Source organism: Vulpes vulpes, chromosome 6, assembly GCF_048418805.1.
Source record: "Vulpes vulpes isolate BD-2025 chromosome 6, VulVul3, whole genome shotgun sequence".
Lineage (NCBI taxonomy): Eukaryota > Metazoa > Chordata > Mammalia > Carnivora > Canidae > Vulpes > Vulpes vulpes.
In genome coordinates this window covers 93,962,269-94,228,564 of record NC_132785.1, presented here as the reverse complement: position 1 = coordinate 94,228,564, position 266,296 = coordinate 93,962,269, and the positions used below count along the sequence as shown (strand labels likewise).

The 266,296-nt window shown below is 37.4% G+C and overlaps 4 protein-coding genes and 1 long non-coding RNA gene across 12 annotated transcripts; 2 read left to right on the top strand and 3 right to left on the bottom strand.

Moving 5' to 3' along the window:
* Nucleotides 1-28,106: 28,106 nt before the first annotated feature.
* CCDC198 (coiled-coil domain containing 198) lies at nucleotides 28,107-54,084 on the top strand. 5 transcript variants are annotated; one of them, XM_072761646.1, is made up of 7 exons: nucleotides 28,148-28,508; nucleotides 31,300-31,382; nucleotides 43,197-43,283; nucleotides 44,682-44,780; nucleotides 45,567-45,735; nucleotides 46,031-46,259; nucleotides 53,825-54,084. In XM_072761646.1, the coding sequence occupies exons 1-7, from the start codon at nucleotides 28,286-28,288 to the stop codon at nucleotides 53,838-53,840; spliced, it is 906 nt and encodes a 301-aa protein (XP_072617747.1). In that variant the 5' UTR covers nucleotides 28,148-28,285; the 3' UTR covers nucleotides 53,841-54,084. The 5 variants fall into 5 exon arrangements, with proteins under 5 accessions (XP_072617748.1, XP_072617747.1, XP_072617746.1 ...); XM_072761645.1 differs by having other exon boundaries at nucleotides 28,154-28,508; nucleotides 44,679-44,780; XM_072761647.1 differs by lacking the exon at nucleotides 46,031-46,259 and having other exon boundaries at nucleotides 28,107-28,508; nucleotides 31,300-31,429.
* Nucleotides 54,085-92,391: 38,307 nt separating this feature from the next.
* On the bottom strand, nucleotides 92,392-111,141 carry NAA30 (N-alpha-acetyltransferase 30, NatC catalytic subunit). Its single transcript, XM_026000621.2, has 5 exons — nucleotides 111,017-111,141; nucleotides 109,971-110,760; nucleotides 105,123-105,246; nucleotides 103,242-103,297; nucleotides 92,392-94,238 (listed from the first exon to the last, which is right to left on the bottom strand). The coding sequence occupies exons 2-5, from the start codon at nucleotides 110,757-110,759 to the stop codon at nucleotides 94,101-94,103; spliced, it is 1,107 nt and encodes a 368-aa protein (XP_025856406.2). The 5' UTR covers nucleotide 110,760; nucleotides 111,017-111,141; the 3' UTR covers nucleotides 92,392-94,100.
* A 40,020-nt stretch (nucleotides 111,142-151,161) lies between these two features.
* Nucleotides 151,162-203,079, bottom strand: AP5M1 (adaptor related protein complex 5 subunit mu 1). Of its 4 annotated transcripts, none has more exons than XR_012002191.1 (9): nucleotides 202,583-203,079; nucleotides 196,102-196,747; nucleotides 191,698-191,925; nucleotides 190,915-191,054; nucleotides 190,125-190,210; nucleotides 189,915-190,033; nucleotides 187,108-187,204; nucleotides 173,048-173,196; nucleotides 151,162-152,217 (listed from the first exon to the last, which is right to left on the bottom strand). XR_012002191.1 is itself a non-coding variant. In XM_026000623.2 (8 exons), exons 1-8 carry the CDS (start codon nucleotides 202,654-202,656, stop codon nucleotides 184,380-184,382), a joined length of 1,476 nt encoding a protein of 491 aa, XP_025856408.1. In that variant the 5' UTR covers nucleotides 202,657-203,067; the 3' UTR covers nucleotides 183,745-184,379. The 4 variants fall into 4 exon arrangements, 1 of the variants encoding a protein (XP_025856408.1); XR_012002190.1 differs by lacking the exon at nucleotides 151,162-152,217 and adding an exon at nucleotides 158,053-159,491; XR_012002192.1 differs by lacking the exon at nucleotides 151,162-152,217 and adding an exon at nucleotides 169,336-169,437.
* Nucleotides 178,925-182,471, bottom strand: LOC140599374 (uncharacterized). Its single transcript, XR_012002193.1, has 2 exons — nucleotides 182,388-182,471; nucleotides 178,925-182,251 (listed from the first exon to the last, which is right to left on the bottom strand). It is a non-coding gene; the product is annotated as an uncharacterized lncRNA (long non-coding RNA).
* EXOC5 (exocyst complex component 5) lies at nucleotides 203,056-261,821 on the top strand. The gene is made up of 18 exons (XM_026000622.2): nucleotides 203,056-203,357; nucleotides 222,135-222,229; nucleotides 222,874-223,021; nucleotides 224,822-225,016; nucleotides 229,409-229,473; nucleotides 232,115-232,143; nucleotides 233,305-233,414; nucleotides 238,080-238,124; nucleotides 238,232-238,372; nucleotides 239,579-239,661; nucleotides 240,690-240,899; nucleotides 242,473-242,620; nucleotides 250,507-250,615; nucleotides 254,281-254,401; nucleotides 255,387-255,473; nucleotides 258,465-258,573; nucleotides 258,772-258,987; nucleotides 259,626-261,821. Exons 1-18 carry the CDS (start codon nucleotides 203,331-203,333, stop codon nucleotides 259,812-259,814), a joined length of 2,127 nt encoding a protein of 708 aa, XP_025856407.1. The 5' UTR covers nucleotides 203,056-203,330; the 3' UTR covers nucleotides 259,815-261,821.
* Nucleotides 261,822-266,296: the final 4,475 nt, after the last annotated feature.

The following is a 266,296-nucleotide window of genomic DNA, read 5'->3' as shown; positions in this document are numbered from 1 at the left end:
AGGTCATGGAACTGGGCAGGGTCTAAGATCGAGGGGGAGAGGAAGGGGAAAAGGAATAGAAGCAGCTGTCTCCCAACCTCTAGTCTCAACATTCCCTCCCCAGCCATTGCCTCTACAAAGAGGGAAATAAAGAAAATTAGAGTATTATCTTCCCAAAGGCTGAAATGGAATTAAAAATGACATCCTCATTAAGAAAAAATTAATCTCAAGTTCTTCAAAAACCAGAACACTGCCTCCTCTCATTCCCAGTTTTAAGGGGAATGAGTACTAAGAAAAAGAGGAACATTATACTCACTGCAGAAAATTATCTGTGCATATCCAAGGGTAATAGGTAAATTCTGGGTGAAAAGAGAATTGTATGAGAAAAAAGACGAGGACTCTGGGGAACAAGGACAGCTTTCTCCAAGAAAGCCTTTGAAGTGGTCTTCAAGGGTAAATGAAAAATTATCTATTCGGAGTCTCTGGACATAAAGAATATGGACTAAACTAAGGATTTATTATAATTTTCCTTAAATTTTCCTTAACACTTAAGGCCATTCCTAGCCAATTTGGTGAATTAAACTGATGAGGGAAATCTCTATTCTTCAAATGCTACATTACAATAACATTGAGGGACACCTGGGTGGCTCAACAACTGAGTGTCTGCCTTTGGCTCAGGGTGTGATACCCGAGTCCTGGGATGGAGTCCCGCATTGGGCTGCCTGCAAGGAGCCTGCTTCTCCCTCTACCTATGTCTCTGCCTCTCTCTGTGTGTCTCTCATAAATAAATAAATAAAATCTTAAAAAAAAAATAAAGAAAGTACAAACTAGAAGTTAGAGGTGTGAGAGTAAGCCTGATCCAGACAGCCCCAGTCTCTTTGTATGCTTGGATCTAGAACTAAGCTACCTGAACAAAACTGAGGCTCACGGCATGGGTGGCTGTTCAGGAATGTCAAATAGGAATATTCTGCCTACTGACTGAAAGACGGTAGAAGGAATCTTCCCATCCTTGGGAGCATGTGAATGGGAAAAGAGTCATCATCAGTGTTGGAAGCCAGGTTTGTTCCCTATGCAGGTGAAAGATCTCAATTCATATTACCTGTAAGGTGCAGGCATTCAAGGGCAGTAAATTAGCATGAAACAGTCTGGAGCTGGTGACATCTCATTGGGCCCCTGGTGGAACTTCACTATGGAGACAACTCAACAAAGGATACTTCCCCAACTCAAATCATACAGATCTTCATAGAGAAAAACCACTGCTGAAGTAAAGTTCATACTCAAGAGTTACATACCACAGGAAAAAAGAGGTATCAATGCAGCAAATGGGAGAATTTGGGATAGAGAATTCCCAATAAGGAAATTTTTTGTGAAAGACCCCTAAACAAAAATTTTCAAAATGTTTAAAGAGATAAATCAAGAAATAGAACAGAACCATAAGGCAGGAAAAGAACAGTTTGAAAAGTGCACTTTGAAATCAGGGCAAAGTTAAACAGGAAGGTTTAACCAGAGAAATAGAAGTAGTAGGAGATAGTATATTTATTTTATTTATTTTAAGGAATTGGTGTTTGCAAATGTGGGGGCTGACTTAGTAAGTTCAAAGTCCGTAGGAAAGGCAATAAGCATGGGAAGATGGAGCGCAGCCTGGAACCCATGGGTTTGGGATGAAGCCATTGCCCAAGTAAAATTTTCTCTTTATGTCTCTCCCTTCCTCATTCTTCCTCTTCCTCCTCCTCCTCCTCCCTCCCTCCGTCCATCTCTCCACTTCCTCATGCAGTTCTTTATGTGTGTATAAAGAACCTCCTCTTGGGAAGAGGATGGAAATAATAATTTCACACTTAAATATGTACTAAAATGTTAAAGCATATAAGTGAGTTTCCCTAAACCTCAGCTTCATTAGCATCATAGAAAATCTACCTCTTAAATCTCAAGAAAAAATAACAATATTGTAACAGTGGCTCCCTCTTTGGAGTGAGACTGGAAATCACATGAAGGAGATGTACATTTTCTCATACCTGGGGGAAAGCAGAAGTAAAGGCAACCACTAAAAGAATATGAAAAGTGTGCATAACTTTCAAAGCAGGAGAGAGGAAAAAAGAGAAAGAATGAAGAAAACTCAATGAAGGATGAATCAGCATAGACCATTCATTGATTCATACATTTGCTCACTCAGCAGAGTTTTACTGAGTACCAGTTAGATGCCAGACACTGTCCCTGTTCACATTCACATGGGAATATTCAGGAAGTGCCTATCTTCCTAATACAGAAAAACTTAAAAATAATTACCTTCCAGTTTGTAAATTTCTCAGTCTCTCTTGTAATCTAGTAAATGTACAATATTTTCAATAGTTGACCTATTCTCTAAACCCATAGGCTATTCTGGCTCTCTCCTTCCCAAGACTCTCATTTGTTCCAGGATTTGGCTGTGTAAAATAAAAATGAGCCATAGGGACTCACGGTCAATAGCTACCATGAGGCAATGTATTTCTTCAACTCAAGCATAACTTCTCGAGCTTGTCTCTTCAGAATCACTGATTGCTTCTTCTTCTTTTAGTGGGAGGGTTTAAATTCCAAAATTCAAAGCATGAGAAACTTATATTAAAACTTAGAAAATATTTGATTCAAGTACTTTTTCCCATTTCCTGAAAGGATATAATATGAAAGAATTATGGGATTTTGAAGCTGGAACAAACACAAGCGATTGCTTTCACTAACCTCATTTAGAGATGAGAAAGTGAGGCTCAGAGAGGTTTGCATAAGATTACAGAAGAGGCCAGCGTGGCTACCAAGTCTCTAGCTACTAATCCATGAAGAAAGCAAAGAAGTCTCACTTAAGGACCCCTCCCCCCCAAATCCACTTAAGTATCTACTATTTTCTACTCATTGTTATAGATGCTGAGCAAATGAATAAATGGTCCCTATTCTCTTGGCATCTATAGTGCTGATGAAAGATGTGTGCTGCGGTGTTTGCACAAAGTAATATGCTCACTTGAGTTTTACATTTACTTTTATTATTTGCTTTAAGATTGCAAGTGAAGTGATTCATGGAGATCTCTAAACAACTTCACTTGCTCAGGGTTTTTCAAAGACACCAAATGAAGTATGCTCTAAACTTAGAGGCTGAGCTTAGAGAGGGTCCAAATGATCCTACAGATACCCAGGAAAATGCTGGCCTAACCTGAGGAACAGCAAATACTTTTCCTTCCTTATGCTCCAGACCAACACTGCATGCCCTATTGAAAAGTATTTTGGAAGGGAAACCAAAACATACCAAGATATACAGGCTATAGGCTTTTTTTTTAACACCCAAAATATTGTTTTTCCTACCTGTGTACTTTAGCACTAGATTGTCAGAAGGGTGAAAAGAGATTATAAATGAGGAAGCAGAGGTTGGGTGGTTTTTTGTTTTGTTGGGAGAAGTCAATCCACGTCACCCGGTTTCCCTTACCTGTAAATTGGCGGTGTTGGACTAGAAAACAAAAATGCCCTCAGGAGCATGGCAGATGATAGAAAAGAACATAAAGGGGGCAACCTTGTTGTAAAATAATAGAATTTGTTGGAGTCCATGGCCAAACTGGGGAATGCAAGCCGGTAAAAAGAACACAAGTCAAACAAAACAAAACAACACCCTGGGGCAGCCAAACTGGGGTCCACAGATGACACACTGTAACAATTCATGAGAGGTACAGCCTTGAGCATGTATGGGCACGTGTATTCAAGTTGCAGATGGAGAGGACTCTTCCACCAGATACCTCACCACCCCCCACCCAGGACAATCAAGTAGCTCAAGTACAAAAGTTTGGAGAGGCAGTGGGAGTGGAGTGGGGGTGAGAGGTAGGGAAACAGTGCAGGGAAGAGCCCACGGTGGAGAGGAGAAGGATCTTGCGGATTGATGGCTTAAAGCAGACAACTGGTAATAGCTAATCCATTCAACCAACACACAGCCAGAAGCCCATGCTTTCTCGGGAATAGACGTACACTCTAGGGCAGCCCCTGTGGCTCAGCGGTTTAGCGCCGCCTGCAGCCTGGGGTGTGATCCTGGAGACCCGGGATCCAGTCTCACATCAGGCTCCCTGTATGGAGCCTGCTTCTCCCTCTGCCTGTGTCTCTGCCCCTCTCTCTCTGTCTCTATGAATAAATAAAATCTTAAAAAAAAAAAAAAAGAAGAAGAAGAAGAAGAAGAAGTACACTCTAAGGAGATCCTTGAGAGATACAGCACACCCATGGATCCCCAGTCTTCTGACCTTACCCAATTTTCTTGCATCACCAGTTCTTCCACAGAGGGTTTCCTTCTCCTTTTGCAGAATGTTTCTGAAGATGGCATGCTGTCTACTCTTTTGCAAATGGGCTTTGCCACTACTCCCATCAAGAGGTTGAGTCTTCAATTTCTCCTCCTTTTGAATCTGGGGTGACTCTGACTTTCTTTGACCAATTGAGCACAGCAGAAATGATGGTAAATGACTTCTAGGCTGAGGCCTAGAGGCCTCTTTAAGGCTTTGCAACTTGCATTTGCACCTTTTTCAAAGCCCAAAGTTGCCACCAAAAGAAGCCAGGGCTATCGTACTGGAAAGACAGGGGGAGGAGAGCTGACAGCTCCAGCTAATAGTCAGAACCTAGGCCCCCATGAGTGAATGGGGCCATCTTGGACATTCCAGTAGTACCTAAACCCCCGCTGCATATAGCCACGTATTTGACCCCAGGGGGAGCAGAAGCCCAGCTGAGCCTCACCAACATAGCACTAGGGAACCAAAACAGGGACACAGAGTTATGGCTATTTGGATGCCACAAGTGCTCTTAGGTCAAATCTTTGACTTTATAGCAGTCAAGCCCTGAGGGGACATTCCAAACTGGAACTTGTTTTCCAGAGAATCTGTCTTCAGTGGCTCCCGTGTGGTTCCCCCAATTTGGATGGGGTTTGCCTCAGAATTTGAGAGCTGTAAAACAGTACAAATATCATCAAGTTTGATTTCTTTGTTTAAAAGACTCTGAGACCAGAGAGGTTAACAAGCTGGCTCAGGGTCACACAGCTGTCGAGTGGCTACGCTAGGACTTGAATTCAAGGTTCAGGGGTTATTTAATCCAATCTACTGCTCTTTACAATAAAACATACTGTCCCAACTACTTCACAAAAAGATTTTTATCACATCAAAATTATAAATAAACTACCAGGCAAAATAATAGTCTCAGAAAGAATGGTTGTAAATATCTTGCAGTCTGATAGGCAAAATGTAGTAGGTATTGAAAGCACAGGCTTTGGGGTCAGAAGATCCAGGTCAAAGTCCTGGATCTTCCACATATTTCCTGTGTGACCTTTTTGAGCCTATTTCTCATCTGTGAAGCATCCCAGGGCTGTATACACAGAAGTGCTTTACAACTGCTAAAAGCACTGTACAGATATTAATAGGAACTATTAATAGGAAAGCAGCCTGTACTTCTGACTTTACACTATTTCCTTAGACTCCCAAGAGAATTTTCTGAGAGTTGACTTTGGAGCTGAAATTTGCCTCCACTGTGAAAATCAGACTAGAAATTATTCAAAAGAAAGCATAAGCCTTTCCCCCTTGCCTGGAAACCTTCTCCTAGACTCCCACAGGAAGTGATATGACTGCTGAGGGCTGACTTGGGGGTGGGAATGGGACGTAACAATCAAGGAGGCCTGAGTCAGCTCCATACCAGCTCCACACCTCACCACTCCCCGACCTGCTCTTGAAGTAGTGTTGACCCCTAATCACCCTGAGTAATGGCATTAGACAAGAACCAAAGCATGATTCCAGGCTGTGAGGCAGTTTCCAAGCCTTCAGCACGTGTGCTGCCTTCAGACCTTACAAGCACATAAGGAACACCTATCACTCCCTCAGGGCCATGAATATAAATAAGGACCTGTGTCCCCAAATGGTGCCTAGGCCTGCCTTTGCCCCAGGCACTGGGAAACATCAAGTTTCCCCAGGAAAGAGTGCTTGATCTGCACCTTGACAATCACCCTTTCCACCGTAGAGTAACATTCCAATCTTGTTAAGGGTGGGGGATGAGACCTGCTAATTTGTCCCAGGGAAAATACATGATGTCCACTTGCAAATCCATGCCCTGCCCCACCTCAGTCTATTTTCTACAGCCACTCTTATTTTTATTTCCCAACTGTGCACATTCTCTGTGCCCTGGCAACCTGACACGTTTTGTGTGAATTGAGATATTGCTTCACTTTGCTCACCCTGCTCGAGATTCAGCCCATGGAAAATATAAATTTGCAAATCAGGATCAGAAGCAGTGATGTACCATCGATGTTCTGTGCGTGTGAGAGAGGCGAAAGGGGTCTGGCGGCAGAAGGAGATGTGCCAGGAATACATGAGGCTGAAAACTTAGCTTGAGAATGCGTCACAGCCTGGAATCAAAAAGGGAGGCCTCAGGAGGGAGTGGGAGTGCCCCCCCCCCCCCCCCCCAGAAATGCTGCAGGGGCAGGGATGCTTAATTTTAGGAAAGACAGGAGAAAGGACTCATTTGATAGAAAAGTGAGGTTAGTGTTAGAGAGCAGTGAAAGACAAGGCAGGCCAGGCAAGGTTGGAGAAGACTGAGAGTGGTCAAGATGGCCAGGTGCAGTGTGGGTGATTTGTGTACCAGGCTTGTCGGTCTCCCTATCAATAGCCCCTTTCCTTCATCTTCCAACCTACGTAATAACCAAATTGCCTAGTTTATAGTCTCATCAGAATGCAAGCTCTGCAGGGCATGGATTTTTTTGCATGTTTTTTTTAGTAATGTATCTCCAGCTCCTAGATCAGTAGGTGCCTAAGAAATATTTGTTGAATGAATGAATGGATTCAATAGCATATAACAGGTTGAAAGGGAAAAGAGAAGACTGCGTTTTTATTTCACTGATAGAGCTGTAACTTTGCTGTGGAAACAAACCGAAGGACAACAAAATACAATTTCCTCTAGTGGTAGCTGGGTTTGGAGTGCAAGAATGTCTTGGATGATGGATACAAATTGCTGTAAAAACTTGAAAGGCTTAAGGGGCACTATGATTTCCAGATCTTCACTTCTGCATCTCCCCCCAATAATTATGTAAAGTCAAATTCCTATGATAAATTTCTCATCCCATAATTCTCATAGGGAAAATTTATTGATACCAGAAGCAGTTCCAGGAGAACAGAAGGGTGAGGATGGGAATCTGGCATTGGTTCTCTGATTGGTTAGACTTAAGGCATTAATGGCCAGGTTTCCACTGGTAAAAGGTACACAGGCAATATGGCACAAAGTGACAAACATGTTGTTTAAAGTACTGTGTATAGTCGCCGGGGGTCGAGTCCCCACGGAAGGTAAAGGCTTTTGGATGACCAAGTAGTTGCTGATATAGAATATGTTAGTGGAAATATAGTATAAGGACTATGGGGTTGGTTGCTTCTAAGTGAGCTGGAGAGCTTGGAGAAAAAAAACCTGAAGGCTTAGGGCTTTGCATTTCCAACCAAAGGTCTGCATAAGTTATCAGAAAGCCTCTATGACTGCTCTGAAAGAAACCATATCTCCATAGCCACAGGGTGGCGATTTCTGAAAACCAAGCCTCAGGTCTAATTCTGCAGATAAAGTGACTTCCTACAAAATAAAGTATATGCAGTAAAGCAGAAGTGAATATACAGTGCCACCTCCTCACAGCAAGCATGCTTCTGTTTAGGAATAAAGGGGTGGAAGTGGGAGTAGCTCTTCTTACTATTAGATTTACTATATAGCCCAGGTGAGGAGTTTGGGCTCCTTATACTAATGCTGCAACCTTGAACTGGTTGTATAACATCCTGCCTGAGGGAGACATGATTCCACCAGTAAACACAGTGTTTCATTGAATTCGAAGCTGGGATTTCCCTCTAGTCAATTTGGGCTCTTTGTGATAATGAACCAACAGTCACTTCTGAGAGGCTGATTTTTGTTGACTCTGTCAGCTGGTCTTCCTTACCACCTGGCTTCCAGTTGACTCCAACCAACAGGAGGCACTGGCCGAAGATTCACAGGGTAGGAGGAACGAGAGATTGAAGTATTTATTCACGTGACTCCCTCACTGCTGGGTCATGTGTTGGCTGACCTCTGTATTCCTCTACCAAAGACCACAGTCCCATCAGACGGATCTCTTGTATAGCTATAAACCCCTCTGAGTTCTAGAATTTGACACTTCAAACCCAGGCTTCCTGCTGTTGTTAGATGCTTAGTGCTTAACCCTACCCCCACCTGTGTAAATAGTTCATTGAGTCACCCCTGGAAAATATGTGGGCCATCCTACCAGCTCCCTGACCAATGCCAGAGAGTTGTGATCTCAGTCTCATTCTGGTCACCTTTTTAAATTTTCTTATCAGCTTTTGTAATTATTAAGTTGATTGCCTTGGTCTTTTTTTTTTTTTTTAAGATTAATTTATTTATTCCAGAGAGAGAGAGAAAGTGAAAGCATTGTGGGGGATCAGAGGAAGAGAGAGAGAGAGACAAGCAGACTCCCCATTGAGTGCAGAGTCCAACACTGTGCTCTCAGGACCCATGAGATCACTACCTGAGCTGAAACCAAGAGTTGGATGTTTAAACGACTGAGCCACTCAGATGCCCCTACCTTGGTCTTTCTAAGCACATAGTTTGTATCATCTCTGAATAATTCATTTTGATCATTAAAAGAAATTTTTTTAAAAAGTGGCAGAACAGTTGAGCCAATATTTTTCAGAATACAAAAAGCAAAAAACTATAAACAAACTTGAAAGATTAGAATTCATCAAAGTTTAAAAACTGTTGCTTTTCAGAAGAAGACTCTTAAGAAAATGTACAGGCAAGCCCACACCAGGAGAAAATATTTTAAAGGTGTATATTTGATAGAACAAAACAAAACAAAATAACACTTGTATTCAGAACATATAAAGAACACTTAGAACTCAAGAATAAGGAGACCAAAAAATCTTAATGGACAACAGTGAAGATTTTAAACGTGCAAAAGATTTGAAAGATATTTCACTAAAGAAGATAGATGGATGTAAAGTAAGCAAATGGAAATCCAAATTAAAATTACAATGAGATAGCACTACACGCCCACTAGAATGTCTACAATTTAAATGGCTGAAAATACCAAATGTTGGCAAGGACGCAGAACAGCTAGAGCTCTCATTTATTGTTGGTGGGAATGTAAAATAGTAAAACCACTTTGAAAGACCAGTTGGCAGCTTCTTAAAAAGTTAAATATATACTCAATATATGACTCAGCAATTCTACTTTTATACATTTACCCAAGAGAAATGAACTTAGGCCCAAAGACCTATACGCAAATGTGCAGAGCAACTCTCGTCATAATAGCTGATGATTGGAAACAAGTCAAAACAATGCCATCAACAGGTAAATGGATAACTAAATTGTGGTATAGTCATACAATGGAATATAACTTAATATCAGAAAGGAATAAATTGCACGTACATGCAGCAACATAGATGAATCTCAAAATCATTATGCTCAGCTATAGAAGACAAAGACAAAAGAGTATGTACCGTATGATTCCATTTACACAAAATTCTAGAAATTACAGATCTAATCCACAACCATAAAAGCAGACCGGCATTTGCCTGAGACTGGAGTGTGGGGAATGGAGAAGAGAATGACTAGGACTAGGCCCAAGAGAACTCTTGGGGGAAATAGAAATTTTCCGCATATTGATGGAGGTGGTAGCTACACATTTGTCTAAATTTGTTGAAATGCACACTTAAAATTTATGCATTTCATTGTTTGTCAACTATACTTCAATAAAGTGGATCAGAAAAAAAAAAAAACCAGAATAAATTGTTGTGATTACAGGGTGCTCAGACACTCCTCTTCACAAATCATGTGTGGACTGCAATCATAGTTGTTCAGCAGCAGCCTCTGGAACTGGATGACAGCCAGTAAACATGCTCCCAGATGCTATAACATCAGTCACAATGAAAGGATTGTATTTCAGCTCTTGTTTGGGGATGTGATATACTCCCTGACCTCAGATAGGTCACTACCACCTGCAGTGGAATACTGTATTCTACAGATAAAGGACTGGAGACTGATCTATTATTATCTTACTCTCTCCTGCAGTTTAACACCCATAATTTTTCTCCTTTTGTGACACAGAATTCAAGATTGTAGGAAAGCTATGCAGAATAAAAATTACAAATGAGGAAGTGAACCCAGATTTAAAGGTGGCCAGGTACCTACAAGACAAGTAATTCCAAAGAGACAATCTTTACATTCCAGTAAAAATAACTGTTACTTGAGCTCTGTCTCTGACCAAGTTTCACCAACACATGGAAGAAAAAGCTTAGCAGTTCCCAAGACAAATCAAATGCAAGAACTCCCTACTTTTTCTTTGCTACACTCAGCAAACAAGCATCATCCTGAGCCAATAATTTGTCTTTGACTAAACAGGCTTTATTTTTTAGTTATTACCATTTTATCCTTTCAGGGGTGAAGTGATGAAGCAAAATCTCTGCTAAATAGACCATATAGTTTGTCACTAGTCCAAGAATTAGACACATCAACAACCTAGACAACATTATCTAAAGCTTTAAAAAAAAAAAAAACTTACATGGAATCTGGCCTGTGGCCAAGGAAATGATATGAAATCGGCACAGTGTGAGGCCATGGGGAGGATGGCATTTAAGAGAAGAGGGTTGGCAGACAGGCTGATTAGATACATACACTGTGTAGACTTACTTCCCCAGAATTCAAAAACCTGAAAATTCAAAGAACGGAATTTTTTGCTGTATTACTTAAGAATATCCAACATTCATACTACAAAGGCGAAGGTATTTCAAGAGTGTAAAGTGGTGCCTGAATCAAAGAAAAGCTTAGATTTGACATAATTTAACATTGAATGTATTTATGTACTCTATTTGAGAAATAAAAACCTGATGTTTTATGATAATAACTCTCAATAAGCCAAGATATTCAATTTATTCATCTAGAAGCTCCTGATAAGCAAGAACTATGTCCTGTTTATATCATCCCAATACCCAGCATAGAGCCAAGCATGAAATGTGCACCCAATAAATGTTAACTGAAATAAATGAAAACATGAATACGGTTCAATTTTTTACAAAAGGAAAAAAGCCAAATATATATATATATGAATATATAATATAATATATATATTCATATGAACATGAAAAAAGGTGGCAAGACCCACACTGAACTGTTACCAAGAAATAGTTCACGGATTTGAGTCAATGGGGAGAATTAAACCCTTTCTGTACTACATGACACAGTGGTCAGAATCACAGACCCAGGAATCAGCCTAGGTTCAGAACCCAACTCTACTTCCCAAGTGTGTTGTTGAGCAAGTTCTTAGCCTCCATGTGCCCCTTGACCTCAGCTGTGAATGGCAATCATGATAGTTCCAACCTTACAGGTTTAGGGTAAGGATTGAAATCATATATATAATGCACTTAAGGTGCTTGGCATTTAGCAAGTATCTGATTAACGTTAGCTAGTAAGTTGCACAGGCAGATTTTTTGAGAGATGGCACGCCTGCAAAGGTTTTTCTCATACTCTCACACTAAATTGTGCTTGTTTGATTTAGTTATAGAATTCAACGTGGGAAGCCTTATTCCCTCAGAATTTGAAGGCATTGCTTGGTTGTCTTTTAGAGTCTGACAATTCCGTTGAGATGTTTGGTACCTTTCTGATTCTTATTTTTTCTCAAAACAAGTTTTCTTGAGGTGCCTACGTCACTCAGTTGGCTAAGCATCTGTCTTTGACATAGGTCATAATCCCAGGGTCCTGGGATCAAGCCCCACATGGAGCTCCCTGCTCAGTGGGAATCTGCTTCTCCCTCCCTCTGCTCCTCTCCCTTGCTCATGCTCTCTCTTAAATAAATAAATAAAAACCTTTTTTAAAATAAATAAAACTTGAGTTTTCTCTCTGGAAGCTTTTAGGATCTTCTCTCAGTCCCATGTGTTCTGAAAGTCCACCATGACAATTCCATGCTTCCATTCACTGTGCAGAGCATTCAGTGGATGCTTTCGGTTCTGGGAACTCACATCCCTCAGTTCTGGGAGATTTTCATAAATTATTTCTTTGATAACTTCTCTGCTCTCTCTCTCTCTTTTAATATTTTATTTATTTATTCATGAGAGAGAGAGAGAGAGAGAGGCAGAGACATAGACAGAGGGAGAAACAGGCTTCCCATGGAAAGCCCATGTAGGACTCAATCCCAGGCCCCCAGGATTACACCCTGAGCCAAAGGCAGACGCTCAATCACTGAGCCACCCAGGCACCCTCTCCCTTCCCTCTTTTTGAAATGTCTTTTGTTGGTTGGTCTTTCCCTCCACTTTTCTTCTCCCTGTGTGGTCTCTGGTTCCTCTACTTTATTTTTTGTTTGTTTTATTTTCTTTCATATTAAAGGCTTTCCTCAAATGTCTGGCAATCCTTCTCTGTCTGTTAAATTTAAAAGTGAAACACCAAGGGATTGATTGGATGTGTTTGTTGATTGCAGGCTTCCCTGGTTGATGACATGGCCAGGCCATGTCACTGGGGCCTCTCTGGTGTCAGTATCTTTAGGTCTTTTCTCTTAAGCTAGCCAGCATCCCCAGAGAGATACCTTCCATTTCCTACCTCAGAGTAGCTTGAGCTCTGGGGTTCGCAGAAGAGAACCAAAGTCTCAGCATTCAGTATATAAACTTTTAATGAATCACTTTGTTTTGGATACAGTACCAATCTATAACAGTTACTGGTGTCCCTAGGTTAGAAACCCATTGCTCCAGATGATAAATCTCTAGTCTTTTTGTGGGGTGGAGAGTATCAGGGAAGGGCAGCTAGGGTTTGAACTGTCTTTAAAAGGCTTTCAAATTGTCCATCTCTTTAGCCCTGCCTTCATCATCCCTTCTTGATATACCTAAATGCCTCCAAATTTCTGGGCCATTCAGTTATTCAGAGATGTAAAAATTGAAATGCTCCTAGGATCTTTTTTGCTCTTGGCTTACAGTTTAGCTTTTTCAGGGATGTGCTAAACAAGTGATTCTTCCGTGGACTTTCCAACTTACAGTTTTCTCCTTTTCTTGTCTTGCATGGGGTTTTGCCTTTAAAAACATTATTTTATTTATATTTCAGAAAAGATTAGAGATAAATGCATGTACACAATCCACTTTTTAGCCAGAAGTCACCTACAAAGTTATATTCAAAGGAGAAAATTTCAGTAGGATTCAATGATGGATTGTAATATAAGAGGCGAAAAAAGAAATAAGTCAGACATAATTCCAAGATTTCTAGTCTGGGTGATCAGGAAAATACGATGTCATTTACAGAAACAGGGAAAACTGGAAAGGGAACAGATGGGGTAAGGATGGTAACAGATGGTTCTCTTGGGTTTAGACATATTGAAATTGAAGTGATGGGAAACATCCAAATGGATGTGTTATGCAGACAATTGGAAATGCAGTAATAGAATATGAGGAAGGGTAAAGGCTGGATATGTAGATTTAGGAGTAAACTCTATTTAAGTCTATTAAGGTAACTGAAAGTAGGAAAATACTGAAGAAGTACTTAGAAAAAGAAGGCAAAGACCCAGGCTTGAAGAATATCAAAGAATGGAGAAAAGGAAAAAAAGAAGTTTTTACTGGGGGAAAAAAAAGACAGAGTCATGGTTAGAAATAGAAGATAATTGGGGCACCTGGGTGACTCAGTGGTTGAGCGTCTGCATTTGGCTCGGGTCATGATCCCGGGGTCCTGGGATCAAGTCCCACATTGGGCTCCCCATGGGGAGCCTGCTTCTCCCTCTGTGTATGTCTTTGCCTCTCTCTGTCTCTCATGAATATATAAAATCTTTTTTAAAAATGGAAGATAATCAGTGTTGTGTAATTTTGTGGAATCTTTTTTTTTTAATTTTTTATTTATTTATGATAGTCACAGAGAGAGAGAGAGGCAGAGACACAGGCGGAGGGAGAAGCAGGCTCCATGCACCGGGAGCCCGACGCGGGATTCGATCCCGGGTCTCCAGGATCGCGCCCTGGGCCAAAGGCAGGCGCCAAACTGCTGCGCCACCCAGGGATCCCGATTTTGTGAAATCTAATAACAGTGTGTAGGTTTAGATAACCACCAGGCTAGGAAGTGGCTGAGCTCAGAGAGAACTTCAGGACAGAACAGGAAGCCAAAAAAGGGGGTCTTTTTAGGGTATTAATATCACAACCAGAGCTGAGGAATATAGACTCTAATGGAGACTGTGACACCCGGACCCAAGACTAAGGGAAAGGCCGGTTGAGATCAGAATCCTACAAGTCAAGGAGAAAGCAGAGGCCAAGTGCTGGTGAGTCTACCCTGGCCAGAGTGCTGGGAAGGATAGAAGGGCAGTAATTGGTGGAGATTCCAACAAGTAGGTTTTGGAAGTCTCTGGAATGCAGGCGCAGGGTTCAGAGACCCAGACATGGGGGAATTCTGGGCAAGTTGCTGAAACAGGGAATGAAATATACAAAAAAGCAAGAGCTCAGATAATGAATTACTCTGGTCAGAGTTGAGGCAGCTGCAAAATCAGCTTACGGTGAGTCACAGGCTGCTAAAGTAGGATCTCCTAAGGGCATCCCTACTAGGAACATGCCTTAATCCTAGATTTGAGCTGGGCTGAGCTAAAAGGTGGCAGTTAAAATAAAGAAAACTAATCTGTTAAAATGCAACATTGTATAACCTAGCAAGTCCGTCATGGCATTTATTCTAGAAAAATACTGGTTATGTCCAAAGAAGCATATTCAAGGATGCCCATTGAAACGTTGTTTGTAACCAAAGAATTGAAAATAAACTTCAGGTCTATCAATAAGGGAATAATTATGTTCATCCATACTGAAATAATGCATAGCAATAAAAAATAATGAAGAAATTCTTAGTGATTAACATGAGAAGATCCCCAATACATAATGTTGAGTTGGGAGGATAAAAAAGTGGCATGATGTTATGAACTATATGAAACTGTTTATGTTCTTGAGAGGAAAGAGAAAGAGATCTGCTAAATGTAGAGGGTTCTGGCACAGTAGAACCTGGCAATCCTTGTAGATCATTACATTTTGACATATCTCATGCTGCCAGGATGCTGAGTCAGGAAGAACTAAGAAAAGACAGATGGCTCTGGATGGAAAGAACCATCCCTAACCTTCAGGAGAGCCCTAGCAACTGAGCAGAAGAGTGAGAAGACTGAGGAGGTCAGTGGGCGTGGTCTCTACACCTAACCTGGGCCTTACAGGTATGAGCAGAACACCAAAGCTGTCACAGATGGAAAGGCCCAGTGCAGAATTTTTAGACCAAGGGAGATCTGGGCATATGCTTGAAATGGGAAGGGAGAAAGCCCTTAGAAAGAGAACCTGTGGAGACACAGAAGTAGAAATCAGTGGGCTTGTAGAATGTTAAGCTTCTGAAGGAAACTGGGAGCCCACCTTGTCCCATTTATTTTACAATTGAGAAAACTGAAGCCTGGGAAGGTGTTGCGAGTGAAGCCCATGATTGAGAATCCAGACTCCATCTCTTAGTAGCATGGGAACTGCGTTGAGCCACTATTTCCTCATCTTTGAACTAGAAATAAAAGCTGCCTGCTTCAGAGAGTGGTGAGCCTTTATTTCTATTTCTCTAGTAATTATTATTACTATCATTCATTAACATTTATAAATATCCACCATGCCAGGCCCTCTTGTAGTGCTTCACACAGATGAACTTATTTAATTTTCATAATAACCCTGTAAAAACTATTATTATTCCCTTTTTATAACACAGAACTGAGGCATGGAGAAATAGTAAGTTACACAGCCAGAAAGTGATAGGATCAGGGTTCAAAGCAGGCAGTTGGCTCCTGTGTCCAAACTCTTAATTACTCGGTCTACTGCCTCTAAATTAGGTTGTGTGAAGTGCCTGCTACAATGCCTTGCATGTGGCAAGGGGTTAACAAATTATTGCTAGTTAGAGAAGGAGCTGGCCCTAGAACACAGGCTTCTTGGTGGCCAGGCCCACCCCTTTACACCACACTGCATTGGTCACTGTTCTGAGCTACCCCGGAGAAGAAGGAAAAATGAAAAAAACAAACAGAAAACCAGCTACTCTTTCAGCAGAGGAAGTCAGAGCCCAAGTAAAACTCAGAATGAGAATTTCTGAAGCATGGGGGCCTTATGGCCCATCGGTCAAACCCCATTTCCAGCTCTTTTGCTCTACTGGAGGTGGGCTGAGTCAAGGATTGCTTAACACATGGGACCACGAGTCACCATTTGGTAGTCTTTCTGGTGATGTGGAGATTTTTTTACCCAGTTTTATAGTCACAACACAATTGACTTTTAACTCTTCTGTTATGACACCTCATCATGGGCGTTCAGACACATGACACAGTAGCTCCACAGTGGCTTTCCAATAGGCTGGCCTATCTTCATTTAAAAGCCATGAGTGTACTGGAGCGCTCCTTCACCTTCTGGGTGAGAAGATCTCCACGTCCCCAAAATAGATGCCCTCATTAGCAATCTTGGTAAAGGGGCCAGAGATGGAAGCACAGAGCACAGCTCTGCAGTGGGGAGAGATGTAGCCCAGGCCAACCATGGAAAGGGAAGCTGTCCTTCAGCTTTTTGGGTAGGGGGCATACCACGGTCCTCATGCCACATTTGCCCTCAACACACATTTTGGCTTTTGAAAAGCAGGCTCTAAAAAAGAAAAAAGAAAAAAAAGAAAAGAAAAGAGAAAAGCAGGCTCTGCAGGTGTCTTCAAATGGAGGGACTTGAAATGCAAAGACATGAGTCTTTACAACATACATTACAATAAAGGCAACCACAGATCAACAGCTGCGAGATCCAAAATGGTCACGGTGCTTCCTCCTCTTTGCGTCTAAAATAAAGCTCATTAGGAGTTTAATGAAAATGTAAGGACTTTTTTATGTTATTCTGAAGATCTAGCACTAATTAGAAACCCAGAGCATTTTTTTTCTATGGGCCTGGGGCAGAATGAGGGGTGGAGGGGGAGGATGGGGGAGAAGTGAAGAGTACAGGTAAGTTGTCCATTCTTTCAACACACACAAGCACCTGTTATGGGTTCCACACTGAATGTTTAGAGGGTGAGGGTGAGAGATAGCAGAGTATAATCACTACCCCAAAAAATGATAATTTTTTAAAAAGATTTTATGTATTTATTTGAGAGAGAGAGAGCGCACAAGAGAAAGCACAAGCAGGGGGAGAGGCAGAGGGAGAGGGAGAAGCAGACTCCCCACTGAGCAGGGAGCCCGATGCAGAGCTCAATCCCAGGACCCCTATGATCACGACCTGAGCCGAAGGCAGACTTAACCAACTGAGGCACCCAGGCCCGCCAGGCATGTTAATTTACTACACAATAAGAGACAGAGCTAGGATTCTAGGCTGGTCAGAGCACCTGAATTCATGTCCTAGTTAATATGCATCATATGACTGAGTGAGTGACTTGGTCTCTGTAAGCTTCCGTTTCCTCATTGGTAAAATGGAATAATGGCAGGACTGTCACCATAGTGTTGCTGTAAGAATTAAATGAGATAACGTATTTAAGAAATTTTACAGAATATCTAGTACATAGAGCTCATCGTATGTTAGTTTTTATTGTTGTAAATAACGAAAGGCAGATAAGAATCACATTAATCATGGTAATCATGAAGATAAAATTCATAAAGATAGAAGTGTTTTGAATAGGAATATACTTTGAGGGATCTGACTACCTAGAAGATTAGAAGTTTCATAAAACATTTGACAAGAATGAAAGCTAGAAGTTCTCTCAAAATAAGGATTACTCTTCTCTTCAAAGGATCTAAACTCCAGCCCCACCTCTAAACTACCACAGGTCCTGACCCCACTGTCTTTGTGCTAGCTATTCCCTGCACCTGACTTTATGGCATTGTTTCCTTGGACCCTGACCCTCCAAGATTGCAATAACAATCTTCTAAATCTTGATCTTCTCAACTCCAACTTCTCTGCTCCCCTGACCAAATGGTGGCTTATGCCAGTTTTCTGCTATTCACACTATATCCTCATGTAGCCTTAAAATTTTTCTTTAAAATTTGTTTCTGGGGCACCTGGGTGGTTCAGTCAGTTGACTGTCTGCCTTCAGCTCAGGTGTCATAATCCCAGGGTCCTGGGATTGAGCCATCACATCAGGCTCCCTCCCGGCTCAATGGGGAGTCCGCTTCTCCTTCTGCCCCTCCCTCCTCTTATGCATGCTCTCTCTTTCTCTCTCTCTCAAATAAATAAAATCTTTAAAAAACATAAAATTTGTTTCTTTCATGCAGACTTCTTTCCTGCCCTCCAGAAACAAGATAAGATCATAAATGTGACAAAAAAAATCTGGCACCTACTTTTCTCTTAGGGATATTTCCATGTGTCTTTCGCTAACCTAGCAAGACGTGTGAGAGGGGGAGGATATTAAGGGTTTCTTCCAGGTGTGTTGGCCCTGCAGCCACATACTCCAAACCCCTATGCTTGCCCTGTAGAGCAAACACAACTATTAGCTGGATGTCATTTTTTTGGAATGGAGGGGCCCATGGACTTTTTCCCTGGACTCAGGTGTTAAGAAAATGGAATCACAGTGCAGGAATAGTGACAGGGACTGCCAGAGGAGTCTGCATCTGGGTCTCCAGGAGAGCCAGAGCAATAATTCAGCCCTGGGATCGCCCTGTAGAGTCCTGGCCCCCAAGACACACCTGGATGTTGTAGAGCAGCTCACAGAGCTAAGCAGAGTGTTAACAGAAACAGAGTGAGTGGGAATGTCATCAGATCACTTGGTGCTTTGGGGCCTATTCTCAACTAGATCTGATTGCATAGTAGACCCATTTGACATAATTGGAAGTGGAAGCTAGCAGTTTCTTTGCTTGTTTGAGACCTGCAGCAGCTGGCATAAGAGACAAAGCATCATCTGGAATGAATCTGGGAAAGTGCAGGAAAGGAGGAGCCGTTCCTACCACTTGACCAGTGTCCTGGGCCCTGTGCTCACATCCCCTGTCCTGACCTCCTCAGTGAGCAACCTCTGTGGCCCCAAGGGCCTGATTGTTATCTCCACATGGAACCGGAAAAGATAAGGCCATAAGCTTCTCTGAGGGCCAGGTCTAGGGAAATGCAAAGAGGACAGAGCCTGCCCCGTCTCCATTTATTCTTATTTTTAAAGTAGGCTCCACGCTTAGTGCAGGGCTGAACTCATCACCATGAGATTGAGACCTGAGCAGAGATCAAGAGTTGGACGCTGACCCGACTGAGCCACCCAGGCACCCCTCTATATTTTTAAAAGAAGGCCTGAGACTTCTTTGTCAGAACAAGATCGGTCCTTTTGGTAGGTGTCAGATTTTCATGGTCACATGAATTTGAAACTTTGAGGTTGAAATAGTTCCATTGCATTATGGTTAGGAGCACAGGCTTTGAGAGTATCACCCCGTGAGTTACTCACTGGTTTTGGGGTTGGGGGCAGTAGAGACAAAGCAGCTTTGCAGTGGATGGCTCAGTGGTCACCTCACAAACCCATGGGTCAATCTTAGGCATCCAGACTCCCCATGGATGCAGTCTGCCACATGCAGGACCAGCTAGAATCAGTGTTGCTCACTGATGAACGTCCATCTAACAAGCCTTTCCACCCAACTCCCAAATTACCAACAGAGGCTAGAGAAACAAGTTAAATGACCTCAGGAGGAAACAATCGGAACCAGAATATGGGACTTTCCGCAGTTTCTTCAACACGTTAGTGGCATGTAAAGATGGGAGGGCAAGAAGAGAACGATGAGTTGCACTTCACAGGGCTGTCGAGGAGATTGAGAAAATGCATGGGCATCCAGGAGAGAGCACAAGGGTGGCCACGTGGGTAGCACACTGGAGATCTGGGCACGCGCCAGGGTGTCCCCACAGGCCACCTGCAGTCTGATGGTGGCCAGCCTTCCTGCTTACCACTTCTCAACTCCTTTACATAACAATGCTGAACCCAGCCTGTCAGAAATATCATCTCCCCAGACAAAGCGTCTCATACACTGGGTCTTCCCGAGTTAAGCTAGAAAAGTGGCCAGAGGCCCACCCACACGGAGAATGCGGTAAGACAGGTTTAGCAGAGACTACTGGTGCCCTTCCAGGTCCCCCAGGTCTTTGCCATTTCGGGGCACCCTGCCAGCACTCATCACTAGGAATCTGGGGCTTTCTCTGACTGCTGGAGCCTGCTCTGTCCTCAAGAGTGTGGCCGCTGGAAGTGCCAGGAAATCAACATCTTTCTACCATCCCCGGGTCCTCCTCCACCAGCATCCTCCTTCCTTCACTGGGCTACCTCTGAAGTGTGTGCTCTACATCACCTCCCAGGAACCTACGCAGGCTAAGCTCTGCTCACTCACAGTACAACTGAGGCAGAGAGCTAGGTTCTTGTCTCATGGAGTCAAAGAATGAATCTTGCAGGCAAAGGAGAATGGGTGAAGCAATAAAAGTTTATTAAGTGAGGATACAGGGAAAGCTCTCAGAAGTGAGAGGGGTCCCGGCAGGGTGCCAGCATGGGCCCCCACTGACAGTCTTTTATTTAAAACTGACCAGGGAGCCTGTGGCCTTCTCATTTTTATAATGTCCTGGTTTGAGGAAGGACTGGTGATACCATCTTTCATGGCTTCCTTTTGGATCTGGTTATTCTTTGTTGGTCACAGGTGACTGTAATAAAAAAAAAAAAGTCTTTTCCACTCATACCTAGGGCAGGGTGCTGTGGTTTGTTCCCTTATCCCTGGTTTTCCTTACATCTCAGCATCTTTGGGATTTTGTTTTGTGAGCCTGATTCCATGGCCTCCTATCTATCTTTCCCTACCTTTCCCTACCTAGAATGAGCTAGATAATATCCCCCTTTATTAGCTGTAGTTACTTCTCTGAACTACTTTCCCCACCCAGCACCTGTGATTTCTAGGAGCACATCCTAAATGAACCAGTTGCACTGGAAACTTCGTCTAACACCACATACAGGAGTTTGGCTTTTACCCTAAGGGCAGTGGGAAGCCCCTGAGACACTCACTAGACTGGAGCTATTAGTAAGTGTTCAAGAGATCCAAGTTCTGCCCCACTCTGCCTTTTCATCATCAGTGCTGGATTCTGAATCCAGGAGGAGTCTTAATTGCTGTGGTTCATTCTTCTCAGGCACTTTCCACATAGTGCCCGGCACAACGGGCTGCCTCTGGCTTCTCAACAGCAGCCTCCCCCCACACTTCCCCGGGGCAACAGGCAAGGGAGCCGTGGAGGCACCCCCAGAGCCCCTGCTCACACACGGACTATGCATTGGCTGTGAACTGTCGCTACAGGATTTCTATACCTTTAGTTCTTAGTCAAGCCACTTCAGAGAACAAAGAGGAAGACCAGCCGAAGAGTGGTGGGCAGCAAGGCAAAGTTAATTGAGCAAGAGTACACAGCTCCGGGAGAGGGAGGGGACCCGAGAGGGCTGCCATTTGGAGTTTGCTAAGTTTAGGGGTTTAATGAGCTGTTTTGCGGAACCATCTTAAGCAACCAGGGTGTGCTGAGTCATGCCAATCAGGGCTTGGACCATGTATTTCTACCTATTAGGTTGATGTTTACACAGTGATGGTCTTTTGGGGCTGACATCTGAGGGCTTATGTCTTACTGCCCCCTGCCCATGATACTGACAAATGCTTTGTGGTTCATTGTTTTATTTTAGGACCTTTTGCAGAAGTCATTTCTGCAAAGACTACAAAACAGAATGCTAGTGCCATCCTGTCTAAGCTGCAAAACAGGATGTCAGTGCTGTTTTGTGTTGGCTGCCCCGATTCCATCTTTTCTTGTTGGGAACCCAGGCTCTGACTACCTAACTCTCTAACTAACTCCTAACACTGTTACATAGAAATTAACTCCTGATTTCGGCTTGAAGATGTATGAAATATAAGTGTAAAATCCTGCAAAGGACATCATGCCAGTTGTAGCAAGAAACATCCAGAAGGGCCAAAGGTCTGAGGGAGTATCTGGCTGCCTGTGAGTCCAGTGCCAGAGACCTAACCTTCCACAGAAGAGTGGAAGCACTCTCTTCCACGGTTAGAGAGTACTGGAAGAGACCCGTGGGAAAGTGCCCTGTGCTAATAAAGAGAATCCTAAGCCCCTGCCTCGCTTCAGCATGCTCGAGCGCGCCGACAAGACCCAGAACAAGCCATGAGCTCTAATATCAGGCAGCAGGCCAAACCGTGAGCAAGGCTTTGTGTACTATTCTTGGAACAACTTCAGAAAGAGTATGGGTCCAAATGGGTATTATGATGGAAGATTCTTGGGAAAATCTCACTAGAATCCTGACAACTTCTGGATAACATTTTTTTCCTTCTCATGAGAAGCAGATGGAATAAACAGATTGAGCCTGTTGTTCTATTATTTTATTGTTCTAAGCAAGATACACCAAGATCTGTCTTTTACTAGGATACAAACTAAAAGGAAGCAAATTGAAGATTAGCAAATTCTTTGCCTATATCCATTTATTTAGCAATCATGCTGATTTGCCTTCTGTTTGTATCTTGAACGAAAGGAAAGGAAAAGAAAAGGAAAGCAGAAACTTGCCCTACACAGTCCCAAAATGGTCATTGTGTTAAGATTGGATGTCATCATGGACATATAACCTCTGCCCTGAGGAAAGTCCTACATGAAGTCAGAGTGGCCGGGAGCTTAGCCGCAAGTCACAGAAAGCCGTCTCTCCTCACTGCACTTGCAAGTGCCCTGAGTCAGACCAGGTTTCCTGGGCCACCTGGAGAAATGAAGACTGTGGGGCAGAGGACCAGAGCAGTGAGGCTGCTATCTCTGTATTTCTTGGCATCACACTGAATGACAAGGAAAAGTAATAAAAGATGGAATGAAGTGAAAGGAAAATCTTTGGGGAAGGTCTCTTTATTTGGTGTCCTCTAAATTTCATCTCAAAGCAATTAAAAATAAACAAAGTACAGACTTTCCCAGAACAGGGTGACATCCTTGATTTGTGCAGAACCCAGAACAGATGCATTTTACAACATAACACTGACAATGGAGGTTTCTGAACTCAGACACCAGCACTAGCCAGGCTAGCATTTAGTTCAGGGACACCAGCCACTAGCTGATGCTTCACTCTGGGCCACTGTGGCCCACCCTGAACATCTGACTCACCAGGCACCTCTCTACCCTGTTTTTATGACTTCTTGAAGGCTAGAAACTCACATTTTCATTTCTGGGTCACTGACTTAAATTTCTGGGTGGGGGGAAGACTCTAAAGTTTGTTTTTACTTGACATTAGTAAGAGTAAGCCTTTTGCCTTTAGGGGAAGAAAATACATGTTCTGCAATTTAGGCCTATTTCCCGAGGGACTGTTTAGACCAGAGACCACATATTAAAGGTTAAATCTCAGTGTAAGTTCTTGAGACAAACATCTATGGACAATAGTTATTATATACCTTGTTTTAGGAAAGGAAGGGAAGGAAGATAGAAGGAAGCTGTCCTAAAGATGTCTTTAAAAGGATTATTATAACCAAAGGTTGACATTCTCCCAATGAGAGACAAAATATCCAAAACCTCCTTGACCTAAGTGAAATCCAGGGGAGCAATCCATTTTAAGACACTCATGTATGCACTGGCTGTCATCAAGGTAGCAGGTATGTGATGGTCTGGTTTTAGCATTTAATTCCATGATGCACTTGCAGATTTGGGTAAAGATATAAACTTGATTCAACTGGTCTCATTTAACAGCTTATGTAAAAAAGCTTCAATTCACCTTTTTCCCATTTGTTTTGCTTCAGCACTTCCATTACCAAGTAGGTCTGATTGTACTGTCACCCTCACACTGGATGTATGGATAAATATAGTGGGAAATAATCACTGGGAGGGAAATTAAGGTTTGGGTCATACATCAACTCTGCTTAGTTGGCATCCAAACACATAATTCACATTGCTGAACAGACTCCAGTGATTGCTTATCCATTACAGATCAATTGCAGAAAAGGCTATAACATTATTAGAGGCATAATTTAGGAATCCTTTAAACATTTAGGATTTAAACCTCATGTACTAAATAGTCAATACATAGTAATTAACCCATGTGTGAAATTAAATTCAACCCTCAGGGATATTTATATACATGTTGTTTTCAATCCTACTTGAAGCCTTTCTAAACAAACTATATGCTAAAGGATCAAAAGGCAGTTTTAACCAACCCTGCTCCAAACCGCCACCATCCTATCCTAAGGAATATCACCTTACCATTCATCACCTGCTTAATATAAAACATCCAAATGTATATATCCATAGCTCATTAAGAAACTCATTCATCCAATATTAGGCTGTTAAAATTTTATAATGTACTACCCGTTAACATGTACAGTCATTGAGCATTTGAATAGTTTTCTACTTGTCTGTAGCTGCTCAGAACCTACTGCTACTGCAATCAGCATTCCTATTTGATCACATAGTATCCGGTGAGCTACCTGCAGAAAATCTGTCTTTCTCCCCCGCCCACCCCCCTACCCCCACCTCTCTCACCGCCCCCCCCTTATCTCTAAGAGTCATCTTATCAAGATAGAGGGCCAAAAGAATGGGGATGACGCTGTGAAGTCCAGCAAAGCTAAGGCAAGAGTTTTCAAATCACAATCTTATAAACAAAGGTAGGAAAGCTTTTCGCATGAGAAAAAATCGCTGGCGTCTTGCCAGCTCTAAAGTTTGTAAGGAAATGTAGAGGTCACCTCACCCACTCTCTGATAACAAACTCATACATAAAGCTTTCTGTCATTCAAATGTAAAACTTTCTCCTGTTAGAGAGCAGGAGAATCCACATATCTCCTATGAATGTGTATTGAGTTTCTGTAGAATTTAAATCCACTAGTCAAGATTCCCTAAATTTTGCAAAAGGCCGCATAGGTGTGAACCAAGAACAAAAGCAGAGATTTCTGGCTGCGAAAAAGCCGCTTTTTGGCTTTACCTCCTCTTTCCTTTGGATCTAAAGTCTGGAAGAAGAAGGTTAAGAGTAAGGCTAACAGGCGCTTGGCTCACTCCGGGTCTTGAAGAAAGGAGTGTCTTGAAGGAAGGCGTTCAAAGAAAGGTCCGAACACTCTGAGCTTGAGCAAGGATATCGCTTGGGAGCTCCATGGTCCAGTTGCGTGTGGAGCTGCTCCAGGCTGGGGCGGGGGAAGCGCTTCAAACCCTCACTTGCTTGGGGCAGCCCCGGGGGGGTGGGGGTGGGGGGCTCAGTGGTTGAGCGCCGCCTTTAGCCCAGGGCCTGATCCTGGAGATCTGGGATGAGTCCCATGTCGGGCTCCCTACATGGGGCCTGCTTCTCCCTCTGCCTGGGTCTCTCATGAATAAATACATAAAATCAAAAAAAAAAAAAAACAAACAAAAAAAAAACAAAAAAACCAAACAAACAAACAAAAAAAAAAAACTCACCTGCTAGAATACATGGTTGGCTGTTGAGTCCTGCTTCATCCCGTTGCCTCGGGGACCTCACCACTACCTCTCCCCTCTGTGTCCCCTTTCTCAATCAAGTTTTCTCTGGGCTCTAGAAGCATTAGAAAAATTTAACTAATCCTTTCTCTGCCGTAAGAGATTGATAACTTACATTCTCATTTCATATTCATAAATTCTGTCTGTTACAAATACATTATGTCTTATCACCTTTACACCCAATGATGCATGCACATAACCATGCTTGAAACTGGGGAGGGCCATATAGGCATTATCGATAGTCTGGGGAGTCCAGGTTTTGGTGGGTGAGAACTTTTTAATGTTTTCCAACTCTTATGGTTAAGAAATTACATCTTACATGTAATTCTACAAGTGAGGTTAAATTCTCCTTTTCCTCTTTTAATGAAATTGAAATTATTTTTCATCATTATCCTTAGAAAAATCCTTTCAGCACGTGAACACCTTTTAAGCACCACTGTCTTCCCAGTTGAATAGGTCCAACTAATGTATCCTTTCCTCAATTTTTTTTTTAATACTTAGGTGTAAACTCCTTAGAAATATATCTATTTTAATGGATTCTGACCAATAGGTAATAAGAACTCTCATATTACATACAGACATGTAGCAGTGCTTTTTCAAGAGGAGGAAAATACTGGCTAATGTTTACAAGAGAGCTTAGTGTATGTCCAGTATTATTCTTAGAGCTATACGTGGAATCAATTGATTCAATTCCTCAGGAAGTATTATATTATCCCTATTTTACAGATGAGGAAATCGAGGCATGGAATGGTCAAGTAATCTGTGCAAGTTATAAAGCTTGGAAGTGGTTACTGATAAAAAGAGAAACAAACACGGTGTAAATCCATGTCTGATAATTTCCTCAACAAGTAACCAACTTCTGGCCACAAAGGCTCAGATTCTCCACAGATGTAATCTCTTGAAATTCAATAATAAGAAAACTAAAATTGAGAGCAGAATCCTTCTCACTGGTCCACACCCATAAAGTCCACAGTTCCAGCATAATATCTAGTTATCCAGTTGTTTACAATACTTCTGCCCTTAGAAATACTTAAACTGATTGTATCCAGAAGTAAATCTGACTAGATTTTAAGTATTTTAATCTTTATAAGTAGACTAGTCTCTAGTTGCCAGAGGTAATTTTGTTTGCAGATACTGTTAATATGTGATTCTTTCTTATGAATCTCTCTGCCACAGAGAAAATTGTGTGCAAAACGCAAAGGGAATAAGTAGGAAAAAATTAAACCCATATCTTTTTAGATGAACTCTATTGGCTAGCGAGACTTTCTAAATCCATGTTAACAAATAGATCAGCAAATAGATTTTGCAAAAATAAAAAATATATATTTCTCTGAACTTCTCTATAGGGAAATGATAAAAAATGTAAGTAATATGTGATCATGAACAATTAACATTTGAAAGTGAGTTTTCTTTCTTAGTATGAAAAATAAAAAAAATCACCCATAATCCTATTCAAAAATTACTACTTAACATTTCAGCACCTTTTCTTCCAGTCTTATTTTTTGGCCTATTTTCAAAGCATTGTTAATAAGCTATCTTTGAAAACCTAAGGTTTATTTGAATCCTTTATTCTAGAAGTTTGTCCTCTGGGTATGTATTCAAAGAAAGAGAAAACACCAATTCAAAAAGCTATATATGCACCCCAATGTTTATTGCAGCATTATTTGCAATAGCCAAGATATGGAAACAGCCCATGTATCCATTGATAGATGAATGGGTAAAGAAGGTAAAGAAGGTATACATTATTAGAATACACACACACACACACACACACACACACTGGCCTATTAGCCATAAAAAAAGAATATGATATTGCCATTTACAACAACATACATACATCCAGAGGATATCATGCTAGGTGAAATAGGTCAAAGAGAGACAAATACCATATGATTTCACTTATTTGCAGAACCTAAAAAACAGAACAAATGAACAAAAAACAAAAACAGAATCATAAATACAGAGAACTGGTAGTTGCCGAAGAAGAGAGAGTTGCGGTAATGAGTGAAATAGTCAAAGGGGATTAAGAGGTACAAACTTCCAGATATAAATTCAGTAAGGCACAGAGATGAAAAGCACAGCATAGGGAATATAGTCAATAACATTGTAGTAACCTTGTATGATGACAGATGGTAACTACGCTTATCATGGTGAGGACAGTGTAATGGATAGAATCGTAGAATCGCAAAAAATAAAAAAATGTAAAAAAAAGAATCGTTGAATCGCTATGTTGTTCACCTGAATCTAATATCAAGTTATACCTTAACCACAGTTCAAAACAAAGAAGAAGAAAAAGTTTGGCCCCTTGTTGTTGTCTCCCTGCCCTCCTGTAATGTATTAATCCCCTTCAAAGGCAATTCAAGGTATTGAAAGAAAAATAAAATTATTTTAGCCACTCTGTTGTTACCTATCCTATTTGGAAAATAGATTCTTCAATTAAAATTAAAGATTAACGAATGATGATTAGTGTGCAACCTCTCGTTTCTGAAGATGATATAGCTATTCTTCGTTGGTAGCTCTCAAAGATGGTATTGAAGGGTACATGCAATAAAAAGTTTAAGACGTTTGTAAACCTCTGCTCTCCATCCCTGTTAATGGCCTTCCCGGTGTTAGAGATTTGTTTAATGATCTACAGTGGTTTCTGTTCCTACCTTCTCTCAGAAACTAGCGTAACAAGTCAATGTTTAACCGGATTCTTTGGGTCTGAAGTGGCAGAGTAGGAGCTAAAGGGACGTCTCCATGGAAACCAGCCTCCCAGGAAGTGGCCAGAGGGTTTACTGTGTAGTGGAATAAAGCTAGAAAGATGCCATGAAGTGCTTTATGGAGCTGGGATAAAATTCTGACCTACCTTAATTAGAATAAGCTAAATTCAAGGCCCCAAACCACTTCCCTCATGATTGTGCTTTGAATATCTTTACCTTGAAATGGGCCTCAGGCACTCTAAGGCTCACCCTCGGGTGACCAGAGTAGCACCCTTGCAAAACAAAGAGGTAGAGACTCCCTCGGCCAGCCCCGTGGATTTTGCATTGAATCAGAATCTGGAAGAAAAGAGTTCCTACTTGTTCGCAAGACTGCAGGACCGGAATAAAGCTTTGGAAGGGCAGCTGCCACCTCTACGAGAGACCTGGTGTGGAAGATACTCTGCAGGTACGTGTAACACCTATCATGAGATTTGTGTATTTGGACCAATGGAAGCTATTGACAGATGTACTTGACTGTCCATCTCCATAATCATATCAGAAAATTTCTAAATTGCTGAAATGTAAGGGAACATCTTTCAAGCTGCAAGCGCATGTCTGTCAAGTATTCTGGGTACATTAGAATGAGTGTGTAAACTCTGCACTCAAGGGCTTTTTACCATTCCACATGAGAAGGAAAAAATCGTTTGGTTTCAGCTTATAGTGCTTTCAATGTTTACACCTAGCTTTGCCAGATGATTAAAATTATATAGATAAGATGTGATAAATTATGACAATCATATGTTTCAGTTAGATTCTAAATTTAAACCATTCTCTCCAGCACCACTTAGTGCATCAGGCTTTGTTATTTTGAAAGCAACACTTGAGGAGTGAATTCACCCTAATGTGAATTTGGAAACCACCCCAAACAGAATTGATTTATTGCAGTACAGATGAGAGGATGAGTCACCCCCTCCCCAACCCCACATTCTTCATGCAGAATATGAACTAAGTTCTGTCATCTGTAGAACTAAGAGAATTTTTCCCATTATGACTGGAAGCTCTGTGCCTGGAGTGGCTATCAATTATCCTGGAATATTTTATAAGACATGTAAAATTTTTATGACAATCACAATGATAATTAAGCAGAGATTCTAACTTGGGAAGAGAAATATGAGTATATAATGTATACATATGTTTATCTATGTAGTATATCTATGTATTTTTTTCTTTATTTATATTCTGGATCAATAACACAAGTAAGTTCCCATTATTAGTCAACTTGACCAGAAAGCTTTATATTCTCTTTTGGTATATCTGGTAGATCGTACCCAGACTGATTCTCATAGCTATTCTCTGTAGAACTGACCAGCTTTGACTGGGTAAATGGCCTATTTTTATGTTCTCCAATTTCATAAACATGTGGGGGGGAATTTTCCTCTAGTTTCATTGAAGAGTTCCTTTTTTATCCAAACCCTCTATCCAGAGTTTTAAGATTCTGGTAACTGAATAGCGAAACTGATTCTAATGCATTAGAGTTCTACATGGAAAATATTCTTATTTTTGAAATGACAAAATCACATTACAAATAACAAAGGGATGCTGAGCATTCTGATCACTAATTTCAGGAGACCCATACTCCAAGCCCAGCTCCACCAAATGCCAAATTATATGAGTTTGGGCAAATTATTGCATCAGTTTCCTTCACCTATAAATCAAAGATAAAAATAACTGCCCTGACACAGCCAATGCTGTTTTGGATGAATCGAAGTAAAATAATGAGGTGTTATCACTCAAATCATAATGTTAAGATAAGGAGGAGTTAGGCTACTGAAAAAAATGTTGCCAGAAATACTTACATTTTTTTTAATACTTACGGTTTCTAATCAAAAATGTTTTTTGTTGTCATTACTGTTGTTTCTGTCTTGTTCAATGTGCCAGCATCTCTTAAAGGGTTTTTTTTTTTAATTTTTATTTATGATAGTCACAGAGAGAGAGAGAGGCAGAGACACAGGCAGAGAGAGAAGCAGGCTCCATGCACCGGGAGCCTGATGGGGGATTCGATCCCGGGTCTCCAGGATCGCGCCCTGAACCAAAGGCAGGCACTAAGCCGCTGCGCCACCCAGGGATCCCTGTGCCAGCATCTCTTGAAAGAAAATATAGACATGGTGAAGTTTTTAAGGTGGTTATTCAAATGTTGTAAGGATAGAAACACATAATTACACTGGGATTTTTCCATTTACAATGCAAAGTGAAACTGTAGGTTAGTTCCGCAACAATCTAGAAATTAGAATGCTTCCAGATTACTAAGAGAAAAAGATAAAACTTCCTTCATGCAGCGTTGGTCATGGTAGTAGTCCTAGTGCCCCAGGGTAATCAAGCTAAAAAAGAAAACCCAGGGGATCCCTGGGTGGCTCAGCGGTTCAGTGCCTGTCTTTGGCCCAGGGCGTGATCCTTGGAGTCTTGGGATGGAGTCCCGCGTCAGGCTCCCTGCATGGAGCCTGCTTCTCCCTCTGCCTGTGTCTCTGGCACTCTCTCTCTCTCTCTCTCTCTCTGTCTATCATGAATAAATAATAAATAAAATCTTAAAAAAAAAAAAAAGAAAGAAAACCCATAATGTCCCTCTAGCTCTCTTTCCTAACAGCGTTTTATTTCTGTGGTCCTGACTTGCTTCATCAGGAAAGAGTATTGATATGTTGTATGATACGGCGACTTGTGGGAATTTCTTCCCTAGCTGGGGGGGACTATTTAATTAGGTACATACAATGCTAAACATTGCTACTTCTGTCACAAACTCATGCTCCATTTTTTAATCATCTCCTATCTATCCACCATCCAACTATATCTTCTGAGAAGAGAATTTATTTTCATTTCTTAAGGATATATTATTTCTGATTTCCTAAATTTATTCTGAATAGATTTCATGAAATTTAAACAAACAGAAAAGTTTCTATTTTTCAGACCAAATTCTATGTTTTAACAATATTTGTAGTCAATACATTGTTGATTTTTCCAATTTTCCTCTAACTATCAAACTGGAGAAGAATTCAATAAATTAAATCCTAGGTCTAAACTAATGTTTTACCATTGGCATTCATGTAGGACCCCTGCCTTATGTGTTTCATCTCCATATTCAACATATAGGTTGGACGTATATAACTAAAAAGGTACCAAATCATATTAGTGAAGTCTAATGATTAACCTAATTTAATAGTCAATTTTTTAATGGTTTGTTTTTATTTCTCTCTCAATCCTTCAAGTGCCCAGGGCCATGTATTTTGACATTCCACTAGAACACGGAGAAACAAGTATTATTAAAAGGCATCCACCCCGAAGACTTCAAGTAAGATGAATTTAAAAGGCTTCATAAGGAATTTCTTGGATTTCATGGTAACATCCCTTTTTAACTATAATCATAAAGGAGGGATATCGAAAATGACTAAGCTAGTAAAAACAGGAATGTTATTGAAGAGAATGCCGTCAGTTGCAAAGACCGTGTTTCTTTAGGATTTCCTTTTGTAATGATTTCACTTTTAAGACCACCCACCACCAAAAGAAGGAAACATAATATCAAATACCCAGGCATGATGGGATTCAAAGGACCTGTATTTTGCACTGATGAGTTAGATGATTATGGAGAAATCACTTGTAACAAACAATAACAATCATAACAGCTAAGACTATTTAATTAGCACCTACTTCAAGTCAGATACACTCCGTGCTGCATGTTGATCAATGTCAATCATTTCATCTTCATATACCTCTAGGAGAAAGGAGGCATTTTCTTTGCTTAATACATGTGGTTTAGAGAATTAAGTAACTTGTCCAAGGACAGTGGAGGTCAGATATCAACCAGGTCTCCAAGCCCATGTTCTTAATCATCAGCATAGTTGATCTCTACAGACCTGCTATCCCTAAACTTCTATTGTTCTAAATGTTAACTGGTTGCTAAAATTGAGGACATTGGATTCCAAGACAGAAAAGTAAGAGCTTTAAATGCATTTACCTTAATAAATATTTAATGAATTCTCTGTAGAGAACTATAAATTCCAAGAACTCTTATCCTAGAAGGAGAAAGAGATCTGAGTGGGTCCTTGAAAATGAGCATCAGCCAAGAGAAGGGTTTGTTTGGGCTCTCCTGTGAGCAGGATCTATTATTGACATTTGAAAAAAGAATTGGGGAAAAAAAAAAAAGAGAGAAAGGAATTGGAACCAAATCCCACCTGCTACACAATTCACCTAGACATCTGGACAAATCCCAGAGGTATTTGATCTCATTTGTTGGGGATTATTTCTGTTTCAGTTGGTTTTTATTTACCTGTCTTCTCCAGAAGCTTGCATTGAAGTGATTGCATCTTGCACATCTTTTCCCAAAATATTGGAAACCTTGAAATATTTTTATTTAAATAAAAATGAAGTAAAATGATATCAAATTGATATACAATTTTAAAACTTTTGAGCAAACCTCTAGCTAAACTTTCGTTTTGTTCCTACATCAAATGTACCTCCTCAAAGTAGTGTGCTTAATATGTGTTCCTGTGGAGCCAGTAAGCTGAATGACTCAAGTAGGAGATACTACTGCACCCAGTGAAAAGTATTTGTGTAGCAGTGTGTAGTTAACTCTAAAGCAGCTAAAGTTAGGCTAGGATTCTCAAATCAGTTCAAGCTCAAAAGGAAAACTTCTATGTTTCAGAACCAAAGACTGTATCCCCACATCCTAACCAACCACCTTAAAAATCAAGACAAATGAATTATTTGAGTGCAAAGACTATTGTCTTATTCAGTCTTATATCTTCAGTCACCAACACTTACCATGTACCCCCCCCCCCAAAAAAAGCTTATGAATGAATGGTGAATGAATAGGTGAATGAATGAATGATAATGAGTCCCATGCTCTCTGGTGGGAACAAAAATCAAAATGCATTCTCTCTGTTCCTGCAGACCTGTAGCATCCCTGTATTGTAAGTCCAACTGACTAGCTGCCAATGTCATGAATTATGAAGATCCAGGAGTGCTTGTTGAACACAAGATCTGAGAGGCACTTGGGCTTCAGACAACAGCTTTGCCTTGGAACCTGAAAGGCACAAGTCTCTCTGTGTCTCCCCTAAGCTCTTCTCTGTGCATTTGCTTTATTCATCCTGCAAATCGACTTTCTTTGCTCCTCAAGACCACTTGGTGAAATATGGCCACCCTCAATTCCTCAATTTGTGTTTTATAGTTCCAGTTAAACAGACAGATTGGCCTGGCTCTCTTGGCTCCAATTCGAAATTCCTGGGAGAAAAGATCTTATTGGCTCAGCTTTGCTTATGATTCCAGTTCTGTTCCAGTAAGCTATGACCGGAGGGTATGCTCATGCAGTAGAAATGTGGGCAGAGTAGCCCCCCTCGCCCGCCCCCGACAAATTCTGGAAGCAGCTCCCAGAGAAGAGGGAAATCACTGGGAACTTGGCAGACACTCCCAAAGATATCAACTATAATTATCTTCACAAATGAGCCTCAGCACATTTTCCACCACAAATGGGTTTTTGAGAGAATAATAAATGCTGGGTTCCCATGACATGCTAATTAATAGCCTAATCTCTGCCAAAGAAAATTCTAAAAGTATTTTTAATTATTAAACCAAATCTAATTGCATCCTAAATAATTTGAGTTGCACATTTGGCACTCTCCACTTCCTAAACATCTACTCCTCAAGTAAAGAGCAGGTCATGAACTAAAGTTCTCCAACTCGGAGCTGCTGAATTCTGAGAGCCTCTGCCAGGGAACCCTGAATCCAGCGTGCTCATCTCTGGTTGAAAAGTTGATCACCACTGTCCTTCCTGGCCTGATTCACCTTCTCATCCAACCATCTCAGGTCCTGCCTAGGTGGAAATGGTTAACTACCCCCACCCCACCCCCAGGGTCCCATATAATATGGTTTCCTTGGGCGACTCCCTCCTTCATCTCCCAAGATTTGCTTAAATCTCACTGTCCTACAGGCTTATCATGATAATCGGGCGACAACTGCGGTTACCCTGGTGCTCCTGGTTCCCCTGACCCACCACTATCTTTTCTTTTCCTCAAAGCACTGACTTCTAACACACCAATCAATTTACTTCTATTAAGTTCATTGTGTATTTTCTTTTTTTTTTAATTTTAAGATTTTATTTATTTATTCATGAGAGACACAGAGAGAGAGAAGCAGAGACATAGGCAGAGGGAGAAGAAACAGGATCCCTGCAAGGATCCCAATGCAGGACTGGATTCTGATTCCCGGGATCATGCCCGGAGCTAAAGGCAGACACTCAACCACTGACCCACCCAGGTGTCCCTGTGTATTTTCTTCATCACCTCCCCACCAGTGTCAGGATATTATCTTTCACACGGGCAGAGATTTTTGTCTGTTGTCTTTGCTAATGTATCTAAGTGTCTTGAACATAAATAGGCGATCGATAAATAGGAATTGAATAAATGTTGAATGAAGGAATGCAAAGGGGAAAAGAGGAGTATAAACACTGCTGGTGAGAGGTAAGGAGGGCAGTCCCGACCTGGACGGTTTCATTGTGTTGTTTTCAGTTTTATAATTTGTCACAAATGTATTTCCTTTCCTTGTCTTTTCTAACTCTTTGCCCATTCTCTATTATCTATTTCTTTGTGATTTGTGAAAGTGCTTTATATATCTTAGATCTAGCCCTTTGTCAGGGATATGTGTTGCAAATATCTTCTCTTCATCAAAGTGAAAAGGTTTGCCTTTTCACTGTGTGTGTGTGTGTGTACATAAAGATTTCCACTTTAAATGTGGTCACATTTCTCAATCTTAGTCTTTATGTTTTGTATTTTTGTATTTTGTCTAAGAAATTTTTCTTCTCCCCAAGGTCTTCCAAATTTTTATTCCTTGTATTTGTTTTCTTGACTTTTGCATGGGCTAGAACTTCCCTCTGATGTTGAATACAAGCAGTGATGATGGGCATCCTTCTCTTATTTATGACATTGATAGGACTGGTTCAAAAACTAAGTACATTTGCAATAGGATTTTTAAAAAAGATTTTATTTATTTATTCATGAGAGACACAGCAATAGGATTTTGATAGATGCTGATCAGAGTCCCAAGAAGAAACAGATGCTACATTCAAATTAGAATAATTCAAGGAAATTTTCTTTGTAGGTAACTATTTACAGACGTTTGGATCAAGGGAACCATAGAGGATATTGCAATGACCACTAGTGGCAGCTGAGGGATAACCACCTCTGAGCAAAGGGACTTGGAGAACGAGAGAACCTGGAAGGAGAGTCAGGAGGAGGAAGGTGCATTGAGAGAAACAGTGGGACACAGTCAGCCCAATATGACCTTCAGGTAGGAAGGCAGAGGAAGAAATATCCTCACCTCATTCTCTCTTCGCTCAGATCTCTTGCCAGAGTTGCTCAGTGGCTAAACCCAGTGGGAAGCCAGAGGGCAGGAGAAACTGATTAGTTCTCACAGGCAGAGAACAGGGTAGCGAAATGTGGCAAGTGGATCTGAAGAAACAAGTAGAAGATACCCAGTCCAGTGCCATTTATTATTGACGTTCTTTTTATTCCTGGTATGCTAAGAGTTTTTCTTAGGGCCGAGTGTGAAATTTTATTGAATTTTTTCCCCTTCATCTATTAAAATAATCTTACAATCTTGTAACCAGTTGATAACAGTATGTTACACTAATGGACCTTATGTTGAGCCCTGCTTGCATTCCTGGTATAAATCCTACTTGATCATGAGATACCATATACGTATACAAATACATTGTTGGATTGCCCATGCTTAGGCTTTTCTTATCTATTTTCATAAGTGAAATTGTTCTTTAATTTCCAAAACTGTCTTTTTTTTCAGTTTTGCTTTTAGGGTTGTACTAATTTTGTAAAATTTGCTGGTTATCTTTGTCTTTCTTCTGTTCTCTAAAACATTTGATATAAAACAATTATTATCTGTCTCTTAAAAGTTTGATAAAACAGACCTGTGAAATCATCTTTAGCAACCTGGACTTTTGGGGGAATGACAAATTTTCCTACTAACTTAATTTCTTAGTTGTGTTAAGTATCTTATTTTTTCATGATTCAATTTTGCTAATTGATATTTTTTCAGAAAAGTATCCATTTATTTAAGCTTTCAAGTTTATTGTTATGAAGCCTTAGCTTCTTCATATTCAACTTTTTAAAAAATTTAATCTATAGTTGACACCAATGTTACATTAGTTTCAGGTGTACAACTAGTGATTCACTATCTCTGTACTCTATGCTATGCTCCCCACACGTGTAACTATTGTCACTACACAACACTATTATAACACCATCGTTTATATTCCCTATGCTGTGCCCTTTATCCTTGTGACATTCATTCTATAACCAGAAGCCTATGTCTCCCACTCACCTTTACCCATTTTGCCCATCCCTCACTCTCCTTCCCTCTGACAACCACCAGTCTGTTCTCTGTCTTTATAGGTCTGATGATACTTTTTGTTTATTCACTTGTTTTGTTTTTAGATTCCACATCTTGAGAAAAAACATAAGGTATTTGTCTTTCTCAGTCTGACTTACTTCCCTTAACACTATACTCTCTGGGATCATCCATGTTGTAGCAAATGGCAAGATCTCAACCTTTTTTATGGCTTCTTAATATTTTTCATATTCAGCATTTTGACAATGTAAAATCTTCCAATTTACATTTTGATGCAGCTCTCTTGTACTGTGTAGAAAGGTGGAGAACAGCTCAATCCCTAATTTCAAGCTATAATCCTGGCTCTAGTTTACCCTGTTACATGGAGCATTTTTAGGTCCCCTTTAATCTCCAGAAATGGCCATCAGGAGCCCCAAACATCTTAGGGGTCAGCTGCCTCTAAGTATGTATTTGTTTGTTTCCTGGTCCATGGAGATGTATATCTTGTATTAAAGCCCAATCACATCTTTTTGGCTTTATGTTTTATTTTTCATTGCTAGATGTTTGGGGCAAAGAAAGTTATTGAAATGTGAACTCATTGCAATGCCTTGACCAGAAATTCCTCCTTGGGCTCATGATTTCTTGCTTCGAGGCTGCCCTTTGCCTTCTGAGAACTTTAAAGGACATACATTCTTGAGTCATGATGCCAAACAAATTTTGCAATTTCTTTGAGCTTCTTCTGCCCATTTTTCTCCTCCTATTAGTACACAGAGGCAAACATCTCAGATTAGTGTGTCATGAAGCTCAGTGACTTCTGCTTGATTTAATCTCCATTTCTGAGTTTCTCAGCTGACACTTCAACTGATTAGCCTGACCATTTGTTTCATTTGAGAAGCCAAATAACCAGAAACCTTTAGACAGAGAATACATTTTTTAAAAACATGGGACTAAAAAAAATTAAAGGTGTCATTCTATCATACCAGTTCTCTAGTAATTCCATCCCTGTGCTCTCTTTGAAGATGATGAAGCGAGGCAGCTTGTTTCCCAAGCAGGGAAAAGGAACAATTATATGAATCCAGAATTCTGGGGCAATTTCATTTGACTAGTTTGTTTAGAGAAGCCAATTTTTCAATAATCTTTTCTGCAGTGGTTCTCAGGCCAAGCGCAAATAATTAAGGGAGAGATCCTATTTGCAATGTTAGTTGCTGCCATCTAGTGCTCTTTGTAGATGAATAGTGGGATTCTTAGGTTCTTTTCAAAGTCCAGGAAGAAAGTAATTGCCTGGAGACGGTTCTTAAAGCCACCTCCTCTTTAACCCTTATAAGAATTGTGGGTTTAAACACAATGAGGCTGAAAATAGAAGAATATATATTTGTATTTTCAAAGAAAAACCTGGCCCTAAGAATTTATGGATAGATTATTTTAAATAGCTGAAAATATTTAAATAACTGGAATCTCCAGATTCAATTTTTCCATAGTACCACGAACAAATCCTCTTTGGTCTAGTCTGATGTAGTTCCTTTCCTCACTTGAGGCAGTATGGAAGCCAGTGGACCCCAACCTAGAAAATCATCAGAATCCTTGGAGATATATTCAAAGAAACAACTGAGAAGCTGGACCTCATTGAAATTAAAACCTGCTCTGCAAAAGACAATGTCAAGAGAATAAGAAGGCAAGTAGAGAAGATAAAAGATGGCAAGTAAGCATGTGAAAATGTTCAACATCATATGTAATCAGGGAAATCCAAATGGCAACAACATTGAGCTATCACCATACACATATTGGAACAGCTAAAATCCAAAACACGGACAATACCAAATGTTGGCAAGGATGTGGAGCATCAAGAACTCTTATATATGCTGCTGGTGGAATGGAAAAATGGTATAGCCACTTTGGAAGTCAGTTTGGTGCTTTCTTATAAAACTAAACATACTCTTACCATACAATCCAGCAATTGTGAGCCTTAGTATTTGCCCAAAGGAATTGAAAATTGATGTTCGCATAATTTGGATGTCCATAAACATCCATGTGCAGCTTTATTAATAATTTCCAAAATTTGGATGTAACCAAGATGTCCTTCAGTAGATGATGGATGAAGAAACTGTGGTACATCCATATAATGGAATATTATTCAGCACTAAAAAGAAATTAACTCCCAAGCTATGAAGATATATGGAGAAAACTTTTTTAAAAAATTTATTTATGACAGTCACACAGAGAGAGAGAGAGAGAGAGAGAGAGGCAGAGACATAGGCAGAGGGAGAAGCAGGCTCCATGCACTGGGAGCCCGATGTGGGATTCGATCCCGGGTCTCCAGGATCGCGCCCTGGGCCAAAGGCAGGCGCTAAACAGCTGCGCCACCCAGGGATCCCTATATGGAGAAAACTTAAATGTGTATTGTTAAGTGAAAGAAGCCAATTTGCAAAGGCTATATACTGTATCATTCCAAAAATGTTAACTTTTCAGAAAAGGCAAAACAATAGAGACAGTAAAAAGATCAGTGGTTGCCAGGGAATAAGCGGAGGAAGGGTGGACTACATCAGTGGATACATGTCCCAATACATTTGTCCAAATCCATAGAAAGTACAACACTAAGCATGAACCCTAGTTTAAGCCATGGACTTTCAGTGATAATGACATGTGAATATAGGTTTATCAATTGTAACAGATATACCATTCTGGTGAGGGATGTTGATAGTGGAGGAGGTTGTACATATGTGAGGGCAGGGAGTATCAGGGAACTCTCCATACTTTTCAGTTTTGCTCTGAACCTAAATCTGCCCTAAAACTTAAAGTTTATTATTTATATACATAATACATATATTCATTCCCAGGACATAGTCTGGACCTGTTGAATCACAACCTTCAGTGAATAGCCCAGGTTTTGTATGTCTGTATGTGTGTGTGTGTGTGTGTGTGTGTGTGTGTGTGTGTGTGTGTTCAATTCCAGGATATTCTGATGATAAACCAAGTTTAGGAACAAGTAGAAGAGAAAGAAGCATGAGGTTTGGAACTGGATAGACTTGAGTTTGAATTCTAGAGCTGCCACTTTCCAGCTGTGCAACAATTGGACAAGTTATTAACTTCTCGACAATGGGGAATCATCATAATTACCCATAGGGTTCATGGGAGGATTGAACCAGATGACATATTGTGACCCTGGAAGTGATAGACAGGGACAGCTGTAAAGGCTCATGGGCCTCATCAGCAGAAAGAATTAGATCCTGAATGAAGTCCAGGGAGTGGCACAAACACTTCTTTTTTCTCCCTTCATGCCCTGAATACCCCACTTCAGTCATTGCTGATTCTTCTTCCCACTTGTGCCTGGATATCTCTTTCCCCTTGGTCTCCATTTCCCAGTGGTTCTGATCTGATCAGCTACTACCTCTTATACCAGCAGGTCCCATTTTCCCAGCAGACAAGAGAGCCAGACGAACCTCTCTTACTAGTACTCATCACCTCTCATTACATTCTTGCACAGTTCTTATGTTAAAACCCCCACTTTCTCCACTTAGGGTGAGAATGGAACAGAGAGCTACTTCCTACCACAAGTGCAAATTGCCTGGCACATGTCTAAGCTGAAGATGAGTTCTTTCCCTTTGTCCTGCCTCCTTTGGCCTTGTTTTCTTCCTTGCCAGGTGAGCTTTGGGCTGTGCCAGCAGGAAGGAATGCAGGCTCTTCACCCTAGAATAGCTTGGGCCCAGGCCCAGAGACCAGGAAATTATTCTATAGGGAAGTAGCAGCAGGCACAGGTCATGTTCCCCATGAGAGCTGGCTGTTCAGCATCCATTTCCCTGTCTCCCCCTCTGTCTTTTCACTCTGGTCACCTTGAAAGCCAAGCTAGCATCCAGTCTACCCCTTGCTAGTGCAACCAATCAGACTAAAATGAAAAACAAAATTTTTCAAAATAAATCAACATTTGCCTTTAGGAGAAGACTAAGGTGGGCATGGTGCTCAAACTGTTTGTTGCAGTGTGGCATCCTCCTCATTTTCCTCCTACTTCTCTAGCCAATCTCTTCTCTGTGTCCTTGGCCAGCTTGTCCCCTCACCAGCTTCTCAGTGTTGGAGCTCTTCAAGTCTTCAGGACTTTGCTCTGCTCTTCTTACTCTTGACCTTAGGGTCAAGATGGTCTTACCTGTGACTATGGTTTCAGTTATTCTCTACCCAGGGATGATCCCCAAATAATGCATCTCTAGCACAGACCTCTCCTGTGAGTTCCATGCCTGTACATCTCATTATCTACTCAACATCTACACTGGTATGCTTCAAAGGCACCTCAAACTCAATCTAAACCGAATTTATATCCTCCTGTTACATCCCATTCACACCTGGTCTTCCTTAGGTTTCCCATCTCAGTGAATGATAACACTATCCATCCCCTGAATTTGGATGCCACTTGGACCCTTCACTCTTCCTCACCAACTATAACAAATCTTATTTGGTCAGTTTTAAATATTTGTAGAGGGCAGCCCTGGTGGCTCAGTAGTTTAGTGCCGCCTTTGGCCCGGGGCGTGATCCTGGAGGCCCGAGATCGAGTCCCAGGTCCGGCTCCCTGCATGGAGCCTGCTTCTCTCTCTGTCTGTGTCTCTGCCTCTGTGTGTGTGTGTGTGTGTGTGTGTGTGTGTCATGAACAAGTAAAATCTAAAAAAAAAAAAAACTTATTTTAATAAATAAATAAACAAATAAATATTTGTAGAGCCCATCGATTTCCCTCCAGGAGCCCCAAGCCCTTCACCATTGTCTTCCTAACTGCCCATATTGCATCTGTGATTATTCTTTTCTAGTTCTCACACTGCGGCCAGAATGATCATTTTTTTAAGGATTTTATTTATTTCAGAGAGAGAGAGCGCTAGAGAGACTGCTATGGGGCTGGATCCCAGACCCTCATGATCTGAGCTGAAGGCAGACACTCAACCAACTGAGCTATGCAGGTGCCCCAGAGTAATCATTTTTTAAAAAGTGAATGTAATCATGTCACTAGTTTGCTTGATTCATGTCAATGGCTGCCCATTGCTCTGAAGAAAACCAATGTCTTTAGAATGCTCCATCAAGCACTGCAAGACCTGGCCCTGCCTACTATCTCTCCAGCCTCATTTGAGCTATTCTTCCCCTCGCTCTGAACTGCAGTCAACTGACTTCCTGCAGTTCCCTCAATAAATCATGCTCTCTCCTACCTCGGGGTTATTGCCTACGTTGTTCCCTCTACCCAGAATACCTTACTTGGTCCCATAGAATTTCCTAAGCGTCCAACATCTGCTGAAAATTACTTCCTCAGGAAAATTTCTTGGACCACCTCCTTACTCCTCTTCCCCTTACGTTAATTTTCTAGGGCTGCAGTAACAAAGTACAACAAAGTGTGGGGCTTAAACAACAGAAATGAATTATCTCACAGTTCTGGAAGTCCAAGGTCAAGGCATTTGCAAGGTTGACTCCTGATAGCCGAGAGGAAGAATCTGTTCCATGTGTCTAAACTTTCAGTGGTTTCCTGGCAATCTTTGTCACTCCTTGGCTCATAGAAGCATCACCCCAATCTCTGCCTTCATCTTCACATGGTGTTCTCCCTGTGTGCATGTGGGTGTTTGCACCTACATTTCTCTTTTTTAATTAAGGTGATCCTTAATCCAAGCATTGTGGGTTAAGGATCACCCTGCTCTAGTATGACTACATCTGCAAAGACCCTCTTTCCAAATAAGGTCACATTCTGAGGTGTTGGGGGTAAAGACCTCAACATATAAGTTGGAGGAGGGGCACAATTCAACTCATAACACCCCCATTTCCTAGGTGGAATCCTCTGGTTATATATTGTCATAGACCTGCCCGATAGACTTTTTCTTCAAAGCACTGATCACAGTTTGTAATTATTCATGAATAATCACACAAGCAAAATGTATTTGTTCCCCTACAGATTGTAAGCTCCATAGGGAACATGCTGGGTTTGTTGACCACTGCACCCTCATGCCAGGCATGTACTAATTGTTCAGGATGTAGTCACTGACAACAAAAAAATCTGATGGCCCTCCAGGTCCCTGCCTGCATGGCAATGTGGAGAAACCCACCTTTGTCTCTTGCTCTACCACTTCCCAATGCTCCAACATCCAGAGCATTAAGTCATCCAAGGCAAGTAGGGCTGAGGCAGATCCACTGGTTCATCATTTGCTTGCCAGTGTTAGTGACCCCTTGAAACTCCAACATGATCTCCCCCCATAAAGACAAGCCCCTACTAGGAAAAACAAAAACAAAACCAGAACAAAACAAAAAAACCAACCATGTCTAAGATTTGTAAGCCCACTGCACCTTCATTTTAAATGTGTCTCATGGGTGCCAGTGATTATTATGGAGGGAGCTTCTCTGGAGATATTATATACAGGTCACTTCACTAAGAACTGGAAGAGTTCAGCCTGGTGGTTAAGGACTGAATATAAGAAATTCCTGGTGCCCCCTTCATCTTGAATACTCTAAGACCCTTGTTGTCTGGTAACTTCAGTCTTGGTCCCTTGATGCAGACAGAAAAGGATTCTTAGCGTCTTGACTCTCTGACCAATATTTAGATCAATAAGTCACTGGCGACAGCACAATAGAACAATAAAGAGCCCAGATAAGTTGAAAAGTCTGCACAGATATGACCGTAATCCTGTGGAAATCGCCTTCCCTCTGTGCTCTCAGGAATAAGTACTGCTTTTGCTAAATGTTAAGATAGTTTAATGTCTGGCTTTTATGTTTCATCATCTCATGGCATGAGGAATGCTGAATGCTCTAAATGTTGGACTTCTAGAAGCTTGAACCCATTGACCTGCCACAAGTAATTACCTCTGAAATGCTCCTGAGCCAGCAAGAAGCCAGAACAACTCACAGAGCTAAGGTGAACTGTAGCACTAAATGGAAAGGGTGGTAATGGGGGGTGGGTTCTCCTTTCATGTACTCCTGGCACAGAAGACCTCAGAGACAAATCAGACTATTAAGTCATTCAGAGTTAGAATTTTCCAAAGCTATCCATTCTCTCCTAGGCCTGCCTTAATCTGCCAAAGACTCTCATCTCTGAGGTAAATTCTGGGCCCTTCTCCACTTCCTGGTGAAAACAAGGAGTTGCGGATAAGAAGAGAGGAATTTTACTTGGATATGGGCAATTCTAGAAGTGTTCAAATTTGTGAAAAATCTAGCATAGCTCGCTCCTTTTGTTCTTCCCCTCACGTTAAACCTTTCTCTTCATTCTCAGCTTTTAGGGGAAATCATCTCTACAAGGTGTCCCTAACTTATTTACCACAACTTCACCAAAAAGGAATCTTTGGAAAAGGTCCTCTGAAGAGCTCTGGCCTTTTATTAATTTGTCATATATTCTGCCAAGATAATACCCCTCCTATAGACGTGAAAAACTGGGAGGTAGTAGATTTTCAACACTTTCCACTCCCGGTTCATTCTGGAGCCAGCTAGGTGCTGCTGCACAGCTGGCTGATTGGGGGAAAAGATGTCCAGGAGCTTTTAGACCACCAAGCCCAGGTTTATGATGCCAACAGCACTGTCGAGTTCGTCCCCTCATGAGGCTCGCAACAGTCAACACAGTTACAGTCCACAGGGTGATCTCTGAGCACATCTGGCTGCCATATCCCTCCCCTTTGCTGGCCACAGCCAGGAATGAACAAGGCTGTATTCACCCCTGGTTGCTCTCAGTAACTGTCTGTACTGCCCCACTGGGGTTTATGATGCACCAGGGGAGACCACCAAGTCACAAATAATCAACTTCCTGATATACCAGGGCTTATATTCCTATATATAGGACATTTATAAACAAACCCCATAGGGGTTCTGTCTATAGAAATGGGTTCCATTTAGCCATACAGTGGCTCCCCTCTGATTTCATAGCCAGACACGGAAGAGGCAGAAGAGGCAGAAAGAAAGAGGCCAATCTTATCCAACCAGAACACATTTCTGGGGAGATGGTGGTAAGCATCTATTGACAGGGTAGGCGATATTTCATCAAAATGAGATGTGGAAATGTATTTCCATTTAAGATTTTCAAAACTCTACAGGAACCTTAAAAGCTACATTACGCGCACAGCAAAGCTCCATTCACTGAGAGCTACACAAAGGACTCGATGGGGGGCTAAAATGATCCACCTTCAACATCACAAGAGTTCCCTATGGATTATAACTGATAGCTGATTAAGATCTCACTCTGCTGAAAAAAAAAATTACAAGTTACGTATTGCAGAGTCAGTAACAAATTACCCCATTCTAACTAGTGTGTCATCTTTCACAGCAGGAACTGGAAAAGAAGATGCAAACTCCAGGGTACACTCCCGGGAAAAGACAATACTTACATAAGATGCGAATGCTGGAAATGAACCGTAACAGGCAAGAGGTAAGTATGAGAAGAGAGAAGAGCTGTATTTACCACGTTGACTCCACGTAATCACTACTCTCACACAGGAATGGTTTAGCATCCATCTCCAGGCTTTACTTAACATTTTAAATTTGGTCATTGGCACCGACACTTCAATTCCTGGAGCTGGGAAGGATCAGCAAGATCCCTTCTTCTAGCGACTCTTTGTTTTCAGTTTCAAGGATGGATCTGTGTCCCAAGTCTCTCTGATATTTCTTTCTTTCCTTTTTTTTTTCCTTCACAAATTGCTATGACATTCTGGCTTCAGTGGGAAAATGATGTTAGATCGTTTTTCTTGGTTTATTAAGATAGAGAGGGGTGAGTCGGTCTTTATCTTGCTACCAAGGTATCCCTCCATAATTCATGCCACAAGATTATCTCAGAAGAATCATCTCTTCTAATGAAACCTTTTATAGTAATATCTCCTGTAATTGGCATATTCCAAATTCATCACTCTAGTATTTAAACCTAGAATCACTGTCTTCTACAATTCCAAATATATCGGTGGCCTCCCAACAATTGTTTCTACAAAGATCCTTCTCTTAAACCAAGCCATACCATTTGAGTATACTTGCCTCTCTCCTAACAAGCCTGTGCATAGGGAAAGTTTCTGTGCCTTATAATAGGAAAAAGAAAACTGTATTCTGGTTAGGGGACCAGAGTACAGATAAATACACCACTTGCAAAGTGGCTGATCTGTTGATCTATTCTGATGACAGGAGTTCAGGGGGAGAACACTAATCCATTGTGGCTGATCATTTTCAGACCCAAGCAGAGTTGAAGAAAAGTCTTCATAGGGAGGCAAGAATTAATCAAAAACCAAGGGACCATAAAGCCAAGAAAATCCTTCAAAGCATCCCAAGAAACCCAAGAAATGAGGACGGGGACCTTCCAATCTTGTTGCCAGATGAGACCTTGAACAGAAGAAGTCCAGGTCAGTTCTATACATTATGTTATGTAAATTATGTAAAAAAATTTAAGTAAAAATATTTCAAGTATTTTTAAAACTTGAGCAAATAAACTTGGGGTGGAGAGTGTGGTGGTGGATGGACAGCAAGTAGCCTTGGGTTTCTGCTGATATTGTACTTCCTAGAAAGTAGGAATCACACTATCCTGTAACTTTGGGCGGCTGGGAGGAAAAGACTTGTAGACTTTGTTCAAACCTTGTAGCAAGCCTCTAAAGAGAGGCTTCCTGTGCTTCACAGGCATTCTTGCAATTCTTGCTCCAGCCCTAGGAAGAGAAAAGGCAAAAGAGCCTCATCTTGTGGTTAAAGAGAATGAAGCATGCGGACTTCTATTAAATAGCAAACCGATATCAGCCAGTTTGCTGCCATCTGCAGACACCTTCCCCCAGCCAGCATTTTCCCCTGCAGCCCTCTCAGGTTCCTTCAGGAGAGGTAAAACTGAAGCCAGCATCATGGCCCACCCCAGGCTCAGTCTGCTGCATCTGCTGTCTCTGTGAGTGAGGGCCTTCCTCCTACCCCACTCTGGGCCACCTTCCAGCCCTTCTCCTCCCCCTCCTTGCAGCTGGTTAGTCACAAAGTCCTGTTGATGTCACCTGGCACTGAACCCTTACCTTCCTCACATCCCTAATGCCCCCCCCCCCACAGGGCATAGTGTCACACTGGGCTACTGCCGGTTCCTCCCTCAAGTCTTGCCCTTCTTCCAGCAACCCTCTATCCACATGGTTCTCAGTACAGTCCACAGGCCCCCCGGAATGAGCATCACCTGAGGGATTGCTGGGCCCAGCCAGAGTGATTGAATCAGAAAATGTAGGGGCAGAGGCCACCAATCTGGGTTTAACTCCCCCTTAGGTGATTCTGACACCCATAAAGTTGAAGAACCACTGCTCTACTTGGTCATCAGTATTGGCCACAGACCGGCACCATCTGCATCACCTGGGAGTTTGTTAGAAAAGCAGAATTTCAGGCCACACTCTGGACCCACTGAATAAGGATATGCATTTTATCAAGATCCCAAGGTGATTCTCATGCATGACAGCTTTAGAAGCCCAGTGCTAATAGCCAAGTAATCTTATAAAATGCCAATCTGACCATATCATTCTCTTGCTTTAAAAAAAAAATCTTCAGTGAGCCTCCATCAGTCTGAGGACAAAATCTAAACTCTTTGCCCTGGGGGCACCTGGGTGGCTCAGTAGATTATGCATCTCACTCAAATTTCTGCTCATGTCATGATCTCAGGGTCATGAGATGGAGCCCCAAGTAGGGCTCTACACTGGACATGGAGCCTGCTTTAGATATTCCCTCTCCCTCTGCCCCCTCCTCCCTCTAAAAAGTAATAAATTTTAAAAAAATTAAATAAATAAACTCTTTACCTTGGTACTCTAAGCTGACCTTTGTGGCTATATCTGCTGCCATTTTGTGTCCAACTTCACCTCCAACCAGGCCAGACTGCTCAGTGATTTCCAACAGACATCGTGTTCATAGCCCCTGTACTGTGTGGTCTCACCAATTTTAGCCCCAGTAAGTTTGCCCTGTCCATGTTCCCTCAGGGCAAAGCACCCGTTGAATATATAATACTGTTCATGCACACAGCTTGCTGTGCTGTGAGCTCACTCCCCACATCAGCAAAACTGACCACTGAGAGATCTACAGAAATGCTGGCCATGTCTCTGGAGATCCTGAGCTTCTCAGATGCAAAGTTGCCAGCTGAAAGAGACACTGCTCCTGCTCACAGGAATAGGATGCTTAATCAATAAGTTAATTACATAAGAAAAGGCTGAATAATTGAAAATCTACTTGGGGAATCTATTTAACCTATACTCCCAGTGCCTGAATGAAATATGCTATGTAGGCACATAGATAAACAACTTTTACAATGTAAAAAATATTGCCAAAACAACCCAAAAAAAGGTGTCTCAGCTTAAGTTAGATACTAAGAGTCATTGCTTAAGAGCAAGCCAGGAAAAACCAACATTGGTAAAAACTTTGGAAGATGGCCCAGATCTGGAGGGGCCCAGGAAGGATGGTGGCATGTGGAGAAGAGGGTTTCTCTGTATTTCCTGATGCTTTTTAAAGCTGCTTCATTTTGTTCTACTTAAAGTTCAAAGATTTATTTGTTTATTTTAGAGAGGGAGAGAGAGAGCTCATGAGTGGGGAGTAGGGACAGAGGCAGAGAGAATCTGAAGCAGACTATGTTGAGCATGGAGCCAGACCTGGGGCTTGATCTCACAACCTGAGATCTAGTACCTGAGCCAAAACCAAGAGTTGGATGCTTAACTGACTGAACCACCAGGCACCCCTCAAGCTAAGGTTTATTGAGTGTGTACTATAAAGCAGGCACTGTTGTCCATGTGCAACATGCATTATTGCTCCTAATCCTCACACAGCCTATATGAAGGAGTTACTATTACCTCTTATGTGACAGAGCCAGAATTCGAAGTCAGGTCTTTCTGACTCCAAAGGTTCACTCCACCCATCACCACCCCCTCATATACCCTCATCAGGAATCCAGGGACTTGGAGATCTGTCCGGAACAACCTTGGCCAAGTCTGCAAATAGAGGGGCGTGACTCCAAACCTTCTCTGTCATGAGCAGACTGCTCCTCTGCCAAGCCTGCAGATTTTACCATCACAACAGGCATGTGCTTGAGCAGTGATGCCTTTTACTTATTTCCAGGTAGCATCCTTGCTTTCTCTCTCTGTCTACTGAAAGCAGTCCATTTTACGTTCTCCTAAAAGTGGAGCAAAGCCAAGATCATAGAATTACAGGAGCTTTCTGCTAGTCCAGTTCTGGTAATTAAGATTCTTCTGTACCCTCCTCCTGTTATTGAATGCTATAGTTGCCCATTCTTGTTCCCTTTTTGGGAAGGTGGGATGAGAGTTTTAGGTTTCTCTCTCTCTTTTTTTTTAAGATTTTATTTATTTATTCATGAGAGAGAAAAAGAGAGAGAGAGAGAAGCAAGCTCCATGCAGGGAGCCTGATGTGGGATTTGATCCTGGGACCCAGGATCACGCCCTGGGCCAAAGGCAGGCACTAAACCGCTGAGCCACTCAGGGATCCCCGGGTCTCTTATAAGATAAAGGTTGGTCTTTGTTTTCTGTTGCCTCTTTAAAATGAAATTTTACATATATTTTACATTTATATACTTTAAATACATGTTATATGTTTATGGAATGACTTACATATGACCTAAGATAAATGTATAATAATTACATTTAACTTACACAATAAATTACTTATAACTTATACGATGGCTCATAACTTACACAAAGTGAGCATTGTTCTTTGGATGTACAGTTTCTTTTTTTCAAAAAAGATTTATTTATTTATTCATGAGAGACATAGGCAGAGGAAGAAGCAGACTCCTCGCAAGGAGTCCAATGTGGACCCTGGGATCATGCCCTGAGCCAAAGGCAGACGCTCAACTGCTGAGCCACCCAGACATCCCCTTTGGGTGTACAATTTCATGAGTTTTAACATGTTTAGGCGGCTCTGGCCTTTTCCAGAAGCCATGATAGGGTAGTGGGTAGCAAGAGCAGTGAACTTGAAATCAAAGTTCTTCATCTGAGCCCCAAGAACTACATTTCTAGATGTAAACTCCATGGTAACAGGGGCCTCTTTTTGTTTCTAGAACAGTGCCTGGTACACAGTAGCCTCTCAATGAACATTAGCCATATATTTGTCAGATAGTTTTATTCTATATAGAAAGACAATAGCTAAACTCCAGTTACTTAACCTCTCTGAGCCTCAGTCTCCACATCTGTAAAATAGGAATAAAGCCTTGTCTACCACGTAGGGTTTATGAAAAAATTAATCCAATGTGTGTAAAAGCACATATAAAATGTAAAATGCTGGGGCACCTGGGGGGTTCAGTCTATTAAGCATCTGGCTTTGGCTCAGGTCATGATCCCAGCATCCCACATCATCAGGCTTCCTGCTCAGCGAGAAGCCTGCTTCTCCCTCTCCCTCTGCCCCTTCCCCTGCTTGTTCTCTCACCATATCAAATAAATAAATAAATAAATCTTTTAAAAATAATTTAAAAAAATAAAATGTAAAGTGCCAAACTCATGCAAGGGAATATAAGCAACTGAAGAAATATGGAACTGATGAATAGTAAAAATAACTATCTATCTCACAGGAGGTGTCACCTTAAAAACATTATTGTCACCTACACAATTCTGGTCTTATCAGGCTACCGCACCATTATCCACTTTATTTTTCTTTAAAGTATCCTGGGTTTTTTAGTGTGTTTTAAATTTAGCCTTTTCTGTGAAATTGGGGCTTTGATGTAATGGTGATACATTTTGCTAAAATATATATACTGTAAAACACATAACCATCAAAGATTTTTAATACTTTAGAGAATCTTTGTACTACCTAAAAATCGCTCCATATTTTCCCCCCACTGGCCTCTGTTGCTTTACCTCTCTTCTCAAATTAATTTTGAAGTTGGACACACTCTCCTCTGCTCTGCTCACCCACAACCCATTTAGGTTTTTAAACGTTGTGTTTTTCTTTTTTGTTTTTCCTTATGTCTAGCAACCCCAGAGAATCAAGCAGGGATTTATAAAAATGTAACAAGTAAAAAAGACATCTAGCTGAGAAGTCCTTAAACTTTAATGCTGTGTATACAAAACTATGTATATAATACTTCATGAATGATTTAAGAGATATTCAAGGATAAAATTGAACATGTGAATCTGGCCTCATGCACTAACTTTAGGCCTGCATTATCATAACATCAAGAGTGGTGTGGGACTTAAGCTATTATTAATATTGCATTAGATCCCACCATTAACAAACATTCTCTTCCTGTTTCAAAGCTCCTGCCTCTAGTCAGCAGAAAATTGCTGTTCCCAGTCTGAATGATGCCTCTAGTAGTTCTTGGCTCATTTGCACAGCAGAGATGATTATACCCTCTGGCCCCAGTGAATGAAGTCTTTTCCCAGTCCCAGTTACCAGTAATTCTCACCTCCCAAAATTCTCTGATGGCTCACTTGCTCACTCATGTATTCATAGATGTGGCTTTGCAATAGAACAGATGACGAACAAGGAGAAGTCTGATAACTGTGAAACTGAGAGACCTCACAATCTGAGAGAATCAGGAGATTTCCTCAAGGAAGTGGTATTTAAGCTGAGACAGGAAGTAGCTGGACAAAGGGGATAGGAATCCATGTACATGTGAAGACCAAAGTGGTGGAACATTCAGATATATCACAATATGTGCAAAAGCTCTTGAGTGGGAAGGGACCTGACAGATTCTAGACACTGGTTGGGAAAGAGATTCAGGTAATGATCAGAGATGGCTCTGGACTGGGTGGCTCAGTTGTTGAGAGTCTCCCTTTGGATCAGGGCATGATTCTGGAGTCCCAGAATCAAGTTCTTCATCAGGCTTCCTGTAGGGAGGCTGCTTCTCCCTCTGCCTATGTCTCTGCCTCTCTCTGTGTCTCTCTCGAATAAATAAAATCTTAAAAAAGAGAGAGAGAGAGAGAGAGAGAGAGAGAGATGGCTCTGGAGGAATAGGCAGGGCACAGAGCACACAGGGTCTTGCAAGTTGTATCAAATAAGGACTTTGAACTTGAGTTTAAGATCAATGGGAAGCCATTGAAAGGTCAGGGAAGCCACACAATCAGGTTTACATTTTTAAGCATTGCTCTGTCTACCCTAGAGAGGATATGGGAGGAGAATGCAAGAGGGCATGGGAAGACAAGTGATAAGGATATAGCAGAAAAGCAAGTGAAAGATGGTGCTTGGACCAAGAGAATAGGGTGACAGAAGAGAAAGAGCCAGATGTCAGATATTTAGGAGATAGAATTGGCAGAAGCTGGTGATGGATCAGATGAGGGTACATGAAGAGAGCAAGAAGGCCAGGAGGTTTCATGGAATTCTCTTGAAGAACTAGGCAGACAATGGGGCAAAGCTGGGGCCATTTGCTAAATTAGGGTAACTGGGAGAAAAAGCAGGTTTGGAAGAGAAAGAAGGTGAGTCTGACATGTTGCCAGGAGACAAAAATGGAGGCGTCCAATTGTACCCCAAAAAAGTGTGTGTAGCTCAGGAGAGAAATTGGGGCTGCAGACATGAATTAACTGTCATTTTTGGTCACTACTATGTGTATAGATAATAACAATAACTATAATCAGATTCAAGGGGGGACAAGGTAACCCATCATGGAGGCACAAAGGAAAGTAATGAATCATAAGGCACCAATGCTCACATTGAAATGCTTGATTTTCTCATGTAACATATGCAATGTCAACTATCAAGGGCTTAAATACAATATATCATAAGATTTGATAAACAGTTATCCTTGAGATGACATCCAAAAGTTATGGCTGGTTCAACCATTTGGTTGTGGGGACACTCTGGGTTTTGACCCAGGATAATTTTCCTAGCTCAGAAGTGGCCATTGCTTTTGTTTTCTTAAAAGCCAGACTTCCTTGAATAAAGTGCCTGTACTGAAGTGCATTTTATTTTAAGTTTTATTTATTTATTTGAGGGGGAGAGAGAGAGAGAGAGAGAGAGAGAGAATCTCAAGCAGACTTCCCACTGAGCACGAAGCCTGATCAGGGCTTGATCCCATGACCTTGAGATCATGACCTAAACTGAAATCAAATGTTGGATGGTTAACTGACTGAACCACCCAGGTACCCCCTGAAGTGCATTTTAAAAGGGCATTGGGTAGAGCTTAAATAAAAAACTACATATATACACATGTAAAATCCTATACTAAAAATAAATTAAATCTCTTCTAGAAGGTAGAGAAAGTAAACTAAAATGTATTGGCCATTGAGCTCCCTAGTTCTATAGATCTGGGGTACATTACAAGTATTTGTGTTTCTTTTTTTATTATTATTATTGGAGTTCAATTTGCCAACATATAGCATAACATCCGTGTTCATCCAGTATTTGTGTTTCTAAAAAGCTTCATAGGTGATTCTAATATGAGGTGAGAGTAGATGTGAAGGTCAGGAAAAGTAATGTATCATGTGCCTAGCACTTGTAGTTGTTCAATAAATAGCACTAGGTAACACAACCTGTGCAATACTCTTGCCAAAAATGCTTAACCTTATTTTAATCACAAGGAAACTGACAAACCCAAATTTAGGGCCATTCTGCAAAACAATTGATCTGGATTCTCTAAAAATTTCAGTGTCAGGGAAAAAGAAGAAGACAATGAATGGGGGAATGGAGGAAGAAGAAAGGAGGGATCATGAATGAGAATGAGGGAGAGAGAGAGAAGAAGGAAGAAGGAAGGGAGGGAAAAAAGAGAATAAAGAAATAGATAGGGAAGGTTATGCAATACACAATCCTAGATTGGATCCTGGGTCTATAAAATAAAAGACAAACATGCAAACAAAAAGAAGCTATAGAAAGCATTATTTGGGACAACCATGAATATTAGAATGTGAACCATATATTAGAAAACAGTAATATATCAATGTTAAATGTCCTTAGTGTAATAATTGCATTATGGTTATGTAGGAAAAGCTCCCTTGCTGTTGGATTTGTGGTGATGTATTTGGGAGGATGTAACTGCAATTAATTCTCAAATAGCTCAGCTGAAAAGCACGCATGTATATGTGCACGTATAAAATGAAAGCAATATTGTGACATAATGTTGTTAATGAGTTGGGATATATAGGTATGAATTGTATTATTCTTGTAACTTTCAGAAGATTAAAAAAATTTAAACAACAAAAAAGTTATTAATGTGCAGAGCTTTATATACACAAAGTTAATATATATTCTATATGCATATATATGAGTTTATATATATAATATATATATGTGTATATATATTATATATGTGTATATATAATACATACACCTATAAACTCATGAGTTTTTATGTGTGTGTACATATATATACATATGTATATATATATACACATACACACATTAAAAACTCATATATGTGTGTGTGTATATATATATATATATATACACACATTTCTAAAGAACACCAAGCAGATTATCCTGTATTCATAAACATCTAGGTACTTAATAAACAAATAAATCATTGTTAAGGGAAAAAATTAATTAAACTTTAAATTTTTGTAGGAAATTTACAGAATGAAGATTTTGGGGAATATCAAGCAATGAATGATTACTGTCCCCGGAAAATTGGCAAAATGGAAACATGGCTCCATGAACAAGAGGCTCAGGGACAGCTTCTCTGGGACAGCTCCAGCTCTGACTCAGAGGAGTTGAAGAAAAGTGAGAAGAAACCACAAGCACTGGTGAGGACCAGGACAGAGAGAATCCCACTTTTTGATGAGTTTTTTGATTGAGAATAAAAATACTATTCACTAACATAGAAACTGAGTGCATTGAAAACTTCCTTTCTCCTTTCTCCCCTCCCCCCCCCCCCCAAAAAAAGAAAGAAAACTTCCTTTCCCATAAAAATTCTTCAGGTTAGTTGTATGAATTATTTGAGGATATCAATTCATTGTCTTTTCATTTGGAGTCTTACAGTTAACAGTTTTGTCATCTATTATTAACTATGCTGCCTAATTGCCTCAGAACTTAGGGCATTTGATTGTCCCCCTTTACTGTGGTCTGTGAGGCTCAGCTGGGTGGTTCTTCTGCTGGCCTCTTGTCGGATTTTTTATGTAGTTGAAGTCAGATGGCAGCTAGACTGGAATCATCTGGAAGTTCAACCAGGATACTGAAGTAGCTGGACCTCACCTCTTCCCCATGTAGTCTCAGAGTCTCTTTACATGGTTTTTCCTAGTGGTCTCTCCATCAGAGTAGTGAATTTACTTTTATATCAGCCCAGGACTCCCCATAGCAAGTGTTCCAAGAAAAGGAAGTGGACCTACCAGTCCTCTTAAAGCCTCAAAATGGAAAGGGCGCCCCACCACCCTCACCAAATCCTATTGGTTAAAGCAAGTCACAAGCCAGGTCACTGCCCATGAAAGAGAGGTCCACACAGGGTGCAAATTCCAAAGCATGGTCTGTTGGGGTTCATCTTTGACACTTGCCACCATACTATACTTTTAAAAAGCAAATTAGATCTTATAAAACAAATAGATAGGAGAGTAGATCTGATACAAATAAAAATGAGGTTTTAAAGAAAAGTCACAGTAATGCTACATTAGACATCAAGCTCACAGATGTCACTTCTTGGGAGTTAGCAGCTTGTTATAACAGAGAAGTGCAGCAAAGTTGTGAAATAATGTCAAGGGTGGAAGGTCATTGAGAAAGAAATTTCAAAAGTAAATAAAGATATCATAGAGTATGATGTAGATCTTAGGACTCTTTGACCCTAAAAGGAATCTTAGAAATGTTCAGTCCAAAAGTTACTCTATTAACAAAACTCAGATTTTTTTAGGGAATCTTGAGGTTTTTTTTCTGTAAAACGAAGCTCCACTTTTAGTGTAATCTAAAAATACACTTAAGCCATTCAGAAGCTCCTAAGAATTTAAACTTTGAAACAAAGCAAAACAAAAACATTCTTTTAAAGCCTTCTCTAGACAAATGTTGGTAAGGACGGAGAGAAAGGGGACCCCTCTTACACTGTTGGTGGGAATGCAAGCTGGTGCAGCCACTGTGGAAAACAGTGTGGAGGTTCCTCAAGAAGTTAATAGAGCTGCCCAATGACCTACTGGATATTTACCCCAAAGATACATGTAGTCAAACGATGAGACACCTACCCCCCAATGTTCATAGCAGCAATGTCCACAATAGCCAAACTGTGGAAGGAGCCACAATGTCCTTTGCTAGATGAATGGATAAAGAAGATGCAATATATATAATTATTATATTATTATATATATTCACAAGGAAATAGTTCAGCTATCAGAAAGGATGAATACCTACATTTACATCGATGTGGATGGAATTGGAGGGTATTATGCTGAGTGAAATAAGTCTGTCAGAGAAAGAGAATTATCATATGGTTTTACTCATATGTAGAATATAAGAAATAGTGAAAGAGACCATAAGGGAAAGGGGGGAAACTGAGTGGGGAAAAATTAAAGAGGAAGGCAAACCATGAGAGACTCCTAACTCTGGGAAACAAAGGGTTGCCAAAGAAGAGATGAGTGGGGGGATGGGGTAACTGGATGGTGGGCATTAAGGAAACCACTTGATGGGATAAGCACTGGGTGTTATACTATATGTTGTCAAATTGAATTTAAATAAAAATTTAAAAATTAAATTAAAAAAATAAAGCCTTTTCTAGGAAACTTCTAGAAAAAATGTAGGGGAGCACCACCCAAATTTGACATTCGGTGCATTCAGATCAGTCACTAAGAAGCCTGTTGTATCAGGGGACAAATATTCATGTTCTTGTGAGGACAAAAGGCAATTAGGTCATCCCTGGGCATTTCTGCTCCCACTTCTACTTTTCTGTGGTCAGTGAGAAGTGTACTTCCTGCAAAGGAATATACAAAAGTTGTTTGACCAGCCAGCCCTCTTGAAAAAGTAAGATCTCTGAGAGGAGAAACAAGTCCAACCTATTGATAATATTCTCACACATTATGGTTTATCTTGAAGGCTTAAAACGAATGCTGAAGATAGCAGAGCCTAAGCATATCTTCTTCATCGCTTTGGGCTGTGACTTGGGCGACACCCCTTCTATAAGCTCCCTGGACTGCGAGCTACATTGGGCATGGACCACATCTCCTCCCTGTGGCATCCCCACTTCCTGGCACGACTTCTGCCCCAGAGTTTATTATTAAATGTTTGCTGAATTCATTAATTTCTGTGTTGAGTTAACTAGGCAATTAGAGAGGCACTTGTTTCTCTCCAGCTATGCAGTTGTTCATTATCATTTCCATCATTTCCCAAGACTCACAGATACACAGGTTGATTATACAGTTAAAAAAAAATTTCAAAAGCTTTTGGAAATTTATACATCTAAATGGAGGGCATAAATTAAGTATCGCCTTGGGATATTGGAGCTAGATGCATATGCCAGTGAGGAGGTCACAGCTCAAAATATTTTTCGAGCCTCTATCAGAGGAATGCCTTCTCTGAGTTTATTTGCCTGCTCCATGGGGAACTCCCCCTCATTTCATTATAAATTCAAGAATTTGAAATAATAATAATAAAGGTGATAGTAATAACTGCTCATGTGCATTGATTGCTTATTGTGGCAGGTGCTCCTCAAATGCTTTACATTGGTAGTCCTCACAACAACTTTGTGCATCAGTATTAACATCATCCCCACTTTACAGATGAGGAAACCAAGGCACAGAGAGGTTAAGTAACTTTCCAGAGTCACCCTGCAGAACTGCCCTTTGGAGGAGTAGACTGTTGCTGACCAGAAGGGACCTGATGGGAGCCAGGAGCTCTTCCTCCTCTCCTCAATTTTACGTCGAACTCACCAGCTGCATCATGTGGCGTTCCACATTTTTTTTCTATTATGTAGTGGATTTTTTGGTTTCTGGGGGGTTTTGTTGTTGTTTGATTTTGAGAGGGATAACACTACACTGAAAAGGATGAGGGTTCTGTGGGATTAATTTTTAACAAGGAAGAGTTTCCTAGGAGCCTGATAGCTTCACCGTGGGCACAGGGTAGGTTAAGAACACCTGAGAAATAGCTCAGGAGAGAAAGTTTCCAAGAATGAGGAGATGGGCACACAAGAACAGATGAAAGAGCCAAGACAAACTTACTTTCTTCACTGTTTGGCCAGGGAACAGGATCATGAGCAACCCCACCAGATGCCCCACCCACGGTGGCATTCAACCTGTGGCAGGGCTGGAGGCAGTACTCAATACAGCCACAGATTAGAACACCTGACAAATAACCACTAAACTAACAGCCATTAGAATTAATGGGCCCACCTTCCCGTTTACCTGGGCTGGGGTAGAACTCTGGCATTGGGTTGGTGTTTCCTTAAGTTCCCAAAGAGGTAAAAAGATCTGTACTCTGAAAACTATGAAACTTATTAAACAAATTGAAGAGGACATAAATGGACAAACAGGATGTCTGGGTGGCTCAGTCAGTTAAGCGGCTACCTTTGGCTCAGGTCATGATCTCGGGGTCCTGGGATTGAGTCCTGCATTGGGGTCCCCTCTAAGCAGGGAGTCTGTTTCTCCCTCTGCCCTGCCCCCTGCTCATGCTCTCTCTCTTTCTCTCTCAAATAAATAAATAAAATCAAAAAAAAAAGAAGAAAAAGAAAGATGAAAAAGAAAGAAAGAAAGAAAGAAAGAAAGAAAGAAAGAAAGAAAGAAAGAAAGAAAGAAAGAAAGAAAGAAAGAAAGAAAGAAAGAAAGAAAGAAAGAAAGAAAGAAAGAAAAAGAAAGAAAGAAAAAGAAAGAAAGAAAAATGGAAAAACATTCCATGCTCATGGATTGGAAGACCAAACCCTGTGAAAATGTCTATACGATCCAAAGCAATCTATACATTCAATGCAATCCTTATCAAAATACCACCTTTTTGAGTTCCCAGGTGAAGAAGCTAAGGTGCAACTAAGGTTGAAAACTAGAGCTTCAGCAGTACAAACATTTTATTTTACCAGATATATCTTCTATCTTTAAAAGTGACAACTTCTGAGGTAATTTTTCAAAGGTAAGGACATGAAGCCTGGAACTCCACAAGCAGTAAGAGAATGTTCATTTTGTTGGTGATTGTCTGAGAATACCAGTCCTTTACTTAATCTTGAATTTGTTTGAGGACTAAGTAGGGCCATCAGTAAACACAGCTGTTGCTGGTGAAAACTATAAAATTCAGCCTGGAGGCAAAGTTGTCAATTTTATTCAACTGAAAATCTCCTGCTTGTGTGTGTGTGGGGGGGGGGGGGGGGGGGAGGGGGAGCTTATCTATGTCCTAATGCATGGTTTTTCTTGTGAAAATAATGTCCTTCTTGCTCTGAATTTTTATGAGAAAGAGGAAGGTCTTTTTCTGGCATTCTTTTGGAAATGTTCTTTTTTTTCCAAATTTTTTTTCAGGTAGGAGGCCATCTTTCCTCATCTGTCTATTGGATGATAATTCTGGGTTACCATGCTGGGGTTTAACTAAAGATGGCTCTTGCTGGCATCATCTATCAAATAATCATGTAAACAAACATACAGTTTTCTGCTTGTTCAGAGCCTTTTAAAGACAAAACAAAACACCAGCTCTCCAAGCCACTTCCTATCTTTCCAGGACAGCATACCTATCATCAAATCATAATTCATATCAAATATTTTCTGCCTTGAATGAATAACAAAAGCCTATTTCCACATATTCCTGCAAAATGTCACTAATTAAGAATACTGTAGGGAAGTCTGAGAGAAGGTGACCTAAGGGATAGGTTAGAAAAGGTCAGATCACTAAAAATCTGAATTACATCTCATTTTTAAAGAAACATTATTTTTTTTAAGAAACATTATTTTATTTAAGTACAGAATAAGCAAAAACACATGTGAAAACTAAGATAATAGTTAAGGTTTATTTTTAAAGGTTTATTTTTAAGTATATATTTTATAGTAAGTCTGCAACTCACTCACCCATTCATCCATTTATTCAATTCATTTAATCATGCACTCAACAAATAGGTTTTTGAGTATCTACTACATGCCAAGCACCATTCCAGATGCTGAAAATACAAGCCATAAACAGGACAAAGTTCTGATACCCGTGGAATACATGATACAATTTCAGGTCATATTAAGCATTTTGAAGAAAAATGAAGTTGGTAGGAGTGTGGCATGGATGGAGTGGATTGTGGCAAGCAGGTACTCAGAGAAGGATGCTCCAAGTAAAGAGAGGGTGTAAGCCATGGGAAGCCCTGGGGAAGAGCATGTACAAGGGCCCCAAGGTGAGAACAAGAATGCTTAAGCACCAACAGGAAGGCCAAGATGGCAGAGGAGCAAAGGGGAGACTGGCAGGGATGATGTCAGTCATCCATTCTGACAGTCAGAAAGGTCATCAGAGCCCAGATGAAGAGAAGCCCAGAGGACCTCAATATGATGATGAGTCTAAGTGTAACAGAATTTCAAAGACAGAAGGGCCTGGTCCTCATCTAGACTGACATCTCCAATATGATCATGAGCAGAGGTACACAGACCCACTAAGGTCACATGGCCATAGCTGACTGACCCGGGGCTGACCCTTGACTCCACTGAGTCAGTCAGAGAGGACCTCTGTCTCTGTTGGTGGCAGGAAGCTCAGCAAGTAAGTTCAGGAACCATGGACAGCAGTGTTCTGCCCTATGGGCCAGAGATACAGGAACGCTAACTTGCAACAAGGGACCCATCAAGGCCCCAGAGCACATCTGCTCCTCCTTCCCAGCCCTCCTAAGGCCCTATTGTCTCCTGCTTTTCATCCTGAGACTGTATCCTTCTAGTAAATTCTACTTTCTGCTTGGGCCAGCTCCACTTGATTTTCTATTTCTTAAAACCAAAGAATCCAACCAATAGAAGCCTTATACCACCACCTCTTTGCCTTATGACGTCACACAAGAGGCTGTGGTGTGCTAGAATTGGCTACAGTGGCCAGTTCTAGCTCCCAAGAGGAATTGTGAGGATCCCTTTCCAAATCCAGGTAGAGATGCCCTGTTAGCCACAGAGGGAGTATTTATATCACAAAAAAAATGGCAAATGTTACAAATCAGTGCTTTTTTTCAGAGAGCTGGATTTAGCAGCACACCTGTCTAGAGGTGAAGACCAACAGCTCTAGAGTAAGAGTTCACATCCCAGCTCTGCCACTTCTTACCGTAGATCAGCTATTCAACCTTGTTAGCCACAGATTCCTCACTGTAAAATAGAAATAATGGTAGTGCCAGCGAAATAAGATAATATATATAAGGGGCTTGGAACAGCACCTGACACATAATAATAGCTCAATACATGTTAGTTAACCAGTGGTATTATTCCCATTGAAATTATAAACAAAATTAGAAATTTTTGTGGTTCTAAAAGTCTGGGCTATTCACCAAGACATGAAACAGAAGCTAGAAATACATAACCGTGGGACCGTGAAAACAAATGTACCACAATTCACAGATGAGGTGATTATATGCCTACACTGCACAAAGAAATCAACTGAAAAACTTTTAAAATTAACAATGGAATTAGATAAGTGTCTGGATAAAAGAGGTATATTTAAAATCAACAGCCCTTAAGGGCAGCCTGGGTGGCTCAGCAGTTTAGCGCCGCCTTCGGCCCAGGGCCTGACCCTGGAGACCAGGGATCGAGTCCCGCGTTGGGCTCCCTGCGTGGAACCTGCTTCTCTCTCTGCCTGTGTCTCTGCCTCTCTCTCTCTCTGTGTCTCTCATGAATAAATAAATAAACAAATCTTTAAAAAAAAATCAACAGCCTTTGTAAGTCATTTCTCAGAATTTATACAATGGAAATAAAAATACCAATGTGCCAAGACAAATATTCAAGGATAAATAGTGGGACTAATAAGAGAAATGTGTCAGAGACTACTCTCTTGGAATCTTCTTTCTCTGTAATTCTAGTTCTCAAGTTCTCATTTCCTTTTTTTTTTTTTTTCTAAGACTTTATTTATTTATTTGAGAGAGAGTACACAAAGGGAGAGGGAGAAACAGACTGCCCACTGAGCAGGGAGCCCCATTTGGGGTTCAATCCCAGGACCCTGCATGACATCCCTGCACTTTGGGAGGACAGGTCCAAGTGATTGAGAGTCTTACAGAACTATGTGGAGTTGGGATCCCCCAAGAAGAGATCCAAGGACACTGAATAAAAGCAGGAGATGTGGGCAGCCCGGGTGGCTCAGTGGTTTAGCACCACCTTCAGCCCAGAGCCTGATCCTGGAGACCTGGGAGTCCCACATCGGGCTCCCTGCATGGAGCCTGCTTCTCTCTCTGCCTGTGTCTCTACCAATCTCTCTCTCTCTCTCTCTCTCCTCTCTCTCGGTGTGTGTGTGTGTCTCTCTCTCTCATTAATAAATTAATAACATCTTTAAAATATTTTTTTTAAAAAAACAGCAAATGTCCCTGACAATTGGATGCTTAGGGACTGGCTCTCTCCCTAACATACCACACAGGCATAAAGCAAAGCAATGGCACCATCCCATCCAAGTACAACACATCAGTGATGGAGAGGATTGTGAAAATTCCGAAACAATCTTTTACCAGGAAATGACCCTCTAAGAGAATGGATAAAGAAATAATTTCTCTTCAGAATTCATCAGCACAAAGTCTAAGTGGAGATTCCAGAAATGAAAGATGTTAACACGGAATCCAGGTTTTTCAGGAAAGAAACACAAGGTTATTTTACAATGTCCTATTTTTTTGTATGCCAGTGAACTTACTCAGATGTTCCTGTCATCCTTCAACATTCCCCAAAAATAATTCCCTCCAAAAATATAATCCAAGGCTTATCTTATTATGTAAAGTTGGGAACTCTCTCCATCAACTTCTGGCTCAGAGGACACTGGGAGGCTTCTTGAGGGCAAGTAGGACTTAGGATCAAGCAGGGCACTTCAAATCACAGACTCTAAATGAAGGGGAATTTAGACTTTTCTCCCACAGGGGCTGAAATAATCAAACACTCAGAGTTGATCTTCCAGAGAGACTTGAGTGGCTGACTGATTTTGATACACACTGATTTAGCTTAATTGGTAAATGTCTTAATAATTATTTAAAAGGAGACGTATCTTTCACTCGGTGTGTTTTATAACATAACAGACACACACACACAAACCAACCCCCCGCCTGCCCCCTCTCCCCCACACACAGTCCGGAAAAGAACCCTCAGTATTTCTCTAGAAGGAGATCTATACTTTACAGGCCTTCAGTCTAAGGGTTGTAGAAGTTTGCCACCTACTGACCTTTTGCTGAAGTACCTTGTTCTCCTTGAAATACTGCAAACAGTCATAATTCAATGCCAGCAACATGCATGGAGGTCTGTAGTTTTTTACCACTATTTCCCAATAAAATGTGAAGAGGTGGTGGTTGGCTTTTTTTTTTCACTTTCTTAAAATAAAATCCTATAGGGAAGAGAACCTAAAGCTCAAAGATTTTGCACAGATATTGACGTGTTCAGTGCTGATGTTCATTTGAAGGCCCTCTGCTGGCCATCCTCGTTACATGTCTCCTAAGTTTAAGGAGGAAAAACAAAAAAAGGAAATTAATCACAAAAAGTTAATAACAGTGAGATCGTTTTCAGTCCTCTCACCCACTGCAGCATTTATTTCCCTGCTTGTTTTCTTCCCTAGGGTTTGAGTCCGCTGCCAAGCATTCCTTATTACCCAGAAATGGAAAACAGGTGAGTGGATCTGGCCCTGACCTTCAGTCTTGTACTGAGCTAGCTTCCGTTTTTCCCATTACTCTTTGCAAAGCCTGTGTTATCTAGCTTACGGCTTCTTCCCTGATGCAGTGTTTCAGAGGTATTCCTAAATATAGGCTCTGCAGAACATCCCAAGTGCTTAAAATAATAGCTAATTACCAATAAGCTGGGAGCTCTTGGAGGCAGACACATAAAATCATCCCCAGGTATTACATGGTGAGGCCCTACAGGCCAGGCTGTGGACATGTCAGGACAAGATGCATCACCCACCAAATTCTGAGGGCAGAGTCTGTCCTGCTGCTTTGTCTCCCTTCCCTGCTTCCATTTTTAATTTTTTCTGCCATCTTTATTCCCTCTTCAGAATCTATTGGGCTACTCTGCATCTCTTCCCTTTACCCTGCAGGCTGGGATCTTCCCTGGAAATATTGGAAAATAAAATATCATTTCATTTGTCTATAGGTGAGGGAAAGCTAAGCCAGAGAAGTTTTTGAAATCCTTTGTGGCTGTCTGATTCTGTGGTGATCAACCAATCCACTGCTGATCTAACTTAAAATATGTATATATTGGGTTGCCTTGGCAGCTCAGTTAATTGAGCTTCCAAATCTTGGTTTTGGCTCAGGTCATGATCTCAGGTCATGAGATTGAGACCCATGTTTGGCTCCTGCTTGGCTCGGAGTCTGCTTGAGATTTTTTTGCCCTCTTCCTCTCCCTCCTCCTCTGCCCCTCCCCCAGCACACACATGCTCACATGTTCTTCTCTCAAATAAATAAATAAACAAAATCTTTTTTTAAAAAAATACTAATATAGACACAAATGAGTTGCAAGTTTTTTCAATAGATGAAAACTAGTTAATGAGGATTGACCTATAAGAACTAGGACTTGAAAGGGGCATGATTATAATAATGATAATAAAACTAATCATCAGCAAATCAACATAGGGGTCCAAAGACAAGGACTAGGGAGATCACGGAGCAAATACAGACAAGAAAAAATATTGCCAGAGCTGAAATCTTTGAATTGTAGGTGACAGTCTTCATCACAGTTTCTTAGTCTATTAGACTATTAGATAATCAAGATATTAACAGAAATCCTTGATGACATACAGCTGCATCAAACTCTGAGCAGAAGCTCATGGTGTCTGGCCAGACATTTAAGGATCATCTAAGCCTTATAAATATATTTAAATATTCTAGAATAGAATTACTCCTCAATGAGTACCTACTATGTTGATTGTCTATGCTGCATAATAAACCACTTCAAAATTTAGTGGGTTCAAATAATTATTTATTGCTCAAATTTTGCAGTTAGGGTGGGCTTGGTAGAGCAGCTTATCTCTATACTGTCTGACATAGGTTGGGGCACTTCTAGTACTACAGGATTCATGTCCAAAATAGTTCACTCACATGGTTGGCAAATTATTGTTGGCTATCAGCTGGGAACTGTCAGCCCAGGACTTCAATTCTTTTCCCTCTTTTCCACCGGAGTCTCTTCACATGACTGCTTGGACTTCATTATGACATGGCAACTGCTTCCAAGAAAGAAATAGAAAGTATTAGTCCTCTTAAAGGCTGGACTTGAAACTGGCATAGAAACACTTTTGTGACATTCAGTTGGTTAAAGGAGTCAGAGGCCTAACCCAGATTCAAGAGTATGGGGAATATATGTTTCATATGTATAAATTCAGCCTCTGAAATATTAAGTAACTCACTAATATAATGTGAATTTAGAGAAAATAGAAATAGGAATTGAGGGAAATTTTCTTTTTCCTTAACCACCCAAGACGACTTGCAACTTCTGCTTCATGCAGAGTCCCTGGAAAAGAGAAACAAAGGGGGACAGGAAGAGAAGAAGATGAAAAGAACTGTAAAAATTGTCAAGAGATTTGTTTCCCCAAACATCACACTAAAACGCAAGCTCCGTGGGAATAAGGATTGCTCCCTACTATATACCTCATCATACTAGCCTAGCATAGGTGCTTCACAAATATTTGTTGAATGAATGAATGAATGAATGAATAGGTGGTAGGAAAAGATCACTTCAAGTTTTGATGCAGCTAAACATAGTAGGTGGAGGATTTGGAATTGTGTAAATATTTTATATAAGCAAAAATAAAATTAAATAAAAAGTTAAAAAGCATTGCCTAATATTCAAAACAAATAAACCTAAGTATATCAAATTGGTGGTATAACCACACAGAGAATAATAGTTTCAAGTAACTCTGAAACATGGCATTTTAACTCCATATCCTGAGTGGGATATAAAAGCCTAAAGGTAAAAGAACCATAAGGAAAATGAAGTGGATTGATTATCTTACTGATAGTAGTAATTGAAATTATCATGTGTTTGCTATAGACTAAAACTTGTAAATAATTATGAACTAAGATGTTCAACATAAAAGACAGATGAATTTAAAATCAAAGAAGTTCAGTAAAACTCTCTACTCTAAAATTTGAATTGGAAATTCCAATATGAATGCATGATTCTTTTTTCTTTTAAAAAATATATATTTCCCAGCTGCAGCCACTAAATAGACCTGAAAAACAATAACAAAACAGTAGCTTTGAGCACCCCCTCCACCCAAATCATGTCCTCTAAAGACCATGTCCTAACAAAAGAAATCAGGACTGCTTGGAGAAATGAGTGATTCCAGTAAACAGCAGGAGTGTACAAGATGATCCAGAGCACCAAGAAAGTGAAGAAATTATCAAGTACTATTGCAATCATACTTAAAGGTGACAGTAGCCATCCAAAGGGGTTCCAAATGGCAAAGATGGATTAATTTGAGCAAAGAAAATAACAGTAATGGATTAAAAATATGAAATATTTAAAAAATCCATTAGTTCATAATAAAGACAAACATAATGATTACTTTGGAGATTTCTACCACACCAAATCATTATTCTATTAGAAATTAGTAAATAACGGGAAAGAACTAGCAATTAATCCTGCCTTTCCTGTATAAATTGGATTTCAATATAACCAAATAGCATGAAAGAAAATTCTTCACTGTAGAAACATTCTTACTAAATAAATGCAAACAGAATGATAGAATTAGATGGACACCAGTTCTGCAACCCCTAATAAAATAATGAATCTAAGCAATGAAAATCAATGAATACTAAAACTTTAGATGAAAAGGTAAGTTTTGTGATGGAGAGATCAGGTTGACACAACCTGAACCCACCGACCAATCTTTTTATTTTTTATTGAAGTATGTATCAAGAGCTGTGGAGGGTGTGAGATTTTGCTCTATTTACGGGCTAACAGATTAACCCGCCAAATTTCAGGGAAGTTGATTAAAGGTATAGGCTCTGGGTTAAAGATTACAATAGTTAATTTTATGTGTTAACTTGACTGGGCCACAGGGTACCCAAATATTTGCTTAATCATTACTCTTGGGCGTGTCTGTGATGGTGCTGCGGAATATGATTAACATTTGAATTGGTAGATTGAGTAAATCAGATTGTCCTCCCCCCATGTGGTGAGGCCTGAATAGAACAAAAGGCTAGGAAAGAAAAAATTCTTGCTGTTTTTGAGCTGCAACATGGTACTCCTCTCCTGATTTCAGACTTGGATTCAGACTGAAACTTAACTGCCAGCCCACTATGGGTTCACCTGCTTCTCAGGCCTCTGGACTTGGACTGAAACTTATACCAGTAATTCTCTGGGCTCTCCCAGCTGCATGACTACCATCTTGGCCTTCTCAGTCTCCATAATCATGTGAGCTAATTTCTCACAATATATCATTCTCTGTTCCCGTCTCTCTCTCTCTGATTCTCTCCCTGCACCCCACCCCCACGTGTGTGTGTGTGTGTGTGTGTGTGTGTTCATATGTATAAATTCAGCCTCTGAAATATTAAGTAACTCACTAATATAATGTGAATTTAGAGAAAATAGAAATAGGAATTGAGGGAAATTTTCTTTTTCCTTAACCACCCAAGACGACTTGCAACTTCTGCTTCATGCAGAGTCCCTGGAAAAGAGAAACAAAGGGGGACAGGAAGAGAAGAAGATGAAAAGAACTGTAAAAATTGTCAAGAGATTTGTTAATCCAGTCTAATACAGAGATGGAGGCCCATCAATTACTTACAGCAATAGCAGCGACTAATTTTAGTATTATTTTTATACTGGTTCTATGAGCCTCAATTCTAATAGAGCAACCAGAAAACCGTCAGATGACCTTGTACATGTAGTAGGTTGTTTTGCAGGAGAGGAATCCCAGACATAGGGAATTCTGATATTTGACACTGTAGAGCAAGTGTCAGCAAGTGTTCTGTACAGCAAGCTTGTCTGTCCTTTGCTCCAGCAACAGACACTATCTCTTTCTTCATATACAAAACATCCTTGAAAAGATAATGTAGACAAAAGGCGGTTAAGGTCTTTTCTTGCAAAACCTGGAGAAATAAATAAAAATCTTAAAAACAAAACAAAAAAACTACTAAAGGGCAGCCCGGGTGGCTCAGTGGTTTAGCACCACCTTTAGTCCAGGGCGTGATTCTGGAGACCCGGGATCGAGTCCCACGTCGGGCCCCCTCCATGGGGCCTGCTTTTCCCTCTGCCTGTGTCTCTGCCTCTGTGTGTGTGTGTGTCTTTCATGAATGAATAAATAAAAATCTTAAAAAAAAAAAAAAAACCTGGAGAAATGCAAAAGCCCCATGGATGACTGTCTCCCATCCTTCTAATCTCTGGATTGATCTGAACATCACTAAAATTGGGACAGCATGTGTCCTGATGTAATGAAATAAGTGCTCAGCATCACCTCAACGTTATTCTTGCTAAAGAGGGTGTATCTGAATCTAATCAAGTCTAGAGATCTCATGGTTAGTTTGAAAGTAATAAAAGAACAAATAGAACTAGGGGATAAAAGAACAAATTGGATGAGGAGGCAATCAGCCAAATCTAGAAGATGGGAAATCGTATGTAATAAATGACCCCATTTCTTCAATACATAAGCGGAATTTTAAAAGATGGGAGGAGAAGGAATAGTTATGGATTAAAAGAGACTTAGGAAAAGATGCCATGCTTGGGTCTTGTTCTATCCTAACCTAAATCAACCAATTGTAGAATGATTTTTAGAAAGTGGAGAAGCTCTGAACATGGATGGGGAATTAAATATTAATAAAATTATGTGAAAGAATTATTATTGTTAGGGGATATGTTGTTAAAAATCCTTGTGTGTTAAGAGTTAATTACTGGACTCTCTGAGGATAAAATGATATGATGTCAGCATTTGCTTTGAATTACTTCACCACCACCAACAACAACAACAAAAATGGGAAAGAAAGATGGAACAAGCCTGGCAAAACGTGGTAAATGGTTAAAGCTGGTGACAGTACATGAAAGTTCATTACATTAGCTCTGCCTATTTAATTTTAAAATTTTCTATTGAAAAGTTTAATAAATAAAACTGTGGAAGAATGAAAAACTCAAAAACAAAAACAAATGTGGGAGAAATGAATCACAGGTGTAAAGGTGGTAGGAGACCCTGCAGAATGGCTTTAACTTAGACCTCAGTGGACCCTCTCAGATCTTTGGAAGCCTGCCCTTCCTGAGAATAACTTCCATTTTTTTCCTTTTCAATGTAGAATAGCTCATACTTTTTGCTCAGTGAGAAGACAGAGTTCTTACGGCAAAAATAAACAAACAAACAAACAAACAAACACAAAAACAAGTGAGGTGGGAGAAGGGAAGTAGAGAGAAATAGAGGAGTGAAGGGAGAGAGAGAATGATACAGATGTATCCCCTTCAAAGTCCAGTAGAGGAGACATCCATTAATGCAATAGTCATACAGATGAGTATTTAATCACCAATGGAGACAAATACCACGAAGATAAAGAGGAAATTTCAATAAGAGCAGACAGCACAGGAACTTGCAAGGCAAAGACAGGCAGCCTCTCTAAGGAAGTGACCCTGGCTGGTGCTGAGATCCGAAGAATAAGTAGATATTACACACACAAATCGGTTAGGGGAAAGCTGTTTAGGACAATCAAGAGAGAAGCTCTTGACCTTGGGTTGCAAGGAGGAGAATACACTGAAGGAGGCACCAGAGTATACAAAGGAGGGAGACCCTGAGAGACTCTTGCAGGGGCCCCACTAGAAACAATAGTGGCTTAAGCTGGAATGGTGACAATGGAGATGGAGAGAAGTGGACTCATCGGGCAGATATTTATGGAGTAAAATTAATCCAACTTGGTGATGGATGTGATATGGTGATGGACATAGATGTTTCCTATTATACTCTTGGTATTATTTCCATGATATCCACCCAAAGCGCTGAGTTTTAGGGGCCTGTACTAGTGGACCACTGGATGGGTTAAGTTGTGGGGTGCCAGGAAAAGAAACCACGATTTTGACTGATCCAAATATTTTACACAAAATCTGGGACACTATTAGGAGAGAGCTGGGGCTGCTGTTGAACCCCTCAACATCTCCACCTACCACACATATATTCATACCCACTGCCAGGCTCTGAGGAAAGAGGAATTGCTTCATGTCAGGAGAGCTAGCTTGAGTTCTGGTTATGGTTCTTACAAGTTGGAAGATGTTGGTCAGTTCAAGTTTCTGGGTCACAAACTCCAGTGCTGCCATTGAGGTCTAAGAACCATGGGACCCTTGACCCCTGTAATGTGCGCTGAGCTGAAATGTTGAGAGGAAGAAGCTGATGGAGGTGGGAGGTATCCAAAGTAGCACTTTAGATCTAGAAGTGATGAGCTCTACAGTAACTCTTGAAGGGAAGGCCAATATTTGCTGTGAAATCACTCAAATGAGCGGTGCCAGGTAGCTCAGTCAGTTGAACGTCTGCCTTCAGCTCAGGTCATGATCCCGGGGTCCTGGGATGGGCTTTGCTGGGGTGGGGGACCTGCTTCTCCCTGTCCCTCTGCCTGCTGCTCTGCCTGCTTGTGCTCTTTGTCAAAAGAATAAAATCTAAAAAAAAAGGGGGGGGGGAGAAAAAGAGAAATCACCCAAATGGTTCTTTTTATTGTACAAATGTAATGGAAAAAAAAACTTCTATGAATTATTTCCACTCAGAAGAGGATCTTTGCTTTCACGTTGCATAACCAAAGCCTGGTTCCCACCATGAAAGGGCAAGACCCAGTTTTGTAGTAGGTAAAAATCTACTGTTTTCTCTAATGACTATAGATAGGGGGAGAGGAGAGAAGTAGGCTAGTATGGACGCTTCCAGTCTGCATGAGTCCCACTGTTAGGCTTCTTTTCATCCATGACAGTGTCTGTTTTCCTGAATGGGATCCCATGGAAAGGAAAAACAAAGTCAAAATACCAGAGGTTGCCTGATACGGTACTTACTGCACAAAGCACTGGATTTAAAGTCAAAAGACTAAGAGTCAAAAGTCTTCATGTCCACTTACTAGCTGTGTAATCATGTGCTAACTTCATACTCCCTGTACCTCTCTCTCCTCATCTGTGGAACTATGATAATAAAGTCATCTCCTCACTGGGAAATTTATGATGATTGAATGCAACACTCTTTGTGAAAGCGCTCAGCATAAATGATTAAATACGTGTTGATAGATAGTTGCTTTCTTTCTGCTGAAGACAATAGTTTTTTCAGTCATCTGTCCTTGTTCCATGACAAAAGACAAAAAAAGGAAACAGACTTTAACTAGGATCATGTGGCATGTATACTCACTCAGTCTGTCTCCAGTCATTTCTGAGTCTTAATTAGTAAGAACACTAGCCAGCCAAACCCAAAGGCCCGCAAGCTTAGCCCTGTGGGTTGGCCTCCTGGGGGCCACAGCTCTGTCTGGTCAACCAAGCTTCTGGCTGGGATGCCACCCTTGTTGGACACACTAGCACAGCCTTGATGCGTGAATGTTGATGAACAAACTGATACATCTATCCTGTAATTTAGATGCTGGAAGCTAAGTTTCATCCCACTGATAAGCTTGCCGACTATGAAAGCTCTCATGGGTCTTAATGAAAGTCCTTTTGGAAAGTCCTTTTGGACTTCCACCACCTCCACTTTGATCCCAAACTTTCTAATTGATAAGTTATTCTTTCCAGCCTATCTCTTAACTCAGACAAAAAACTCTTCAGCCAAAGCATCTCCTGATGAGACCTGAAACTGCCCCCTCGGGTAATAAAGATTGAATTGAACCAGCAAGACCCTGTGTGATTGAGCCCAAAATCGATTTGACCTTCACTGCCCAGCTGCATGTACCCATTGGCCTTTGTCCCACCTTTTCCTCATATAAACCTGGAAGTATTTTTGGCACTTTGGAGACAGGCTTTGAGACGGTAGTCTGCTGTCTTGCCGGTGTTGGCCTCGTTGAAATAAATCCCTTTCTTGTTTCACTGCCACTCATTTCTCTCCCTTTGGATTTTGTCAGCAGAAAAGTGGCCTAACCTGGTCTGTTTGGGATCCCCGGAGGCAGGTGCTCTTACAATCCTGCACCTTGGTTACACTAATGACCAGTTCTACCTTGCATATGACTACGAACAATCAACTACAGCTTCAACACTAGGATTCTCCTGGACTTGAGTGAAAATGTGCTAATCCAGTGTTTCTCAAGGTGTGGTCCCCGGGCCACTTGCTCCTGAAACTTCTGGAGATCTCGTTGAAATGATGGCAATTCCCAGCACTACTGAATCAGAATCTCTGGGTGTGAGCTCAGGGATCGGCACTATTAACCATCACCACAAGAGTTTGATGCTCATTAAAGTTTGATGAAGGGTTAAACAAACTCATTCAAACTACTAAGTCCTCAGGGCTATATATAATAGATAATACTTCAAGCCAGAGCAATGTTTAAGTATATTGAAGTCCTGCATTCCAAAATATTAGTTATAATTTTAGAAATGAGTGCAATCTGAGATGTGTAAACGGGTGGCAAAAATCTGATTTTTGGTATTTTACCTATGTTAATCAAATCCATTGGTTGCTCTAAAATGGGCAGATTTATCCATAAGGAATAAAATTATTGACTAATGGCTATAATAAGGTGTTACATCAGCCTCTGATAATAAGAATAAGCACAGTAGATAACCACTTTTGATCACTAGCTGTAACAAATGAATGTGACCCTTCACTACAGGCTTTTACTCTCTGCTTTGAACTTAAAAGTATGTGTAAGTAGGAAAAATATTTTACATTGTACTGAGTAGCAGAACTTCCACTTCAGGCTTCATTAAAGAAAATAAATATGCCATCTCTCCTCTTCCATTTCCCTTGGTTAAAGTAAAAAATCTGTTCAGTGGGGCTGGAGACAAAGAGCCTGGTTGTGTGGTTAGGACATTGGTTACACATAGGAAAATTGAACAACTCAGTAAATATATTGAGGCTATTGGGAGACAGATTTTTCAGTGGTAGAGTGGGGAGGTACAAATAGATAGGAGAGGAAAGTATAAACACTGTGTTGTTGTATTGAAATTGAAGGTATCAGTGTAAATTCATGGTTTTTAGGGTATATAGATAGATGGAGAAATGAATGATGGGGTGGATGGATGGATAGATACGGGTATGTATATGTGCGAGAGTGTCATATTTCCTAATCTGCTGAAAAGACCTAAAAGCAATGATATTCCAGTACCAATGAGCACCAGGATCACAGATTCCAAATTCTATCCTCCACTAAAAGAATCCAAGCCTCTTTAAAGAAATAACTGATTCCAGGGCTGCTTCAGAGAAACAACAGGTGAGCCCAGAACATTATGTAGTACCAAAAAGTGAGGAAGTGCTCAAAGAACAAGGTGAGCTTGTCAAAAGCCAGCTTGAGTGGATTATAAATAATAATAGCAACAGGTTATAACACACTGAACAAAATAGAAACCCATGAGTCTATATGGATATACAAAAGTTAATATATAAATAAATGAAAGGAAGTGAAAAGCTCTTCCTTCTAAGAGGATTCCAAATAACAAATATAGAGGAATAATAGAATTAGAAAATCACCATTTGGCAACTTCATGGTACTAATTGATTTAATCATGAATCAGCAATGGATGTGAAAACTAATGAGTGAAAATTTGATGAGGAGCATTAAATTTAGATAAATCTAAAGCATCTCTCCACAAAATCCTTATTCATTGCTTACTAATAAGTAATAGTTACTAACTTTATAATAAAATAACCAGGGAGATACCATCATAGCCAAGTGACAAAAGGAAACAACAACAGTAATAGGAAAAATAAATACTGTGCCTCCTGATATTATAGACTGAGAAGAACACAATATCACTTTGGTAGTGTTCCTGCCAGAAATGTATAATTTGAATCCAAACACAGGGAAACACCAAAAAAAATTTTTTTTGAGAAATATTTTACAGAGTAGATTTTTAAAACTGTCAATGTCATAAAAGGTAAGGAAAGACCAGGGAACTGTTTTGAATTGAGGGAGATTAAAAGAAATAACAACTAAATATAACACATGATCCTATATTGGATACCGGACCTTTAAAGGATACCATGGGTTGTTACTGGGACAATCAGCAAAGTTTTAGTGAGATCTATGGATTAGATGATAGTATTGTTCAACATCAACTTCTTGGAGGAGGGGCAAGATGGCGCAAGAGTAGGGTCCCCAAATCACCTATCCCCAACAAATTACCTAGATAACCTTTAAATCATCCTGAAAATCTATGAATTCGGCCTGAGATTTAAAGAGAGACCAGCTGGAATGCTACAGTGAGAAGAGTTCGCGCTTCTATCAAGGTCTTCTAAGCACAACATCTCCAAAGAAACAAGAGGTTTAAATGATACACTGGACCAGATGGATTTCACGGATATCTACAGAACTTTACATCCAAACTCAACTGAATACACATTCTTCTCAAGTGCACATGGAACTTTCTCCAGAATAGACCACATACTGGGTCACAAATCAGGTCTGAACCGATACCAAAAGATCGGGATAGTCCCCTGTATATTCTCAGACCATAATGCCTTGAAATTAGAACTAAATCACAACAAGAAGTTTGGAAGGACCTCAAACCACGTGGAGGTTAAGGACCACCCTGCTAAAAGATGAAAAGGTCAACCAGGAAATTAAGGAAGAATTAAAAAGATTCATGGAAACTAATGAGAATGAAGATACAACCGTTCAAAATCTTTGGGATGCAGCAAAAGCAGTCCTGAGGGGGAAATACATCACAATACAAGCATCCATTCAAAAACTGGAAAGAACTCAAATACAAAAGCTTACCTTACACATAAAGGAGATAGAGGAAAAACAGCAAATGGACCCCATGCCCAGCAGAAGAAGAGAGTTAATTAAAATTCGAGCAGAACTAAATGAAATCGAGACCAAAAGAACTGTGGAACAGATCAACAGAACCAGGAGTTGGTTCTTTGAAAGAATTAATAAGATAGATAAACCATTAGCCAACCTTATTAAAAAGAAGAGAGAGAAGACTCAAATTAATAAAATCATGAATGAGAAAGGAGAGATCACTACCAACACCAAGGAAATACAAACGATTTTAAAAACATATTATGAACAGCTCTACGCCAATAAATTAGGCAATCTAGAAGAAATGGACGCATTCCTGGAAAGCCACAAACTACCAAAACTGGAGCAGGAAGAAATAGAAAACCTGAACAGGCCAATAACCAGGGAGGAAATTGAAGCAGTCATCAAAAACCTCCCAAGACACAAGAGTCCAGGGCCAGATGGCTTCCCAGGGGAATTCTATCAAACGTTTAAAGAAGAAATCATACCTATTCTACTAAAGCTGTTTGGAAAGATAGAAAGAGATGGAGTACTTCCAAATTCGTTCTATGAGGCCAGCATCACCTTAATTCCGAAACCAGACAAAGACCCCACCAAGAAGGAGAATTACAGACCAATATCCCTGATGAACATGGATGCAAAGATTCTCAACAAGATACTAGCCAATAGGATCCAACAACACATTAAGAAAATTATTCACCATGACCAAGTAGGATTTATCCCCAGGACACAAGGCTGGTTCAACACTTGTAAAACAATCAGTGTGATTCATCATATCAGCAAGAGAAAAACCAAGAAACATATGATCCTCTCATTAGATGCAGAGAAAGCATTTGACAAAATACAGCATCCATTCCTGATCAAAACCCTTCAGAGTGTTGGGATAGAGGGAACTTTCCTCGACATCTTAAAAGCCATCTACGAAAAGCCCACAGCAAATATCATTCCCAATGGGGAAGCACTGGGAGCCTTTCCCCTAAGATCAGGAACAAGACAAGGATGTCTACTCTCACCACTGCTATTCAACATAGTACTGGAAGTCCTCGCCTCAGCAATCAGACAACAAAAAGACATTAAAGGCATTCAAATTGGCAAAGAAGAAGTCAAACTCTCCCTCTTCGCCGATGACATGATACTCTACATAGAAAACCCAAAAGCCTCCACCCCAAGATTGCTAGAACTCATACAGCAATTTGGTAGCGTGGCAGGATACAAAATCAATGCCCAGAAATCAATGGCATTTCTATACACTAACAATGAGACTGAAGAAAGAGAAATTAAGGAGTCAATCCCATTTACAATTGCACCCAAAAGCATAAGGTACCTAGGAATAAACCTAACCAAAGAGGTAAAGGATCTATACCCTAAAAACTATAGAACACTTCTGAAAGAAATTGAGGAAGACACAAAGAGATGGAAAAATATTCCATGCTCATGGATTGACAGAATTAATATTGTGAAAATGTCAATGTTACCCAGGGCAATTTACACGTTTAATGCAATCCCTATCAAAATACCATGGACTTTCTTCAGAGAGTTAGAACAAATTATTTTAAGATTTGTGTGGAATCAGAAAAGACCCCGAATAGCCAGGGGAATTTTAAAAAAGAAAACCATAGCTGGGGGCATCACAATGCCAGATTTCAGGTTGTACTACAAAGCTGTGGTCATCAAGACAGTGTGGTACTGGCATAAAAACAGACACATACATCAATGGAACAGAATAGAGAACCCAGAAGTGGACCCTGAAATGTACGGTCATCTAATATTCGATAAAGGAGGAAAGACTATCCATTGGAAGAAAGACAGTCTCTTCAATAAATGGTGTTGGGAAAATTGGACATCCACATGCAGAAGAATGAAACTGGACCACTCTCTTTCACCATACACAAAGTTAAACTCAAAATGGATGAGAGATCTAAATGTGAGACAAGAGTCCATCAAAATCATAGAAGAGAACACAGGCAACACCCTTTTTGAACTCGGCCACAGTAACTTCTTGCAAGATACATCCACAAAGGCAAAAGAAACAAAAGCAAAAATGAACTATTGGGACTTCATCAAGATAAGAAGCTTTTGCACAGCAAAGGATACAGTCAACAAAACTAAAAGACAACCTACAGAATGGGAGAAGATATTTGCAAATGACATATCAGATAAAGGGCTAGTTTCCAAAATCTATAAAGAACTTATTAAACTCAACACTAAAGAAACAAACAATCCAATCATGAAATGGGCAAAAGAGATGAAGAGAAATCTCACAGAGGAAGACATGGACATGGCCAACATGCACATGAGAAAATGCTCTGCATCACTTGCCATCAGGGAAATACAAATCAAAACCACAATGAGATATCACCTCACACCAGTGAGAATGGGGAAAATTAACAAGGCAGGAAACAACAAATGTTGGAGAGGATGCGGAGAATAGGGAACCCTCTTACACTGTTGGTGGGAATGTGAACTGGTGCAGCCACTCTGGAAAACTGTGTGGAGGTTCCTCAAAGAGTTAAAAATAGACCTGCCCTACGACCCAGCAATTGCACTGTTGGGGATTTACCCCAAAGATTCAGATGCAATGAAACGCCGGGACACCTGCACCCCGATGTTTCTAGCAGCAATGGCCACAATAGCCAAACTGTGGAAGGAGCCTCGGTGTCCATCAAAAGATGAAAGGATAAAGAAGATGTGGTTTATGTATACAATGGAATATTACTCAGCAATTAGAAACGACAAATACCCACCATTTGCTTCAACGTGGATGGAACTGGAGGGTATTATGCTGAGTGAAGTAAGTCAATCGGAGAAGGACAAACATTATATGTTCTCATTCATTTGGGGAATATAAATAATAGTGAAAGGGAATATAAGGGAAGGGAGAAGAAATGTGTGGGAAATATCAGAAAGGGAGACAGAACATAAAGACTCCTAACTCTGGGAAACGAACTAGGGGTGGTGGAAGGGGAGGAGGGCAGGGGGTGGGAGTGAATGGGTGACGGGCACTGAGGGGGACACTTGACGGGATGAGCACTGGGTGTTATTCTGTATGTTGGTAAATTGAACACCAATAAAAATTAATTTATTTAAAAAAAACATCAACTTCTTCTGGTTATATAAAAGAGAGCCTTTATTTTTAGGAAATACATGTTGAGTTGAAGTATTAAGGGACAAAGGGGGCTGGTGTCTGTAACTCTCAAATGGCTTAGAACAAATTAAGGAATATCCATGAGAGAAGAAATGATAAGGCAAAAGTGGTAAAATCTTAATGTGGAAGAAGTAAAAACTTGTCATCTATCCTGTTAGGTTTTTTCCCTGGGGCCTGCATATTAAACTGACAAAAGACAGATTAACAAGAAGAAAAAGATTTATTCATGTACACAGGAGAGCTAGGGAAAGAAGTAGCTGGCTTCTTAAATGGTTTGAGTGAAAGGCTTATATACCTAACTTGAAAGAGGGAAAGGAGAAAGAAAGGCTTTTCTGGGGAGAATAAATAGGTTTCTTTAGGAAAAACAAATGGGATTTTTGAAGAATAAGTGAGAGATAAGAAAGTGATAGCGTTTATCTACAGAAGTATGAATGGTCTTTCTGCCTCCCTCAGAGCCATAAAACTCCTCAGTGAAGGAATTTGGGGAAGGCTTTATTTATGTTTTCCCTTCCGGGAGTAGATCTTCCCCAAAGAAGGAATTTTTGATAGCCTTATTTTCTAGAAATTGCTGCTTTTAGCCAGATAAGGAAAGCCCCTCAAGAAGGTTTCTTTTTGCATCTCTTGATTCTCAAATATCTTGAGCTTGAAATAATCTTTGTATCAACCCTGAGGTTCTGAGTGGTTCCCTACATTATCAATTGGGAAATCTTGATGAGAGATAAATAGGAGGAGTCCTTTTGTATCATCTGTTGCAAAATTTCTGTAAATTTGAAACTGCTTCAAATTTTAAAATTTTAAAGTATGCATACCCTTAACCTCAGAAGTTGGAAATGTCATTAAAAAGGAAAAAAGTCATCGCATTTGCTTTATTCAAGTGCCAGCTCTGAAGGATAGATTAAATATATAAGGATTTAATTTCCATAAATAAGTGAGTAGTACACATCTACCCTTGAGGAAGAGAGCCCTGGAAGGAACATTAGTAACTCAATCCAGGTGGAAGGAGGTATCGTCCAGGATGCTGAGAGCTCTGCAGTCAGAAATGCAGCCCCTCCTGTCAGACAACAGATCTCGGCTGAGTGTAGGATAACCACGTAGCTGAAGGCTGTACTGACAGCTTCCTGGGATGTCAAGATGGTAAGATGGCCCTTGTGTCCATAGTTTGATCCTCTTGCCCAAATTCCCATCTTCGAAACCAACATAATGTTCAGATCTTCACTGCTAAAACAACAGGTACTTGCTTTTTTATTTTGCAAAATGTCAGTCCTGATATTTTCCACTAATACCAATAATACAATCAAGCTGCTTGTATTAAATACTTTACGGTAGGCTCTCTCCCAAATATGTAACCTACATCGTTTTATTTGATCCTGCCTATTTTCCTGTGAAACAAGGATTATCATTTTTCTCTTCATGTTACAGAAAAGGAAACCAGATGCTCTGAGGGATTAAACTCTCCAGGATCACAAAGCTGATAAGTGGATGCATCTGGGTTTGAACCCAGGCTTCCTAATATCAAAGCCCATATAATTAACCACAATATAGGATGCTGTGTGCTATGCCTCAACATTCTCTGGTTTTCTCTAGACTCCAGCTTATAGAAATAACTCACGGTCAAAATTCTGCACCAAATATACCATCTCAGTGAAAAGAAATCCTGAGGTACCCAAGTGGAAACCAACTTAAGGTTATCATCTCAACCCAAACCCAGCAAGAGGGGAAGTGCTCTGCAAATGAGAGCTACCTCAGGTCAGAGCTGATTCCCATACTGCTAATGCCTCTTGAGTGCCTCAATGCCATGCAAACTGGTAAGTGTTTAGCTATGTTTGGTTAAAAGGCAGGCAGAAGAGGTTTATAAAAGAAACTGAAAATTCTTATCTCCAATTTTAATTAATTTTCCTCTATTTTCTTAGAGATTCTTGCCTCAACATTCTTTCTTCCTCAGCTGAGTATTACATATGTCAAATAGCTATTCCTGAATAGTACCTACTAAAACAAAGTTTAGTACCTACTAAATCCAAGAGCTAGGACCAACCTGGAAGAAAATCATGATCCCATCCCCAACTCTTAGTTCAGTCCTCCCAGCAATCAAACTCTTTTTCCGCTCCCGTACACAATGGGTGATATTGAAAGTAACACATCTCCTTACTATAGGGATGCCATTAACTCTGTGAAAAAGAATACGTTTGCAAACATATACGTGTTAACTATTATCAGGAATAAGCCACAAATAGCTATGGATATGAAATATATTTTTGGTATATATTCTACATTGCATTTATTGCCTACTAAGGGCTATTGTATTTTCCCCTGTTCTTTTGCGATTATTTCATCTGACCTAGATCAATCACCACCACAGCACCAGAGTAGATCTGAGTATAGTGGAAGCACGAAGTCTGTTAGAAATTGCTCCTGCCCAAGAATTTATACTCATCAAATTTATACCCAGGGAGCTGGACAGGTTGATGCCACAAGTAAGCCAAGCTCTGTTTTTGGACTGCTTGTGTGGAAAAGCCTCTGAATACTTCAGCATTAAATGATGATGATGATGATAATGATAAATTTGAATATATCATGCCATATTCAATCATCACCACAAATATATGAAAGTAACTTTTATTATTTCTATTTTCCAGATAAGAAAGTTGAGGTTTCAAGTATTTAAAAAAAAAAGGGTTGGGGGGATCCCTGGGTGGCGCAGCGGTTTGGCGCCTGCCTTTGGCCCAGGGCGCGATCCTGGAGACCCGGGATCGAATCCCACGTCAGGCTCCCGGTGCATGGAGCCTGCTTCTTCCTCTGCCTGTGTCTCTGCCCCTCTCTCTCTCTCTCTGTGACTATCATAAATAAATAAAAAAAATTTAAAAAAAAAAAGGGGTTGGGGATCCCTGGGTGGCACAGTGGTTTGGCGCTTGCCTTTGGCCCAGGGCGCGATCCTGGAGACCCGGGATCGAATCCCACATCAGGCTCCCGGTGCATGGAGCCTGCTTCTCCCTCTGCCTATGTCTCTGCCTCTGACTATCATAAATAAATAAAAATTAAAAAAAAATTAAAAAAAATAAAAAAAAAAAAAGGGTTGCCGGCGGGGGTTCCTCGGGAGGCGCGGCGTGGATGGGGAGGTGGAGACCAGCACGTAGACACGGGTCAGGTCGGGGAGGACTCAGGAGGTGGGGGAGGAGTCAGGAGGTCTGTGAGGAGTCAGGAGGTGGGGGAGGAGTCAGGAGGTCTGGGAGGACCCAGGAGAGGGGGAGGAGTCAGGAGGTCCGGGAGGACTCACGAGGTGGGGGAGGACTCAGGAGGTCGGGGAGGAGTCAGGAGGTGGGGGAGGAGTCAGGAGGTCCGGGAGGACTCAGGAGGTGGGGGAGGAGTCAGGAGGTCGGGAGGAGTCAGGAGGTGGGAGAGGACTCAGGAGGTCGGGGAGGAGTCAGGAGGTGGGGGAGGAGTCAGGAGGTCCGGGAGGACTCAGGAGGTGGGGGAGGAGTCAGGAGGTCGGGAGGACTCAGGAGGTGGGGGAGGAGTCAGGAGGTGGGGGAGGACTCAGGAGGTCGGGAGGAGTCAGGAGGTGGGGGAGGACTCAGGAGGTCCGGGAGGACTCAGGAGGTGGGGGAGGAGTCAGGAGGTCCGGGAGGACTCAGGAGTTGGGGGAGGACTCAGGAGTTGGGAGGAGTCAGGATGTGGGGGAGGAGTCAGGAGGTCGGGAGGACTCAGGAGGTGGGGGAGGACTCAGGAGGTCCGGGAGGACTCAGGAGGTGGGGGAGGACTCAGGAGTTGGGAGGAGTCAGGAGGTGGGGGAGGAGTCAGGAGGTCGGGGAGGACTCAGGAGTTGGGAGGAGTCAGGAGGTGGGGGAGGAGTCAGGAGGTGGGGGAGGACTCAGGAGGTCCGGGAGGACTCAGGAGGTGGGGGAGGACTCAGGAGTTGGGAGGAGTCAGGAGGTCGGGAGGACTCAGGAGGTCGGGAGGACTCAGGAGTCCGGGAGGATTCAGGAGGTGGGGGAGGACTCAGGAGGTCCGGGAGGACTCAGGAGGTGGGGGAGGACTCAGGAGTTGGGAGGAGTCAGGAGGTGGGGGAGGAGTCAGGAGGTCGGGGAGGACTCAGGAGTTGGGAGGAGTCAGGAGGTGGGGGAGGAGTCAGGAGGTGGGGGAGGACTCAGGAGGTCGGGAGGAGTCAGGAGGTGGGGGAGGACTCAGGAGGTCCGGGAGGACTCAGGAGGTGGGGGAGGAGTCAGGAGGTCCGGGAGGACTCAGGAGTTGGGGGAGGACTCAGGAGTTGGGAGGAGTCAGGATGTGGGGGAGGAGTCAGGAGGTCGGGAGGACTCAGGAGGTGGGGGAGGACTCAGGAGGTCCGGGAGGACTCAGGAGGTGGGGGAGGACTCAGGAGTTGGGAGGAGTCAGGAGGTGGGGGAGGAGTCAGGAGGTCGGGGAGGACTCAGGAGTTGGGAGGAGTCAGGAGGTGGGGGACGAGTCAGGAGGTGGGGGAGGACTCAGGAGGTCCGGGAGGACTCAGGAGGTGGGGGAGGACTCAGGAGTTGGGAGGAGTCAGGAGGTCGGGAGGACTCAGGAGGTCGGGAGGACTCAGGAGTCCGGGAGGATTCAGGAGGTGGGGGAGGACTCAGGAGGTCCGGGAGGACTCAGGAGGTGGGGGAGGACTCAGGAGTTGGGAGGAGTCAGGAGGTGGGGGAGGAGTCAGGAGGTCGGGGAGGACTCAGGAGTTGGGAGGAGTCAGGAGGTGGGGGAGGAGTCAGGAGGTGGGGGAGGACTCAGGAGGTCCGGGAGGACTCAGGAGGTGGGGGAGGACTCAGGAGTTGGGAGGAGTCAGGAGGTCGGGAGGACTCAGGAGGTCCTGGAGGACTCAGGAGGGCGCGGGCCGTGGCGGGGAGGGCGGCTGGGCTGCGGCGCCGGGTGCTGGCGCGGGGAGGGCCCCTCAGCCCTGGGCGGGGCAGCTGGCCCCCGGCTGCCCACTTCCTTCAGCCCCAGGACGTGCGCTGGGAAGGCGCCCACGGCTGGGCACGCAGCCTCTCGGGCTGACGTCCTTCCTGGAGGGGGGCAGCGCTGCCGGCGGTGGGCGTCGCGGTCCCCGCTGCTCCCCGACGGACGACGGACGGCAGCGTTGCAGAGGGACCTTTGCGCTGGCTCCTCCAGGGCGCGGGCGCGCACACAGGCACACACACACCCTCGGTCTGCACTCCTGGAGGCGGACCGGATCCTCTCACGCACACACACACACACACACACACACACACACATGCACACACACCCTCGGTCTGCCAGTGCTGAAGATGGGCCGGACCTTCCAGGGGATCTTTGCGCCCCCTCCTCCAGCGCGCGCTTACGCATACGGTCCATGGTACTGGCAAATGCCTTTTTGGGATTTTGCCTGGAAGAAGAGGGACACAGAGAGGCTACCAGGTGCTGGTTCTGACCCGAAAACAGAAAATTAGGCTGCTGAAAAGATGCAGCCAAATGGCACTACTTGTAGCGCCCAGTCTTAAACTGCTTACGGGGAAGAGGACTTCTCTCTCGTTTCCTAATTAATCTTTCAAAATTTGCCTTCCGGAGCTCTGGCTCACCACACACCTGAATGCCTAAGTGTTCCCAAGCTTCCCATATAGGGAATATTTGTCTGCTTGAAGAAAGCAAATAACTCCGGGACCCCAGGCCTTCAATTGGCGTTTTCTCTGCCTTTCTCTAGACTTCTGCCGTCTTGGACCTCACAGAGTATTTGATGCCAGAGGAGTGGAGATTTTCTTCTACGATGCCAGGCGCAATTTCTGGCACATAGTAGGTGCTCAGTAAAGGTCAGATGCTGTGTTCCGCTTGGGAACTAAAGCATCTCTTCTAACGTCCGCGGCGGCCCACTACTCTCCCTCCGTGTTTGTACTGGGTGATTTCCCACCCTCTGTCTACCCAACGTGGGTTCATTTTCCATGCTGACTTGGGTGGGGGGAAGGATTAAAATTACTTTCCAGGTATGCTTCTACCTAGGTATCCAAATACATTAGCTGGCAGTTAATTTAGTTAAATCCCTGACATTAAAAAAAAAAAAAAAAAGTAAGGCTCACATGATAGTTATGTGACCATTCCAAAGAGAATTCAGTACCTCCCAACCAAGTCGAAAATAGGGTTAACTCACACAGAGAGAAGGCAATCATATTTTTCCCCTGGTGAAGGCAAACTAAGCAAAAAAGCTGCCTTTCAAGGTAGATATAATGATTTTTGCTGACATTGCCTCTGGAAAAAAATATCCTTACAATATTTTTAAATGTCTTTTTGTAAAAAATAAAATCATTCTATATTAAGACTCAGAACCCTCTACTTCAAACCACAAAATCTCTGCTAATATTCTCTCCCCTTCTTCTGCCTATTTAAGTAACCACTGTTGGCCCTGGCTGGCTACACACCTTTTGCTTCCATCTATTTTTCTATATATAAAAATGACCTTGTTTTTTGGCCTTGATTCTCCTTGCTGTCAGTAGGCTGGTTTGCCTGAAAAGGTGAATTCCTGTTCTTGGCTTCATCAGCAAGTGGCGTGGATAGCTGATTTGACAAGGTTCTTTGGGTGGGGGAGACAGAAGTACCCTATCAGGTGGCCAAGGAATGGGAAAATTTAGGTAACAGGTTAGACAAACTCGAAAATGTAGAGTGTGAAGTCTTAAAAGCACTGTTACTTGTAAAAGTGCCTGGGTAGCTCAGTTGGTTGAGCATCTGCCTTTGGCTCAGGTCGTGATTTCGGCGTCCTGGGATCGCTTCTCCCTCTACGCCTAACCTCCCCCTGCTCATGCTCTCTCTCTCAAATAAATAAATCTTAAAAAATAAATACAAGCACTGAAGTTATTTCTCATAACTGAAGTTTTATATGAATAACTTTAAAACAAAATGAGTCCAACTGCACTAGGTTTATGAAAAGTTATTTCATTTGGGCTAAAACATATAAATCAGATATCTCAATTTCCATAAAACTTTCTTGTTCAAAGTCTTGGGTCTAATTTACAATTCAGGGTTAATTGTATTTGGATTTATGTGTCTGAGGATTTGGATGTTTGACATGATAAAAAAAATCTTTATATTCACAATACAGTAGACCTTTGCTTCTCTTTTCAAAGGTATAGGAAAATAATTCAGAAAGAAAAAGTTCTGGGATCTTACTAATTCTCCACAGTTTTTGCCTTGCCAACATTTCTGCAATCATAATAATTTGGTGATCACCTCTGCATTTCACAGAGCTTCAGGTTGGCCTGTGAGTCTCTCAGGAGCCATTTGATTGGCTCAGTCTTCTTAGCGCCTAGCATGATGCCTGGCCCAGGCCAAGTCCTTGGTAATTGTTTAATAGGTAACAGAATAGAGCTGTTGTCTCATGGCCTTATGATGTAAAGAGCATCAGCAGAGGATGTATTCTTCCCATGAAGAATGTAGGAAGGGGAGAGAAAGGGATGGAGGGAAATATGTAAAGATTGTCTAACCAGTTACCAGTTAACACCTTTGATACCTCTGATGACTTTAAGTCTGAAAACTTTGTTGTGCAACTTAAAAAAAGCAATCTCCATCAATTAATACAGTTATGTATTAATCATTACTTTTATGCCTAGTGTGTTCCAGGCACTGGCCAGGCAGTGAAAAAAATACAGCCATGAACAAATTCCCTAGTGTCATGGAGTTATACTCCAGTGGAACTTATATCACCAACCTGAAAGGCAAACATTGATAACCCCATTTTTGTGAGTAGGGAAATGACAAAGGTTTTCTTTCATTACTATACTTGACATCCCTGACCTGGCCGGTGTTATCAAGATCCATGCTGATGTTGATAATAGCATCCTACTGTATCTGAAGGCAGCATTATAAGCAAACTCAGTCACTTCACATTGTATAATCAGCAGTTGATACTCTAATTCAAGCAAGTTTTTACCATCAGGAAAAGGGTCTATTTAAAAATATATACATATGTACATACATATAGACACAGATACAAACATACGCACATATATATACACACAAAAATAATTTCCTAAAGTTTGCACTAATGTAGACTTAGCACTATAAAAAATATTAGTATGGCCCTGATTTTTCAAGATGTTAACTATTTTTACATACTTTAATTAGACTTCAAACTTGGTTAATAATCAAGGTAGTTTTTCTATGAACTTCATTCTTTCCCTTAAAAAAAAAAAAAGTACTTCCATGGGCCTGTTTGAAATTTGACAAGGAAAAGTTTACTGGAAATATGGCAAGAGTGTTACAGGCTAAAGCACAACATTTGGGAAATTTAAAATTAAACAAATATATGAGTATTCATTTCAACTTTCACAGAATGGGACATACACAAGCTTCCTTGTTTTAAAAAAGGAGCCAATGTCAGTCTTCTAGAAAGATACTGTAGGCCTAATTATTAGAAACCAATTAAATATTAAGAACCACTTGATCCTAAATCCTTCAATGGATTTTACAAATTAGACCTATTAAACTGTTTAAGAGAGCATTGAAAGTTTATGCTGAACTCAACAGATGAATTTAAATAATTTAGAATTCATTAAAGTTTTATTTTATCCGCCAGCATTAAACATACTGGACTCTGTCATCTTTAGGTTTCATCAAACAGTGTGGTGTGGGAAGAAAATGACATCGAGTCAGGAGGCCTGAGTTCAGGTCTCACGGCTGCTGAGACCTCAGACAGAGGTGTTACTAAGTACCTTGAGTATCGGTTTTATCTTTCCGTCTCAAAAGACCTTTTTAAAGATGGAGTAAAAGTCGGTGAAACAGCTTTGAAAACTGTAAGAAGGGCAGTTTGCCTAATGGGACTTATTACTGCTATTATTCTACTGCCCTCCCAGCTCTGGAGCGAGAACATTAACAAGCTGCGGGGGGGCAGGGGACAGGGCAGAGGTCGCACCCCAGCAGCCGCAAGTATCCTGTATCAGGCCAGACCCCACTGATCCTCTCCTCGGTAGGCTGTGCAAACACGTCCAGGTCTTCTGCGTCCCTTTTAAACAAAAAGAAAATTGGACTCACTGGTTTGAGAGGAGAGCCATAATTGTGTATGTAATTCACATTCTAATGCATTTAGTGTAAGCTACGGTTCAAAAAACCTCACAGTCTCCTGATTTGATGCATATCTGGCAACTCTAGCTAGCCATGTAGTTTATGATTTCCTTATAGATTCTGATAATGAATGTGATGAATTTATCCTGAATGATTTCCTGTACTGACCTATTTTGAGCACAGTATTGGAGTGTTTGAGATAAAGTGATCCTCATCCTTTCCCCACCTCATTTTCCTCCCAAAGGAAAAAAAAAAAAAAACAAAACTCTGCATTCATTTGCTTAACTATTTCCATTAAAATTTTGTGCCTCTTTTAGCACCCATTTTTTTCCTGCTCACTCAAGTGTCTTTTCTGCCATGGTTTACTGATTCTATTTCAAAAGCCCAACCCCTTCTCCTAATAGTAATTCCTTTGTCACTGCTGGCAGTTTCACTAGATTTGTCAATTCCTTTTTATCCCCCAATAAACATCTGTGTCTGAGCATGCCCATAGCTATGAAAACATTAGGTTCTTGGGATCCAAGACAGCCCCTGCTTTCAACCTTCCTCTGCTTTCCCACTCTTTTCTCCTTTAATCATGTCTGTACCTCCAAATCTACCTACTTAGGTGTCCACTGTCCTCATAACAGAAATCTTTCATTGTCTTTGCAAAAGTAGCCTCCTCTGTATTCATTATATTTACCCTCCACTTCTAACACATCTCAGTACTGTTCTTAAAGTTTCCTAGAAATCAGAGCATTAATATTGGTTATATGATGTCAGGATTACTCTGCGTGTGTGTGTGTGTGTGATGGCATTGTGGTTTTATTTAAAATGAGACCTTACCATTTGAGATAAATACTGAAATATTTATAGATAAGATACAATCTCTGGGGTTTGTTTCAAAAAGATATGAGAAGACGTAGTTGGGAATGGATAGGGCCAGACAGGCCACCGGTGTTGGACCTAGTTAAGTACACGAAGGGATCATTATACTCTTCTACCTATTTTAATATTCTCTACAATAAAAAGGCAGAAAGTTTTTTCTCTACACTTGCTACAGTTTGGGTTACTCTCCTAAGATCTAGTATTTAGATGACTTTCGTTGTTGAAATAGTACTGCAGAACTCAATGCCAAAATACAAAATTACTGTATACTACTATGGTGTGTGTGTGTATGCATATATATTAACAATAGATATACCAATATTAAATACCAATAACAAATTATCATTTATTCTTTACTGTGTACTAAGCTACTATGCATTGTTAAGGTAATTTACATAAATTATCTCATTTCTTCTTTAGAATATGCTTTTTAGGTAGTAATCACTAAAGGCTAAGAGAGGTTAAGAAATTTGCCCCATAACATAAGGATGGAAATAAACACTTCAAATGTTATCAGTTCCAAATATTAATAATTATTCCCACAATAACTCAAACACAATGCTCACATTCATGTTGATGTACTTCATTTCCAAATTATCAAAGCTATCAAGTAGACTTGGCCAAACACAAGGTTGAAATCAGTTTACATTTACCTAGTTAATACTAGATGGACTTAACACATTTTATTTGCATTCACAATAAAATCACGTATAACGCTAGCTGACTGTGCAGCCACTGTTTACAGCCACAGTTGGAGAGAGGGAGATAGCAAAGTTTAAAGGCAGCAGGTTTAGCTTTAAGGCAGCAGGTTTAGCCCCCTTAAAAAGATCAATAGCTGTGTGCAATCACGGGAAATCTGGCCCTAATGATAGATGATAGTGATCAATCCCCTCGATGTTAGGTCATTGAATCCTGAGCAGTTCACACACACCCACAAGTATCCTGTATCAGGCCAGACCCCACTGATCCTCTCCTCGGTAGGCTGTGCAAACACGTCCAGGTGTTCTTCTGCGTCCCTTTTAAACAAAAAGAAAATTGGACTCACTGGTTTGAGAGGAGAGTCATAATTGTGTATGTAATTCACACACACACACACACACACACAAAATTTAGCAACTTTATCTTATATGGGCTTTAAAAAGGTTCATGCAGTTGTGGATTTAATGCAGCACAGTTCCTTAAAATTGTCATTACTTCCTTAATGGAACTAATGCATTCCTAAAAACATGTATTTGCACAAATGATTACCACTAGCTTTAACTAAAAAAATTGAAGATATTTTGTCCTGGAAAATATCTAAGTCTCAGGAAATAAAACTTAAGAATGCCAGTTTAAGGGGCAAAAAAGGGGTGGTTTTTTGTTGGTTTGTGCAACCTGCTGGCTTTTTAAAAAAAAAAAAAGTGTTTCTTTGGCATGAAAGGAAAACATAGGAGACATACAAATCTTTGCAGTTGTAAATTAACAAATGAGCGTACACGCTTCCTGAACACAGATCTCACTAAATAAGATATGTTTACTAAAAAAAAGAAAAAAAACCCAAAACCAAAAAAAAAAAAAAAAAAAAAAAAAACCATCACCTGAGTCAAGGGGACCAGAAAAGGCTATAAAAATGTTTTAAGGAAGTTTCAAATCAATTCACTGTTTAACAAATCCAGTAACAAAGGTCTTTATACAATTTCTTTAAAAGCCAGGTCCTTCCCCTAGCATGTGGCAAATTCTTTTATTTACAAAAACGTACATACAGATTCTCAGGAAATTGAGGTATTAGAAAACTGAGATATATTTATACAGCAGAGGTAGTAATGAAAATCCATAACTAAAAATGAGCTTATTTCTTAGCATTATTAAAATCTTACATTATAACCCCTCCATTGTTCACATTTTTTTAAAGTAGAATAGATTTTGGCACTTGGGTGGTCTTTGTTATCCCTAGGTCTTTTCATACAACAATTAAACACTGATCACTATCAAACAAACATAGGCTCTGAGCTCTTTCCCCAGCAGTGTGAAGGAGCTGTACCAAGCCTGGTGCTCCCTTTGGCCAGGTATTTTCTACCCCGCTCTTGCCCTTTTAATGAATTACATAAACTACATGACCAGCTAGAATCAAAGGTGACACATCGCATAGCCAGAGAACCCAGCAAAATCTTGTTCACAGAAGCAAAAACACTTGCCTTCACCTCAGCATGAGTGATCTTCCAGAATTAAAGTATAAATATGATATACTTCCATGTTCCAGTTTGACCACTGGTAAAATGAGAAATGACCAATCTTATTTAGAGGTAAAATGACTCCAAATTCATTTACAATGAGAAATTATTAGGTTTAACTATGTAAAATATTTTAACACTAAAAAAGAGAGGACAGTCTCATCAGAAACTAATTTTTGGCCCTCGAATCTGCATCTCTTGCAACCCAAAAAATTCCAAATAAAAACTGAAAGGGCTGCTTTTCTCAGAAGGGTTGTATCACAATGGAGGGTGGTATCAAATACTGTATGGATGAAACAGACAGTCAATGTAAACAGTGCTATACTCTTGCTCAGAGATCATTCTTAATCATGATGCTTCCATTTTACATTTCAATAAATTAGTAGTCTTAAAAATCTTATTTAAAAAATGCTTTCCTTAGTGATTACTGCTTAAATAGGATCTAAAGCTATGCTGTCCAATACAGTAGCCACTAACCACATGTGACTACTTAAATTTCAATTAAAATTAAAAATTCAGTTCTTCAATCATACTAGCTACTATTCAAGGAATCACTAGCTACATGTGATTAGTAACTAGCATATTGGAAGGCATAAAGAACATTTTTATTATTGTAAAAAGTGCTATTGGACAGCACTGATCTGAATAAAGTGCAGTGTGCTATATATGCTCATGAGATTTTCCACTCTTAATTGTTTAAAAGTATTATATCTCTGGGCTACAGATTAATAGTGATCTCTGCTCTTAAGCGTCAAAGGATGGTATCAACTTTCTGATCATTATTTAGACAATTTACGAGGTATTCAGGAGTTCTACATAAGATTCAAGTAAAACACAAACTCATTTTCCCTAACTATAAAAGAATGAAGTGAGTGCTGTATGGATGATGAAAATTTAGCATTCATATTTAAAACTTCCCTTTCTTCCACTAATATCCACAAATCTTCAAATATAAAAGCAAACATTACTACCATTTAAAGCTTCTCACAAGAATGAAGCAAATAGCCTAGATATTGCTCTATTTTACTTTGGTGTCTTAGCAAGGGGAGAAAAAAACATTAAGTACAAACAAAAAAAGTAGTAACTTAGAAATAAATTGCTATGGGACGAGGACAAAAAAACAAGCTTTGGTTTTATCCATGCAAAAATGCTCTCATTTGTATTGATAGCTGATACTGAGTTGACTTTGATTACTTTTAGGAAAATCAAATTCATGTGGTCATTTTCAAATTTACTTTGTCAGAACACAAAGTAGATAATTATATATCACTTCTTCCCAGTAATTCTTGGATGGGAGGCAGGAAGTGGGGAAATGAATGGATTGCTTGGTCTTCTTTCTTAGTAGGTAAAAACAGAACAACTCAATCATAAAATGCACACAGCTCTATCTAAAAGAAAAATGCAAACACAACTTAACCAACTTTATTTGACTGCATCTTATTTAGACAGCTTGCACATTTCAAATCCCATTAAATCTCTCTGTCCAAAAGGATATGGGACAATAGAAGAAAATTATGCAGCAATATCCAGTCATCAAACAGCAGTCCAATATTTTGAGATACACGTGATATTTTATAGATACTCAACTCATATCTGACGTCAATATAATTTATGGTTATGTTTTTACAAACCTGAAAGCCCTGTAACATTATAGCACTCATTTTAGTGATGTCATGGTGCACTGAAAAGTAACTCTGATGCACTACCAATTTGCTTTTATCTATGCTCCTGGAAAGTGATGAACTTCATGATTTTCAAACACCATAATAAATATACACATCCAGTCTTATACATGTCAGCCAATACCATAACACAGGGCAAGTAAAATTAAAACATGTGACAAACAAACTCCTTTACATAGATTTGTCAAGCAAGTAGGGAGGGTAATTTGGGGAAGAGGCAGAAAATATTAAAACCAATTTTTTAATAGTAAGTTTTTCTTTCTTTCTTTTTTTTTTTTTTTTTTTTGTTGGCTTCAACTTCAAAAACTACTGTTTGGTTTCTGATCTGTGGACTTCTCTAGAGTAGTTTCATCCTAATGTAAGGGAAATTACAATTAGCCCACACATCAAAAATGATAGCATACCCGTTAGCTTCTTCAATACTAACATATATAGCTTCATGGTAGCATGTATAAAAATGTTCAGCAGTATCAACTGCCAAACCAGTGTCAGTGGATAGTACAGTCAGTCTTAAAGAGGCAGCACCCCATTAAAAGAAAGTTGCACCAATTTTGCTCAGTTTTAGCCAAGTGAACTCACTCTGTCATTTTTAAATGGGATGGTTTTAATATTATATAAGAAAAATGAAAGCCTGATATCAAAAAGTAAATTAATGTATGATGCTACTTCAATTGGAATGGACACTTAGTTTTGCTGCTGGGTTATCATGCTAGATATTAAAATTTTAGTCTACTTAACTAAACAATTTTTGCATAACCAATTAAAAACATAAGGGAGACATGTATATTCAACATACACCAACTGAATAATACAGCAGCCATCTGACATTTTAGTCACTGGTTAAGGTCATGTTTACAAACACCCAGTCAGTTCAGCAAAACCTAGTCAATTCTGGGGTAAAAGATCAATAGAGATGGTTTCATTGACAACCTGCTAAAAACATAATGTTGGAAGTAAAAATCTAGCATATATCTGCTTTACAACTGTCCCCATTAGTGAGTCAAGCAAATGTATGTTCATCAACAATCATTACTCATGAATCAGCAAGTCAAATATAAAATGGTGAGATAAAATTTGATAACTGTTTTGGTTCAGTTCCTTCCATATTAAAAATAACAGAAGCATCACTAGGATTGGCATTCCTCTAAATGCTGGAGCCCAAATGACATTTGAGCAAAGACATACTCAAAATCGTCAGCTGGAAAGTTGAGTATTGTGTGATCATCACATTTTTAATGTATTTAGTACTCTGCCCATTAAACTATCAAGAGCAATATAAAATGGAAAAGAAAAATTTGTCTTTAAAAATTAGGAACGATGAATGATTTCACCAGCAGGAGGATTTTATTTTCACCAAATCTGTATATCATTATTTTAAAAGTACTTAATACCATGTTCACTTTTAAGACACTACACTGAGCAAGGAGCAGCTTTCCTTTAAAAAAAAAAAAAAAAGGCAACAAACTTTCCTGAAAGGGGGCTTTTACCAACTGTTAATGGAGGTAGGGTTTTTAAAAATACAGTAATTATAGCCATAAAATAAAATTCAAACCAAATCCTAGAGCAGAAGTAGAGCATATCCAAATTAAAGAAAGAATAACATAGATTCCTAAAAAATTACACTTTTCACAGAGCATTAATTTTTTTTTTTTTTTATGGGTAGTTAGGTTTTCCAGTTAAATTACCCATCACAGGTTTCCTGACTCAATTGAAAGCAATTACCTTTAAAATCTGTTACATTGCACAGACTGGCCAAAATACAATGTAACTGAACATGGTGATAACTATTAAGAAAACCCATAGAACTCATTCCAAAAATTTTTTACAATTTTCCCTTTTGTTTTTCTGAGAAATAAGCAAAAGCTTCCTCAAGAATTTGCTCAAATAAGTGAAAAGAAAATAAAATCAGTTTAAAATGGATACAATGCACCTTGAAATTTATTTCCAAGACCAAGAACCAAAAGTGAAGCATTTTAAGAAATAGAAGCAATGTGAAATCCATATCAAGTGGGAAAAAAGTTCCAATTACTTTGTAAAAGCTGTTCTTCACAGCTTAGCAATAATTTTGATTAAATAAAATCATACCAATTTACATTAATTTTCTATTCTTTTCCAAAAACTCCCTCACTCTCAAAAAAAAAAAGTGCATCCAAAACCCCAGCAATTCCCGGCTCCATCAACTTTTCTCATCCCTTTTGAGTCATTTCTCAAAGATTTTCCAAGTAGATTCAACTTCTTACTGTAAGGAAAGAAGGGACTTTACAGTAAACCACTCTGTCACTCACCTGGAAAAAAGTATCCAAATTATAAAAATCTGAAATAATTTATTATCAAATTTAGAATTTAAATAAAAACAAAAGTTTGCTTGCAAAGGCCTTAAAAGAAAAGGAAAAGATAGCATGCATTCAAAAACTAGAGATGAAGACAAATATACTTATCTACACAGGCACTGGCAGACGCAATTTAATTGTTATCTTTACTCATTGTAAGACACACCCAACCCTACATAACATTTTTTTTTCATTCACTAATCACTGAGGTACCAATATTCAAGAATGGAAAATTTAATATTGAAAAAATAAAACCTAAAATTGAAGCTTTTCCCCCACCCCCTTCAGAAAACTATGGCAGGTTTCATGTGAAATGTTAGTATACTTAGAGATTTTTACAATCTACATTGGCTTTTTTTAAGGAACAAAAATCATGTTCCACTTACTGGTTCTGTGACAAAATGATCACTGTGTAAATGACATTGTCATCAGACTTTGCAAATGAACAAACAAATCTTGGCTATCAACTGGCACATCTTGCTGGTACCAAAAGAACTCTTTAAGTTTAAAACAATCTCTTTTAATTCAGAACAAATGCGCCATGCCAAAGTGCAACAAATATTGTGCGACACTCAATGAGACACTGACAGATAAGAGCTGCATGGAAATTACTAAATCCACCTGCAAAGCAATTCTGTACAAATTGCATTGCATGCAAAGGTCGATTCTGCATGGTTGGAAAGTTGTTCCTCGATGTCAGTTTCTCAACGCAGCCACAATTTAAGTCGCAGTGCATCAACTCCATTTAAATAGTATCTGAACAGCCTCTTATCTCGAACAAAACCAAGATTTTCATAAAGTTTCAAAGCAGACTTATTCGTTATTTCTGTTTCCAAAACAACCTTCAAAAAAATGAGAAAACTAAGTTACCATTTTATATTTTTGAAATTAACTTTATAATTCATAATTTGACAAATCACATATAAACATTTCAAATATTTAAGAAAAACATACATCTGTTTTAAAACTGATGGTAAAATAAATGTTAATGATGTACAGAAAGAACCCAGAAAAATGGTCACTGAAATTTTAACAGTAATTTTCTCTTGGGGCAAGGGGAGGTAGAAATGTGAACATTTTCTGTTCAAAGACGAAGTATTTCCTTGTGGAGAAAAATAGTGTGACAAAAATATGAAGAAGAAAAAAATCAACAATAAAAACCTTGAAGAAAACTGACCAGTACTTGAAATTATTCAAATCAACCACCAGCTCCTATATTTTCATTAATTTGTCACCATTTATCCTGGCAACAACTGTCATATTGTCTAGAATCTCCACCAGAATCTGTAAATTATATCCCTTGGGCCAAACGTGGCTAGTGACTGTTTCTGTAAATTTTTTTTTAAAGATTTTATTTATTTATTCATAGAGACACAGAGAGAGGCAGAGACACAGGCAGAGCGAGAAACAGGCTCCATGCAGGGAGCCTGACACGGGACTCGATCCCAGGTCTCCAGGATCAGACCCGGGCTGCAGGCGGCGCTAAACCGCTGCGCCACCGGGGCTGCCCTTCTGTAAAGTTTTATTGGAACACAACCAAGCTCATTTGTTTACATGCTGTCTAGGACTGCTTCCTCAATACAATGGGCAGAGTGGAACAGCTGCACCAGAGATCTACAGTCTGCAAAGTCTAAAATATTAACTTCTCTGCACTTTGCTGATTCTAGGCAAAAGGTACCCAAACATTAGTTAAACTGGAGGGTTTGCTAAAACGGAATGCTGAGACCCTCCTCCAGAGTTTCTGAGTAGATTTAGGGTGGAGCTCAAGAATCTGTATTTTTAAAAAATTGCCAGTTGATGCTAATGTTGCTAGTTGGGAGACTACAGTCTCAGAACAACTGACTATACTATATGGACATCAACACTTAACAAAAGAGCACATCAAGTATTTACTTCTGAGTCTTCTTTAATATTACCAAACCAATGGCCTTGACAATAAAGAAGTGATACTTTTTGATACAGCACTATTTTTTTTAATTGTTTTTGCCCTCCTTTACCTAAACATCCTCTATCCCATCCTCTCACCTTTTAGATACACAGCCCTATTTGCCTACCTATTGATTCTCAACCAACCTCATGGAGAATTATCAACACAGTGAGCCATAGTTACTGTTGGGATGTCATAACCCTCAGTGTGTTTGAAGTGGGACAAAAAGAGCAAAATATAATTAAACAAAGCCCTAAGTGAAGCCTATGAGTCTCTGTTCTATCTCAAGCTATCAAAACATTTGACAAGAATTCAAACAGATGTAAATAATAGGGAAAAGAATATAACTCAATTCATCATATCCAAAACTGAAATCATGATCAACTAACTCCTCTTCCACAATTTGATCTCCATCCTACCAATACCTCAAATCTGAAACCTAGGAGTCACTATTAAACTTTTCTAGCCCCCACCATCACATACATCCAAGCACTGAGTATTTCAATTCTCTTAAATCTCTCAAATCAACCCTTTTCTTACTATCCCTAATAATACCATTCGAGCCCAAGCTGCCATCAACTTTCACTGTAATTTTAACATCTTCCTAACTCAAAGGTCTCCCATTCAACATTTAATGACTGTGTCATCTCTCCCAGCTGATGAGCTTGTCAACAAGGGCAGGGATCATGTATACCTCCTTCACAGCCATTTCCTACCTAACACACTGCTTACCACAAAGAAGACTCTTAAATATTTGTAAATTATATATATCCTCACATAAACATTAAACAAGCAAAAGTATTACCAAACTTAAATGACCAAAATACTGAAAGAAAAGGCATCTTAAAGCAACTGCCTATACAATTAACTCATAAAAGCAAATCACATGCTAAATTTGCACTTTTAAAAGATCTAAAAACAAGTAATGAATAATTCAGGATCAAGAGAAAATGTTCCTAAAAAGGAATATTTAAATGTACAACAAATAAACTGGTTTAAGAATAAAAGCCAATAATTTTTCTCTGCTCTTAAAAAATGGAATTTATTTTTTTTATTTATTTATTTTTTTATTTATTTATGATAGTCACAGAGAGAGAGAGAGAGGCAGAGACACAGGCAGAGGGAGAAGCAGGCTCCATGCACCGGGAGCCCGATGTGGGATTCGATCCCGGGTCTCCAGGATCGCGCCCTGGGCCAAAGGCAGGCGCCAAACCGCTGCGCCACCCAGGGATCCCTGGAATTTATTTTTTAGTGATGTATGCCATTTTCTAGTATGGGACACTACAGTCTGATCAATATAGGTTTTCAATTTTGAACAATTCTCTTGGGTAACTCCTAGAATTGTTTTAGGCCATCACCTAATTACTGCTAAAATGTTGTATCAAAACAAAACAATAAAGGTATAACAACTCAAAACTTGGAACCTGATTTCACAGAAAAAGGAGTGAAAGTTTTATTTATTTATTTTTTTGAAAGTTTTCTTTAAAGTTAATATTCAAGTTTTAGTAAATGCTTTGTAAAGTATTTTTACATATATTATGTCATTTTACATGCAATTGTCATTATGTTATGTTCATCATAACCCTATGAAATAGATATGATTTTCTCCAATTTACAAAAGAAGCTCAAGGCCACCAGTAGTGCTAATCTGAACTAGAACTTAACAGTATCCACTCTTCAGTGCTTCCCCTGATTGTTTCCCAGAGTAAGACAAAGCAGCAAATGAGAGATCTAGCCTACTTAAGACACAATGAAGAGGATCCAAGTCCATGTTTGTTAATATTTGGCAACTGAAAATATTCAAGACACATCTGAGGCTAATCATTGTTACATAAATACACACATAAGGTGTGGTAAAGAGTTGAATTCATGTTCGCGGTCATCCTAACAAATTAGTGAAATACACCCCAATTATACAGAAATGGAATTATACAAAGGGCTAAACTTAGTTAAAATGAAAAGATGCTCTCGGTACACTCACATTCTCTAAATAAAGAGATCATTTGACAAAATAGAAAATATCAGGAAAAAAGTAACTACCTTTTATCACTCAAATTCTTATAAATACATTACAAGAGAGTCTGAGTTTATGATGAAAACTCAATATAAAACTATTCTTTTAGTCCACATCTTGGGGGTATTACATAGGAAACCAAAGGAAAATAAGGCTATTTTAGTCCCAAAGAAATTTGGCAAAGTTGAATTCTAGTTAACAGAAAAAGGATTACTGTGAAGTTCCATGGATTCTCTTAGCAACAAACCATTGTCAGGATAAGCCAAACTATTACAGTTTAGAAAGACTTTTAAAATTTTAGGCTGAAACTGCTGGAGGGAAGGGAAGCTGTTCATTGCTAGACCCTAAGAACTTATTGTCTGGCACCTCACAGACCTTCCATTGATAGCTCTTCATAACATTCCTTTAAGATCAGAATTACCATCATATCGCATAGACAAAGAGACTTGCCTATAATCACACAACTCTAAGTGACAGAAGATGGATCTAGAACCTAGGCTTCGCAGAATCAGTTCTTTAATTAGGAGAAACTACTCAACCAAAAATCCTTATAGCTTAAATATCTCCACTTTGCTCTGTTCTTTACCCGGCAGCAGCCTCTGTCTCAGCCAAAATGTTTCCAGTGACACTAAAAATGTTCAACATAACTATTAAACTTTATAAAAGTAAAAGTCATCTTTACACATTATCAAAAAATCATAAAAATACACAAGGTACATTTGTACATATCAAAATATCATCTGTATTTTAATATGTAACAGATTTATTATTGGTTATAATAAATTAGGCTGTTGGTCAGAATGTAAATCAGTACAGCCATCATGGAAAAAATTTTGGAGGTTCCTCAAAAAATTAATAGGGGCACCTGGGTGGCTCAGGGGTTAAATATCTGCCTTTGGCTCAGGTTGTGATCCTGGGGTCCTGGGATCAAGTCCCACTTCAGGCTCCCCATGGGGAGTCTGCTTCTCCCTCTGCCTATGTCTTTGCCCCTCTCTCTCTCTTATGAATAAATAAATAAAATCTTTATGATCCAGCAATCCCACTTCTTGGTGTATATCCAAAGGAACTGAAATCAGGACCTCAAATATGATACTTGCACTCCTGTGTTTATTACGGCACTATCACAATAGCCAAAATATGGAACCACCTAAACATTCAATGTCCAACAAATGAATGGATAAAGAAAAGTGGCACACATATACAATGAAATATTTTTTAGTCTGAAAAAAAAGAAATCCTATCATTGTGACAACATGGATGAACTTGGAGGACATTACTCTAAGTGAAACATATCAGACATAGACAAATACTGCATGATCCCATTTATATGTAGAAACTAAAATAATCAAACTCATAAAAGCAGACAGCAGAATGGCAGGTGCCAGGGGTTGAGGGGAAGGGGAAATGGGAAGATGCTGGTCAACTAAAAATGCTTAAAGATTATATATAGCACACTAACATTTAATTAAGAAATGTAGTGTATTCTCAACATAGAGGAGTTAATTCTGAGTGTTAACATCATGGCAATCATACCTTAATCTAAAAAGACATTTGTTTTTTGTTTTTAAATTTTTATTTATTTATTCATGAGAGACACAGCAAGAGAGAGAGGCAGAGACATAGGCTGAGGGAGAAGCAGGCTCCCTGATCCTTGGGGCGGGGGGGGGGGGGGGGTGTCACACCCTGGGCCAGAGGCAGATGCTCAACCGCTGAGCCACCCAGGCGTCCCTCTAAAAAGACATCTGAAATTTAAATTTCCAGAAATAAAGACTTCAGTGGCATCTATAGCTCAAAAAGTAAAGCACTGTTCATCATGCTGACTAATCACCTGCCCCATTCTAATTTATTTAGGTAAAAAGCTCATAAAAAGTAAATGGTCACTATATGAGTTCATTATTTTACATATACAAATCCTACTTTAAAAACAGCATTCTAGAAAACTCATTCATGATATTTGTATATATTTTTCTTACTATTTTCCCTAATGTAATACACAAACTCAAGATGCTTGTCTAGTAGCCACTACACGTTTGGCAGCCAAAGCATGTGGGAGTGTAACCAAATTCAGGCCAGGTCAGCAATATAGGTAATGCATTTCCCCTTCATGAAGAGACAAATCCAATTGTTTCTTTTTTTGAAGCTTTAACTTTATAGACAGCTCCAAATATACAGAAAAAGACAAAGATCTTTTAGTTATTCTATTTTAACATGTCTAATTCTGACAAAAAGTCAGGAAAGTCATAGTAAGGCAAAATGAAAACAACTATCAGATCGGGAGAGTATTTCATTATTATTCCAACAAAAACATGATCTACATTTCATGTGGATCTGTGATTACTAACTTTGGTTTAATACACTGTGAATTTATCTTAAAAAGAATGACAAGAATGACCAAGAACAATATTAACACAACTCAAGGTCACAAATAAATTGACTGGATGTGCATGTTAAGGCTTCACAGAGATTTCCAAATGAAACTTTTTATAGGTGCATAGAATTAAAAATTTCTATAAGAATAAAAAAATAGCAGTATAAGCTAAGTGGTGGAAAATGTAATTTAAATCCCTTCTCTAACGTCTTTCTGAGAATTTGCCAAAATTCCTTAATACTTTAAGAGAAAGGAAGGCTGGCCGAACTTAATAAAAGTAAAATCACATGTTGGTTACTTTATAATTGGTTACTATATTCTTAGAAAATTAAAGCTTCAGTTTTTCTCAGAACAGTGAGAAATTATATATGTCTTACTATGTACAAAGTAAGTAAGATGACTACTCTTCTAAGAAAGCTCACAGAAAACTCAGAGAGGAAGACAAGTTAACAATTAATTATACAAGTCAAAATTCACAAATGCATAAAAAAAAGAGGTACAGATAAGATGCTGGAAGCACAGAACTAATCAGTCAACAAATATTTAAGAACCATTGTACTCTATCACAAATGCTACACTTAGTACTAAGAATACAGCAGTAAATAAGAAAAAGAATCTGTTTTCTTTAGTGACTAAAACAGAGCCTCTGAACAGTGAAGCAGCCAAGAAAACCACAGAAACGACACAAAAACCAGAAGAATTAAGGAAAACTTTAAATAGAAAGTTACTGATATTTGTATTGGGTCTTAAAGACAGAGTAGTTTAATAGGTAAAGGAGGAAAAAGCAGCTAATAAGGTCTAGCAAATACATCAGAGAGAAAGTAGTTACACTGGGCTGAGGGGAAAGAAACCAAACCAAATGGAATGAAATGGTAAAAGGAAATGGAACCAACAAAGACAAATTATCAAAAATTAGAAGGGAAAAGGGCATAGAATTGTGGCTTACATAGTTTAAAACTCAATGAAAGGAAGAGGGAGGCCCTTATAAAGAATAAACAAAAGTTCTATCCCTTCATACAGCAAAACTTCTATCTCAACAATGTGGGACACAGACAATTTTTCTTAAACACAGAAGAGTTCTCTAATCCAGAGGGAAAGCTAGTCAAACTGTAAAAAAAATCATAGAAAAGAAGTAAATTCATGGAACTATCCCCATTTCAGACTAAGATTAGGTGAAACTCTTTGGTTGAAAAGAAAAATAAATCAGAGTTAGATTTTTAGGCCCACAATGAAAAGAGTATTTCTACCATAAAATGTAACACTAATTTAGAGATCTAACTTTGAGACTCAAGTCAATATAACTCAAACGTCCATATCATTCCTGAGAATTTTCAAAGGAAAACCAATACTATTTAAAGATTTGTTCAGTTAAGATAAAGCACATACCTTGTCTCACAGGTATGGAGGATCACTCACAAAAGGTATAACACCATAAGGAACATAATACTCCCTGTTCATAACATCCCTGCTCACTGGGAACCACTCCAATCAGCAGCAGTAGAGGATCAAAACACAGCCTCATTAACCCAAAGATTTCCTCAAACTGGTCAGCAATTTTTAGGAACCTCAACTTCTCCTGATGAACTAACCCAGTGTGGCTGTGGTCCAAACAGAGACTTAGACTCATCAGACATAGACTCAATTTCAGTCCTCTTCAGCGAATTTTAGTTACCAGCTACTTAAATGACCAGGGTCACTGCATCTTTTATTTTTTTATATTATATTAAAAGTTGTGAACAATATTAGATCCTTCACTCTATGTGAATTACCTTATTTGAAATAACACTGAATAGCCTACAATAACAGGATGACCTCCTCTGTGCTGCCCAACATATCTGCAGGCCTTCTCATACGACCACTATTTAGTGTGCTCTGTCAGAATACAAACTAATGTGAACGAGGAGCATGACAACATTCTACGGTAAATCCCTGTATTCTGACATGTAAACATGTTCACAAGATATTGTTAAGCTTAAAAAGCAATTACTGCAGAAGAATAATTATGGCCTCATTTATGTAAAGAAAAAGCATTACACAGGTTAGACGTGTGCTTAGAAATGAGAGGATACATATTTGAAGATGAACAATAGCTATGAGCAGAAAGAAGAATGAGGAGCTGCAGTGTGAGGATGGCGAACAGACTCTGTACCCCCAAATCACACATACACATCATGCTTAATGACGGTGTATAAATTTCGTGCAGAAAAAAAACCTACCTTAAAAAGTAATCAAAACAGGTTACAGCCTTTTGAAGAAAAAATTACCTAGTTTCAAGTCTCTTCAGAACTATCTAAGGCATAGTTGCCCTCCAATAATAAAGACAATTGTCACTTCTACTGTTCATAAAATTGTTAGCAGAACTTTATTCGAGTCACCACTGCTTTATTAAAACCATTTATACTTCTCTAGTTTACACTTATTTCCTTCCATATCATATGACAGTAAATCTTAACATTCCCAATCATCACCATTAGTTATGGAGCATTCATCATGCATACAGCACAGCGCTATAGGATACAAATTATAGCTGTGGTAGGCTGTACAAACCAGCTAAAGAGAAAAGATGCTCTTAGGTTAATATGCAGACAGGTCTACATTTAAAAAGTGGTTGTCGGGACACCTGGGTGGCTCAGTGGTTGAGCAACTGCCTTCAGCTCAGGGCATGATCCTGGAGTCCCGGGATCGAGTCCTGCGTCGGGCTCCCTGCATGGAGCCTGCTTCTCCCTCTGCCTGTGTCTCTGCCTCTCTCTCTCTCTCTCTCTCTCTCTCTCTCTGTGTGTCTCTCATGAATAAATAAAATCTTAAAAATAAAATAAAAATAAAAAATGGTTGTCTTTTTTTTTCCCTCAGCCTTCTCATTATTTAACACTGAGAGATTTTTTTCAAACATGCAATGTCTTTCACATGAGCTAACAGACAGTTGGTCCACAGTTTTTTTTTTTTTTTTTTTTTTTTTTTTGGTCCACAGTTTTAAAAAATGTTATTTAGAGAGAACTAAGGCCAATATGTAAGGAAGTTGCAGTAAGATTTATAATAAGAGCTACCTTAAATGACTTAACTGATAACAAATCTTTGAATACCAATTCCTCTAAATATCAATTATTTACTGAAGATGTCTAAGATTTCACCTCATTTTGATAAAAAACAAAATTTAGCTATTATCATTTTAAGATGTGTTTTTATTTTTTTTAAAGATTTTGTTTATTTATTCATGACAGACACACAGAGAGAGAGGCAGAGACAGAGGCAGAGGGAGAAGCAGGCTCCTGCAGGGAGCCTGATATGGGACTGGATCCCCAGTCTCCAGGATCACATCCTGGGCTGAAGGTGGCGCTAAACCGCCGGGCCACTGGGGCTGCCCAAAATTCATGTGTTTTTAAAAGGAATAGAATTTTCACCACAAGCTATAATTATATAATAATAGTTTGCAATGAAATTTACAGTGTAATTTATTATGGGGTATTTATTTTAAAAAACCAAAAACTTGGTAAAATACAGCACAGGGTAAAAGATTTTAAACATTTAGAAAGACTTACCTCATCACAGTCTCCTTCAACCATGGCATATATAGCTTTCTTAACCAAGTTAGTACCTAGAATATAGATCTGAGTATTAATGAAGGAACATTTAGTTTCTTAAAGATACCTAAATTATCATAATCATAATAAGCACAAAAATAACAAATGCTGGTTCTACCTTGAATGCAGATACACAGACTATCTAAGTGAGAAAAAATATAAACTGAGAGGCCAACAAAACCTACATATAGCAAATATAACTTTCCTTTTAAAAGACCTCTCTCTTATGTATCCCTTTTTCTTAGGTGTAATTACTTGCTCCAAGCAAGAGTTTGTGATATTCTGTTTGAAGATAAGAGAAAAGAGGAAAAAGAAAAAGGCAAGATATGGTATGGCCAGAGCAACCCAGGAAATCCTTGAACTAGCGAGAAGTTACTACAAGACCCTTGAGCTAATTTTGCCAAAGATCATACCAGAAACTGCTGTGACCCAGAGTGGGCCCAAGACACTGGGTTGGTTCCTACAAACCTTATAATGAGCCTGGGCATACTGAAGTCCAGCATTCCCAAATGATGCCAGTGGTGTCTATGTAAATGTCTAGCAAAATGTATCCTTAGGGTCAGATATACTTGGTACATTAAAGGGAAAACAACTGCCAAATCTAATTTTAAGAAATCCAAATTCTGTAACAAATCTCTTTATTTTTCCAACCATGCAAATGAGGAAGAACACATTACATGGGCCAAACAAAATGTCTGAGGGCCAGGATGCAGCCCTTAAGCCACCAGTTTCTGCCCTGTAACTAGCTAGACAATTGCCTACCATTTGCCATGAGCCCCATCAGCTCTTTGTAATATGTCAAAAACCCAAACTTGGCTTATATATAGCAAGGCCAATCCACTGTAAACCCTAGTAGTAAACTCTTAACACTAGTAAGAAAAGTTGGTTAAACCAAAGGTATTAAGAGAACCTATTCATGATGATTTCTCATAACACCATCTCAGATTGTGTGAAACAGTCTTAAACTGGACAATAACACTTGTATTTAAAAAAAAAAAACTACAAGTGACAAAACTCCTAGTAATTAAATACTGGTACAGGCATTAAATCTTTCACGAATACTTACTTAGCTTCCCTAGATCCCAGAATTTGACATGTTCAGATAAGTGCTTGATCCCCTAGCCTAAAAAAAGAGCAGATAGGTCCTAGACACTAGGACAATGGTTCTTAAACAGGCTTGTATCAGTCACTTGGGGAAGCTTTAGTCCTACTTCTAATAGGACTAACAAGATTCTCAGGTGGAGGGACCTAAACATTTGTTTTTAAGCCACTCTGATGATTCTAATGACCATTATAAATCATAAGTATAAGATTGACTGAAAATACCAGGAAAAGTGGACCCAAGAAAGAAATGAATTTGGGAATAGTAAGACACAATTCTCCTTTATCCTGGTCCTCTCTGAATTGTAATATGTTAGATGACTATTACTAAATAACGGTAACAATTTCTCCATAATTTGACCTTGAGGTCCACTTAACCTAAGTATAGACAGCTCCTGAAAGGCTACGATCAAGTGCCTCAATAATGCTATTAAAAACTGCAGTACCTAGAGTAACACCAAGCATTTTGACTCTGATCAAAAAAAAAAGAAAGAAAAAAAAAAAAAACGTTTGGAGGTAAAAATTGATCACCTGTTACTTGCTAGAAAGATAATTTCTCAAACAAAACATTAACAATTCAATTTTAAGAACATTTTTAAAATATTTTGAAATAAAAACAATCTTCATTTTCTTCCCTTAGCTTTTCATTTCTATGTATTTACATTTAAATATTTTGCTTCAAAAAACAAAAATGAAAATAACTTATGCATTCTTGAAGTGACATAATATTTTCCTTACCAATGCCATTTCTCCTGTATTTGGAATCCACGGCTAACATGGCTATATAACCTCTGCGGAACATCTTTTTGTGCATATCCAACTTGCAAACGATGGCACCTACACACTCCTCCCCTACCATGGCCTTAAAAATAAACAAACAGTTATGAAGAATACATTGCCATCAGGTACTGCACAATTACCCAGGGAAACAGCAACCAACCACTGGTCACATTTTTGAGGAAGGAAGAGAAGAATTCCAGTAATAGAGCAATCACAGAAGTTTCAGAAATCTAAATCCCAGAACTCCTCCAAATGTTCATTTTAAAATCATTCAACGTTGTGCAGGGCATGAACTGCTTATACTTATTATCAGAGTATAGGAGGAAAAAAGCAAGATTTTCAAAATAAATATTCAAGTACTTTATAAGAGATATTTATAATGATTTGCAATAAAGGCCTACATGTTTAAGATTTGGGAAGGAGGAAGTACATGAAAGTTAATTTTTTTAAGAAAATGTCCATTCATTAAGCTATGATAAAGAATTGTGAAACTTGCTTATCAAAGTACTGTAAATTTAAACTTAGTTCTAATAAGGTTTTAGTGAAAGAGAGATAAAGACATGGTATTTTATGCTTGAAAAATAGTTAGATTTGACCAGGAAAAAAAATGTAAATGATTTTTAGAAAAAAAGATTGTTTTTAAGGTATTCCTTGGATCCTACCCAAGGGGTTTTTGTTAGTGAAGGACTATGAGGACTACATATACAATGGTCTCATTTTTAGGACATTTCTGACAGTATCATTATCACAAAGCTAAGAGATTATCTAGAACTTAAAATCAGAGCTTCATCTTAAAGCAAAAGCTCTAATATAAATTTACAGTTATTTTAATAAAAATGTTGTCTTTCTAGACTGTTAAAGATTATATGTTGAATAAATGCAATCATCCCCTATTTTAAGATTTCCAGTGTTACCATTAAAAATCTTTTTCAAAAGTTCCATCACCAATGAAAAGTTCTTGTAATACTCGTATTCTGGTAAATATCAATAGGGCAAAAGCTCCAATTGTTTAATAATGTGTCAGCTCACTAGAAATACGTGTTTGCTGTAAAGAGCACTCATTAAAAAAATATGAAAACTTCAAATTATCTCTTAATAAAATTAAAATTTCAGAAGAAACTATTTCAACAACAAAAACCAGGAATTGGGTTAAAAAATTAAAAAGTCCAGCTTATACTTAATACTTAATTTTAACTTAATTTTGATGTGACATTTTTCAGTTCATCATTCTGTAAAATGATTAAAAAACCTTTTTTTAATTGTAGAGAAATCTTGTAGGCAAGATAATTCTAATCCATTTCTGAACTAGGTCAGAAAAATCTTTTTGAAGGGATATCAAATTCAACAATCCACACTAATTCATTTCTGTTTTATCATACAACCCAGAACTATTTTGGACCAGTAAACCTCTAAAATTGCTATTTCCATTTTCATTCACAATTAATCAATCGAGTTCTATCAAAATTCTTTTGAAAACTGAAATTTCTTTCTGAATTAAGACCTGATATATGCACAAGAGATGGCTGGTTGAACAATTCTGCTTGTGTGCTATATACATGTTTAACCAAATACATTAAAAAACTTTTTGACCTGATCTCATAAATTAGAGAAAATGGAAACCAATAGATCTAGAATACAAAACTGTAGGACAGCTACACTTCAGTTAGAAAACCATCCAAGGAAGGTTTCTTCAAAAATCAGAATACACAATACAACTGGACAATACTTCCAAATTGGATAGGAATTTCAAACAAATCTTTGTCCTTTGACCTAGGCAGTGACAGGCAAACAAAGTATTATCAGTTCACAACTGGACTAGATTGACTTCTTCCTAACTAAGTATCTGTAGGAGCAAAAATCAAGTGGTATGCATCAGTAAAGCAGAAAAGCCCAGTATATAATATATTGTTACTAATAAGGTATTGGTAGTGAGGAAGACCTGTGCTCTTATTTTTTTCTGATAAATTGCTGATGGATATACACTTTTAAGACTCAATAAACAGCTTGTCAATTTCTCCAAATAAAAGCTCTGCACATATTTGGAACTCATACTATCAAATGTGTTCTTTTTTCAAGGATGGGAACTGAAAAATTCCTGGCAAGATTTAGACTTTACAAGGTCAAGTGCTTGCCAATCTATAAAACTTGAAAAATACAAGTTGCATGAAACAGAAATTCCCAAATTTCAGAATGCTATATATGGGAAAACAGAGGAAGCCAGAAAGTTAAAATAAACAGACAATATTACATCACTGGTAATAAGTTTAAGAAGTTCAAAAGGCACCAAGAGCTGAAAATACCATGAACTCAAAAGACGTAGAGAGAAATTAGTTAAGAGAATAATAATTGACAGTGTCTCCAACTTGGCACTCTACTTTCACATCTTCTACAATTATTAGGACGAATCATAAGAAACTGTTGTTTTTGTTAGATATGGTCAAGTATTGGCAATTTTCTTTCTTCATTTCGAACTCATACATTCTATTTGATCCATTTTAGGTTATATGGAAACCAGAACCATTTTGGAGGTTTTTAATCTCTTTAGAGTATTGATATTTGTAAGAACTGTCCCTTGATGAAGCATAACTTGGTAACACAATGATCTTCGCTGAACGGGTCAAGGGTATGTCATTTTTCAGGTTCTTTCCATGAGACGTCAAGTAAAATTCTAGCTTTACCTCTCTGCCACTAAATATCTGAAGCTTTTTTTTTTTTTAAGATTTTATTTTTAAGTAATTTTTACACCCAACTTAGGACTTGAACTCACAACTCACAACCTTGAGATCAAATGTTGCATATCCACCAATTGAGCCAGCCCTAAATATCAGAAGATTAAACATTTTAAGTCACTTTGGTCCTTAATCTTATTGCATTAAAAAAAAAAAAAAAGTGAAGTTGAGCTATAGTGTATTTAAGATCCTTTATGGTTCTAAAATATGACTTCAAATTTGTTTTTAATTAGTTCTTACAGGAAATTCAAATTTTTAAATGCGAACCTAAAGGCCCCAATTCTAAATGGCCTCTGATTAACTACTGTTTTATGTTCAATACCTCCAGATACATACTTGCACTAGTAAATCTTAGATGTCAACCACCTGTACAGTATCTCACCTTCCAGAGATTCAGAATTTAATGTTAAACAACTCGCTATTAAAGAGCTAAAGTACAAATTAGCTGATAAATTGGAAAGAGCCTATGAAATATCAAAACTAAAATTTACTAAGTTTATCAGAGCCTAAAATGGCAGACAAGTTGAGAGGGGCCCAGGTAATATCAGAACCCAAAGCTGACTAAATATTATATATACAACTATTTTCTGTAATTAACAGAAATACATATAATATTTCAATTTAAGGTTTGGCTCAATTGTATGTATTTGTGGGTAAACTTACAGTTAAATCAACTGTAAATTTTTAGCAATTACACTGACTTTTACATGTATAATAATGCTATAAAATCACTTTCCCTGTGATCACATGCCTGTGTCAATGCATGTCTAAGTACGTCTATTTTGATACAATGGCTAGAGTCCTGGGAGGGCAGTTTTGTAGACTATAAGATAGTTCCCCACAATTTAAACAAACATACTAAATTGAAGTTTAGCAAAGTGACCACAGAAAATAACAGAACTACCATTCTTAAGTTGTATTTTCAGGTTACCACCAACATACAGAACCAAAAAGATTTCTAAAGCACTGTCAAAATGTCTTGCAGGGATTTGCTATGTGCAACTAAGTCAACACTAAAATAATAAAAGTAGTAGCTTCTCCCTTTACAGATCATAAAATATTTCTTAAAAGCACAGTGCCTTTCCTCAGTGAAATTCAATGGCAATAAAATGCCTGTGAGCACACAGATATAAAGCATATACCTTCAGTTAATATTTAAGTGATAGGTTTCATACAGACTAACATTGGTCAGTGTTATTGGGGAAAAATCAGTACTACCAGTACTATACAAATTAAAAGGAAAACAAAAACAAAACAAAATACCTATTTAGCTTGTTGCACAGCCAAATCTTTTTTGCTTACATATAAGTATAAAATTTTGTCAACTATGCTTTACACAAGCCAGTGTTACTACTAGTATTTAGGTATACCTAGACCAGTTTCTTAAAGAGAAAAATTAGATTAGTAACGATTTCACACTTGGTTCCCTACTTTCCACAAAAAGATATTTTGTTCAAGTTTCAGTCATCTTTCAGCCACCAGAAGGGTTAGTAGCACCATCTAGCACCAGAAAGCAGGCCAGCTACAACTGTTAATTGTCCTGTTGAAGTAAAAGGAACCAATCTCCGTAATGACAGAAAATACTTGTAAGATTTAATTCTCCAATGTGGCCACAGCAAGTTTACTGACAATCATGTTCACCAAAACATGTTTATGCATACACTCTTCCCTGATTATGGCTGTAATTGAGAGATTAATAAAGCCTGTATCCGAACAGAACCAATGTTCAAATTAAATGATTGCAAAGTGCTTGGAGGAGGAGGGAGGATAATTAAAGACGGTTAAACATGATTATAAGCTAATATAAACAAGGATCCAAGACCCCCAAACGTGCATCATACAGGCTTGCTGCATTTACAGGAGTATCAAGTTAAGCCAGATCAAGACGTCTTCCCTTCAAAACAAGTTTCATTAAATAACCAGTAGTGTGTACACGCACTTTACATCATGTACCGTACTATATGAAACGCAGAAGTATACACATCCATCCACTGCCACTCTCGGCCCTCACACTCCCTGCCCTGCACGGCCTGGATCTCTCTGCTGGGTTCACCCTCTTTGCATTCCATCCACTTACCAAGAAGCACAGCTGTGGCCAGTTGTGGATAAAATATCTATACGTATAAATGGAGTAGGGTTCAGACAGATCTTTGGTGATCAGTCTCATGATATCGGGCATTTGTAGCTCGGATTCATATCGGACATAACGTATCGTCCGATCCTCCCCAGGCTCAACCTCCCTGCCCGAGGGGCTTCTTAAACTGCAGCCGGTGGTCAGGGATGAAGACAGCAGCCGCACCTGCTGGTCTTCCTCCTCTTCCTCCTGCTCGGCGCCCTCCGCCAGTCCATTGCGGGCCGCCGCAGGATCGCTCGCCGCCACTGCCTCTGCCGGGCTGGGGAGCGCAGTTCTTCCATTATTGGGGAGGCAGTGAGGGGGGCTCTCGCCCGAGTGTACCCCAGCTCCTTTTGTTGCAGTCGCTCTGGGCCCCCCGTCGGGGGTGGCCGTGGTCGTGGCCGCCTCCGCCGCGCTCAGAACCTTGCTCTTGAGGGAGGCGGCCGCCCGGAGGTGCCGCAGTTCGGGGCTGATCAATCCGTTGAGCTGCTGCTGCTCCTGCGGCGGCTGAGGGCAGCGAAGGCACGGATGCCCCTTGGCCGCCGCCGTCGCCTCGCCGCCCGCCGGGCTCCTACCGCTGCCGCCGCCGCCGCCGCCGCCGCCGCCTTCGTGCTCCTCGTCGTCCTCCTCGTCCTCGCTGCAGCAGGCGAGGGCGGCCCCCGCCGGGAAGGGACAGCGGGGCTCGGCCGCCGCCGAGGCCGGAGGTGCTGGTGGTGGGAGGAGGCTGCTAGGCCCAGGCGGTACCTCCGCCATCCTAGAGGCGACACAGACCGAGAGGGGAGGCCATGAGACCCGGCGGACGAGCGCGCCGCAGCAGAGGGGGCGGCGGTGAAGGGGGGGGGGGAACAAAGGCAGAGACCGTCCCTTACGGAGCGGCCCCCCCGATTCCGCGGGCCCCCCCGCTCTTCAGCGCCGCCCAGCTGTTCAGCCGGCCACCGTCCCCGGCCGCCCGCACCCATCCGCTCGCCCTGTCACCCGCCGCCCCTCCCTGCCCGCGCCGCGCGGCTCACCCCGCACAGGTCCCCGCCGCCACTGCCGCCACTCCTCTTCCTCCTCAGCCGCCGCCGCCGCCGCCTCCTTCGCCGCCGCGGCCGCCTCCACCGCCGCCAAGGTTCACACTCAGCCGCCGTCGCCGTAAAGCGCCTCGGCTGTTACCCCGGGTAAAGTTTCCTAGGCCTGGCTTTACGACACTTCCCTGCCTGCCGGCTGCCGGGGCCAAGGGAAAGGGGCGTGGAGGGAGGTGACCTGTGGAGGGGCGGGGACGAAGGTGTCTCCTGCGGGCTCCGGGCGGGGGCCGCGTGCCGACGGGTGGGGCAGCGGGGCGGGGAAGCTGCAGAGGGCTTTGGAGTCTCCGGCTCCCCGGCCGCGCGTCCTCCGCTTTGGGACTCCGCCGCCGCCCGCTGAGCTCCTGACGCCCGGCCGGGGAGAGCAGGGGGCGGGACCGGAGCTCCCGGGTTGCAAGCGCGCCCGCCCCCGCGGAGCTGCCGCGAAGCCGGCCCGCTGGTGGCCTGCCGACCCGGCCGCGCAGGAGTCCCCTAAAGATGCTCTTCCTCCGCGCTACTGCGTTTCCCCCGACCCGGGGAGGAGGGTGGTTACCTGAGTCCCTTGAAAATGGAGCAAAACTAAATAGGGATAAATTGAGTATATTAATTTATAAATTAAATAAAGGAGGAAAGAGAGGACGTTAGGAGGTGTTGGAAACTGGTTTGTAAAAAAAAGAAAACTGGTTTGTTTGTAGTGTGAATTAAGTTTAACTCGTCTGCCCCTTTGAGACCACAGTCCCCCTTTCTCTCTCTTTACCCCCCTTCACCCCACCCAGGAATTCGGAGGTAAATGTGATTTGGAGGTAAAGGTGCTGGACAGATGCAAGCACGTCTAGGGAAGGGCTAAGAGATGGTGGAAGAGAGTGAAAACGGCCAGAAAAGCGCATTTCTAAACTTGTGACAAGAACTGTCACCGGGAAAGTAATGCCCTGAAGCTCGCTCCGCACTCGCTCCACCCAGCGGTCTGCCCAGGCGCGTTGCAAAAGGAAAAGCTCCGCAGCACGCACTTGAGCATGTGGCTTCGCTCTTTTCCTCCCTAGCCCGCAAACGGTGATGCCCAGCAGGTCTGTTCTTGTAACTCTCCACCACACGGAGCGAATTCAGGCTTTTCGAAGACCCGTTTGTAGAGCTAGTCATGTCAGCCGCAGATGGACGTTTTCAGGGACATAATTCTGTGACTGCTTATGTTTGCAACTTCCTGCCATGATATGAACTCTAGAAAGTGGGATACACACTGTAGCATAGCTATTAGGATATAATTTTTAGGATCCTTGTCACTAAAGATAGTAAGGACAAACTACCACCTTCCATATAGAAGTTCAGTCGATAGTGATAAAAAATAATAAAATATGTTACTATGTACCAAGTCCTGTTCTAAGTATCTCACAAGTATTTATTGACTCATAAGTTTTAATAAAAACTGATTTATAGATTTTTATAGAAATATTGACATTTATTTCAGCCTTGTCTATGATCGGAAAAAATAAGTCCAAACCACCTTTGTATCTATTAATACAGGAATGATTAAAATAAGCTTATGATACCTAATACATGGACTATAATAGAATGTATTGGTACACTTCCAGTTACTATGACTGCATTGCAAATTATCCCCACAACCCAGCGTTATAAAACAACCATTTATTATGCCAACAGATTCTGTGAGTCAAGAATTCAGACAGCACAGCAGGAATGACTTTTCTCTGCTCCCTTATGCATAGGGCCTCAACTGGAAGTCTGAGGATTAGAATCATCTGAAAACTTTTCACTTTCATGTTGGTGATTGATACTGGCTGGAGGCTGCTGGCTGGAAACCTCAGCTCAACTCCATGTAGACCTCTCCAGGTGGTCTCTTAATATGGACTGCTTTGGGCTTTTTCACAGCATGATGGCTAGGTTCCCAGGGTGAGTATCCCAAGAGAAGGAGAGCCAGGTAGGAGCATTTTATCTTTTATCTGCCTTAGAAATCATGCAGTGTCAGTTGTGCCACCTTCTATTTCTCTAGGGCCTCACAAAGCCTCATCCAGGTTCAGAGGCAGGGGAAATAAACCATACTTTTTGATGAGGAGAGGCAAGGTTTTTAAAGAGCATGTGGAACCAGAAATATTGCTGTGGCCATTTTGGTGCTTAAGACCTCCAAAGCACCCTAAAGAGATAAAATAAACAAATAAGTACAATGGGATCCCATTTATGGTTTTTTAAAAACTAAGACAAAAACCGTATTTCCAAATGCACATACATTGTTTAACAATGCATATTTTTCAAATGACGTAGGTTCAAAGTGTAACCTGAGTGGTCGGCCAAAGAAACAATGATCTGGAGGCGCCGGGGTGGCTTAGTGGTTGAGCATCTGCCTTCAGCTCAGGTCATGATCCTGGGGTCCTAGGGCCAAATCCCGCATGGGAGCCTGCTTCTGCCTCTGCCTGTGTCTCTGCCTCTCTCTCTGTGTCCCTCATGAGTAAATTGAAAACAAACAAACAAACAAACAATGATCTGTTCAAGTCATGCAGGAAAAAAAATGGCCAAAATGGTTCCATACAATTCCCCAAGACATATTGAAGGTTCTTTTTTACTTAGAAAAATGTATCTCATTATCTGTGGAGTATAACCCTGTCCTAAAAAAGATGTGACTCCATTGTAATGAATGAGTGACAGCAAGTCTTAATGTTCTTTCTATACTGTAACTTGGTACTGAGCTTTCTCACACTGAGGAGTTCACTTAATGTTGTCTCACAGTTATTTTCAGAAAGACGAGTTATAAAGACCTTCTAGAGGTCAGTGACTGAGTCTTATTCACGTATTATTCACATATCTAATACATAAAAGGAGACTTGTCTGGGTTTTTTGTTTTTTATTTTTTTACTACATATGCTATTCTCTCAGCAATTGAGGATGCTTATAATTAATTACAAAGTAAATTCTGGCCTGCTTGCTAGTTGATAAGCTAATAAGATCTCTGGTATCTAAGCTCCAGTGACTCTGCTTTATATCCTATTAAAATCCCAATGATGATCTTCTAAGTCAGAAGATTTCTCTAAGAAACCTATCCCTTATATTTGTAAAAATCTTTTCTTTTTTATTCATGTTTGTGAGTAATATGCTTATGGCAGCATTATTTTAGGTGTGAAAATAGGATTATTTCACTCTAACACTTTAGGCACATTTGCCTATAATGAGGTTCTGAAAAGACAACTATCTCTGTGTGCAATGACTTCAGAGGAAGGAATGGTCTCGGAGCAGGGAAAGTGTAACCAGTGATAGTCTTCTATCTGGATAATTGGTATTTTCATTGTTTTGTCATATCTTATGATGCAATAGTCCTGTATTAACTATTGTCTTAATTATTATTGTCTTAACTATTGTCTTTGTTCTCTTTTGAACAATGAAAGGACACATTTAAGTTTTTTAGAAGAAAAAACTCCTCATTAAATCAATTAAAAGAACCAACAGCAATTTTGAAGTACTAGCCTAAAGCAACTTCCTGAAGGAGAAAAGTTCCTTCCTAATTCTAATAGCTAGACATTTTCTCTCCTGTTGGCCAGATTTAGGGGGCAATCCTAGCTGTGTACCTACCTGAAAGGTAACTGTGGGAATGAAGATGTTAATAATGGAGAGATGCTTTAAGTCTCTTGATTCAACAGGATGTCATGTCATGTGCCATAGGCACACATACTGAATAATTTAAATATTTGTGTCATTTTATTTTACATGCCATGTGGCTCTTAATCCCACTAATCCTATCTATTATACATAAAGTCTTGAATATGAGTGTCCTTAACTTTGTTTTATCCTAGATGAAAGAATGGGGATACATCACATTTGAGATTTATAGAATTTAATCAAAGGATGAATATTAGTATATTGTTTTACCACCCATAATCCTAGAACACTGTGAGATTCCCAGGTAAAGTGCTTTAATTAACAATTTGATTCTTCCCTTTGAATTTGAGGGAGTGACAGTCTGTTAAAGAACAGACTTTGAGAACCCTGGTTGGCAGTCCCAATTGTAGGCATAGATTTTATTTGTATGGCTGAGGCCTCCGGGGTATAAGGAACCAGAGAGGCCTATGGTCAAGTGATCACTATTTCCATTACTCTCAACATCATACTTCCACAACCTGCTGAGGGCATGGACAGGCTGATTCTCATATCTCCACTTGAGTAGGTGAGAGGTGCTGGAGAAAATCATAAATTCCTATATATTAAAGTCACTGAAAATTCTCGGCCTCCAATTTAGTTATGCCCTCAGTGATCAGTACTCTAGAGTTGTTTTTTATCAGTTTTCCAGTCTAGCTTCATCTAATAGCAACTATCTTTGACCACTGCTTCACACTCTATTCAGGCAGGCCTCCACTTCACTAGGAAAAATGAACTATTCCAAAGGTGTACTCCCTCCACTCCCAACCTCCCATGTCAATAAATGCATCTATACCTGAACTTATCCATATCTCTTCCCCACCCCCAAAATTAGAGGTTGGAAGATGGCCCAATTCTTCAAGACTAATACCTCCCTCTGCTTGTTAGCTTGATGCCACCTCTTTCAGTCTCCTTTGATACATGTCCCATCATTGTTCTTTCTTCTGAATTTTCAAACTATCTTTTGCTGCCTATTGCTTCAAAATTTATAAAAGCACTCCATCTGGAGACTCCCACTACCTTTCTCTCTCTCCTTTCCATCACAGTGAAATTGCTAATCTGCGATAGGTAGCTACTGTCTCCACTCAGATGCAGGTTTGCTCTGTAGCCAATCAGTTGGCTTTTACCTCAAATCTTCCCCTAATACCTCCCTGGCAAAAGTCACCCATTATGTCCCAAAGGCTAGACCCATTAGATTCTTCAACACTCATGTCACTTTATTTTCCCATGACATTTGATCCTCCTATGCCCTTCTGAAACTCTTAGCATTTATTGTGGGCCTACCATATATTGAGTTATGTTATAAGCAATAGCCCATTTTAATTCTCATGATAACCCTATGAAATATGCAGCTAGAAGCCAGACCAGAATTGGGTCACCAGCCTATTCCTCAGTCAGTCACTAGAAACCCAGTCGCTGGGTTTATCCTCTTTTATCCATAAGACCTATTTGAGGCTAAGATGAGCTTCTCCTGATATGTATTACTGGGATTGGTGGGGCGGAGGGTGGGGGGTGGAATAGGAAGAAATGTCTGTAATAAAATTGAGGTTCAAATCCTGGCTCTGCTACTTACTAGCTATGTGATCTTGGACAACTTAATGTCTCTGAGCTTCAGATGTTCTTATTGAATGTGGATAATACTACATACCTCATGGGGTTTAGGAAAGGTTAAATGAATATATGTAAAGTGTTTAGCCTAGTACAAGCACATGGTGTGCTCTCAGTACATGTTAGCCAGTCTCCTATCCCACCTATCTATCCTCAACATTTCTGCCACTGCTTTCCTCATAAAATGCAAACCAACTATGTCCATCTTCTGCTTAAACTTCTTCAATGACTCCCAATGCTTAATAATCAAATCTAGGTTAGGGTGCTTTGGCCCACAAATAACATAAAATCCAACTCAATGTAGCTTTTTAAATAGTAAGGAACTGAACTAGATCATGTAAAAGACTATCAAAGGTAGGGTGAAGGTGGGGGCTAATTGGTTCAATGATGTTATTTGAGAACCCAGGTTTCTTTCTCCTGCCATTCATAGGGTCAGCTCCATCCTAAAGCTGCTTCCTTCATAGTTGTAATATGGTTGCTGTAAGTGTTTAGGGCTATGTATTTCTTGATTCATGCCCATTAAGAAGAAGAGAGAGGCTTTCAGCAACTCACAAAGAGTTGTACTTTCCCCAAAGCCTCTAGCAAACCTCTCTTGGTGTGTCCTTTATCAGAATTGGTCATGTGCTATTCTGGAGTCAGTCCGTGGAGAGAAATTAAGTTTGCCCCTACTTAGGCTACCTGGAACTAAGGATGAGTGAGTTTCTTTGGAGGCCTATGTGTTTGGGGGGAAGCATGTATCATAAGCAAAATTGAGTTTCTGTTACAAAGAATGGGGAATGGATGCTAGGAAGGCCATGTTCTATGTTCATTGCATAGACAAGGCCCTCTTGATGATCTTATCTTGAAGTACAAGTTATTTCTTGCCATTTGCAATTTTAATTCAAAGTATTTAATTAATAATTATTTATATATGAGTGAGCAAACTTTGAATTGAACTACTACTTGTAGTACCCAAAATGTGCAAGATGATTTTCTGATCTTTATATCTGTGCTCATCCTGCTACTGGTTCTTGAAATCATCACCTTCACCATTCTTAATCTCTCTCTCTCTCTCTCTCACACACACACGCACACAGCCTTACTTTCTCACCACTTGCAAAACTGACTTCTCCCTGCTCTGTGAGTGCTTTGGATTTCTGTGACCAAACTCATTCATGACTTCTTTGCTCTTCTGTGGCTTCTTCTAGAATAGAAGACCCTTAAGGCTGGGAGTTGTGTCTTATCCTCTTATTATTGGTAGATGCATAATACATGATTCTGAATGCATGAATAAAAGATTGATCTTCCTCTTTACCTTTTCAGATTGTAGATGTCTCTTTTGGTGTAAATGTCTTTAAACAAGCTTATTTATATAAGACTTCTCATCACTAGAAGTGATAAGAAAAGTATCTTCAAGGGTCTTAAGAATCTGGTAGTATCGGGGATTCCTGGGTAGCTCAGCAGTTAAGCGCTGAGGCCCAGGGTGTGATTCTGGAGTCCCACGTCAGGCTCTCTGCATGGAGCCTGCTTCTCCCTCTGCCTGTGTCTCTGCCTCTCTCTCTCTCTCTCTCTCTTTCTCTCTCTCTTTCTGTGTCTCTCATGAATAAATAAATAAAATCTTAAAAAAAAGAATCTAGTAGTATCTTCTAGGGTCTTTTGCTTATGGTTCTTCTGCTTGAAATAAGTACTTAAAGGAATGGCTAGGGGTGTACACTTGACTTTCTCAAATTGGTCCTAAGTTGGAAACAGGTACAAAAATTGGACAAGATATCAGTCATTAATCAAGTCCTAGCCATCAGGGTCAGTTGTTACAGAAGTTAGTTTGGATTCCCAAATTTTTACTAGAGGTAGCAGTCTGACTTCCTGAAAGTCCAACTCAAAATAGTCTGGCTTTTCTGGGTTGTTCGTTATACATAAAGGGTTGGTGGGCAGGTTGCTGCAGGTTGTGGGTCAGAGCTCAATTTTTTTTTTTAGGATTAAAATTTTTTTAAATTTATTTTTGAAAGACAGAGAACATGCAAGTGCATGCACACACAAGCAGTGGGGAGGGGCAGAGGGAGAGGGAGAGCAGATTCAGCAGAGAGCCCAAGGTTAGGTGATCCCAGGACCCCAGGATCATGACCTAAACTAAAGGCAACTACTTAACTGTGCCCCCAGAGCTCTATTTTTATATGTCTGAGATGCCTCTGTTGCCTAGTATAGTCAGTATCTCAGGGCCGAAGTCAGGAATGTGGAAGAGGGCCCAAGAGAGAGTTTCAAGGTGCTAGAAATATTCTAAATCTATTTTTGATCTGAGTGCTGATTATTACATGAGTGTATACTTTTTGTGAAAATTTATTGAGCTGCGAACTTATGGTTTATATGTGATATTTAAATACAAAATTTAATTTTTAACAAAGAATTTCATAAAAGTAGAAAAAAAACCACAGAGGCATTTTTTTATTATTAAAATGGATGCTACACACACATGGCTGACTGAATTGTTTGAGCTGTAGGTCTCCACAGCCTGCAAGAAAGGCTTTATTGAAGAGATACTTTCATCTCTAGGGACCTGAGTCTGAAAACCAGTCCAGGGAAAGTAAATTATCTTGTAGACTTTGTTTGAATATTGCATTAAAATATAACCTATGCAGAATATTACTTTCTTTCTGAGTGGGAAAATATAGAAACAAGCAAGACATTAAAAAGCTAGGTTTAGAAAGCACAAAAAGGGAGTAGTGCTAAGAATAGTGATGTAGTGCTCATTGGGAATGTGTAGGTCTCCAGTCCTAGTAATTTTGCTTTATTATTCATTTTATTATGTGTACAAAACTGTAAAAACTAAAATGCAACTACAGTGAAGAAATAAAAAGAAAATGATAGCCAAGATATTTGTTACATTTTTATACTGCAATGGAAGTCATCTATAAACTCACAGCTGCTTCTCAGAGTTCTCATAGGAGAAACCTTTGAAGTTCAGGGAGTCGTTAATGGTTCCTTTGATCTTCTTAGTCTTTTTGCACTTCAGGGAGCTTTGGAGGAGGGCAATTTTGCTTATCACTGGACCTATTGTTAAGCAAAAAAAACAAACAGAAAAAAGCAACTTCCTAGATCTATTGAGATAGGTGGTGCAGGTGAGGGACTTTCCCAGACTCTGTCTGAACTGCTGCTTGTAGCCTGTTTCAAGAAGTAATTCTGCCCAAATTAGCCTCTACCCTAATCAACTTCGAGTACTCATATGGTTAGTTAATTGCATCCTTGGAGCCCATCCTTTAGCCTTTTTTTTTTTTTAAAAAAATGTCATCTCATTTGTGCTTGGCAAAATAATATATGCATTAATTTACTTTCCAAACCATTTCATGAAACATTCTTTAAATGTTTTCCCTTGAGAAATATGAAAAACTCTGAACATGAGGATATCTGAGAAGTCAAATTCAAAATTATTATAGTTCTGTAGTGTCTTCTATTAGCATCTGCATTAAAGGTCATTGCTTTAGTAAATCTATTAAGTATAAAATATTTGCATTATTAAGTCTATTCAGTAAAATATTTTTAAGTATATATGCACTGTATGAAAAATATTCATGCCTAGCCTTTAGTTTTAAAACAAGAATAGGAGATAAGGGAATCAAGGATTGTTGCCCAACTACAGGGGAGAAGAGCAGCTCCTGTGCTACAGCAGCTGAGGGGCCCTACCCACAATTTAAATCCTACCCACCCTCATCTGCACGGTCTTATTAAAGATTTTTTGTTGTTTTTGTTGTTGTTGTTGCTTTTATTAAAGATTTTTTGATGGCTTTGGTATTTTAACCAAAGTAATACATGCTCATTCTGAAGAGAAATGGTAAAAAGTATAAGGAAGAAAAGTATTTTATATGTGATGACTCTCAGAAATCATCACAATAAATGTTTTGATGCATTTTCTTCCAATATTTTTATTATGTAAATATATGATATGTCCTTTTTGTATGTGGGGGAGGTTAGCTTGTTCTGTATATGTAGTTTGTATATTTTTACAAAAAAATTGATGTTATTTTCTTATGTCTTTAAGGATTATAATTATTTTATGAATCTTAATTGATTTACTCCCCTATTGTTGGATGAAAACATCTTTTTTTTTTTTAAGGATTAGAAGTAATTGGTTAATATATCAGAGCACCTCCTTTCCCCCCCACAAGGGGCTTGAAAAATTAATTTGAAAAATCTCTTGGGGATCCCTGGGTGGCACAGCGCTTTGGCGCCTGCCTTTGGCCCAGGGCGCGATCCTGGAGACTCGGGATCGAATCCCACGTCAGGCTCCTGGTGCATGGAGCCTGCTTCTCCCTCTGCCTATGTCTCTGCCTCTCTCTCTCTCTCTCTGTATGACTATCATAAATAAATAATAAAAAAAATTAAAAAAAAGAAAAATCTCTTGAAGTATATACACACATGCATGTATATCTGTTAATTGAGAATAGGATTCAGAACTTCAGTGCCAAATGAAGAACTCACAGTGTCTCCAGGACTGCCATCATCACATGTATCATCTTTATATTAACATGTACTTTTGGTCAATCAGAGTACATCTTTAGAGAGAAAGTTTTGGGGAAGTTGAATATAATCAAGCTATCTCACTTAATTCATCCATTTATTCATGTATTCAGTAAACACCTGTTGCTCCCCTGTTAGGCATTGTAGGTATCAAGATGAAGGGCAGACTCAGCCCTTGCCTCACAGAGCCTACAGTTCACATGTGGACCATCAAACCAGAGAATTTAATAACACACAGAAAGAGCTATGAAAGGGAAAGTAGTGATTATGGATAGGTGCATGTAGAAGGGGCAGCTGTATTTTCCTAATGAAGGCAACATTTACCCAGAGACTTGAAAAGTAAGCAGGAGTTAACTAAAGGAGAGAAAGGATAGGTAAAGCCTGGGGAAGATCAGAATGCCTGGAGGGTGGAGTGAGGAAGCAGAAGAGGAAGCTGGATATGTTTAGCCAAAGCCAGATCATAAAGGACCTTGTCTCAGCCCCCATAAATTAGAGTTTATCTCTAGAGGTACTGGGAATCCGTGGAAGGTTTGTTCTTTGAAAAGATCACTCTCTCTGCCGTCTGAAAAATGGATGGCAATAGGAGATAAGGGAATCCATACTTGTTGCCCAACTACAGGGGGGAAGAGCAGCTCCTGCGCTACAGTGCAGCTGAGGGACCCTAGGAGATGGCTGGACCTGAAATTCTGTAACCATCCTTTTCATTCAGCCATTCATTGCATGTAGCTTTTTTTTTTCTTTTTAAGATTTTATTTATTTATTTGACATAGGACTGAGAGAGAGCAAGCAAGCACGCGAGCACAGCCAGGGGGCAGGGGTGGCAGGCAGAGGGAGAAGTAGGCTCCTTGCTGATCAGGGAGCCCAATGAGGGGGTTGATTCCAGGACCCTGAGATTGTGACCTGAGCTGAAGGCAGACACTTAACTGGCTGGGCCACCCAGGCACCTCCCATTTAGCTTTCTACCCTTTTAAACCAACCTAGCATATATTAAGCTCCAAATAAATGGTTGTTGCTTTGTTTGCTCTTTAATGTGTTTGGAGAAGGAATCCACCATCTAATTCAACTTTTCTCTTCTTCCAAAGAATAAAGTATTGAGAGAGAAAGTCTCTATCCCTAAGGAACTACCCCACTTTTTTTCCTAATCTAAGGGCTTCTCCACCTTCCTACAGGGCTTCTCCACCTTTCAACTATCCTAAGCCAGTTGCGGAAGTCTTAATTTCCTTTACAAAAGCTCTGGCGCCTGCCTTTGGCCCAGGGGCGATCCTGGAGACCGGGGATCGAATCCCACATCAGGCTCCCGGTGTATGGAGCCTGCTTCTCCCTCTACCTATGTCTCTCTGCCTCTCTCTCTCTCTCTCTCTCTCTCTCTCTCTCTGTGACTATCATAAATAAATAAAAATTAAAAAAAAAAAAAAAAAAAAGCTTTCTAAGGGGCAGCCCCGGTGGCTCAGCGGTTTAGCGCCGCCTTTGGTCCAGGGCGTGACCCTGCAGTGATCCTGCAGTAATCCTGCAAACCCGGGATCAAGTCCCACGTCGGGCTCCCTGCATGGAGCCTGCTTCTCCCTCTGCCTGTGTCTCTGCCTCTCTGTGTGTCTCTCATGAATAAAAAACAAAAACTTTCTAAGTTTGCACAGAAAGCCACCGAATTCCTGATCTGTATAAAAAGGACAATACCTCAATTTTGGTGTTCTGCTGATATTGGTAACATGCAGCTTTCCCCCATTGTAACAGTAATACAAGTTCAACATAAAAACATGGAAAACACAGACAAGTAAAAAATAGAGAGGTACTTACCATAGTGCCATCCCGAAATGACAACCACTATTCATATTTTGAGTCATTTTATTTTAGTCTTTGTTTATAGTTTGGGGAGAATTGCTTTTAGATCATTGTGATACACACCCACACGTACACGCATGTATGTGTATTTATATCCTGAGTTTTTTTTAAGATTTTATTTATTCATGAGAGACACACACACAGAGAGAGAGGCAGACACTCAGGCAGAGGGAGAAGCCGGCTCCGTGCAGGGAGCCTGATATGGGACTCCAGGTCTCCAGGATCAGGCCCTGGACTGAAGGCGGCGCTAAACCACTGAGCCTCCCGGGCTGCCCATATCCTGAATTTTTTAAACTTAACATCATAACGTAGAAAAGTTATTTAAAATATTGCAATAAAATTGTAATTGTCAAAAGAATTCCACTGCATGTATTCCAATCGAATTCAACACACAGCCACCTTTATGTTGTGACCACTGTTTGCTCTATAAATAATGCTATGATGAGTCGTTTGGACATAAAGTTTTAGGGGTACTTAGGATTGTGCTTTTGAGATAAATTCCTAGAAGTGAGCCTAATATGGATTTTTTAAAGGCTTTTAGCATATACTGCCAATTTGACTTACAAAAAAGATTATACAAAATTTACATTTCAACATATGAAAATACTTGTTCTATTTAGACAACATTAAAGAGAAATCTTTGCTAATTTAATAGACAAGGAAAATTTTTTCAAAGTAATTTAAAATGTTAGTAGTGGTTTTATATAACAACAATAACTAAGTAAGCTAAAGGGAGAAACTGCTAGATTATTGAGCCAGACTCATACTATCAGACAAGTTGGCTGCATCTTCCATAACTTTGTAATGTGAGTAATAACTATCAGGGTTTTAGTATTCCTTGACATAATTCTAAATTTTTGTTTATGTATTTACTTCTGGTTGACTCTGTTTCTTTGTAACTTTAGGCCACAGTATTTTATAATTAAGTCAGAGATTTGAAGGACTAGTTGTACATAAACCATGGCACTAACATTAACTATTGATCAGTATGGTTGTGAATATAAGGCTTTGAAACCTTTAGCAATGAGTTAATTTTATTTTAGATAATTTATTTTTCAATGTTTCAAGTTTTTATTTAAATTCCAGTAATTTAACATATTGTGTAATATTGACTTCAGGAGTGGAATTTAGTAATTTATCACTTACATGTAACACCCAGTGCTCATCACAAGTGCCCTCCTTAATACCTACCACCTGTGTAGCCCATTCCCCACCCTCATCCCTCCATCAACCCTGTTTGTTCTCTATAGTTAAGAGTCTGTTTTATAGTTTGCCTCTCTCTTTTTCCCCCCATGTTCATCTGTTTTGTTTCTTAAATTCCACATATAAGTGAAATCATATGGTATTTGTCCTACTCTGAGTGACTTATTTTACTTAGCATAATACACTCTAGCTCTATGTTGTTGAGTGGGCTAATTTTAGATGGAAAAGTTAAAAGCTGAATATTAAATTAATCAAAATAATAATAACTTAACTAGAGAAAACACAAGAGGGCAATCTTGCACAACAATAAAATATGTTTGCATAAGGTAAAAAAATAATTCAATATTTTTAATCAAGTGTAATTTTTCAATAGACATTTACAGTCTTGTCAGTATGTGTTATCTTTTTATTAACAGTGACAGAAGAGTGACTTTGCATGGAAATTTAGTGCCAACATCCACACAATGAATTTTGCATGTATCTGAATTTTATTTTTTAATCCTGGAAAGAAGTGAATTTATTTTCCATATAGCTTGGTTCAGTTTATAGGAAAGCAAGGATATGGATCCACTAGAGAAAAGACACCAAAAATAAAATACTTTTTTTTCCTCCTGGATTCATGAAGAATATTTTTTAATGGAAATAATTTCATTTTTTTCTGATTAGGGATATGTGATCCATTAAATTTCAATGGAAGAGACTATTTTTTTTAAAGATCTTATTTATTTATTTGAGAGTGAGTAAGTGAGAGAGAGCACACAAGCAGGGGGAGCAGCAGAGGGAGAGAAGCAGGCTCCTCACTGAACAGGGAGCCCAATGATGCTGCGATGATGTGAGGCTCAATCCCAGGACTCTGAGATCATGACCTGAGCTGAAGGCAGACATTTAACCGATTGAGCCACCGAGGTGCTCTGAAAGAGACTATTTTTTTAAAATAAAAAAATTAATTAATTGCTAAAGGAAGAGCATGTTCTAATGATTAAATCAGAAAACATATATGGTCTTTTACATCCTTTAACTTCCTGATACTTAAATAAGACTGTAATTTTGATTAACTGACCAGGCCCTAAAAATAAAGAGCTTGAGAAAATGGGAGGTTTAAGGCAATTGCCTATACCCTTGTATGTGCAAATTCTCACACATCTTTATTTCATCTACAAAGCCAGTACAGAGATAGTATCTGTGTGGTTATACTTCCGATACCCCTACGGCCCTCTGCTACCTCAAACTAGTTTGGAGTTTAGAGTGCCAAACAGGATAAAAAGAGAACAAGAGGGGGGGGGGGAGTAGTTGTTTTTCTGATCATATTGGTGGGAGCAAGCCCTAATTCTGTGATCAAGTACTTGGTACTTAGAAAAGCAATATGACATAGTAGTTAATCATACGGAGTTTAAATCCTCTGTTTTGGCCACATACTAGCTGTGTGATTTTAGGCAAGTTCTTAACCTCTTTATGCCTTATTTTCTTTATATGTATAATGCAGTTATAATCATTCACATCTCATGAGGTTTGTTCTCTCTCTTTTATATTAAACAAATATATAAATACTTAGAGTGTCTGGTACAAAGTAAGCTTTACATTGCTATTATGTAAGGGAGCCTAATGGAAGTAAACCCAGATATCAGAACTTGAAATACAAGCAGTAACCCTATTGAACATACTGAACCAAAAAGAAAAAAATTTTAGTTTATAACCAATTTTCAAGCTAAGCTTGGCTAAGTGTTTTTCTACAGTTCCTAGGGGGAAGAATCAGAAATTAGCAACAATAACTTACTAAATGCTGTAAGTTTTATTCACATTAACCATGTAGAAAGCCATACCTGCTTCTTTCTCTAATGTGAGAAATGGCTAGTTATTCTAAAGTGTTTAATGCTCATAAAATTCTCAATTAAAGAGCCCCTAAGGTCCCGTGCCATTACTCACAGGATCTGAACTGATGAGTGTGCTTTGAATGATGGAGTTAGGATACAGGTTTTCTGAGAGGGTAAATGTGATAAGCAGCACCTTCTAGAAGAGCTGCTAATTTAACAAAGCTTATTTCTTCCATATACTACGTGGCTTGTAGTGCAAGATAGTTCAATTGGGGCATTTTCATATTCAGAAACCAGTCTCTCTTCAGGCAACCCTGAAATTGGAAACCCAAGATACACGAGTTCTGTTTCAGCCACTGCTATTGCTACATTCTGAGAACAGGTAAATGATTCTCCATGGTTCTGTTTGTTGTTTGAGTGAATTCTTGATCCCCATTATAGTGGTTTCCAAGATGTTTGAAATATCAAGTAAAAAGTTAAATGAATCATTTAAAAAAATCATTAACAATATTGTACTTTTGCTCTGCATTATTCCATCTATATTTTAGTTTCGACTTTAGGTAGAGTGGTTAAAATCTTGAGATCTCTTGCTAGGAAGAAATAATTACAGTAATCTTAAGTGCTTGTGCACATTTCTACAGAGATCATTTAAGAATATCAATGAGAATTTCTATCGTATCCCTGTGGTGTTTTAGCATTTCTGAGTGCCACTGGGGTTTAAAAGGTACCCAGTGTGCTAGGAAGATTTCACTAGGGAAAGCTGCCTGATTGACTTTATTATAAGGTAAGTTTATCTTGGTGACTTACCTGAAGTTATAGCTTTAACTATCCGAGTTCTGGCATTTAATTCCCAGATTCTGGTCTGAGTGTATTAGACCAACCAAGTTTTTTAAGAGACTGATTATAAATGCAGTGAGCACTGCCTTCAGCGCAGGGTGTGATCCTGGAGACCCGGGATTGAGTCCCACTTCGGGCTCCCTTGCACGGAGTCTGCTTCTCCCTCTGCCTTTCTTTCTCTGAGTCTGTCATGAATAAATAAATAACATCTTTAAAAAAAATAGAAATAAAAATTCCCTTCTACACTAAATATTTTCACCTTTTTTAAACTCCCTTGTAGTTGTTTTATTCTATCATCCAAAGTATTTTCTGCATGTAAGTAATACTGTATTGTCATCATCATCATTATAATAAATTCTTGGATTACTTTCACTGTTTCACTGTCCCATTTATATTGAGGGTTTATTGTACCTAGTATTAGCCTATACGAACATGGATTACAGGAGAGTATGGTAGGATAGTGCTGTTCACAGTATAATAATTTTGTGTGATTCTTTTTTAAAAATTTTATTTAAATTCAGATAATTAGTATATAGTGTATTATTAGTTTCAGCAGTAGAATGTAGTGATTCATTTAGCTTTGGAGTTGCATATAAAACCCAATGCTCATTGCTTCAAGTGCCCTCCCTAATGCCCATCACCCAGTGGCTCCATCCCCCCGCCCCCCAGCAACCCTCAGTTTGTTTTCTATAGTTAAAATTCTCTCATGGTTTGCCTCCCTTTCTGTTTTTAACTTATTTTATTTTTCCTTCCCCTCCCCTAATTTGTCTTTCTCTGACTGATTTATTTTGCTTAGCATAATAATCCATGTCATGGGAATGGCAAGATTTTATTCTTTTTGATGGCTGAGTAATATTTCATTGTGTGTGTGTGTGTGTGTGTGTGTGTGTGTGTGTGTGCATACACCACATCTTCTTTATCCATTTATCTGTCGATGGACATCTGGGCTCTTTCCATATTTTGGCTATGGTGGACATTGCTACTCTAAATATTGGTGTGTATTTCTACTGAGCTTTCATTCTTAGCATGTCAATACTGTCAGATGGAATTGCACATTTTCACCCAGTTTTGTGCCTTTAAGAGATGACACGGGCTCCTGTTGACCTCAAGGCTGCCTGAATTAGGTCAAGATCTACAAAGAAACCACAAGACCAAAGATGGTCCTTATAGTATGCGAAAACCTTTTTTACAGAATAACTGAAAACATATGCCAACCCTTTTTCTTCTAAAACCTACTTGGTCCTGTGGAAATACAGAAATATTTTAATCACCACAAAACATGCTTATATGTTGGGGGCAGGACAGGCCTGCTTTGACTTATAAGAAACCTCCCCCCCCCCCAAATTCTTAAGTTTAAAATTCTTAGCTAACCCTCTTTAAAAAATTACTTTATGATTTAAAAGGATCATGAGAAAACACACCATTATTCTTGAAATAATGGAAATTATTTAGAGATCTTTTATTATTTAAAGTCATCAAATAATACATTTTCACTTAAAAATCCAACAAGAATGGCAGAAAGAGAACAAATATCAAAGTTTTCCACTTCACTCCATTGCAGACAATGCCTCTCTTCTGAAATAACCAATGTTAACAAGTCTGCCTTTTGTCTATCTAGTACATATACATAAACTAAATAATAAATCAATTAATCTATGTTATGACTACAATAAGAACAGGAGCACATTGTTCTATGATGGTGTTTCATACATTTGCTAAAATATTAAGGAAAGAAAAATAGATTATTATTCAGATTTGATTCGTAAATATTACCTTTGTTTCTTTATCCCTGTGGTAAGTATAAACAAAAGAAGAAATTCAAAGTGGAAAAAAATCTGGTTTATGTGTGTTCCCCTTTTGCATTGCAAACCCCTTTAGGCTAGGAACGGTCTTCCTGATCTGTGTAGCCTTGGAACCTGACGCAGTGCTTGGAACAAATAAGTGCTCATGAAACACTTGGTAAGTATTGCTGGCTCAGCTGGGCAGTATTGACTATCTTGAACTGGTAAAATGTGGTCCGAAGATGGGCACTTCAGGCTACCGTACATTGCTAACACAGTGATGTTCTCTATACATAGTATGTGAACCTGGTCTGTTTACGACACCACTACCCTTCATGTGGTGAAGGCCACAGGCTACTACCTGCTTTGAGAATTCAAGAGTCCAAAGATATGAACCATGCACAGATAGTTTTCTTCTCCCAGCGTCCCCTAAATTCAGGAGTAGAGGTGACATTCCTCTATGTCAGATTTCTAAAATGCCCACCATGAGCTTCAGAGAATCTCAGAATCCTAGACGATTTTCATAAATAAGAGTTTGGAAGGGCCTTTTAGATTTATGTATAGCAGTCTTAATCTGCTAAATATTTTAATAGCCTTTTTTAAAAGTTTATTTTATTTATTCATAAGAGACACAGAGAGAGAAAGGCAGAGACACAGGCAGAGAGAGAAGCAGGCTCCATGCAGGGAGCCTGGTGTGGGACTCGATCCCAAGTCTCCAGGATCAGGCCCTGGGCTGAAGGCAGCACTAAACCGCTGAGCCACCTGGGCTCCCTTATTTTAATAGTCTTAATCTGCAAAATATCAAGCAGAGGAGCAGTTGTGTTCCAGGACAGTGTGCTACAGCAGAGGTGGAACTGCCACATTGTATAAATGTGGATTAAAACACAAGAATAAACAGAAATATAGGTGCACTTAATTATTTCATTCTTTTGCCCAAAACTTCATTATTCCTTTAATTTCAGTATTTCAAAGTTAATATTGTGAAGTTTACTCCATAAAAAATGGTTTTTAAATTTACAATGATGAATATTTTAGCAAGTTCCTCATCTTGGATCCATTGCTAATTGAGTGGCTTTGGTCAAGAAATCACTTGACCCCTTATTATTGGTTTAGATTAGTCAAAAATAACCTGTTTCCACTTGCATGACTTTAACCTTTAATCTTTTGGTTTTGGTTTTGTGCAGCACTTTGTTAGGAGGACATTAAGGCTATGTCTCAACTCAACCAGAAGGTGCCACAATGAGTCAGCACTATCCGTCATAGGCACGCAGAAGAGGAGGGGAATATATGTGTGATCATATGTGCAGGTGACGGTTTTTGTTTATTCTGGTCTCTTTTTTTAAAAAAAGATTTTATTTACTTATTTGAGAGAGAGAGAGAGTACAAAAGTGGAAGGGAGAGGCAGAGAGAGAGGGAGAAGCAGGCTCCTTTGCTGAGCAGGGAGCCTGATGCAGGACTCCATCCCAGAACCCCAGGATCATGACCTGAGCTGAAGGTAAACACTTAACCATCTGAGTCAACCAGGTGCCCCTGTTTATTCTGTGCTAAATGAATTTTAAGGGTTTTTTTTTTAACAGCTTCAGGCACAAATTTATTATCTTATGTTCTGGAGGTCAGAAGCTTGACATAAGTCTTACTGGGCTAAAACCACGATGTCAGCAAGATTGCATTCCTTTCTGAAGTCCCTAGAGGAGAATCTATTTTTCTTGCTTCTGGAGGCTGCCTGCATTCCTTAGCACATGTCCTTCCATCTTCAAGCCAGTCCTTTCCCACACCACCCTGACACAGACTACCTCCTGCTTCCACATTCAAAGACCCTTGTGATTACATTGGACCCATCCAGATAATGCAGGATACTCTTCCCTAGTTTTTTTTTTAATTAATTTTTATTGGTGTTCAATTTACCAACATACAGAAAAACACCCAGTGCTCATCCCGTCAAGTGTCCGCCTCAGTGCCCGTCACCCATTCCCCTCCAACACCCGCCCTCCTCCCCTTCCACCACCCCTAGTTTGTTTCCCAGAGTTAGGAGTCTTTATGTTCTGTCTCCCTTCCTGATATTTCCCAACATTTCTTTTCTTTAAGGGTTTTTCCATTCTAAAAGTCTAATTCTGTTTGTAAACATGGCAATATGTTAATGATATGCTATCAGTAAAAAATTATCACTATGTGTAAGTCCTTTCTTTTTATACATATTTTAGCATAGAATAAATTCAGAAAGATGCTCATCAGATTATTACTTGATAATCTCTAGGTGGTAGAAATAAGGATATTTATGTATTTTTGTCTTTATTTTCATTTTTTGAAAAAGATTTTTAAAATTTACTTGAGAATGAGAGAGATAGGGCAGGAGAGACGGTACAAATAGGGCAAAGGGCAGAGGGAGAGGGAAGGAGAGAATCCCAAGCAGACTCCCCATGAGAGCAGAGCCCTCTTATGGCTTAATCCCATGACCCTGAGATCATGACTCCAGAATTGGATACTCAAGTGACTAAGCCACCCAGGTGTCCCTGGTCTTTATTTTCTAATTATTCTTCAATGATTATATTTTGCTTTTGTAATAAACTTGGGAAACATTTTTTTAATGTCTGATTTCCAAAACAGGTACTTAAGTACTTTTATAAATTTTAACAGGTATAAAATTATAATCAAATCATGTTAGATGAATCATTTATTATAATAAGCAAAATGAGTCTAATATATATCACCAAATATTTTATGTACATATTGAATACTAGTATCTATGAAAACATTTATTAAATTTTAAATTGAAATAATTATACATGCTTCTAGTAAAATTTCCAATAGTCCAAAGAAAGTACAGAGGAGCCCCTGGGTGGGGCTTAAGTGGCAGACTAGTGGTTTTGGCCCAAGTCATGGTCTCACAGTCCTGCAATCAAGCCCCACCTCCGGCTCCTGCTCAGTAGGGAGTCTGCTTGAGGTTCTCCCTCTTCCTCAACCCCTCCCCCTCCTCCCTCCCTCCCTCTCACTCTCTCTCTCTCTCTCTCTCTCTCTCAAAATAAATAAAATCTTTTTAAAAAAGAAAGTACATGGCAGCCCTGATGGCCCAACAGTTTGGCGCCACCTTCAGCCCGGGGCATGATCCTGGAGACCTGGGATTGAGTCCTGTGTCAGGCTCCCTGCATGGAGCCTGCTTCTCCCTCTGCCTGTGTCTCTGCCTCTCTCTCTCTCTGTCATGAATAAATAAATAAAATATTTTTTAAAAAGTACAGAATAAAAAATAATCTTCCTCTCATCTGAGACTTCCAGTATTCCTCCCAATGGCAATGACAATTACTAGTTTCTTGAATATTGTTATGAAATCACCATATGATATATAAGCATATATATATATATTTATATATTCTTGTCCCAAATAGAAGCATACAAATATAGGATCGTATATTTTCATTTGCTTTCTCTTGATAATATGTTTTAGAGATCATTTCCTATCAGCATGGGTAGTTCTATTCCATTTTTCCCTATGGACTGCATAATATTATGTTTGAGGATGAATCTTAATTTGTTCACTTAGTCTTCTGTTCATCAACACTTGTTTCCAATCTTTTTTTTTTTTAAGCTATTTCAAACAATGCTTTCTTGAATAAAATGAGTAGAATACTCACTTGTATGAGTATTCCAGAGGACAAATTGCTGGAAACAGAAGTGTTAGGTCAAAGGCATGTGCATTAAAAACACTGATATTTTTCAAATTACTCTCAAAAGATGTTTCACTTATACGTCCTCACTATCTTGTATGAGAATGCTAGTCTTATTAAATCAATGCCAACAGTTATTGAAATAGTAACTTGTGGAATAATAATAATAATAATAGTGGAAATAGTAACTTGTTTTAATTGCTCTTGCTTTAATTAGGAATAATGTGATCTCTTTCTGCATTTTCATACCTTATTCTGAGAATTGCCTGTTAATTTTCCTTTCCTCAGTGTTACATTGCATTTTTTCTAAAAGCTCTTCCAGAAATGGTTAATGAGTGAACAGATGATAATAAAACATTATCTCAAAGTAGTTTCTTCTAAATTGCTTGTTATTAGTGTCTTGAAAATTATAGATTCCATTCCACTTAGTTCAATAAACATTTAAGGGAAGCTTTCCAAATGCAGCGCTGTACACTCTAGGGGAACAAAAAGATTAAATGGATAAAAGGTTAGTTCAGGAAACCCACAATTTAATACTGAAAATGAAAACAAAAAGCCATGCTCTTACAATATTATGAGGCTGGAGGGGAGTGCAAGAGATTGCTTTAGACAGATTGAAGTCTAGGTAACTTATGAACTGGATCTTGAAAGACAAATGTATTCATTTCCTTGAGCTGCTGTAACAAAGTACCATAGACTGGTGGCTTAAAACAGTAGAAATTTACCACCTCACAGTTCTGGAGGCTAGATATCCAAAATTAAGGTGTTGGTAGAGCCATGCTGCTTCTGAAACCCAGGGTAAAATCTTTCCTTGCATCTGCTGAGCTTCTGGTAGGGCCCAGCAATCCTTGGCCTTGCTTGGCTCCAGATTGCACCAGCCCAATCTCTGGTTCTGTTGTCACCTGGCTATCTTCACATCATCTTCACTAGATGCATGTCTGTGCCTGTGTCCAAATTTCCACTTCTCTTGGGGTCACTGATCACATTGGATAGGACCCACCTCAGTGACCTCATCTAAACGGAACTTGATCATCTGCAAAGACCCTATTTCCCAGTAAGGTTACAGTCATGGGATGAGGGTTGGGATTTCAACATATCTTTTTGGAGGGATGCATTTTAATCCATAACAATGGATAAGATTTCAATACAGGAAAAGGGGAGGGCAGGTGGTGAAGGTTAGGTATTCTAGGAGAAGAGAAACCAGTAAAGACTTGTCAATACAGGGCATGTCCAGAAACATCAAATACTTTGTTCAGTTTTTTTGAGAACATGTTGCAAGTAAGAAGGCTGTGGGAGAGGGTGTTATGCTCAGGTACTCTCCAGGGAATGGGCAACCACTGAAGCTGTGGATCATTGGTGTCTTAGGGAGACTATGTTCTAGCTACTTGGAGAATGAATTGGACGGGGAAGCCAGTGGAGGCAAGAAAACCAGAGAGGAAACTATTGCAGCTGCCTCAGAGGGGTCAGGCAGCAAACATCCAACCCCTAAATACAGGGAGTTAGGGTGTCTGCACTTACCCTCAGACCTTCTCCAACTGGAGTACCAAAGTCCTGCCTGCTTGTGATTTGAAAATTCTGTAATCCAGAGGACCTCCCTGCCCCATCAGAAAATTGCTTTTGCAGTATGGCACCTGACAAAGGTGAGACATGTTGCTCACATTAAAAGAGGCCCTGAGTTTGTGACTTTTTGGAAAGCCTTTCTTCTGCTTTTTTGTCCTTAGCATTTTCAGACTGATTCACCAAAAATATCTCAAACCATAAAAATGAAATTTGAAAAACATCTTGTCCGTTAAGTTCTTAAGAGCTTTTCTGCATCTTTTACTCTAAAGAGTATATAAAAATGGGTTAATGGCTGAATTATGCTGTGCCAGCAAGGCAGATATTGTCTGCATTTGCGGAGGAAGTGTCCACCCACTGTTTACCATTGTGCTTGCCTACGATATGCTTACAATTATGTAGGGGATCCAGCAACAAAAGAAAAGAAAAGTCTCCAGAAATAGATGAAAGGTATCATGGTATATTCAGGAGCAGAAGTGTTATACATTTCAAAATGCCCGTTTTCTGCTCCAAGGTGAAGAGGAGCTGGATATGTATAAAGTATCACCCATCCTCTAAGACTAGATAGTGTTCCTATCTGCGGCTGTTTCTCTTGGGTTCCTCAAATCCCTTTAGAATCTTCTTGGCTCTTCTTCACAGAGAAGGCTGTACTTGGCTTCATCTTTCTCAGCAATTGACTTTCAATGTCACGTAGCCAATTGGCTTGATCCCTGGTTACTCCTGCTGCTCCAACATAACACAATATGCCAACCTCCAGGTATGGAAGAAGAAGAGCAGAACTTTCTAAGACTGAAATGGGTTAGTCTGAGTGCCCAGTGTTTCAAAAGACCACCATCTTACAAAGAGGAAAACTTGCAAAAAGCAACTTAAATTCAGATCCAAATTCCAGGGCTAATACTTGTTTTAAGGATATTTTATGTACTGTGCCAGATACCATGCTTCTATCTGTACATATTGTAGCCAATGTGTATGCAGGAGACCAAAAGGCTATTGCCCAGATAGGCAGGATTGGATGCAGTAGGCTGAGTTCTAAGTGATAGCATAGCATCTAGAATCACAAGGTGGTTCTGGTAGTAAAGATGAATTGAATTCAAAACAAAAACTAAAAACCTGAATTTAACAAAAGCTAAAAATATTTGTTATCAAGATTAGGGATTCTTGAATATTGTACATTTTCTTAATGCAAGTTTTAAATTCTAGTCCCAAATGTATTCATTGCCCTCTGGAGGAGGTAGATACCAATTTTTCAGAAGTAATTTGACTTTAAGATAGAAATAGCTTTTTTAGACATGAATCTACAGTTTACTCATTTAATCTGTATTTTTTTTCGTACTTTTCATTGGTGGGAACTACAGTATCCCCTAACCTATGCAATTATCTTTTAGAATAAACAAATATATGAACACCATAAGAGCAAATATCAGCATAGGAAAATCTACACAAGCAATACTTTTTTTAAAGCATAAATAATAACCACACTGCATTATCCTTGCACTTAAGGACACTATGAAATAAAGATCACTTTAAAAAGCCTTTTCTCCTTAAAATATAGGAACAGGAAAGAAACGTATTCAGGATCACTCTTTATTAATATGGTATGTGCCCAGGAAATAAAGACATTTATTTAAAGAAGTATATATATTTTATTTATTTTATTTTCTTTAGAGAGAGAGCACACACGCATGTGGGGGTGGGGGTGGGAACAGAGGGAAGAGGGAGAGAGAGTCTCTAGCAGACTCCACGCCCTGTGCAGAGCCTGACATGAGGCTCTATCTCAGGGCTCTGACATCATGATCTGAGCCAAAATCAAGGATCGGATGCTTAACCTACTGAGCAATCAAGGTGCCCCAAAGAAGTATATATTTTAAAGTAATAGCAACAAGTAGAGTGAGATTTGTAGAGAATAATAGCTTCATGTTTACTCTTTTTCCTTTTTGCCTCTCCATTTTTTAACAACTCTCTTTTTCTTTCATGTTTCTCCTTGATTTCAGTTCTTTTCCCTTTTATTTCCATCTCTTCTTGTTAAGTTTTCCTTTTTCTCTCCCTTTCTTTTTCTTTCTTTCTTTTTATAATAAAGGTTTTATTTATTTATTCATGAGAGACACACAGAGAGGCAGAGACACAGGCAGAGGGAGAAGCAGGCTCCATGCAGGGAGCCCGACGTGGGACTCGATCCTGGGACTCCAGGATCACACCCTGGACTGAAGGCGGCGCTAAACCGCTGAGCCACCCGGCCTGCCCCCTCCCTTTCTTTTTCCTCTTGACTTTTCCCCTTTTTCCTCATCACATTTTATAAATATAGCAGCATATGCAATATATTTATTAATTATTTCATCAAATGTTAAACATATATTAAAGAGTTGTTAAACATTTTATCAAAAAACTTCCCCAATCCAAACCTGTGACAAATAAAAGGATAAAATTCATCAACTCATCAAGAAATTGAGTCTTTTCTGCCTCTTTCTCATTTACACACTGCTTGCAAACAAATTACTCCACTTCTCCTGTTCAAATACCGGAAAGTGAATGTAAAAATAAAACTAAAAATTACTATTTAATTAAAATCAATTATGAGAACATAAAAGAAATCATATAGCTCCTGTGATACTGTTTCTCTAATCCTTATATTACCAAAAACAATGCAACTGGAAAAATATTAACCCATATTTGTCACCCTTGGTTAATAAGAAATATGGACATTATAGAATAAAAATACATGATGGCAGAAAGTTTCTTAGGAAAAAAGAAAGTTTCCTAGGAAAAATGGTGCCTACAGATCAAAGCAGAACACTTGATATACTAGCAAGGCATGGTAACTTCAAAGGGTGTTCTCTGCACAGCTGTGAATCTGCTTTAGGTATAAAGCTTGCAAGAACTTGAGCATCCTGAGAATATTCCAGATTAACTTCCCAGTTGGACAGAAAGCAATTAAGCACCCTGCAAAGGAGGATATTTTGAAACTAAAAGCCCAGAAGTTCATTTCTAAAATAATCTTTTCTTAGGCAATCTTTTCTCAGATAAAAGTATGACTGGACATTCAATATTTTGTTCAGGAACTGAGGCTAATAAACTATGACTGTTCAAAACAAGCAAACAAACAATGACTGCTCAAATGGAGAAGGAATGGCAGATATAGATGGATTCCAATTTGAAAATCTAGGAACTACCAAAGATTACACCAACAATACCTGATGTTCTTTCCTTCAGGTTTTGCTGCTTAAGTGACTCACCACCTCTCCATCTCTTCCATTGCTTTTGATCAACTTGATTCAAGTCTGCTTCATTATCATCCTCCTCCTCACTGCTCACTTTCTGAGAGACTTCCTCACTGTGTTCAAGGGTGACACCTTTTGTAACGAATACACTGGGGTGCAGATGAAATATTGTTCAGATTTGATACTTTGATGCAAACACAATACACCTTTGTATTGAAGTAGAGCAAATGTTCATCCTCCTTGTGCATTTACATCAACTTCTCTCTTCTCTTCCTTTGTTTTCAATAATGCCATTTTTTAGTTCTACAACCCTCAGAGTTATTGCCCATGCAATGCCCCACATGTACCTGTAAAGATTGGCACGCTTCTTTTTCTGTGTGGATCTCTTCCCTGCTAAATGTAATTTTGGTTTTACCATACATTGGGACTTTCTTCTCCCTTGCTCTCACATTGTAATGTAATTTATCAGTTGTCCAACAGTAACTCATCAATGAGGTAAGTTGTCCTCATGATGGCTTATCTATGAGCACCAGTGATCTATTCTGCTGCTTGTTTAGGGCTTGCTGAGACCCTCTTCTGTGTCAAGACTTTAGAATTGCGTAGCTCCATGTAAACATAAAGGAAGAAGTGAAGCAAGCCATCCTATAAGCAGAATTCCAGCCTCCTCGTCTCACCCTAGCTAAGAGGATCTGCCACCATGTTTAAAATTCTCCCCTTACTCTTCAAGTAAATCCAGAGCAGATTACATGTTCTATTTTTGTGCTAATGTTTAATCCTTGCAATACCAAAGGTAGGAGAAGTATAGATGTAATCAATCAGTATCCTCTTCAGAGGGAGAGTGAGTCACGAGAGGAAGACGAGCTTTAAGGTGTTTCCAGCATTACAAATCCTTGTCTATAATGGTGGCTATGCTTGAAATGTTTTATCAGGGAAAAAATTACGTATTGGATCTGTAAATGGAGTTAATAACAGTGCTTATCTCATCGGGTTATAATAAGAATCAAATGAGGTAATGCCTGCAAAGTACTAGCGCCTGGGCTAGTACTCAAAAATATTAGAAGCTACTAGTATTTTCTATTAATTAGCATGTTGTCCATTAAGCTACACTTTCTCACTTTTTACTATAAAAATCACATAAAGCTAGGTAATGCTGTGTTTAAACTAAACAAGAAGTGATTTTTAAAAAGCATGTATTTTTTCCCACCCAAATCTGTTATTTAATTAGTTTACTCAACACAGGTATTTAGTGAAGAAAATACATTGTCACTTTTAGGAATCTAATTTTTTATATTACATTATTCTTAATAATGTGCTATCTTGATATTGAGATTAAGTGTTAGAACAGAAGATGAACATAATAATAATAATGTTTTGACTTTCTCCTTTTATCTCACTCCTTTAATGTGAAATCATGTAAGTACTGTCCTGTTTTTCCATTCTGATAATACAGAGGAATCTCAGAAATAAACTAAATGTCCAAGAAGGCATTTTTTAGTATCTGCCTGCCCTGACAATAGGCAGCTGTAATATTGCTCTCTTTAGAGAGAGAATGTTTTTCTTTCTGTTAAGTACTGTGGCCTAAGATTATGAGTCTAAACTTAAACAATTTTCTCTCGTCCTTTTTGTGTATTGTTCCTTAAAATACAAACCAGAAACAGGCAGTTTAATACACAGTGGGTGACAGTATAAATTGAGACAATATTATTTGGAGGTTGAATTAACAATTTTTATTAACCTTTTAAATGTTCATACTCTCTAATCCTGCAATTTCACTTTTAGGGATTTCTCCCAAAGGGATATTTGCACAAGTGCCCCAAAACTACATGTTCACTAGGATGTTCACTGTAGTGCTATTTATGATGGAATAACATTATCCCCAATTCAAAAGTTGATCAGTAAGAGGTCTGGTTAAACAAAATATGATGCATTCAGAGAGTAGAATGCTATATAATCGTTAAAAAGACCAAATTAAATTTGCATGAAAAAATATGGAGGAATGGATACAAAACCACTAAGAGTGGTTATTCCTCTACGAAAGGTATTGTGGAGGATCTTATTTTCTCCATTATATATTTTACTCACAGTTGAATTTTTTCTTTTTTTTTTTTAAAGGACTTTACTTATATGACAGAAAGAGAGAGCACAAGCAGAGGGAGCAGCAGAGGAAGAGGGAGACGCAGGCTCCCTAATGAGCAGGGAGCTCAATGCAGGACTCCATCTCCATACCCTGGGATCATGACCTGAGCAGAAGGCAGAGGCTTAACCAACTGAGCCACCCAGATGACTCTCCTATTTAAAAAAAATATTTAACTCTGAACTTTGAAATAATAAATTGTTTTGTTTACAAAAACACACACACGGAAACATATAATAAATACAAATAAAAACTCAAAAGACAGTGCCAGGCAAATCAGAGTGGTTGTTTCAGATAACGCAGGAATAGCATTCTGCCTCTAGACTTCAAGTCCTGTGTGCTTTTTAAAAGATAACACCACTTATATTCTTGTGTGAGCCACATATGGCACTGGTGTATGTATTTATGAAAGAAGGGACTTTAGATTTAGTAAACTGTTCTTTTAAAATTTAGCATTCTTTATGACCGTAGGACTCCTCCTTCCTCTGCCCCTACTGGCACCTCCCTAATGAGTCACTCACTCCCTGGCCCCCCAACCCCTGGGTGCCCTTCAAAAGACTATGGTGAATAAACTTGTTTTCTTGAGGTAGATCCAACTGAAAATTAGTGCTGCCTTTAGGATTGTGCTGTAAAGGATCCTGAGAACAAATCTAGGACATAGTGGCATGGTGCAGTAGAGATGTTGGCCATGAGTGAGGGTGATACCACACATGTATCTTGCGTTCGCTAACTCAGACCATGAGTACCATAATGAATATCATCCCGAGAGCTACCACCACTTCCACAGCTTTTCCCCAGGCTTAATAACTCGGGACATTAGGAAGTTTTTGAAACTAGGGAAAACAGAGCAAACCTCCAACACATCATGTTCTGAGTAGTCATTCGAGTGACTGCCTTTTTGGTTTCTCTGAGTGGCTTTGAAAAGTATAGGAGGATTATCAATTGCCCAGAATTGTTCTACTTTCTTTGAATGGTTCATTTTTCCTTGGGCATTAAGAATTTTTATAAGCTTATTTTCTGTATTATCACAACGTCTTGGAATAATAGAATCATAGATCCACTTCATTCTTTTGCCGCTGAGCATAACTATACTCAAACCAACTCTGTTCTTATTTTATTTCCAGGAGGGTTCTATAGCTTTAAAATTTGACATTCTTTTTAGGCTTATTTATGTCTTATATAATAAACCTACTAAATTACTCAGTATTATCTTACTTTAAAGTCTATTGCATCTTATTAAAGTTATATTCCAAATTCAATGTTTGCATATTTTATCTTCGCAGTGGAATAAATAAATGTTAAATGTTAATCAGTTGAAAAGTGTTAACAATGTTGCACTGAACCTAATAATAAATATTGTCCTTTTAAAGATTCTGAACATGTGAATCTTATTTGCTCAAGTCCTTAAAAACCAATGGAAATGGGCAGCCCGGCTAGCTCAGTGGTTTAGCGCCACCTTCAGCCCACGGTGTGATCTTGGAGACCTGGGATAGAGTCCCACGTCAGGCTTCCTGCATGGAGCCTGCTTCTCCCTGTGCCTCTCTCTCTGTTTCTGTCTCTCTCATGAATAAATAAATAAAATCTTAAAAAAAAACAATGGAAATGTCTTTGTTAATTATGAATATATGCAAAAAAGTCTTAAAAATAGTATTGGAGGGAAGGGACCAGGGGTTAGACAGCTGACTACTGAATCTGGGTTTTTTCTCTATTGAATATTTTTTTTAGTGTATAGCCACTGAGCTTCAAAGAGGACCACAAGTTTATAAAGAAGCATTCCATTTCTCTCTTTATGTTTTGGATATATGAGAAGGAAAGAATGGAGTATTTCCTTTGGTTTCAGCACGAAAAATAATTATTTTGGTAGTTTATTTCATACCACATGTATTTCCCGGGAGAGCTATACTTTCTTCAGTTTTCTTTTGTTCTTTTTTCTCTTTTTTTTAAATAATCTCTATGCCCAATACGGAGCTTGAGCTTACGACCCTGAGTCAAGAGTTGCATGCTCTACCAGCTGAGCTAGACACCCCATTACTTCAAATTTCTTAATAGGAGATTCTTACAGTTCTGTTCCTAAAAGTCTGTCTTTTTGATAATAGCTATCCTAGTGAGTGATAAATAGTATGTCTTTGTGGTTTTGATTTTTCATTTCCCTAATTACTAATGATGTTGACCATCTTTTCATGTGTTTATCGTCCATTTGTATATCTTTTTAGAGAAATATCTATCCAAATCCTTTGCCATTCTTTACTTGGGTTATTTATCTTTTTATTGTTCTGATTTCTTTTTGTGTGTTTGTTCAGAGCCAGACATACCCACCACCAGTATCTTTTTTTCATTTTTTACAATTTTATTTACTTATTTGAGAGAGAGAGAGAGAAAGAGTGCATAAGTAGTGGGGAGGAGTAAAGGCAGAGGGAGAAGCCAACTCCTCACTGGGCAGGAAGTCTGATGAGGGGCTCAATCCCAAGACCCTGAGATCATGACCTGAACCGAAGGCAGCCACTTAACCAACTGAGCCACCCAGCCCCTCCCCACCCCCCACCACCAGCAATATCTAAGAATTAAGGAAAACCACTATCAGACTTCAATAGGGGAAAAAAATCCAAATCTTCTATTCTTCCATCATAGAAAATAGATATACTTACTAGATTTCCTTTTTAAACATGTGGTAAAGGACCAAAATTTTACTATTTTTCTGTGGTTAAAAAATATTTGGATACTACAATTTTATTTATAATATGTGAATTAATAATATCTATCTTATAGTGTTGTTGTAAGAATTAAATAGATATTTAGTTCACCCCTCTATCCCTAGGGCTTAGTACAGTGCATGGTATATAATAGACACTCATATGCTGAATGAATTTGCAAAGTACCCAAAGGAATCCCACAAGCAACTTATGTATGAGTTCCCTCATCTTCTTCAGGAGACTTGAAGGAGAGAAAAATAACCATACTAACAGAGCTAGAACCCTCCGAACTATGTGGATTGTGGTACCTTATGAGTTATTTGTCACCTAAACACTGTGAGATCTCTGGAGCCCAATGGTTTAAAAGATGTGAATGCTGGAACTCCACCTGTCTTCAATGAAAAATGGGAGTTTGAGTGTGTTGGAGAGTGCTTGGGTTTGGAAAGGTAAAAAGACCCTCATAGGTTACAGTGTTCCTAACTTTGTGATACTGAGTCCTTTGTCAGTGTATTTTCTGATTTGATGTCCTGCATGTCAGTAAGTTGGATCCTTAGTGAGGAGGTGCCCATCATTCCTGTGCCTTAAATGGAGAGTAGAGAAGCTAACATGCCGGTCAACTCAAGACACTGAGGTAGCTTCAACACAGGCACATTGTTTGACTTTTGGAAGTGGTTGCAGGGCCACTGTCACAATTGACATTTCAAATGATAACTAAAATTTCAGATCACCTCTGAAAAATAACTGGTTTTATCCTCCAGATATATTAAGAGAATATTGCATAAACCAAGAAAATTCATTACTCACCTGATATTATTGTCAACACGTGCAGTCCAACACAACCAAAAAAAAAAAAAACCTGCTTACATATTTATATCAACAATATTTGCTGCCGGACCTGAGGGAAAGCAAGTTTCTTATGGCAAATTGAAAAGCTCAATCTCTGTGATTTAAAATTGTTAGGGGCAAGACAGTTTGTGATACATAATATGTGAAAAGTAGAAATGACTTACTCATACAGTTTAAATTAATGCAACATGAATAACTGAAGCCACAAATCATTTTTTATTGAATTTCAATTTGAAGTCACAAATTAAAAAGCATTAGTTATTTCATACTTCAAATTAATTAAAAAATACTCTGATAATCAACAAACTTAATTTGCATTTTTAGAAGATCTTATTTTTTAAAAAGACTTGACATTGCTAAACACTTGAATAATCTTCAAGACAAAACTAAATTTACCTCTTAAATCTTTTAGATGCAGGGGCACCTGGGTGGCTCAATTGGTTAAGCATCCAATTCTTGGTTTCAGCTGGAGTCATGATCCCCAGGGGTCATGGGATGGAGCTCCCTGGACAACTCTGTGCTCACCTTGGAATTTGCTTGAGATTCTCTCCTTCTCTCCCTGCCCCTCTGCCCCCTTCCCTCGTTCATTTGCTCTCATAAATAAATGAATAAACAAACAAACAAACAAAACACAGGGGAAACATTGTGAATCTACAAATCTCTTTTAGTGCCAAACCTAAACTGTAGTTAATTTCTTTTCTTGAAGATACACCAGGCAGAGCTGAAAGAGCAAGATATTCTGGTAGATTGGATGAGCAATCTCCAATCCTTACCAGATGTAAGGAATACATCTTCTAGCAAAGACCTGAGGCATAACATCTGCTAATTCTATGTTACTAGAAGATAGTTCTTATCTTACTGGATCTAGAGAGCGGAATTTCCTTTCAACCTCTGGGGTTTCATAGCAGTCGCTGCCTGTGGTATGATCTCCCAACGTACACTTTTAGCGAGCTGTGAGTATTCATTGGGGTTTGTCTGTCTTAAATAATGTTCAGAGAAAAGGAATGGCTACTCAGATATTGATGACCTTTTTTCTCATGACCCAGAGATCAAGAGTCACTGACTTGGCTGTACCAGCTGAGCCATCCAGGTGCCCCTCTACTGATGATCTTGTTAGCTGAGATCTAAGGCAGACATAGAGCTATTGAAAAAGAATGTGCATTGTGGAGAAATAGCAGATGAAATAATGTGAAAAACCATTAGAAATAATAACATTGAAAAAATTTTTAGGAAAACAGGTGAATCATTCTTTTGGCCAGTGGTCAAATTCTTGGAAATGGAAGCTATAAGAGATAATTATGTGCCTTTGCAAGCACTCTACTACTCCGAAATAGCAGAGATTTTGTCTAATAGGCCTAGGTGCAGAGAGATGGTAGACGATAGCCATGGAATGCTGTTCCTGAAACGACTGAACACCTGGGTTCTCCAAGGGGCAGCCTGGTGGCCTGTGCATGCAGGCAGAAGCACGCCATTGCGTTAACATGACCAGTCACATCCACGGCTCTCAGGGTAGCTCGTTCTAAATTGGTTTGGTGGGTTTTTAAAAAGATTTTATTTGTTTATTTGACAAAGATTGAGAGAGAGAGCAAGAGAGCGAGAGAGAGCAGGCATGCCAGCACAGGCCTGGGGCGGGCGGCAGACAGAGAAAGAAGGAGACGCAGGGAGCCTGCTTAGCAGGGAGCCCAACGAGGTGCTTGATCCCAGGACTCTGGGATCATGACCTTAGCTGGAGGCAGACGCTTAACCGACTGAGCCACCCAGGTGCCCCTGGAGTTTGCTTCTTGGTTATGCTTTTCACTTGGGAAATTCAAAACTAGATCAGCAAAGGAATCTCTGGAATTGGCACATTTTGAATACTATGTGGAATGAATAAAGAGTCCTTAGGATTTAGGTATTTAATAAGTCAATTCATCTGCTTTATTTCTCAAGCTCTTTATTCCTTTCTAAGAGCTTGTTCTGGGTTTGAATTCATGAAGCACAGTACTGGGTTCCTCTGAAAATTGTATGCAAATGCTACCACGTAGGAATAAAGATATGGTTTCATATACATCTGATAAAAACTTACCTCTTGACAGATATTACTTTTATAATAGTATCTTCCCTCTCTTATATATCTAAGAATCTAGAAAATTTTTCCAAAAGCATGTTCTTCAAAGTCATAGCATCCAGTAAGAATGATTATGCTTATTATACTTAAAAGTGACAGAAATGCAATTGTTGAAACAGTTTGTTCAAATGATATAACAAATTCACAATTGAGCTATAATTTATCCTTAATTGCTAGGGCCCTATCTTAATGATTCTTGCTACCATTTGTTCAAATAAAAGGATATTGATTTTAAGGCGATCACAACTGAGATGTAGCTTATATTTCTAATAATTTTCTAATAATTTTCATTTCTTACCTGGAAGCAAAAGCACATGTAATTGTGTTGAAATTGTATTTTTTGGTTGTACAGTATCTACATTTTCATAAATTAAAAAATTAAAAGATGGGAGCTTAATCAAGAGCCAAATAAAAAATTTAAGATATATTAATATCCTTCTTATACTTTTTATTTCTTGGAGAAATGGCCAGGTGAAAATAATCAAGTCTCAAAGAGGAAAAATATGTTATGATATTGAGCCTGAACTCTAAAGCAAAATAATACTGTGTCTCTGTCAAGTAAACCAAAGCAGTGGGATTTATTTAACTGGTTAACTTAATTTTTAAACTCTGAATTTTCAGATGACCATCTCTCCCAACAGATTCCTTTGCTTCAGCTAGAGCACTATTTGTGGCATAGATTATTTATAGTGAATAATAACCCTATATTCATTTTCCTAAGGTAAAGAGAGGACATAATAAGTTATTCTTGATAACTTCCCCAGAATTATATACAAATTACCAAAATTATCATTATAGACTTTCATTTTTATGAAACAAGTAAAAACTTTTAAAAATGACTAATTGAAATTAATACATCTTCTGAGGGAAAACTGAAACTAAGTGTATAATTAAGTATATACAAAGAAAGAATATCTTACTTAAGAATTCTAATAGAACAATTAAACTAATATTTTTATTTAAAAAAATTAAATTCAATTTAATAACATATAGTGTACTATTAGTTTTAGGGGTAGAATCTAGTGATTCATCAGTTGTGTAAAACACCCAATGCTCATTCCATCAAGTGCCCTCCTTAATGCCCATCACCCAGTTTCCCCATTCCCCAACCTCCTCTCCTCCAGCAACCCTCAGTTTGTTTCCTGCAATTAAAAGTCTCTTACAGTTTGTTTTTCTCTGTGTTTGCATCTTATTTTATTACCTTCCCTTCTCCTATGTTCATCTATTTTGTTTCTTAAATTCCATACATGAGTGTAATTATATGATATTTGTTTTTCTCTGATTCACTTTGCTTAGCATAATAATCTATGTCATTGCAAATGATAAGATCTCATGTTTTTTAATGGCTGAGTAATATTCTATTGTATATATACACTGCATGTCGATCCTTTCATCTGTCAATGGATATCTGGGCTCTTTCCATATTTTGGCTATTATGGACATGGCTGCTGTAAACATTGGGGTGCATGAGCCCCTTCAAATCACCGTTTGTCTCCTTTGGATAAATGCCTAGTAGTGCAATTGCTGGGTCATAGGGTAGGTAGCTCTATTTCTAATTTTTTTGAGAAACCTCCATACTGTTTTCCAGAGTGCACCAGTTTGCATTCCCACCAATAGTGTGAGGGGGCTCCCCCTTTTCCACATCCTTGTCAACATCTGTAATTTCCTAAATTGTTAATTTTAGCCATTCTAACTGGTGTGAGTGGTATCTCATTGTGGTTTTGATTTGTATTTCCCTGATGCTGACTTTATAATAACAATGGCAACCATATGTTTAAATAGGCATTGCTTATTATTGTCAATAACCTACAGCATCACAAAAATACTGACAATTATAAATAATAGCAAGACCAGCATCTTGATGAATGCAAAACACATGGAAATAGACTTTGCACTTGTATAGTTCTGTTTATAACAGTGTGTCACATTTATATTATTTTACTCTCAATTATTTTATTTTTTAAAAGATGTTATTTATTTATTTAACAGAGAGAGCACAAGCAGGGGGAGAAGTAGGTAGAGGGAGAGGGAGAAGCAGATTTTCTGTGGGGCAGGGAACCATCCAAGGGCCCTGGGGTCATGACCTGAGCCAAAGGCAGTTGCTTAACCGCCTAGGCCACCCAGGCACTCCTTATTCATAATTTTAAAAGATAATTGATTTTATACATTACATGTATTCACATAACTAAAAGTCTCTTTTCACTGAAGAAAACTAATCAAGCATCTACATACTCTTCCACCAGTTTAAGTAAGTTGTTTTTCCAATGTTACTTTTTTTTTTTTTTTACTAGGTTCTGTTTCACTGTATTTACTTTCCCTTGTTTTATTCTCTGGAATACTGCTACCTCAGGAAAATCTTTATCTTCATGATCAGAACTCTTCTATGTTTTCTTTCCTTCTCCCATTGAATAGGACCATTGAAGTCTTCCTTGGTAACTATTGTATATTCTTCTGTGTATTATAATACCATTCTTCTTGTTTTACCACAGAATGTATTATACTACTCAGGCCATTTTCTTTATTTCCCTAATTTTTACATTCATTCAGAAGATAATTATGGAGCAGAGGTAATAAAGATTTAATAAGGGATCAGGTTTAAAATTGTGTTTGCTATATAATAAATGCTGTATTTGAAGACATCAGAAATACATATTCTATGTTTTCATATTTTTTATTACAATTGCTCCTTAGTTGAAACACCTACAAATGTACGTGTTATCAGTATGTATTTAATAACTATTTGTTACATAGACATATCCTTAAGATACTATCTGCTGAACTGTCTTTAAAATGTATCACCGGGCAGCGCCGGTGGCGCAGCGGTTTGGCGCCGCCTGTAGCCTGGGGTGTGATCCTGGAGACCCAGGATCGAGTCCCACATCGGGCTCCCTGTGTGGAGCCTGCTTCTCCCTCTGCCTGTGTCTCTGCCTCTCTCTCTGTGTCTATGACTAAATAAGTAAAATCTTTAAAAAAAATAAAAATAAAAATAAAATGTATCACCTGGGGCAGCCCCGGTGGCCCAGTGGTTTAGTGCCGCCTTCTGCTGGGGGTGTGATCCTGGAGACCGAGGATCGAGTCCCATGTCAGGCTCCCTGCGTGGAGCTGCTTCTCTCCCTCTCCCTCTGCCTGTGTCTCTACTCTCTCTCTCTCTCTCTCTGTCTGTCATGAATAAATAAAATCTTTAAAAATATGTATCACCTGTCTACATGAAACTAGAGAGCTACCAAGATTATTTATTTATTTATTTACTTACTTACTTACTTATTTTTTAGATAATTTATATTTACACTTCTTCATTTAATTTTTCAAACTCTGCCTGAAGTGAAGTTTATTTGTCTTTGTGATGCTTTCATTGGGACACTGGTATCAGTTACCTCCCCCAAAATTATTGGTTTTATAAAATCTGAGAACACCTGTGTTGAGTGTATTGGTTTATCACTGTACAAGTTATAATTTATAATCTCATTAGAACTGCAATACTTGTTGCTCAAGATTTGTACATATTCTATTTGTGTGTTCAATATAAGTTGTGCTCAGAAAAATGAGTTTCTTAAAGTCATTTTGTGTGGGAATTATCCACCTGTGAGTTTCCATAAAAATTATTTATAGCAAGTGACCACCCTGTGTCTTCCAGAGCCTTCCTTTCCACTCTGCCCCTGGTGCCACTTGCATGTCTCATGATGGCTGTCATGTTAATAATTACGTATTGTGTGATTGACCAGGAAATGAAACAATCCCAGTGCCATTTTTACTTGTTTTGTCTTTTAAAATCAGACTCCGAATGAATTACTAAACCTATGTGTATTACTAGCTCTACCGTGAAAAGTTGTGTTGTTGACTCTTTCACATGGTATTTTCTTAACAATTGTGAAAATAGGCTGGAGAGGTGGATTTTAAGAGATAGTAATAGTTCCAAGGGTAGTCATCACAGTATTATAAACTTCTTTAATGTCTTCATATGCTCCAGTCACAGATGATATTTGAATGTAATCCAGAGCCATTTCCATCTTGTTCAAATGAGAAAATGGGTCTCGTGGGAATTTTTTTTTGACTGTGTCCACCTGCCATGAGGTATTTAGCAGATTAGAGCAAATGTTGGGAGGTGCCTCATGTCATCTAATAACACATTTGTTTGCCTTTCCACCTTCAAGGATACTTGAAGGTCGATTTTTGAAGAGAGTGTTTTGTGAACATTAAAATAGCCACATACTTGTATAGAAATAGACAACTTGATTGAAAGGAGGATCTTCCAACCACATAGTTACAAATAAGAAAGAAAGCACAACATGGCAGACCAGTTCTCTGTGTCTGCTCTTTCAGCGTGTGAGGGCTTCATTCACCTCTAAACATCTCACACTTGGGGAGGCCCTGTCTTAGAGGTGCCCAGGATCACACTGGAGCTGTAAACAGTGCTCAGCAATCCTGTCCTACTTTGAGCACAGGTGAAAACCCAAAGGGGGAGGTCGTGAGAGAAGTGTTTTTTCTTTCCAGAATGTTGCATTCCATAAAGGATTGAAATGTGCAGATTTCTTGATGCTGTTCCTGTACTGAAAGAGAACAACATAATAGCAGTTAAAATCGTCTTATTAGATAGCATTCCTCTAGAATTTCTCATGTCCCCACTGCATGGTAGGGGTTTGCAGGAATCATGCAATTGGACTTCACTTCCTTTTCTATAAAATGGAAAGAGTAATGCGCACCTCTTTCTTATGAGGAATAGGATGTTTTATATACATAAAAGAAATAAATCCTATGGGTAGACAGTTTTTAAGATCCAACAAATATCTTATTTTTTGATATCTATAATATTAAATGAGAGAAAATGTTTTTCTTTTTACTTCTTGAAGAAAACAGTGATATTTTAGAAAGTTGATACACCATGACAAGTGGCAGAAGACACTGAGAACAGTGGTCCGGGAGGATTAGTATTGCAGTAAAGGGTAAATGGATAATTGGAAGAGTGATTAGTTTGGGTTGTCAACGAGTAATGTGGGAAATAGAACTAATATTAGAGGCATGTGGCTAATTCCATCTGCCTTTGGAAAAAGGGAACTGCACTGGGCTTCAGTTATTAATGAAGAAATTATTTTTAACAGTGCCTCATTTTATAGTTCATTTTTAAAAAGCTCAAGCTTAAAACTGGTGAAGCCCAAGCAATAAAATCTCCATTTGAGGGACACCTGGGTGACTCAGTGGTTGAGTGCCTGCCTTCAGCCCAGGGCCTGATCCTGGAGACCTGGGATCGAGTCCCACATCAGGCTTCCTGCATGGAGCCTGCTTCTCCCTCTGCCTGTGTCTCTGCCTTTCTCTCTCTTTCTGTCTCTCATGAATAAATAAAATCTTAAAAAAAAAATCTCCATCTGAATAAGCATTCAAACATATATAGAAACAAAGGGCTTCAATGACCAGAGTCCTGCCTTCTCACTGTGGAGAATTTTCCGGAGGTCCAGAGGAGGAGATGTGGCCACACTTCAATTGGACGCAGGTGCAGTTTCCTTCTGCAGAGAAGGAAAAATGTCTGGACTTAGCCAGCATTGGTTTGCCGTACCCCGTGGCGACTGCCAGTCGTTTGCAGGCTTTTGTCTATGCTTTGTGTACTACTTGACTCAGCTTGAGCCAAAAGAATCAGCAGCTGAGGCTGGAGTCTACCTTTCTGCAGAGAGTGTAATGTTTGATGTTTCTGAACATTTTTGCAACACGTAACCCCTACCCCGAGCTCCTGCTGCCTTACAAGCTCTTCTCACATGAAAGTACAAGACTCTAAAATGGTCCCTTCCACACACTATACTCCCATTTAGGAGGCAAGCAGACAGTGTTTTCTGACAGCTGGCTGTCCATCTGGTGTTTGATGTGTGGCAGAAAAGCACGGTGGGGTAATAAGGGAGATGGATGTTTCTCTAGGTGGCAACCTGGTGTTCCAGAGAGCAGACTCCCCTGGGCTCCCTGCCCTTCTGCCCTGAGTGCTGCCTCTCCCCACAGGACCACAGGCTCTGTCTTCTTGGTGTAGTGCAGCTAAGCTCTCTCAACGTACCTACCTGGCTTTTCATTGATTCGCAATATTCTGATCACAACAAACGTTTCTGCCACTTTGTTATGCTGCTGTCAGCATGAATGCATTGGTAAAGGTTTGTGACAACTTCCAGCTTTTCCCCATTTTTATTCACGCCTGAAATTCTCCTTTATTTTTATTCATTTGTGAATGTTATCTAGTCTCTGTTCTACAAAACTAGGACCAAATATAATGTTTTTAAACTTTGATAATCTTCAGTTTGCTGTGTTTGAAGTTTATAAACAGTTTGAATATCTGCATACACATTGCTATATTATGAATATCCAGTTTAAGAATTATTTGGACAGTTAAATTCTGAAACAATTACATTTTTCAAAATTATACTTGGTATGTACAAAAAATGGTTTGGACTTTTGACAGATAAATGCTTTACGAGTGATAAAATGTGAATGAAGCATGAATTATTTAAACATCAGAATCGTCTGAATTCCCTTAGTGATAGATAGGACTATTTTGAAGACAACAAATACACACTTAGGAAAACCAATCATGTATACACTTAATTTTTTTATTTTTATTTTTTTCATGTATACACTTTAGAACATAGAAAATATTTAAATTTTATCCTCAGTCTTAGTGTTACCTTAAAATAAGCATTACTTGTAATTGATTAAAGAAAAGCACCTAAGGCTGTCACTTGAAGATTTTATTTATTTATTCATTAGAGACACAGATAGAGAGGCAGAGACACAGGCAGAGGGAGAAGCAGGCTCCATACAGGGAGTCCGATGAGGTTCTCAATCCCGAGTCTCCAGGATCGGGCCCTGGGCTGAAGGTGGCACTAAACCACTGAGCCACCCGTGCTGCCCTAAGGCTGCCACTCGAAAAGGAGCAACTCTTGTGAGCTATAATTATCAGAAAATGTACTCCACTAGGAAGAAGAGGAGCATCCCAAGGGCAGCCTTGCCTTCTCACTGGGTTTAGAGCCCCTCTTCAGGATTGATGAGCACTTTGCTCTAAAGATGATATCAACCTGCTTTTTCCCCCATCCAGCGTTGTTTTCTCTTCTTTGATTCCTCCTTGTATTCTTTGTCCATTGGCAGTGAGAGTGAAGCCATGGTGATTAGCTGGGGCCTGGCATCTAGTCTCAGGAATCCTTTAGTTCAGCAGATGGGAGTAAACAGCCCAGGGATGGCCAGTGTCGGCCAGGCCCACTCTGGGCCTTGCTCCCACCTCCTGTGTTGAAAAAATCAAGTCCTCCTTAATTTTTCAAGAAGACTTGAAGAAGTCTTCTGTCTCCTTGTCCTCCTCAAGGAGACAGAAGAAAACAATGGATTGACTTTTCTTGTTGGTTGTGAAGCCAAATTGGCCAGATGAGGAGTGTACCAAAAATGCAAATCTTTGCTGTGAAATTTATGGTTTCAAATAAGTGATTCAAGGAGTACTTCTGAGTGTTAGTACATAGCTGTTTGTCTTATTCAAAATGGAAGAGGAAATATCCTGTTTTAAGCAGCACAGTTTTGGGCACCTGGGTGGCTCAGTGGTTGAGCATCTGCCTTTGGTTCAGGTCGTGATCCCGGGGTCCTTGTATCAAGTTCCGCATCAGGCTCCCCGCCTTTGACTTGATTGTAAGTGACAGAAAACCCAGAATGATGGTGGTTTAGGTGTGGCTTCTTTTATTGTCCTTCCATACATGGTCTCCATTCCCAAGGTCATTCATGGTCTCAAGTGGTTATTTTACCTCTAGCTATCACATCCACATTTCACATAGCAGAATAAAGGAAACAAGAAAGAGTAGGTAAAGGGCACATGTCAGTTGTCTAATAAGAAAGATTCTCAGTAGTTGCCACATCACACTTCTGCTTTTATCTTATTGGTCAGAACTTATCAGGCCACAATGGGCTGCAAATGAGGGTCAGAAATGTATTCTTTAATCTGCATGTCCATGTGCCTAGCTAAACTTTTTACCACTATGGACTAAGTGAAGCATATATGGTGAGCAACAAGAACCAGTCACTGCCACATTCTTGTACCTCTCAGCCACCTCTCTTAGAAGCCACCAGCAGACTTCCCCTTATGTTTTATTGGCCAAATAAGCATTGCATGCCCATGCCTAGGCCATTTTTGGCAAAGGAATGGTAGCATCATAATTAGTTTGTACCAATCAAGACTCGCCATCTAGATTTGGGGCTGGGATTATCCTCTCCCAACGGACATGGCTTCCAGAAAGACAGAGGACATCTGTAAGAAGTCAGAGCTCATAAGAGGCCTAGAGTGGATATGGTAGGCAAGGTCACCTGCACACCTTCTGTATGGAATACAACAACTCTGATTTTAGGTGCAATTGAAATATCTATGGTGGTTCTTATTACAGTTTCATCTCTTCACAGCTCCCAAAATAAATAATGGATTTATTGTGTATTTGTATGTGGGGAAGGGTGGTGGAAGGGGAGAGGAACAAAGTCCAATCAGACCCAGCTCCCTCAGTATGTATTCTCTCTGTCTACTTAAGAGTTCATTTGAATAAAGTTCTGAATATTAAAATTGTTTGCATTCAGAAATTGGAATTAGACAAGCTTCCCAGGAAAAATATAACTGTTCCTTACTTAGGGTGAATGAGGAGGATCCCTGAAAAGCATAAGACAGAGAAAACAAATTGGCATTTAGAATTTAGGACATATTTTTAAAAAAGATTTTATATATTCATGAGAGACACACACACACACAGAGAGAGGCAGAGCCATAGGCAGAGAAAGAAGCAAGCTCCATGCAGGGAGCCTGATACGGGACTCGATCCTGGAACTCCAGGATCACACCTTGGGCTGAAGGCAGACGCTCAACAGCTGAGCCACGCAGGCATCCCAGAATTTAGGTCATATTGGTTAGTGGCATGTACTCATTTTTTTTTTTTTTTTTTTTTTTGCCACACATGAACGTTTTGGGGAGGAAGGAACAGACAGGTGAAAAAAGATGAAAAAAAAAAAAAAAAGGATGGAAGACAATAGCCATGAATGAAAGTAGATGAGAATGAAACAATAAGAGAGCACATATGTGAGGGGGAGGGATGGGGCTATGTGCTTTTGTCACTATTTTGTTGCTATGGTAACGAGGCAAAATTGGGTTGATGCTGCTCTATTGGTTTTATTTTGAATGGAGGACCAAATATGGGCAAGCAGAATGACAAATTAAGTCTTCAGTAAACCAAAGAGACAGTCTAACTGTATTTCCTCTAAAAATTCAATATAAGAACGCCTACATTCTTTTGAAACAATAAAATCTAAAGAAGATTCTGTATACTTATACAATAATATTGAAGTTTCTTCTTAGGAATTAATAGTGAATGAAAACTTCTCAATTATAAAATAGATGTTCACCATCGAAAAAAATTTAAATACATAAAAAACCAAAGAAGATTATAAAAAAAGACAGTTGATCTTATTTGTTAATGTTTCCATGCATACCTCTTCAGTGTTTTCACTTATATATTTTTGCCGATTGGGATCACATTTTATTATTGCCTGTTGAATATTTAATTCCAGTTCTTCACTGTCTTAGCTTGGGCTGCTATAACAAATTACCACAGACAGGATGGCTTAAACAAATATTTACTATTTCTTACCGTGCCAGAGGTTAGAAAGTACACAATCCAAATGTCGGCAAGATACAGTGTCTGGTGAGAGCCCTTTTCTTAAGAGCTCCATCCTCATGACCTAATCCCTCCCAAAGGCCCAACCTCCAAATACCATTAGACTGTTTGTGGATTAGGGCTTCAACATTTGAATTTTGGAAAGACAAATATTCAGTGTGATTACAAATAAGCTTGTACACACTGTTACACATAAGATTTCAAAGAAGATGTTTTACATACCTTTTTTTTTTGCCCCTCCATAAAGTACCTAGAGCAACTCTTGACACATTTTAGCCGTTCAATAGATAGGAATTCCTATTTCCATTAATAACCACACATAAATTTAGTGTGGTCTAATATTATCTGTTGACTTATTAATTGGGGTTCCTCTTCAACCATTATAGAAGGTACCCTGCAGGAGTCCTGTTCAAGTGGATGGCTGGAGGGTTAGCAAGCCCTCTGTTAGAGGGTCCCACAAGGTGGCCTTTACTTTCCTATGGTTCTCAAAGCTGAGATTTTGTACACATATGCAGTCAGACTTGGAGATGCCAACCCACATAACTAAACTCACAATAGAGATAGCCAAATTAATACAAAATCTCTAATTGGCAACAAGAAATATAACTGCTAGGAAGATGGTGTATTTTCATCTGCAAAACTAGTACATTGTCTTAGAGTCAAACAGCAACTACTAAAGTGAAACTCAGAGGTCACTAACACAGAATCAGGTAAAATACTAGTGTGTATGGAGCCTTGTCATTCAGAGAAGTCACTGTCTTTCCTAAACAGTCCATACACTCTATCTCCAGTACTAGTACCATAAAATTCACTACCCTTTTCTAAACACAATTTCCAGATCACCTTGATTGGAATTGTGGGGGTTCCTAATTGTGGAGACATAAGTCACATACTTGCAGACACTGCCCTGATTTCCTTAGATGGCTGTTCATGTTCATTTTATGTAGATGTGATTAGTTTAACTCCAGGGTGATGAAGGGTAACCTCTTCATCACCATATTCTTTCCTGGTCTTTGTTGGTTGGGCATTTTGGCAGAGAATTGAAAGGTTTCAATCCATTTATTAAAATGCTTACAGGATAAAAATCTAAAGACTATGATGTAATGTTGAAAATATCATTTGCTTGACAAATATTTATTGAATACTTACTGAGAAAAAAGAAGTGGACTGGGGAATATTTGTTGTAACATTCGTTGCTTTGCATAGCACTCTTCTATCCTTTGGGAAATAATCCTTCCAAGTAAATGGTCCTATAGAGGCTGCCAATCAAGGCAACCTACCCTGTTGGTCATAGGATTGGGCATACCATCCTGTGCTAGGCTGCTCACTTTGCTTAAAATACCTTTTTTATTTCTCTCTTTCTTTTTAATCGCTAACTCCTGTTTGTGGTTTAAGGTGGGAATTGGGTGTTGCTGCTCCTTGCATCCTTTGGTGAGTTTTCATCTGTGCCTGCCTGGTTGGGATCTTCCAGACACACTCTCACAGCACCATGGTTTATGCTAGCAGAGTACTCACAGCCCTACACTGTGAAAACACATATATTTGTCTTTTTTCCCTACTAAACTTCAAATTCTTTGAGGAAAGAGATTGGGTCTTGTTCAAGTTTGTATTCCATTCCCTGGTTTGGAGTCTGACATATAGTAGACCATTAATAAACACCTATTGAAGAATAAATAAATAAATAAATGGGTGAATCCAGGGAAGATGTCCCATTAACTTTAGTACTTTGCTTTGTGAACCCATTCTCTTCTTGAACGATGATGGTTCACTTGAAGCACTGCTAGATCAAGTCTTGTCTGAATACTATATTCTCATGAAAATGTATTTTGCTATCAAAGCTGGAAAATAGAGGTCATCTTTTTTCCAGATAAAGAAACTAAGGCACAGACAGGTTATATGACACTCAAGGGCACACAGGAGAGCCAAGCTGGGTTAGGATCCTGGCCTCCTCTGTCCTGTCTGTATTTTTTCCCCACTACTAAGCTCTTTCCCTCAGGCATCTGTAATTTCAAATACTTCTGATCTTGTTTCTTTGAAGAATGTGTTCAATGCTTTTTAGCCTTAGGAAATAAACACCCCCAACCTGCAGACAACTCCCAACAGATATTTAACTCCTTTCTGAAATGATTTTACTCCATATTTTAGGCAGGAGGGTTAAACAGAACACCTTCTAATTCAGCTGACCCTGGCCTCCTCCATTCACTTCAAAAATTCTGCAGAGGGAAAGTCACCTTCTCCTCTCATCTGGCTGGGAACACGAACATGGTCTCTGAGCTAGGATCCATTTGGTTGGATAATGCATCTCCCTGGTAGGTTTTAATAAAAATCATTCAAAATTTAGTCACGACACTAAAGCATTTGGTGCTGGAGGTGGTGAGGTAGGTGGAAAATGGAAATGCTGAGAGCTGTTTCCATGATCATTTTTCATAACAGTTTAGGCTTCTTTTCAAGCCAAACCTGGTTTTAGTGCCTACTTCTATTTCCTTTTCTCCCCTAGTCAACTATGTATCTGGCCATTTCTGTTTAAATGATCTCTCCTGATTTGTCTTCAGTTTATTTCTCTGATTACTGTACTTACTGCTTATGGCATTTAAATATGTTTAGCAAGTTAGCTTGACTGAGGTGTCTTTTAGTTATACAACATAATCCCCAGTTTAAATATTTGATTTATTAGAATTGTTAAATTCAAAAGACTATTGGGAATTATATATTAATTTTAAAAAGAGGATGTCTTATAGATGGCTAGTCTATCAAATGATTGTTTTTATTATTTCTCAGGAGTTTTCATATTTCTTGTGATCATTACAGATGTTTACTCATCCAAAGAATAACATTAGAAAAAAAGCCATAAACCCAAACTTAGGGGAAAGCTGATGGTGGAGGCTTGCCATCCTACTGAGGCTTCTCTAGGGTTCACTTTGAGCCAGATTGCCCACAGTGTGTATATATATGCTGTGTGTGTGTACATATGTACTCATATACAGATCTATTAAATATATCCACCATGCATGCTTGTTGGAATATTAGGTCAAAGCACCCTAAGAAACACTCTCTACTAAGGACTCTCTACTAAGGAATAATTTTGAGCACTGTGGGTAAATTCCAAGGCAGATTAATTAAAATCATTGCATGAACAGCTATTTCTTTTTCATATCAAGCATTTATCACAGAGTTTGACCTTTCTTTAAAAAAAAAAAAGGCACTCTAAATGTTTACTAATAAAACCTTCAGAATCAAAGTCTTGCTAACTAGTAGTTGAGAAATAAAAATTCTAGGTGCTATGCCTAAGGTTCGTGATTACACAATAGAGAAGAAACAATTCTGGACTGATGATGCCCCTGAATTCCATGGCAGCCCCACCTGCTAGGTGGAGGTCCGAGCATCCGAGCATCCTCACAGATTCCTTTCCCTGGGCCGGTCCTTCCCAGCAGCCTCCAAGAATAACTGTCCAGGCAGCCTCAAGCTTCCAGTAGGGGGTGCCGTTGTCTAATATAAGGCCTATTGTTCTCAATACAATTTGGTTATCTTTCAGATCATTTCTAACCTTTGCCCTTTCCCAGGATTAAATCTGTTTAAATTAATATGGGTTATTTGCTCTTGAGTTTAATGTGAATTTAATCTTATGTTACTGTCTAATACGTTACAGTGCTATTTTGGTGGCTGCTGCTGTACTGATTAGCATTAATTTCCCCAGAAAATGTTCTGAATATCAGTGAGCCTGTTCAGTAGAATCAATGATAATTTTGTTTTAAAAACAGTGAAATATTTGAGCACTTTATAAAAATGCATGGAAGTGAATTTTGAAGTGATCAGTTTGGGAATCAAATGAAGACTTTTGAGAGGAAATGAAATACTGGTCTTACTATACAAGTTCTGCCTTTAGAATTTTATTTTTCTGCTGGTGAGATGCATTATATTTGCATTTTTGAGCCTGAGTAATTTTAATTCCATTTTTATTGTACAAACCCAAGAGGAACATTTACTTTGTTTTCATTGATTAGTTATACAATTATTCTTTTCAGATACTACAAGAACCATGAACCATAATATTATATTCCTTGCTAATACATTTGGCAAAAGTATTTACATGAAAACACAATACATAAATGTAATGACTTTCTCAAATGAGTACATTGTTGCCAATCACCTTTATTTTAATACAAGTAAAATTCATTAAATTTTTCTCAATTAGCAAAGCGACTTTTCCAAATGAACTACTGAAGGAAAAACATTGCCTGTTTTATCCTAACCCAGCTGACTGGCCTTTTATTACTAGATGCATATTTAAGGAGGAGGGAAAAAAAAAGGAAGGTTTTAATTTTAATACATTGGATGCAATGCTGACTTCTAGGAGATTAGGTATGCTTCTGATACACTTAGTTTCTTTTTGGTTAGTTTCAAAGTAGAAGTTAGAGTCAAAGGCAAAAGCCTTTCAAGCAAAGATTCTACCTTCAAGACTCTCATGTTGAAAGACAGAACTTGAAGGCCCAAATGAACAAATCCTCTGAATTGCAAAACTTAATTTAAACAAAAGAATATTGTATTTGTCCCCTTTCACTAAATGCTTAAATCTCTCCATAAGTCTAATAACCAGATTAAGTCATTTGACACAGACAGTTGAGTTGAGCCTTGTATCTGTAAGTGCAAATGTAGCTTTTTGGAAAAAGAATACAATTAACTTTGAATTCACATTTATATAGTATAGATTTCAGATTAACTCTTTTTAAAGTAATTTTTTAATTCTAGTGTTGGTTATTCTTTTTATGCGTAGAGTGAAAACATCTTTTTTTCAAGTAAAGAAAAATGACACTAGTTATGCACACACAATGAGTCAGAGTATGGGATTTATAAAATCTGTTAGATATTCCTAATAAAAATGCAAAAAACTAAGAAGTTAACTATCCTATGTATATATGGGGTTCCTGCTCTTAAATACTTAATATCATTGAATTTAATTCTTGGAATACCTGTTTAGCATTCTTCAGATTGATTGTAAAATGTGAGTCAAATAATATTTCTAAGGATATAAGGTTAAGACTGAAAATTCCAATTTCTAATACTGTTGTTCTTCAAGGATAAGGGGCAACTAATACAGTCTCTGTCTTGTAAGAAGCTAGAGTAAGGTGTTAAAATAAAGTCTACATTAGTCCCAAGGAAACTTACCGAAATCTCTTTCCTGATATTTCCAATAGCTCTTTTTTTTATTTTTTTAAAATTAATTTTTATTGGTGTTCAATTTACCAACATACAGAAAAACACCCAGTGCTCATCCCGTCAAGTGTCCGCCTCAGTGCCCGTCACCCATTCCCCTCCATCCCCTGCCCTCCTCCCCTTCCACCATCCAATAGCTCTTAAATTGACAGAGGGGTGGAGTCCTAAAAGAAAAAGAAAAAAGAATCACAGCATTAAATTAGGGGTATATGATATTCTCTAATAAAAAGAACCAGGCTCCTTGGGGAAATGGCTGATTATAGGGCTGAGGGAGAAAAATATTCAAGATGAACTCAGGGCATCCTGTAATGCCAGAAACTAGGGAAGTACTGAAAACACAAACAGGAAATGAGGCATAACAAAGGGAAATAGGAGCCAATCGAGAAGAGCTACCAGTGGACAAACCTGGAAAATTTAAGCAACAAAATAAATAAGATTGTAATAGATTATAATCCAAAGAATAAAATAAAGAACCATGAATACACAATTGAACAAATAAATTAAAAAAGGAGAAGGGAATAATTCCAAATGCTTTATACAGATATTCCCCACCCATCTTAATTCCTCACCCCTGTGTGTGGGCTAAGCTTAGTGATCTGCTTCTGAAGAATAGAGTGTGGGTAACTTTACATGAATAAATGTGGCAAATGCTATCTGGGCCAGGGCATCGTGGTTAACATCAGTGATGTCACATTGACAATATGTACTCCAGATATGATGTGACAAAAATGACATTTCATCTCCCCGGTCTTCCTCCCAAATACCCATAATCCCCAGTTTAACCATGATAATAAACATCAGACAAACCCACACTTAGGGACATTCTACAAAATGCTTTATCATCACTCTTAAATTGGCCAAAGTCATCAAAAACAAGAAAGGTCTGAAAACTGTCACAGACCAGATGAGGCTAAAGAGACATGTATGTAATATGATATCCTAGAGCATGACCCAGGGACAGGGAAAAATTAATGAAAGAACAAACTATGGAGTTTACTTTATAGTAAAGTACTGATGTTGATAATTGAAAACAAATAAAAGGTATTTAAGATCTTACTTCTGTTACATAGGTCTTGATAGGTTTGGAGGAATTTGAGAATGGGGAAACAGGAAAATGTGACACAAGGACTAATCCTTCAACAGCATAAATGTTTTAAATTATCATATAGCAAAACTGACTTCTTTTTTTTAAAGAAAATATGTGAAAAAATGCTCCCATTCCACACCCTCGATGTTTCACCCTTCTGGATATTAGTGATCATAATGCAAATTGGATTTGAAGAAGTCTTACGTTTTGTATTAAGCTAATGGTTGACACAGTAGATGTGTCTGACTGGGTGAAATACAGGTTAGAATTGTGATTCTGACATAACCTACAGGGGCATTTGATAGCTTTTATCCCAAGAACTCTATTTGCCTCTTGAATGTTTAAGATTCCCACTCTACTGGACTCAAGTTTTTAAAATTGTCTACCCCACCTTTCTTTGGGTGGAGGATCTCCTCCAGTAGTTACATGAAAAAGGATACACAGGAAACAGATTTTGAGGAACTTGAATCTCTGAATATGTCTCTTTTAAGTGATATTTTGAGCTGAGAATGCTAGAATGGAAATTATATTCCCTTATAATTTTGTAAGAAATATTCCATTTTCTTCTAACTTCTTGTGATCTCTAGAGAAGTCTTATTTGCTTCTCAATCTTGATTGTTTATATGTAATCTGTTTTCTTTCTTTAGAAACACTGTGAATCTTCTCATTGTCCTCTAAGTTTTGAAATCTCATATTTAGGAGCCTAGTATAAAGTCTATTTTTTATTAATTTATTGGACATTTTCAATGTGGAAATTCATGTTCTTCATTTATTTTTGGAAATTTTTATGAACATTTTTGTTGGTGATTTCTACCTCTTCGTCGTCCCTGTCACCCTATTATTCAGGTATTATATCTCCTTGTATGCCTCTAATTTTCTTAAGGCTACTCTTGTATTTTCTACTTGTATTTTAATCTGATTTCTGGGAGAGTTTCTCAATTTCTCTTCTAATCAATTTATTGAATTTCTCATTTCTGTTATCATACATTTAATTTCCAAGAATTTTTTTCTTTTACATTTTCCTGAATGTTTCTTTTAATAGAATCTCCTGTTTTATGGATGCAATATCATCTTTTATTTCTCTGAAGATTTTAATAATAGCTTTTTAAAAAAGTTTTCATCTCATCTCCCTCTATAGTCTTTGTTTCCTCCAAATTGCAACTTGTTTTTTTTTCCTTTGGTTCATTTTGGACTTTATTTTTTATGATGGAAACTTCCTTTATATATCTAAGAATCCTTAGCTGCTTGATAATAATTACGAATTGATCACTTAAAAGCTCAATGAAGGTTCTCTGGTTAGCCTGAGAGGCTTGATGGCTATGGGTCTCACTAGAGAGTGATCAGGATGCTCTGTTTATGAGAACTCCCAGCCCACATCAGGTCATTTTTATTGGTGGGGTCAGATTTCCAAAGAAGAACTTTTATTACTCCTCCCTGAATTTATAAAGTGGTCTGCTTTCTGGAAGCCAAGTTGAGAGGCATGCTGGCAGTAGTTTTGACATTTAGTATGTATACATATTTCACTTCATTCTTCTATTTTCAGTATCAGGCTAACATTATTAACTGCTCCTGGCCAACCCTCCTGCAAAGTCCAAAGACCCTTTTTCTCCTCCCTCTGTAGGAATCAGGAACTGGTTCTCTGCCAGTAGAAGAAGGGATGGGATCTAGTTACATCCTTCTACCACTCTTCTCGTTCAGAGTTCATCTTCATATACATCTTCCTAAGTATCTGGGGCCATTAATTCCTGAGGCTTTAGAAACTTAATGTGCAAAGCATGCTGGTTTTTTTTGTTTGTTTTTGGTTTTTTTTTTTTTTTTTTTTTTTTTTTGCTTTTCCACCATTGTCTTAAGACTCAACTTTCTCTGGTTTCCTAGGTGAGAAGCCTGTTGTCTTGCTTTCCAGCCTCTAACATACTGTTGCTATCATCTTCTTTCCTATTGTCTATGAGTCTTTATAGCTTTTGAAAAAAAAAAAAACCCTCCTCAAAATCATCCTAATATAATACTTTCTGTGAGTTTTGGTAAGGGTGTCAGAGGAAATGTGTATGTTTAACCTGCTATCTTTAAATGCAAATCCTACATGTGTTTATTGGGCTTTATTGGGCGCCTACCTAGAACTTGCGACAGAACTTTAGTCTGTTGTTGCCTTGTGGAAATGAGCAGTTCAAGTTGTCCAGGGAAACCAGAAATCTGTATTTAATATGAAATATTGAAATGATATATTATAAATACTAAAATGTTAATATGAAATAGCCCAATATAAAGTTTTTAAATATTATCAAATAGTTAAAACTAAACACTGTGTGAAGAAAACATTTGTGAACCAAACTGAATTATAGATTTCCAACCTATGCCACAGTTCTCTTTTTCCTGGGTTAATTTTTTGAGATTATTATTATTAGGGTCACTCATTCATAATTTTCATGGCACCCTAAATTTTGGTGTTAATTTCTGGGGAACAGTAAGCTTGTAAATATGTGAATAAAGATTTGGATCTACTAAGAAGGGAGCCTAGAAATTCTATATACTCTTTGCCATGAAGCAAAGAATATATAGAACATCAAAGAATATATAGAACATTATTTTCTCATATAGAGTTGACCCAGCTCCTTAAAATCAACCTGATTTTCCAAGGTCCTTCTGATCAAAATGGATCCTGAAATATTAACTAGCTGCATAAAGTTTTCTATCTATTGTTAGGAAAAAGATTGACAAGATATATTGTTAGGTTAAAAAAAAAAAAGCAAGTTGGAGAACAAGATGTCTAATATGATACTTTCTGTGGTAAAATAGAGAAAATACAGATGTATTTTTATAGTCGCTGGTACATGCATGAAGGAAACCTGTAAGGTTACATACAAAAATTAAGAATGACCATTATTAACCTGTGGGGTGGGAATGGGCAGATGAGACAATATGGAGAGGAGGCTTTTGCTTTATGCCATTTTCTTCAGGTATGATATCTCTTTTTTGAAAAATTAAATTAAAAAATCATATTTTAATGATAAGTTCATATCCATCTAACTTAAATTTGAAAAGAGTATTTTGTCAGCTTATGTACTGGGATTTCTGTCAATTCAGCTCCTGGATGTTGGCTGCTCTCTCTTGCAGCAAATGACTGCCTCAAATGTTCAGTAAAAATGGCCACAAGATGCATGATTATCGTAGGCTTTTGTTACTCTGATAGCTTCCCAAAGAGGACGAGAAAATTTTTTCCTTCTCTGGCAGTAAAGGCCCAAGAGCTCTGAGCCATCTTTCTTGATCCCTGAACCAATCACTGTGGTCAGGAGTTAACATACTGTATTCTGATTGGCCATGCCTAGGTCACATGGGGTTGCTCTCACTTGGACCACACAGAAAGGGGAAAAATATTCCCTCAGGCTAGGGAAGATGTGTAACAAACACTTATCTTCTATAGAGCTAAATGTGCTTAAAACAAGAACAAACTTACTGGCTCAGATCTCTATATCTAGACTTGCCGCAGAACCCAGGGAATCATGATGCTAGGGACATGGAAAATGACCATTGACTACCCAAATGTATGCTCTCCATTTATGCGAGCTGTGAAGTTGAAATGGGAATATGACATCTGTTTCTAAGACTGTACCTGGCTGAAGTTACTATTACAAACTGGGAAACACATTATGCCCCTTCTCCTCACAGACTTTATTCCCTCCTGGTATAAATAGTTTTTGAGTCTAAACTTAAATGGTGAGACAAAGGAAAATGTCTGCCAAAAGAGAGAGCAATATAAGCAGTTCTGGTTTCAGAAGTGCTGAGTTAATCTTCACCAAACTGTCAACGTTTTTAGAAAATAAAAAGCTCAGCTAGGCTCATTTAAAAAGTCATATAACCTGGGGGCACCTGGGTGGTGCAGTTGGTTAGGCACCTGACTCTCGATTTCGGCTTAGGTCATGATCTCAGGGTCCTGGGACTGAGCCCTGTGTTAGGCTCTGTGCTCAACAGGGAGTTTGCTTGGGACTCTCTCTCCCTATGCCCCCACTGCTGTTCTCTCTCTCAAACAAATAAATAAATCTTTAAAAAAAAAAAAAGTCATCTGGGGATCCCTGGGTGGCTCAGCGGTTTAGTGCCTGCCTTTGGCCCAGGGTGTGATCCTGGAGTCCCGGGATCGAGTCCCACGTCGGGTTCCCTGCATGGAGCCTGCTTCTCCCTCTGCTTGTGTCTCTGCCTCTCTCTTTCTGTGTCTCTCATGAATAAATAAATAAAATCTTAAAAAAAAAAAAGTCATCTAACCTGATGACTGAAGACAAAAGGGTGGATGTGCAGTTAGTGAGTTATCTAATGCATGCTATCTTGCAGCTTTTCCAGAACCTTGGGAAAACCCGTCTGCTTCAAGAGAAAACACAGTTCTACTCAAAACTAGCTATATCCCATGCATCGTGAGAGGAAGCAGGGTGAAGCCAAACCACTTGAATCTCCGCAATACCAGTTTCCTCATCTGTAAAATGGAGATGATGAGTCTGTTTTGTGAAATTGTGGAAAGTTATATAGTGTCCTACTGCTATTATAACAAATTACCACAGGTTTGGTGGTTTAAAACAACACAGACTTCTCATTTACAGTTCTGATGGTCAGAAGTCCTAAGTGGTTGTCAGGACTGCATTCTTTCTGGATCATGACCCTTAACTTAATCACACTTGCAAGGACTCTTTTGCCCTAGAAGGTAAGAAAGAGACTTACAGGTTTCAGGGATTATGACACAGACATGTTTGGGAGCTATTATTCTGCACTACTATAGGAGTATAAAACTAAATCATTATCTGTGAAGATTTTTAGTATTGTGCTTGCCACATAACAGTTACCTGACCACATGGCGATTTGCAGATTTTAAGTTTTAACAGTGCTGATATTTGACTATGCATACAGTCCACCACACAGTGCCCTGAATCAGGGTGGTGGAGGGTAAATTTTAATGTTTTTCTCATGGCCCATTACACTCTAAGGTCTTCAGTGGCCAACTAAGATTCCTCATTACTTTGAAGATGTGCACTGGCCTTTGAGAGAGCCTCCCAAAAAGTTTCATGAAACTTTGTTAATAAATCTAAAGAAAAGTAAAGATGAAGAATTCATTAATTATAGTGAAAAAAGGAAACATTCTCATGATAACCAGAGGGGTCAATCTCTGGAGTGATGAAGTTTATATTTGGTATGATGGGCCATCTCTAGTACGTGTACCTTCTGGTTAATAATAGTCTTTGTTTGGTAGGCACTCTCCTAGGAGGGAATGCTAATGTAATACTCACTGAGTTTTCTGCTGCTGGCTGAGAATTATCAATAGGTCATAAATAAACTACCACCACATAGGAAAGACAATAAGATTATATATACTCCTACCACCTCCAATTACAGTAAGAGCAACAATTATAAGGTTGTACTCCTACAGCCACCCTAGGGAGAAAATGAAAGGAAAATGTTCCATTAGCTTAATGAAGAGAGCACAGCAGAGCTACAGTCAAATTTTCTCACTATTAGCACCTATGGTGTGCTCCAGCACACAAGGGAAGCTTGATACAGGGTAACAATTAAACTTTCTGACAATTAGCCCCTACAATGTACATTCCCTGAACCCAAAGGAGACATTTCAAAGAATTACATTTCTATTTTTCTCACCTCTTGATTATGAAATTTTAGTGAGTCGTTTGTTTGTGGAAAGGAGTCAGGACCAAAAGTGTATTTTATAGATGACTATGAAGTGTCACTGGCAGGCTTGCTGGAAAGGACACATAAACTGAATGGTAGAGTTTGTAAAAGGGAGGGTTATGAAAGATGAGAGCTGAGAAATGGTCATACCAACCTAATTTAGGGACTAGATGGACTGGATCAATGTTAGTAGTTTCAGTATTTAGAGTAACCTCACGCTGTCTATGGAAGGAGAAAAATTGGTGGGGATGGTGCTGGAAACAGATGTAAGATCTCTTATTCCAACTGCCAAAGAATCGGGTTCACTTCCTGGAAGGCACTGTATAAAGAGAGCTCCTGACACTGGCTGCCCTGTGCCCAGATTCTGGTCTACCACTTCATCCCACCAAACTCCAATTTCCCTCCCCTACAAAATGGAAATACCAAACTTCCATGGGTTGTTGGGAAAATTAAAAGAAAAAAAGGCCTAGGGATTAATCAACAGTAAGTGCTTAACAAATGTTAGTTATTATGATCTATGTTCAGAATCAGCCTAGAACATTATGCATTTGTAAGGCATTAAGTAAATATTTGTATGCAATGACTACTCTCAAAATTTCCTTCTGGAGACCAAGATTTAAACTTTACTTGGGTGATAGAATAAACAGTTCACTTTGTTTCATCTCAGTTTAAGAAGTAAAAGATGTTTTTGCAATTTGGAGATGCAACTATCTGACCTCCTCTACACATCATCCATAAATATAGGGATAAATATGGACAAATAATAGCTACGCCACCACAAGAGGCTTTTGTTTGGTTCAACTTCTTCACCCCACAAAGTGGAATACTGATACTTGATCATACCAATCCACTACTGCTATTGCCTCTTATTGCCACACGGAGTTGCTGTTGAAAAATGGGTGTTCCACTGTCCAGCAGGCCCCACCTATGGTGCAAGGAAATCTCTGTGCAGGACAGAGGAGTTCTTAGACGAAGGCCAACTCCTCTTCCCTGGAGCTAGCTTTGACCCAAGGTGCAACTCCAGTGTAAGCTTTTTCCTGTTTTATACCCCATGACCACCAGAACATCTGTTGGCCTCAGTAACTAGATCAAAACACGTTCAACCCAGAAACCTCTCTCATCACCCTTCCCTGGAGTTAACACCTCCAGGAATCAGGTAACTTCTCAGTTTAAATCTTATAATTACTGATAGAAAGCTAAAAAAGGAAAATGTAATTTCAAATAATAGATTCTATCTTACTGAGAAACAGCATTCCCTAGAATAGGATGTTTCAAGCATTATTATCCTTTGTGGATTTTGCTGGTGTTTCAGAAGGTAGTTTGCAACTGTAGTTAGAATTTAGGTATTCTGTGAAATTGCACAGTTGTTTTAATTTTTTAGGGAGGTTTTTATTTTTTATCTTATTGACTGATTGATGGAGCATGGTTGGGGGGAGGGAGGAAGGGAGAGGGAGAGAGGATCTTAAGCAGGCTCCATGCTTATTGTGGAGCCCAACGTGGGGCTTGATCTTACAACCCTGAGATAATGACCTGAGCCGAAGTTGAGTGGGATTCTTAATTGACTGAGTCACCCAGGCGCCCCACTACAGTTGTTTTAAAATCATTTAGTTTGTATGAAGATACTGATTTTAAAAAGTAAAAGTACTTCTCAATTACACCTTCACCTGTCCTTGGGACACCTGTTGTTTTGCAACAAGCAAAGTCACTTCCTGAATGGTGTAGAAGCTGTTTTTCATAGCACTTGCTGTTGTCTTCCTGATTATCAGAAGGTCCACTCTTGCCCCCGCCACACTTGCCTTCAGTTTCTGTGACAATTGTACATTTAAAAATCGTACCCCACTTCCATTCCCCCAGAACTCATTCTTTTTTTTAACTCTAATTTATCACTACTGACATACTATATATTTTTCTTAGTGATTTTGTTAACATTTGTTAAGAAGAGCCCCCAGGTGTGGGATGGTGGGCCATGGTTCAACAAAAACCACAAGGGAAAGTAAAAGGAAAGGGAGAGAGAAACCCAATCAAGAAACTTCCATAAGGGAAAGATTTTCATAACTCCACAATTTGCTTTCCTAACCATGAGTCCTGTGATCATTGTCACCACCATCACATTTTCCTATTATTAACAATTTGTCTCTTTTCTTTTCCCAAAATTATGTGCCCACAGATGATAAAATTTGGCTTATAACATTTGTTTTATATGTACAATAGAAATATAGAAGGTAATAGGGACTCTAGAGATCATCTAGTCATCTTGCCTTCTTCCCACATTTTTTGGATGAAGAAACTGACATAAGTGATATAGTCATGGGGTGCCTGGGTGGCTCAGTTGGTTAAGAGTCTGCCTTAGGCTCAGGTCATGATCTTGACCCAGTCTAACTCCCTGCTCAGCGAGGAGTCTGCTTCTCCCTCTGCCCCTCCCCTCTGCTAGAGCATGCTCTCTCTCTTAAGTATATAGGAAATCTTTAAAAAGAAAATAAGTGATATAGTCATGATTGTATAGTCACCAGCACTGCCTTTTGTTTTAGTTTTGGGATAGAAAAGTCTTGTGATTTTATAAAAAGATCTGAAAACTTGTCCTAATCAAGATACAAGCTCTCATAAGCTTTGAGTCCTAATGCTCCATTTGCAATCTTGAGGTAATGACATGGACTGTCTTTGTATCAGATAGACCATGTGAGTAAGATAAGCAGAGTGTGGTTGATGTGGTGTGATCTGAAAGGTGGTATGAAGGCCCTAAACCCAAGATACAGAACACTGTCAGAAATTGCACCTTTGGTCTTTGTGCTAAGCTCTACTCACTCTGGATTCCTATTTGAAAAGCGAATCCTCTGAATGGTGGAACACACAAGGTTCCTAATACTTTAGACATATAAACTTTGGAAGTAATCCCAGAAATCTAGGATCACAGTAGCACTGAGATTCTAGGTTTGGGGAAGGAACAGAGTGGAAACCAGGAATGTGCTTAAAGATGGAGCAAACATGCTGAGAGCCTGCTGCCAACTGAAGGCCAGTTCTGAGTTTCTTCTCCAGGTAATTGGGTTAGAAAAAAAAAAAAAAAGACTTTATATAGTGTTAATGGTGGGATATGATGCAGAACTAATCATGTTGTACAATAGCCCTGGGAAGCAGTGACACACAATTATTTAACAACTGTTAATTTTACTAATTAACCCTTGGCTCTCCTCACTAAATGAATACTGATGAACATGTAAAGATTGGTGCAGAACATCTTTGCATGTTTTCTTCAGTCGGTGTACCTGGCACAAAACAAAGCATGTTTTGCAGGTTGAGATGAAATGAAAGTATGCTGTCATGTGTTGAGGGCAGGGTCATCACTTCCTGATGTAGGTAGGCATTGTCTGTAGAGAAGCGTAAACACAATAATAAAACTGACAAAACATTGGTCTGCTTTTTATTGCCATGTGCCAACAATCCTAAACAATGTTAGTGCAAAGCAATCCTCTCCAAAACTGTCTCTTTTTGGTCTAAATTCTAAATAATTACTGATTATTGAGTTGAAAAAAAATGTAAATTTCAGATTAGTACATTTTGATAACTTATCCTTTAATAAACAACGCATCTTATATGTAAGTTAATTTGGAGGATTCCCGATTATACCATCGGCCCCCACACATGGACTTGGCTGTGTTCATTCCTTTCCACAGTAAGAGCAGTTGAGGATTGTTAAAGCCTGCTCTGAAAGCAATGTCTGCCTCCAAACTTTGTGGTACAACATAATCATGTGTTTAAAGAATATATTTGAAATTTATAATTTAGCATAGTGATTTTAAAGATTAAAAACAGAACTTGAGTCACTTTGATCCAGTCATTCTGGGAAGTTTTTATTACAACAGTGAGACAACATGCTAAATCTGAAGTGTGAACTTTTTGTTTGAGCAGTGTAAATCTTATTTCAAACATCAAATCTTTTACTAAATTTGAATAATTTTTTTTTATTATTAATCATTTGTTTTAAACTAAAGAATAACTTCAGGAAATAGAAGCTACATCAGTGGTATGACTTAGCTGTTTAAATTGTACCTTTTGCAGATGTGTTGATTCTATTAAAATCATATCATTGCCATAAGTGATTATGCATTACTGTTACCACTATGTAAGTATAAATTCTCCCTTTTACAATACATTTATTTATAAGTATTAGTATTTTATATGTGATATGTAATAAATATTTCATTTTATATATTTTTTTCACTGGCATGATTATTAAGCCAGTAAAATAACTCCCAAAATATCCATAATTTTCACTATCTGCACTTCTTTTCTGGACATTATTCTTATTCCTTTCATGATTATCACTGAAAATAATTTTGTCACATGGAGGTGATAGGTATTAAAAATAATCCACTCTGGGTGTCAAATACTCTAGCATGCCACTAATATCTACACTGATTCTACACTGAGATCTTCAACCAGGATCTCTAGTAGCTAGTTGCAGCTTTGCAAATAGGCTTTCCACCGTGGTTGATTTTTCCAGTGATTACTAAGCCAATGAGCCATATAAGTACAATTTGAGTTCCATTTTTAACTTCATCAGAAGAAAGGCATTCATATTATTACAATTACTTTGTCTTTACTGGTTAAATTAACATTCAACTATTGAGATTGCTGTGCAATAAACGATATTATTTTACCTACTGCGTGTTCAAAGTAGTCTTGTCACAGTAACAGCATGCTAGCTTGAAAAGCCTTATAACAAATAGGTAAATACATGTCTCTTGTGAATTAAAAGGGGGTAATTATGTCAGCCTTACTACATTTGTGGGTGAATAGCTAAAAATAATTGAAGTAAAAATGTCAGGTAATATTTAACATTAAATACAAATAATCACAAGATGTTATAAGAATGACCGATAAAACGTAATTTTTAGTTTCTCTTGATAGCATATTCAAATTAAAATATGAAAACACATGCATAAATACTCTTTTATTTTCCCTTCATTTTAGACAGTCTCAGTCCTATACACTACAGGTTCAATTGCTGCAATTTTCCTGTCAAAATAGATCTTTGCTATAAAGACCCTCAATTATTATTTTTATTTTAAAAATTTATCTTTATGCCTTAATCAAACAAAACTCAAATACTGACATTGAAAATATTTTGGCTTCCTAGAAACATGTAAATTATGCTGTATAGGATGTGCTTATTACTGAGATGCTTTTAAAAACAAACACCCAAACTTGCAACAGAACTTCAAAGTAGTCTCTTTTGCTAACTACTTATTGCATTAAGTCTGTCATTTTACCAATCTTCCTAGAAATTCCTTTTTGTGAATGGCCTTCAAATCATGTGACATATCCTTCCAAATATTTGATTTCTTAAAAATTAAGTCCCATGAATATATGACAGTTGATTAAGCTAGATAAAGTGGGTTTTATTTAAAGAGAAGAGGTAATCATAAAGTTCATTTTTCTTCTGTTGCTTCTAAATTAGCTTTGAAGGCTTTTGCAAAGACAAGTCCCCTCATTATTTTTCTAGCTATGATGGATACACTAGAATCATCTCTAGAGGAGACTAATTTGAAAGACAATACGTATTTGAATACATAAGCTGGTAGAGTTAGTGAAGTGAGTCTCATTTAAAAAAAATAGATTCTAATGGCTTTTGATGTAAAGCAATGATTGGTGCGTAACGAAGTTCACTGTGTTTTAGCAAGAATGAACTGCTTAAAGTTAGAAGTCAGCAGAGAACTGTCTGACATGACCAGTTTCAAGATATTAAATTCTCCCCAATCTTTTTCTCTTAAATTTTGCCTAGAACATTATCAGTGGTAGATTAATGACACTATTTTGCATATATAATTATTCCTAACCTTATTCCAAAAATGATTTTAGGAAACCAACAATAAAGGATTTAATGACAATAAAGATCAGTTAATAAAGATCAATATAGTATAACAAAATAAAAAATAGATACATGAAAACAAAGAGAAAATAGAAGATAGTAAAAGGAATACAAAGATAATAACAAAAATATATTTAAAAAGTTCTAAAAAAAAATAAAAAAAATAAAAAGTTCTAAAAAAAGGTCAAATAAATGTCAACATTTCAGCTCTTAGTTTTTAATTACCAAAGCAGAGAGAGGAAAATTACTTGTTACAAGAATGTATGCGCGTGTGTCAGTTCATTTACTGTGTGCATATAAGGAGAAACAGTGAGGTTGGTTACCTTAACTAGATGAAAATCTACATCTGACTTTGACACTAACACAAACTTTTGATTTCTCTGTGCTGCAGTAAATGTGGGAATCTTCTTTTAATTATTTTTTTTAAATGTGGGAAATTCAATATGCTGCTTTTCTCTATTTTGCTAGTATATTACCAAGAAAAGATTGGAATAGAAATAATTGTGACCTATTTCCAGTTCAGAAGTCACGAAGAGAAACAGCTGACATTATTCAAGGGTGAGTCAAAAGGAATGAATGAGCACCACTACTTTCTCTTTATATGTGCTATGTCATTTAATTCATATACCAATTTTATGAGGTTAAGACTCCTAGTTTACAAATGAGAATCTTGGGCCCAAGGTTGACTTACAGAGATGGCATTTGAACTGTGTCTGCCTAACCCAGAAGCCAGAGTATATGCTCCGCAGACTACACTGCTTATTAGCCCCTCTGAGGACTATTTAAAAACTATCTTGAGTAGCATAATGAAGAGTTATTTCTATTTTTGATTCCCTGTCAAACTTTGGTTTTCAAAATGCCCCCAAATAATTTTTGTGTACTCATCTGCATTTCTACCTGTTTGCCATACACCACCTGAACTATTCTTTATTCAATCTTTCTTTATATACGTTCATTTTCAATTTATTTTTTAAATTTAATTTTAATTCCTTATAGTTAATACTGTTATATACTCATTAATTTAAATTTAAGGAGGAAACTTTATATCACTATTAAAAATGTAAAATCAGTACGTTTGGTAGAAATAGAAATATAAAGAGAAATACCTGTTAGTAGCCATGGGTTCTTGCAGCCTCTAGGAAGCTCTCAGGCGCCACCAACTGGGCATCGCGATGGAACCCTCCTATGCAGGCCTGGGAAGTTAGCAAGGCCCTCCCTCCTTATGTGTAGGGGAGTGGTCTTCAGCAGGAGTTCCCTGAGGGCCACAAAAGCCTCGAGTTATCCTGCCATTCACTTTTCCACTTTTAGACAACAGAGAGGCTTGGTTGGCATTGTGGTTGAGACTCAGACCTGGGGAAGATGAAGGAGTATGCCCACCTGCTATTAGAACTCTGCAGCTGCATCTTAGGGTACTTTATTCAAGAGCTAATTTGGGCAAAAGGGCCAGTAAAACAAAACAAAATGTCCGTGTTCTGTGGGGGAAAGAACAAATAGTTTTCAACCCTTTTTAGCATTACTAAGATTTAAGTGCTATTGTTTTCTTTTCCAGGAAGCTAAATTTGACAACTCGGTGTTTTATCAAATCAATAAATCAAGCAATTAGACATTACAAAAATTATGTTATCAATTAACTCAATTTTTTATTATTTATAGGAAAAAGTGTTTCAGGAAAATCCCACAGATAACAGCTAGTACTTAAAGCATTTCTCTACCTTTTATATTCAAACTTCTAGGAAAGCAAGCACTTAATCTTTACATTTTTTCCTATACTCAGTGTCACATAGGTCACATAAATGTGTGTTTCAGAATATTCTGGATATATTTATTTCCTTACCAGACATCAGATTCAGGTTTAATCAGTGATTCATCTAATGAAGAAATGACTTTCACATGTAACAATTAGTTATGAAAGGCACAGACTACATCTTGGATGACATACAGAAAAGCCTTCCAGAAATAAGCTCTATTAAAGGTTTGTGGGCTATTACTGTATTTGTTCAATGTTCCTGTGTATGGATTTTATTTTCATTCAATCTAGCTTTTGGCAGATGACTCATAATATGAATTTTGAGTGAATGTCTTCCCATGAATGATGAATTATTAAACTTTAGTAAAGTTTATAAAACACTTAACATCTATGTAAGTGATGAATCACTGAATTTTATTCTAGAAATCAATATTGCACTGTATGTTAACTAAAATTTAAATAAAAATAAATAAACCCCTACTCAATTCTGCAGCCGTTTTAATTCCAAGGATTCAGTTAAGCAGTGGAATAGGCATTCCTGTATATGGTATAAGCTGAACATTCAAAACCCAGGCCAAAAAGTGACACCTAGCTGGCTCAGTCAGTAGAGCATGAGACTCTTGATTTTGAGGTTGTGAGCTCTAGCCCCATGTTGGGTATAGAGCTTACTTATAAAAACAAGAACAAAAACAAAAAACTCCACCAAGGTCAAATGGACAACTCATAATTTTGATAATCTGAAGCTATAACCATCTAATTATAGGCAGAGAGAGTCGCATGAAAAGGCCATTCTTAACTTTTGATCCACAAGAGAAAGAACATTGATTGAAATACTTATGCAGGGAATTTGGTATCATTCAATACAATAATCCTATGGAGCTAGGAGGAAAGAGAAGATCACAGAAGTAATTTTTTCCGGACCACCCAGCTTATAAGTGGCAGGTTTTGAAATCAGCTGTGTAGGACTTTAAAGATTGTGTATTTCCTCTACACCACTCTGCCTTTATGGTTAATGGATATGTTCAAAATAACCACTTGGAATTCTTGGATACTAGTGACTATTTCATCAGTATATGGGAACCACTGAAAGCTGTGGCTTTATGGGATGAGAGGTGTCATAGTCTATCAGGTCATATTATATTGAACAAAATCAGGATCAAATCTGGTGAATAGTGGGGAACTCACAAAGCTATCGTAGAATGAGTTCCAGAAAGGATTTCTAAGGGAGCGCCAAGTGCTTTAAGATTCACTGAAGCATAACTGCAAAGAATGTGTCCTATGATGGGCAGCGACTGCAGGCCTCAGCTGTTGCTGGTCTAACAGGCTGAGCCAAAGCTCCACATAGTAAGCCTGAAGAAGTGTCACAAATAGGTGGCAATTTCTCTGAATAGTGCTAAGATGGTAATCACAGGGCAGAAATCACCTGTGCTGAATGTGGACTGAACCACTGTTTGCACAATGAACATTTTATACACACATGCAAAACCATAATCACTCAAACATCATTGATTTGTTTCAGGTGGAAAGACAATCTGCTTTATTATGTATTTAACATTTTGCTACTTCACTGAATCAAGACTAAGCTTCTTTTGTTTCTGGTGGTACTGGGAATACAAAGATGGGAAGATAAATGTCATTATCCTCAAGAAGTTCAGAGTATTGACGTGGGAGGTAGGGGAAAGGTTTGTAAACTAATAGGTGAGACTAGTGCTTGAGAGCTTATATTTTGGTTTACTTACTTATACCCGTTTATGTGTACATGTATATATACTCAAATGAAATAAGGCTAATAATATGTTCCAAAGGTAGAAGTTCTAGTGTGGGTGAATTAGAGAAAACTTTAGTTCATCAACTATGTATAACATGTATTACCCCATCAAGTTACAGAAGTTCTTCACATATACTCTTTGTAATCCTACTTACACATCATTCTATTTTGTTCATTGGTCATACAGAAGCACATTTCATACTAGCACATGTGAATATGCATAAAAATTATCAAGGCAGGGAAGAAGGGGAGATAGAGTGGAGGTAGATTTAGTAGGCAGAAATGCTTTTATATTTGTATGTTAGGATGGAAGTTAAATATAGCAATAATTATTTTCCTTACAAATTTGTATTTATCTACCTATCCAAATCTCAAACATTTGGAACCAAAAAAATATTCCATGTATATACTATGTTAGATGTTCAGGTTTCTGGAATTTTGTCAGACACACCTGCACATATATGATGTTGCCCTTGGGATGCCCTTCTGTCCTGTTTGCCTGGTGAACGTCAACCATCACTTCTTTAAACAATTTCTGTAATTAACAAATGTATAGAAGTAGTCTTCCATATTATAATGCTAATAAATTGGGTACCTGTGTGGCTCAGTGTCTAACTTTGGCTCAGGTCATGATCCCAGCTGGGATCGAGCCCCACTTCAGGCTCCCTCCTCAGTGGGGAGTCTACTTCTTCCTCTCCTGCTTACCCTGCTTGTGCTCTCACTCCTTCTGTCAAATAAATAAAATCTTTTAAAAAACCCAACAGCAATGCTAACACATTGTGAGAGTTATAAGGTACCACTTAAAATCAGATACTACTTTTTTTTGGTCTTTGTGTCTTAGTTCTAGAGTGACATATAATAAGAGTACAATACAATAAAGTTCAACATTTGAGCTTTTATTGACTAAATTAAGGTCTCCATTTCAACTAGATTACTCAGCAGTTTTTAATTTCAAGTCATAACTTATGTTCAATTGTGTTTAGGCCTTTAATATAAAATAAAATGGCATGTTCTCTTGGGAATCCCTGGGTGGCTCAGTGGTTTGACACCTGCCTTCGGCCCAGGACGTGATCCTGGAGTCCCAGGATCAAGTCCCACATCAGGCTCCCTGCATGGAGCCTGCTTCTTCCTCTGCCTGTGTCTCTGCCTCTCTCTCCGTGTTTCTCATGAATAAATAAAACCTTTAAAAACAATAAAATGGCATGCGCTTTTACTAGAAGGAAATATATATTATGAATATGAAGCCACTGATATCTACATAAGTTAAAAAGTCCTCTTGCCACTATTAATTAAGCTATGCACATTACAAAACACTTTTCCTAGTTACTTCCTTAGCAAAAGCAGAGCTAGACATTTGGCATTTGCTGGCATTTGCTTTATTATCAAAAACATTTTTTTTAAGATCAAAGACAAAGATAGTACTTCAGGAAAATCTTAAAATATTCATTTTAAATATAAACCTCTGTACAGTAATTCATAAGTTTTAAGTAGTTTTTATCAATTTTTCTGGACTTTAAAGTATTAAATATATAACACTCTGTAAATATATGTGTTACAGAAATGGTAAGTAATAAAATATCTAAAAGGTTCTCAACAGCCTACAGCATGGGCTAATATCCTTTGCTAATTGTGACAGATAAATTTTTAGTCTGAGATGTAGAACACTGACAACCTACCCTTTTGGTGAAACCAAGACAATAATTCTTTAAAAATCAGTCCATCCGTAAGAGACTGAAGAATACTGAATTGCACTCATTAATACTTATTAAGAGATGAAGTAAAATATGGTACTTGAATCCCCGTTAAGTACTATACTTTCCCAACTTCTAAAACATAATAGTGATTAAATTGTTCATTTTAGGTGAAAACTAAAATTATTTCTGAACTTTTATTAATTTCCCATTTTACCAGTACATATAATGCTTCTTAAATTTTAAAATGTCAGACTGACATGTTATCATTTGCTGTCTCAGCTGTTCTCAACTTGGTTTTTATGAAGTAGTTCAAGACAACTGTAGCTCACACAAGTGCTCACACTGATGCTATTTCTCATGCACATATTATGTATTGTTACACACTAACTTCACACAGCTATTTCATTTTTTGTTTGATTGTTTTGAGCCCATTACTCCCTACGCATTGTTGTTTCTGGGAGGAAAGTTTTATCAAGCATTTGGAAGTAACTGGAAGGTATATTCAAATAAATGAGTCTTTTCTAATGGGATATGTTTCTTAGATGAAAATCTTCAAAAGAGAAAGTACTTAAGTCTGATACTTAAATATTTTGAAGACAGTTCAGTTATTTTGAATATTTTGAAGATAACTGTCAGTTATCTTTCTAAAATGTACACATGACTCATTTTTACTCTCATGCACTACACTAGTCCAGAGAATAGCAGGTTGAAGATGCAACAAATATTCTTTGAACACTTCAATAAACACAATGTAAACATTCACTTTAATAATGTTGCCTTTGTTAATACAAAACTGGGTGCATTTTTTCCTTGTCTCTGGCTGAGCCATGACTAGCTGAGTAGCAACAGCAGAGTGCTGAAAGAATTTTTCAACAGCAATTTGCTTGTTCTAATTTACTTTTCAAGGTTGATGATCAGGATCATTATGTTGCTTGCAAAAAAATCTATTTCTATTAATTTGACCCAGTCATTCCCCTTGTTCTCATCATGTTTAGTTTCCCTGGCAGCTTTAAGTGAATCAGAGGTGCTACTGGCACTCCAGTTCTATAGTTTCAATACTAAATGAACTCCTATACCCTTTAGGAATAGAACTGTTGTACCTGTTGAGAAAGTATGAGTACACTGAAATGAAGGACTCAATAAAACCTCTGCTTTTTGCTCAACTAGAAATGCTCTTTCTAGCTAGCAGACCTCCATATCAATAACATAACCATTATCTGTTCAATTCTTTCTTTAAAGAAATTCTAAGCTTTGTTTTTTAACTTGAACACAAGCATCACTTGTCAAGATCAATACACAGAACTTGTATATAAATTAAAAAATTTACATGATGCATATTGAAAAAGGCTTTATAGCAAATGTATAATATCCTAAGAATGTAATGTAACTTGAAATAATCAAGTTATCTTCTATATCTCCAACATATTTCAAAATAGCTAAATGTTTTCCTGATTTCCTTTCTGTGAGAGAACAGGAATTATTAGTTTCAATGTGTATAGTTCCAACATTTAAAGAGCCTGAACTAATAAGTGATTTGGAAATTTCAATGGTAATATTCTTCATACTAAACACAACTATAAAAAACTGACAAAAGGAACTCTTGCTTCAATCACTGACAAATTAACAAAGCTAACAATAGAAGTAAAATAGATTACACTTAATGCAGACTATGCTTCTAAAAGGGAAAAACCACATGGTTTAAATATAGTCATTAATTATCTCTTCATAGCCTGCAGAGGGCACTCAAGTCCTTTGAAAGAAAAAGTAAAAATTGTGAGAGGGATAATAATTTATTTTTCATTTTTATTATTAGTAGTATTAACTAAACAGTATTGTTTTTATAGATACTATCATTTAAAAAGAAGACATGGATTTAATGTTTAATGGATTATTAAGATGTACAAATTTCCACATCTTGCTAGAAAAAACAATTCAGCAGGTGGTTTCCAACCCAGGGTACTTGTTAATCTGTAAATGCTGTGCATCATACATTAGCACCACACTGTAAACAATTACTCAGATTAGTCAGGGTCCAGATAAATCAATCTGGACTTCAGAGTAAACTAGTAATATAGATAAGGTATTGCCTGCTCCAAGCTATATATAGACAATAATATTATCAACTCCATTTTGAGTTGTTAATTTTCATTTTAATGAACCTCTCTATTGCTATTAATAAACATGTTTGAAGAGAAGATATTGGACTTTAAATATTCTTCCTTTGACATGATATACAAACATTTCATAGGGAAACCCAGAGATAAACATATACATTACACAAATACATGCGCATATATGTATACATACATTTTACGTAGATTCTCTGATAGCATATTTCAAGATATATTGCAACAGTTATTAACTAAATATTGACTCCATAGAGTAATTATTAAAAATACTAGTTTCTTACCAACATTACCAAGGGAATCCTGCCCTTTTATCCTAAATCTTTCTGCTTCTCAGTTTTGCTTTGGTATATGTGCTGCCCAAGGGAGCTCAGCACATCAATTTTGCTTTGGTTAAGTAACTTGCTATCAGAAGATACTGACATATTAGTTACTAAATTGAAACTAGACTGGTTTGGCACCAACATGAATTAGATGTGTACAAGTCATTGTTTCAATTTAGAAATTGGATCACAGAATGTTTGAGACCAAAAAAAAGTGTGTAAATCATCCAAATATGAACTTGCATTCCAAACTGCTACTAGAAGAATGAATTATAAAGCACTTAAAAAAAACACCATCAGTAATAATAAAATTAATAATAATTTAATATTTTAAACCTTTTTTTGTTAAAAAATCATTGTTTCTTTTTTTAAGTCAGTCTTGAAATATATTTGAGAAATAAATCTCCAAATCTGCTATCTTGGAAGTGAATACTGATGCTGATGTTGATAGTAGTTTTAAAAAGTAAATTATTTGAGAAGCCTAGCATAACACAAATCTTAAAATTTTTTCCTTAAAATATTGTACAAAATTCTGTAAAATATTTTGAAGTTTAAAGTTATGGAGAAGAGGTACTCAAGAAAAAGGCAGAAAAGATAGTAATCAGTACAGTGGAAAGTCATTATTTTGATAATTTAAATTGTATTATTTTTGTAATGGCATCATTTATCTTTCTTTACGGAAATAAATGCCATTATCCTGAAAAAGAATGTGAGTATTCTTATGATGGCAATATAACAATCCCTTTTTCCTCAAGGAAGAACAAAGTTAACAAATAAAGCTTTGAAACCACAAATCTTAAGATGAATAATTATGTATTACAATATGTGTTCCCCATTGGATTTCTTTACCACATAGCATGACATTTTTTAATGGGGGGAGGGCGGGGAGAAACCATGCAGTTTAATAAAATAGAAGCATTTTCTCAACCTAAGTTGTAGCCACTGCTTTGATTTTTTAGTTTATCTCAGGGCCAGTAAGTACACACTCCAGTACATGAAACAAAACGAGAAGATAAACTTAGAATGTAGTCTTTGTTTCTTCTTTCTTCAAAGCCTATGTTTCCTAAAATCATTGTTCGTCAAAGCAAAAAGAAATGTTTGTTCTATTACGTAAGAAATAAACTTCATTTGGTATTCAATTGACTTTCTAACTTAGCAGACAGGACTTTACATCTTCAAATACTGAAAATAAATTGCATTCTTGGCCCTTGCTTTAAAAGGTTAGAGAGAATAAACGCACACCCTGGTAGTGTTCTAGTGATCTCCCTAATCTCAGTTGCACTTTGTCAGAACGAGGTAACTGGTAGTTAAGTGAAATACCCTAGATCAAAGGGGGATTAATCACCAACTGAATCCTTGCTGAATAAACCTGTCATTCAAGAAAATTATTTCCACTGAACTTAGCAGAGGATTGAAGGTATTTGCATAACAGGGACCAACGTACTTCAGCCAGGTTAAAAGGTTCAGAATTCATCCCATGTTTAGCTTTTTGCCTCCTTTTCCTTTCAGCAGCCGGGTACAATGGTTTCTAATCTGATAATACAGCTAACTATCTAAATGATGTCAGAACAGGAAAGTATTGCAAAGTTTGGATGAGGGATGGATCAATTTCACTTTCAGTAACTCCTAAATCTGATTTGCTGGAATTTAAGATGTAATCCTAAAAAAGTCCCTTAAACCTGAGGACTGTTTATTAACATCCCTTTTCTGACCTTTGTCTTAGAAACAACCGTTCTGCTATGGCAGCAGTCCCTGCAGAGGCTCTGGATGATAACTCGACCTACCTACCTCTCACGGGTGGTACAGGAGTCAATGAATGTCTATAAAGCAGTATGAAATACTATAATAAAAAAATAAAAGAAAAATATTAGTCGTTACTGTGTATAAAATTGTGCTTTGAAAGACCTTGAAAATCACACAATGTATAAAAACCATAATAATTTTAACTCAGAAATACTGAGTTCATTTGAAAAAATTGAAGTTTATGAGATAGACTATTGTTTAATGAAAGAAACTTTTTACACAAGTAATTTTCTTGAGAATTCCTGACAAGGCTATTTACTTCAAACCTGACATTCGAATCAATTATTCAAAAAGGAAAAATAAAAAGTGCCCACCACTGTAAGGGTATACTATATTACGCTATAAGAGTATTGGTTAGCTTTAAAAAGTTTTAAAAATATTGTTTAGTAAAAAAATGAAGGATTTTATGAAAATCATGAACCACTTTTTTTAGAGTACATTCTCAGAAATTTAACACATTTTGTACCTTTTGGGTTTACTGGAGAATAATTACCCTTATGATCAACATCAGATTTCATAATCATATTTTGGCACTAAAAGGGAATTTAGCAATTTTGCATCTAGAGTATGTCTGACACCATCCAAATCTTTAACTGGAAGTAGATGCTCATATTCACCACAAATGCAAAGCATCTTTCAAGTTAAAAAATGCAAAGAATAGTTATCAAAGAAAATGAATAAAATCCATAGTGAGATAATTTTTTAGAAAATGATTGAAGTTTTAACCCAAGAAAGGACTCTTAGAGTGTCTTATAGCTTAGAATAAGAACATGTCAATCACGATTAAGCTTCTGGAATCGGAATCCCTTTGAAATGCAGCTGTTTCTTCTTTAATTGTGGCAGCGGACTCTGAAGAAAAGAAAGGTCCAGCCTTAAAGATGAGTAAGGAATACAAAATAGCTCAGGATTAGTTGTGGAGTTCAAAGGTCGCTAATTACACTAAGGAGTTCCCAGACACAGGGAAAACATTAAACAGGTCACCTACCAAACGGGAAACAGACTTTGTCTTCAGAAATTATCCTGAAGTGACAGGTTTCTAGACAAAATCAAAAGCATCACAGTGTGACCAGCTGATCTCAACAGGATGAAAACATGAGTTGGTTTTAGTTCTGTAGCGTTATGTTAGAATGGAATGGCAACAGATGGCATCAGGTTCTCCTCCACCGTACACTTTTCCAGTACTCCCTAGATTTTCCTCAGGCTTCTAGAAATATCAAATCAAAGATTCACTGCTTTTTCTGATTGCTTATAAAAAAAAAAAAAGTTTTCCCTAGGGGATTATTATACTGAATATCTGTGTACTTATTAGATAAATGCCTCTTGCCTGCCTTCGTGTACTTTACTCAACATTTATATGATCAAGATGTCCAAATGGCTCCATTAATATTAACATGTTAAACGTTAAGCTTCCCTTGAATTTAAGAGAGATCAAATAACTTAAGCAAAATGGTTTTTTTCTTCTTTCAAAAGGAAAGCCTTTACTACTGATTATCTATGATTAAGCCAGAATAATAAGTTAAAGTCCTGGTCAGGCAGTTATTCTACTTTCTTTGTTACTTGGGATAATTTTGAACATAGAGCATTCTGCCATGATAATGCCTTGCAGAAAATGAGAATTTATAATGAGACTGACCTTAATTAAAAAAATCATATTTCAAATCCTAAACTCATATGCAATATCCCTTCAAACTATCATAGCTCTCTTTCAAGGAGTTAGAAGCTTTTTCTAAGCTTTTGCTTAGGAGACTCATTAAAAAATAGAAACCAAGAGATAATTTAATTGAATATTAATCTGCAATGCATATTTTTTATAACGCTTCTAATTCTCTTCTGTAAAAAGGAACCTGACATGGATGAAGTCTGGAGGATCTCAAGATTTCATCTTTTCTTGAATGGTCACTTAAAGTCCAATTGGACAAGGAACTGCTTTCAAACAGAATGACACATATAATTTGTAAAGACAGAATAAAAAGTATGATTGGGTGGTTCCTAAAGAAATCAAGAGAATGCTAATAAGAAAGTAGGGGTGACAAATTTAAAGGAAATAGGCTATACAAAACTGAAAGAAGATTAAGCAATACTCTCTACCCATAGAACAGCTCTGATATTTTTACCTGTATTCATTAAGAATTTTCATATGACAAACATGGAAATCAGTATTATACTTAAATTTATCTTTAAAAATTTGCGCTGCAGGCATTAAGTGATCAAAAAACACTATGCTCATTTTCTGAAAGTATCCCATCCTTCTTAGTATGCTGACATCCTGAGCAAAATGTCACTGTGGCAGATTAATAAGCTTACCTGAAAAATAAATCTAGAACAGAGATAAACACCTTGAATAGAATTATGCAGATTCTTTATTAGTCAATAAGATAGTTCTGATTAAGAACAGGTTACTATTTAAACAATATTCTTTTGTTTTCATTGACTGTTTTTTTTTTCCTCCAAGAGATTTACAGTGGTTTCTGGTATTCCACAATAATCCATTGTACTAGGAACTTAACTACTCAGGTTTGAAAGAGCAAAGAGTTTTTATCTTGCACATCTATCTTTCTATCTACAATCTATCAGAAGTGGCTGTTTGCAGCTCCACATTGAGAAAAGAGCCTGAGCCCATATCCAGGAAGGCTCAGTGGAGAAAGAATGTTACAACTGATTAGCTATGTCTGCCGCAGGAGCAGGAAAGTTTGTATGGTAGGGTGACCCAGGACTAGTTTAAAATAAGCCTAAAGTGAATCACTACTGTTTTATGCTCTGAATCACATTTGAGTAGAATCAAAGGGTAACAAAATAGGAAACATAGTCTTTAAAATATTCCTTCAAACTATGTCAGGCTAAAAACATTAAGCAAGAGTATTTTTATAATTAAATCAAAGACTTTTTTCATTCATAGGTTATATGCATATACATTAAAAATAAAAGACGAATGATTTAAGCACTGTTATTATATAAATTCTATTTAAATATGAATTAATTACAGTAATAATGACCCATATGTTACTACTGGTGCAGGAGCTTTAGAATTCCAGATGTAATAGTCAGAAGAAATTAGTTTCCGGTCTATAAAAAAAAGGAAATAAATGGTAAGACTGTATTAGCTTAACAAAAATTCAATCAGTGAGCAAAGTTATATTTTAAAATGCGGAACACAATTATTTCAAGAAAGGCAATACTTTGAAATATTCATTTTAATTTCACATCATCAAGGCATTATACTTTTTACAACTTTAAAAATATGGGTTTATTAAATATTTAAATCTATCCTTGAGCTTATTTATGCCAAACTTATGCAAATATCCCTCATTTATTCCACTTCTATCAATTTTTCTCATGGTTTCCTTTAAATTGTTTCTTATGGACCATTACATCAACTAAAAAAACTTAAAAATTTTTCATTGGTTTCCAATTCTGTGACCTCTCTTCACCATGGTCCTCATTCTGATCTTGCTGTTCTTTATCTATTCAAAGTTTTAGAGAGAGAAATAAACATCCCACTTTCTGGTAATATTTTTTAAAAGTTGCTTCAATGGTTTCTTAAAGTTCTGATCAAAGTTAAGCCTTTTGTTTTAACAGCTTTGTAGCTTTGGACAAATGACAACTTCTTTGAACTAAAGTTTTCTGATATGTAAATTTGAGCTAATAATGCTCATTTGGAGCTAGACCCATGTAAATTCTGATTATTACACACATCTGTAAATATCTGTAAATATCTAATTCTGCCTTTTCTGTCTTTCTTCTTCATGCTTTTCTTCATAATGAAAAAGAGGTAGGATGTATTACCTTGTTATTTATTTATTCAGTCTAAGAACCTAGTAACATTGAAAAGCAATACAGCATACTGGTTAAGTGGGTACACTCCAGAGCCAGACTGCTTGGTTTGATTCCCAGTCTTGCCATTTACTAGCTATGTGACCCTAATCCCTCTATTCCATCAGCATCCTCATCTGTAAAATGGAGATAACAATTCTCACACACAGTGCTACGAGGATTAATAAGTTAATACACATAAAATATTTAGAATTGTGCCTGGCACAAGGTAAACAATAAATGTTACTTATTATTTAAATTAACATTAATATTGGCATTAATATTTTCAGAACTAAATTGTATATTATGAAAATAGATTGTATTGTCAAGATGATGGTAAAATAAAGATCTTAAAGAGTTGCACAAAGTGGCAGTCACGTTCTGAAACTAACGGAGGAAGGAAATAAAAGACTGGCCATAATTATGCATTTAAAATGACCTCTTTTATTCAATATATTAATATTTTATATTAATTTACATTAAAATATAAACATTTTATATTTAAGAGGTAGATTACTGAAACATCCCATTCTGTATTATGCTGAGAACCGCTACAATTTGTTCAGTTAATAAGATACTCAAAATATTTTAGACATATCTAAAGAGACAATAGATCTCCCACAGACAATCTAAAATATTGGTCTGTTTGCATTCAGTATCCCATTGATAGAATCCAAAATTTTTGCATTTAGACAAAACCACTGGTTTGTCTAAATTGATATAACTATATCATGTCTTCATTAAAAAAATGCATCATGAAGACTCTTCTATGTATATGCATTTCTTTAAAATATGACACAAAAAATGATGAAAAAAAGAAATCCTAAGGAAGAATATGACTTATTCTGATTATATTACATAGAAATTACTTTTGCCCTTCACAAGTAATTACTTAGAATTCTATAGTTCCGAGTTCTATAATTCTTCTAAACTTGAAAGTACAAAGTCTTATCTTATTCTACCTATTCTGGGACTCTAATCCATTTTATTTTATTTTATTTATTTTATTTTATTTTATTTTATTTTATTTTATTTTATTTATTTTATTTATTTTATTTTATTTTATTTTATTTTATATTTTATTTTATTTTATTTTATTTTATTATTTTATTTATTTTATTTTATTTTATTTTATTTTATTTTATTTTATTTTATTTTATTTTATTTTATTTTTTTAAAGATTTTGTTTATTCATGAGAGACACAGAGAGAAAGAGGTAGAGACACAGGCAGAGGGAGAAGCAGGCTCCATGCAGGGAGCCTGATGTGGGGCTTGATCCCAGGACTGCAGGATCACGCCGTGGGCTGAAGGCAGGCGCTAAACCACTGAGCCACCCAGGGATACCCCTGGGACTCTAATCCTTAAAGAAACATTTATCTAGGGGCGACTGGGCCCCAGTCAGAAGAACATGTGACTCTTGACCTTGGGGTCATGGGTTTGAGCCCCATGTTAGGTGTAGGGATTACTTAAATCTTAAGAGTTCTGCTTATGTTTAACTAACTTAACCTCATTTTAGCTGCTTTTCTGTTTTATGCTTCCATAAATATTTGATGTGAATCAAATAATTCTGAATTCATTTATAAATTGCTTTGTATCCCTGTGTTTTCATATATAGTATATATATGTTTACTTATAACCAACAAACTCACTGAGGGCTGAAAACCTTTCTATTGCCCTATTTATAAAATGGAGAGAGTGCTAAATAATACTCATTTACTGCAGCATTTGCTAAAAATATTCAAAATTTTAAATAATAATCATATGATCAGGTCAGAATTTTTATAAACTAGAATTATTCTCTGATTTCTTTCTGTTACATTTTAATTTTATCTTAGGTAATAACTGCATAGCACCATTTTAACTACCTCAAGTTAGTTTGAATCTATACAACTTACATGTACTTATTTTTGGTTTTCCTGATGCAAAAACTTGAACTGAATGCTGATCCGCGTAACAACCAGTGAGTGTATAATCTAAGATCTTAAAATGAAGCTAGAAAAAAGAAGAGAAACATACTAAATTGAGGTGATTATTTGATAAAAGTGATGGCCACATTTTTTCCTTTGATACTTTAGGAATTTATTTCACATAGTTCACAAAATAAAAATGTCTCTATGTATACATACATACATACATAACACCTTTTCCCCTTTGCATTAGGACTATTTCTTTGTAGGGTTGTCATTATGAAATGCTTAACATCCACCAGATACTTCACTAATATGGACTCTAATCTATATTGCAAAGCATCCCTTATTTACAAAGGACACTGAGGTTCAGAAATGGAGCAATTAGCATCCTGAATGTAAGTAGCAGAGCTGGCATATGAACTCAGACTCAACTGACAAGAAAAGCTGGTGCCTCTTCCTCTAGGGTGTCTGGTATTCTGTATATTCTTGTCTATCTCTAAGGCTATATGATTGTGATCTATCTCAGATCATAATTCTTTTACAGTCAGAAATGTAGATACTTCCTAGCAAAACACAAGAATGCAATTATTAAAACTGAAACAGTTTGTTTCATGTTTGGGAGGAATGAGATGTTCTGCTTAATCTTCCAAAAACTGAAATTCAATTTTTATAGAACTAAGCTTAGAAATCATCCTTTGTCTCACCTATAAAACCTTTCTAAAATGTTATTCATATTTTGGGATTTAAGTGAAAATGTGGCATCATCAGTAATAAATGCCAATTATTATATTGTGCTATTGCAGAAAGGGCCATTAGTACCTTCTCTGAAGGCAGAGTAGTGGGGTGCCTGAGTCACAATGATATTCACATGAACAATCAAAGGTCTGTGTCTTATCGAGTGAGCTCAAGTCTCCCTTTGCTGTGGTTCTCATTTTTACTGCTAAAAGCTCCTGATTTTGCAATATCCTGCTATCTTTTCTATACTTCTTCCACTTCTCATCCCTTCAAATTTCTCCCATTTCCTAACTTTCTCCTTTTCATTGCCAAACTAACTGATCTACATACATAGGATGTAAATTTTCCAATCTTCTAAGCAATTTTTTTCCTATTGAACTCATTTTATCTCTAATAGAAGAGGGCTTTTCCTTGCTTGTTTAGTAGAATTCTGGATTCTGGAAGTTATACCAAGATTGATTTCCACAAAACTAGATGTTATAAAAAAAGTTATAATCTCTGTCTTTGTAAGACCTATGGTGTAGTAACATTTCACATTTCTTCTGAAAAAATAGCTGGAAGTAGGAATCTTTATAATAATCCTTGAAACAAAGTTTGTGGATATAGCTAAAGCCAAGATAGAAGAAATGAATATCACTAATCTACTTCTGACTTCACTACTATTTCCTCTAATTGTTTTTATATATAGATTTCAATGTCTCTGATTTCTCTACCATTCTACCTAAGTCTTCCTCCTCCTTTTCTGATCACTCCTTCAATTCCTCTCATTGGGTCTTCAAAATTATCCGCTTATTTTCACTTTTTCTGATGTTATTCATTTCTACTACCTCTACTATTTTTTCTCCACAGGTAACTTCTAAATTCTTATATACTGTTGAATTTTCTCTTGAGAATCATGCTCTAGGTTTTTAGCTACCTACTAGACACTTACATTAGGATATGTTGCTATCACCAGCAACATCTATGATATGGAGCCCACTTCCTCCTAACTTTCTCCATATTAGTACTTTCCCTAAGTATATTCATCCATCAGCAAATATTTATGTGGTAGGTAATCAACTAGGTGTTGATGATAAAAATAATGAATGAATGATACTCATATGGTCTCTGCCCTCTTGAAACTTCAAGTCTGATTTAAGCTACTTTTTTCCCTTAAATCTTGGACTTAAAACCATATATTTCTATATTTAATTAGTGACCAATGCTTTACTTTTATCACAGCTTCTCCAGCAGTCTTTCTTTCTTTCTATGATCCTAAGCATCATTAACTTACTACCTTTCATTGGGAATCAAGGTTTTTGGTTTTTTTTCTACTCACTTTCTCACATTCATTCCAAATTGATCTTCATAAAGTACTATTTTCTGAAAGACCACTCCCATACTAAAAAAAAAACCTAACATTTTCTAACAAAGGAATATAAGTCAGAATGCAAACCCTCCAAAGCTACAATCTAGATCTAAATCACTTATCCAGTCTGATGTATTACTACTATTTCTAGCACTGGTTCCTAAGTGTGCCTGTTATTCTTCATTCTTTTAAGTCATTTATTTACCTATATAAATGTTGGTCAATCTTCAAAGTTTCATTTTCATGCTTATCTGGTCTCAGAGTTTTGCTTAAACTCCTACCTCTTACTTCAAAGGTTTCCTTGACCACATTGATCAGAAGTACTCACTATTTCCTTCAAATACCAAAAGCAGCACTGATCAATTACTAGCATTCATCAGTGGAAAATCTCTAGAGGGCAAGGGCTAATCTTATATTTTCTGTATACAAATCTTGAATGTAATAACTAAGAGCTGGGTAGGTAGAACTTGGTTAATTTGATGTGCTAAGGTTATAACTGTTTTATTTTAAAATTGTTAAAGTATTAAGTGAAATAGAAAGTGACTAATACTAAACAAAAAGAAATCTCACAAAAATCTAAAAAAAAAGACTTAGCACAGACAAAAAGTCCCACCACAAAAAACAGCTAGAAAACATTAAAAGTCAATTAGATATAGGCCACTTAAAAACAAAAGATTTCTAATGTAGTGAGCCACATAAATGTATTTACCTTTAAATATGCTGTAGCTCCAATGCAAATCTCATCAAATGGCTGCTTCTCATGACTCTTAGCTCCAAAAGTTACGGTTCCAGAAAGACTAATTTCCATGGATTTGGGGAACTTCTGTCCTAAAAACACAAAGTTACCAGGTAACTATTTTAAAGTAAGTAGATTTTACAACAGATGAATGAGAAAAAAAGTCAATAAATAAAAGCTCACCAATAATCCAGATCAATAAACTTTTCTCTCGAGATACTTCAAGCTGGCCAAAACTAACTTTGGATTCCACATGTGTGATGGGACCTCTTTAAAAAAGAAAAGGATACAATGGAGAGAAAAAGTGATCATAGACAGAGGAGTTTTTAGAGACCTAAGTCAAATCTAGCTAGTGTTATTTAATAGGACAGCATAAAAGCAAATCCGAATTCAAGTTTGCAGACTAAAGCAGAGCAAATAACAAATATTATATCTCTAAAAACACCAGAAACACAAACATTTTTGGTGATGATATACATTTCATTAACTTTAAAGACAATTATAAAATCATATAGAACATATTATTTCAGTTATATGGATTGACACATTAAAATTATGATTTTACTCTATCTTTAAGCATCCTATGGAAAGAACTATGCTGCAGAACAAATTTAAAAGCACAACTGATAAGGAAGTAATCTTATGATATCATTGGCTTAATTCACCAGGTAGCTGATAGTTGAGTTTGACTTGTATGTAGAGCACAGAGAAACTGCTAGAAATAAAACCAGCAATGAAATAATCCCTCAAAGAAGCTACATTGACTTAGGTTTATATTTACTAATAAGTTTAACTAGAAAAGGTAAAGAGAGCATTTTTATGGCTGATTTTTGGTTCAGAATCAGCATTCATTTGAATAAAACAAAATTTTTAGATCTTAAAAATAAAGTAAAAAAACAAATAATTTACTGTAGGGAGGTGGGAATGTACTAAGAAAGGGAGAAATCATGGCAGCACATTGTTTTATTCCTACCTATTATAGAAAGGTATATGAGCTTCACAGAATTCAAAATTATTTTTCACACTTTCATGAAGTTTTAAGTTAACTGTTATTTTTACTTTTATTTCTTCCTCTTTCATTTGATAAAAACCCAAAATTGGTGGGACTGGGACCTGGAAACAAACATAAACAAATTTTTGTACAATTCTCAGGTGATTGGGTGCAAAATACCAATAATGCTTGAGAAAAAGGCCCTGCAGTAATGTAGTCATTGCGTACAGATTACTCCACTTTACTTTACTCTTTCGATAAAAGATGAGGGAGCCATTATCATTCTAAAGGCAAGGATTTTTCCTCTGTTTCCAGAGATCAGAAAGTTACCTGACATTTTCCCTCATTTGCTCATTCAGGTTCCCCTCCTCTAGGTTGGGTGGAATGTCTGACACAGCACTTATTCAACAAACAATACCTATTAATAATATTATATAGTTATAACCACAGTGACCTGGGATTATGGGTATCTATGTTCATAATCCAAACCTGACTAAATTATACCAAGATCTATCCTGTGACCATGGAGTCCTTATTAGGCAACATTAAAAAATCGCATAACTTTGAAAACCATTCAATGCTGTTACTAACACCAGAGAGAAGAGGTATCCTTTTTAAGACCTAAATCTTCATTTTCATTCATTAATTATTATCTGGTAAATAATGAAAAATTCTCATGTGGGCTAAAAGTGTGAATGATTTACTTACAATAGAATTCATAAGCATGAAGATTCACAAATTCTCAACTTTTCCAAGGTTGTTTACCTGAGAAGTATAGTAGCATAAGTTGAATGACTCTAAAGGAGGAGTGAATGGAAATTTGTAAGGTCCGCTAAATGCAGAATCATCCATTGCATCAATGCTACTAGAAGTCAGAATGGCAGAATCAAGAGAAGTCACACAAGGATGAACTAGAATATCCTGAAGTGGAGACCCATTGGTAGGGAGACTCAAGCTGATGGTAACATTTGGCATAATTCCTTCTAAATCACACTGCAATAGAAACAGAAACACATATTACCAAGATCTTAGATGCAGCACTTTTCAGAACTTTCCATGGATTTCTGCTTTGAGGTTGTAACAGATAGACATGGTGGTATCTCATACTTATCTGTGAATTCTGGCTTCTCCAGACTAAAAGCATTAGTGACTGTCTCTGGAAGGTTGCAGCTTAGATCAGAAACTTTGTTCTCTTAACTCCTTTTACAGTTGGTATGAGCTTCTCAGAATTCAAAATTATTTTTCACATCTTCATGAAGTTTTAAATTAACTGTTGTTTCTGGTAAGCCCTAAATCCTATATTAAATATCTTTACCTCTTAAACCTTGTAATGGCTTTTTCTGACCCAAATGGCTTTTCCTGACTCAACAAATTGACACTTGTCTGTTCATGGTAATCAGGTTCTTCCTTTCTACCTCAACTCTAACTTGACATTTACCTCTATTAAAGCACCCAATTAAAACTAGTGAATTGGGCCATATAAGGCTTATTGACATGTTTTGTTTTGTACACTTGAACAAATATTTTAAGAGTTAATAGAAACTCAGCAGGTAGGATTAGCTCCAGATGCAAGTAGCTATTTCCACTACCATATACATGGCATGCATCAGTAATAACTGCTTACCTCCTCTATAGGTGTTTGTGCCCTGTTTGTTTCTCTCTTGAAGCTTTAAGTTCTTTGAAAGCAAGAATTGTTACATTTTTCTTATTATTTCTAGTACCTGGCACATTGCTATGCACAAGAGACATTCAAAGAAATGTTTACTGAATGGGTATCTTCTTCTAATTGTGGATCCTACCTTTGTTTTCCATTCTAATGTGACGTTTTACTTTCTTATGTTTTATTTACTACTTGACATATGCGTGAATTCAAGAATATATGTTATATGATGTAAGCACTTAGAGAAAAGGCAGGCACTATGAACAATACCTGGTTTTAATACTTCATAAAGATTTTTGGGTAACAGTTACAATACTATCACATTTGAAAATATAAATGTCCTATTACCTCAAAACTTAAAAACAGCTTAGTGTTTTGAGTTTTTAAAAAAAAATTTTTTTTTATTTACTTATGATAGTCACAGAGAGAGAGAGAGAGAGAGGCAGAGACACAGGCAGAGGGAGAAGCAGGCTCCATGCACCGGGAGCCCGATGTGGGACTCGATCCCGGGTCTCCAGGATCGCGCCCTGGGCCAAAGGCAGGCGCCAAACCGCTGCGCCACCCAGGGATCCCCATGTGTTTTGAGTTCTAAACCATCACTCTCTATATGTGAACTAGCAAGAACAAAGAAACATTTTGTTTCTTGATATTTTAGGGAAACAATAAAATGAGCAAATCTTATTAGAAAATACTGTTACAATGTTTATATATTCAGTTTATATTTATTAAATTAGCCTAATATTCTTAGAGGGATTGGAAAATTGCAACCAGTAAGGAAGCCACCAATGAATTATCTGCTACCTAATCATTTAAAATAGCAGATCATCCGTCATTTACTATAGAATGCAGACTTTCTTTCTAGATGAGACCTGGGTACTACCCTTTAAGGTAATCTGACATATGTAAATCTGGACTTTTAACTAGAAATTATAAAAACAGGACCTAGGAACTTTCCTGATTTTAAAAATGAAAAAGACTAAAAATTGTGACTTTTCCAAAGACACACAAAGAATTAGTGGTAGAATAAGGATTAGAACTTCAGTCCACTGAATTTTGCTTCACTAGGTTTTCTACTAGGAACATTAAATGAAAATAATTATTTCCATTTATAATAGACTTTATAATAAAACTTTAAATAATAAGCCCCTGAATAATTTTTTTTTAAGATTTTGTATATTTATTCATGAGAGGCACAGAGAGAGAGGCAGAGACATAGGCAGCAGGACTCGATCCTGACACTGGGATCACAACCTGAGCCAAAGGCAGACAACCAATGAGGCCCCTGAAGAACTTTTTAAAAAAATGTTTGGCTAAAAGATGTACTAGGTTTGGCTAAAAGATGTACTATTTATATGCAAGTTTAAAGAACTGGGGAACCTGGATGGCTCAGTTGGTTAAGCATTTACCTTCAGTTCAGGTCATGATCCCAGGATCCTGGAATTGAGCCCCACTTTGAGCTCCCTGCTCAGTGAGGAGTCTGCTTCTTCCTCTCCCTCTTGCCCCACCCCACTTATGCTCTCTCAAAAATAAATAAAATCTTAAAAAAAAAATTTAGTGCATGGATTAAGGCACACTCCCCCTTTTTATTTTTAGAAGTTTTTTATTTTTTTTTTTTAATTTTTTAATTTTTTTTTTTTTTTATGATAGTCACAGAGAGAGAGAGAGAGGCAGAGACACAGGCGGAGGGAGAAGCAGGCTCCATGCACCGGGAGCCTGATGTGGGATTCAATCCCGGGTCTCCAGGATCGCGCCCTGGGCCAAAGGCAGGCGCCAAACCGCTGTGCCACCCAGGGATCCCTTTAGAAGTTTTTTAAAGAAGATTCTCCATCATGATAATTTGTATAGAAACCAATCCAAAATTTCCATAAGCAATAAACTAGGGTCAGCCTATCAATGAGCTGAGATATTTAAATACCATATTAATTACTAGCAAATTATATATAACATATTCCCTATATATGCCACAGAATAAGAAAACAAAAATGGTGAATTTTCCTTTTATTTTACAGAATTATGGGAAAGGATTCACCTACATTAAGATTTATAAATGACATAATCCACTTTTATGATGGATTTTAGAGCCATTTATAATAGTTCTTTTTTTTTTTTTTTAATTACAGAGAGGCAGATGAGGGAGCGAGAGAATCTTAAGCAGGCTCCATGCCCAGTGTGGAGCCTGACATGGGCTTCAATCTTACAAACCTTAGATGGTGACCTAAGCCAAAATCAAGAGTCAGACGTTTAACTGACGGAGTCACCCAGTCACCCCATCATTTACAATAGTTATCTTTAATAAGTTAGTAACTGGAATGTATTTTTGATCATGATAGAAGTTAGTTTAAAACAGACACATAAACTCATAAGTTACTTTAAAGTTAAAGAGGAAAAGAAAGACCCAATTTGTCTGCCAGGACTGTTCTAATTTTCTGTTCTTAAAATCTACTTTTATCTATAGCATTTGCACACAGCCACTCAACACGTCTGATTAAAAATTTTATATTCACAAGTGTAGAGAAAAAAGGATATCAGAAAAATAAAGACATCTAAGATTACTGATATAAACTTGTAGAAATTACACAGGGCTTTTTTGACTATTATTCAAAATGGCACTTATCACTTCTAATTATAGTTACTCCTATTGTCATTTCCTATTTTCTAACCTTAAACCAGAGAAGCCTATATTGACCTACCAACTTGTTTAAATAATGTAAGAGCCCTTCAAAATGGTTTTAGATATTAAGTCCACGATTTGTCAATTTCACCGTTAGAGAAAATGGAAAAGATGACGGTTTTAAAATATTTTTCACGAATTCTTGACATTACTCTTTTCATAAGGTGAAGCCTAATTCTAGTCCCCTTGAATGTGGACTGAACTTAGTGACCTGCTTCTAATGAACAAAAAGTGGTGAAAGTGATGCTATCTGATCTCAGCCAAAGTAATAAAAAGAATAATAGCTTCTACCTGTACCTTCTCTTTCTCTTTCAACATTTGATCTAGAAGCTAGTCATCAAGTTGTGAGGATATTCTTGAAAAGCCTACTGAGAAGCCCACATGGAAAGGAACTGAGCCCTCCCACCAACAACCAGCACCAACTTGCTATCCATGTGAGTGACCCACCTTGCCAGTAGATTTTCCAGCCCCAATAAAACCTTCAGGTGACTAGAACTCTAACTGTAATCTTGACTATAATCTCATGATAGACTCTATACTAGAAGTTCCCAGTTAAACTGCTCTTGAATTCTTAACCCACAGAATACTGTAAGGATAATAAATGTTTACTTTGGGGATAGTGTAGCAATTCATTATGCAGCTTTATATAACTAATACAAGTCATAAGGAATGCAAAATGGTAATGTTACAAAATTTCATATGAATCTAATGTTTAATGACTGCTGTTTATGATAAGAACCAAGAACGTCATATAACAATGTAAAATAAAGTTAGAAAATTCTACTTTTCTCCAAGGTGTTAAATGGTATGATAAAACAAGTACCAGAGAAAATCTCACCTTGCAAGTGACAGCTCCAACGACCTGCCATGTATCTGCTATATCCTGTTTATCATATTGCATGGATTTTACCTTTTCAGTGATAGAAATAGAAACTTGTGGTTTTCCTTTGTATGTTCCAACTTTCCAGGCTGGCTGTTTTTGTGGATGTGTCACAGAAGCAAAATTAATACTATCCAATGAATTCTGTAAGTTGGCATCTAACAAAGTTCCAAATGGACAAGCTTGTAGAAGCAAATCAGGCAGTTGGTTCAATTTTGTATTTATTTCAGTGTCATTTTTTTGACCCAAGTAAAGAAAATCCTGTATCCCAAAAAGAAGTTCAAAGCCTTGTGAAATTCCACTAATGCTAATTAATGGTGGGTGAGGGGATAAAGTTTGTTCAACTAGTGGAACACAAGCATATATCATGTTATTCTTCAGAAACGCAACAACTGGCCAGAGTTCTCCACCTCCTATGAGGAGTCCATAGACAGATGTTTTATTGATGTGTGAACAGCTATCACGGCTTTCTATGAAGTCCTTATCATCATCCAATAATCTAAGTTCAAAGAGTAGTGCTTTCATAAAGGGACCATCTTCAGGAATAGGCATATAACTTGCTCCATTGAAGACTTTGGCTCGTTTTTCAACAGTTGGATAGCGTCTGTATTATGGAAACAAAAGTATTGTAAAGGTTCTTCCAAGGAAAATAAAAATAGAAAAATTAAAAAACAAAACAAAACAAAACAAAAAAACGAAACAAATCCAAAACACAAAGCTAACAATAACAAAACAACAAATGCGAAACATACATCCACAAAAACCACAACCAAAAAAAAAAACGTATTACATGTTAATTTCTACTGTAGTAACTGTTATATACTTGGTATATTATCTCAAATTATGATGTTATTATTTATTACTGAAAATAATTAACTTTAAAAAAGTGTTTGATTTTATTTACTTGAGAAAGAGAGAAAGCACCAGAAGGGAGAATGGCAGAGGGAGAAGCAGGGAGGAAGAACCAGGCTCCCTGCTGAGCAGGGAGCCCAATGCAGGGCTTGATCTCAGGACCCTGGGATCATGACCTGAGCAGAAAGCAGATGTTTAACCAACTAAGCCACCTAGGAACCTGAAAATAACTCAATTTAGTTAATTTTTTAAATAAGTGGAGCACATCATTAAAATTCAAAATTCTAGTTTCTTCGCTGCTCAGGTTCCTGCTTGGTAAGCCAGGAATGTATATTTGGACACATTTTTGGCATCTAGAAGTACTTTTTTTCCCCTGATTCCATCTTAGTAGAGCAGAATCAAAAGAAATGGTTCAATTTAACCTGCCATAATTTTGGATTCACTAGTTGAGATGATACAAATGTAAAAGAAATAATTTATTCTACTCAACTAATACTGAATAACAAATACTCTTGAGTCTTCTTGCCAACTCCTTAAAATGTAAGAACATTTTAATAATAAAACTATTTATCTCTATGGCCCTAGACTGAACAGTAAATTACTAATTTAACTTTTGAGGAAAAAGACTAGGAGATGCTTTTACTCATGCACAAAATGTTAGTCACATTTTCTTAGTTTAAAATAACTTCTGTGTAAGTCATCTAACTTCTCAAGTCTGTTTTCTTACTGTAAAATAAAAGGGTATCTAAAGAATATATCAGAAATTGTCTTCAAGGATCAAAAAAACCACACCTGGCCAAAATAATTTTTTTTCATTACAACCCCTAATAAGATATTGATGTTTACTAATAATTTTTAAAAAGAAAAATAGGAATGTATTCAAAGTTATATTAGTGAACCTCACGCATATTCTGATATACTTGCTCAGCTGAGAAAGGAAAAGAATCAGGTAGCCCTTTATTAATGACTTAGCAGCTGAATGCTATTTCTTTCTCTGGGTCTTTGGATAAGAAGAGTTGAGAACTTTGGACTAAACTCTAGCCCACTGTCTTATCCTTTGGTTATCTAGAAGATAATTAAAGTCCTTCTAAAGTGTAAGAATCGGGGATCCCTGGATGGCTCAGCGGTTTGGCGCCTGCCTTTGGCCCAGGGCATGATCCTGGAGTCCCAGGATCGAGTCCCACGTCGGGCTCCCGGCATGGAGCCTGCTTCTCCCTCTGCCTGTCTCTCTCTCTGTCTCTCTATCATAAATGAATAAATAAAAAATCTTAAAAAAAAATAAAGTGTAAGAATCTCAATGTTGGATGTAAAGATAAGAAGTTTACATGTGACTGTATATAATATCTTGATATATGCTCAATAAATATTGTTGGATGATTCAACGTATCATTTCAGATTTATTCTAGACCTTTTCTAAAACAGGACTCAAACCTTGGCCCTACAATTATGGGGTAAAATAACTTAAGTCATACTTCAGCTGATACGATTACTATATATCTAGACAGCAAACTTCTCAATCAAAATCTAGACAAAGTTTTGTTTTGGAAAATGTAGTTACATGCAGGAAAGATCATCTGCTTTTAAAAATCTTAAATGAGGGGATCCCTGGGTGGCTCAGACGTTTAGCGCCTGCCTTTGGCCTGCCTTCTGCCTATCTCTCTGTATCATGAATAAATAAATAAAATCTTTAAAAAAATAAAAATAAAATAAAAATCTTAAATGAGGGCCATTAGTCTTTGGCATATGTGTGGATAATATGCCAGAGTATACATGTACTAAAATATACTTTTAGTACTTACACCAGGCCCAAGAGGTCAGAAAACGGAAAGTAAAAAAACATAACTAAATTTCTTTAATGATTCAGAATCAGTAAGTGACTATAAGTTATCTGAACGTAACTTGCTGCCTCCCAGAGATGCTGAAAAGCTCACCCAAACCTATCTGAATTCTTCTGAAATCTCCTGGGTACAATGAGAAAAAAAAAAACTGAAAACAACCCTAAGTTCTTCCAGGAACTTATTTATTTTATTTTATTTTATTAAATCTATTTATTCATGAGAGACACACAGAGAGAGAGGCACAGACACAGGCAGAGGGAGGAGCAGGCTCCATGCAGGGAGCCTGACAGGGGACTTGATCCCAGGGCTCCAAGATCACACCCTGGGCTGAAGGCGGCGCTAAACCGCTGAGCCACCTAGGCTGCCCCCAGGAACTTATTTTTATAAGTAGTAAAAGAAAATCTCATCTCCGAAAGATATTAAGGTAAGTTACAAAGCCACAGATACAGATACAAATACAAATTTGTACAAATACAAATATGGTACTGACCCAAGAACAGGCAAATAAAATCGAACTGAAACAGACCAGCATTTGTAAGAGAGACATAATCAACCATCAATAGTCCCCAAAGTCAATGAAAAAAAAATATACTGAAAAAATGCATTAATCATACAGGAAAACTGGCCTATACTGATAACGGGAGAGCTTGGTTCTTATCTCACAGAGTAGAAGAATGAATTTCCAGACTACAGAGAGGAAGCAAAGACAAAGAAATTTATTAAGCAGAAATAATAGAGAAAGCACTCAAAAGGCAGAGGAGTCTACACAGAGTTGCCACTTGAGGGCTTGTATGGTCTTTTTATAGAAAGCTGCCCAGGGAACTTGGTAAATTTCTTGTCAATATCAGGGTGGATTTGTAAATATGTATCTATATTTAGAACAAGTGTGGTGGACTTCTAACAAGATTTTTTTTTTGGTAAATATCATGAGTACAAATAAGGTGTTCCCTTCTTTCTAGTTAGTATTTCCTCCATATCTACGCCTGAGATTTCTCTGATTACTTAGTAGCCATTAAAGGGGATATTCCCTAACATTTTAGAGCTAGGGAGCCAGGTTTTTCTGTTTTTACTGTCTTATCTGTTTTCTTGGGATGGGTAGGAGCTACCCTGGGACCTTTTCCTTATCTTTCCTGGTCTAGCTCCAAGTGCCCCTAACTAGTTCCTACAACAATACTATAGAGAAAAATATAATGGCATGCCTTTATTAGCACCACATCTGAAGATGGATTAAAGACCTAAACATGACAAATAAAATGATAAAGTTAAAAGAAGATAAAGTAAGATAGCCTTGGGAAATAAGGGTAGAGTATGACTTCAACAAAAACCCCAAAGTACTAACTACTTTGTAGTAAAATCTGGTTTGTTTAACCAAGGTACATAAAGTTGAAAATTACAAAATAAGAGAAAATATCTGTAGTAGCTAAAAATGACAAAGGTCTAGTTTCAAGAATATACAATGAATACACAATACACAATGAATTAATTTTCAGGAGAAAATTAACATGAAAACAGACAAAAGGCAAATCTCAAAGATAAAATGGACAAGGATATGTACAAGCAATCCAAAGAGTTTACAATTATTGCTACCCAGAGAAATACAAAAGGCTAACAAGCATTGCTACAGAGAAATGCAAATGAAAATAAGATATCCTTTATAGGACTATTGACAAAAAATGGAATAAAGGTCAGGAAAGAATGGAGATATAGGAACCTTTGCTCACTGCTAATGAGAAGAGTATCGACTGGAGAAACTATTCTCAAGAGCTAATTATTTGGCAATATTTAGTTAAAATCAGCATAGATAGGGTATCTGGTGCATCACTATTCTGAAGGCTGAGTTGGAGGCAACCTGGCGTATCATCACCAGGGTAAAAGGACAGGTAAAAACATGAAGAATGTAAACCATGGAGTACAACAGAGCAATGGCCTAGATCTGCACCGTCCAAAAAAGGAGCCACACGTGACTATTTAAACAAATTAAAATTAAACAAGATTGAGTTCCTGTTATAATAGCCACATTTCAAAATCAAAATAGCTACATGTGGCTAGTGGCTACAATTGTAAACAGCAAAGATTTGTAACATTTCTCATGTCCATCATTGCAGAAAATTCTATTGAACAGTGCTGCTCTGGATGAACACAAAGTAACATGGATGTTTCTTAAAAATAGTGCTGAGAAGTCTGGCAAATATAAGAAAAGAAAAATGAAGTTTGTAGCACACACTTAATTGCGTAATTTTAAAAATGCATAGACACACAAATAAAGGGACAGCAACAAACAAAGAGTTACCTGTGAGGAGGAAGAGAAAGGCAAAAAAAAAAAAAAAAATACTCAAAGGACTCCATAAGTACCTTGGATAAACCAATGGGTCTCCTGAACCATACTAAACGATAGTATTAAATTCCTTCCTTGAGCTACGATAATAACAAAGTAAGCCAGGTAAACTGGGAGAAAGGGTAAACTTTAATTCTGATAACCTCAGTAACAAAAAATGTTTAGGTTGTGAAGAGGAAATCTTCCATATCCACACTGTCAACCAGTTTCATTCAAAATCACACTCCTCTTTATCTGCCTTTATCTCAATACAGAGCTATCCCTCCTCCCTACAGAGCTTTAGTCAGGGAAGAATAAATAAATATGTTGGCAAGAAAGAACTGTCAATAGCCACTAAGAATAAAAGGTGATACAGATTACAGAACTGCCACTTGCATTTTATAATGAGTTACCGTATAATTCTCATCCCAGGACAATTTTGAAAGAATTTGCGGCAAATTCTAACAGTGGAGCCAGATCAGCAGCTTACACCATTCTAAGAAAAAGTCAATACGATTTAATTTTTTGTACTTTTCTGATTTCCTTCAACAATTAGCAGTTTCAAAGTAACCCATCTGGGATCCCTGGGTGGCGCAGCGGTTTGGCGCCTGCCTTTGGCCCAGGGCGCGATCCTGGAGACCCGGGATCGAATCCCACGTCGGGCTCCCGGTGCATGGAGCCTGTTTCTCCCTCTGGCTGTGTCTCTGCCTCTCTCTCTCTCCGTGTGACTATCATAAGTAAATGAAAAATTTAAAAAAATAAAATAAAAAACAAAGTAACCCATCTGAAAGTTCCTAACAGTGAAAACACAATACGAAAATGACGGGTCTTTCACTGCTCAGCAAAGATTTTCTGGAAGAATGAGCTAAAAAAGTCCTTGAGTGATCTTTATTAACGAAAGCATAAAAATTTGAAACATGTTTAGTGCGCAGTAAGTTTCCTTCTCTTCCTCTGGTCATCTCTACCTCAATTACTAAGCAAGTGGAGTTAATTAAAGGCACAGTAATACTGGGGCGCCTGGGTGGCTCAGTCCATTAAGGGTTTTGCCTTCCGCTCAGGTCATGATCCCAGGGTCCTGGGATCCAGACCCGCGACTTGGGGGCCTCTGCTCAGCAGAGCGCCTGATTCTCCCTCGCCCTCTGCCTGCCGCTTCCCCTGCTTGTGCTCGCGCTCTGTCAAATAAAGAAATAAAAAACATATATTTTTTTAAAAGATAGTAATACTAACACTGAAAAGCACATGATGCTTAGGATGCGTCAAACATCAACTCATTTAATTCTCACAACACTATTAAGTAGCAGTGCTAAGATCTCCGTTTAACAGATGAAAGAGGTTAGGTAACTCGCTCAAAGTGGCGGACAAAGACACCCCCAAAACCACAGTACATCAAACACCCATCCGATCCATCACCCCTGAGAATTCAAACTGCCTTTACCTGGAGAATCTGACGGTGCCGCCAAGTGGAGCTCCCGGCTCGTGGCTTATAAGCCACACTGCCCGCTGGGCCATGATGAGCCACTAACGCATCAACTCCTCTCTCAGGTCGCCACGGATAAAAGGCGCAGGCCGGCTTTCTCAGACGGGCGCCTGCCGAAAGATCCTAGGCTCACCCAACCTGTGCCACCTTCTGGCCCGCCACAGACAGGCTGGGCTCAGCAGAGACGCAGGCTCGTTCAGCTGACGTGACTCAAACCTCCGAGGCCCTCCTGTCAACACATGCCACAAAAGTCCTGCGAATCCTCACCCAGAATCTCGAGAAGCATTCCTCCTCAGCAATCCGGTCCTTTCTTCCTCTAAGGCCCACTTCCGGGACGGTGGCCCGCAAGGGTCAGGGTTCCTCGCCCGCCCCAGCCACCAGTCTCTCTGCGGTTCGCCGGCTGCTGGGTTCCCTCCTCGGCCCCTCCCGACAGCCAACAGGGCGCGCGCAGCTCCACTTCCGGCGTACGAGGCGGTGACAATGGGAGCGGCGCGGGCGGCGCCGGGAGGCAGCTGACAGGCGTCTGCGGCTTCGCTTCATGGCCGCCCTCCCGCGCCGCCTGGGCTCTGTGGGGAGTGGGGGAGCCCGCGGCGGCCCGGAGCCAGGGCTGACGAGCCGAGCGGGGACCTGTGCGCGGCGCCGCTGAGGCGCAGCATGTGAAGAGGAGACGGCTTCCAGCGCGAGGCGAGCTTCTCAGCCGGCCGGGATGGCTACGACGGCCGAGCTCTTCGAGGTGAGACCCTGCGGCTCTTCGGGGAGTGGCAGGCCCCGGGCGCGGGCAGCGAGCTGGGCGGGCGGAGGAGCGGCCGCGGCCCGGGGAGGAAAGGTGCGGCGGGCGGCGGGGCGGCGGGCGGGGGGTGGGGTGGCGGCTCCGGTGGCGGCGCGGGCGGAGCGTGAAGTGGGGGAGGGGTGGCGGGGGGCGCTCGGGTGGGGAGGTGGGCAGGGCGCCGAGGCTGGAGTCCGCAGGGAGGAGGGGGGCCTCGGAGGTTTAGGGGTTGGAAGGTGGACTCGGAATGAGAGGAGTGGGAAGGGCTGACTCAGGGCGCGGAGCGAGGAGCCGGCAGCCCCAGGTTGGGCGAGCCCCGTCTCATCGCTTGGATCTTCGCGTAATATTCTGAGGGGGCCACCTGAGACCGGGACGACTACGAGTAATTAAAATCATTTTCTTGGTAAACGTGACAAGTGGCACTCAGGTGCCTGCCAGTTTCCCCTTACGTTCAAAGGAGCTGAAGTGTTGTTTTTTTTTTTAGGACAATAAAGGCCTACTTCAGTCTTCAGACTGAAGGGGGAGGTGAAACTGGTTAATTAACATTTTTGTTCGGGTCTCCGGGAATTTAAATGGATTTTAAGACCCACGTCACTGCAAGCTATAAAGAATCCTTAGCGCCTGAGACAATGAGCATTCTAATGTGTTTTCCTTGAGCGTTTTTCACTCTCTCCAACTTAAAATTTAACTTAGCGAAATTCCATGTAAGACGAAGCTGTGGCGATTGAGATAAATAGAACAGGAAAATTCTGCTTGGACCACCAGACAATGAAATATGAAGGGTCTCTTTTTGTGAGAGAAATGAAAACAAACGTGAAGAAAAAGAAAGCAAAGGCCCTTTTTGTGTGTGCTTGTGTTTCAAATTGAGTAACAAAAAGGCTAAGTAATAATTAAGAGTACAGTTGACAACTGAGAATTTCTCCACAAGTGAAAATTGGATTCTTTTTCTGCTTAAGAGTCAGCAGGTTTTTTTGGCTTAAAATTTGAATGTCACAGTTTTTGCAACAATTGGGAACTTTTCATTTGTTACTGTTACTTAGATTTTGGGTTCCTGTCAGTTCTTGGGTAGATAATGCTTTTTTGGGGAGGAATTTCATATACTATTGCTATAACAACTAATACATAATTTTTGAGTGAAGGATTATAATTACAAGAAAGAATTCGGAAATATTAATTGTATGTTCTCAGGTATTTTGGAGGTGTATTGTATTAATTTGCCTAATTCCAAAATTGTGCCATCTGTTTATTGATTGATGCAGGAGCAGGGAGACATTCTTTTGTTAAAAGCTGTGTTCCTGAGCAAGATACTAAGTAGTTCTATAGTTCCTTGTTTTATCTTTCACATCTTATAAAGGTAGAAAACGGTTTATGAAGTTGCAATCTTTAATTTACTAAATGAAATGTGTGGCCAGCTATTAATAGAAAACTATCATTTTCTTATATGGTTCCCAAGGCATTAACTTGTGACTTAATGAATCCTGCTTGACATTCCCACTTGTGTCTCCAAGCATATTATGTCTTTTTTTCTTTAATGTTTGTTCACGAGTCACCTATTTAATTGAAAATATATATGATTTCTGCCCTCCTTACCCCTAGGATAAAAAAGAAGAGATAGAAAAATGCAAACAAATATATTTCTTGACATATATATATATATTTGCTTTCTAGTGTTACAATATTTAGTGAAGTAGGTGAACCATATTAGGGTTTAACCTGAGTGACTCGTTATGTATAGCTGGAAATACTCACTTAACTGATCAGTGATGGCATAGGCATACTAGTCCTATGGCCAAAGGGTTCATAGGGCAGCCTTAAACATGCTTATAGATCCTAATTCATGTGACCTTTTTTGTAGCTTCATCAAAATTAAAAGCATATTACAATAAAAGTTACAATTAAATGTAAATAGTTACAATTAAGAAATGTAATTATCTTTTCAGCCTACAGGGGACTATTCTTGGATAAGTTTTCATCCCTAAGTGAGAAATTGGTCTCTTTGCTTTAGAGTGAGGAGGAAAACAAAAAACATAACCTCATTCAGTCATTGCTGCCATTTCCTGTTGCTACTACCATAGGATCCAGATTGTAGGACATGTCAGGAAGTGTCTTTTTCTCTTCCCTTTTTTTAGTCACAGCTGGAGAACTGTAGGAAACAGAGGTCAGGATGTACTCAGGATATTTTGTGTTTATACATCCTGATTTTAATGCACTGCTAAGTTGAATTCTGCTTTCATTTCCACATGGAAGAAGAGGTTAAATTAATACAAAATTATGTTTTGAGTCCATGAAGTTTCATAACCGTTAAATCTATTTCTTTAAAAATCTTATTGTTGAATCTATGAGACTTCCTTTTATAATGTAAACACCCTCATACAACAAAATCAAACTCCAAGATATTTCTTCATTTGGCAGAAATGATTTAATAACAGATGATGCAGTTATTTTAATCGTATATATCCCGGAGATTGACCAGAATACCTTCAGAGTTTCAACCCTTGTTGACAAATTTTCTGGAAGTTTCTATCTCCCGTGTTTCTAAATTATTATCTCAGGGTGGACATTGTAAACAGGCATTCCTGTGTGGTTTAGATTATGTTCCTTACATATAAAATTATGTTCTCTGCATATAAAAAGTGGCTGGGGTAATAAATTCTTCTGTTGTCACAGATATTTGTCTCTTTACTGCACGACTAAGGACATTATACTTCTCTTTCACTTGATATTTTTCTCTCCTGTCATTCTTGAAGTCTCCTTTTTGGGCAGGCTGCCTTTATGGTAGAGTTCTTTGTTAACCAGGGTCAATTACCCATTCATTCAACAAATATTTGTTGAGTACCTATTAAGTTCAAAATAAGGTGCCAAGATTAATGAGGCTGCGTGTCTCAAAGGCATGCCATAGAATAAGTAATCCTATGAGATGTGCTACAAAAAAACCAATATGGTTTAGAGGCTAAATAATTTTTGGAAGTGGGCATTGTTTGTTTTGTTAGAGAGTTAAAACATACTTTAGTATATTAAAGTTTCTGAGAAGTGTATTTCCCAAACTAGTTGACCATGAGACTTCTTTTTTCAACTGCTTAATTTAGTGAATTCCATGGAACATATTTTGGACAATGTTGAGTTACCTATAGAACCTGCCCTTATTATTAAATATGGGGAGAGTAAAGATACATAACTGTGTACACTTGAAATAAAATTATAGCACTTTATCTTTGACGCTTTATATGAGTTGAGAGGATGGAAAGATTACGTCTAGAAGTGGGAAGGATTAGGAGGTGGTATTTGAATGATATATAAAGCATCTTAAGATTTGAGTTAGTGCAAGTGGGTGGAGGGACTTTCTAATAAAGCAGACATTAAAATCTAAGACATAAAAGGAGGTAAGTATAGATCCTTGAGGCAAGGGAAGAGTTCCACTTTGGCTGGAGTACAGCATGCATGAAGAAGAGGAATGGCATGAAAGGTAAATTGGAGTTTAATTGTGGAGGTCCTAAATACCAGGATTAGGAATTTGAATATTTTCTTTCCTGTAATTATAGGCACTTTGATAATTGTATTTGAGGTCAGATAATTTGACTATGGTAACAATGGGTGTTTGGCTTCCAGATTAGAATTTAAATAGCCAAGAACACATTTTTGCACACAAATATATTTATATTTCTTAGATTTTCAAACTAAGTTACGGAAGTATTTAAACAGTTACTGAAAAAAAGAGTGCTATTCAATTAACTAGCTAAATATATATGAACAAACATGAAGTCTACAAGTAAGGACCATCCTTTTACTTTCTAGTTGCTGAAAGGCTACTTGTTTTAGCCATATTAGCTGTTAGATAATTGTGTGTGGAACCTGGCTACCAATTAATTAATTATCATGTATTTGAGAAAATATGTTCATTCACCTAACATTTATTGAGTACTAGGATAGAAGTCATCTCAAGTACTGGAGTTAAAAGATGGATTAAGTTAAAAATCTAGTTGGAAGAACGAAAGGAAAAGAACTCTGTTCTCTCAGCACTCTACCACTAGTCTCAGTACTTCATTTCTGACACCAGGTGTGTGGGGATTTTACCTACAACATTTCAGTTAAGTTTTCCAGCGGACACTGAGTGTTCTACAATTCAATTCAATTCTGACACTGTCTATCTGGAGTTAGCATCAGATCCCACAAGTTAAGGGCTCAGTACAAGAAGTATACCCACACTTCAGGTACCAGTTGCAGTCCAGGTTGTCACCTGTGCTTCTGACAAACTAGCTATAAGTTAGAGTTCTCATGACCCCTTCCTTAGGTTCAATAATTTGCTTGAACAGCTCACAAAACTCAGGCAGTTTACTAATTAGATTACTGGTTTATTATAGTGGATATGACTCAGGAGCAACCAGATGGAAGAGATGTCAAGGGCAAAGTATGAGGGGAAAGAGTGTAGCACTTACAGGCCTTTCCTCAGTGCATCACCCTCCCAGCATCTTGATCTATTCAGCAACCTGGAGGCTTTCTGAACCCCATGGGGTTCAGGGAATTTTTTTTTTTAATGGAGGCTTCGTCAAATAGAAATAATCAGTTATTAACTGAGTTAATCCAGGAGTAGAGGGACTTCTGATTATGCTTGATCTTTCTGGTGACCAGCCCCCATCCAGGAGCCTTGTTGCTTTAGTAGAACAAAGGACACTTTTGATACTCAGGAAATTACGATATAGGAGCTCCATGTAAAATGTTCTATCAAACCACATCACTTAGGAAATTACAAGGGTTTTAGGAGCTCTGTGTCAGGAACCAGTGTCAAAGACCAAATAGTAGAATAAAAGATGTTCCTAGTACATTTATCACTTAGGAAAAAACAAAGGTTTTAGGAGTTGAGTACAAAGACTAAAATATATTTTTCTTAAAATATACATTTCTTACTATGGTTTCATAAGGAGATATATGTTAACAGATGATACAGTGTAATACGAGTACAGAAGCTCTTCGTGGGATAATTAGGAAAGTTTTCATAAAGTAATGACGTATAAATTGGTTAATGATGGATGAGTAGAAACTTTTAAGCAGAAAGGTGTTCCAAGACAGAGACAGAAGTGACTAATTTTTAAGGTGAGGTGGTCAGGAAATACTGAGAAGAGATAGGGCCTATGTAAGCGTGTTGTAGGCATGTGGAGTGGTGGCTGAAAGCAAGGCATTGGGACCACAGAGGTCGTCTGGGAGAATCTTTGAGAGACTTACAGTAATGCTTATGGGGGCTGACATGACTTTGGGGGGGGGAGGGAGGAGTGGAGAGGCAAATAATTTTAATGTTGCTATGATCTTCAGTGGGGAAGAGATTGTTAGTTGGGAAAATATGGGCATACCCTACCTGGCATAGTTCTTGTCATTTGGAAGGTAGTACAGAATTGTCTATTGATTCATTAATCTAGGCAGGTAAAATTCTGACCTAATTCAGTGGGAACAGAAAAGACAGGAAATTTGGGAAGACATTTTTAAGAAGGATCTAAAGAATTTGGTTACTGAGGAGTTAATTCCAAATTTATAAAGTTGGGAAAGTAGGTGGTGATTTAGTAACTATGACAGAGAAAATAGGAAGGACCCTTTCAGGGGAAAGGAATAATGTTTTCATGTTTTAAAAACTATATTTTAAATTTTTAGTAAGACATCCTGGTGAGAAAGTTGAGAAGGCAGTTGGAAATATGAATTAGTAACTCAGGAAAAGACCACAGCTAAAGATAGAAATTATCATGGGAATTGTCATCCTTTGTGGGTGCAGTTTAAGACTGGGAATATGGATGACATCTCTTAAACTTTGTCCCTTACTATTTTGTAATCTTTGAGAAGTTACCTAACCTTTTTGTACCTACTTTTTATCTGTAAAATGGGGATAGTAACTACCTACCTTAAAGGGTTGCTTTGAAGATTAAATGAGTGGATGAAATTAAAACTGCTTAGGAGAATGCTATTAGAAGAGTAGTAGCTTTTTAAAGTTAATATTCATAAGTGGATTGAGAAGAGGACTAGATTGAGAATAGGTCAGGGAGAAAAAGCCTTCCAAGGAGACTAATAGGAAATAATCCTGGAGGGAGGAGAGATTACAATTGGAGAGAATTACAAAAAGGCGCTATGGAAGGTTGTGTTTTTCCAGGATGACCACAGATCTGGTATCCTCTAATGTGATACTGACATTCTTCCCATAAAGAGATAGGGTCCACGCTCCCTTCTTAAATTTAGGACTATAATTATTAAAAGTACAGCTTATGTGATTTCCAAGGTTAGGTCATAAAAGCGACATGCTTCACCTTTTGGTTCCCCCTCTTAGAATCCAGCACTGTGCTCCATAGCCCATTGGGAGAATCAAGGCTTTCTGCTGACTGAACTCCCAGCCTAAGTTAACATCAACTTGTTAGCTTGAAAGTAGGTCTTTTTGTTCCAAGTTGAACTGTTTCAGCAGATGTGACATGGAACAGAGAGGAGATTTCTACACATCCAAATAGCAGATTTGTAAAAAAGTAATCATCATTGTTATTTTAATCCACTAATGTATTGGAGTGGTTGTTATATAGCAGTAGATGATTGCAACAGGGGCTGATCAACTCCTTATCTACACTAATAATTAGTTGGCTTCTACCACTCTCAGAGTGGTGCAGGTAGAGCAAGATGCTTAAAGAGTAATGGGTTTACATTTAAGTATTTTGTATTCTGAATTCTCTGGTCAAACCAACTTGGTAGTGAACTTTTGAAATGAACAAATCTTTAAGTTGAAGATTATTGACTGTGCGTGTATACTTAGTGTAAAATACTCAGTCCCTGGTGTGCTCAGGAGTTGAGTGGTATGTAGTTTAAAAGTTTATGTATATTTTAAAAATGTGTGCTAACTTTTCTGATGCTACTTTCTTTCCTTACAATTGAAATATGAAAATAGTGATAACAGAATGTAGTTAATTATATCATATATATACATCTTTGGTTACTAAGGATATAATGAATCAAAAAAGTGAATGATTCTGGGGCGCCTAGGTGGCTTAGTCAATTGAGTATCCAACTCTTGATTTCAGCTTGGGGGTGGCAGGCTATGTGCTCAGCAGGGAGTCTGCTTGGGATTCTTGCCCACCGCCCCCAAACTCACGTTCACTCTAACATGAATAAATTTTTAATAAAGTTTTTTTTAAAGTAAACGATTCCTTGGATCCATTTGCTTAATTTCATCCCAGAGGTATTTATTAGATGTCTGTAAAAATTTTTAATGTGTAAATTTGTAAATATATTTAATTTGATTTGAAATGCTAATGTAAGATTTTGTTAGATACTTTAGGTGATAATTTTCATGATCTTTTGTATAATTTTAAGAAAGAAAAATTTCTGATTAGAATACTGGTTTAATTTTTTTTTTTTTTTGGTTTAATATTTTGACAAGACTTAAATGTCATTGCCTTAGTTATGTATAAAAATGAGATGAAGGGACTAGAGTAAGTTGTTATTTAATGACCATTCTAGCTGTAAAATTTTTTTTTAAGATTTTATTTATTTTAGAGCGGGAAAGAGAGTATGAGTAGGTGGAGGAGCAGAGGGAGAGGATCAAGCCGACTCTGCCAGGCTGAGCACAGAGCCTGAGGTAGAGCTTGATCCCAAGACCCTGAGATGAGTCAGACGCTTAACCTACTGAGCCACCAAGGCACCCTAGTTGCCCCTGGGCAACTTTCAAACTAATTCTGTGATTCTCTTGACTGGTATAAATATCCGGTATTTTACTGTCAAATACTACTTTACTGTCAGAAGTGAGATGTTCTAAAGAGATTTTTGCATGAGAGAATCTAAAATACTTCATAAAATTCTAAAATACCACCATTTAATCATCTTCAAAACAATCCTAATATGATTAATTGGCTAATTTTATGATAGTTTAAAGAGCTGGCATCCTCTTCAAGATTGAATGTTAAAATCGACTTTAAAAAAGTAAAACTATTCATCTCATAGTGTTGCAGGTAATTTTCAAACTTACTTTTGCAAAGTTTACCTTAGTTGTATTTAAATGTCCTAATGTGCTTTATCTTCTTACCTTTCCACTTTACCAGCCTGACACAAAATGAAAATATTTGTAGTGCTTTAAATACTCAGTAAATGTAATTCGTCTATTTAATCCCCCTTAAAACACATAGTTTCATGAAAACCAAATCAAATGAGGTTAAAAAGGAGAGGCTAAATGTAATAAAACTCACTTAATTCAGTGCCAAAATTGCATAAGTTTCGTATTTGGTTTTCATTAAAATTTTGAATTTTCCAGAATTGAGAATGCCAGGTCTTTATTTTTGGAGACGGGGTGGTGGTGGTAGTAGTACTCCCTTTTTGGTTTTGGATATATGGATCAAGGCTTGATTTTCAAGATCCTCTGCAGGGGATTTGGTCATGGCCCCAACTTGCAAGTGTTTGACTTCTTATTGTGGTACTCAACATTATTTTACTGACCACAGTTGGAAAGCAAGGGAAATGTATGACAGACACTGCCTTTGGTTTCAATTTAAGTGTGGAAAAGAGTAAAACTTAACAAAAGTTATTATAAGACAATAAATGACAATAATATATTCTGTGTTGAGATTTGAATTTTTAAGCTTTGTAGGGGCTTTGTAGGGGCTTAAGAGTGAAGAAATCAGTATAGGTCATGTAGGGAAGAAACTCATCAAGGAGGAAATAGGAATTGAGCTGGGCTTTGAGTAAATATATAAAGGTGCTCAGATTGTTAAAAGAGAAAGAGTATCCTTGTGGGATGAGTTACCTGGCTATAGGTAAAGAACCAGAAGTAGCATAGATGTGAAGAGATGAGTCGGATAGGCTGATGGTAGTGTGGCTATTCATTTTGGAAGTAAAAAAAAAAAAAGGATAGGTAGTGTAAGATAAGAACCTTAAAGGATAGATGTAAGGTTATGAACTTGATAGTTTAGGAATTGCATAAGGAAGTTTCTGACTAAAAAGCAGTGTTTTAAAAATGAGTTTGGCAGTGGTATGCACAGTAAATTTAAGCAAAATACTTTAGGTAGTATTTGAACCTATGGGTTAGTTGGTTTAATAGGACACAAATACTTCTTTCTGAAATCCTCTGAGCCTTATTTTATTTTATTTTATTTTATTTTATTTTATTTTATTTTATTTTATTTTATTTATGTAGGCTAGGGGAAAATACTAGTTTTATTGAGCTTATGGGTGGTTGTAACACATTTCATTGGATCTATTTTTGGGAAAGATGCCATAAGAAAATATAAAGGTTTAGTTTTCTCAAAGAAACAGTGTTAAATTAGGGATATATGTTTCTGGTCAAGGGCTTAATGTCTTAACTTTTAATAGAAATGACCACAAACCCCATGTTTTCCTTACAATCAGTAGCATTTGTAAAAAAAACAAAACAAAAAACCCCAAACGAAATCAGTTTAACAGACCAATACAATAATCAATTATGTAAAATTGAACTTAATATGGTATTTTAGTCTATAGTGCATATTTCTGAGGTTTTTGTTTTGTTGGAGCAATTTTTGCTTCTGATTACTATAGTAAAATAGAAGGTTAAGGATATAACTTTGTCAGGTTTGTGAAATTCTAAGATTTGGAGTAGAATTGTTCACAGGTATCTAGGTATCTTTGAGAATCCTTTGGGGTGGCTTGGTCATTTGGAAGTCTTAAAATCTGTTAATTTGGCTATTTTTCTTATTGTAAATGCCTTTGCAGCAAGGGTAAGTTTTAGCAAATTATTGGGATTTATTTAATTTTATAAGCAGAAAGAGTTTTGTTTTGTTTTGCTTTTTTGGAACTTTCATTCCACTGAGAGCAGTAGCTGATGCATCTTAAACTCTTGATAATTTGATTACCTTTGAGGATAAAACCTGCACTTTGCTTCCAGGACACTGTTCTCTCCTGATTTTTCCTCCTCCTTCTACTGGTCCCTCCTGCTTTGCCTCTTTTGTTCAGTCCTTTTCCTCCATCTATCTGAATGTTATTGACGTGCTCTTCTTCCTAGATGTCCTCTAGTTCTCAGATTTTAAATAACTCTAAAATTATATCTAGCTCTAGTTTCTTCCCTGTAATACAAACTTATTTTTCTGATTTTATACTCTACATTTTCAGTTAACTGCGCATCTAATCTAATAGGTATTCACAACACATCATATGCAAAACAGAAATTGTTTCCTCACTCCCTCTTTCCATTTCTTTCTAGTCTCGGTAAATAACACCTCCCACCATTCACACAGTTGTTCAGGCTGCAATCTTCCATGAGTAATCATGATTTCCTTTTTAAATTTCTTCCCACATCCAATCCAGCAATTTGTATGAATACATCCTTTAAAATGTGATGACCCTGATCATTCCTTAGCACCTCCATCAGTATCATTTTCGTCTGAGCCATTATCATTATCTCTTGACTATTGCAGTGTTGCAGGTTGAGTTCTCTGAAAAGCAGACTTTAAGACTGAGTTTAGTGTGGAGAATATTTACTAGGAGGGACCCTTGGAATGAGTATCTGTGAAGGGGCAGGGTAAGGATGCATGATTGAGCCTATGGAGGAATAGAGTTACAGTGCTGATCCATTGACAGTGTTGTTGGCCTCAGTAGGGAGTTCTGGAACAAAACTGAACTGTCAGAGTTGTCCTGCTTTGGACCAAAAGGGGTTAGGCCTTTATATCCCTGTCTTAAGTATTGCTAGACCACACTGGGAAAGGTATAACATTGAGTGAGTTGGTTCTCTGTAGCTGAGATGATCCCATAACTGCCCGCTGAAGGCTCTCTGATAGGACAGCACTGCTGGGGGCTAGAACAAATCCCTTCTTGAAGGGAGGTCTGGATAATATATCACTGTGTCCACTCCAGACTACCCATGTGCCACTAGACTCCACTTTTTCATATACATTTGGAGCAGTTCCTCTGGCATTCCAGTTGGGAGAAAAATTAGAAGGTTGGTAGGATAAACTATGGCTCCCACTGTTGTGGCTGGTTTCAGGTTACAGCTGATACTATTCCATGTTTCCCTTCTCTGCTCTCCATTCTAATACCCCCTTACCTTCAGCTAATGCCTCTGCTACTCTTGGTGGCTTAACTGGTTACCATACCCTTCTTAGGCCGGGGTCGCTATGCTTGTCTGTGTACTTTCAGAATTATCAAAGGAATACCAAGAGATCTCCATGAAGAGATCTATGTGTCACAAATATTATTCCTGCACCTATTATATAATAGCAGCCCTGCCTCCTGATGAGAATCAGTTGCCCTCTGCCAAAGATGGTCACTCCTGTTCTTGCCTTTATCTGCTGGATATAAGCAGCCAAAGTGCCCAGGCAGCATTTGTAGCTATAGTTTAATAGGGCTCTTATTATATTCCCAAGTAAAGTGATTTTTTGCCTTTGGAGACCAAGACCTCTAACTCTAGACCCCAGAATTGTAGGAATAGCAAGCACAAATTGAGAGTCCTTATAAGCAGGACCACTTAGGCTTTTATGCTTTGTTCTCGGACTCATGTTTTTCTTGTGGGAATACAGCATCATATAAAGGTTTTAAATTCTGAATATATACTGCATTTTGGAGAATAGTGGTCCATCTTTATAGTTACTGTCTCTGAACTGGCACTTCAGCTGTGCCTTCAGTAGGCTGTTCTGTTGCCCTATCAGACTGCTAGCTTCTGGGTGGTGTGGTTTGCGATATGACTAGTGGAACCATGGTCACCTCCTTTGCTGTAAAATGGGTCTTTTGGTTTCAGGTGGGATCCAATGCCACAGAAACACTCCTGAGAGGCATACCCAACTCAAATGTTTCTATTCCTGTCAGAATGAATTACTTGTCTAGAATGGAAAGGAACTAATGTAACCAACTTACCACCACATGGTTGATTAGTCTACTTGAAGGATGTGGCTGTTTCAGGGGCTTAGAGTTGGTCTCTATCATTATTAGGCTAGATACTCAGCTTTGACAGTAAGGATCAGCTTTGGTAAGTAGGACCTCATGCTGTTGGGGCCGTGTTGTCTCTGTACTGTATTCTTTTGTTCATGTCCCCAGTATGCTAATGCTGGGCAAAGGCTGTCTGATGTCAACTGGCTGTCATTTTGTCTGCTTGGTGGTTTGATTCTTCTTCCATGGTAGATAATCCTGTTGTGGGGTTAACATATGATACAAAGGTCTTCACACTCTGTGCCCGCTTACATGTATCTCCACATGCCTCTCCGATTCCTCCATCAGTCTTCTAATATTTCTCCTCTCATAGCCAGGCCCTTTACCATTGTCTGTAAGTCTACATATGTATCCTAACCTAAGGTCTGTTCTCTGTCCGCCTAAAATAATGACCAGGTGTATTTCCCAAAGTCTTGCCTTTTGAGGGAATTTTTTTTCTTCCTACCGAATTTCAGGGTCACATCAGTGAGGTTTTAATTGCAGCTGCTGTACATTTATATTGGTACCCACATGCCTAGCCAATTCTCCACAAGCCAGGCTCAGACTTTTTCCTTCTCCATCAGCTGATTGTAGAAGATCCCCCATAAGGTTATACATGTTAACTGAAGGAGGGATGCTAGCACAATAATGGTAGAAGACATGGGAGTTTGGGCTTCTGGCTTATGTAGTTTATTTTCTAGTTCTGTTCCTACTTAATTCAGGTTTATTGGAATCAAGCATGATTATTATTAGTTCTTCAATACACTTGACATAATAACTTGATGAGTCTATTTGAACCCACCGCATGCTGTATAGTTCTGGATACATCCTCTGTGATTAGGTATCCTGTCTACCAGGTCCAGTAGCACACTGGGAATTATTTCTCAAAAGATCTGTAATTCTCTGCTATAGATGACATGGTCTTGCTTTATTACCAGTGATTTGTGTTGTGATTATCCTGCTGGGGCTTGCCACAACTCTACTTGACATTGTTTCCCAATACTGATACCTTTAATACTTTAGTAAACATTGATTCCTTTAATACTATAGGGTCTGTGAAGTTGTATGCCCCAGATAGCAGGGTTGGTTGTTTGGCCCCTGCTTGTGCAGAGCCCTTTCCTGCTTTTGTGTCGTTTGTTGTATATGCCAGAGCATGTGTGCTCTGCATCCAGAACCTGGAAAGATCTATCAGGTGGTGTGTCTTTCTTTGTGGTGGAAGAGGCAAGGTACAATAATTGTCCTTTACTTTCGGTGAGATGTCCTGGCACGCCCCTGACTACCTTAAAATTTTACTGGTTCAGTGTGCCCTTGAATCTTTGTATAGTATATAAAAGTCTCTTAAGAAGATGTATCTTGCCAAGACCCCTCCAATAGTGTCAGTTACGTATGATGGGTCTGTAAGATGTTCTGCAGAATGTTCACATTGTACAGATCATGTTTAATAGAGATAGGGGAGTTCACAGGGTCTTGAAGCAAAACTGCAAATGTATATACCATTGTCAGTTCAATGTGACTGAACTGTCTTCTGATCCTCTTATTTAGTAGGAATAGAAAATAATGTATTTGCCAAACCATTGGCCATGTACCATAAGGCTGGGAGATACTACATCTGGCATAACAGATGTAATAGGCTACTTTTTGGTTGATTTTTGAGATATTCCCCTTCTAAGATTTGTCTGATTTCTGTAAGACCCAGACTAATGAATCAAATGAGAAAATTATGGGAATGTCACCACAGCATTCTTTAGATAAGGGGTTGGCAACCTTATAGCCCATGAGATAGATACCTGTTTTTAAAGTTTTATTGATATACTGCTGTGCCTATTTGTTTACTTATTGTCTATGGCTGCATTTGTACTATGACTACAGAGTGGAATGGTTGTAAGACAGACTATAAGGCATATAGGCCTAAAATACTTACTCTCTGGCTCTTTAAGAAAAAAAAAAAATAGCTGGTCCTTGTTTTAGAGCTTTAAGAGTTGTACTGAATTTTTTCATTCCACTTGATTTACAACATTGAGTAAGGGCAATTTCAGAACCTTCTTGAACTTCCCCACTATAAAGCTCTTACTATAAAGGACCCAATTTGGAAGTTACATCAGCCATCAGATGTGTCTATTGCTACTATATGTTTGTAGACTGGGGAAGTGGCCAGTAGTTGGGCTAATGGTCCCATTGGATCTTGGCTAGCAATCTGTTTATTACTTGGTTCCCATATGTCCTCACTGTCTTGAGTCCATGATGCTTAGAGTCAGTCAAGTATCAGTGTCAGCTAGGACCTTGTATACAACAGACCTCAAAATGTTTGCCTGTTCCCATTTCCCCAGTGTACAATTAGTTACTCAAGTATATGGTCATAGATAGCTATTTTGGGGGGAAGGAAGAGTAGAATCATTATTGCATATATTTGCTAGCATGTTGCAGAGTTCTTCCTTCCGGCCCTTTCTTCAGTTAATAGCTGGAAGTATGTAATGATATATCCCTACAGGACCTTGATGCAAGCTCTGGACTCTTGACTACTTCTTTTGTGCCTCATCTACAACTATTCTCCCCTTTGCTCACTCTGCTTTAGTCAATTTGGACTGTTGGCATTTTCACATACTAAGTTTGTTCTCTGTACTTGGAGCATTCCTTTCCTACATGGCTTACTCCTTAACTGCATTCAGGTCTTTGTTCAACATTTATTTTCTTAGAGAGGCCTTGCCTGATCACTTTTACCAAAATAACTAATCAATCATTCTATCCTCTTTAGTTTTCTTCATAGTTCTTATTTACCGTGAATCTGTTCATTTGTCTGTCACTCCCTTTCATGACATCCATAGGGGTAGAGATTTTTCTCCTGCCTTGTTTACTGCTATTTCATATAATAGTAACATGTAGTAAATTCTTCATGAATATTTCTTGAATGAAGGAATATTGTATTTTGAGAAAATGGAAATATTTCAAATGAAAAAATGCTTATTTTTTACCATGTTAATATTTGTTGATGTATAAATTTTTGGACATATCATTTAGTAAAATTGGCATATTGAAATTGATGAACACTATAAATTTCAATGAAATTTAGTTGAAAACTGCAACTACTGAATAATGAAATTAATAACATATGAGAACTACGATTATTAAGTATGCATATGTAAAAGTTAAGGGAAAGGAACATGATTACTTAGTAAAGTTATTTAATAAGAATATTGTGGACTTTTGGAAGAGCTGACTACTTCCTAAATTAATTTAGCTTCTTTTTTTTTTAAGATTTTATTTATTTATTCATGAGAGACACAAAAAAGCAGAGGGAGGGAGAAGCAAGCTCCCTGCAGGCCCAATGCAGGACTCGATCCTGATTACCCAGGATCAGGCCCTGAGCCAAAGGACGACGTTCAACCACTGAGCCACCCAGGCATCCCAATTCAGTTTCTTTTAAAGAAAAAGCTCTGGATTTTACCAGAAGTGAAAATTTGGACCTCTGAAGTTAGATAAATCTGTGTGACTTTGGATTAAAGTCAGATTTAGTTAAATTTCTGAGTAGCTCATTTTCTAAAGTTCTAAGTAGCTCTAAACATAAATTCCTTTCTCTTGAGTCAAAATTCCCAATTTATATATGCAAATCAAGAATTGGTAGACATCAACTTTTGTCTTGACAGAAAGTGAGTAGAGAGAGATATGATTATCTAAATGATGATATGTTTACAAAATGAGTTAATTACATTTCAGAGGTCTAAAACTTTCTTTTGTGGGATATCTAATTCATTCTTAGGATTTAATTCTCAAACATGTCAGCGCATAGATAAACTGATTTTTTTTTTAATAGCTAGCAATCTTGTTTATTTACTATGCCTTCATCCTATCAGATAGCTTTCCTATAACGGAAATTTTACAAGAGAAACCAGATTAATATGACTGCTATTTTTCAGTTATTTGACCACAATAAAAGAGACTTTTATAGGTAAAATGTAGTATTTAAGATTTTTTTAATACCTATGTATAGGGCAGCCCGGGTGGCTCAGCGGTTTAACGCCGCCTTGGGTCCAGGGCCTGATCCTGGAGCCCCGGGATCGAGTCCCACGTCAGGCTCCCTGCAGAGCCTGCTTCTCCCTCTGCCTGTGTCTGTGCCTTCTCTCTCTCTCTCAAATAAATAAATAAAATCTTTAAAAAAAATAATAATAATAATACCTATGTATATTATTTTGTGTTCTTCTTGAGGTTTACTTTGTTTTTTTTTTTAGCAACTAGTGATATTAATAGTCATAAAGGCTACATGGTTTTCTTATATGAACAGTTTGAAAGTTGATCTTGGATCCTATGTATATAGAAAGGCATGTGACAGTGTATCAGTTGTCTGATAAAATTATTGGTTTTCATTATTGATGGGTCTTTTGATTAGAATGTTTATAAATATAAGTAGAAGTTTTAAAAGTCATGATCAGTGATGTTCATGTACCTTCATCTGATAGTTTTCACCTTTTTAGCTTCACCTGTTATGCTTGCCATCTAACTTTAGGTACAGGGAACTACTTGTAGTTTCCTATAGGTGACATTCAGTTTTACATAGCAATAGAACAGAACGATTTAAATCTCAGCTCAGCTTGTGTTATCTTGGGTAAGTAATTCTCCTAATCTTAGTTTCCTCATCATAAATGGGGATAAAATAGGCCCTCCCTTATAGGTCTTATGAAGAGAGTAGTAAATGAGAGAATGCCTGTAAAGTGTTTATGTGAGCTGTTATATTTGTTGGTACATATTCCTATTCTTATCATGATGGTTACTCATAGTCTGACTGAAATTCATCCTCTCATTCCTTCTCTCACATGAGACTGGTGAAGCATTCTCTCAAGTATCTGTGATGATGAAGATAACGATAAAAAAGAATAAGGTTATTATCTATTGGCCTTAATTATCACCTCTCGTTCCTCCAGATGTGGTTCTTGTGAACCAGCCCATCTTACTTCTGAGTTTCTGTAATAAGTTAAGTTCTATCTTCTCTTTCCCTAATAGTCTAGAAAAATATTTGTTCCATTATTGCCTGGCTGATTTTTCTTCTTTCTTCTGGTCTCATAAGTGACCTAGCATAAGTGTTAGGTCCTCAGAAAGTTTGCCTGATGTAATGCCTGCTTCTTTGTGGTCTTTTTTTTTTTTTTTTTTAATTTTTTTATTTATTTATGATAGACACAGAGAGAGAGAGAGAGGGGGGCAGAGACACAGGCCGAGGGAGAAACAGGCTCCACGCACCAGGAGCCCGTCGTGGGATTCGATCCCGGGTCTCCAGGATCGCGCCCTGGGCCAAAGGCAGGCGCCAAACCGCTGCGCCACCCAGGGATCCCTTCTTTGTGGTCTTTTATCTTTTACTGTCTTCCCATTATCTCTGTTCCTGTTGTATAGTGTTAGATCTAAGACTTTTCCTTCCCTCACATTTATTACAATTGTAACTAATGTCTGTAATTGTTTAATGTTGGCATCCTTACATAGAAGACCGTTTCTCTGAGGCCTTGCAGGAACCCTGTCTGTTGACTTGACATCTATATTCTTAGTGCCTACCACTGTGTCCAGAACAGAGCAGTTGCTCAGCAAAATTTGCTGAAAAAATACCCATTTCTATTGCACAGCTACCTGTAGAGGTAACATCTTGGCAGTATTAATATTAAAATTTGCGTAAATTCTTAATTTTACTTATCAGATACAACTGCATTCTTTATAATTTTTCCTCTATTAAGCTGTGAGTTTCTTGAGGTTGCAGTTTTCTAGTATATCTTTTTAATCCAGAGCCTATCAGAATGTTTGGCACTGGAAATTTTATTGTTCAGTGAATGTTTATCAATGAAAATATGTTTTTAAAATATGATTAACGAATGGAAAATTTTGCAGATAATAAGAATTCAGACTGGAATCACCACCATGCTACTAGTTTAAGTAACACACTAAGTGGGAGGCAATATTTGATATCCATTTGCAGTAAAGAAGGTAGTATGAAAAATATGTAAATTAGTGTGTATTAGTCTAAAAAGTACATTGTCAGCTAATGTGAATATTTGGAAATTTAGTTTCTTGATTGGGTCTTCTAATAGTCTTTTTTTCATAATTAATGCTTTTCCCTGAGAAAATTTAGAAAACTGTCCTGCTTTTTTCATTAGTATTATATGGGAACATTTTTTTCTCATTGCATTTAATTTTTTCAGTCTGATTTTAATAGGAACATAGTTTTTCATCCTTTAAGTTTGTCATATTTTTTCAATAATGGTTTTATTGAATATATAAACTATTTTTAGGTATTATATATAATACTCAGTGAACTTTCTGCAGAAATTGTTGTATTCATATCTGCTTTTTCCTTAGAATTTTAAAAGTAGAATTACTGAGTTAAAAGGTTTGAGCATTTCTAATACTGTTGATGTTACCAAATCATTATCTGTTGCCCTCCAAAAGTATTGTATCTGTTCATTTCTAACAAAAATGAGGGTGAAAAAAATTTCAGTTTACTCTCTCATATTGCAAAGTATAATTACTAAAACCTTTGTTAGTGTGTGAGGTTAAAAAAAGTGATAATTTAACCTTATCTGATTACTAGTGAGGCCACATATATTTCATGTTTCTTGTATGTTTTCTATAAATTGTGTCCTTTGCTCAGTTTTCCATTGAGATATTCTGACTATTCACAATATTGTTCTAATATTTTAATATCCTAATTTTAATTAATTTGTTTATTGACTTTTTAAATTGAAAAAGCTTTGTACAATAATAATATCAGTGTATTTAAATGGTAATTTAATTCCATTGTAAGCTCTCACATAATAGAATATGTTTCATTTTTGCAAGTAGCACTAAGTTATCTTCTATGAAACGTTTTAAAAGAACATTTATTTTGTAAACTAGGAGCCTTTTGTAGCAGATGAGTATATTGAACGACTTGTGTGGAGAACCCCAGGAGGAGGCTCTAGAGGGGGACCTGAAGCTTTTGATCCCAAAAGGTGAAGTAAAAAAAAATAAAATTTTCCCCGTAGATCCAGTCTAGTACAAATTTGTGTTTAGAGTAGAGGTGACTATTGAAATTCCTTCCAAGGTTTGTGTAAAGGGCTTTTAGTTAATACTTGGCAAATAAAGACACAAGCACTGATTTATTTTCTCTTATATTTCTTTTATTTTAGAGAAGGACTTTAACTGGTGTAAGGGTAGGGATTATATATATAAGAATTTCATATTTTCTCCAGTTCGTAATTAGAAAAGATTCTTATATCTCTAAAATAAATTCATGTTGAATATGTTGATTTAAGTGTAGTTGTAAATCAGAGGAACAGAAAGTCACTCTTCCGTGGAATGCACAATATTATTTTTATGTATTTTATAAAAATATTTTTGTACTTCATGTATATAGATATATTTTTATCTTTTTGACTATTTTCTATAGAATTGGTTTCTATTCTGGAAGGTAGTAGAGATCCTGGGTGAGGTTTTCAATCTTGTCAAAAATAATCCCTAGGATGCTATCAAGAAAATTAACATGATCACCCCTACTTCAATGAATGCTTATTGATACTTTATTATAAGTGAACTGGCCAGTTCCTAATGATTAATCATAGATGGATTGATACATACTCTAATTTTCCTCTGTTAGGTTATTAGAAGAATTTGTAAATCATATTCAAGAACTCCAGATAATGGATGAAAGGATTCAAAGGAAAGTAGAGAAACTAGAGCAACAGTGTCAGAAAGAAGCCAAGGAATTTGCCAAGAAGGTACAAGAGCTCCAGAAAAGCAATCAGGTAAACATTTAAGCTATGAATAATATATACAGGTTATAATATCTCTTTATTTCTTTCCACTTAATTGAGTTCTTTAAAAACTCTAGTCAAATAATAGTAACTGTTGAGGTTTCTTTCAAATGTTCCTATCCTTAGGGAAAAGCATCAGTGAATTATCAAGCACTCTTAGCACTGACTTGCTGTTGATCCTTGATTTAGAATCATAGTACTCCCTTCTTAGGCTAAAGTAGTATGTAGTACAGTTACAGTGCAAACTTTGAAGAATGACCCTTTAGCAGATCTGCATTTTTAGGGGTTCATGATTAGCTTGGATATTTAGGTAGTGATTTGTATTCTCATTAAGCATAAAACAAAGTAATACCAGAACACCTATTACTTCAATCTGATTTTTCCCTAGTCTGGGAAGTTTTACAGAAGTCATGGAGTATATGCCCCCATGAGAATTGTGGTATAACTAGAGGAGAGTGGATACAGTACTCTTCTTCAATCCATTTTGGAGTAAAATCAAATTATCAGTATGGTTCTGGGGTAAGTAGGCCAAATTTCTTAGCTGTTCTTAAGTCCTAAACTGAATCTGGAACCTGTGAACCCATTTTACAGTCTGGGCCAGATCCTGGAACTTGATTGCCATTTATAAGTCTAGTTCATGGAGTGATATTTAGCATTGCTGCCTTCCAGGGGCTGTTTTTCCTTAGTGTTAGGGATTAGCAAACTGATTTCTGCTCAAATGTTATTTGATTTCCTTCACTTAAGTATATATATGGCTGTGAGAAAATATTTAATAAAGTCAGTAATTTATGTAAGATAGAGAATGTGTTTTAAAGTAGTTAAAGTGATAGATTCCAAATACTTCAGTTTTCTCTTGGTAATAATAATAGTATTAATAGTTAATCTATCAAGTTTGGAGATAGTCTGCTCTGCCACTTACTAGCTATATAATTTCAAGCAACTTAACTTCCCTGTGCTTCAGTTTTTTTCCATCTATAAAATAAGTTGTTATAAGGAATAAATAAGTAAATACTAATAATACGTAATACTAATAAATAAGTAAATACTGTAATATATGCTTAGAACACTCTGGCACAGAGAAAGTCCTTACTGTATATTTGCAGCTCCGATCTCTCACACCTCATAAAGTTAGAACAAAAGTGCCATGCTGAATTATCAGCAATTTTGGTTTTGGCAGTTCTAAGGTATTCATTGTACATAATTTTCAAATATCACAGGACAAAGGAGAAGAATATGTTAGGAAGTATTGTACCTTTGCCTTTAATTGAATAATTGTTATAGTTTTTATGTTTTCAAAACTGGGCAAGAACCATCTTACCTTATTTCTGATTCTAACATCGTTCTTCAAATATTTAAAATAAATTTTAAATGCTCTGTTTTTAAGTAGTGCCTTTTATTTCTTACATATTTTTGACTCCATGTAGTAGCAAGCAAATTGTTCAGAACACTACACTGGTTCCTTTGATACTTAGTTCATTGTTTTCAGAATCAGTGTTTAGGATTAAATGGTACTGGGAATATTGTTAAAGAGGATACTATTTTATTGCCCTAACAAATGTTCATGTTAAAATATTATTTTAATAGTTAAGGATATAAAAGTGTGCAAAGGATTCAGATCATGCAGTACTAATGGGCATAAATTGTTTTTGTAGTTTAGCTCACATATAACTTCTATTATCTTTAGTTACCTAAGTTAGAGTAGAGATGAGATTGGTAGTCTAGTTTTGATATGAATTCACTTGTAAACTGGGTTCTCTGATTGTATTTTATGCTTATGCACATTTTTCCTAGGTTGCCTTTCAACATTTCCAAGAACTAGATGAGCACATCAGCTATGTAGCAACCAAAGTTTGTCACCTTGGAGACCAATTGGAAGGGGTAAACACACCTAGACAACGGGCAGTTGAGGCTCAGAAATTGATGAAATACTTTAATGAATTTCTAGATGGAGAATTGAAGTCTGATGTTTTTACAAATTCTGAAAAGGTGAGCACTGTTAGAAGGATAAAAGTAAACTGCATCATTAATAACAATGTCCAAATTATGAGCTTCGTTTATTACTTTCCAAGTATTACTTTCAATTCACCAAGTAGCTGACTTACTAAAATTTTTATTCAGAAATGTGTATTAGTATACTTATCTGCAGATAACTGATGAAGTATGTATATTCAGATTTTTAATTTGATAATTGGAAATTTTGTTTATGAAATTAAGTGTGTTTTGAAAATGCTGAGGTAACTGTACTAGTATTTCTTTTCCGTAGTTGACTTTTAATATTAACAGAATTTAATAGTTCTATTCCATTGAGTGAGGGGGTGGCTTGACCTAAATCACTAATAGCCTGAAGTATCTTTCTGCACGAGGAATTCAGAGCTCCTAATTTCTATTATTTTAATAAAGAGCTCTTATAAAGAATTCAAGCATAGTTTGGACCAAAGAGAATTGAAAAATCTGAATTATGTTAATCCTTTTCATAGCACTTGTCACTTAATACTTGACTAAGGGTATATGGTATTGGCTGTTCTACAGTCTTGAAAGGTTATTTAGATGACTTCCTTCCTCCAGGGATGAGGGAATCAAAATGCATGAAATAAATAGACCTTCTTTTTTTTTTTAAGAATTTATTTATTTATTTGACAAGGACAGAGAGCACAAGTAAGGGGGGTGGCAGGAAGAGGCAGAGTGAGAAGGAGAAGCAGGCTTCTGCTGAGCAGAGAGTTTGCCATGGGTCTGGATCCCAGGATGCTGAAATCAGGACCTGAGCCAAAAGCAGACACAACCAACTGAGCCACCCAGGTGATCCAAAAATAGACATTCTTATAGATAGTATTATATACACATGGTAACATTGTGGACTAATATATTAATACAGTCTCCCTGGTTTATTCCAAGTTTACTCCATGGACTGGTTTTGATAGTGGAGTGTTAAAAGTTAAGTATTGTTGAAGTTTACTTTGAATTAAGCAACACATTTTTGTGAGTAAGAACTATCTGGGCTTAGCATATTTTAAATAATGAGTTTAAGCAATTGTATTTATAGTATAAAGTTGAATTGACAATATTAAAAACATTGTCATACTTAAAATCTTGTAAAATGGTAGCAATACCTAGCTTTTATTAGAGTTATGTGATTTTTAAGCATAAGAGTTAAATATATACATACAGACATACACCGCACTGCTTGAACAGTGAACTGTTTTTCAGGATAGTTAATGGAATGCTTTTATTTTGTGTTTACTAAATATACACATATATATTTATAATATAAAAGTATATTATGTATATTATAAATATGTTTTAAACATGAAAAATTATATATAATTTAAATTTTATAACTTGGATTACCTTGGATTATACCTGTTGCATTATGTAATTTATATATGCTGTTATAAACCAAATCCAGATATTTTATCCAATGTGAGTTGGCCTGTTTTTTTGAATGCAGCTCAAAGCAGCCATTTAGGATCTAGAGAAAAAAATATTTTAAAATTGATCATACATATTTTTAATCTGATTTGTATTGCTTGTAATATTTTACATCATGAAATTAAGTCCTTTACACTTTCATTTAAACATTTTAATTATCCTCAGGTAATTATATAGTTTTTGGTATTGTTACCACTTAAATTTGGGTTTTTTTTTTGTTTGTTTTTGGTTTTTATTTTTAAATGTAAATGGACCATGCACTTTATTAATTTTTTTTTCAGCTTTTATTCATCTATTTGAGAGAGAGAGCACAGGCAGGGGGAGTGGCAGGCAGAGGGAGAGGGAGAAGCCGACTTGCCACTGAGCAGGCAACCCAATGTGGGGCTCCGTACCAGGACCCCTAGATCATGACCTGAGCCAAAGGCAGATGCCTAACTACCTGAGCTACCCAGATGCCCCAAGTTTTGAGGTTTTAATTGAAAGAAAAAGTCTTAATATTGCTGGTTCATTCACTTGGCCACTTAGCTATCTATAATTTTTGAGGTATAAATATAAATTAACAGTTTAAGTGAATTCTTCATCTCTTCTATATTCCATTTTCTTTCATCTTATATTCCCTTTTTTTCTTAAGATTTATTTATTTGAGAGAGAGAAAAAAGCATGCACACATGCAGGGAGGAGGGGCAAAGGGAGGGGGAGGGAATCTCAAGTAGATTCCCCGCTGAGTGCAGAGCTAGGAGCCTGATGTGGCACTTGATGCTGGGCCCAGTCTCATGACCTGGAGATCATGATCTGAGCCAAAACCAAGTGGCTCAACTTACTGAGCCACCCAGGTGCACTGTATTCTTTTTCTTATATTCTATTCCTTATTTCTCCAGTTGTCTTGTTTTTCTCTCTTGTTTTCCATAAGTTTTGGGTTATTGTTTACTAATTATGAATCATTATTTTTGTCTTGGTACTATCACAGTTAACTGCCCTTAGGAACTCATATATGATAATTGCTAATTGTCAGATAAACTTCTGGCTATCTCAATTTCTACCTTTCCAAAGGAAAGAAAAGGCAAATTAGCCGCATAGTGAGGGAGGTGTGTAATAGTGGAAGGAATTGGAATGGGATAAGATATCAATACATCATCTTCCTGCTCCATAGTCATTTTTGTTTTTTAAATCTTTGCTTTTCAGAATCTTTTAATTTTCTTCCCTAGAAAAGACCGGTTTTATAGCCATAGTGTATATTGCCTCTTACCTCTGTTCTTACAAAGTATGTTAGTTGTTTTTCTCCTAGAATCACAGCTTATTGTGCTTCATGTAGATCATACATGATGACCCTAATTATCTTTTTTTTTTTTTTAAGATTTTATTTATTTACTCATGAGACACACACACACACACACACACACACAGAGAGAGAGAGAGAGGCAGAGACACAGGCAAAGGAAGAAGCAGGCTCCATGCAGGGAGCCCAATGTGGGACTCAATCCTGGTACTCCGCGATCACGCCCTGAGTCAGAGGCAGATGCTCAACCACTGAGCCACCCAGGCGTCCCAACTCTAATTATCTTTAACACTGTTTGCTAGCATAAGTGGTCTATCACCGCACTCTAGATTTAAGCAAATTATTAGATTGTGGACTTGACAACTTCTGTACTTACTATAGTTTAACTGATAGATGACCTTAAGAACCATTGTGCTTTAAATGATTCTTACAAAATAGTTACCTATAGAAATTCAATGAAATCAAGTGTTATTTGCTACTATATTCCTACTACATTGAAGCAGAATTAACAAACAGCACATCATGGGGACTTCCACCTCTTAAAAGATCAAGAACAAATTCCTGATGGAAACAGGACTGGCTGTGGACCAGGCAGGTCTTTTCTGAAGGGGGATATTGGTGAGAAGGAAAGGATGGACATTGCTAGTCCAACTAAATGGCATGGTGAAAAGTGATATTGCAGTGGTACATGTGCAGTAGGATTGAGTGAGTGTTTGATAACTGAAAATGACAGTAACATGCTGATTGGGAAAGAAGAGATAACTGAACCGAAATGCAACTATATTCACTATTGTTTGACAACAGTGATATCCTGTCTTTGGCCCTGCTGTTGTCTACTGTTGCTTGCTAGACTTCACATGATTAGAAAGATCTACATTAATGTTTTTAGCTCTTCCTTCATGTTCTTAAGAGTCTCTTTTTATTCTTTAGTGTAAGAGAAAGCGAGTGAGCATAAAATCAGTTACTGAAAGTGTGCCAAAATAAAACTCAGTACTTATGTGGCATTTTAAAAAAATGAATATTATATAACTCACCTACACATTAGTGTAAGTTCAGTCACACATTTGCATTTTAGGAACATTAGACCCTTGGCCTGACTTTAGACCCTTTAGTTCTACAACATAAATAAGTACACACGTTTCTGTACCATGTTTCATTCAGGAGACTTCATATTAAATTTGTTTGATCTTTGCTTTTAGAACAAGTTTTATAAATTTATGTATTTATTAAATGACAGGTATTTCTGTTTTATGCATTTAAAGTGAGATACATGCAGCAATATGATTTGAATTATTTTCATAAATCTTATTTGTCTTTTTTGGGTTCATAAACCAGAAGAGACAGATACCCTTGCTTTCAGGAAGCAATGATTTGAAATTTTTCCAAGTAACCTTGAACTGCAGGTTTCATTGGGAAGGGACTGAGACATTATAAAATCACAAAATTTCAATACCAGAAAGATAGATGTTTATGTTTTATTGACTCATTATTGGTGATATCCCAAATGTATTTCTGCTCCTCACAAGGTTTTATTTTTGTGGATTTTAAAAGAAAATTGTTGGAGGGTCTGTGTACATACATAGGGGAGTATGACTGTTTTCAAATACAGAAATAGTTTTGATATGCATAAGGGCTTTTTTTTTTTTTAATTATTGCTTTCACTTATTTTTGAATAGATAAAGGAGGCAGCAGACATCATTCAGAAGTTGCATTTAATCGCCCAGGAGTTACCTTTTGACAGGCAAGTTTATTTCTCAAGAGCTAATTTGGATATATGTTGTAATTCATAGATAAAGTTGTGTTTTTCCCTCTGTGGTTTTGCTTATTCAACAAGAATTTATTCAGTACCTCCTTTGTACAAGGTATAGTATATTAGAGTTGGTTGAAAAAGTATGGTCTTTTAATATCTACCTTTAATGATATACCTTGAAATACTTTGGATCCTTTGCCTTTCTTCTGAAAATAAATTGCTGAAGGAGAATCATGAAATTTACAAAAGTGATATTTTGAATTTTCATTTTTTGGACTTTGATAACCTGAGTAGGAGAGAACAGGAAAAATTGAAACGGGGTCATTCAGCTGTTTTTTCTTATATCTAGGTGAGAATTCTTAAACTTCGGGGTTTTAAACACTATAGCTGATGAAAGCAATAAAGTTTCTTCAGATAACTCAGATACACACAGATTATTATATACATACAGATTATTATATACTTCTTGGAATTTTAGACTCTTAGCCAATCCACAGACTCCTCCTAGGGATATCAGGCTAAGGAACCCTGCCTTAGATGCAAAGCCCTAGGGCCATTAGCTAAGTCAGGTATTAATGGTTTTATTTTTAAAAAAAAAACTTCATGGAGAAGGAGATTTTTTTCATGATTTCCTTTAGTCAATAGAATGTCAGACTTTTTAATAAAATCTTGGTAGTAGAAGTTTCCTCATGTGAATGTTTGAAAAATTAAGTCTTTTCCTATAATAGACAATATATCTATTATTAATTAGTAGACAATATATCTATTATTAATTTTGGCAGTACTTGAGGATCCTTGGGTGCAGATAGAATATAAATGGATTGCTATACCTAAAACTAGCAGTACAAACAGAATGAGAATGAATTCCCTACCCCAAAAATATATCTTATTTTATTCCCAAATCTGAATTATCATATAGAATTAGCAGTAATGGTCATATATCCCTTAGCTATTGCTAATAATCTCATGTTTTCCCGGCATTATGAGTCATGATTTTTAATGAATAGTTCTGTTTTATTAAAATATTATTATACTAGGGTTAGAAAAATTCTTATATATTTTATGAAGAAACATTAAGTCATTAAAACATAGTTAAATCGGAAAAAATCTTTTGTTATATTGTTACAATTTATTGAAGCAATTGCCAATGTTCATTAATTTTGTTTTAAACTATATTTTGAGGGATACCTGGGTAGCTCAGTCAGTTAAGTGTCTGCCCCAGGGTCCTAGGATCAAGCCCTATGTCAGGCTCCCTGTTCAGTGAGGAGTCTGCTTCTCCCTCTGCCCCTCCCTTGCTTGTGCATGCATGTGCTCACTCTCTCTTTCTCTCCAATAAATAAAGAAAATCTTTTTATATATAAATAAATAAAATCTCATATATACATAGATGAGAGAAACAAATTAGAAACGGGATCAACAAAACAAATATTTCAATGTATTGCTGTGTCCTCAGCAAGAATTATCATCCCCATCTCCTTTGTTTATTAATTGATTTCTAATATTTATATACTTAAATTATTTCTAAACCTAACATGGGGCTCGAACTCACAACCCAGAAATGAGAGCTGCATACTGTACTGACTGAGCTAACCGGGCACCTCATGAGTAATGATTTTTAAAGTCACCCGCAGAAACTTCTCTTTATCTCATTTCAGAGTTGGACCATTTATTTAAGTGGGTAAAATGTGTGGCTCACAATAGGTGCTTGATAATTATTGGATAATTTCTCCATCCTATTCTGCATATACTCATCTTCTCCAACTTCTCAGTTATATACTTATTTTGCAGTTTTGTTTTTCTCTACCAAGCCTTGGAATTGGATATATATCCTGATTAGATTTAATTTTTTTCACAAAGGTCATTATGGACTTACATCCACTCTCCTTTTCACCATGACTTTGATACATAAATTTTGTATAACTCTATAAATTTTTATTACCTTCTTTATTTGTCTTTTCCATCTCTTTTGCCAGTCATTTTCCTCTCTCCAAACTGATTGTATAGGATCTTTCAACATTAATTTTCCATGTTGTACCTTCTCCCTTGATAATTAAGATTTTAAAATTTCTAGTGTATGGTAATATGTGATATTTTAGTTTTTGAATTTGCAAAGGTTGAATGATAAGTCTGTAAGACACATTGTTAGGTCCTTTTTATGGCTTCTATTTTATTTTTTATATACGTATTTTATCATTGTTTTTCTTTTAAATAACAATAATGGAATTTTATATGAAAAAATCCCAACAGAAGAGGCAAATAGACAAGTATCAAGGAATTTAAAATGTTAGTGAATATAAGTCGGGACAACTCATTGCTGGAGCTGGTGGAGTTGTTAATGCCTCATTAAGAACTTCTCCCTCTTTAACAAGTTATGGTCATTCAGTGTGAATTTTGTAAATGAGAACCAGCTACCCACTCTGAATTGCCCAAATTCAGTTTTGTTACTTGGCCTGCTTACTGTCAGTATTCTTTCCCTTCTTGCTAGCCGCCAGCCTTCCTTCCTTCCTTCCACCTTTAGTACAAAGGGTTCGCTTATAGCCTCCAGACCCTTTTCCCCCTGTTATTAACATCTTAGATTACTATGGGACGTTTGTCACTATTAATAAGCGTCATCATTGATTTTATTTTTCAGATTTTCAGAAGTAAAATCCAAAATTGCAAGTAAGTAGGGGTTCTGTTTATTTAATAGTTTTAAATAAATGATAAAGATACTTGTGTAAAAGAAAAAAACTAAAAGGAGAGATATTGGAAACAATGTCATCCTCCCACCCCATCCCTGAGTTTGACTCTTCTTCCTTGAAACCATCATTACCAGTTTCTTGGGTATTCTTCCAGAGTATGCTATGGTTATACAGGCATAGGACATAAATCATGGATGTATATGTAGAATTTAGTTTTACTGTCACTGGTTATTTTTAAATAATTGGCTAGCATACCGTACAAATAGCTTTATACCATGTGTTTTTAATTTAACAATATATCTTGGAGATTGTTTTATATCTATACACATATCTCTAAAGTAGATTATTTTTCTTAAAAGCCAAGCTCATTTGAACATTTCAGTACCTATATAACTCCTTACATGATTAATTTTATTCTTTCTAATTTTTGAATTGTATTTTAAGTAGGTCAGTCGACATCTCTGGAAAAGCCACTATATTTGCAGGTCCCCATGGTAACCTGAGTTACATTTGGGATGCCATTACATAGAAGGTTCAAAGAGCCACCTGTTCTCCTGAAAGTGATACATCAGAATGGCATAGATAGTTGGACTTCTGGCAATGTTTTTGACTATTATAGCTTAGTCCAAAGTTCAGGTTTTCATTCAGAACATTAGTAGCCACAATAATGTAGTGAATCAGATACCATATATTATCTTAAGGTGAGATTTGATGTTGAATCCACCATTGTTCGTGGTAAAGACCTCTCTATTAAGGACTTTTATAGTCCTCTTTACCCTTTCTATAGCCTTAGAGAGATTTAAGATTTTTTCCTTTTACTATCAGAAATGACATCCAGAGGTTTATCTCAGTCAGTTACTTCTTTAAATAATAGTGGTAAATGGTAATCAGATGGAGTTCAGCTATTTTACTGGTTGGGAAGATTTTATTGTCTATAAATTTATATATCGTAGTATATTATAAGGCTAGATTCACTGCCTATAATTTCATATTGTTTTTATAATTCTTTAAAAAGAAAGCTAGATCTATATTCATTATATTTGTAAATAAATCATATGTTTGTAAATAACTTCGATATCCTTGTCTATCTCATTATAGCTGAAGAGTTTCTTTGTTCTTTTTTTTTTTTTTTTTTTTTTAGGTAAATACCATGATTTAGAATGCCAGCTAATTCAAGAGTTTACCAGTGCTCAAAGAAGAGGTGAAATCTCCAGAATGAGAGAAGTAGCTGCAGTTTTGCTTCATTTTAAGGTAAATAGTAATAATAAAAATGAAGATTAGTTTTCAAGATTGTGGAGATTGTATAAATTCGATATATTATATCTCTGATTTTATTATAGTTGTATGAGTATATCACAGTGATGATTTTTATTGTTTTGAGCAATTTGAATATATTTCACATCTCCATGTTTTGTTTTTGTTTTTTGCTTTTTGTTTTTTTTAAAGATTTTATTTATTCATGAGAAACACAGAGAGAGAGAGAGGCAGAGACACAGGCAAAGAGAGAAGCAGGCTCCATGCAGGGAGCCTGATGTGGGACTCGATCCCGGGTCTCCAGGATCAGGCCCTGGGCCGAAGGCGGTGCTAAACCACTGAGCCACCTGGGCTGCCCTCACATCTCCATGTTATATTTTATATTTTAATATTGTATATCCAATAATATTAATATTTATCTGAATTTTTATATTGATTGACATAGAAAATCATTCTTTTTTTTTTTTTTTTTTTTTTTATGATAGTCACAGAGAGAGAGAGAGAGAGAGAGAGAGAGGCAGAGACACAGGCGGAGGGAGAAGCAGGCTCCATGCACCGGGAGCCTGATGTGGGATTCGATCCCGGGTCTCCAGGATCGCGCCCTGGGCCAAAGGCAGGCGCCAAACCGCTGCGCCACCCAGGGATCCCTCTTTTTGTTTTTTTATTAAATTTTTCAGTCAAACATGTTATGAAATAGGTCAAAAGCAAGAAGACTTAACCTTAAATATCTGGTGGAATGTAGGAACCAGAGAGTATGAAATGTAACTAGTAAAAGGTTTAAATTTAATCCAGAGGATCTCATTTGGTAATACAAAGGAATATTGTCTTCTTGAAATTTGAATTAGGGACAGAATCCCTGTATGACAACGTATTTCTGCAAAGAAAGTGCTTAAAGAAATAGTGTTTCCTTAGTTTCAGACTACAATGCTATGAAACCAAAGTCAATCACAAGAAAAATTTTGGAAAAACTATGAATACATGGAGGTAAAAGAATGTCCTACCCAGAATAAATGGGTCAACCAGGAAATCAAAGAAGAATTTAAAAAATACATGGAAGCAAATGAAAATGAAAACATGACAGCCCAAAACCTCAGCAAAGGTGGTCCTAAGAGGGAAGCAAAACAGGCCTTCCTCAAGGAGCAAGAAAAGTCTCAAAAACACAATCTAACTTTACACCTAAAGGAGCTGGAAAAAGAGCAGCAAATAAAGCTGTTTAGCAAAAAAATCTAAAGCCAACAAGAGAAGGGAAATAATAAAGGTGAGAGCAGAAATAAATGATAATAGAAATTTTTTAAATAGAACAGATGAACAAAACTAGAAGTTGATTCTTTGAAGGAATTAACAAAATTAATAAACCCCTAGCCAAACTTGAAAAGAGAAAGATCCAAATAAATCATGAATGAAAGAGATCACAACCAACACCACAGAAATGTAAACAATTAGAATATTATGAGCAATCATATGCCAACAAATTAGGCAGTCTGAGAGAAATGGATAAATTCCTAGAAACATATAAGCTACCAAAACTAAAACGGGGAGAAATAGAAAATCTAAGCAGACCCATAACCAGCAAGGAAATTGAATCAAGTAATCAAAAATCTCCCAAGAAACGAGTCCAGGTCCAGATGACTTCCCAGAGGAATTCTACCAAACATTTAAAGAAGAATGAATACCTATCCTCTGAACTATTCCAAAAAGTAGAAGTGGAAGGAAAACTCATTCTGTGAGGCCAGTATTACCTTGATCTCAAAATCAGACAGAGATCTCCCCTAAAAAGAATTACAGACCAATATCCCTGGTGAACATGGATGCAGAAATTCTCAACAAGAATAATATTAGCTAATCAAATCCAACAGTACATTAAGAGGATTGTTCACCACCACCAAGTGGGATTTATTCCTGCATTGCAGGGGTAAGATTCAGCATCTGCAAATCAATCAGTGTGATAGACCATATTAATAAAAGAATGATAACCATATGATCCTAATAAAAGAAATGATAGCCATATGATCCTCTCAAAAGATGCAAAAAAAGCATTTGATAAAATAAACATATTTTCTTGATAAAATACAGCATCTTTCTTGAAGAAAGTAGGGATAGATGGGACATACATAAACATAATAAAGGCCATCTATGAAAGACCCACAGCTAAAATCATCCGCAGTAGGGAAAATCTGAGAGCTTTTTTCCTAAGGTCAAGAACATGACAGGGATGTCCACTCTTATCACTATTGTTGAACATAGTACTGGAAGTCCTAGCTTTCTCAATCAGACAACAAAAAGAAAAGGCATCCAAATCATCAAGGAAGGCAAGCTTTCACTCTTCACAGACAACATGATACTTTGTAGAAAACCCAAATGACTCCACCAAAAAAACTGCTACAGTGGATACAGAAATTCAGCAATGTTGAAGGAAATAAAATTGTACTGAAGTCTGTTAAATTTCTATGTACCAATAATGAAGCAGCAAAAAGAAAAATTAAGTTGATTTCATTTACAATTGCACCAAGAACCACAAAATACCTAGGAATAAACCTAACCAAAGAGAGAAAGGATCTGTACTTTGAAAACTATAGAACACTTGTGAAAGAAATTGAGGAGGACACAAAGAAATAGGAAAACATTCCATATTCGTGGACTGGAAGAATAAGTTTTCTTAAAATGTCTATACTACCCAAGGCAATCTGCACATTCATTGCAATCCCTATCAAAATAATACCAGCAGTTTTCACAGAGCTGTAGCAAACAATCCTAAAATTTGTATAGAACAGGAAGAGAATAGCCAAATAGCCAAAGTAATGTTGAAAAAGAAAGCTAAAGCTAGAGACATCACAATTGGTATTACCCAAACTATATTACAAAGCTGTAATCATTATGACAGTGTAGTATTGGCACAAAAACACACATAGATCATTGGAACAGAATAGAGAACCCAGTGGTGAACCCACAACTATATGGTCAACTAATCTTTGACAAAGCTGGAAAGAATATCTCTGGAAAAAAGTCTCTTCAACAGTATTGGGAAAATTGTACAGCCATATGCAGAAGAATGAAACTAGAGTATTTTCTTACATCATACACTAAAAAACTCAAAATGGATGAAAGACCTAAATGTGAGACCAGAAATGCATCAAAATCTTAGAGGAGAACACAGGTAGCAACCTCTTTGACCTCGGCCATTGCAACTTCTAACTAGACATGTCTCCAGAGGCAAGGGAAACAAAAGCGAAAATGAACTATTGGGACTTCAAAATTAAAAGCTTCTGCACAGCAAAGGAAACAATCAACAAAACTAAAAGGCAATGTATGGAAAGCGAGAAGATATTTGCAAATGACATATCTGATAAAGGGCACTAGAATCCAAAATCTTTAAGACTTACCAAACTAAACACGCAAAAAAAAAAAAAAGAAAAATTCAGTCAGAAATGGGCAGAAGACTGAAGAGGCATTTCTCTAAAAAAAAAAAAGTACAAATGGCCAACAGATATATGAAAAATGCTCAACATCATCTGGCATCACAGACACAAATCAAAACCACAATGCAATACCACCTCACAGAATGTCTAAAATTAACAAGTCAGGAAACAAGAGATGTTGGTGAGAATGAGGAGGAAAGGGAACCTTCCTCTTACACTGTTGGTGGGAATACAAACTGGAAATGGTGTATAGGTTCCTCAAAAAGTTAAAAATAGAGCTATCTTATCCAGCAATTGCATTATTAGGTATTTACCCAAAGAATACAAAAGCACTGATTCGAAGGGGTGCATGCACACTAAGGTTGATAGCAGCAATATCCACAATAGCCAGAATATGTAAAGAACCCAGATATCATCAACTGATGAATGGATAAAGAAGATATGGTGTGTGTGTGTGTGTGTGTGTGTGTGTGTGTGTGTGTGTGTATACACAATGTAATATTACTCAGCCATCAGAAAGAATAAAGTCTTTCCATTTGCAGTGATGTGGATGGAACTAGAGTATATTCTGCTAAGCAAAAAGAATAAAGTCTTTCCATTTGCAGTGATGTGGATGGAACTAGAGTATATTCTGCTAAGCAAAATAAGAAATAGAGTATATTCTGCTAAGCTTATTAATAAATAAGCAAATACATTCAAATAAATAAATAAATGTAAATTTGCAGAATGCCAGTTGAATACAGCTCTGTTCAGATTCTTGCAAGAGAACTCAAATACTTTGAACCTGAGAGTAAAGAAGGAAATACATACATACCTACATGCATATATATATATATATATATATATATACATACACACACACACATACACACACCTTTTTTTTTCAAGATTGTGAATCTGTGTGTGGGGGGGCACATGCACGCATATACGTGTTGGAATTGAAGGATATGGCTACGTGATCATAGGGCAAAATGACTGTACAGAACTCATACCTCAGTTTCTTCTTTCATTCTAAAGTCCTGCAAGGATATGAACCTGGTGGTCATTTTCATAGAAAGCAACTGGGAGAGGGTACTATATTATTAGTTTTCTATGATTAATTTTATTTAAGTCCAATAACTGTTATATTGGTGAGTCATTATGACATAGAGCTTTATTACATAAAATAACTCTTTCATTGAGATTACTATTATGATTATTGTTGTCAAAGCAGAACTGTGATGATATATTTCTTTCTTCTTCATAGGGTTATTCCCATTGTGTTGATGTTTATATAAAGCAGTGCCAGGAGGTAACATAACAGTACACTTTATTGGATTTTATTTTATTTTATGCTAATTTGTGTTTTTAAAACTATTTAAAAATTATGTATTCACTATGTAAAATGCCTCTGTTTAGGGTGCTTACTTGAGAAACGATATATTTGAAGATGCAGCAATACTCTGTCAACGGGTCAACAAACAAGTTGGAGATATCTTTAGTAATCCAGAAACAGTACTGGCTAAGCTTATTCAAAATGTATTTGAAATCAAACTACAGGTAATTTTAAACAATAAATAGTTCTTAAGGCAATATATGATTTTTTTCCTCTGTGTTTTAAGAATTTTTTTAAAATGTAGTTTATTAATGTAATGCCCTTTGGAATAGTAATCTACTTATTCAGCAAAGGGGAAAGGAATGACAGTATCATGTTTTTTAAAAAAATATTGTTCATCAAGAAAAAAGATGCTGATCATAATCATTAAGCATCAGAATATGGTTGAAATTTATGTAGCAGCAATAGTAGTTAACACGTTGTGGAGGGGTAGCCTCAGATTTTTATTTTTATTGATTCCTCACTTTGACCAATAGATGGTATTTATGAAATTATGAAAGAATTACAAGTGCAGTCTGTAGAATTTTTGATAATGAGATACTAACATGAAAAAACACAGTAATTTAATTTACAACTTTGACTACTATAGCACTGTATATTAAAGCATCATTTCCTAAACTATATTTACTACTAGATTAAGCAACATTAAAGAAGTGTTTATTTTTAAAACACAATTCATAGCCTTTAAAAGTTCTTTTTTTTTTTTTTTTTAGAATTTATTATTTTTTTTAATTTTTATTTATTTATGATAGTCACAGAGAGAGAGAGAGAGAGGCAGAGACACAGGCAGAGGGAGAAGCAGGCTCCATGCACCGGGAGCCTGATGTGGGATTCGATCCCGGGTCTCCAGGATCGCGCCCTGGGCCAAAGGCAAGCGCCAAACCACTGCGCCACCCAGGGATCCCCAGCCTTTAAAAGTTCTAATGCGTATTGTGATTCTCTAGAAATGGGAGTGTAAAGTACACTAAATTTTTTTCCTAATTTTAGAGTCATGCCTGTTAAAGTCTCAAAGGACACTAGTGTTACCCAGGCCACAGTTTGGGAAATGCTGCTCTAAGGAATTGACTATATTGGTATAACTTCAGTTTTGTTTTTTTAACTGTACTTTATGAGGCAAGATAGGCCAGTTCAAAAGAAAAGATATTTTGAAATTCTTAGTATTTATTCCCGAGAGTGCTTATATATAGATGAACATGTAAATATGAGAAGCATTAAAAAAGCCTGTTTTATTTTTTTATATTGGGTATTTTCTGTGCATTGCCTTTTCCATTGTATTTTAAGTCAGAACAATTCAAGGACATGGAATAATTTTGGAGAAAAACATACCATTTTCGCTTAATTGACAAAACATTGACTTTTTTTTTTTCCAGAGTTTTGTGAAAGACCAATTAGAAGAATGTAGGAAGTCTGATGCAGAGCAGTATCTCAAAAATCTCTATGATTTATATACAAGGTATGCTTTTATTAACTAGAAAATAGGAAAATAATAATAACATGTCAGATTTTCTTTGCTTTTTCTTTAAAATAGAAAATGAAGAAGTATTCAGGTATTTGAGTTTGTCAACAGTATACCTTTTAGCATGAAATGCTTGTTTGTATAGATTACTGTTCTATGAAGAACAGCATTTTTAGCACGTTAACTTAAGGGATTGGAGATTACGCTTTATAGTCATGTACTTAGTGAAACTTTTTTTATGTTTAAGACTCAAGAATTTTGTTTCTGATTTTAATTGTAATCTAGTTACTATTCTTTAATTTTTTTTCTCTAAGAAGTAGTTTAATTACATTTATCTGCAGTTAAAATTGTATAAATTGAGAAAGTCACAAATTCTTAAATGACAATTTCAGCCTTAAGTCTGATACGAAAATTTGCCTTTGGCTTTTGTAAATGGAAGTGTAACATTTAGAAATATTGTTATCAAAAGCTTCTTATGGAGGTTTTTTTTTTCCAGTCCTTTTGCTGTTCATGAGTATCATCATTTTGAGAGGAGGGTTTTCAAAAGTAACCATAACCAGGAAGCCCATCCCAACATTTATTTTGAGCCTATCCTTAATAATATGAAACAGAAAAATAGAGGAAAGTCCACATGGACAAAGACAAAAGAAAATGAACAGAAAGTAGATCTCTCATTATTCTGACATGGGTACCAAATCGTGAATAGCATTAGAACATATTAAAGTCATGCTACCACTGTTGCCATTTCTAGACTGGTTGGTTGCCTCAGTTTCCTCTCATAAATCATCCCTAGGAGATTATCCCTAGTCAGTTTTCTAAACCATAGTGTTGTTTGTAATATCCAGTCTACTTTATATATAGATGTATGCAGCTGCTCTCTGTATCCTTAGTGCCTTCCTAAGATTTAAGAAATGGTGTTTAACATAAGTTATTAAAATCACATTGTAAAAATATATATATTACTTAGTATTGTTACTATATCTAAAATATACATTAATCTCTTTTTCCCCCTTTTCCATGAAAAGAACTACAAATCTTTCCAGCAAGTTGATGGAGTTTAACTTAGGTACTGATAAACAGACTTTCTTGTCTAAGCTTATCAAATCCATTTTCATTTCCTATTTGGAGAACTATATTGAGGTGGAGACTGGATATTTGAAAAGTAGAAGTGCTATGATCCTACAGCGCTATTATGACTCAAAAAACCATCAAAAGAGATCCATTGGCACAGGAGGGTGAGTGTTTTTATTAAATGTTGTAGTTAAAAGTAAAGATTTTAAGAACTATATTATATTCGGACAAAATTGTCAAATGTTGACAGTCATTGGAATTCTCTGTGAAGAACTCAATTAACCCAGCTTATTTACACCATTGATCAAATCCTGTCTCTTGAAACACATGTTGGAATGACCTAACATACTGCGATTAGAATTTAAAGCAGAATACCAGAACTATAAAGAGTTCTGTATAGTCTCTGTTTTTTTTCCAGACTGAGTAAATTATTCCACATTATTAACTAGGAAGCACACATTTTTTGTTGTTGCAAGTGGAAAATAGCAGTTTACAGTGTAGATATCCTGAGCTTTTTCATGACTTGACTTAAAATTATTTAATTAATTCCTTAAAATCTGTGATTATTCACATACTAAAAGAAAAGGATTTGCGGAAGAATTGGTAGCACCTGTTATCCATATCTCAGCTATCTAGAACCATTTGATTCTAGGATGAAGCAGAACGATTTATGTGGAGCCATATGATTAGAGTCCAGAGTATACTCAAATCTGTTTCTTGTTTCCCAGTTTGTCATATACTAAATAATAATCAGGGAAAGGTTATAATTAGGAATAAGAAATGCCATCTGAAAGGCAGCAGCAAGTAAGGGAAGAGAAAAACTAAAGAATAATCATGAGAATTAAAAAAATAATTTGGGATACCTGGCTAGCTCAGTCAGTGGAGCATGCAACTCTTAGTCTCAGAGTTGTAAGTTTGAACTCCACCTTGAATGTAAAGATTATTAAAAAAAAAAAAAGAAAAAAGAAAAAAAAAAACGCGGGATGCCTGGGTGACTTAGCGGTTGAGAGGTTGAGGGTCAGCCTTTGGCTCAGGGTATGGTCCCAGTCCTGGGATCGAGTCCCACATCGGTCTCTCTGCAAGGAGCCTGCCTCTGCCTCTGTCTATGCCTCTGCCTCTCTCTCTGTGTCTTTCATGAATAAATAAATTTAAAAATCTTTTTTAAAAATTAAAAAAAATAAAAACCTTAGAAAAGTTTAGAATACTCTAGAGTTAGATATTCTAGGAACAAAAGAAATCTAACCTAAAGATACCACCATATAATAAATATTCAAAGTAACTCAGTCATTAAGAATGCTAAATTATGTTTAATATATCTTGCTTAATAATGATAAGGAAATGTGAATATGCTCAAATAGTTAAATATATTTAAAAAACATTAAATTTTTAAAGTTTATTGCAAGCAGGACCATTTAGTTATATTAATTTACTTGTAATAATCTACTTCATAAGGAAACCAAACAAGGAATTTTTGGCTGTTGAGTCAGAATTATAGAGTCATAATTATAAATTATTATTTTAAAGGTCATAACTCCAAATATACTCATTTCTCAGATGAAAGTCTTCTGCTAAGAGACTGACTTGCTTTGCTTTTACAGGACTAAATTATTGGAATTAGAATGTTTGAGTTTGGCAATTAGTCCATTTTTCTTTGTTGATGTATACTAAATTGAAGAGTACTTAAAATTGAAATCTGTGTAAAATGTTCTCTTTTCATTTGTTGTTATGATGCATTAGTATTCAGGATTTGAAAGAGAGAATTAGACAACGTACCAACTTACCGCTGGGGCCAAGTATCGATACTCATGGAGAAACTTTCCTATCTCAAGAAGTGGTGGTTAATCTTTTACAAGAAACTAAACAGGCCTTTGAAAGATGTCATAGGGTAAGAGTAGTTATAAATTTATTTCATTTTTATGTAGTTGTGTATTTTAATTTTCGCCTTGTTATAATATAAATCTGCTCTCTGGTCAGGAACAACTAACCATTACATTTTTTGTAATTAGATGGAGTTTTTGTTTTGGAGAACAGAATTATTTAAAAATTATTTATAAGTATATTTTAATATTATTTTATAAGTTGAATATTCCCAATTTTTCTTCTGTAAGTTATATTAAATCAAGATATAAAAGGGAGATTTAGAGCTATCTCATAAAGAAATAGAAATATTAGGGAAAGAAGGATGTTTTAAGAACCCAAATATCAAAGGAAAAGAATGAGAAGTTGACTCCAGTAAAATTTAGAATTTCTGTCCAACAAACACTTGAACAAAGTAAGGAGATAAGTTACAGCCTGTAAGAAGATATTTGTAACCAATATTACTAGCAGAAAACTATGTAAAACAAATAATAGTGGCAAATAATTGTATAGCACATACAACGTTCCAAAGCACTTTAGGTATACACCAGCTCATATAATCATTGTAACAACCTTGAGAGGTTTTGATTCCATTTTACAGAGAAGAAACTGAGATACATACATCTTAAGCAGTAGAACTGGGAGTGGAGGCAGTCTTAATTTTTTTTGTATTGATATTATATATTTTATATTGATGGACAATAAATCCATATGAATTATACAATATAATTATAACTTATTTATAATTATATAAATAAACAATATAAATTATACATACAAATTATACGTATAAATCAATAGAAAACAAAGACTAATAAATGTACATAGTAGGTTTTCATTAGATGTGGTAGCCAAGAGTGAGGGCTCTGGAGTCAGCCAGAGGTGGACCCAAAACCCAGCTCTTCTGTTTACTGTGGCCAATGACCTAATGTCTATAAAACTCAGATTCCTTACCTACAAAGAGGAGATAATATATGCAGGTTATTTTGGAATAAGTTATGAAAGGTTATCTTGATATACATAGACAAATACAGAAAATGTAAATTATTAATAAGATATCCAGTCTCACTAATAGGAAAATGAAACTTAAAATAGGGAAAATACTCAGTCTCATTCAGATTGCAAAAATTAAGAAGTCTGATAATACACAGTGTTGGTAAGGGCAATAGAAATTTTCATACGCTGCCAGTGGAAGTAAAAATTGGTATAGTTACTTTGGATAGTAACTTGCGAATTCCTTAGAGAAACTCAGGTATACATGCAATATTTAACATAGCAACGTTTATCAGAATCAAATTAAGTGTGCCTTGAAAAGAGAATTGATAAACTGACCTTGTTCATACACTAGAAAAGTACAACAATTGAAATGACTAAATGAGTTACATGTATCAACAATAAATCTTAAAAATACAATGTACAGTGTTGACTTCTGGCTTGACGTGTAGCAGTCACCTCAAGAATCCCCCTGCTACATGTGGGATATTATGTAACGGGTGTTTTTTAATCTAAGAGACCCATAGATTCCAGTTTGCCCAGCTATGGGGATCTGGAGAGCAGTAGGGCTACAGTATATGAAGTCACAAGGAAGACTCTCATTCATCATTTTAAGGCTTAACCTGCTGTTTGCACCATAACAGATTGCCTTGTGGCATCCTGCTCACCTCTGAGAAGTTGTCTCAATTGGAGGTTCAATTTATTGAATTGTCTGAACCCTGAAGGTTCATGGTTTTTGCCTCTGATATAACCTGCTTGGGTAAACTCCCAGCCTGTGCTGGAATTGAACTTTGTAAAAGTAACTAAATAGAAAACAAACTTGTAAAGCAATAATAGGTAGAGATTCCAACACCAGAAAGAAACATATCTTGAACCAGTGAAAGGGCAAAGTCAGTTACAGCTAACAAAATCAGTAGTAAGAGACATAGCAACTTTTAAATGCCATTTGGGGAAAATGCCTTTGGATTTATGACTGAATTGTAGCTACCCCACTACACTTACCAAATTCGATGTACGTTCGTTCTTGTGTTGCCTTTTCTCCATAAATGTTCATTGTTTAAAATTAAAACCTCTGCAAACATTTAAAAAAAACACACACAGTTTTGAGTGAAGAAAACAAGATAGGGAAAAGATGTATTCTGTATAATACCACTATATAAAGTTTTAAAAAGTAAAACAATACCTTATATTGTTTAGAGATATGCATAAACGTGATAAATTCAGGATAGTGTTTGCCATGTGGGAAGAGCACCTAAAGGATTCTATTCATGTGTAGGACTCTCCTTCCTCCCTCCCACCCCTAAAAGAGAAAAAAAATCTAAAGTACATATGGAAAAATGTTAAGATACCACACATCTGGGTGGGTGATGGGTATATTTGGTAAATTACTATAGTTTTCTGAATGCTGGAAATATATTAAAATATTTCTAAAGGTCATTGAACCTTAAGCTGTCAACATTATGTTGTTCGAATCATAGTAACCAGCTCTATATCATGACCTTTTGTCTGGAAATTTACAAGATAGAAATTCATTTCAGCACACTCTGATCCAACATATATGTGTTTACTCTGTACCAGCTGTCTGGTTAGGCATTGATAATACAAAAAGAAGACTTGTACATAACTTTTGAATAGTGTGGGAAAATGAGGTAGACATATAAGCAATCAGTGCAAAATAGGTATACCCTGCTGGGACCAAAGAAAATGCAACCAGCTCTGTCTGGTCAAAGAATTGAGGAAGAGTATTTATTTGAAAAGATTTTAAAAAGAAGGGGACTTTTTAGGCCTGAGTCTTAAAGCTACATAGGATATTTCAAGAAGGTAATTCTTGCAGAGAGAGTAGTACATATTAACAAAAAGTAATATACAAAAATCAGCTGTGTAGCATAAAAATGCTTGAAATAAAAATGTACATGGGAGAGTAATAAGAAAGGAAGTTGAGAAGGTAGAAACTCTTTATACCATGCTTAGAAATTTAGACTCAATCTCATAGATTATGATAGAAGCTTTAAAGGATTATTTTAAAAAGGGCACTATAATGAGCAGATTGGTGCTTTTTTCTTTCTTTAAAAAAAAAACTTTGAGATACCTTTAACATTCAATAACTGCATATATATAAACTGTAAAATTTGATGAGTTTGATAAGTTTTGTCTACATTTCTGAAGCTACAACTTCAATCAAGATAATGAACAGATCTATCACCCCAAAAAGTTTCCTTTTGTCTTTTTATACTCCCCCTTTCCTCTCTCCACTTCTATCTTCAGACAACTGCTGATCATTTTTTATGTCACTGTAGACTCATTTCCAAAAAGAAGGAAATATTTGAAGATTGAAAGCTGAACAGGATGTCTTTAAGAGCTTCATCAATTTTTTATAAATGGTTTATAGTACGTTATAATATGTACATATGTTTCTGGCTTCTTTCACTCGGCATGATTATTTAGAAATTGATCCATGTAATTGTGTGTTACTTAGTATGCTTCTTTCTGTTGCTAGGTAGTATTTGCTTGCATGCATATACCACAGTTTATCTTTTTACCTATTGATAGACATTTAGAGTGATTCCAGTGATTGACTATTAAGAATGAAGTTGCTGTGAACATTCATGTATATGTCTTTATGCAGACATATGCTTTCATTTCTTAGGTATATACACAGTAGCAATTTGAGTCATATGGTATTTCTTTTAAAGAAACTGACAAACTATTTTCCAAGGTTGTTTGATTTGACATTCCCACCAGTAATGTGTGAAAGTTTCATTTGCTCCGCATGATCTCCAGCATTTGGTATAATCAGTCTTTTTAACTTGAGACAGTCTGTATAGAGATATCTTGTTATAGTTTTAGTTTGCATTTTCCTAATGATTAATGATGTTGAGTATCTTTTCATGTGTTTATTTGCCATTAGTATATATTCTTTGATGTATTGTGTGCATTTTAAAAATGCAGTTGTTTTCTTACTATTTTTGAGAGTTCTGTATTCAAATTACAATTCATTTATCAGATATGTGATATGCAGATGTTTTCTTTCAGTCTGTGACTTGTCTTTTTAATCTCTTAACAGTATTTTCAAAGACTAGAAATTCTTAATTTTCATGAAATCCAATTTTACACTTTTCTGTTGTGGATAGTATTTTTGGTTGCATATATAAGAAATCTTTACCTGACCCATGGTCACAAAAATTTCCTATTATGTTTTCTTCTAGTAGTTTCATAGTTTAAGGTTTTACATTTAAGTTCTATAAGCTGGTTTGAGTTAACTTATACATGTCCTATGATATGTGGATTAAAGTTAAGTTTTTTGCATTTATATATCCAGTTATTTAAGCGTTATTTATTGGAAAGACTATCCTTTCTCTACTGAATTACTTTGGAACCTTTGGTGAAAACTACTTGACAGTTTATATGTGGATCCTTTTCAGGACTCTCTCATGTTCCATGACCTGTTTGTCTTTGTGCCAATACTTCACTGTCTTGATCACTATAACTATAAGTCATGAATCAGGGAGTATAAGTCCTCTCATGTTTTCATATAAATTATTTTGCATTTTCATATGTCTCATAATCAGATTGTCAGTCTCAGGGGAAAAGTTTGGGATTTTGATTTTAATTGCATTGAATCTATAGTCCTGTTTGTGGAGAAGTGACATCTTAGCAATATTGAGTTTTCAGTCTGTGAATAGAGTATATCTGCCCATTTATTTAGTTTTCTTTAATTTTCCATACGAGAGTTTTGTAATTTTTAGCATACAAGATTTATCCCTGAGTATTTAGCATTTTTGTGTTAATGTACTGTAAGTGGTATTTTTTAATTTATATTTTTAATACTCTGTTGTTAGTATATAGAAAAACAGTTGATTTTTTTTATATGTTGACTTTATACGTGCAACCTAATAACTAAGTCACTTATTAGTTCTAATAGCTTTTTTGGTAGATTCCACAGGATTTTCTAAATAGACTATCGTGTTGTCTGCCAATAAGTCAGTTTTACTTATTCCTTTCCAGTATACAAATCTGTTATTTTGTTCTCTTGCCTTATTGGATTGCACAGAACCTCCAGTACAAGGTTGAATGGAAGTGGTGAGAGCCAACACCTTGTATTCCACTGAGTCTTTCACAATTAAGTATGATATTAATTGTAGATTTTTCACAGATGCTCTTTATCAGAGCATTGAAGAAATTCTTTTATCTTTAGTTTTCTGAATATTTTTATAAGATTAGGTGTTGGATTATTTCAAATGCTGTCTTTTTACTCTACTAATGTCCTGAATTACATTGATTTATAAATGTTAACCTTGCATTCCTTTGACAGACCCCACTTGGTCATTATGTATTATTATCTGTGTATATTTTGTTAGATTAGGTTTGCTGAACTTCTGTTAAGAATTTTTGTGTTTGTGTTCATGAGGGATATTGACTTATACATATTTTTTTTTTCCACACAATGTCTTTGTCTCATTTTGGTTATCAGGGTAATACTGGCCTTATAGAATGAATTGGAAAATATTCCTTCCTCTTCAGTTTTCTGGAAGAGATTGTATAAAATTGATATTATTTCTTCCTTAACTGTTTGCTAGAATTTACCAGTGAAGTCATTAGGGCCTGCAGTTTTATTTTTGAAGGTTTTTAACTACAAATTTGACTTCTTTAATAGATTTAGAACTATTTAAGTTACCTATTTCTTTTTAATTGAGCTTTGGTAGTGGCTTGTAAGGAAGGATTTGTGTATTTCACATAAATGTTTGAATTTATTGGTATCAAATTGTTCATGATATTTACTTGTTACCTGTTTAATATCTGTAGAATCTGTAGTAATGTCACCTTTTCATTCTTGATATCAGTAATTTGTATCTTTTTTTTTCCCCCTGACTAGTCTGGCTAGAGGTTTATCAGGTTTCCCAAAAAATCAGCTTTTTTGATATCATTGATTTTTCTCTGTTCTTTTGTGTTTCATCAATTTCCACTATTACTTTTCTGCTACTTACTTGGATTTCACTTGCCCATCTTTGTTTAGTTTTGTAAGATGGAAACTGAGGTCATTGATTTGAGACCCTTCTTCTCTAATATAAACATTTAGTCTTATAAGGTTCCCTCTGATGTAAGCTTTAGCTGCGTACCACACATTTTGATATGTTGTATTTATTTTCATTCAGGTCAAAATACTTTTAAATTTCCCTCTTGATTTCTTTGGTCCAAAAATGATTTAGAAGTGTATTATTATTTGTCAGATATTGGGGGGTTTTTTTTAGTTCTTTCTGTTATTTATTTTTTAAGATTTTATTATTTATTCATGAGAGACAGAGAGAGAGGCAGAGACACAGGCAGAGGGAGAAGCAGGCTCCATGCAGGGAGCCTGACATGGGACTCGATCCCAGATCTCTGGGATCAGGCCCTGGGCTGAAGACAGCACTAAACCGCTGAGCCACCCGGGCTGCCCAGTTCTTTCTGTTATTGATTCAAATTTGATCGTATTGTGGTTAGAGGACATGAATCCATTTTAAATTTGTTTAGACTTAGTTTCTAGCCCAGGATATGATCCATCTTTGTAAATGTTTTGTGTATACTTGAAAAGAATGTATATCCTGATGGCTTTAGATAGGGTATTATAAATGTCAGGTCCAGTTGATTGAAAGTGTTGTTTACATCTTCTCTCTCCCTATCAATTTTCTGTCTACCTCTTCTGTTGATTATGCATGGATATAGGAATATAAACAGGAGGAGGTGAAAATTTTATCTTTTATTGCTTGTTAAGGGCATCTGTTGAGCATCAGTGAGCAAAGAAGGGAGGTGAAGATTATAGTAGAGCAACTAGAGAAGAGTAAACTTTGAGATGATATTAAGAAGACCAGGAAGGGAATTGAGTAATACCAAATCAGTGTTTATAATAAGACATTTAAAGTGGATTATGCACTTCAACTGCCAGCTGTCTATATCAGATAATAAGCACTATTCTGAGAAAGTACATGAATGGAGATTACAAAGAGGCAACAATCAGTTGATAATACATGAATGGAGATTACAAAGAGGCAACAATCAGTTGATAATACAGGAAGCAGTTATAAGATGTTGAAAGGTAATTTTCCGACACTTTAAAGAGAGATTTCATTTTCTCACCATACCTACAAATAATTCTTCTGAGTAATCATCAACAAAATGAACATTTATTATTGTAAGTTTACTATGTGCCAAACACTGTGCTAAAAAATACTTTATGTGCATTTTTATATTATTCTTATCTCAGGACTAGGATAGAGTTAATATTATTCCCACTTTATAGATAAAGAAATTGAAGCCTGGTGGGGTTAAATAATATCTTAAGGGTTTACTCAGAGAGGAAGTGATGAAGCTGGGATTTGAGCCTGTCATAATATTTTATAGTGCACCTATTACCGATTTCCCCATCTCTGCTCGCCAATAGAATAAAGAATCCTTGAGTTTTGCTAGAATAGTTTTTGTTATAGTTGGTGGCTGTGAAACTTCTTTGACCACAATCTATAAGAAATAGACTTTACATAGTCCAATGAATATTTATGTGTATGCATGTATGATGTTTTTATATGTATTTCATAATACTATATTTGGTTTAAATATGTACATTATACTTTATTTCCTGTTGATCCTCTCTTCTCTTCCCTCTTTCTTTCTTTTCACAATCCACTAATGGATTGCAATCCAGGTGAGAAAAATGTTGAGCTAGTCTGAGCCAGGAGAATTGTAGACAAATGAAGAGCATTGTAACTATATGTCTGTGTATGTGAGAGAGGCATTGGGGGTGGGGAGAAAGAGGCATAAATTACTATTTTGCTACCCGAATACTGAAGAAGTTGATTGCTTTAACAAACAAACAAACAAACAAAAAAGCCTTTCTTTTTAAATGATAGATTTGAGGAGTAATGTATTTGTTTCTTTTTTTTTTTAAAGCTCTCAGATCCTTCTGATTTACCAAGGAATGCCTTTAGAATTTTTACCATTCTTGTGGAATTTTTATGTATTGAGCATATTGATTATGCTTTGGAAACAGGACTTGCCGGTAAGTGTATGTATTTATGTTATACTTTGTGTTAAATTCCTTTGACCGTGCTTGATTAACTATATACATAATGTTTTATATATATTAAACTCTATCTGTCAGATTCAGTTCAATGCAATGAATAATGCTTTTCAAACTTCTTAAATGCAAGGGTTTGTCAAGTGCAGAAAGTTACACAAAGACACACTTCTCCTATTACTTACATTATGCAGGACAGGGTAAACTACATCACTCACTGAGTGTATGGCAGAACGTAATACAATGCTGTAAATTATAAAATGTCAAAAGAGCAGAAATGAAGGTGACAGCAGTTCTGGTTGAGGCAATTAAGTAATGTAAAGTTTAGAAAGGAAAATATATTCCAAAATAAGCCTGGAAAGGAGTGGATTCATACGAAAATTTTTCTTTTGCTTTTGGTCTTCTGGGTTTACTGGTATTAATATGATAATAATGATTTCTTGCCTAAATCCCATTCCTGTTAATACAGTTGCCTCCTTGAACTTTCTGCCTGTTCAGTGTGCATCTCAAATTTAACATATCCCTATGAAACTCTTTATCTTCCATTTAAGCCTGTTTCACTCCCATTCTTCCCCATGTCTGTAAAAGGTATTACTGTACTGGTTGCTCAGGCCCCAAACATAGAATTTGCTGTAATTCTTCCTTTTCATCAAACCTGATAGCCAGTCTATCAGCAAATCCTATCAGTATACTTCCAAACCTAATTCATACTCCTCTACTTTTTTCAAGCTCTTCTAATGCCGCCCTAATTTAAATACCATTATCTTTATCCACTCCTAACTGGTCTTTCTGTGTACATTCTCTCTCACCTCTCCACATTACTGACTCCGCATATAGTCAGTTTGATTATCATTTCCCATTTAAGACCCATTAGGAACTTCCTATTTCTTTTAGGGGGAAAACAATAACAAACTTTATAAAAGCAAGACTTTTGATCTGTCCTCTTCTTATGTATTCATCCACTTTTCATATTGCACTTTCTCTCACTACCTCAGCTGTCAGCCACTCTGGCCTTCATTCTTTTTTCTCACTCAGACTTTCCCCCTACCCCCCAAACCCTTTTCCTTCAGCTCTTTTCACACATGACTTTTTAATCTCTGATCTCAGCTTAGATGTCACCTTCTCAAAGAGGCTTTTGTGGATCACCCTAGCTAAGGTAGCCCTCTACTCCCAGCCTAGTTACCCATTATTTCATCCCTGAATTAATATTTTTCATAGCACTTACCACAATGAAATTTTCATCTATTAATGTCTTCCTCCGCTTACCAGAATTCATTCATTAACACATACCTTCTAAGTGCCTACTCTTTCACTTATGGAGTTTTCTTAAGGATAAGATGGGCAGATGACTAAAATGCAATGAAGAAAAATAAAATTGAGTAAGAGATAGAAGTGTTGAGAAGGTGGGATGGGGAATTCAGGAGTAGAGGACTTTTTTTTAGAGGTTGGTCAGAGAATGCTTCTCTGAGGAGATGTTGAGCCAGACAGCTGAATGGAATGAAAGAGTAAATTGAGTATTTGGAGAAAGTATTTTAAGGAAACAGCATGTATGCTGTTGTGGCTAGGAATCTTATCTGTCTTAATCACCATTATTGCCTAGCACTTAGAAAGCACATAGCAGATGCTCAAAAAATGTTTATTTGAATGTATATCATGTTATTTAATAAAGTTTTTAAACACTGAAGCGGAATTACCCATAATTCAGTAAACTTGTGGTTTATTCTTACCCATTTTTTTATTTGCTCTCCTGTAGATAAGCATTTGTATCCTTTTTTAAAACTTAATTACAGTAGACTCTTTTTTTTTTTTAAGTTTATTTATTTTCTTAAGTAATCTGTACCCAGTGTGGGGCTCAAACTCATGACCCCAAGATGGAGTTACATGCTCTTCTGACTGAGCCAGCCAGGCTCCCCAATTACAGCAGCTCTTGACATCAAGTATTTAACATTTGCCATTTGCAAATGACTTAATGTGGAAATTTGTATTGGGATAATAATACCTCAAGGATATGATGAAGATTAAAGAAGATAATGGAAAAAGGTAACAAGAATTTGAATTCATAGGGTTATGAAGGATTTGTTATTTAGCTCATATGGAAATCTAGCATCTTCATTTTAATAGCTATGTTCACAATTTGAAAGACTTAGAAAATTTACTGGTAGGATAAAAATATCCTATAACTTATATTCATAAATTTTCTTTCATGCAGGCATTCAGTTAGTACTTACTGCTCTTATTTCTAATGATAGTATAAAATTTCATCATGTGTACATACTATAAAGATAAATAAACTTAACTATCCCCTGTTACTAAACATACTGGATATTTTCAGCAATTTAGTAATATAAATAATGCTGCAGTGAACATTGTAGAGCTTAAAGTTTTTTCCTTATTTTGAATTATTTCCTTTGTATGAAATCCCAGAGGTGAAATTAGCAGATCAAAGGGGCACTTAGCTGGCTCAGTTGGTAGAGCATGTGACTCTTCTGAGTTGTGAGTTCGGGCCCCCATTTGGAGAGTAGAGTTTACTTAGGAAAAAAAAAAAAAAAAAACATCAACACAAAGTGTGTTACCAGTTTAAAATTCCTATACATACAGATTTTTCCAAAAGGGTTTTTTTGCACTAATTTACACTGCTACTGGCATGTATGATTATACCAGTCTTCTACATAACATTGAATATTCTTTTAAAAACTTTAATTTAGTGGTTAAAAACATATATAAATATTACCTTAATTTAATATCTTTCATTAATAGTAAGGACTAGTATTTTCCACATGTGTATTGACTTTATTTTTTTTCTCTTGTAAAGTTTGTGTTGAAGCCTTTAACAGTTGGTGATTTTGTTATGGGGAAACATATGGGAAAATGAAACACCTTTCATTTTTAAAGCTTTGAAAAAAATCATCATCTTATAAAGAATTCTAGGTATTAATTTTATTTTCTCATATGTATTTTCCCTAGCCCATTATGCCTTTTAATTTTAGCTGGAGACATAAATATCTAAAGTTAGAGTGGAGCTTAGTTTATCTATTGCTCTTTTAAGAAAGGAGGAAACTGAAATTTGGAGAGGTCAGCTGTCTGTCTTGGAGTCAGCATGTTGCAGTGCATGAGTACCATGCTAAAAATCAAGAATTTATTTTGTAAACAGTGGAGAGACTTTGAATATTTTTGAGGAAATAATAGCAAGATGAGTGAAATGTGTAAGTTTAAGTACATTACTCTGGCAACAATACATAGGAAAGATAAAGTTATTTGAACCTAGAAAACTAATAAAAAATTACTTTAACTCTTATAAGAGATAATGAGGCCTTGTTATAAGAAAAATGGTGGAAGTATATGCATGGCTCATGTGGAACAGAGAAAGGAAAGGAGAAGATACAGTCCAAGATGATTCATTTATTGAGTTATTTTTGGTTTATCTCAGCAAATAATGAAGACTAAGTAGATAGTGAAAATTTACATGTAGAAACTTTGGATTAATTTTATTAAGTTATTAAGCTTAATTTTCTCTTCTGTCCACAAAAATCATTGTTGATTTATTAAAATAGCAGTTACCTTTATTCATGATACCACATTCTTTTTTCTTTTGCCAAGGTGAAATTCTTCAGGTATGATTCTAATATACACATGCCTTCCAATTTTAGGAATTCCTTCTTCAGATTCTAGGAATGCAAATCTCTATTTTTTGGACGTTGTACAACAGGCCAATACTATTTTTCATCTTTTTGACAAGCAGTTTAATGATCACCTTATGCCACTAATAAGGTTAGTCAAATTGGTTTTTGTTGGTATTTCAATGAATATTATACTGCTTTACATATAAAGATACACAACAAAAATTTTATAAGATTAATAGGACAGATTTTAATAAGGCATTCAATAAGGCTTGTTTATATCTTCCTATCAATTTATGTGAACTTTTAAAGCATGTAAGGATTAAATAAGGTACAGATTATATGAACATGCCTTATAAAGTTGTGTGTGTCCTATTACTAAAGAGGAAAAAATTTTTAAAAGAGGAAAAATATATAAAAGATAAAATTTTAAACATTTTATTGTATACATTGATATGCCAAGAAATTAGTCCAGAAACATTCTCCAAGATAAAGATGACTTATCCCTGAATTACACTTAAGAGCTGTAATGCCACATAGCAAAGAGTTCACATAACTTTAGAGTTGCATATTTTTTAATATTTTAGGTGTTTTTGACATTTAAATGGCATTCAGAAGGCAACTATGATTATCAGTTTTTTTTAAAATGTAGGAAACCTAAATACAACTGGATTGGCTATTATTCCAGGATTGGCTGGAAAATTTTAATTAGTGTAATTTACTATGTATTCTAAAGACTCTGGTGATGTCGTATGGGGTTTTTTTGTTTGTTTTTGTTCTACTGTTAATCCAGATATTTAATTAAAAAGGAAACCAAATAATCCCAAAATTTCAAAATCACATATATTTATATTCTTAAGGAATATTGTCTCTGAGATGAAAGTAACAAATCTAAATCTTCTTTTTCCTTCTCATTTAACTAGTTAATTTTTCCTAGTGTGACTATTAGGCATAGTAACACCACATAATTTCCTAGTATTGAATTGGGCATAGTAATTACTTCTTACGTGCTTCTTCATTTGTAAGCAAATTAAAATAAAATATGTGTATTTATAAATGTATAACAATACACATGTGCACATGAAAAACTTTTATAAGGCTACTAATGTGATTTTCCCCCTTTAAACATTGAATAGCTCTTCTCCTAAGTTATCTGAATGCCTTCAGAAGAAAAAAGAAATAATTGAACAAATGGAGATGAAATTGGATACTGGCATTGATAGGCAAGTTATCAGTTTTACCTTTTCTCTTATATTTATTTGTTTTTTAAAGTTTTTTTTAAAGATTTATTTAGGTATTTTAGAGAGAAAGAAAGCAAGAGTGGGGGGAAAAAGTCAAAGGAAGATGGAGGGAGAGAGAGAATCTCAAGCAGATTCCACATTCAGTGGGGAGCTGGATGCAGGGCTCAATCATGATTCTAAGATCATGACCTGAGCTGAAATCAAAAGTCAGATGCTTAACTGAAGAGCCACCTAGGCACCCCTTTAAAGATTTTATTTTAAAATCCACACCCAGGGGATCCCTAGGTGGCTCAGTGGTTTAGCACCTGCCTTCGACCAAGGGCGTGATCCTGGAGTCCTGGGATTGAGTCCCATGTCGGGCTCCCTGCATGGAGCCTGCTTCTTCCTCTGCCTGTGTCTCTGCCTCTGTCTCTCTCTCTCTCTCATAAATAAATAAATAATTTTTTAAAAATAAAATAAAATAAAGAAATAAAAATAAAATCCACACCCAACATGAGGCTTGAACTCACAATTCTTGAGACCAAGAGTTATGTAGTCTACTGACTGAGCCAGCCAAGCACCTCCCCTTTTCTTCTATTTTTTAAATCGTAAAAACACCATTATAAATGCAACATGAAAATGGTTTTCAGTATGTTTAGGTATACTTTTAAACTAGTTTCAATTGAAAACCATTTTTGTAAGCCACCACTTTCTCCTTCACTTCTTTATTTCTCTCTCTCTCTCTCTCTCTCTCTCTCTCCAAACTCCTTAAAAATGGTATGTAACATAGAGGATTTTATTTTCATTTAGAATTTTCAGGCCTATATCTGAAATGGTTTAAATAAATATACTAGTTTTTTGTAAGTAAATTTCATTAATTGAATCCAAACTCTGCATCAAAAATTTTTGTTTACTTTTTCTGTAATTACCTGTTAATAGCATAGAGCAATGGGTCTTTTATCCTTTCTTGAGATGACATAGTGGGCATATATTGATGATGATGGTGATAGTTACCACTTACCAAGCATTTGCTGTGTGCCAGACACAGTGCAAGGACCTTCACATGTATTATTCTATTGGATAGGAAATGCTATCTTTCTTTTACACATGAGGAAATGGAGGCTTAAAGAAATTAAGTAATTTGCTCAAGATCATACAGTTAATGGTGGTAGAGTTGGAACTCAAATTCAAAGCCCATGCTACTAGATTTGGGCATATCTTTTTTACTTACTATAATTCTGTTTTTTTCTCTTCTATTTAGGAAAGCATATTTGAGTGCAAGTTAGTTTCAGTGCTGTTATAAGGATAGCCTGGAATCCACTGTATTTAATGGAAATAAATAATTTTTACTTTATCAGTAGTATCAAACTTTCAGCTCACCTCCCAAATTATCCTCTTAGTAAGATCAAGAAGTACCATACAACATATGATAATGAGGGAAAGAAAAATAAAATTGAAAAATAAAACTAGGAAAAATAAGGATGTTATAAAATTAATTACTGAGATTAATTTACTGAATTATATGCTTAGAATAATCCTAAAACTGGTCTCTCCCTTTTCTTTTTAGTTAGAATCATATGAGATTATATATATATATATATATATATATATATATATATATATATATATAAACTTTAATGTTTATGATTATTACATATATTATAATCATCACTTCAAGAAGTATTTATTTTCCTAACCCAACTCCCTCATATTAACTTAATTTGTTTCTTCTTGCTTTGCCTCAGAATACCTGAAAAATTATATTTGGGACATGGGGAGGTTGATTACATTAAGCTTTCAAAGGTATAGGAAAGATGTATTTCCTTGGAGTCTTCTTAACATCTTTCTGTATAAGCCTTAGTCTCAGTCTTTGCACTTGTTGACTAATTGAAGGCACAGTATTCTGTAGTGGTCTCATGAATATGAACCTCTGATTTTTTTACCCATGTACCATGGGGCCAAGAGGTAATCCCTTCTCATATTTTCAGACCAGTATCCATCTATAGGTGTTATGTCAGAACCTCTTTGCCTTTAAAACTCACAGCATCTTCTCTTACTGCTATTGTCTCTCAATCATTTATGTTAGTGTCCTACATTTTTTGAGGATTTGGGCATCTGGCTCACAATTTTCCTTTTAACCTTAAATCGTAAGTTATTTCCCCTACCATGTGTTTGACCCATTCATATTCTTGATCGTCTTCATTTTAGTTACCTACACTCATATCCTGCAGCCCTCATTATCATTGGTAGCAAAAACCTCAAACTTGAATATCCCACTCATTGCTCATAACCTCCTGTTCTTCCAACTCCATAACCTGCTTTCTGGCCTCAGTGGGAATTTTGCCAATCTACTATCATTTTCTTTATTCATTATTATACTTAGGTTGCTTGGTCCATCTCTTAAGTTAGTCCCTTGTAATTACTCTAAAAACTATTTCCATTATCCTTAACTATCTTACAGATCCAAAGTTTTGGACCAGTGCTGTCTTTTATTCCTGTAACTGGGTAGCTGATTGCTGTTGGATGATATCATGTAACTTGAGCATTATCAATACACTGCTATAAATCCATGTTCTCATTTCTCAACTGAGTCTTTAGTACCACTTGTTTAGCCTCCTGCTTGTCCTTAGAATGTGTGACTCTCCTATTCTTACCAGTTCTTCCAAACGTTGGCTATTTGTCTTAAACCCTCTGTTTTCCCCCTCATACTAACCATTCTCTATATATGGTTGCTAAGGAAATAAGTTAGTGACAAGTTTCTAAGATCTTTAAGATTACCTTAAATAAAGTATTGGGCAAGAGCAGGAAGCTAATAAAACCAAGAGTTCATTGCTAGCAAGACCTAGAATTTATTTTTTCTAAAATCTGAAGTCTACCAATAGTAAATAATTTTATGGTGCTCTGAAATGAAATAATTTCAATTTAGTATAAATAATATAAATTAAAGTAAATATAAAATAATGGGTCAAATATACGATGTTCTCAATTCTCCAGGACATTAAATTGTATGATTGGACAGATGAAGCATATCTTGGCTGCAGAACAAAAGAAAACAGATTTTAAGCCAGAGGATGAAAACAATGTTTTGATTCAATATACTAATGTAAGTAAAACGATTCAATATGCTAGTAAGAATATCTGCTATGCTTAATACTTTCATTAACATTTTCTTTGGTATATCTTCCTGTGCTCTAAGTTTTTTTTCTTTTATACTTAGAAATTAATGAGGCACTATATGTATTTTCTCCTTAGCTAAGCTGATACACATTTCTATGTAATAAGTGTAGAAAACATTTTACAGGCCTGTGTTAAAGTCTGTGCTTATGTAAGAAAGCAAGTGGAAAAGATTAAAAATTCCATGGATGGGAAGAATGTGGATACAGTTTTGATGGAACTTGGAGTACGTTTTCATCGACTTATTTATGAGCATCTTCAACAATACTCCTACAGTTGTATGGGTGGCATGTTAGCAATTTGTGATGTAGCTGAATATAGGAAGTGTGCCAAAGACTTCAAGGTATGTATTCACAAATATAAAATTTGTAAATAGGCTCAAGATCATAAGTCAGGCCATTAAAAACACATGCTGACTTTAATCACTACAGAAAAGTTTACAACTTGTTGATACCATAGTGAGACAGACCTAATATATCCTAACTGAAAAAGTCTTGTTCTAATCATATTTTCTGTCTTAACACATTTTTGCTGTGTACTTTATTTTAGATGAGGACATATTTCAGTTCCACAGTCCAAATGACATTGTTCATTTTCATAACTAATGCTGTCTATATCACACATAAGGAAAATATTTTCTTTTTTCGCATACGTGTCTCTGAAACCAGTTTACCTTAAGGTTTAAATTATTTAAGAAGAGTACTAAATTAATGGTAACTAATTCTAATCCACAAAAATATAAATGATTGTTACTATTGAAGAAAATTGACCTGTATCTTTTCAAAAAAATTATACCAAGTTTATATACTCTGAGATAGTTGAGTTTTAACACTTTCAGGAGCTTTTATAATTTTTAGTATTGAAGTTTACTACATTAGTCAGTCCTAAGAGTATATAAATGAGAAGAATTTATAAACTAATTGTAAAACTAGAAATTGTTTTATTTCAATGTTTTTTTCTTCTTCTCTTATTTCAATTCAGATTCCATTGGTATTACAGCTTTTTGATACTCTGCATGCACTTTGCAATCTTCTGGTAGTTGCTCCAGATAATTTAAAGCAAGTCTGCTCAGGAGAACAACTTGCTAATCTGGACAAGAACATTCTTCACTCCTTCGTACAACTTCGTGCTGACTATAGATCTGCCCGTCTTGCTCGACATTTCAGCTGAGGTTGAATTTACAAGGGAAACATGTTGTACTTCAGCAGGCCTTTGGTTGATAGAAAGCACAGGAGATTTCTTATGACAAAGCCAACATTTTATGGAAAAATGACTGTTTGGAGAAACAGCAGCCATACTTACCCTTGAGATTTTATTTGAAATTTGAACACTACCAGCCATATTTTGCTTTTTCACCTGAAGTTGAATTTTAATTCCATTCTTGAACATATAAATTTCAAATTCTAAATTTTAAATTCTGTGAAACTACATGTCACTGTTTTCATCCTGGAAAATGTTGGTGTCAGAAGACAAATGAGATGTTATCAGTGTTCCAGTTGACATTCTTTTACATATTCTATTGGGAAATTTTACCATCCTATTTTGCATTAATGGTAAAATACAGCAAAACTGCATTTATTATTTACCAATTTTTAATGACCTTTTCAGCACTTGGTAATTGTTAGTCAAGTTACTTTAGGTTTTCCTAGAGAAATTTTGCCTCTTTCAAAAGGTTAACAATTGAGCATAATTTCTGTAGTTGGTTAATTGGATTTTTTTCCTGAGGTACAATAGTAATATTCCAAGAAAAATGTTATAAACTAAACTAAAATGATGAGATGTTTTATGTAGATATTAGGAATGGATCAGAATACATCTGCTTTCTGGGGAAAAAAAAGTTTACTATTTCTTATTTCGTAAACAGATTTTAAGCCAATGCTAGCAAGAAGTTAATAAGTCTACCTTATTTTATATTTCACTTAAGATAAGGTGGAGGACTTTAAAGGACCATATTTATTCATTATTTTAATATTACAAGGGAAGTAAAGTGAGGTATACTCTAAATGGTAAATATAAGAAATATTGACAGTGTTTAGCAACAATGCAGTCTTTTAAGATTTCTTTCCTAATGCTAAACTGGAATAAGATGGGATGGCTAACCATAGGTAGTCTATTTTAAGGGGAATCAGGAATTGATAGTGTTATATATTCTAAGTCTAGAGATGAGCTTTGTAAAAACTGGTTGCTTTTCAAATCTATAGTTTCTGTCATCTTTTTCAAGGCATTTCTGAAGCAGTTCTTACTGATTGGAGTTAATTGAATTGGCTTAATATGGTGACATAATAAATCACTTATAAAATTTTAAACATCAAGTGGAAATTTAGAAAGGCTATTACTCTACAATTTCTATAAACTTGGTCTGCAAGAATTCATTCTTATCTGTATAGTGTTTCAGCTTCCTTTGTGTTCATAATCTAGGAACAGATAAACTTTAATGTTCAGCTCATTCTTGGCATTTTTTTTCCTTTAATGTATGCTGCTTTGCCTAATTTTGGCAAACTACTTTTCTTTTAAGACTGTGTTTCTGAATGGTCATCGATTTTACCAAAACTTCCAGGTCCAGTGCTAGCTACTGTTCAAGTTACTATTGACTGAATTTTCTTCATTTTCTGTTTAGCCCAGTGTTATCAAGGTCAGGAAGAGAAATGAAGTATGCCAACTTTTATCAAAGCATTTTAGGAAATCATGGCAGCTTTAAAAGGCTGTCTGGTTTTCTATTCCTTAGCCAAGGGAGAGCCAGAGCAGATTTTGGATACTAGAGAAAGTCATATGCTTGTACTATTGCCATTTTAGAAAGCTCTGATGTGAATTCAAATTATACCTCTGTTACTTAAAGCCAACAATTTTAAAGCAGTAGTTTTACTGGCCATTTGAACTCTTTGTACAGTGTCAATTTGTAAAAAACAAAACAAAACAAAACAAAAAAAAACCAATAAAACATGAGAACATTTTAAGACTTCCAAATCAGAGAAGTGCTTCAAATTATTTTGTTTGGATTAATTTTTAAAATGTAAAGCATATACATGTTGCTTACATATTTTGTTAATTATTATTTCCATGCTTGAGTTTTGTGCAATATTTTCCATTATGTCCATTGACCAGGCAGTGACAAAGAAAACTCATAAGTGAATACTTAGAAGTGTTAATATTAATGCTTAATAAACAAATTCCCTGAAATTGTTTTTTTATTTCACTCCATTTTTACATCTTTAGGATATCTGTACTTAATTTTATAAATTATTCTATTTAAGTTTTCAAGATGTTCCTTATTTTTATAGCATAGGTCTTCTCACTTCCTTTTTTTAGCAGAAAAATACTTTGTAACTAAGATTTGAAATTTAACCTAAGCTGATTATCTTTCTCTAAGCAACTTTTTGTTGGATAAACCCTTATGCATTCCTTGCATTCTTTGTATTCCAGTTTTTAAAGCATTTTTTATATTTGTGGCCACTATAAAATTTTTCCCACAATATACGACTCAAAAGAGATCAATAAGATGTTTTTCACGTGCACATGGTAAAATTTTAAGCAGCAATAATGGAACTTTGTATATTAATAACGTTAGCCTACATTTGAATAAGGAGAATCATTAGTTTTCTGCAGTTCTGCATGAGCTAACAGACAATATTTAGGTAATGTTTTGAAGTTGAAAATATGCTCCAAAACACTGCAGGTTATTTTTCTGCAACTTGAGTATATTATATTTGCCTAAAATGGTACAGAAAGTGAAATACACAACACAAATTTAAGAAGGAAGTCTAGCGTCTATAAGTTATGACAGAGTAGATGAATAGTCCTTATGAAGAATTACTAACTCTTGGATGGATCTTTAGATAGTAGATATCTGACTATTTCAAGACAAGTATTAGCCTCATTTTGAGCATCACCATGGTTGCAAGTCCCTGGCACTTTCCCCTTTTTAAAAAAAAAGCTGCTAAGTATGTTAACTTATGATATATTTAAATGATTTTCTTTCCTCTTTCACTTTAAATATTTCACTATCTGACTATTAGCCTTCTGGCTTATAGTGAAATAATTTAATTATCAGATTGTTTCAAAGTAGAGAATTTACTGCTTCCTTAAAATGCCTTTTTTAAATCTATGATGGAGAATATTTACAAGTATCCAGATAAAGAAATTTTGGTTCTGAAAAGCCACAAAACCTTTGTGAGTGGTCGTGTTTATAAGGGTAGTGCCCAAGGCATGCTTGAACAACTAAGCAAGTTTCATCAGTGCATAATTTGTCATTGACTAAAAAGCTTATATCTGGGAATTTATTTCTTTTTAAAATACAGAAGTAGGCTGCATATTACCCATATATATTTATTACTCATTGACTTAGAAATGTGAGATGTTTCCTAGAAGTGAACTGAATTCTCCTGATTTCTGTTGGACAATTTGACATAGAAAGCACTTTATGCTTTTATCCCAATTAGTTTAATTATATTCAATTTCTGTAGTACTTCCCTCTGCTTGAGAAATTCAGTCCTGAAATACATTGTATACTTTGGAGAAAAAAACCAGTCCATGTTGCTAGAGTAAATAATCCTACATAAAGTAAAAACAGCAATTTTTAACTTGTAATGCATAATAAAAACAGAGCTACATTTATCTCCTCAAGTCCCATGCACTGTGCTGACCATTTGTATACATGATCTTATTAGATTCCAAAGCAGTCTTGGAAGTTGGGTACTATTATCTCAATTTGACAGATGAAACATCTAAGCCACAAAAACGTTAAGTAGACCTACTCAGGGTCTATAGCTAATAAAAGGCTCAGATTGAAACCTAAGCCTTTCTCACTCATTCTTTATGTTCCGTACACTCTTCTTGTTTAACATTTAAATAGGTCCTTTATTTTGATAGGCTCACTGATTTTGCTTAATCTAATTCTCTTCTCATCCAATGTCTGGTTCTCACTATAATGTTTAGGCTATGAAGTTGATACGCAGGGTCAGTATTTAATTTACTGTTGGATTTTTTTAATGTCTCCAATGTGTGATCATACTTTTTAAATTTAGTTTTTAAAATTTTATAAGTGGTCATGAAATTTTAATTTAATATTAAGTTTGTATTCAATAGAAATCTTTCTATTAAAAAGTTCTCTTTAGTGAGTATTATTTTACATAATTATAGTACTATGTCTGCTTAATAATCTTTACAGAAGAAAGAGTCCAGGTATTTTGTATCATATTTTATAACATAGGAATAAATGACAACTGTACCTTGGAAAATAGGAGGAAATCAGTATTTCTACCTTCAAAAACAGACTATTTTAATGTCATAAATTTGTCAATTGTGTTAACTATTCAATGCAGTTGGTAGTTTTTAAATGAATGCTAGAGTGAAAATACAGGGAAAAGGTACTCAGTGAATTAGCAATGGGTAGTCATCTTCATGTCATCAAAAATAACATGTTTAATCTTTTAAGAATTGCCTTAACTCCTAACTTTTATTCTTAACACGGATCAGTCCTCTCTCTTTCCAAATTTAGGGGAGAAACCTGACACATTAGATTGTAAGAATTTTAATTGATGATTTGGAGCAGTTAGGCTGATAACTCTGGGCTTAACAAGTTTGGTATTTTTAAACTCAGCCCTGTATACTTTAACACTGTTATTTGGGTGGTAACAGTAAACTTCAGTTCTTGTGATAAGTAGGACCTCTAGGGGGAGGGAAAAGTAATTAACCATACTTGTTCATTTTCTAAGTGTTTTAGATGGTTGCAGTCTGCCTCACCATACAAAGCCAATTTAAATATGAATATATCACATCATACTCCAAACAGCAAACAACCTCAGAGGAAAGTCATTTATTCAGAAGGCATAGATTTGTGCTAGACAGCAGTGATGCATTACAAATATATAATTATTTGCACTAATATTTGAGCAGGTGGAATGGATTAGAACATGGTCAACATTATGCTGCTGATAACATGTATTTTTCTATATTAATATGTACTGTGCAACATGTATTAAAATTGTCAATAATTCATTTTAGCCAAGATACTAATATTTATATTACTATGTTGAAGAAACAGTATCCAACTGAGCCACTTTTAATTTAAAAGTCTGAAACTGGAATTAAGTTTACTTTGAAAAACCACTTAAATTACTTTATAATCACGGGAAGGTCAGTAAAACATAGAATTATCAGTGACTGGTGACTTAATAGGAAGAAGTGTGGAGAGTTAAGAATAGGGCTAGGATTCTGCAATGAGTAAATTAAGTTTCATTTATTTATAGCTCCGATTTTATTTTCACAATTAGCAATCTTAAATGAAGGAAAATGTCTTATCCCTTCCAGTGTATCTTTATACTAATACTCTAAGTCTGAAGATTGGATGGAACCAACTCCAAGGAATTAATCTCCAATGGTGGACTTTCAGATTTTCTAGATTAAACTTTAAGAGGTAGAAAGCCTTCTTGATGCCCCTGTAATCTTAAATAGGCAGGTGCCTTTAAGTGAGACCATCCCTTTTTACCTATCACTTTAATTTTTTATACTGTGGGTAAATTTAGTTCCTTTGAACTCTGGTATTTTGTTGTGGCAGTTCTCTCAAATCTGCAGCTTTTTGCTATAAAGAATATTGTCTAAACAGAACCTGGACAATGCTGACCTTAAAGAGACCTGTGAAACTACCTCTAAGTATATTTTTTGCAAATATTTTGTGCTATTTAGAGGATTCACTTGAAATTCTGTGAAAATATAAGGAGTAATACTAAGTGCCTCTATATTAGGATGCTCCAGTAAAATGTACTTTCATTTTTTGCCACAAGGGGGGAGGCTATTTTTATAGTAAAACCTGCATTTTTGTTTGATTTTAAAAATAGAACTCAGTTTCTCTCTACTGAACAGCATCTTTGAACAACATATCACTATCGTAACCAGTAGGAAGAATGTGTGATTGTGTGTGTATGTGAGTTTAAAGAAGATTCTGAAAGTCATATGAAGAATTTCTGGACCAATTAATGACATAAAACTAAGGTAGTTTTGAAGAACCTGTATGTGCACAGTGGACACAGGAATTGGACAAAGTTCATCCTAATTAAAATTATGTTTTTGGAGTTCTAGCTCATTGAATTACTTTATCAGCTCTTTAAGAATGATCTATTGATTAGTTTTCTGCATTCTGCTTTTTAAGGAAAAAATTTTGAAACCATCTCAAACTTACAGAAAGTTTGTAAATACTGTACAAATAAAATTTTTCCGCTTTGAGAGTAAGTTGCTGTCATGATGCCCTATCACCCTCCAGTACTTTTGTATTTCCAAAAAGAAAGAATTTTCCCATATAACCATAATACAACCACCAAAATTAGAAATTAACACATATTACTCCCTCAGACCTATCCAATTTTCATTCATTGTCCCAATAATGTTGTATAAAGATACAGTTCAAAATCACATGTTTCCTTAGGTTGCAATATCTCTTGTTTCTTCCACTGTGGAACAGTTCATCAGTCTTTGCTTGACTTCTGCAAGACCCTCGACCCTACCCAGTTGTTTTATAAACTGTCCTTAGATTTGGATTTACCTGTTTCCTTATGATTAGATTCTAACTGTGCTTCTTTAGTAGGGATATTAACAGATGCAGTTCTGTGTTCTCATTGCATTCTGTTAGTGCACAATTTCATTTTGCCCCATTTCTGATA

Excerpts from the sequence above, each read along its gene's own strand:
- CCDC198 (XM_072761645.1), top strand. The coding sequence starts at position 28,286 with ATGGGCCTCAGGCACTCTAAGGCTCACCCTCGGGTGACCAGAGTAGCA. Across the intron at positions 43,284-44,678 it reads GAACAACTCACAGAGCTAAG|CAGGAACTGGAAAAGAAGAT; the intron begins GTGAACTGTAGC and ends CATCTTTCACAG. Across the intron at positions 44,781-45,566 it reads TGAACCGTAACAGGCAAGAG|ACCCAAGCAGAGTTGAAGAA; the intron begins GTAAGTATGAGA and ends GATCATTTTCAG.
- NAA30 (XM_026000621.2), bottom strand. The coding sequence starts at position 110,759 with ATGGCGGAGGTACCGCCTGGGCCTAGCAGCCTCCTCCCACCACCAGCA. Across the intron at positions 103,298-105,122 it reads ATACAGGAGAAATGGCATTG|GTACTAACTTGGTTAAGAAA; the intron begins GTAAGGAAAATA and ends TCTATATTCTAG. Across the intron at positions 94,239-103,241 it reads TTGAAGGAGACTGTGATGAG|GTTGTTTTGGAAACAGAAAT; the intron begins GTAAGTCTTTCT and ends ATTTTTTTGAAG.
- AP5M1 (XM_026000623.2), bottom strand. The coding sequence starts at position 202,656 with ATGGCCCAGCGGGCAGTGTGGCTTATAAGCCACGAGCCGGGAGCTCCA. Across the intron at positions 190,211-190,914 it reads CATATACCTTTCTATAATAG|AGGTCCCATCACACATGTGG; the intron begins GTAGGAATAAAA and ends TCTTTTTTAAAG. Across the intron at positions 187,205-189,914 it reads GAGCTACAGCATATTTAAAG|CTTCATTTTAAGATCTTAGA; the intron begins GTAAATACATTT and ends TCTTTTTTCTAG.
- EXOC5 (XM_026000622.2), top strand. The coding sequence starts at position 203,331 with ATGGCTACGACGGCCGAGCTCTTCGAG. Across the intron at positions 222,230-222,873 it reads GAAGCTTTTGATCCCAAAAG|GTTATTAGAAGAATTTGTAA; the intron begins GTGAAGTAAAAA and ends TTCCTCTGTTAG. Across the intron at positions 223,022-224,821 it reads AGCTCCAGAAAAGCAATCAG|GTTGCCTTTCAACATTTCCA; the intron begins GTAAACATTTAA and ends CATTTTTCCTAG.